Source organism: Pan troglodytes, chromosome 15, assembly GCF_028858775.2.
Source record: "Pan troglodytes isolate AG18354 chromosome 15, NHGRI_mPanTro3-v2.0_pri, whole genome shotgun sequence".
In the NCBI taxonomy this organism is placed as follows: Eukaryota; Metazoa; Chordata; class Mammalia; order Primates; family Hominidae; genus Pan; species Pan troglodytes.
In genome coordinates, this window is record NC_072413.2 from 100,931,141 (window position 1) to 101,213,397 (window position 282,257).

The window sequence follows — 282,257 nt, forward strand, 5'->3', positions numbered from 1 at the left end:
GTCCTCTGCCTACATACCCACCTCCACCATCCTTCCTGCACCCTTCCCTAGTCACTCATCCACCATCCTGCCATTGGAACCCAGTGTAACCATCCACCATTCTCCCCCTTCCATCAGCTACAACCAGTGTCTCCCCAATCCACAAGGCACACCATCCATCTCTCCACCAGTAATCCCCTAATGACCAATTCACCACCCTCCCAGAAACTCATCTCCCCATCATCAAATCATCCAAACATCATGCACAATCCATTTGCTGTTCATCTTTCTACCTCTCTGCTTCCCAACACCCACAAATCCATCCTCCATTCACTCACCACCCAGCCATTCCAATGTGCATGATGCAGATCCAAGCATGCACTGCAGACCCATTCCCCCAACCCCCATCAATCATCCATCCATCACCTAGCGCACATTCATTCACAATTTATCCACCATGCTCTGTCCACCCACCCATTGATTTATATCCAGTAACTCCTGTACTCTTATCCATCTACCTACTGTCTCTCTACCTACTACTATCCATTCACACATCATCTAAAATTCATTCACCATTATTCATCCACCATCAATCCATCCCTCCACCATTTGGTCTTGTCCACCATCCATCTACATCCAAAATCCACAACTTTTTCTCACCCACCGTGCATTGCAACAAACTATCCATACATACACATCTGTTCAACAGCTACGATTTCTCTTTCACCCATCAACCATCCACTATGCAACCATGATTCATTTTGCCACCGTCCGCCCTTTCCCTCGTTCTCCTTTATTCAACTACCATCTACCATCCATCAACCATCCTTCCATAATCACTCTTCTATCCATCCATCCACCAATAACATTCACCATCTGTGAGCTGCCATCCATACACTTACCCATTCACCATCCACAATCAACTATCTACTTTTTTTTTTTTTTTTTTTTTTAACAGAGTCTCACTCTGTCGCCCAGGCTGGAGTGGAGTGGCACAATCTCGGCTCACTGCAACCTCTGCCTCCCAGGTTGAAGCAATTCGGCCCCAGCCTCCCGAGTAGTTGGGATTACAAGTGTGCACCATCACATTCGGCTCATTTTTGTATTTTTAGTAGAGACAAGGTTTCACCATGTTGTCCATGCTGGTCTTGAACTCCTGACCTCAAGTGATACTCCATCCTCAGCCTCCCAAAGTGCTGGGGTTACAGGCATGAGCCACCGCGCCCAGCCAACTATCTGCTTTCATCTACCATCCGTCATCTGTCTGTTGATCAACTGTCCTTCTACAAAATACTATCCTCTATCAACCCACCACCCATCATCCACCATTCGTAACGCACCACCCATCTATCCCCATTCACCATCCACCATCACCTTCCATCTACCTACCATCCACCATCCACCATTCATAACGCACCACCCATCTATCCCCGTTCACCATCCACCATCACCTTCCATCTACCTACCATCCACCATCCACCACCCATCATCCCCATTCACCATCCATCACCTTCCATCCATCTACCATCCATCATCCACCATTCATAACGCACCACCCATCATCCCCATTCACCATCCACCATCACCTTCCATCCATCTACCATCTATCATCCACCACCCATCTATCCCCATTCACCATCCACCATCACCTTCCATCCATCTACCATCTATCATCCACCACCCATCTATCCCCATTCACCATCCACCATCACCTTCCATCCACCATCCATCATCCAACACCCATCTATCCCCATTCACCATCCACCATCACCTTCCATCCATCTACCATCCATCATCCACCATCCATCTATCCCCATTCACCATCCACCATCACCTTCCATCCATCCACCATCCATCATCCAACATCCATCTATCCCCATTCACCATCCACCATCACCTTCCATCCACCACTCATTCATTCACCATTCATTTATCCACCGTCCATTCATGCATACATCCACCATCCATCTATCCACCATTCATCCATCCACCATCCACTCCCACTATCCATCCATCCACCATCTATCCATCCACACATTCACCATCCACCCATCCACAACCTACCATCCATTCATCCACCATTCACTCATCCACCATCCATTCTCCACCGTCCATCTACCCATCCATCCCTCTACCCATTCACATATCCACCATCCACTCATCCATCATCCACAATTCACTCATCCACTGTCCATTCATCCATCCACCCATTCACACATCCACCATCTACCATCCACCATCCCTTCATCCACCATCCACCCATCATTCACTCACCCACCATCCACCATCCATCCATCCACCCATCTATATGTCCATTCACCCATTCGCCATCCACTCATCCACCACCCACCATTCATCTATCATCCCTCATCCACTATCTACCATCCACCATTCATCCATCCACCCATTCACCCATCCACCATCCATCCATCCACCATCCACTTATCCACAATCTGCCATCCACCATTCGCCATTCATCCATCCATTCATCCACCACCCATCACCATTCACATCCACCATCCGCCATTCACCATCCACCGTCCACCATCCACCTATTCACCATCCACCATTCACTCATTCACCACCCATCCTTCCATCCACCCACCATCCACCACCCACCATCCACCAACCACTATTCATCTTACCATCCACCATCTATCATCCACTATCTACCATCTGCCACCCATCCATCCACTTAATATTCACCATCTACTCATCACTATTCACTTGTCCATTATCCACCACCCACCAACCATCATCCACCTACCATCCATCATCCACCATTTATCCATTATCTACTTATCTACCATCCATTACCCATCCATTTATCATCCTATCCACCATCTACTATCCACCCATTATCCACTATCCACTATCTATTCACTATCCACCGTCCATCTCCATCCACAATTCACCATTTATGCAACCATCATCCACCATCTATCCATTTACCATCTATCTATTCACCATCCACCATCCATCCATTTAGCATTCATCACTCACCAAACATCCACCATTTAACACCCACTTTTTTTTTTTTGAGATGGGGTTTCACTCTTGTTGCCCAGGCTGGAGCACAATGGCACGATCTCCGCTCACCACAACCTCTGCCTTCCAGGTTCAAGCGATTCTCCTGCCTTAGCCTCCCAAGTAGCTGGGATTACAGGCATGTGCCACCATGCCTATCTAATTTTGTATTTTTAGTAGAGATGGGGTTTCTCCATGTTGGTCAGGCTGGTCTCGAACTCCCGACCTTAGGTGATCTGCCCGCCTTGGCCTACCAAAGTGCTGCGGTTACAGGCGTGAGCCACCGTGCCCGGCCAACACCCACTCTTTATGATCTACCTGTCGGCCATATATCCATTTATGCCATTATCCATCCTCCACTCCCTGATTACCATCCATTCCTTTTCCTTTTTTTTTTTTTTGAGACAGAGTCTCGCTCTGTTGCTCAGGCTGGAGTGCAGTGCGCGATCTTGGCTCACTGCAAGCTCCACCTCCCGGGTTCACGCTGTTCTCCTGCCTCAGCCCCCCAAGTAGCTGGGACTACAGGCGCCTTCTACCATGCCCGGTTAATTTTTTTGTATATGTTTAGTATAGACGGGGTTTCACCGCGTTAGCCAGGATGGTCTTGATCTCCTGACCTCGCGATCCGCCTGCCTCACCCTCCCAAAGTGCTGGGATTACAGGCATGAGCCACCACGCCCGGCCATTCATTCATTTTTCACTCACCATCCTCATCCATCCATTCATCACCCATCCACCCTCTATCACTCACCATCCACCCCGTCAACCATTTACCATTCATCTGCCATGCGTCCATATGCCATACACCATGCACCATCAATGTTGCTGTCCATCAGCTGTCCCCTACTCACCATCCACTACTCTCCACCATCATCCACAATCCACCCTCCTATACCATCCACATACCATGTTCCATCCAGTATCTTCCTTCTATCATCCAACCACCACCCACAACCCATGGGACAGGGGCACTGCGTGGAGAAGTGGACACCCAGTTCCAATGGTGAGCAGACTAGCTCAGCCCTAGCAGCACACAGGACAGAGAAAGGGGTGAATTCAAAGGTCGTTTATTCCCCCTCCCGGCAAGACACCCATTTTACAGGGTAGGTCAGTCTCGCCAAGCCCTTCTTCTTTGCCCTTCTTCCTGAGAACCTAAGGTGTTCAGGCCCTGCAGGGGCGGGTAAGGGGAGGCTGAGAAGGTGCCTCCCAGGGGCCTGAAGAGTCGGCCCTGGGCGGGTCTGGAGGTAAATGTGTAACGGACCCTGGTGCCCCCACCCGACCTGCCTGGTCACGTGGGTCCAGTGGGGGCAAAGTCTCCTGGTCGGGTGCAAGGAGCAGAGGCGAGATGGGCGTCCTGGGCCGGGTCCTGCTGTGGCTGCAGCTCTGCGGTGAGCCGGGACCACACCGGTGCGGGCCCGGACGGCAGCGGTCTGTCAGGACCCAGGGCCGAGGTCGCTCTAGACCTGGAGGGTGAAGATCTTCCGAGGAGTGGGCAGCGAGGGCTTTGGAGGGTTGGGGGCGTGAAACTCGGCCTTGCCTCCCTCGTCTGGCGAGTGCGCAGCCCGGGAGTGCGCGGCCAGTGCATCGGGCGGTGCGGGAGAGGAGAGGAGGGGGTCCGGGAACCTCGGCCAGCCCCGGCCTCCGGCGGCTCCTGCCCTCGCGGTTTTTCCGTCTACGAAATGGGCGCGGTCCCCAGAACCTGCCGAGAGCAGCGAGTGTGCGCCTGCGGGGCTTGGCAGACTGCCTCAGTTTCCCGGTCCCCAAGGGAGCACTGAGCCCTCCTCCGCCTTCACACCAGGCCGGCGCGTGTCCCTGGCGCCCCCTTCCCTAAACCCCTCGCGGCTCCCTCAGGACAACCCCACCCACCACATTCAGGGCCGGCCTGACCTGGTCCTGCCGCCCCCAGCCCCTTCTTACTTCTCATACCGGGTTGCGCTCTGTCGCAGCTCTTCCCGGCCCAGGTAGGACTCCTCCGGGAAGCCTTCCTGATTCCAAGACCGAGAAGAGGTCTGTGCTGGCCCATCCTCCTCCATGCCCCAGTTGTCACTGTCCTTAACAACGCTGTCCTCTGCTCCAGCGCCAGGCAAACTGGGGGCAGTGCCGGGAGGCTATCTAGGCAGGCGTCCTGTAGGGCGCGTTTGAGCGGGCTCTGCAGATATCAGTAGAAGTCCGTTGGAGAGCGCCCGGGCAGGGCGCCCACAGTCTGGCCGGGAGGGACCAGGGCCTGGGTCTGGGCCCCCGGGGATGGGGTTCCTATGCGTCCCGAGTGATCCACTTCTCTGGGTGGGTGGCCTTCCCTGAGAAGGGAGCATCCCGGAGAGAACGGCGGGCACTCAGTCGCCTCCTCCCCAGCACTGACCCAGGCGGTCTCCAAACTCTGGGTCCCCAACACGGACTTCGACGTCGCAGCCAACTGGAGCCAGAACCGGACCCCGTGCGCCGGCGGCGCCGTTGAGTTCCCGGCGGACAAGGTGCCTGGGAGCGCCGGCGGGGTCGGTGATGGGCCTGGACCCCTGAGACCGTGTGGCCCCGGTGGGGGTTGCTCCCGGCTCGGCTGAGGCAGCTTCTTCCTGCAGATGGTGTCAGTCCTGGTGCAAGAAGGTCACGCCGTCTCAGACATGGTAAGGCCAGGCTGCTACTGCCACCGGGCTGGGGGTTCACAGAGTCTCTGAAGCACCTTCAGGGACTGCTGTGCCTTGAGGGCGGACCCCACCGGCATGGAGGCACTGCAGGACTGGGACTTTGGCCTCTGGAGAATATTCTAGGAGGCAGGGAGTGGGGGGGAACCTAGGGGAGCTTGGTCCCACGGTCCCAGCCAGGCTGTGTCCTGGGAGGGATGGGAGGCGCCCCTGTCCCCACAGCCCTCGTGATGCCCAGCAGTGGGTGGTCTTCCCAGGAAGCGCCTGCTCCACGCCCTTCCCCCAAAGCCTTGCCTTGTCCTGGTGCCTAAAGCTCCACCTTTAGAACACTAGGGAAAGGGTCCCCAACACCCCCCCTCTACCCACCATCCGGGTCCCTGGCCTGTTAGGAAGCAGCCGCCCAGGAAGAGGCGAGCCCACTCCTGCCTGGCTCTGCCTCCCTTCAGATCAGATCAGATTCTCCTAGGGACCCCTATTGTCACTGCGCCAGCGAGGGGCCTGGGTGGGTGTGCACTCCTTAACTGGCTGACATCTGAGATGGGACAGCTTAATCCTGAAACCTTCCCCACCTCCATCAGTCCATGGAAGAACTGTCTTCCACAAAACTGGTCCCTGATGCCAAAAAGGTTGGGGACTGCTGCCCTAGGGGACCTTTTTCTCAAACTGCTTCACACAACACTCCAAGAACATGATGGGAACTGGGAGGAAAGCGGGTTCCATGAGTAGGTAAGTTTGGGAAATGCTGCAGCCTGCACTTTCCTGGAGCTTCATCACGTATTAAAGGCTCTGGTAAGGCCCCAGAGAAAGAAGCGAATTTCCTTGTTTAAGGTGGAGTTCAGCAAGCTACAGGCCAAATGCAGCCCCTACGGGTGGAGCAAGGAACGGTTTTTACACTTTGTAATCGTTGGGGAAAAAAAGAACAATCTTTTGTGGCACCTGAAAAATATATGACATTCACACCTCAGCGACAGTAAATACAGCTTCACTGGCACACAGCCTGCCCGCTTGGTTGAGTATCCTCGGTGGCCACTGTCCCATTGCATCGGCAGCCCACCAGCTTCCAGGGTGACTGTGGGGCCTGCAGGCCAAGCCTCTGGGCAAAAGCTTCCTTCCAGCCCCTTCACAGCCACTCCTGGGCTGCGTCATCCTGTCACCTGCACACCTGCCAGCTCAGTCACTCCTGAGTGAGGGTCACTGGTGAGCTGGGTCGGGGTGTCGGCTCCAGATGTGGGGTCCAGGCCTGGGGCCCCCGCGTGTGCGGGTGGCGAGGATGGCTCAATGGGCTTGGCCTGGCCCCCTCCTGCCCCATGCGGGGTCAGGGACCCTGGGCCTCATTTCCATCCCAGGGCCGCTTGGTTCATTCCCTCAGGTTTTCCAAAGCTGCCTTAACCCAAAAGCTGCCACGCACTGGGGAGGGCACCCACAGCAAGATGGCGACGCTCCCACCCGGGAAACGGGAGGAGAGGGGAGAGGGAGGCGGTTGCCCCTTGTGGCCCGGCCCCCAGAACCCACGCATAACCTTGACAACCAGGCAGCCCGAGTGAGGGGGGCACTGGGAGCTGATGGGGGACCTGTGGGCAGAGGAGTCAGGCTGGGGTGGGGGTTCCAGGGCATGAATTTCCCCCTACTCCCCTCCCCTGCTGGCCTCCTTACTTTCATGATCTCCTTTGGAAGCACTTGGGCTCTGAAAGGAGGCAATACGCCATTCATTCATCTCTTCAATAATTCATTCATTGATCATCCATTGGCCGGTGAGAACAGCGCAGGGGCAGGGGACAGTGGCCCCGGGGTCCCAGCCTGCAGAGGCCGAATTCACCCAGAGCCGCCCAAGCACCCCCATCCCCTGCCCGCGTCGGCTATGTTGCCCTCCACACCCCTGGCTCCCAGCTTCATCCATCTGCCTAGATGGGGCCCGAGTAACAGGCCGTGCACATCAGTGCCTTACTTTGTAATTCTGTGGTTGGGAGCGTCCCTCCCTGCGATTTTCCTTTTCCTTGCCCTTCCTCCCATTTCTACCTTTTGCCTGCTTCCTTGTTGGGGGAGTCTCCTGTCTTTCACCCATCCCCCTGCCTTGGCTGGAGGCTTTGCAAGTCTGCTCACTGTGGACTTGCACTTGTCCTGTGCTGAACAGAAACCTTCATTTTAATCGACCTAATGCAAAACGCCTTACCTTAGAACTGTGTTTTTTCTGTTTCGTTTGAGAACCGCGTCTGCTCCTCAGTCACAATGGTAATGGACCGTGTACCTATGGGGCACGTGCACCAGCGAGGGCTCCTGCTCTGTTTCTCTCCTTAGAGTGAACCCAGCTTCCAGCATCCTCTGCCTTGCCCTTTTGTTCTAGCACTGCTGGAATCCGTCGTGTGCCTGGGTGTTGTGGGTCTCTCTGAGCCCTGTCTTCAAGTCCACAGGCCGCTTTGCCGATCCTACACTATCCACACCGTGGCTCTGCAGGATGGCTTAATATCCATCCCCTTCACTCCTGCTCCAAGGTTCTTTGTGGATCTCATTGTTGCAGATAAATTGTAGAATAGGTTTGCCAGGTAACAACTACCACCACCACCACCAAAAAAACCCTGGATTTTTTTTTTTTTTTTTTTTTTTTTTTGAGATGGAGTCTTGCTCTGCCACCCAGGCTGGAGTGCGGTGGTGTGATCTCGGCTCAGTGCAACCTCTGCCTCCCGGGCTCAAGCGATTCTCCTGCCTGAGCCTCCCAAGTAGCTGAGACTACAGGAATTTTGATTGGGATAAATAACAGCCTTATGCTGTCAAGCCATCCATTCAAGAGCATGGACGGACTCTCTAAATATTTCAGGTCATCCATGGCCTCTTTAGCATCTTCAAGTTTTCCCTGTAGAGGTCTTATATTGTATTGGTTAATTCATCAATACTTTGTTAAGTTTGTTTTTTTGAGACAGGGTCTCACTCTGTTGCCCAGGCTGGAGTGCAATGGCGTGATCACGGCTCACTGCAGCCTTGACCTCCCTGGGCGCAAACAATCCTCCCACCTCAGCCTCCCGAGTAGCTGGGACTACAGGCTTGTGCCACCACGCCCGGCTAATTTTTGTAGTTTTTGTAGAGATGGGGGTCTCACTATGTTGGCCAGGCTGGTCTCGAACTCCTGGGCTCGAGTGATATGCCCGCTTCGGCCTTCCAAAGTGTTGGGATTACAGGCATGAGCCACCGCTCCTGGCCTTAAGTTTGGTTTCTATTATAAATGTTGCCCTATATTTAAAAATTATATCCTCTTTTTATTTTTAAATTTTTTGTAGAGATGGAGTCTCACTATGTTTCTCACCAGGCTGATCTCAAACTCCTGGCCTTACCTACCGTGCTCGTCTGTTCAACTATTATGTTACGTTTCTATTTTTCCCCTTCGATCTTTAAAAAACGGTGTTCTTGGTATGCTTCCTCCTGGGAACCCCTCCCTGTTCTTGAGGCGCTTTGAGCTATGACACATTCCGTCCCCACGGCTCCACCTCTGCACCTGTGGGGGGACTTGCCCTGCTGGCAGTGCCACACCCTCAGGTGTGCACAGAACTGAAGTGTGACCTCACGTCGCTGGGGGTGTTGGCCTCTTGCTCAGGTGCAGTGCCCTCCTGGAAGGGCCGAAGAGTGGGTCCTGCCTCGGGTGAGCGCGCCCTGCTGTGCTGAGCCCCTCACAACCTGGCAGCAAGGGTTGCCCTGGCCCAGCGCTCACCCTCAGCCCCTGAGGGAGAAGTGCAGAAGCAAGAAGGCAGGAGGCTGAGGTCCTGGCCCTTGGAGGAGAGGGGGAGTGAGGGGCGGCCAGTCAGACCCCCCATATTTCTGCTGACACCCGAGACCTGGGCTGTGGCCCCACTTCTGTGGTGCGGGAGCTGCACGGCCCAGCCCAGGCCTATAGGAAACAGCAGGGGCAACTCCACCTCCCCGCTACACTCCCTGCCTCTTCCTGCACCCCTGGCCCCCAGATGCAGCCTCTCCCTCCCTCCCTCACACACCAAGAGCGCGGCCTCAGACTCCCCAGGGGCCGGGCAACTTTCGAAACTAGTTCCTGGAACCTGGGAGCCCTGGGCCTGTGCACGTTCTCAAGGGGCTATGGGGGGAGGCGACAGGCCCTGGCCAGAGTCACCTCCGCCCCAGACTCCCCACGGCTCCGTCTCGCTCCCCGGCTCGGGCTCTGCCCCTAGCCTGTGAGACCTCCAGCTCAGGGACAGGACACTGGGCTGTGCCCGCTTCGGGGCCTTGCCCACGCGGCCCCATCTTTCCCAGGCCAGATCCGCTTCCTCTGCCAGCCTCAGCCAGGCCAAGGACCCCGGGCCTGAGCTCGCCCGGGCTCCTTCCGTGCACAGGGTCTCGGCTTCTCGTCCCAGGGGACTGGGGGCGGGGTGGGCGCGGAGCAGGCCCGGACCCCCGCGTGGCGCCGCCTCAGCCCGTGCCTCTTGCAGCTCCTGCCGCTGGATGGGGAACTCGTCCTGGCTTCAGGAGCCGGATTCGGCGTCTCAGACGTGGGCTCGCACCTGGACTGTGGCGCGGGTGAGGCGGTCGGGCAGGGGCGGGGCTCTGGGAAGGCAGGTTCAGGGGCGGGGACTGGTGGGAAGGCGCGTCCGGGGGCTGGCCCGGAGGGAGGGAGGACTGGAGGGAGGGCGCCTCCGGGGGCGTGGTTTAGGGAGTGGCGGAAGTGTCCCGAAGCGGGGCGTGGGAGGTCGCGCTCAGACGCGTGGCGTGGCGTGGTGTGGTGTGGGGCGGCGCTTGTTCCGTGGAGCTCAGGGATGTGCTCCGGCTCAGGCGAACCTGCCGTCTTCCGCGACTCTGACCGCTTCTCGTGGCATGACCCGCACCTGTGGCGCTCTGGGGACGAGGCACCTGGCCTCTTCTTCGTGGACGCCGAGCGCGTGCCCTGCCGCCACGACGACGTCTTCTTTCCGCCTAGTGCCTCCTTCCGCGTGGGGCTCGGCCCTGGCGCTAGCCCCGTGCGTGTCCGCAGCATCTCGGCTCTGGGCCGGGTGAGCACTGAGGGGAGGGAGGCTCGGGTCCCCTCTCCCCACCTCGGCCCGACCCCGCCCCTCCTGGTCTGCGCACGTTGGGTCTGAGCACTCAGGTGAAGTCTCTTCCTCGGGCTGGCTCCGGTGGGGACCCGGCTGCCCGCAGACGTTCACGCGCGACGAGGACCTGGCTGTTTTCCTGGCGTCCCGCGCGGGCCGCCTACGCTTCCACGGGCCGGGCGCGCTGAGCGTGGGCCCCGAGGACTGCGCGGACCCGTCGGGCTGCGTCTGCGGCAACGCGGAGGTGAGCGAGGCCGCAGTGGAGTCGCGGGGGCCGCGCGAGGGTCGGGACTGTGCCCGGGACAGGGCCGCCGCGCTCCCACGGTCTCTCGCCGGCTTGCTTCTCGGACGCATCGCCCTTCTCGCTGCGGTCCGCTCTGGCCCTCCGCGCTGACCACCGCCCCTCGCACCAGGCGCAGCCGTGGATCTGCGCGGCCCTGCTCCAGCCCCTGGGCGGCCGCTGCCCCCAGGCCGCCTGCCACAGCGCCCTCCGGCCCCAGGGGCAGTGCTGTGACCTCTGTGGTAAGCGCCCCCGCCGGGCCCTGCTTGCTGGGAAGGCCTGGAGGACCAGGTTCGTCCCCCGCCTCAGTTTCCTGCCGGGCCCGGATCCACGGCGCTGACCCCTGCCCTCCCGCCGCAGGAGCCGTTGTGTTGCTGACCCACGGCCCCGCATTTGACCTGGAGCGGTACCGGGCGCGGATATTGGACACCTTCCTGGGTCTGGTAATGGGGCCGCGCGGGCAGCTGAGGGGAGTCCCGACCCCAGCCCTACCGCCTCCGCCTAGGACACCCCTTCTGCAGGGTCCCTGCGGCTGCTCACTTGCCCACTATCTGCCTCTGCCCTTAGCGTCCCCATAGGCTCGGGGAGGGCGGGGGGCTGAGTCAAACCAACCCCGTCCCCCTCCCCAGCCTCAGTACCAGGGGCTGCAGGTGGCCGTGTCCAAGGTGCCACGCTCGTCCCGGCTCCGTGAGGCCGCTACGGAGATCCAGGTGGTGCTGGTGGAGAATGGGCCCGAGACAGGCGGAGCGGGGCGGCTGGCCCGGGCCCTCCTGGCGGACGTCGCCGAGAACGGTAACCGCGCCCGTCCCATCCCGCCCCGCCGCGCCTCGCCCCGCCGCGGGGAAGACTGAGCCGGCCCCTCCGTCACAGGCGAGGCCCTCGGCGTCCTGGAGGCGACCATGCGGGAGTCGGGCGCACACGTCTGGGGCAGCTCCGCGGCTGGGCTGGCGGGCGGCGTGGCGGCTGCCGTGCTGCTGGCGCTGTTGGTCCTGCTGGTGGCGCCGCCGCTGCTGCGCCGCGCAGGGAGGCTCAGGTACGCGGGGCGGGGGCGCGGAGGTGGGGCTGGGGGTTGCTCCGAGGGGCTCACGCTGCGTCCCCGCTACGCCCTCAGGTGGAGGAGGCACGAGGCGGCGGCCCCGGCTGGAACGCCCCTCGGCTTCCACAACCCGGTGTTCGACGTGACGGCCTCCGAGGAGCTGGTGAGGGGGCTGGAGGGGGGACCGGGGCCTCCTCGGGGCCGGGACTCGGCGCCGACCGCCGCCTGACCCTGTCACCCCGCAGCCCCTGCCGCGGCCGCTCAGCCTGGTTCCGAAGGCGGCCGCAGACAGCACCAGCCACAGTTACTTCGTCAACCCTCTGTTCACCGGGGCCGAGGCCGAGGCCTGAGCGGCCGCCTGACCGTCGACCTTGGGGCTCTCCACCCCCTCTGGCCCCAGAACCTCCCTGACCCCAGTCGAACTGGGGGCTAGCCACCTCCTCGTCCAGCCCCCAAACCTCCCCTTCCTTTCCCCCTCCTCCGGGGGCCAAGGACAGAGTGGCCTTACTCAGTAAAGGTGTTTCCTGCACCTGCTGTCAGCCTGGATGTGCCGCCACCGGCCCCGCCCATGAGGACTAGGAGCCCAGCCTTGCGCCCCATTCGCACTGGGGGACGTGGGAGGGGTCTAGCTGGCCACTGCTGGAGGCAGCGCTGGTCGTCACCTGGGCGGCCAGAGGCTGGGATCTGCGAAGTTGAACCCAGAACTAGGAGTGGGGCTTCCCCCGCCTTCCGGTGAGGGGAGGGTGAGGAGCTGGAGGGAGGGGTGGGAGAGAGGCAAGGGGTGGACGGAGCCAAAGGCCGTGCCTGGTGGGGCGGACGGAAAAGGGGTGGGCATCCCTCCTGGTACCAAGCTGCTGGGTGCGAAGGCAGATCATATGGGGTCACCCATGTGCAAGCGTGCGCCACTGCACCGACACAGACAAGGGTCCAGCCCTGTGTGTGCAGCTGCAACTGTGGCAGTGACCACTTCTGTGAAACCAGCATCTGGGGCTGGAGATGTCACCGGCATCCCCAGTCATGGCCTGGCCCCCATTTGGAATCTTCTGCCCAGGGGCCCAGCTTAGCCGCCAGGACACTTGCTGTAACCCAGATCAGGGCCCCGTGCTTCGAGGTGCGTCTGTGTTGTGGTTGGAATGAGTCACTCTCAGTGCTGTGCAGTGTCCCGTTGAGTGACGGCCACAGTTCACGTGTGTGCTCCAACAGCTACCATAGCTCGCATTTTTAAAAGTGGCCGATACTCCCACACGCACTTTTTAGCCACGATTTTCTTTAGTGTCTGTCAGGTGCAAACTGGAGAGCAAGCCTGAGCTGACCAGACACCACCTGCCGCCCACTGCTCACCCGTCACAGATGATGGACTGTGCTGGCAGGGACCTGCCTCTGGTGTGGGCTGTGGAAGGAGAGCTGCTCTGGGCTTCCAGGGGAGCCGCCTGCTGCAGCAGCAGCCCAGGCCATGCTGCCTGGCACAGAGCTCAAGGTCCCAAGTGCCCCCGCTGGGTGCTAGGCTGCCTGCCCTGGCTTGCAGTCTTCTCCCAGGTCCGCACTCTTCTGCAGGGGCCATCACTGCCCTTGTCCTACCAAGGACAACTAGGTCTCAGTGAGTGGCAAATAGAAGCCAACTGCCTGCATAACTCAGGAAACTGACTCCGAGCATTCCCTCAACCAGGGACCACTCACCCTGGCCCAGACCTCCCCGAGAGCTCCTGCCTCTTCCTGGGGCCTCAGGCCTACCCCATCCTGTCCCTTGGGGCTGCTGGCGGGGTTGGCGTGTATGGGTGTGGACAGGCAGACCCTCCCGGGCAGCCTGCTCCTGGGGCCCTGGCACTGCCTGGCTGGGGCTCACAGGCACGCTGCCCTCCTCCCTTCACTCCTGCCCTCTGTTCAGGCTGAACACCCCAACAGCAGCCTTTTGTGTGACCTCCGAGTGAGTTACCCAGAATAGCTTCTGCTGGCGAATAGCATCTTCTGCAAGGTGGCTCCTTCACTGCCTTTTGGAGCTCAGGCACTTCTGGGGCCCAGACACACGGGTGACATGTTATCACATCCAAACGGACCACTGGGAACTTTAAAACTGCCGTCTTCTGCTTTATTGACAGGTAAATTGTTCAAAAATGTTCTCACAATTCAATAATTACAAAGACTGAGACTTACATTAAAAAAGTAAAAACGAGAACCCCCCCAGGTGCCCATCCAGCAGAAGGCCCAGGAGGGCAGTGGGGTGGCAGGGCTAGGCGGTGCTGGGCCACTCAGTGCCGACTTGGGGAAGTGCACGTCCTGAACAGCCTTGCCAAGCAGCCGACCGGTGGTGGGAGGACAGGGGAAGCCTGGCCCAAGCTGTGGACAAGCTGTGTCTGCCGCCACAGTTAATCACAAGCCTCTGACGACACAGGGCCACAGAGCTGGTCACTCAACATCTGGTACAAAGAAGGGTGAGGTGAAATCCACGCGCAGGGGATTGCCGTGCCGTGGGCCGGGGCCAGTGTGCAGGAGTGTGTTGGGTGGGTCTACGTGATCATACGGGCTACTAATCACGGGGGCTCCATGCGGGGGCAGGACTGGTGGGGGGGGCGGGCAGGGCGGGGTGGGGTATCCCAGTGGCTGCTTCGTGGCGCCCTGGGGCTCTGACTTCCCTCAGCCCAGCAGGCCACAGGGCCTGCCTGCACCACGATACTCGCTGGTTTTATGGCAGGAGGCAGAAGCCGTGGAAGCGAATGGAAAACAGCACAGCTGACTTCACAGTAGTAGATACTGGTGACACTTCATGGCTGCGACCCAGAATGAACTTAACGCACACAGGGACGCAGGGTGTCACTGGTCCTGGGCCTTTGTCCATGACTAGGTGGTCAGCAGGACTTCTGCAGCTGACTATGCCATGGCTAAATGAAAAAAAGGCCACAGACTAACCTCCCCTTTCCTGTCTTCAAAATTCTAGTGACACTGGGAATGCTATAGGACCTCCTACTATTCTCCTAAGGTCCTAGGAAAGTTTCAGGAACTAGGGAAAAGACTGGGTACTGAGGCTGTGTCCCCAGATGTCTGCTTCCGAAGCAGCCGCGTCATGACGGGTTTCTGCTGAGGAAGTGGCGTTGGCAGGGCCCCATATGCCCTCTCGGGTTGTCAGGGGTGGGAGACAGGCTGTATGGGGGTCCTTCATGTGCAGATGGAACAGCGTCGCCTCACAGCTGTGCAGACGAACAGATGTGGTCTACTGCCACGAACAATGCGGCATAAAACTGATCAATATTATAATAAAGATTTGTCTTCTTCATCTCCATATCTACAAAGTGATTCTACATTTCCTTGGACAACACTGGAGGGCCCGCTCAGTCTTGGCACTGACGCTGGAGGCCATCCCCAGCATCCTGGCCCCTGTGGCGAGCTGGCGGCTTCAGGTGTCACAGGCCGGCTGCTCCAGGCCTTCGAGGGGGAGCTGGCTCCTGTGGGGGGAGTTGGGGCTCGGTGGGCCGCTGGGGTTGGAGCTATTCGATGGAGTTGAGTGTTTGGTGGAGTCCGAATCAGGCTGTGAACAGGAAGAGGGCAGGGTGAGCACCTGCTGCCCTAGCCTGGGGAGGCACGCGTGCCCAGCTGGATGCAAATGTTTGCTCAGGGACAACTGTCGCAACTGCTCTTCTCCCTTCGTGTTATGAAAACACACACGCTCTACACCAGCGATTCGTGGGGCCCTTAGGCGTGCTGGTGAGAGTCACAAATTGATGTCTAATCCCACTCAAAAATAACATGGTAATTATCATTACAAAAGACAGCAACTCTGTAGTGAAGAAATCAGATGGGGCCGGACGCAGTGGCTCCTGCCTGTAATCCCAGCACTTTGGGAGGCCAAGGTGGGTGGATCACACTTGAGGTCAGGAGTTTGAGACCAGCCTGGCCAACGTGGTAAAACCCCATCTCTACTGAAAATACAAAAATCAGGCCGGGCGTGGTGGCTTACGCCTGTAATCCCAGCACTTTGGGAGGCCAAGGCAGGTGGATCACAAAGTCAGGAGATTGAGACCATCCTGGCTAACATGGTGAAACCCCGTCTCTACTAAAAATACAAAAAATTAGCCGGGCGTGGCAGCATGCACCTGTAGTCCCAGCTGCTGGGGAGGCTGAGGCAGGAGAATGGCGTGAACCCGGGAGGCGGAGCTTGCAGTGAGCCGGGACTGCACCACTGCACTCCAGCCTGGGCGACAGAGCGAGACTCCGTCACAAAACAAAACAAAACAAAACAAAACAGAAAAAACAAAAATCAGCCAGGCACAGTGGCGCGCACCTGCAACCAAGCAGTCAAAGTCACAAACGCGACACTCTTTCCTGAGAAAAGCACTAGGAATGGAAGGGAACCTCCTCAACAAAATAAAACAGCTAACCACACCCAATGGTGAGAGACAAAATTTTCCCCTAAGATCAGCCACGGGCCGGGTGTGGTGGCTCACACCTGTAATCCCAGCACTTTGGGAGGCCAAGGTGGGCAGATCATGAGGTCAGGAGATCGAGACCATCCTAACACAGTGAAACCCTGTCTCTACTAAAAATACAAAAAAAAATTAGCCTGGCGTGGTGGCGGGCACCTGTAGTCCCAGCTACTCGGGAGGCTGAGGCAGGAGAATGGCGTGAACCCAGGAGGCGGAGTTTGCAGTGAGCCGAGATCACATCACTGCATTCCAGCCTGGGCTACATGTAAAGTGAGACTCTGTCTCAAAAAAAAAAAAAAAAAAAAAAAGAAAAAAGATCAGCAACAAGGCAAGGATGCCTGCTTTCACCACTGCTATTCAACGTGGGGCTAGAGGTTCTAGGCAGAGCGATCAGGGAAGAAAAAGAAATGAAAAGGATTCCAAGTTAGAAAGGAAGTAAAGCTATCTCTCTTTGCAGATGACATGATTATACACGTAGAAAATCCCAAAGAAAAGAATCCACAAAAAACTAATAAATTCAGCAAAGTTATAGGGTATAAGATCAACACACACAAGTCAGTTGTGTTTCTATACACCAGAAATGAACACACTGAAAAGGAAACTGAAAAAAAAAATTCAATTTACAACAGCATCCAAAAGAATAGCTAGGAATAGTTTAACCAGAGAAGGGAAAAATGTGTACACTATAAATTACAAAACATTGCTGAAAAAATAGCTTAAATAAATGGAACACATCTCATGTTCGTGGAGTAAAAATATTGTTAAGATGGCTGTACTAGGCCGGGTACAGTGCCTCACGCCTGTAATCCCAGCACTTTGGGAGGCCAAGGCGGGCAGATCACTTGAGGTCAGGAGTTTGAGACCAGCCTGGCCAACATGGTGAAACCCCGCCTCTACTAAAAATACAAAAATCAGCCAGGTATGGTGGCAGGCACCTGTAGTCCCAGCTACTTGGGAGTCTGAGGCATGAGAATCACTTGATCCCAGGAAACAAAGGTTGCAGTGAGGCAAGATCGTGCCACTGCACTCTGTCTCAAAAAAAAAAAAAGACATTAATTATGAGGAATGTAAATAACGACAACCCATAGAACAAGAGAAGACATCTGCACATCACATCTCTCACAAGAGCCTGGTACTCAGAACATGCCAGGAGCTCCTACAACCCAGCCACAAAAGGACAAACCACCCATTTCAAAAATGGGCAAAGGCCTTGAGTAGACATTTCTCTCAAGAAGGTACGGAAATGGCCAACAAGCATATGAAAAGATGCTAAACATAAGTCTTTAGAGAATGCAAATCAAAACCACAATCAGGTACTACTTCATAGCCACCAGGACGACTATTAAAAAGAAGAAAAACAAGAACAAGTATTGGTGAGGATGTGGAGATATGAGAACCCTCACATTGCTGGTGGAATATAGAATGGTACAACTGCTGCAGAAAACAATTTGGTGGTTCCTCAAAAAGTTAAACATAGAATTACCACATAAATCCAGCAATCCCACTCACAGGCATAAACCCGAATGTGAAAACAGGCACTCAAACACATATGTGCACACACGTGTTCACAGCAGCACCACTCACAACAGCTGAAGGACAGAAACAGCCCAAATGTGCCTCAGGGGAAGAATGGGAAAACAAACTGTGGTCTAGCCATACAAGAGAATATTATTTAGCAATAGAAACGCCAGCACTGATGCATGCTACAACGGGGGGGAGCCACAAAACAGTATGCCAGGTGAAAGCTAGGCACAAAAGGTCAAACACATTGCCATACGAGAGGCTGGGCATTCCATTTCCACGAAATGTCCAGACAGGGAAATCACAGGAAACTACTGGCTGCCCAGGTGCTGAGGGGAGGGAGGGACGGGGAGAGAGTGCTTAAAGGGCAGGGGGTTTATTTTGAAATGATGAAAATGTCTTTTTTATTATGTTTTAGAGACAAGATCTCACTACACTGCCAAGGCTGGCCTTGAACTCCTCAGGCCATCCTTCCACCTCAGCTTCGCTAGTAGCTGGTACTACACACGTGAACCGTGGTGCCCAGCTAGACTGGAAATGTTTCTGAATGAGAAAGAGGTGGTGACTGCATCTCTGTGGATGTACCAAATGTCACTGAGTAGTTTAAACTTTAAAGTAACTTTAAAGTAGTTATTTTGGGCCCGGTGTGCTGGCTCACGCCTGTAATCTGAGCACTTTGGGAGGCCAAGGTAGGAGGACAGCTTGAGCCCAGGAGTTGGGAGACCAGCCTGGGCAACAAAGTGAGACCCTGCCTCTATATTATTATGAAAATAAAAAAAACAAAAAAATTGTTGTTTTGTGAATTTCACTTAAATTTAAAAGAACAAACAAGGTCATGCAGACGAGACAGGCACTGGCTGCCTCAGGACACAGTACCCTAAGAGGGACACCATGTCCTCTGTATAATGTGACAGCCTAAGACACACTTCAAATCCCATGACCAGGAAACAGCGGACAAACTCAAACTCAGGAGCGTTCTGTAAAGTAACAGCAGTGCCTGCTACAAAAATGTGACTGTCCCACCAGACAAAGACAGGCTGGGGGCCTGCTGCAGAATAAAGGGTGGAAGAGTAGGATGGACAAAGGACGGAAAAGACAAAGGACTTCCAGAGGAAGAGACGCTGACCTTGGCAGAACCAGCAACATGTGCAAGGCATCTGCCCGTCCGTTCGGCAGCTGATGTTAAAACATCTCAGTGCTGGGGCTGAGATGTGTGGTGGAGAGATGAGCATGGCCCCTCCGCCTGCATCCCTCCCTCCTTCCCTCCAAGGATGGCGCCGGGGGCTAAGCCCTCAGCTCACTCCTCAGCCCTCAGCACTGCAGCTCCCCGCCTCCCTCGACTGCATTCTCATCCCCATTCCGCACAGGGGAAACTGAGGCCAGAGCAGTGTGGCTGAGCTGCGCACAAGAGTGGCGCTTGTCCTGGAGGTGGTCCCCACACTCTGACACCAAGCGCCATCCCAAGGGAGGGGCAGACAGACCAACCAATGTGGAAGGTCAGCCCAGACCAAAGAGACTGCTGATGTATCACATTGAAGTACATAAAACAACACAGGGAGTCCAGAGGAAGGAGGCAGGTTGGCGGGAAAGCTTCCATTCCTCCTGGGGCAGTGTGACAGCCCTGTCCCTAGTCAGCGTTCCCAAAGGAGCTTGGGGTCTGACCAAGAGACTGCTGCACGAGCCTCCTGGGGGAGGGGACAGCCACCCCGACCCCTGCCCCCGTCACCCTCACACCACAAGTGGGGTGCTCCAAAAGGGCTGTGACACCACCCAGGGCCCCAGATCTTCGGGCTGCTTTTCCTCCTGCAGTGGAGGCTCATAGCCTCAGCACTGGACCTGGGCAAGTCTCACCTCTTTGTCAAAGTCCTGGTCTGGATCAGACATACTTCTCAGAGGCACAGTCACGCCAGGCTCCGATCCACCTACAGAACAAGGACAGCTTTCCTCTTAGGGAGAAAGTCAAGAACGGAATCAAATGCCTGGGGTCTCCCCATTCCAGCACCCCCTACCCCCCACCTCCCCCAGGGCTGCAGGGGCCACGCTTCCTCTGTACCTGATGAGGGCCACGAGATGTAGGGCTTGTTCCTGGATGGAGGCTGGCGAGCCAGGTTGGTGGGAGCGGGGCCCGGCCTTTCCTCCTGGGAGGGGGGCACAGCACTCTGGGCAGAAATAGCAACACATGAGCATGCTTGGTTGACACCCGGCAGGGCCGGCTGCGAAGTTTGTGCAACCTACGGTGGCTGTGGCCTCGTGACCTTGATGAGCAAAATGGGGGCCAAGAGGGCTCTCTGGATTGGACAAGGGTTCTGGACAGTCTGGAACTAAGAACTGGCAATAGCAACTTCAGGGCAGGTCAAATCCTATAAAAAGCATACTTTTTTTGTTTGTTTGTTTGAGACTGAGTCTTGCTCTGTCCCCCAGGCTGGAGTGCAATGACGTGATCTCGGCTCACTGCAACCTCTGCCTCCTGGGTTCAAGCAATTCTCCTGCCTCAGCCTCCTGAGTAGGTGGGATTACAGATGCCCACCATCACACCCAGCTTATTTTTGTAGTTTAGTAGAGACAGGGTTTCTCCATGTTGGCCAGGCTGGTCTCAAACTCCTGACCTCAGGTGATCTACTCACTGTGGCCTCCCAAAGTGCTGGAATTAAGAGGCATGAGCCACCACACCCAGCCTAAAATACATAATTTTTTTTTTTTTTTTTGAGACGGAGTCTTGCTCCGTCACCCAGGCTGGAGTGCAGTGGTGCAATCTCGGCTCACTGCAAGCTCCGCCTCCTGGGTTCATGCCATTCTCCTGCCTCAGCCTCCCCAGTAGCTGGGACTACAGGCACCTGCCGCCACACCCAGCTAATTTCTTTTTGTATTTTTAGTAGAGACAGGGTTTCACCGTGTTAGCCAGGATGGTCTTGATCTCCTGACCTCGTGATCCGCCCACCTCGGCCTCCCAAAGTGCTGGGATTACAGGCATGAGCCACCACGCCCAGCCAAAAACATACGTCTTAAGTAAAAAAGAGAAAGTATGCTATCTGTTGGTACGAAGGTGTTACTGAGAAATCACCACCTGATGGCAAACGTCCTTAGGAAGCCCTCACAGGCCGAAACGTGGTGGACTCTCACAAGTACCTGCAGCATCACCGCCCAGGGCGGCCCGAGGCCTGTGCACAAGGCCTTGTGACAGGGTAAGTGCTCGTGAACAGAGCTTCAGCGGAGATGGGCTTGTGTGACAGGAGCGCCAGGTCAGAGCACAGCACCAGCCTCGCGGGCACTGCCTTTGGGACGGTCTCAGCCAGCATGGCTGCCCGAGCGGGGAGGAGGAGATGGGGTGCCCTGCCCGCCCTATCCCGGCCGTGCACGCACCAGAGGCAGGTCCATGAGCACCTGCATGCCGTCGCCTGGGCCCATGTGGGCCACGTGGTTGAAGTTGGTTGGGTTGGATATCATTTTGGATCTCAATTCTGGGTCTCTAAGCATCTCTCTGGGGAAAGGACACACTTTTGAGATTCATGGATATGTGAGAATCCTCTTGGCCCCCTCCCTAGAGCGAGGCCCGGCAGGCCCCGTGAGGCCCCGCTCCTACCGCCTCTGCTGCAGTCTCTCTTCCTCTGGGACCTTGAAGACGAACCGCCTTTTGCTCCTGGTGCGCAGCATCTGCTTCTTGCTGTTGTCGGAGGTGTCCGGCACGTTGAGAACCGCTCCTGCAGAAGCAGAGCGTGCGGTGACGGTGCTGCGGCACCAGGGACACACGCCCCTCCGACTTCCCTTCCCTCCACTCCCGGTGCAGAGGAAGGCTCACCCGAGAACTTGCTCTTGAAGTAGATCAAGCGTGGAGGCTCGCAGTTGAGGAGGTTGAGGGTGCCTTCAGAGTTCAGGGGCCTTATCTGGATTGGAAACCAGGGAGGGACAGTAAGCGCGGCCACGCACAGACTGCACTGGGAGAAGCCCGCCCGCACCGGGAGAAGCCTGCCCGCACAGGAGGGCGCCGAGGCCGCCTTACCCTCCGCAGGCCGATGGTCTGCACCCACTCCATGGTGCGCACATCAAAGACGTCCACGCCATACTCGCTGTACACCGTGACGTGGGTGGGGCTGCAACCTAGCGCAGACGGAGCAGGGCGGGGTGAGCCACAGTGGCTCAGGAACTCACCTGCCCTCGGGCCGGAGGCCAAGCCCTGGCACTTGAACAAGTGCAGAGGCGGCAGCACTGCCCTCAGCTGGTTCACGTCACCAAAGACTTCATGTTCCCACTCTGGAATTCATCTTCATTTCAAAGTTTAAACAAACACAATCGAATGTTTAAATGCTCCACAATCACTTCCGTAACTAATATTTTGAATACTACAGTACAGATGTTGAAGGTGACTTTTAAAAAGTCTGGTTTTTCATTTAGCTCTCATGAGATGTGATTATCCTGAAAGCTACTAATTCAGGCTCAACACTTTGGAAATTCAGGTAGGGGCTGACTGTTCAGTATGGTGAGGCTAATTCTTCCGTAGGAGATGGCAAGTTCGGTTTCCAGGTAGGTATTAAAAACCACACAGAAACCACTGCTGACCTCTGGGCAACAACCCTGCCTGTCTGCCCTCCACACTAATGACCCTAGACCCCCTAGGAACCCGTGCTATGGGGGCGTGGGAAGCCCCTCTGCAGCCTGGTCTGAGGGCATATGCAAGCGAGGCTAAGGGCGTCCTGCAGGGAGCTCTGGGGTCCGCGCTGTGCTCCTCACCTGCTCATCTGTTGGCTTACAGAAGCAACTCCACCCAAGGTGCCACGGATGTGAGACCAAGGACTGCGAAGCCTTTGGCCATTTGGAGTTTAAGGGGCTTTCTCCACGTTTAGAAGAGCAGTGACACAGCTGTGCCACACGACGGGGGAGCGGGGTGCGTCTTCCGCTCAGTCCCTCTGCGTGGGTGGCACGCTCACTGCCCCCACAGCCCCTCAGCGTGGCTTGGCTCCTGGCCATCAGCTTGCAGAAACGCAGAGCTGGGAGGCGGCAAGCCCCAAATGCAAGAGAGCTCCAGCTCAGTGCTCCTTCCTGGCTCTTCTGCCTCCGGAGTTCAAGGTTAATCCTGCATCAGGACACACCTCACTGTCTGAAGATGCATTTTAAAAGCCTTCTGCTCTGTTTCTATCACAGACTCCAAACAGGCTACAAGATCAGGACTTTTCTTCTGAATACAAAAAGGGAAATCAAACAGGGTTTGCAAAAAAGACAGAAGATACTGGCCTGGTCACCAAACTGTCTCAGAAGGAGCATTTCAGATGCACCTGTGAGGCCTCTGAGAACCAAGTCAAAAGCAGCCCCAGAAACTGCCCTTCAGGGAACCACTCTCCACACGGGCTTCTGGGAAGGCCCTTGCCTGCCGAGTATGTGGGGATTCGCTTGCAAGGAAGCAGGAAGAAGTCTAGTTTGCTGACTCAGTGATAAACAGATGCCCAGTGCAAAGATTCTAGTGAAACAGATTCTAGTGAAAAGAACATGGGCTCTGGAGCCTGACAGATGTGACATGTGACTGATACAGAGCACGCGGCCCCTGTGGCCTTCAGCTGCCTCCTCTCCAACAGGGCTGATAACACCTGCCCTAAGGGATGGGGAGGGGCAGGGGAGGCCACCCACACAGGGCGCTAGCAAAGGGTGCAGAATGAGCAGTTCTGCATCCTACAGGTGATGGAATTACTTTTGACCAGCTCTGAAACTCATCTGCATCTGCACTGTGCCCGCAGGAGAGAAGACCCACCAAGGCGGAGAACCCGGGAACTTCAGGTGTCTACGCCAGACACGTGTGGCCAGGATTATAAATACATTGCACTAAGTGACCTGGGCCCTCTTCAACGTTACGCTTTGCAAAAATGTAAATCCTGTGTGGTTTTAAACCCTGTGCTGGCTGCCTATGAAGAGGACAGGGTGTTGGGGGGTAAGAGTCCAGGACAAGGGGTGCTGAGGCAGCGGGACTGGCCCCTTCCTGCACCTCACCGCAGGCCCACGGCCCAGCCCCACTGCCCACACACGTCTGCTGGGGTGTGGCCATCGGGATGGAGCCGGGACACACTGCAGTAAGCCCGTGGGTGGAGCCGGCCGTGCACCTCACAGGCCTGGTGTCTAGCCACGACGCCCTGGGTATGATGCCATCTCAGCAAGGCTGACAATGGGGCAGACAAAGGGGTTTAGCTTCAGGTAACTGAGGGAGAATGTAATTCCCCAACTCTTGGCCCGTTACCCCCATATGTGCGGCTCATCTTCCTCCCGGCCTCCTCTTCATCTGTGGATTTGATGGTGCAGGCCACTCTGATAGATCAGAGGGATTCTGAGGTTTAAGGTTTCCTTTCTGTTTTAAGAGACAGGGTCTCACTCTGTCTCCCAGGCTAGAGTGCAGTGGTGTGATCATGGCTCACTGCAGCCTCCATCTTCTGGGCTCAAGCAATCCTCCTGTCTCAGCCTCCCAAGTAGCTGGGACTACAGGCATGTGGCACCGTGCTTGGCTAGTTTGTTTGTTTGAGACGGAGTCCTGCTCTGTTGCCCAGGCTAGAGTGCAGTGGCGCGATCTTGGCTCACTACAACTCTGCGTCCCGGGTTCAAGCAATCCTCCTGTCTCAGCCTCCTGAGTAGCTGGGACTACAGGCATGTGGCACCGTGCCTGGCTAGTTTGTTTGTTTGTTTAAGACAGAGTCTCGCTCTGTTGTCCAGGCTAGAGTGCAGTGGTGCGATCTCAGCTCACTGCAACCTCTGTGTCCTGGGTTCAAGCGATTCTCCTGCCTCAGCCTCCTGAGTAGCTGGGACTACAGGCGCCTGCCACCACACCCGGCTAATTTTTTTTTGTATTTTTAGTAGAGATGGGGTTTCACCCTATTAGCCAGGATGGTCTCGATCTCCTAACCTCGTGATCTGCCCTGCCTTGGGCTCCCAAAGTGCTGGGATTACAGGTGTGAGCCATATTTTGTTATTTAGTAGAGATGAGGCTGGTATTGAACTTCTGAGCTCAAGTGAGCCTCCTGCCTCAGTCTCGCACAGTGCTGGGATTACAGGTGTGAGCCACCGCTCTCCACCCGGTTTAAGGTTTTAAAAGCAATCGGACAGCGGGCCAGTCGGGAAGTGTCCACTGGTCCTACTTGTTCCCCAGTGCCACCATTCATAGAGAAAGTCATGCCAACTAGGCGAATTCAGTGACCCAACTGTTTGAAAAACAGCCCCTACCACTTTCAGAAAATACTTGTCCTTAGAGGGACTGTAACTTAAGACACCAGAGGGTGAATTATTTTCTGGCCACCAAAACCCCTCAAGCTTGTCTTTACTACTGTGTAAGTTTCTGTATTATCACGAGGAAGGCCTTTTAAATGAGAGATGAATGCCACGCCCCGTTCTCGGTTCGCCGAGCCCTTCTGCCCAGGGGCCTATGCCCGCCGACGGGGTCCTCTGCTGAGGCCTCTGGAAGAACCGGCCCCATGTGCTCAGGGAGAGAGGTTGCTGAGCCCGCCTACTGCTGGTCTGAGACGTGAGATCTGAACCATGCTCTCTGCTGCGGGCTGGCACGGGGCCCACCTCTCCCGATGCTCTGTGACTACTCAACTAAGGGACTGGAAGACAAACCAAAGCAAAATCGAACACATGCTGACTGTCGGTGGGAAAAGCAGCAACAGGGATATGCAACAGAAAACATATACATACTACAGGCGACAGGAGCCGCAGGCCACATGAGCTCCTGCGCGCGTGCCCTCCGGCCTTGCGGGTCCACGTACAGTCCCATGTGGCTGAAGCAAAGCAGGTACTCCTCGCTTTCGAGCTCCACAGCACAAAGGGCATCAAAAGACTGTTGTGAGAGGAACGCAAGCGAGGGGTCATTGGGATTTACCAGGTTTAGAGGCTGCCCGTCCCCCTGGATGCTCAGCAGGCAGAACCCAGAAGGGTAGCCCACACAGAGCCTGTCCCTGAGCACCGCCAGGCACTGCACGCTGCCGGGAGCCACAATCTCATTGAACTTTCTGTGGAATGGCTTCGTTCTCTGGATCTCATAGCAAAGGATCAGCCGTTTCACGGCCACAAACAGGCAGGTGCCAGAGTTCCTCTTGAGTGTGGCCGTGGCCATGAGCTGGCAGCCTTTGGTTTCCGGAAGCTTGATGTCAAAGCTGCCTTCCGCTCCATCAAGGGACGACCACGGATAGAGGTGCACATGGTGGTTCCGGCCACAGAGGAGGATTACGATCTTCTCCCTGGGAGCAAGCTCGATCTGGTGTACCTTCTTACAGTCAGCGGCACGGACGATCACTGTGGCAAGGAGGACAAGAGCGTGAGGCCGACGGGAGAGCCAGCAGCTCCCAGGGGCTGACGGCCTTGGCTAAAGACTTGCCTGGAACACTCTGGGGCCCTCCCCTGGGCTCCCTTCCTGTGTGCACAGCCTGAGCCCGGCCCTGAGCCTGTCTCTGCCCACAGAGCCAGTGGCTTGAGCGCCCCCGGGAGAAGCTGCCCCACATCCACAGCGCGCTCCTGGGGCAGCCTCAGGGGCTGGTCCGAAGGCTCCTCTGCTCTGCTGCTGTGCACACCCCTCAGTGCACCAGGGCTCCAGCTGGGCAGCGCTTCCACCTGGGTCCTCGCGCAGCAAGGCCCTGGGGTGATCTGGGCCTCCTTCCAGCTCATCCCCAAACCAGAGGGCCCCTCACGCTGCACATGAGGGACAAAGAGCTGTCCCCAACCCGCTGGGACCCTGAGACAAATCCTCTGAAGACGCTGCCCTCACACGGCCCCCAGTGAAGACACTGCCCTCACACTCACACGGCCCCCAGTGAAGACGCCGCCCTCACACGGCCCCCAGGCTAACCCAAGCCCCTCGCTTGCTCAGATCTCCCCACAGAGCTGCCAGGGTACGGCCTCGCCCAGAGGCTGCCCCGCCCTTCTGGCTCCACGGGCATCACATGCAGAGATGCTGGGTTGGTCGGGAAAGGACTACGGCTCACATGAAATGTCGCTGGATTCCTTGAGGGATGCTCCCCCGGGCCCCTGCCCCCTGCCCATGGCCAGTTCCAGTCTCCTGACGTTTCTGCTCCTAGACCCAGGGCTGTGGAGCGGGTGCATGCCAGGATACCTTTGCCCTTCCTCGCTGGGAAGACTGAAGTGTCAAAATTGGAAGCAAAGAAACTAAAGCTTCTCAAGTGAAGCCTCAGCACATGTGGGAAAGCTCCAGCTGTTCCTCCTCCCAGGGGGCTTTCCTTGACCCCCCCACCCCCGCTCAGTGCTCCCCTTGAAGAACTCGATGGATGTGATACGCAACTTAGCGCCGCGTCGCCATGCACTCGATGCTGGTCTTCACGGCACGCTGGCCCCTCCGGTGCCTTCATCAAGCGCATTTGTCTTAACCCTTAGGAGCTACTGACCCTGTGCTGTCTGCAGAGGCCAGGCTGGGCCTGTGACATCCCAGGCTGGAAACGCCCTGCTCACTCACCATCTCGGGTGACCTCTATTACATAGAGCCCTTCTTCTAGGCCGACTGCAATCCTGTCTGCATCTGTGGAGGGGTAAGTAACATACACAAAGTCAGTACAGCTGACCGTGAACAATATGGGCTTGAATGCGTGGGTGGGCTCATTCACAGATACTTTTCAACCATATGTGGATGAGAATACAGCATTCCAGGGATGTGACACTTCAGTATCGGGGGTGACTTTCTGTCTACACGAACTCCACAGGGCCGGCTGACTGTGGGATTGAGTCCGCAAGGATTTGGGTGTGTGTGGGGCTCCTGGAGCTGACCCTCAGGCTTAGCCGGGGCCGACTGTACTGTCCGCACAGGTCATCTGCTTTTTTTTTGAGATGGAGTCTCGGTCTGTCGCCCAGGCTGGAGTGCAGTGGTGTGATCTCGGCTCACTGTAAGCTCTGCCTCCTGGGTTCATGCTATTCTCCTGCCTCAGTCTCCCAAGTAGCTGGGACTACAGGTGCCCGCCACCACGCCCAGCTAATTTTTTGTATTTTCTTTTTTCTTTTTTTTTTTTTTTTTTTAGCAGAGACAGGGTTTCACTGTGTTAGCCAGGATGGTCTCAACCTCCTGACCTTGTGATCCGCCCGCCTCGGCCTCCCAGAGTGCTGGGATTACAGGCGTGAGCCACCATGCCCGGCCTCGTCTGCTTCTTAACATGCATGGAGAAACTGTCTACAAACCCAAATGGACCTGTGACCTTCATCTGATTTTCAGATGGGCACTGCAGCGCCGCCAGAAGTGCTGTTGCTTCAGACACCTGAAGGACACAGCCTTTGGGACGTACCCACGATGGCAGCTGTCAGGATGGCCTTGATGAGAGGCAGCGAGCTGTCGTAGGCTTCCAAGGGAACATGCACGACCTGATTCCTCAGCCGGTTTTTATGAAGGATGGACTGGAGTCCTTCTAGAATCCCAACCCACTTCCTCTTTTCATTCTCATTTTCTGTCAGAATGAGCAGCGAGCTGGTCTTAGAAGGTGCACCTAAGAGAGAGGCCGTCACCTTCATGACAGGAAACAGGAGAGAAGAGAGAAGTCATCAAACGCCAAAGCCGCACACAGCTACCACGGCCCTGCTGGAGCCACGCACCCCAGGAGCAAAGGGGGCTGATGTGCTTCCCAGGCAGGGACCCCTGACTCCACCTCGCTGGGCGCCTTGCAGAGGCTCCCGCGGCAGGACACGGAAGGGGCGGGGTTCTAAACAGCCCCGTGAGATCGCTTCCTGGTCCCATTTTCGTTAATTCTGCTTTTGTCAAAACTACGAGTAGCTGCCTACTTTAAATCTGCTTTCTTGAATAATCATTATAAAAGTAGATTCTGAAAATGTGTCCAAGAAAAGCAGATCTCAAAAACACTGGCCCAAATCATGCCTCCCTGTGAGCAGCCTCTGAGCACGCATGCTACCAAATGACCATCGTTCCAGTAACAATGATGGCAATTTCCTGTACTGTGTATGACAGGTTGTTTCTGAATAGAGCTGTGATTTAGTAAAAGCTAATTTACAGACTTAGTTTTGTTATCAAAATTTTGCTGTTTATAAGAAAATTCCCAGTGGAGGGGGCTGAAGGGTTTCTTTCCCCAATTCAGTCTTCTAGGAACGTCCTAATGCTACAATGTCTAACACTAACTCAGTGAGGGAGCACTCACTCAGTCAACAAAAACGGTGGCTCCAATTGGCTGGGGGGCACTGGAGCGGCACCTTCATGCCTAACCCGCCACAGCGCCCGCCTGGCAGTGCACACGCTGTGAGGACAGTGGCCGGGACGTGGACTGAGTGGAAGAGGAGTTTCAGATGTAGGAGAAGGGAGGGTCAGTGAAGAGGGGTGTCTGGGAAGAAGCCAGCCAGGAGGCTCCCCGAGACGGGCACAGGCTGCTACTTGGCCAGGACGGGACGCACAAGGACCTGGAGCCAGGCTGGAGGCTGAGACCCGAGGGCCACACTGGAGGTGCGCTGATGGCTGCCGCAGCACAATGACATGCCTGGAACAATCAGTTTTAACCATGTGCTTTGTTAAAAAGATTAATGAAAAATTCATACCCTGAATATACATGGAATATCTCGGCGTGTAGCATGAATGACATCTGAGGCCAGGACTGAGCTCACGGAAAACTCGTCATCTCTGGTAAGAAAGAAACATTGACCCCGCTGGGAGACACGCGCACAGGACCCAAGGCCCTCCCACGCCCTGCCCTGCCCTGCCATGTCCTTCCACCACCGTGTTCTGCAGTGGAGGGCGGGTCCCCAGATGTAAGAAACACGGGCAGGGCCAACAAACAACTCAAGACTCTGGCAGGTGTTTCAGGGCTTAGGGATGCCGCAAGGGAAGCCCCGGAGCCTCATCCCCACTGTGCTGGTGCCTCCAGACTATGCCAGTTACAGACGACTCGGTTTGCACTTGGCACAGCCAGGCAGTCCCTCCACAGCCAAGTGCAGAGGACAAGTGGGGTGAGGGGTGTGGAAGTGAGGGGGGAGTGGGGGGTGGGCGTGGAGGTGACAGGAGAGTGGGGGGTGGGTGTGGAGGTGGAGGGGAGTCGGGGGTGGGGTGGAGGTGAGGGGGAAGTAGGGGGGTGGGTGTGGAGGTGAGACAGGGAGTAGGGGGTGGAGGGTGTAGGTGATGGGGGAGTAGGGGGTGGGGTGGGTGCGGAGGTGGGTGCAGAGGTAGGAGGGGTGGGTGTGGAGAGGGGGAGTGGCGGTGGGTTTGGAGGTGGGGGGGTGAGGGAGTGGGGGTGGGTGTGGAGGTGAGGGGGGAGCAGGCGGTGGGTTTGGAGGTGGGGGGGTGGGGTGGGTGTGGAGGTGAGGGGAGGGTGGGGGGTGGGCTTGGAGGTGAGAGGGGGAGTGGGGGGTGGGTTTGGAGGTGGGGGGGTGGGGTGGGTGTGGAGGTGAGAGGGGGAGCGGGGTGTGGGATCAGTGTGGAAGTGCTGTTCTGAAGAGGTTCCCTAAAGAGTGCTGAGCCCTCCGATGGGGCCCCTGACTTGGGCTCATGCCAACTTTTCGTCCACCAGTGGCCCTTCATCACCAGGCCAGGGGCACACCTGTGCACAGCCAGGGACTGGCGGGTGCCCCGGGGGGAGGGACATGGAAAGTGGAGTATGCTGCCAGGTGATGCCGACTCACCCTCGCTGTCCTCAGGGTACCCACCCAGCAGCCCTGTCCCCAAGAACCAATGCTACAGATGGAGTACCCAGCCCCGGCCTGAGCCCAGAGCAGTCCCGTGTGCACCACACAAGAGACGGTGCATGGGCACAGCACAGAGATGACACAAAGGCAGTAGCATGGCTCCGTGTGCAGGCCCCGGGCTGAGCTAGGCCTCTTAGTGATGCGTTTACCTTCACAACAACATTCCACATGCCAGTAACATGACCACTGTCCTCTTCTCACTAACAGATGAGCCACAGATGTCAACTCTAAGAGGAAATGGGAAGGAGGCCCCGCCTGCTCCTGCAGCTGACACTGGGTGGCACTGAGACAGGGTCACATAGCAAACGCTACGGCCACGCACACCCACATGGCCCACGGCTCCAGACTTCTTCCACACGCCAGCACCTGCTGCGGTCTCTAAAACGCACAGACGGCTGTGGGCCGCGTGGCTTTTCTCTGGGATATCTTCTGCTTGTTCTTGGGCATGTGGTTTTCTTATGTTAAATTAATTCCCCTGTGGCAAACTTCTCAACGCAAACACATGCGAGGCAGGAAGCGTCTACAGCACTCCCGTTCCTGCGCACGTAGGCCCGTATGCATGTCTGTTCATACGCATGTGAGCGCCTGAAGTCATGACTAAGCTGTACCCATTTTTGCAACCATACAATAATGAAGCAGGTGAAGTACAAATGAGGTGAAAGACTACTAAGGAACACACCGTCCTTTTGGCTAAAGATAGCTGAGGAAGATTCACAGAGCAAGGACAGTGCTGCCCAAACGCAGACCTGAGATCCAAGACTTGGCTTGCAATGACACCAGGCTGGGTGGATTTTCCTTCAGGCAGATCATACAGGAAGAGCTTGCAGTCACAGACGACCGCATATGCGCGCTGCCATCCCTTCTTCACCCCCGTGGGCTTTGGGACCTATGAATAAAAACAAACAGTGGCCACGTTCCACCAGGCCAGGCAGGCCGCCAGGCCCCATTACACTCGTTCACAATCTCCTTCCAGCTGCCAGGCTGGCGGCAGAGCTGTTTGGACAGAGGGATGTTTGCCCAAGAAGGCTCAAGGCGTTGCTGGGGAGGGGTCCATGCGTGGCAGCAGACGGTGCCAGGGAAAGCTGGCAGCTCAGCCAACGCTGTGTCCACCCCATGCAGGGTGCTGTGGTATACGCAGCCTGACAGTCTCATAGAGGTGGGCCTGGCACAGTGGCTTTCAGACTGAGCTTCTGCCCATTGGCTGGACACTCAGCCCAGGATGGACTCTGAGTGAGCGTCTGCGTGGAGGCCTCAGGATGCCCAGGCCATTCAGAACAGCGGCTGCGCCGACCTGATGGCCTCAGTGCCCAGGAGGGTAAGCCCCCTAGGACTGGCACCAGGGCCACCTGCCACAGCAAGGGGCTGCTTTCAAGAGTGGCTGGGCATGGCTATTGGTCACTGCACCTCACAGGCACCGAGGGCTGAGGGTGGAGATGAAGCCGCCTACCTTGACATGGCCTTTGTAGGCTGTTCCGATGCCTCGCTGCACGTCCACGCCCAGAGGCCTCTTGGACTGCTCGGGAGGTATTGGGCACACCTGGGGGGCACTGTCTTTGCAGGACACGTGGCAAGCAAAGGAACACACTGGAAGAGAGCAAGAACACTGCCTTCAAAGCTTGCTGCCTACAGAGAAGTCACTGCAGAACCTATGCCCTGAGGAGGCAATTTAATAATTACCAGGTCTCGCCTGGAATCCCAGCACTTTCGGAGGCCGAGGTGGGCAGACCACTTGAGGTCAGGAGTTTGAGACCAGCCTGGCCAACATGGTGAAATCCCGCCTTTATTAAAAATACAAAAATTAGCCAGGCGTGGTGAAGCACACCTGTAATCCCAGCTACTCGGGAGGCTGAGGCAGAAGAATCGCTTGAGCCTGGGAGGCGGAGGTTGCAGTGAGCTGAGACCACACTATTGCACTCCAGCCTGGGCCACAGAGCGAGACTCCATCTCAAAAAAACAAAATAAAACAAAACAAACAAAAAATAATGATCAAGTCTCACATCAAGTCCAGACACCCAAAAAGGTAAGAACAGTTGCAAGGCAGAATCCACACAAAAGCTCAGGGTTTCTGGCATGAATGCGTCTTCAGCATGCGCACAGGGAAAGGGCCCATGGCAGAAGCCTGCTTCCATGCTGTCCCTGCCAGCCCGGGCCGCCACCCACACGGGGGAGTTTCTACACGGCAATTCAGGCCAGCGGTCATGGGGACGTGGGGTCTTGGCAGCCAATCAAAATGTGCATGAGTTGAAATAACAAAAAACAATGCTTCTGCTATAATGTAGAATGAAGGGCATCTCTGTTCACAGACCCATGGTCAGGAAGGCGTGAGTGCTCAGAGCCAGTGCGAGCCTGGGCTCCAGGACCCTCCCACAGCACTGGGTGGCTTGGGGTGGTTGCTCATCTGTGAAATGGGGCAATCACTGAGGGGGTAAGAGCATGTCGAATCCCAGCACAGGGCAAGAGCACAAGATACAGCCTTAAAAATATGATGGGCTGGGCGCAGTGGCTCACACCTGTAATCCCAGCACTTTGGGAGGCCGAGGCAGGTGGATCACTTGAGGTCAGGAGTTCGAGACCAGCCTGGCCAACATGGTGAAACCCCATCTCTACTAAGAACACAAAAATTAGCCAGGCATGGTGGCGTGGGCCTGTCCCCAGCTACTTGGGCGGATGAGGCAGGAGAATCACTTGAATCTGGGAGGCAGCGGTTGCAGTAAGCTGAAATTGAGCCACTGCACTCTAGCCTGGGCAACAGAGTCAAACTCTTGTCTCGAAAAAGAAATAGAAAAAAAGAAAAAAAATACGAATGATGACCAGAAGCAGAGACAAATAATTCTGGTTATCTTTAGATAATTTGACAGTGGAAGGTTTTACACAATTACTTTTCCTCTCTGATTTTCTAGAACAGCTGCAGATGATCTACTTCGTAATAATTCTCAGTAGATGAGCTGAGTCACCACAGAGGCGCACAGCACAATGGAGCCCCCAGCACAGCAGGGATCCACGGTTCCACAGACCTTTACTGAGGATTTGTAAAAATAAACCTGCCAGGCTGGGTGCAGTGGCTCATGCCTGTAATTCCAGCACTTCGGGAGGCTAAGGCGGGAGATCACTTGAGTCCCAGAGTTCGAGACCAGTCTGGGAAACAAAGTGAGATCCCCCAACTCTCTACAAAAAAAATTTAAAAATAGCCAGGCATGGCGGTGGTGTGTGTGTCTGTGGTCCCAACTACTTGAGAGGCTGAGACAAGGGAATCGCTTGAGCTGACCTGTGATTGCACCACTGCACTGAAGTCTGAGTGACAGAGTGAGACCCTATCCCCCAACTCCCCCTAAAAAAAACCCTGTCCACAAATCATGCCAATGACATTTCACTTTAGTTTGGTTTGCTTGCATCAGGGCTGCCCTGGAGCCGGCTGGTGCCCTTAGCTGCAGGGGTGTGGGGCTGTGCACGCTGACCCCAGGAGCTGCAACGACACTCACCCTCGCAGGCGTAGCCCTGCCGGATCAGCCCAACCATCAGGGAGGTGCAGTGGCTGCACTGAGTAGGGCTGGAGAAGGACTTGATGCTGAACTGGTGAGCTTTTGGCTGGAAGGAGAAAATCAAGAACACTGAGGTGAACCATGGACTCTTGAGAAGAGTCAGATCCATCTGCCTGTGATCCAGTTTATACACAGCTTGGGCATTATCCTGAAAAGGTGGAAATGTGCAAGTTCTGGTCTTGGTCTACGTGTTCCCTAACAGGGCTCATCAAATAGTGGTGAAAACCACCTACGAGCCTGAGCCAGAGAGAGGCCAACAAATACTTCCTTCAGTGGGAGAGCACTGCTACCAAAAAGCGAGGTCAGCTGGGCCAGAGGGCCGAGGTGGCATGGCCAGTGCTCTTTCTGGCTCACGCTCCTGGCCTCCTGGAGACCAGCACCAACTGGCTCTTGGGGGCCGACCTGGGGCCACATTTGGGTTGGGCTGCACACAGGCCTTGCATGTGTCCAAGAGACACCCAAGAATCACCTACAGGAGGACAGTTCATAACAGCAAACGCCTGGAAAGGCTCACGGTCCCTCATCAGGAGTGGACACATTGTGAACCCAGCGGCAACTGCAGCCCCAAAGCTGAACAGAGGGTCGTGGTGCAGGCCATGCGGGACCGCCTGTTTACCAAGCTCAGGCGCAGCAGAGACCAATACGATCCTCAGCAGGAAACAGATGTGGGTGAGACCACTTGCAAGAAGTAGGGGAGTGACCGACACAAACTCCAGAGAGCTGCGGGGGAAGAGGCTGGCTGAGGTGGGCAGGGAGGCCCCGTGGGGCGGTGGCCGGGCCATCAGGACTAGGAGTGACACACCAGCACTCTGCAGAGTTGCTATCAAATATGGTAACCAAATAAACGACCTCGCGACTTGGTCCCTGACTCTGCAAGAGTCTTAGTCCAAAAGCCAAACCCTTAGGTAGCCTCATAGAGGTTTGGCTTCTTACGTCCAGCCGGCATAGCTGCCTGTGGCAGGAAGCACAGGCAGAGGCCGTGTCTACATTAACAACAAAAAAAACCACCTTAGGCCACAGGGCTACGTACTCGCAATGCTTGGAACTCAGGGGCCTGTCACCCTGGAGACTTTCTGATCTGCGTTGATGTTTATACAAAAGAAAAGGGGATGTTACAGAAGAAGCCGAGGCCAGGACAGGGGAGCAGGGGCCCAGTGGGGCCGCTGTGCGGGCTCTCCAGGATGCACTTGTGGAAAGGATGAGGCTCAGAACCGCACATGCACTGCAGGGCCGTTTATGCTGGGAGTCATTCTCACCCACCAGCCACATGGTTCTGTAAGGTTCTCTAAGTGCAGGGAGACAAATGAAAATCAATGTGGAGAAGCTAGCTGCCTACCTGTGGAGAGGGGAATATGGCTTGGGGAATGAGAGAAGGAGAGTGGGGAGACTGAATGCTGAACTTTTCCAATTAAAATATATTTGTGTAGCACTGGTATCATTAAGAAAACACAGGGTCCTGACAGCTTCCTGAATTACACACCATTCTCAACAACTTTCCTACAGAACATGAGGGTCGCTACTGTGTGTATGCAAAAATGACTATGTTTTATTTATACAAAACTTATTTTCTAAATAACTGAGAATAAATAAATAACTAAATAACTAAGAAGGCGCCCCGGGTGAAAGCAAGGCCCCTACCTTCGGTCCAGCCAGAGCCAGGGCCTGCGTGGTGGGCAACGGCACAGCGGATGGCCTCTGCGGGGGCCGAGCCATGTCCTGGGAGACAAGCAGGACAGGTGAGTGTCGGCCCAGCTCAGCACGGCTGAGACACCTGGCCCCACGGGGTGCACTTCTCTCAAGAATGTGTTAACAGTGAACAGTTCTGCATTTTTAATTTGCTACAATGTTGAGACATCTGCGGAAGCCTCCCTCATCTAGGGGAGGGACTGACAGTTAATTCTCAAAATGAAAGGTGGGCTTGAGCACCTGGGCAGAGGCCCTCGCTGCAAACTGTTATGCAGGGGCCAGGTGAGCAGCATCTGGTCACCTGGACACGAGGGCAGACCCCAGGTGGGAGCATCACCAGGGCAACGCTGTCTCACCTCCTGCTGCTCTGATGCAGCCACAGACATCGACGGGGACGCTTCTGGCTTCGGAGCTTGTGTTTCTTGCTCACTAGCTGAGCTGGTCTGTGAGAACCAAGAAAGAAAGAGTGGGGTGAAAGGACATATTCCACATGATCCAGACTCTACTTACAAGTTCTTTACTAATAAAAGCACATTCTGTCTGGCCCAGAAGTCCCAGCGGTTCTTACTCCTGGATCCTATCACCCCTTGGGTCTCCTCACAGACCCCTGCTCCACTCCCAGCTGGCCGGCCTGCCCTGAGGACCCCTGCACTTGGCTTCCTCAGCTGAGTGGTGATTGCGTGGGCAGGTGGAGTCTGACAAGTCACAGTCACCCCGCTGAGGTGAGAATTTGCCTGGAGACACCTCTAATGCACAGCCCTGAGCATACCCGCCCCCTCCTGCAGCCTCCTTGCCCTGGTCACTGAAAGGGCAAGACCTGGAAATGCTGATCCTTCCTGACCTTTATTCATAAGTAATGTTATCTAAGCCTAGCAGCCTTAAGATCAATTAGCCAGGCCAGGCACGGTGGCTCACGCCTGTAATCCCAGCAATTTGGGAGGCTGAGGGGGGCAGACCACCTGAAGTCAGGATTTTGAGACCAGCCTGGCCAACATGGCGAAACCCCGTCTCTACTAAAAATACAAAAATTAGCCAGGTGTGCTAGCACACACCCATAATCCCAGCTACTCTGGAGGCTGAGGCACGACAATCGCTTGAACCCAGGAGAAGGTTGCAGTGAGCCGAGATCAAGTCATTGCACTCCAGCCTGGGCAACAAATCAAGACTGTCTCAAAAGAAAAAGAGAAAGAAGAAAAGATCAAATAGCCAAATGCTTCTTAACCTCATTTCAAGGATCAAGAAGAAATTCGAACATCAACAGAGGTCGGTGGGCCCATGAGTAGATTTAAGAATTTCCTTGAAAATTTTATGACACAGGGAAGCAATGTTTTGTTTTAACAAATTAAGAGTTCTAATTTCACAGTGATTTATTTGAAGCTAAAGCTACACTCTGAAACCACTTAAAAACAACTCTATTTCAACAAGTATTCCTGAAACTAACAGTTTATCATCACAGGCCACTGCTGTTTACAGACGCACATATAGGTATGCTGAGTAGCAAGTGTTAGCACCAGCAAGCAGTGTGATGGGACACAGACATGGCGGGGTAGGCGCCTAAAGCATTGACAGCTGTATTTTGTGTTCCACATCAGAATCCCAATGAACCAAATCAGATAAACACTTTCCAACAGTTGCAATTAATTAGGCCACTGAGGAAGGAGCCAAATTCAGATGGGATGGCAGCATACACACATAAAACACACACACAACTGTGTACTGCAAATTCACAAGGGAAAAGCTAGCTCGACTGGCTAATTACCAAAGCTCAAAAATGTAAGCAAATCTGCCCCATAAACAAGGTATGTTAAGTGTTACGGTTCCATCTTTAGATAAATGAGAAAAAGAATATTAATTTTAGGCATGTAAAAGCCCCACTCGTTTCATTTAGTTGGTTAATTAATCAAAGGGATGCAGATTCAGGAACAGGAGCATTGAGGAGGCTGTGCACTAACAGGAGTGAAAGCTGCGGGAAGCCAGCGCTGGCAGCCACTTACTTCTTCCCAAAAGGCTAGCAGGGAAGATGCAGACGAGGAGGAGAGAGAGTCCTTGGAGGTAACAGACAGGAGGAACAAACATCATTTCCCACCCAGTCAACACTGGCATGAAGATATACTGACTTAATCTTGGTGACGAACTGTTTCTAGTAAAAACCAACATGTTTCATGCAGGCAGCGTGGGATAAGAAGTTTCTCAAAGACAATTTTCAAAAGAGTCTGGAAGCTCTAACAGACTCAGCCCCTGATGGAGGGTTTTTTCTGTTCAACAATAAATGCCTTCCCATTTAAATCACAGAGGGATTAGCGGCCAGGCACGGTGGCTCATGCCTATAATCCCAGCACTTTGGGAGGCCAAGGCGGGCAGATCACCTGAGGTTAGGAGTTTGAGACCGGTCTGGGCAATATAGCAAGAATCCATCTCTACAAAAATTTAAAAATTAGCTGGGCGCGGTGGCGAGCACCTGTAGTGCCAGCTACTCAGGAGGCTGAGGCAGGAGAATCGCTTGAGCCCAGGAGTTTGAGGTTGCAGTGAGCTATGATGGTGGCACTGCACTCCAGCCTGGGCAGCAGAAGGAAGCCCTGACTCTAAAAAATGGTTAAGATGGTAAGTTTTATGTTATGTGTGCTTATATCACAATTTATAAATCAATTATGGGCCAGGCATGGTGGCTCACACCTGTAATCCCAGCACTTTGGGAGGCTGAGGTGGGTGGATCACCTGAGGTCAGAAGTTCAAGACCATCCTGGGCGACATGGTGAAACCCCATCTCTACTAAAAATACAAAAAAAAAAAAAAAAATTAGCCAGGCATAGTGGCGCGTGCCTGTAGTCCCAGCTACTTGGGAGGCTGAGGCACAAGAATCGCTTGAACCTGGGAGGTGGAGGTTGTGGTGAGCCGAAACTGCACCACTGCACTCCAGCCTGGGTGAGAGAGTAAGACTGTCTCAAAAAAAAAAAAAAAAAAAAAAAAAAGGGAGGGATGAGGGATTAGCAAGGGCAGGCGTGCTGGCTGTAGAGAATGAGGCATGAAGATGCCGCCTCTGTCTCCATCTCTGCTGCCCACTCTCCACAGCTGTGACTCACACACTCATGGACAGTACTGGCTGTAAACTCACTTGCTACTGGGCCCTCTACTCTGTTAATGTTACAGAAAGCTACCGCTTTCCTGGCCGCCTCCATTCAGTGATCAAGCACCAGAGATCAAGAACCAGAGATCTCTGGTTCTCTGGAATCCACTTATTCCTCCCCACAGCGGTGCCCGGCTCCGCAGCAATGAGAGAGGCAATGACTTGTGCAGAAACAGGCTTATCAAAGATCTGGCGGGCACTTACCAGTTAAATAGATTTGCTTCTTCAAAACTGTGGATTTCAGGGAAAAGACAAGCATTGCCAGTTTGATAAAACAAACAAACATTTTGACAGGTGAAGGTGAACAGGTGTGCGTCCAGAGTGGCTGTGAGCAATGCAAGCCTGCTTGGGTGTTGTAATGACAGACACAGGCCAGGATGCTAAGAGCCCACCCCAAGGGAGGCTGCTACGGGCAGATGCCCACATGGGCACCTGCTGACTGCCCCCTACTCACACAGGCAGCAACCCTAGCCAACCCCACCTCAACCCAACGATCAGACTTGGCATCACCCACCCTGGGCAGGCCGGCCTCTGTGCGTGGAAAGGGCACAGCTCCTCCTGAGGAGAGTTTGTGCCAAAGGTTCAACCCACAACTGATGAAGATGAAACATCAGACAAACCCAGAGTGGACATTCTGCAGGACAACTGGCCTGGGTAACACCAAAATATCATTGTCATAAAAGGGAACAGATGGGGAACTGTTCCAGATTAAAGGAAACAAAAGACTAAATGCGATTCATGACCTCCAGATGGATCCAGAACTAGGAGGAAAAGCCAGCAGGAAAGGGCATTCCTGGGACGACAAGGGACACATGGATATGGGCTGTCCCACGGCATCAGCACAGAATGCCTGATGACAGTGACACTGTGGTTATGTGAGAGAATGCCCCAATCGTAGGAAATAACTGCTGAACTATGTTGGGGTCGCTGATACCTTCAAGTCGCTTTCAAATACTTCAGAGGAAGAAAGTCTCTTATGTTGAGAGAGAGAAAGCAGATGTAGCAAAACCCCAGGTGAGGGACATGTACACATGCACCCTATTCTTCCCACTCGCCTGCAGGGCTGGAGTTTTCTAAATCAAAGGCTGGAACCACCTTCCCCACCCTGCACCCCATCAGGAGTTCCATTAGTGAGCTCCACTCTCCCTGCTCCAATGTGCTTCGCGTGCTGCTATCAAGGGTGCATCCCTACAGGTTTCGAAGAGGAGGAAAGGCTGTCCTGCCTCCATGGAATGCCACCAAGAACCTGCGGCCCATGGAGGGAGGTAGTGGGGTCTGCTCCTCACTCGACAGCTAATTCCCAAGTAGATGACCAGCGGCTCCGGCTGCCTGAGGGGGTTGGCCTCCTTGTGAGGGTCTCGGCAAGGCACCTGGTGCCAGACTGTTCCCATCAACCACCTTTCCCATCGATCCCCAATGCCGAACTCTACAGCTACACAGATGGAAACACAACTAAGGTATTTTTATTCGCTCTAGTGTGGGATTTTTTTTTTTAAGAGATAGGGTCTCGCTATATTGCCCAGGCTGGTCTTGAACTCCTGGGCTCAAGTGATCCTCCCACTTCAGCCTCCCAAAGTGCTGGGATTACAGGCGTGAGCCACTGCACCCATCCCAGTGTGAGAATTTGTATTAAAGTATTTTCTTGAAATAATCGCTACAGGCTGGGCGTGGTGGCTCACGCCTGTAATCCCAGCACTCTGGGAGGCCAAGGTGGGTGGATCACCTGAGGTCAGGAGTTCGAGACCAGCCTCGCCAATATGGTGAAACCCTGTCTCTACTAAAAATACAAAAATTAGCTGGGCGTGGTGGTGGGTGCCTGTAGTCCCAGCTACTTGGGAGGCTGAGGCAGGAGAATCACTTGAACCCGGGAGGCGGAAGTTGCAGTGAGCCAAGATCATGCCACTGCACTCCAGCCTGGGTGACAGAGCAAGACTCCGTCTCAAAAAAAAAAAAAAAAAAAAAAAAAATACTCACTACACAGCTGAGGCCAGTGCAGATTTCTCCCTGAAGAGGCTGAGCACTTTCTTAATCTCATCTCTACTTAATCTGAGTTGAGAAAGCTTCTCTGGGAGCACCTCAAATACCCTAAATGTCTGTCACCTGATGCGTTTAATGTGGGTTGATTACATGTGGGTCAATTACACAGTTAGCACAACGCTGAGATAAACACTGAATGTATATTTACTGGTGTGTTTGTGGCCCCATGAGTGGTAAAATCATATATGACACTATTTCTAACTTATCATAAACTCATCTGTCACTTAAAAAAAAAACAATGACTTACTCTAAATGTCAGGTCATGTGCAAGAGGAGCAGTGTTGAAATACTCAAAAATGGAATCCTGAAAATCTGGAAGTTTGAGCCCTGCAAAAAGAAACAAAGAATAGTCAAGGCAAAAAAACTAAAGTCTACATATTATTTTCAGACAGACTCAGTGTCTTCAAGATGTCAATTCTTCTTGAGTAACTGATACATCTGACATGATCACAATAAAAAAAAAAAAAAAAAGGGTCAGGCTTTTCCCCAGAGAGTAACAAGAATCAAAAAGTTCACTTGAAAAAGTAACCAAGGGACTGGGTGCGGTGGCTCACGCCTGTAATCCCAACACTTTGGGAGGCCGAGGTGGGCGGATCACCCGAGGTCAGGAGTTAAAGACCAGCCTGGCCAACATGGTGAAATCCCATCTCTGCTAAAAATACAAAAATTAGCTGTGCATGGTGGTATGTGCCTGAAATCCCAGCTACTCGGGAGGCTGAGGCAGGAGAATCTCGAGCCCAGGAGGTAGAGGTTGTGGTAAGCCAAGATCATGCCACTGTACTCCAGCCTGGGCGACAGAGCAAGACTCTGTCTCAAAAAAAAAACAAAAACAAAAAACAAAACCCCTCAAAACCACAGGGGCAGCTGGACTGGGCGTAGGTGGAGGAGGAGCAGATCTACCAGATATTAAAGCAGATTCACTAAGGCCTCTACAATAAGAATCACGGCCAGGCACAGTGGTTCACACCTGTCATCCCAGCACTTTGGGAGGCCAAGGTCGGAGGACTGCTTGAGGCCATGAGTTTGAGACCAGCCTGGGCAACACAGAGAGACCCCATCTCCATAAAAATTAAATAAATAAAATTAGCTGTGCATGGTGGCATGTGCCTGTGGTCCTAGCTACTTGGGAGACAGAGACAGGAGGATCACTTGAGCTGGGGAGATTGAGGCTGCACGTGCCACTGCATTCCTGCCTGGGTGACAGAGTGAGACCCTGTCACACACACAAAAAAACACGTATCAAAAAACAAGAATCAAGTGGTTCTTGCCCATGAACAATGGAACAGGGGAGAAGATCCAGAAACAGACCCAAGCCCATGGTGATCCTGTACATGACAACAGTCATATATAAAACCAGCAGGAAAAATAGCTTAATAACTGGTATTGGACAACCAGCTAGCCATTAGCAAAAGATAAAACTGGATACACTCCTCGAACCATATGTCAGAGCAAATTTCAAATGGATCAGTATTCTAATTTTAAAAATGAGGCTGGGCACGGTGGCTCACGCCTGTAATCCTAGCACTTTGGGAGACACGGCAGTCAGATTGCTTGAGTCCAGAAGTTCAAGACCAGCCTGGGAAATACGGCACAACCCCATCCCTAAAAATAAATAAATAAATAAATAAATAAATAGCCAGGTGTGGTGGCACATGCCTGTAGTCCCAGCTACTCAGGGGGCTGAGGTGGGAGGATCACTTGAGCCCAGAAAGTTGAGGCTGCAGTGAGCCCTGATCGTGCTACTGCACTCCAGCCTGGGCAACAGAGCAAGACCCTGAATCAATCAATCAATCAATCATGAAGCCACACAAGTATGAGAAGCATGGGGGAATCCCTCCAACAACTGGGAGTTAGGTGTATTTTCCTATTTATGACTCAAAAAAGGAAGAAGACTGAAAACTTGACACACAAAAAATTTTGAAAACCACCTTTTTTTTTTTTTTCTTGACAGACGGAATCTGGCTCTGTCACCCAGGCTGGAGTGCAGTGGCGAGATCTCAGCTCACTGCAACCTCTGCCTCCCAGGTTCAAGCGATTCTCCTGCCTCAGCCTCCCGAGTAGCTGGGACTATAGGCATGCCCCACCACGCCCAGCTAATTTTTGTATTTTTAGTAGAGATGGCAAAACCCCACCCCCCACTTTTTTTTAAGACAGCGTTTTGCTCTTGTTGCCCAAGCTGGAGTGCAATGGTGCAATCTTGGCTCACTGCAACCTCTGCCTCCCGGGTTCAGGTTCAAGTTCAAACAATTCTCCTGCCTCAGCCTCCTGAGTAGCTGGGATTACAGGCATGCACCACCACGCCCGGCTAATTTTGTATTTTTACAAGAGATAGGGTTTCTCCATGTTGGTCAGGCTGGTCTCGAACTCCAGACCTCAGGTGATCCGCCCACCTCAGCCTCCCAAAGTGTTGGGATTACAGGCGTGAGCCACCGCACCGGCTGCAAAACCACTTTTATTTGGCAAAAAAATAAATAAATGATAAGCAAAGACAAACTAGGAAAAATACTTGCAACTTACATCACAAACAAAAGGCACTAATCCCCAAAATGCAAAAGGCTTTTAGAAATCCGCAAGACTAACAACCTGAATTTTTAAAAGCGGGCAAACAATAAAAACATATAATGCACAAAATACAAAAGTCCCTCAAACATATAAAAAGATGCTCAATCTTACTTATGAGAAATATGCAAGTTAAACCTCTACGGAGATGCTATTTCTCACCTATTCAGAGCGGCAAAAATCCAAAAGTCTGAAATCCTACTTTGTGGGTAGGCTGTGGGGCAGAAACCCCTCATGCAAAGTGGGAGGAACGTCACTGCACAGCCTCTGGAGGCCTGTCCGTCAGCATGCAGCAAGAGTGTACAGGCATGTTTGCCCTTTGCCCTGGCAATCCCACTTCTAGAACTCTATCCCGAAATACACCGACAAAAACAGGAAATGTTCCATCCATACAGCCACTCCTGGCAGCACTTTCTGTGACAGCAAATGCCAGGGAATAAACCATCCCAGTGGCTGGCCAGCCCACGGCAGTGCACAGTGCAGCTGCAGAGGAGGCCGGGGTGGCCCCTCCAGCACAAAATGATGCCTTTTGTGTTATCAGGGGATACAAATGTGTGCCTAGATTTGTATGGATTTGCCATATGCTTTCAAGATGAAAGGAAGGATAGGCTGGGCACAGTGGCTCACACCTGTAATTCCAGCACTTTGGGAGGCTGAGGTGGGTGGATTGCCTGAGGTCAGGAGTTGCAGACCAGCCTGGCCAACGTGGCAAAACCCCATCTCTACTAAAAATACAAAAATTAGCCAGGGGTGGTGGTGGTGTGCACCTGCAATCCCAGCTACTTGGGAGGCTGAGGCGGGAGAATCCTTGAACCCAGGATGCAGAGGTTGCAGTGAGCCGAGATTGTGCCACTGCACTCCAGCCTGGGTGACACAGCGAGACTGTCTCAAAAAAAAAGGAAGGATAAACCAAAAACAATGGCTACCTTTGGGGAAAATATATTTGAAGATGTTGTTTGAAAATGCTGATTTTGGAAAATACTGAATTTGGAATTCTGTAGATGCTTCTAAAGTAACTATTAAGTCGAAAAGAAAATAAAACCATTCATTTGAAAAATACTTATATTCAAATAATGCAGAATCGCACGACATTAATTTACCAGTATCTGCTCTGAATTTTTCTTCCATCTTTTTCTTCAAAATTTCCATTTCTTCTAATAATTCTCTGTTTTTGGCTTCGGAATCCTTTAGTTTGCTAAAATAAAAAATAAATGGCTTTAAGTGCACTGAGAAGAGGTTGTCTGTGAGCTGGTATGGGGCAGGTCAGGATGAGAGAGCCGGGGTTTCTCCCCAGCACCCAGGACTGTCCAGAACACGGTAGCTCATGCGGGCCTTTCTACTGCAAACACCATGAACAGTACGAATATTTCAAATATAAACATTCAAACAGGAATTTAAAAAGTCATGGCTTAGGAAGGCGTGTCTCATGAAGGCCTAATGGAGCTCTTGACCTTCCTAATCTCGTTCCCAGGCGAGTCCTCTGTTCTCCAGGGACACAGGGCCCAGGCCACTCAGCCGTCAGCCCCGTCAATATCTTTCCCATAACTGGCAAGATGGTGGCTGCACCAAGAAGCACCAGCACCACCCGCACGGGTAGCCTTGCAATTCCAGCAACTTCGTGGAGGGGACAGAGAAAGTCAGGCTGCCACAGGGAACACCTGGCCGGGAGGGATGCAGTTTGTGGGGGCTGTTCCACTCATCAGTGGGGTGACAGTGGGCAAATCACCTGCAGAGTGTGTGTAAGTGGGAGTAACAAGACTGCCTACCCTGTTGGGCTGTGGGAGGGTCACAGGATTTAACAACAGAACAGTCTTACAGCAATTCCCAGAATAAAGAAAGTCAATTTAACTGAAACCTATTACCATTAATTTTTTTAGCCCCAAACTAACAGGATTTGGGACTTGGTAATTCTGTTAGAGACACTGTCCCTTCCAGGTCCTCGCCTGCCTCATGGCACAGCAGAGCTGGCCTGGTTTTTATGAAACTGACGTTCATTATCGTATCCTGGTAAAACCAGATCTGCAAAGAGGAGACTCTCAGCAAATACTGACTGAACTCACTGCTGTGTGAAAATGGCGTTCTCGTTACTGCTTGGAGTTAGGGAAAAATTTCAAGTGAGAATGCCATCTTCAACCTCTGTTTTAAAATATTCACGTTAGCTTGAAAGGAACAATCTTGAATTAGTGAATGGAGCGGCACGGAGGTGACTAAGCAGTGAGAGGGGCTCCTGTCAGACAGCGGTGTGAGTCTCGCTACCCAACGTGGGGGCACAAGCACCCGCTGCCGTCAAAACACGGCTCGCACCGCACCACACACCCCTGCGGCAGGCAAGGCCCTGCACCCTCGCGGCCACCTCCTCAGTGCCAGAACGGCCTGCTATTCGGGGCTCCTGCAGGTGAACCCGACGTGCTGCCTCCTAAGGCTCCAGCAAACGCCGTGGCCCCGATTTTCCAGGCGAGGAGCATCAGAGCCCGTGAGGCTCAGGGCTGGCTCAAGGCCACACAGCCACTGCTCCTACTTGGAGTCAGACCCTGGCACCAAGTACCTTTCCAAGGTGAGGTTGGCATCCTTGACCTTCCTGAGCTCCTCCTGGACAAGCTGCTTGGCCCGGATCTCCGCCTCCAGGGCCGACTGCAGCTCCAGCCGCGCGGACATGTCCAGCTTCTGGCTGCGGCGCACCTTCCACAGCGGGTCCTTGAGACATGGTCACGGTGTTAAAAATGCATTTTCAGTTATCCGCTTGTTAAACTAATGTTAACAAATAAGTTATCTTTGTCTAACCTTAAGCCATTACGGTCTCATTTAGATACTAATTCTAAATTATGGAGGTGCCTCAGGAGTTTTAGTTTTGATATTTTATGACTTTTTTTACTCTTCCTCAGAAATCTTCTAAAAAATAACTAAATAATTTACTTTATCTTTTAGAAGAATAAAAGTGATTCTGTAGTGCAATTTCTTTTCTTTTCTTTTTTTTTTTTTTTTGTTTGAGATGTAGTTTCGCTCTTGTTGCCTAGGCTGGAGTGCAATGGCGTGATCTCGGCTTACCGCGACCTCCGCCTCCTGGGTTCAAGCGATTTTCCTGTCTCAGCCTCTCCAGTAGCCAGTAGCTGGGATTACAGGTGCCGCACCACCATGCCTGCCTAATTTTTGTATTTTTAGTAGAGACAGGGTTTCACCATGTTGGCCAGGCTAGTCTCGAACTCCTGCTCTAGTGATCCACCCACTTTGGCCTCCCAAAGTGCTGGGATTACAGGCATGAGCCGCTGCGCCTGGCCTCTGTAATGCAATTTCTATATGGGTCCACTGGACCCTGGACCCTTTTACAAACCTAAGGTACATTATAGGGTTCGGTTATCTTTTTCTCATAACTTGAAACGTTTTGCTATTTCACCATCCTGGGAATTATGTCATTACTCATTCCTACCTGTGATAAAAAAAAAAAAAAAAAAAAGACTAAAATAATAAGGGAAGAATGACGGAGTGACCTAGGATGAAGCAACAGTGGAATAAGCCAGTTCACTAACATCATCCTCCTGTTTTCTTACTGAGTTGCCCAATGTATGACATCAACTTTCGAGAGGTATCAAAGAAGTCCAGAGATGCCATCTTGCTGTTTTTTCTTTTTTAAAACAAACTAAAAACCTTTCATTGAACACAATTGAGAATGCTTCATTTTCCATCTATAACAGTAAAGAGAAGAAAATGGACAGAGGAAGGCCAGGTGTGGGGGCTCATGCCTGTAATCCCAGCACTTTGGGAGGCCGAAGCGGGCAGATCACCTGAGGTCGGGGGTTTGAGACCAGCCTGGCCAACATGGTGGAAACCCGTCTCTACTAAAATACAAAAATTAGCCAGGTGTACCGGCACACGCCTGTAATCCCGGCTACTCGGGGGGCTGAGGCAGGAGAATCACTTGAAGCCGGGAGGCGGAGGTTGCAGTAAGCCGAGATCACGCCACTGCACTCTAGCCTGGGCGACAGAGTGAGACTGTCGCGAGAGGAAAAAAATAAAATACACAGATCACTAAATGAACCAATGAAATTAATAAAAGCAAGCTCTCTGAGGGCAGAATCCAGTCTTAACTTGACACCACGGAGCTCAGTGCTCAGTAATTATTTGCTAAACGAATGAATGCTGTCAAGAGAAGCCATGATGATCTGAGAGCTGGCAAATGTTGGCGTTCCTTAAATTGGGGAACTGGTTGCACAGAAGTCTCTTGCATCACTGTAATTCCCTAAATAGTACTTAAATGTCACATTTATACTTAAAACCATTAATGAATTATTCAGTAATAGAAATGCAGGCATTACACAAAACCTACCAGTGTTCTTGACCCCAGACTAGAACTCCTCAAAGCCTCGAGCTCTTCGGTCATCTTGGAAGCAAGAGCTTGAAGGTAACCCCGGGCATCTTTCTCGTCACTGACCCTGGAGGAGGGAACAGATGTTCTATCTCACGAAGCATGGCTATCAGTGAGAAGCCAAACAAGAAGGGGACGTTCCCGCCTTCCTCGGCACACAGTGACACAGTGTCACGTCAGCCAGAGTGCCCGCAGTGTACCCGTTGTATACACGGGATCTCATTGATGGATGCGTCGTTACATGGCACATGACTGCAGTTTAAAAAGACACCAAACTTCCAAGACTCAAGAATGAAAAAATTCTATTACTCCATAAATACATATACCTACTACGCACCTACAAAAATTAAAAATAAAAACTCTTTTTTTAATTACAACTTCACACCTTAGGAGTGGAGGGCCAGGTCCCAGCTCGCTCCAAGTCTCCCTGCTGCTTCTGCAGCCGCTTTGGGAGGGCTCTGCCTCCCCTGTCTCTGAGAACGCAAGGGGTGTGAACGGTTTGCCCCAAGTCCTTCAGTGGGTTGGTGGGGGCGTATCTCCACCTCTATTCCAACAGAACCACTGCCCCAGACATGAGAAGTTCTGGGGAACAGCAGTGAGACCTGCACCCCAGCCTGAGAGGCACGGCCTGGCGTGGAGCACAGGATCAGGCAGAAGAGGCGGGGCAGACCCCATGGACTGAGCAGGTAGCGGATTCACGGCCGCTAATGGGGCCGCGCACGTACCACTGAATGATTTCCGCAATCTGAGCTTCCCAGTGGGCCACTGACTCCTTCTTGGCTGCCAGATCCTGCAGCTCATCCTCCAGCTGTCTATTTTGAGCTGTGAGTTTATCCACAAAGGAACAGAGCTGAAATGAAACAATTTCACCACAGAACTTGTTAATCGGGCATCCTTTAAGTATGCTGGATTTAACACTGGAAGTTCTTTTGAAGACTCTGAAAGTTTTCTTTAATCGTCATGAGATTTTTCCAAACTAAGTTCATGATATGGATTTTTTTCACTGTATCTAGCTTAAGTCACATTTCAATTCAAATCTAAACCTAAACTGATGGAGCTGGAGCTAGTGACTTCAGGCAATTGGCATCTGTTCGCTGAATACAAACATCCTATTTAAAAGACCAAACACATGACTCCATTCAAAAATTAAAAGTCACGTGTAGTGAAACAGCAAGAACACGGTCTGAGAAACGTGTCCTTGCACACACAGCGTGAATGCACTCACGCAAGCCTAGACGGTGCGGCTGCCGCACACCAGGCCCTGTGGTACAGCCTGTCAATTCCAGGCCCCAAGCCTGCATACCATGTTGCTGTGCGGGACGCTGCCGGCGGCTGTAGCACAATGCTAAGTATCTGTGTATCTCAACACAGAAGAGGTAGAGTACAGTACAGTATTATGATCGTACGGGACGCCTGTTGTACACACAGTCTATCATTGATGAAGCATCGTTATATGGCACATTACTGCACTGTAAAAAGACACCAAACGTCGGCCGGCGCAGTGGCTCATGCCTGTAATCCCAGCACTTTGGGAGGCTGAGGCGGGTGGATCATGAGGTCAGGAGATCGAGACCATCCTGGCTAACACGGCGAAAACCCGTCTCTACTAAAAATACAAAAAATTAGCCAGACGTGGTGGCAGACGCCTGTAGTCCCAGCCACTTGGGAGGCTGGGGCGGGAGAATGGCATGAACCTGGGAGGCAGAGGTTGCAGTGAGCCAAGATCGCGTCACTGCACTCCAGCCTGAGCGACAGAGCGAGACTCCATCTCAAAAAAACCCCCAAACTTCCAAGACTCAAGAATGACGACATTCTATTCCCCCATAAATATATATACCTACTACGTACCCACACAAATTAAAAATAAATTTTTTTTTAATTACAACTTCCACACAAAGTGCTAACTCAGGTACTTTGAATTAATTACCTTTTCATTTTCAGCAGTTAGCTTCTTGTTTTCATCAAACAGCATCGCTCTTTCTCGTTCGTATTTATCTTTTATTGTACCTACTGCCTCCTCCATCTCGTTATGCCTGCCAAGGTGAGCGAGAAACAGTTTTAAAAGCTCGTAACTTCGCTGATATTCGTATCTATGGCGTGGGTATCAGCTTGCATCTTCTGAACTGAGAAGCTCATGAAAACCTACCGTTCTCGCTTTGACTTTTCTAACTTATCTTTTAACATCAAGATTTCTTTCTGCAGGGCCAGCTGGTGGCTTTCCGAATCATGCACCTCCTTCTTCACATTTTTCACTTCTAGCACATGGGAGGCCTCACGTCTGACCAATTCCTCTTCATAAAATAAGACTTTCTTCTCCAGCTCGGATTTGATTTTGGAAATCTCTTGCTGGTGCTCTAAGGTGGCACCCGCTCCCCGGCCTCCTTGCTTCACCTGAAGACAAAGGTTAACATAAATTGACAAACCTCTGTGTCCTCAAGGGTCACACTGTCCTTTCAACCCCTTTCATCCCAAGCAAGTGCAGACACCTTCCCAAGGACTGTGTGTGCCTGGTCTACACCAGATGACGTAGCTGACCTGGCTAACGTGATCCAGGTTCTAGGGGGTCACAGCAGGAGACAGCCTTGCAGGGGGATGTGCCCAGGTCTGCCTGGGACCCCCGAAGCTCTGCCCCACACCCTGTTCATTCATGCTTGCAGCATTCTTCTGAGAGCTGACTCTGTGCTGGGCCCCCTCCTTGTGACTGGGGTGACACTGAGGTCTCTGCTCTCTTGGAGCTGGCGGGAACTGACAGCAAACCAGTAAAGGGGCGGAGGGGCTGTGCACCCCAGCCAGGTTGTAGGGAGTGGAGGGCGTGCCAGGATGGCTGGGGCGGCTTCTGTAAGGTGCTGGCCTATTAAGTGAGGTGTCAGGCTAGGGGCAAAGAACAAGGGCACAGGCTGGAGTGAGGTGGGACGTGTTGGCAGTGTTTGCAGCATGCAGAGAGGCCAGTGTGTCTGGTGTGGCGGGGCAAGGAGGGGCAGGAGAGGCACTGCTGGGCTGGAGCAGGCAGGAGGGTAGCTGCTGGACAGCTGCAGAGCCACGGAGGCCCTGGCCGCACAGGAATGTGATCCGGCCTTGGTCTGCCGAGCTCACTCTGCCTGCTGTGCAGAGAGGAGACTCAAGGGCTGAGAAAGGGGCAGGAGCCTCGGGCACCACATGCCGAGGTCCAGCCAAGCCCGCTGCCAGGGAGGAACAGCATCTCAGGCCCACGTCCCAGAGGAAGAGTTGCCAGATCACCGAGGCGAAGGGAGAGGGCAGACCCATCGCACGCGGCTCACACATGAGGAGACCCAGGCCACGCCATACTGCCAAGGAGATCCACCTCCGACCCCTTGCCCACTTGGCCACTGTGGCCTTCCCCACTCCCGCCCTCCGCGGCCTCCCTGCTACCCTCCAGCCCCACCAGTGGGCCCCGACTGATGGCCAGCCTGTCTCTTCCCCAGTCAGCAGCAGGCTACGGGCTTTAAGGAGCTTTTCCAAAACTCAACTGCACCGAATTTAGAATACCACGATGTGAAGAAGGCTATGAATTGATGCGGCTGGAGTAGGAAATGAGCCGATTAGATATTCATTTCCTAGGACTTACTGTGAATTGCCTGAAACTTTTATATAACAAAGGAAAAACATGAACTTGGCCTTTAAAAATGAAAGCAGTCACGAAGGCAGGGGTCACACCCCCCACCTCTCCACATGTGGGTCTTGTCTGAACAGCCTCGGGTGACACTCGGCCCGGACCACACATTACACAAGGTGACTTCCATGTGGTGGCGTCAGCAAAGATAAGCATCCCTCTCAGTTAAGGGCAGAGACCCCCGCCCAGCACTACCTTGAGGGCCTCCAGCTCGCTTTCCATTTGCTTGCAGAAGTTCTCGCTGTGCTCACGAAGCTTGCGCTCCTTGGAGGCCTCAGCAACAGCATCATCAAGCTGAGCTTCCAGCTACAAAAGGAAGATCCAGTTTCTATTAACACAAAGCGAGCCCTGCTTCACCAGTTACAGCAGCACCCACGGGACCTCCACAAGAACAAGACCTCGGAGGAGCTCTGCGCGTGTTCACCCTTCATCAAATCTTATCACAAATTAAAGTTTGAGAAATACACTTCTGGGTTCAACTGGGATGGGTGGTTAGTAATAAAACAAGGTTCAATTCTAGCTTAAATTGACACTTAAATTTCAAGAAAGGATAAATTTCTTGAAATTTAAATTTCACTGATTCGTGAAAACAAGTACTTTTGATATCTGTAGAACTTGAATTCATTTATTAAATGGGCCATTTCAAACACGCACACGAAGAACGAGCAGAATAGCGAACACGCGTGCCGGCACCCAGCTTCAACAGTGAGCTCCCGAGCCAAGCCCGCTTCATCTCTGCCTGTGCCCAAACCACTCGAGGGCAATCCCAGGCACTGTTATCACTTCCCCCATATGTGGAATGCTAATTCCTCATTAGGGGTATCACTAACTTCAGTTTTAACTGCCTGTAACTACAAATATATTTGGGTTGCAAAATAGACTAAGAAGAAAACAAACAGGTCCTCTGTGGCTAAAGAACAAAGAGCCCTGAACTTGAAAGGAACAGGAGCATGTGCTTCCAGGCCTTCTCATTTATGGGATTTATCAAGGAAATTTTAATAGAGTTCTAAACTAAACATCGCTTACAATATGTCAACCATTCACAGCAGAACACTCAGAACACCCAGGGCGGCACAGGGCTGAAAACCCTGGGGTCCTGAGACATCAGGGGTGTGCAGGGCCCTTCCTTTCCTAATTAGCTATCTGTGGGGGCCAGGATTTCTTCATGTACTTTATCCAGAACGGCGTAGCAAAACAGATTGAAGAAACAGCCGTGAGAACTCAACTGTTTTCTATTCAGCCAGATATTAAAGAACAGCTAACAAAATGTAAAAAATGCCATTCTTCCTGCCAAATTTTTAAAGAAATAGTTACTTTTCATTAAACATGTTACTTATGTTAACATGAAATGGGTTTTCATTGTATTAACAAGATTTTGTTTTAATTTCTGCCATGGTGCATGTTGAGAGCTGTAGCCTACATAAGAAAGCTCTTTGGGGTTGTAATCATTCCAACAGTGTCGAATGGTGCTGAGCCAAGACACTTCAGAAGCACTCACCTAAGCGGCGGCCTGAAGTGTGCTGAGGGGTTTTGCCGTGTTGCTCAGGCTGGTCTCAAACTCCTAAACTCAACGATCCAGCTATCTTGGCGCCTCCCACAGTGTTGGGATTCCAGGCGTGAGCCCCGTGCCCGGCCCGTGATTTGCCTTTCTACTGCCACCTGCCCTGTGTGGACTGCAGGTGTCTTATTCACATAAGCCAGGCTGCATCACAGCACAGCATAAACACCCTCTATTTACTTAAAAGGGAATTAAAGAAAATCAGCACCACAAGAACCCTATTGTAATTTCACCAATATTGAGGAATGAGAACAACAAAATAAATGCTCGGCCGATCAACTTACTTGGCTCCACAGAAAATTTCTGACCCCTTTTACAGTAATGCAGTCCAAGATTTCAAAGACGTTTTATAAAAGTCACACAAATGTCCAGTCGATACCATCCCTGAACCATCTCCACAGCTACCTCTTTCCTGAGCTTCTCAGCTCTCCGCATTTCCTGCCGCATGGCGTCCACCTTCTGCGTGGCCACCTCCATCTCCTCCTCCTTGTCTCGCAGCTGCCGGGACACCTTCTGCTTCTGGGCGCGGAGCTCTGCCATGCGCTCGTTCAGCTCCGAGAACTCCTGCAGGGCCAGCTTTCGCTGCTGATGGGCATCTTTGAGTTCCTTGGCCTGGGATTTCAACCGCTCTGAGGCTTCAACCAGTTGCTGAACAAAAACAATTATAGATGTTTTACGTTTGCCTAACAAAGGCTTGGAAGGCTGGAGGTTCGGTCTTCCATGATATTGAGGAGTTAAAAGCGACAGCCAATGCTGGTTACAGATTAGAGCCACAGATCTGAGCTGCTTGGAAAAAGACCTGTGCTCTGTCTCGTGCCAGCCACACAGGCAATGGGAAGGCCGCCTGGGCTCAGGTGCTGAGACCAACTGCACACCAAGAAAGGCCCCACAGGCCGGGCACAGTGGCTCACACCTGTAACCCCAGCACTTTTGGAGGCCAAGGTGGGTGGGTCACCTGAGGTCAGGAGATCGAGACCATCCTGGCTAACACAGTGAAACCCCGTCTCTACTAAAAATACAAAAAAATTAGCTGGGCGTGGTGGTGGGTGCCTGTAGTCCCAGCTACTTGGGAGGCTGAGGCAGGAGAATGGTGTGAACCTGGGAGGCAGAGGTTGCAGTGAGCCGAGATTGTGCCACTGCACTCCAGCCTGGGCGACAGAGCAAGACTCTGCCTCAAAAAAAAAAAAAAAAAAAAGCCCCACAACCACATGGGGGCAGCGTGCTTACAGGAGGACGCTCCGTAATGTCAGCCTCTGCCCAGTGTCACCTGCACAGCCGCAAAGCTGAATGAAGCATTTGGGCGCTCAATCTAGTTACTTAAACATAAGCAAAATCAAAAAGAACACATAGACACAAAGTGCTGAAGGTGAAGTCACAGTGAAGAACTGTATAAAAACAATCGCTGGACAGCCTGCCCTTCAATGCAGACTGATGTGCGGATACCGGCTGTCACTCTGCACTCACCACGCTGATGACCCTGACCTCCCTGCAGCCAATCTGGTCAACTATCTGGCAGTTCAGTCACTGTCACACCTGCTGGTCTGAGATGGAAGTGACAAGACCCTGAGCAAGCTGGCAGGGCAGCTCCCACACGTGAAGGGGAGGCCTCCCCAGGCCTCTCTGGGCCCGCTGGGAGGTACTATGACCCTGTCAAGCAATGAGATGCCATGTGCCCCACACTGCACTTCTAGACAAATCACTCACGTGGATGACCCACAGATTATCTTAAGAAACAATCTGGGTTTGATACCTGGCACATTTTAGAGAACAGATCACAAACTACAGGTTCAAGAATAACATGTATCAATGAATGTATTTTAGAAAACACGCATATAATTGTGTTAGTAACATGCTGACACCTGAGCATAAAAGTTTCCCATATATTACTAAAAATGAAATTTATAAACGAATTATGGGGGGAAATCACCCAGATTTTAACACAGGGTCTCTGCTGCAGTTCCCTGTCATTACTAAGGGTCCCCTTCTAAGAGCAGAGGCCTGGTGGAGAGAAGGGGAGGGCCTGGCTCGGGACGCAGCGTGTGTTGCCACAGCCACCATGCCCTGTGGACGGCCACCATGCCCTGTGCACGGCCACCATGCCCTGTGGACGGCCACCATGCCCTGTGGACGGCCACCATGCCCTGTGGACGGCCACCATGCCCTATGCACGGCCACCATGCCCTGTGGACGGCCACCATGCCCTGTGCACGGCCACCATGCCCTATGCACGGCCACCATGCCCTGTGGACGGCCACCATGCCCTGTGCACGGCCACCATGCCCTGTGCACGGCCACCATGCCCTGTGGACGGCCACCATGCCCTATGCACGGCCACCATGCCCTGTGGACGGCCACCATGCCCTGTGCACGGCCACCATGCCCTGTGGACGGCCACCATGCCCTGTGGACGGCCACCATGCCCTGTGCACGGCCACCATGCCCTGTGCACGGCCACCATGCCCTGTGCACGGCCACCATGCCCTATCGACATCTTTCCTCGCTTTAGAATGCAGTGGGGTGCTGCTTTCTCTGTGGGTCTGAAGTGGAGACTGGAGAGGCTGATTGCGAGGTGGATAACCGCTGGGGGCAAGGGGGTGGAAGGCACCTGCCACTGGGAGCCAAGCTCTGCCAGCCGACGCGGGGGCTGTGCAGCAGGCAGGCGTGGCAGGGGCCCCGGGGCCAGGCTTGGCCCTGGCGTCCTGCATGCAGCAGGGACAGCCCATGGGCAGGAGTCCCAAGAGGTCTTCCACCATCTGCATGAACGTGACCTTACAGAACTCTGCAAAGTCCCGTAAGCCTTTCTCACCCCAAACTGAGCCACCTACCTTGTGCAGCTCCTCCTTCTCCTGCCGGACCACGCGGTGCTGCTTCTCCAGCCCCCGCAGCCGCTGCGTGGAGTCCTCACGCTCTTGGCGAAGCGCCACTGTGTCCTCAAGCTGTCGCTCGAGCCTGTTTGAATCTGGACAAAAGAGGAAATAAACTCTGTTCCTTTATGTGCAATGACTATATGTAAACTTTATGTTAGCTGACTTACTGATAGGAAATTATTTAATAATTCACAACACTTTTTCATTCAGAGGTTTTTTTACTTACACACACACACATGCACACACACACACACACACACACACAGTGTCATAGGCACAGCTACCTGCACGCCTGTGCTGAACAGGCTCCCTAGACTTTACTCTGATCTGACAGCGATCTCCCCTGAGCACTGGGAGCCCTTGGGTGGTGCACACACTCGTCTGCTCAGTCCCTCTAACCTGTGTCACCCAGCACAGTGCCTGGCCCTTGTCCTTTCTCAGCGTGCAAGAAAGGTTTTAGTTAGTAAGTGACTCAATCAAAGAAGTCTGTTTTTGGATCAGGACAGTGGGGTTCCTGATAGGAAATGCAGAGAAGGTGAGATTCAAAGTGTGCTTTGGAGGTGAAGGTCAACTGCAGAGCCAACCTGTGTGAGGTTAAGGCTTAAAAGTGATTGGAGCCAGGCCAGGCACAGCGGCTCACGCCTGTAATCCCAGCACTTCGGGAGGCCAAGGCAGGCGGATCACGAGGTCAGGAGATCGAGACCATCCTGGCTAACACAGTGAAATCCTGTCTCTATTTTGTAAAAATACAAAAAATTAGCCAGGCGTGGTGGGGGGCTACTTGGGAGGCTGAGGCAGGAGAATGGCGTGAACCCAGGAGGCGGAGCTTGCAGTGAGCCGAGATCATGCCACTGCACTCCAGCCTGGGTGACAGAGTGAGACTCCGTCTCAAAAAAAAAAAAAAACAAAAAACAAAAAAAACAAAAACTGATTGGAGCTTTTAGGGAACTTTGATAACCTAGGAACCACCAAAAGAAAGTGGTGACAGCAGGTCTAGCACCTACAACACCAAGGAGCAGGCAGAGTCACTGATTAAGCTTTAGGAGGAAAGCAGCTCTAGGAACTGTCTGAAAGCCACAAAAAGGAAAACTGTAACAGAGAAGCAGAAAATAGCCAGAGAACGTACAGATAAAATATCAGGAACTGATTCTAGCTGGTGACTATAAAATAATATCATTAGAACTAAGCCAATTGGGGCTGGGCGCAGTGGCTCATGCTTGTAATTCCAGCACTTTGGGAGGCCAAGGCAGGCAGATCACCTGAGGTCAGGAGTTCGAGACCAGCCTGGCCAACATGGTGAAACCCTGTCTCTACTAAAAATACAAAATTAGCCGGGTGTGGTGGCGCATGCCTGTAATCCCAGCTACTTGGGAGGCTGAGGCAAGAGAATCGCTTGAACCCAGGAGGTGGAGGTTTCAGTGAGCTGAGATCGCACCACTGCACTCCAGCCTGGGTGACAAAAGTGAAACTCCGTCTAAAAAAAAAGAACTGACCAAAATTTGAGAACTCTAAATAAGCTTGCTAAAGCCTAAGCTTTTTTTCTGCTTTCCCACTTTATGAAAAGGACTCTGAAATTCCCTTTTAAGACAGTAATGACCAAAAATAGAGACTAAGAAGTCACACTTTTAAACACATACCTGCTATTTTATTCTTCAAGCGTTCGATTTCTTCATTTAGCTTTTTGATTTCTTTATCTCGGTTTGAATTGCTGAGGGCCCGAGATGAGCCGTGGAGGGACTGCACGGTCTGGGTGGACTCTGAGGGACGGAGAGACAGCGTGAGGTGCAGCCTGGCCGCAGCGCCCCCGCCTGGCCCCGGAGCCGGCGCTGCCCTCACCTTGCAGCTTCCTGCTCAGCTCCAGCTTCTCCTGTTCCAGCCTCCGAATCCTCCTCTCGTAAGCTTCCATCTGCAGGCTGTGCTCCAGGTCCCGCTGCACATCCTCATCTTTGGTTAATGTGTTGGACTGCATTATGCTCTTCAGAGAGCCTCGATCAGAAAAACAGCTGGGAAACCAAGCAACAGGTTTTTTTGATCTACTGAAAATTTAGCGATTTCATTAGCATTTTCAATCTTCCTGAGGTGAAAGATAGTCTTTTTAAATCGGCAAACAAAAACACCTGAGATAAGACTTTATTGTTTATGGAACCAAAGTTAGACAAGTGACCGGATGGTCAAGGAGACACTGACAAGGGCCCTCCCCACCGCTGGTCAAAGAAAGCGCCTCTGCAAAGGAGGGGAAATGGCATTTCTAAATCATCCCCCACACTTAACTATAAATGCAAAACCAGAAGGCATGGATTTTGCGTAAAGCAAGGCTTAGGGGGCAGCCCCAGCTCGTCTGCAGGTCAGCGGTACGCATGGACCACTGAAAGCTTCCTGGTTTGGCCACCAACTGGCCAAGCAATCCAGGACAGCTCTTTCAACCCTTCTTCCCCTGCAGGCTAAGCCACCAATTCTAGCACTGACCAGCACACTAAGCCCCCTACCAAGGACCAGACCACTCGATGACGCACACAGCCGAGGCACAGGCTGAAGCCCAGGATGGCTCTCATTTAATAGCTTAATTCTTGGGCTGCTTTAGGAGTTACTTAGTTCTGCTTAGCTCTTTATGTGACAATGAAGTCAGGGAAATTTTGAGCTCCTATGCTGAGTTCCATAAAGGCACCCAGCCCCCTTTAGAGAAGACCTGGTCAGTGTTTCTCCACAGGTGGTCTGAGGGTGCTGGGCTGCTCCAGCCCTGCGGGATCTGTCAAGAGGAGAGCTCTAGGCCTATCTGGCCAAACTACAGCCATGGGCTTGGGACCTGCAAGTGTGACAAGCATTTGGTGAGCTGGGATGTATTAGAAAGGTCAAGAACCTCTGCACTGGGGGCTGGTAAATCAATATGCCCACCCAGAAAGCCTCCTGTGGGCTGGAAGACAGCAGCTGCCACTTTGGCTTATGGGCTGTTTAACCCTGGCCTCACACCAAAAGAGATTTCTTCCAAGCTCGAGCAGAAGTATGGGGATATCAGCCGGGCGCGGTGGCTCACGCCTGTAATCCTGACACTTTGGGAGGCCGAGGCGGGGAGATCACGAGGTCAGGAGATCGAGACCATCTGGCCAATATGGTGAAACCCTGTCTCTACTAAAATAAAAAAAATTAGTCGGGTATGGTGGCGGGCGCCTGTAGTCCCGGCTACTCAGGAGGCTGCGGCAGGGGAATCGCTTGAACCCGGGAGGCAGAAGTTGCAGTAAGCTGAGATCGTGCCTCTGCACTCCAGCCTGGGCGACAGAGCGAGACTCCGTCTCAAAAAAAAAAAAAAAAAAAAAAAGAAGCATGGGGATATCTCCCTCCCAAGACATTTTCAACTGTGGTTCCAGCTGCCAGAGGACACCAGGAATCAGATTCTGTGGCACAGTGGGAGCTTCCATTGTCTCATTTCACCTCCCTTTCTTCCTAACCCCTCTCCTCTTGGCCCCAGTTTCCTTTTAAAATCGAGGTGGACCATCTCAGGCGACACAACTTTGCAAAGAGGCCCATTTGGGACAGGGGGCCACAACACACAATCCTTACAAAAGCCAGCAGAGTGCTCTGATGGAAGCCAGCTCTCAGCTGAGTGCGCATGGCAACTGCTCTGCTTGCTGTGGCCACCGACTGGATCAGAGCTAACCCTGCCAATGCTGGCGGCCTATTGGTCAGGGGTTGGCAAACTACGGCCTCTGGGAGAAATCTGGGAGAAATCTCGCCCCCCTGGCCTCTGGGAGAAATCCTGCCCGAGGCCTGTTTCTGCACCATCACAAGCATGAATGGTTTTAACATTTTTAAAGGGTTGTAAAAAGAAGAACATACAACAAAGGCCATGAAACCTGAATTCTTTACGACCTGGATATCTGTAGAGAAAAAGCCTGCAACCTTGCTATGGTATCACCTGTAGTCATCAGGTGTGCATATTTTAAGACCAAAAACCCATCTCCATCTCCCTTAAGTAATGGCCTCCCAGCGCACATACCACCCACTAGCCCGCCCCCGGGGACAGACTGTGGTGTCTGACTGTTCATCTACCACAGGGGAAGTGTCTCCCTGGGGAATGATAAATCCAGACATACCTTTCCGTTGTGAATGTAAAACCAATGAATGGCAAATGTAATCCAGAAAAGCCTGTGTGAGAACCAGGAGGTAATATTTCCTGCATAAGAACATATACAACACAAATGAAATCTACATTCAAACAAACAGGTAAAAAGAGGAAAGATGGTTACAGTCATGGTGACAGGAGGCACTGGGCAGAACATGTGGCCTTGGAGAATGCGGATTCCATGGTGTCCTCTGCAGGGGAGACGAGTATGGCAGATCTGTCTTTCTCAAGCCTGGCCCTGTACGCTGTATGTACAATAAAGCTCACAGGAGACACACACTGATTTCGATGATGACAGTGGCACAGGCCGTTACCAGGTTAGTGATTTTCAAAGACTTCTTAAAGCCACAGAATTCACTGCTTAACACAACTGTGTGCAGAGTCCAACAGTGTGAACAGGTATGGTCCCTCTGAGGACACCGGACAGAGCCTGGGGACTCTCAGGTTCTTGACCTAAGACAAGAGGCCCCAAGGCAAAAAGGAACCCAAAGGTAGATTATTTTAGATAAGTTTATTATAACTCTATTTTTCATTCTGAGGATCTTTCTTTATTAAAAACTATAACCAGGGGCCAGGCACAGTGGCTCACGCCTGTAGTCCCAGCAATTTGGGAGGCTGAGGTGGGTGGATTGCTTGAGACCAGGAGTTCAAGATCAGCCTAGGCCAACATGGTGAAACCCCGTCTCTACTAAAAATACAAAAATTAGCTGGATGTGGCAGCACGTGCCTGTAATCCCAGCTACTCAAGAGGCCGAGGCACGAGACTTGATTGAATATGGGAGGCTGAGGTTGCAGTGACCTGAGGTTGTATCACTGTATTCCAGCCTGGGTGACAGAAGGAGATCAGTCTCAAAAAATAAAAAATATAAGCAAAGTTCTTTATCTGGGAAATTTCAGTGTGGAAGGAGTTGGAGTCTGGAGTCAGAGTCTAGGACAACAATCCTTTCAACAATGACAATACTTTTCTCAGCATTTTCTCCATGTGGTCTGAAGTTCAGCCTTTATTTTGAATGTGAAGCCATCAAAGCAAGTATTCGGTGCAAATAGATTTAACTTTTCTTGTTTTTTTTTTTTGAGATGGACTCTCGCTCTGTCACCCAGGCCGGAGTGCAGTGGCGTATTCTCGGGCACTGCAACTTCCACCTCTTGGGTTCAAGTGATTCTCCTGCCTCAGCCTCCCAAGTAGCTGGATTACAGGCACCCGCTATCATGCCCGGCTAATTTTTGTATTTTTAGTAGAGACGGGGTTTCACCATGTTGGCTAGGCTGGTCTCGAAATCCTGACCTCAGGTGATCCGCCCACCTCAGCCTCCCAAAGTTCTGGGACTACAGGGGTGACTCGCCGCACCCGGCCCAGATTTACCTTTTCCATGACCCTACAAGGGGTACTTCATAGTTTCTAAGAACCTCTGCTCCTCCCACTAAACTACTAGGAGTTTCCCCAGGTTCATGGTCATTCATTTCCAGAGGTCCTGGGGATGAAACATACAGTGAATGATGATGCTTCGGTGTAAGAAACTCTCTAAATTAATAAGCAACAAAGAAGATTTTCCTTTTATTTGGTTAAACCTCAGCTTGTCTATCCCCAAACGAAGTCACACATGTATGGGTTTGATGAGAACAAAAGAATTTTACGAGATATGAGCAAAATTCTCCAGGACCAAAGGTACTGGCTAGTGCGTCAAAGAGGCCCTGTCAGAGCCGACTGGAACACCAAACAAGTCCCACAGCCGGAACCCAACTCGGAAAATCCTGATCTTAAACATCAGTGCGGAGACTCAAAATCTGCTATTATCATCTTTGTTCTGAACTCTTGCTGTATAAAGAAACACCAATGCAGACACAAAGCGCTGTAATGTTAGAAAGATTTAACGTGCTCTCACATGTAGGGAAAAGACCAGTAACTGAGAGGCCGCCACACTGCCTATGGGACTGTAGGCTAAGCCCATGTCTTGGTGTCTTTCAACCTAAAAAACCTAAAATGTGGTGACAGGGTCACAGTGAAGCTCTAATACAATGACGTATGTGACACTGCTTTGAAAAGTATCAAGTAGGCTGGGCGCGATGGCTCACGCCTATAATCCCAGTACTTTGGGAGGCAGAGGTGGGCGGATCATGTGGTCAGGAGATCGAGACTATCCTGGCCAACATGGTGAAACCCCGTCTCTACTATAAATACAAAAATTAGCTGGGCATGGTGGTGCATGCCTGTAATCTCAGCTACTCGGGAGGCTGAGGCAGGAGAATGGCTTGAAACAGGGAGTCAGAGGTTGCAGTGAGCTGAGATTGCACCACTGCACTCCAGCCTGGCGACAGAGCAAGACTGTCTCAAAAAAAAAAAAAAGTATCAAGTACTGTGAAAATAAAAGCAAAAGTATTTCTGTTGAGTTCCAAAACAAATGAGCTGTTTAACTGAATTTTACTCAAATTGAGTCATCCATCATTTTTTAAAGGAATATTGAGGACCCAGCTGAAGGCTGGAATAAAAAGCACACTGTCTTAAGTGCCAAATTTCACAGCTTTATGGTGTACTGACTTGATAAGCAACGCCCTCAACACAGCACTGCATGTCAGACCCACAGCCAGCAACCCTGAGAACGGTGCTTTCACACTCACCGTGTTTCTCAGCACGTCGTCATCCACGTCGAAGTTGGATGTGTCAGAGGGACTGCTCACATCAGGAATATAAGGTGCTTCTAGGTTTCGTATATTTTCCCAATTTAGACCTTCAAAAAACGCATGCTTTTTGAAATCCTCTATTCCATTCTGCCCCAGCCGGCGCTCTCTACTGCAGATCAGTCTCTGGATGAGGTCCTTCGCTTCTTCAGATACATCCGTGACATGGGATGGGAACTGGAATCGCTCCTGCAAGGGGTGGCAAAAACACCGGTGGACAGGTGGACGCATTCAGAGAGTTTAAGGTGTAAAGATATGATAGGAAACAAAGTAGAAATGGTAGCTTCAAAGCAGGTCACTTCATGGGAACTAAATGCAATCCAAAGCTAATAAATTTCCATTCCCAAAAGGCAAACAAGAAAACCAGTGGTCCTTCTGGTTTTACTCATTGTAGACTTGTGACTACACTGCATGTAAATGACACATTTTACCTATGGAGGTGGCAAGGAATGTGGGAAACATGCCGTGCGCGGGAAGAGGGACAGGCGCAGCCCCGTCAGAATGCACAGTGCACGCGTCACGGCAGCTCCGCTTCTGGAAACTCACACTAAAAAAGCAGTTACTAAGAGGAAACACAACATGCTCAGGACTGCACTGTATTTTGACCAAGAAAACTGCAAATTACCTACATGCCCATCAAAAAAGAGACTCGTTAAAAAAGATACCGGCTGGGCACAGTGACTCACGCCTGTAATCCCAGCACTTTGGGAGGCCGAGGTGGGCAGATCACCTGAGGTCAGGAGTTCCAGACCAGCCTGACCAACAAGGTGAAACCCTGTCTCTACTAAAAATACAAAAATTACCGGGCGTGGTGGCGGCCTGTAATCCCAGCTACCTGGGAGGCTGAGGCACTAGAATCGCTTAAACTCGGGAGGTGCAAGTTGCAGTGAGCCAAGATCGCGCCACTGCACTCCAGCCTGGGTGACAAGAGCGAGATTCCAGCTCAAAACAAAAAAGATGGGGCACAAAGAAAAAGAAACATGTCTGTGTGCTGCTATAGAAAGACACCACAGATACAATGACAACAAACTGTTGATATGTAACATGATGCCACGTATCTAAACACACACATGCGCACGCACACACACGAGCTGAGGTCTGGCTATAGAAAGACACCACAGATACAATGACAACAAACTGTTGATATGTAACATGATGCCACGTATCTAAACACACACATGCGCACGCACACACACGAGCTGAGGTAAACTGTTGATATGTAACATGATGCCACGTATCTAAACACACACATGCGCACGCACACACACGAGCTGAGGTAAACTGTTGATATGTAACATGATGCCACGTATCTAAACACACACATGCGCACGCACACACACGAGCTGAGGTAAACTGTTGATATGTAACATGATGCCACGTATCTAAACACACACATGCGCACGCACACACACGAGCTGAGGTCTGGCTATAGAAAGACACCACAGATACAATGACAACAAACTGTTGATATGTAACATGATGCCACGTATCTAAACACACACATGCGCACGCACACACACGAGCTGAGGTAAACTGTTGATATGTAACATGATGCCACGTATCTAAACACACACATGCGCACGCACACACACGAGCTGAGGTCTGGCTATAGAAAGACACCACAGATACAATGACAACAAACTGTTGATATGTAACATGATGCCACGTATCTAAACACACACATGCGCACGCACACACACGAGCTGAGGTAAACTGTTGATATGTAACATGATGCCACGTATCTAAACACACACATGCGCACGCACACACACGAGCTGAGGTCTGGCTATAGAAAGACACCACAGATACAATGACAACAAACTGTTGATATGTAACATGATGCCACGTATCTAAACACACACATGCGCACGCACACACACGAGCTGAGGTAAACTGTTGATATGTAACATGATGCCACGTATCTAAACACACACATGCGCACGCACACACACGAGCTGAGGTCTGGCTATAGAAAGACACCACAGATACAATGACAACAAACTGTTGATATGTAACATGATGCCACGTATCTAAACACACACATGTGCACGCACACACACGAGCTGAGGTCTGGCTATAGAAAGACACCACAGATACAATGACAACAAACTGTTGATATGTAACATGATGCCACGTATCTAAACACACACATGCGCACGCACACACACGAGCTGAGGTAAACTGTTGATATGTAACATGATGCCACGTATCTAAACACACACATGTGCACGCACACACACGAGCTGAGGTAAACTGTTGATATGTAACATGATGCCACGTATCTAAACACACATGTGCATGCACACACACGATCTGAGGTAAACTGTTGATATGTAACATGATGCCACGTATCTAAACACACACATGCGCACGCACACACACGAGCTGAGGTAAACTGTTGATATGTAACATGATGCCACGTATCTAAACACACATGCGCACGCACACACACGAGCTGAGGTAAACTGTTGATATGTAACATGATGCCACGTATCTAAACACACACATGCGCACGCACACACACGAGCTGAGGTCTGCCGAGGCCACACACCCTCATGGTAGAGTGGGCAGAGAGCTGAGCCACCACCTCTGTCATCTACAGAAAGGAAGAACAATGTCACCTGCTTCACGGAGTGCCTGACCCCAAGAGCCCACAGGTGGTCGGCACTCAGTGACTGCTGGCAGGCTCTTAGTAATAACGAAGTCCCAGTTGTTACTTTAACAGAATTTGTCACTAAGAAGTGGATGAGACAATTTTCATTATCTACAATATGCATTTTTGCATTGTCTGAAGTTTTTATAGGGGGTATATATTAATTTACAAATAAAAATATGCTTCTACTTTGGGAAAAACGTTTTTTAAAACTGTAACTTTTGCTTTGCTTTGGAGTTAAATGGAAAACCAGTTCCCGTTTCAGTGTTAATCTGCTCCCTGTGAGAGCGAACTGTGGGAGGCCCTGGCTGGAGGACAGGCCAGCACTCAATCAGGATCATTCTGGGATCTGCGCATGTGCACAGGGGACAGCGGGGAGGGAAATGCTATGAGCACGCTGGTAGAGAGGGTGAAATTGGCATTAGGAAGACACATGACTGACCGGGCGCGATGGCTCACGCCTGTAATCCCAGCACTTTGGGAGGCCAAGGTGGGTGGATTGCCTGAAGTCAGGAGTTTGAGACCAGCTTTGCTAACATGGTGAAACCCTGTCTCTACTACTAATACAAAAAAATTAGCCAGGTGTGGTGGCAGGCACCTATAATCCCAGCTACTCAGGAAACTGAGGCAGGAGAATCGCTTGAACCTGGGAGGCATAGCTGAGATTGCACCATTGCACTCCAGCCTGGGCGACAAGAGCGAAACTCCGTCTCAAAAAAAAAGATAAAAAGACAGGCAGGAGAATCGCTTGAACTCGGGAAGCAGAGGTTGCAGTGAGCCGAGACTGCGCCACTGTACTCCAGCCTGGGCGACAGAGTGAGACTCCATCTCAAAAAAGAAAGACACATGACTAAGGACAATTTTTAAAAAGAAATAAAAAATATCAGACAGAAGAGAAAATGATAAAAACGAAAACAAAGGAGGTGGAGAGAGGTGACATGGAAGTGAGAAAGTGAACAGTTTGGAAAGGGAAGGAGGAAAAGAGGAAACAGGATGGGAAGGATGAAGGGCTCCACCATCTGGAGACACGTGATCATTTACAGGGACTGATTTCTGGGGAACAGACTTGAGAATCAAAGTTGGCACCTAACCAGTGAATCTAGAGCCACAGGTCAAAGGGCCCACCTGGACCTCCCCACTGGCCACCCCCGGGCGCCTCACTCCATGCGCCTGTGCAGACGACGCGTCTGTCTACAGAAACCTGCCTTCCCTCCAGGAAGCCAGCTTGGAGCAGGCCAGCGTCCTTCCCCTGAGAGTGGGGGTGGGGGTCACCCTCAGAACCTCCTTCCCCTTCCTCTGGCGCCCACATCTCCTGGTGCCGACCCCGCCTCTGGATGCCCTCTCCAATGTCTACTCCAATCTGCCTGTCCCCAGTTTGGTCCAAACCCCGTCACCTCTTCCTCAACTACTTGCGTTGCTTCCTAACGGATCTTCCTGCACTAGTTGTGCTCTCTGTACTTTAGGCCTGAGCCAGGTACCAAAAAAAAAATGCAACGTCTTACTTCATGGTTCATGATCTTCCCATAGGTCTCCACGAGTGACTCCGCATAAAACGGCGTTTCTCCATAGAGCATCTCATACATGCAGACACCCAGAGACCACCAGTCACACTCAGGCCCGTATTTGCCCATGCCGTCCTCCATCGCCTGCAGGATCTCCGGCGAGATGTAGTCAGGTGTGCCCACGGCCACGGAGGACTGCACCTTAGGGGAGAAGGAGGTGCTGAAGGAAACCCTAGGGCATCTCCAATCACATATTTCCAACTACTTTCTCTAAAATATAGCGGAGGCAGAAAATGAAATAATCATAGAATAAAACTGATGAATGATCGTGTTTTTTAAACCCAGTAATTCAAGCTGAGTATAGTGCCTTGAGCCTGTAGCCTCAGCTACTTGGGAGGCTGAGGCAGGAGAACCGCTTGAGCCCAGGAGCTCAAGGCCAACACGGGCAACATGGTCCCCAACCCTGTCTCTAACGAAACAAAACGGAATTTAAAAACCTCAATAATGCAAAATTCAATGCAAATAAATATTCTTTTGAAGCACTAAACATTATGCGGCTCCCAGAATGCATGAAACTCTTATACACATGGTCTGTCAATACCCAAATACCAGCCACAGCCCCAAACAGTGCCTCTCCAATCCCCCAGGGTTGGCATTTCCCACTCTCTGTCACTGCTCCCAGTGTGATGCGGGGGCCACATGTGCACGGGCCAGCCTTTCTGATTTTCATGTGCAGCACGCAGGGACTCTTGTGTAGGGTCTGTTTTTAGAATAGAGACTCCGGTGGGGCACAAGAGGCTGCGTTTCTAATAAGCTTCTGGGGGTACTAAGGCTGCTCACCTGCAGCCGACCCTGTGGTCTTCCTCATGGGAACATGCAGAAGTTGGTCCAGGCATTAGCCGGGTGCTCAGGCATTCCCTGGACAGGGCACCAGGAGGCTAAGACCGCTCCTACCCCCGCAAGGGAGAAAACAGCTCCCCTGCTATCTACATCAGCAGGCAGGTGCCAGAGTACAGTGACACCTCTGCAGAAAGCTGCGAGGGCACGGGCCACCTCAGAGCAAGCAGGAGGAGCCTGGTGAAGCTGAGAAATCATCCAAGCAGAGAGAACAATGGAGAGTATAGGGCCATCCTGATGGGCTGAGTCTCTAAGACTGAGGCTCAGGCAGGAACTGGAGACAACAACCACAGGCCTGTCTGGGGAAGGCCAGGCTCTCCCGAGGGTCCCCTCTGGGAAGAGAGACACAGGGTCCAAGCAGCACCCCAGAGCCAGTGGTGTGAGAACTGCTCAGGCTGAATGATCAGCAGAGAACTCCACCTCTATCACTTCCCTGCACGAGTGCGTGGCCAGCCCACAGGAGCTCCTACAGACAGCGGGACCACTGGGGTGCTGGGCGGTGACTCCACGATGAACAACTACTGTGACAGGGTGGAGTGGAGGTCAGGAGGGTAACCCATGTTCTGGTTATACCGTGACGGGGTGCAGTGGAGGTGAGGAGGGTAACCCATGCTCTGGTTAAACCGTGACGGGGTGGTGTGGAGGTGAGGAGGGTAACCCATGCTCTGGTTATACCATGACAGGGTGGTGTGGAGGTGAGGAGGGTAACCCATGCTCTGGTTATACCGTGACAGGGTGGTGTGGAGGTGAGGAGGGTAACCCATGCTCTGGTTATACCGTGACAGGGTGGTGTGGAGGTGAGGAGGGTAACCCATGCTCTGGTTATACCGTGACAGGGTGGTGTGGAGGTGAGGAGGGTAACCCATGCTCTGGTTATACCGTGACAGGGTGGTGTGGAGGTGAGGAGGGTAACCCATGCTCTGGTTATACCGTGACAGGGTGGTGTGGAGGTGAGGAGGGTAACCCATGCTCTGGTTATACCGTGACAGGGTGGTGTGGAGGTGAGGAGGGTAACCCATGCTCTGGTTATACCGTGACGGGGTGCAGTGGAGGTGAGGAGGGTAACCCATGCTCTGGTTATACCGTGACGGGGTGGTGTGGAGGTGAGGAGGGTAACCCATGCTCTGGTTATACCGTGACGGGGTGGTGTGGAGGTGAGGAGGGTAACCCATGCTTTGGTTATACCGTGACGGGGTGGTGTGGAGGTGAGGAGGGTAACCCATGCTCTGGTTATACCGTGACAGGGTGGTGTGGAGGTGAGGAGGGTAACCCATGCTCTGGTTATACCGTGACAGGGTGGTGTGGAGGTGAGGAGGGTAACCCATGCTCTGGTTATACCGTGACAGGGTGGTGTGGAGGTGAGGAGGGTAACCCATGCTCTGGTTATACCGTGACGGGGTGCAGTGGAGGTGAGGAGGGTAACCCATGCTCTGGTTATACCGTGACGGGGTGGTGTGGAGGTGAGGAGGGTAACCCATGCTCTGGTTATACCGTGACGGGGTGGTGTGGAGGTGAGGAGGGTAACCCATGCTCTGGTTATACCGTGACGGGGTGGTGTGGAGGTGAGGAGGGTAACCCATGCTCTGGTTATACCGTGACGGGGTGGTGTGGAGGTGAGGAGGGTAACCCATGCTCTGGTTATACCGTGACAGGGTGGTGTGGAGGTGAGGAGGGTAACCCATGCTCTGGTTATACCGTGACAGGGTGGTGTGGAGGTGAGGAGGGTAACCCATGCTCTGGTTATACTGTGACGGGGTGCAGTGGAGGTGAGGAGGGTAACCCATGCTCTGGATATACCGTGACAGGGTGGTGTGGAGGTCAGGAGGGTAACCCATGCTCTGGTTATGCCGTGACAGGCTGGTGTGGAGGTGAGGAGGGTAACCCATGTTCTGGTTATACCGTGACAGGGTGGTGTGGAGGCGTGGAGGGTAACCCATGCTCTGGTTATACCGTGACAGGGTGGTGTGGAGGTCAGGAGGGTAACCCATGCTCTGGTTATACTGTGACAGGGTGGTGTGGAGGTGAGGAGGGTAACCCATGCTCTGGTTATACTGTGACAGGGTGGTGTGGAGGTGTGGAGGGTAACCCATGTTCTGGTTCAGACCTGTTCTAGTCACTGGAAGACTGGAGTGGAGGACAGCACCCACCTACCAATTAATCAATATGTGGTCAAGACTATTAAAAACAAGAGACTGGCTTTGTGGAATGAAAATGAGCAAACTGCTTTATTTCTTATAAAACGCTGTCAACTGAAGCCAGTCACATGGGTGCTTCCACTACTGCTTGAAAATCCGCCAGTAGGCAAGAAAGGGATTGCTCTCTCGGAAAACTATTTGATGTTAGACCTTATGATAAGTGTAGGTTTCAAAAAAGAAAAGACTCCAAACATGTAAGAACAAAACTGCAACAGTGGCCACAGACGCAGTGAAAGCAGTTTGCTGCAAGCAGCTGCCAACAGGGTGTGAGCAGAGCTGGGACTGCCCCCATCAGGCTACTCAGCCATGACGCTGGTCTGACTGCGGGGTGGAGACCACAGGGCCTGTGGCCTGAGCCTGGGTCTCCTGGTGATAGCCGATCCGGGGGCAACCTCCTGTTCTTTCCCTGCTGGCGGGAGTGTCAGCTGGCCCCGTAACACTGAGCACCTAGGACTCTATTTCTAGGTCTACAACACCCATAGAGAGGAAACCCCTAGCAGGAAGTTACCTGCCCCAACACAAGTGAGAAAGTACACTTACATGGTTAATGCCTGCCCACCCGACCAGCCTGGACAGGGCCCTTTAAGGAAGAAGCAGGGAGCGCCCTCGATCTGCTACAGGGCTGGCATGCTTTTAGCCACCTTGGGATTGAGGAAACCTGACAACTCCCATTCTGGAAGGCACACATATTACTTTTGTAAACATAAAAAGCAATAAAGATGTTTTCCAACTTAATTTTTATTTGGGAAACAAAACTCCCCAAACAGAAAATTTCAACTATCTCCAAAATGGATTTTCTGAATTAATATACTTGGTTTCTTAATTGTACCTCAAATTGAAAACTTCCCTTCTGACTATATGCCAAACCCAAAACCAAATGGAAAATCTCCAACAAAAATACCTACAGTGCCATCATCATTCATCTTCAAACATGATCCAAAGTCAGCCAGGCGGATATGACCATTCACGTCCAAAAGGACATTGTCAGGTTTAATGTCTCTGTTAGTAAAATAAACACACAAATTAACCATCTCCATGCAACATATTAGGTAGATCAAAGCCCTTAACTAGTGGTGATCAGATGAATAAATGCTAATATCCTCTTGTGAACAGCTGTCACCATCCAGTACAAATGCCTCTGTGTGACATTCAGCTGGCATGGTGGCAGCCGAAGTCATATCACTGCCCCTCGTTTAGTCCCCAGTTACCCTGGCGAGGCCCTGTGACGATTCCTACTCGTCTGCCCACCCAGCTAACGAGCCCCTCCTGAGCATCTCCTTGGTGCCAGGCACTGCTCTCCAGCCCACCCACCTATGCACGTGACAACGCTGCCCCTGCCTTCATGAAGCCTGCACACGAGCTGAGGTCTTGCAAACACAAACAGGCACTGCTGTCTCAGGCAGGCTCACACGGTGCAAGCTCTGTGCTGAGTACCACGGAAAACAGGAATGGGACAAAGGGACAGAGGGACACGTGTGGAGGAAGCTGGCTGGGGGCTGCCACACAGAGAGACGGCAGTGGCCAGACGAGGTCCAGGAGGCAGGTGGCGATCTGGAGGAAGACTGCTGGAAACCGCCCCATACCCCCAAAACCGCACTTTATAGATGAAGACATGGAAGCTGAGCCAACTGCCCACAGTTACAGAGCAGCACGTGCTGGAGCAGGAACATAAACACAGGTCTGTCCCACTAATGCCTGTTTCTAAACTACTCTCTGTGCGCTCTCAAACACATGTGCGGGTGCAGGGCACCTCAGAGCATGAATGCTTTTTTCTGGCACAATAAGCTTACGTGACTCAACAGTATGAATGCAAACAAACTTTAAAAACAAAGACAGACATTCAGCAAAAGACAAGTACAAGCATGTTCCCAGCGGCACCACTTCTAACAGCCAAAAGGCAGAAACAATCTAAATCTCTGCCTCCAAGAGAATGGGTGAGTAAGCTGGGCTATACTCATGTGATAGACACCACACCCCAGTGAAAACAGACGGGTACCAACTCCCCCAGCCACATGAATCAATCTCACACAAACATGGGCAGATGATAATTCCTACCTCAAAACCAGAAACAAAACACAAAACCAGAAACAAAAACACAAGGCAAAAGAAACTCTAGCATGTAACACTCCAAACTGAAATAAAATATCCTCAAATAAACATTCAGGAATACGAAAAAGAAAACAAAACAAAATCCCACAATCACACCCACACCCACACCCACACCCACACACACACACACACACATGGCCAGGTGCAGTGGCTCACAAACTATAATCCCAGCACTTTGGGAGGCTGAGGCAAGAGAATTGCTTGAACCTTGGGAGGCAGAGGCTGTAGTGAGCTGTGATTGTGCCACTGCACTCCAGCCTGCGCGACAGAGCAAGACCCTGTCTCAAAACACAAAAACACACATACACACACAAACACACACGCACGCACTAGACAAAAGCATGCAGAAAAGAAGAGCTGATTTAACTCAGGGAAGAAATAGAAGAAACAGATAAAATCTTATCAGAAATGAAATTATAAGAGGACCAAACAAGAACAAATTGAAACAAAAATCTAATGAAAAATTGAGGAAAGGGAAGAAAAGATCTAGAAGAATAAAATGAGGTAAAGAAACAAGGAAAAGCAGTCAGATAGGAAGCAGCCAGAAGCTAAAGTGGGAGACAGGCAAAGAAGGCCCAACAGATGCATAACTGGAGTCCCTGAAAGAAATCAAAACAAAACATGACTAACATTTGACTACAATCCAACAGAACTTTCCAGAAATTAAAAAAAAAAAAAAACCTGAATCTAGAATGAGAGGGCCCATAAGATTAAAAAAAAGAAAATATCAATGTCCTCTTTTTTGAAGCCAGCCAAGTTGATATTGATGTTCATATGAAAAGAAAAGCCAGAAAAACCCTGAAGAGTGAGCTGTGATGGGGATCAGGCCCAGATGATTTCAAAACACACTACACAGCCTCCCTAATTAAAGCAGTGTGGTGCTAGTGTGTGCAGAGGCAGAGAGAAAATGGAATAGAGTAGAATGTCTAGAAACAAACCAACTACATAAAGAAATCAAGTACAGGACAAAGATAATACAAATCACTGGGGCAAAGATAGACTTAAATAAATTGGTGTTGTGACAACTGGAGAGCCATTTAAAGATAAAATTAGAACTCTTCCTTGTGCCGTATATAAGAATAAACCTGAAATGGACCCAAGATCCACATGGAACAGATGAACCTATATGAATGAAAAAGTAAAAATACTAAAAAACAAAACAAAACAACCCCCCCTTCCAAAAAAAAAAAAAAAAAAAAAAAAACAAACCAACACGTGGGTTTTCTTTTTCTGGGAGTAAGGATTTCTCATTCGATTATGTACAAAAATGTTTAAAAATCTGTGTGGCAAAAAACCACAATGAACCACATCAAAAAACAAATGGCAAATTGGGGAAAAATATTTGTAATATATATTACAGATAAAAGGCAAATACTTCTTTAAGAATTGGGGGGGAAAAGCCAGAAATCCATAATAAAAGGGTAAAACCCATGAAAAAACTCACATACGCACACACAAAAATACAAACATGATGGTCAACATCACGAGAAAGGTGAAAAAGAAAACTACAATTGTGTACCACCTCTCACCCATCAGAGGGCAAAAATACAAAAGTCTGAAAATGCACGGTTGGCAAAGCTGCAAGGAAACAGGCACTTTCATCCACTGCTGGTGGGAATACAAATTGGTAATGTCTATGGAGGGAAACTTACAACATCAAATAAACCTACGTATGTATTTTATTTCTCTCTTGATCCAGCAACCCCACTTGTAGAGATTTACCCTGAAGGCACACCACCAAAACAAAAACCACCTTGCACAAGGGTATTTATTTCTACATTTATAATTGCAAAATATTGGAAACTATCTAAATGTCCACTCTTAGGAGACTACTTGAATAAACTATGGTAGTTACCTATGGTAGTTCGCAGTATCATGCAAACATAAAAAAGAATGAAGAGCAGGCCGGGTGCGATGGCTCACGCCTGTAATCCCAGCACTTTGGGAGGCTGAGGCGGAAGGATCGCCTGAGGTTGGGAGTTTGAGACCAGCCTCACCAACATGGAGTACCCTGTCTTTATTAAAAATACAAAATTAGCTGGGCATGGTGGCGGGCGGCTACTCAGGAGGCTGAGGCAGGAGAATCACTTGAACCCAGGAGGCAGAGGTTGCAGTGAGCCGAGATCGCACCACTGCGCGCCAGCCTGGGCAACAAAAGCGAAACTCTGTTTCAAAAGAAAAAAGAAAAAAAAAGAATGAAGAGCTCCATGAATTGATATGGAATAATTTACAGGATACATCACTAAAGTTTTTAAAGGTATCACCTTTTGCTTAACAAAGGATAAACAAGAAAATGCGTGCATGGACGATAGCAGGAGACAGCAGACTGGCTACGGATCCTGGGTTGCCAGCGGAGGTGGGCAGGATAAAGAAGGGGCGACGCTTCTGAGTACAACTTCATGCAGTTTTGGTGTTTTGGAAGCACGCTAACGTCCTACGTACTCAAAGAATAAAACTCAATCAACAAAGGCGGAAGGGAAGTCTAAAATGGAAAACTGATTCAAACCAATGAATCCAACTGTATTTCAAATAAGTAACAACACTGAAGGGGGAGATGGGGTTAAAACAAAACAAAACAAAACAAAACAAATCCAAGTGACTTATGAACACAGAACTTGAATTACTGCAGGTGAGGGGTGCAGTCCCAATGAGATGGGGGAGAACCGCAAACAAACCCGGAACGCTTTCCGGCAGGTTTGCTTCTGTGGTGTCCTGGGCAGAGCAATTCTAAAGCTTTTTTAGACACATCTCAGGACTGAGTGAGTGCACGTACTAACGGTGCTGGGAGTCACAGTTTCAGTAGGAGGAAGACAAAAGTCTGGAAAGGGAGGAAGTCAGGAAGTTAACTCATGATTCCTGAGTATGCACAGGTAGGCGTGTGTGTCCATGAGTGTGTCTATACCTCTGTTACTACCTCTGTGCACTGAGGGGCCTAGAAGCAGGCAACCCCATAGTAATGCGCACGCCCAGCACCCAGAACTTGGTCTTCAAAGCCGCTCCCCACTAAAGGGACTTGAGCTCTTCTGAGAAACAACGGAGTGGGGACAGAGAAGGTATAGGATGAGCCAGAAACTAAGGGCATCCTCAAAAAGTGAAGAGGCACAGCGCAAACACAGGAGTCAGCTAGAATGCCAAATATGGGCCAATTTCAGCACAAAAATAACTAAGATAGTGAATTAAAAACCACTGGGAGAAAGAAGGATCCATGTAGCCACACCGATCACAAGCAGACCAATACACAGGGAGAAAGGAGTTGCTTCCTTAGAGGAGAAAGCCGGATGACGACTGGTCAGCGTGGGGGGTCTGGAGTTGGTGAGTCAATCTGCAACCATGCAAAGACTGGTCCAGGCAAAATTCGTTAATGGGTACTAAATCTCCGGAGGAAATTTTAAAGAGGAAGAGGATATTTGCATGGTCTTAAAAGTATCTCCCCACAGGGAAAAAACTATATAGCAGAAAAATCTAACAAAATCTTAACTGCGTGATGGGTTTATCACCACCAAGGGGCTGATGGATATTGTACGCCTGTGGATATGACACCCTGAGAAGGACACAATATAGCTATACACACACATTCCAAGAGGAAGGAACACATCATCTCAATCTATCAGAAGGAAACATCAGACCAAACCAAAGAAGTCTTCTACTGAAAAAGCAAGGGACACTGTATTCGCCAAACACATCAATGTTCTTCCAACATGCCAATGTCACAACAAAGGAAGGATGAGGAACTATTCTAGATTAAAAGAGATTAAAGAAGACATGACAATAAATGCAACATGTGATCCTGGACTGGATTCTGTACTGGAGGGAAGAAAATACTGTAAGAGACGCTCCTGGGTCAACTGCTAAAATCTGAATAAAGAGGGTATGATTAAGCATGAGTAGTGTAAGTAAGAATTTAGGGGTAAATGCTCTTGGTACATGCAGCTTATTCTTAGATGGGTGAGGAAAAATCTGTGCGTGTGTGTACACATGTGGAGAGGGAGGGGGATGTATATAATAGGAGCCAAAATATTAACAATACGTGAATCTGATTAAAGGTATACGGGTGCTTTTTGTACCGTTCTTGCAACCCTTGTATAAGACTGAAATTTTTTAAGTTTGAAATTATTTGAAACATTATTTAAAAAGAAAACTTTTGAAAGAATGCACATGTAATATGATTCCATATATATAGTATTTTAAAACAGGCAAAGCTGATTTACGCTTTCAGAGCCTCACTGTCTAACATGGTAGCCCCTAGCCACAGAGGGCTATTCAAACTCAAATTAATGTAAATTACATAAAATGAAGAATTCGGTTCTTTTGTTGCACCAGCCACGTTTTGAGTGCTCATGAGCCACATGTGGCTGGGGCTACCGTATTGAGGAGTGCACATCTAGAACATTCTGTCACTGTGGAAAGTTCTGCATAGCACTGTGGGGGGGATGAGGGGTGGTGACCCCTGGGGAGGGAGTGATGGGGGAGCCCCAAGGGGGTTTATCTGGGTGCTGCTGTGAGCGTGCAGTTTCGAACAATCCACTGAGTTGCACCCCTCGGTTTGGGAGCTTTACTGAATACCTGTGACATACCTCAGTAAGATTTACATAAAGAAGTCAACTGAAATGGACTTTAAAGTTACAAAAAGCCCTCCTATCCCAACTACAGATAACAGTGATTTAAAGGATGTTTTTGCTGGGACCCAGAAATAAAACAGCCGCCAGTTATAAATGGCAGACACAGTACCTGCCATGCATAAATTGTCACAATTGACCCTCAGGCCAGCCAGTGTGGTGGGGTAGAGACGGTGCTCCTCTCGTTACGGAAGAGGCAGCTGAGGAGCAGTGACTGCTGCCGCCTCCCAGCCTGCGCTGACAGCACAGTGACATCACGAATGCCAGCACCTGTGCTCAGGTCACACGCTGCAATAACCTAAGAATCCACTCACCGCCTCACCAACTGTTTCAGCACATCAGAATTCAAAAACAATTTTTGTCTCACATTACTTTAGCAGCTTTGACACAAAATCTTTAAGTCTGAAAGAAAAAAATCAAAAGGAAAACATCTGCTGAATATATATATATTCAAAAATATATATATTCAAAAATATATATTAAAAATATATATATTCAAAAAATATATATTAAAAAATATATTTAATTAATTAATTTATTTATTTTTGAGACAGAGTCTCACTCTGTCACCCAGGCTGGAGTGCAGTGACACAATCTCAGCTCACTGCAACCTCTTGACTCCCTGGGTTCAAGCGATTCTCATACCTCAGCCTCCCAAGTAGCCGGGATTACAGGCGTGCACTACCACGCCCAGCTAGTTTTTTGTATTTTTAGTAGAGACAGGGTTTTGCCATGTTGGCCAGGCTGGTCTTGAACTTGTGAGCTCAAGCAATCCACACACCTCGGCCTCCCAAAGTGTTGGGATTACAGGCATGAGCCACTGCACCTGGCCCATCTGCTGAATATATTATTTTCACTAATAAAAATCCTCTTTTCTTGGAAGTGTCTACTATACATATTTAAATACATCTCAATTAAATTTGCTTCAGAGGAACAAATTCTTCTTCATACGTTATATATACTACGTTCACTTCCCAACAGACTCCACCAGTGTTGGGAAGAAAGGCAGGTATCTGCAACTCTGAAGGCTGCGTGCAGAGGGCATGCCGCAGGTGGGTTCTCAATGAGCCGCTCCACATGGGATGCGAGGCTTCTGGCCAAGAGCACGTCTATTAACAGCACTTTTGGGGACGTCTAACAGACTCTCCCATGTCCACCAGTTTTTCTGCATTCTTTTCTCATGAAAAAAGAGTGAAAAGCAGAAAGAGAGAGGGAGAGTTGGAAGGATGAGAGGATGGAAGGATGGAGGGAAAGAGGGAGGGAGGGAGGGGAAATGAAGACCAACACTCCTGGAAGCAGAAGCAGACCCAGCCCCTCCCCTCCCCTCCCCATGACCAGGGCACTCAGAGGCGCTCACTCGACCTCACAAACTTTTCACCATGGCTTCCGGCCTCCACTCCCTTCTGTGAGTCACCCATGTAAATAAAAGATGACCAGTTTTATGACAAGGAAGACTTGAAGCAATGCATACAGGACAAATGTATGAAGAGAAGCTCAAGGAGGTTGCGTAACAAGCTCTGTACCTGGCTGCCGGGAAGAAATGCATTAAAGACAAGGATAATGAGACCACTTTATTTAGACTGGAACAAACTGGTTCTTCTCCCCAAAAATCTCATCATTTAGGCTGAACTTTTTTGGTTTGGGAATGGAAGGCAGGACAATTCAGAGAAATGGAGAAATGATTATATAGGAAAATGTTTAAGGCAAATAACCATAATTTCACATACACACGAAAAATGTCCCAAGTGGCCTGAGACAGGCTAGGAAGACACAGAAGAGAGTAAGGAGGCGCGGAGACACGCCACAACAGGTGTTCTATGGACCGAGTTAGCAGGAATGCAACGACCAGAGTCCAGGCTAAACAGGACCTGGTTGCCAGGAATTCCCTACAAAACAGGGATGTTTTTCCAGGGGCCACCCCAGGACCACCAACACCAGTACACTCTGAGAAGACAGGCCGAGGAGGGGTCTCCGGAAGGCCATCTTCCTTGTATACCTTCCAGGGGCCATTTGCACGCACTGGGGGTCATCTGCGCAGTATAATTCTGTATTTAAAACATGTGGTGGTGGTTGATTTTTTTTTTTTTTAAGTGAACTTGCTGTTTGTGTGAGGAAAGCTCTCCTGACAGAAGAGCACTGGAGGTTCAGGGCAAGGGCTGACTTATGGCTCCCAACCGCCGAGGCCTTTAGATGGGCAGATGCCCAGGCCAACTGAGAGAGCTGACGGTCCCCATGGGCCACTGTGCTGGGACTGCCTATGTCCATTCTCCTCTAATGGCACAGCGGGGAGCAGCGGCATCTTCAGGGGAGAGTCAGGCACAGCGCTGAGAAGCAGCTCTAGGCTCCCCCAAGTGCCTTTTCTCCCAGCTGCTGAGATTCTGGCTAAAATCAGTGGCATCCAGCAGGTGGGGGTGAAAGAGCCATGGTGAATTGCAGGCTTTATGTCTCCCTTCCAGCTCTTCCTCTGACACTGAAAAGGGAGGCTGCTTCTGTCCCTCACCGTACCATTTCTGAGTGATGTCAACTCCCACTTCCATCCGTTCCCCTTGTGGAGCTTCCTGCTGCAAAACCAGCAGAGGTCTGATTCCCACAGCAGGTGTGCCTCAGCCTCCAGAGCACAGTCCACCACCTGGGGTGTGGCTCCAGAGCCACTCTGACCGCCAGATCTTCTCTCCGAGGTTTTCTTTTCTTTTTTTTCTTTTTGTCAGATTTCCTCTACTTCATCTTCTGCCTCTTCTACTCAACTTTCTACTTTAGCTTTTATTTTCCAAGACTTTTTGTTTTCTACATATTCTTTTTCTTAAAATTTGTACTCTGTTCTTATTCTGTTCATACACTATACTCTCTGCTCTCTCTTTAGGGATGTGATGTTCTCTCTCTCTCTTTTTTTTTTTTTTGAGACAGAGTTTCGCTCTTGTTCTCCAGGCTGGAGTGCAATGGCGCGATCTCGGCTCACTGCAACCTCCACTTCACGGGTTCAAGCGGTCCTCCTGCCCCAGCCTCCCGAGCAGCTGGGAGTACAGGTGCTCATCACTAAGCCTGGCTAATTTTTTGTATTTTTAGTAGAGACGGGGTTTTACCATGTTGGCCAGGCAGGTCTCAAACTCCTGACCTCAGGTGATCCACCTGCCTCGGCCTCCCAAAGTGCTGGGATTACAGGCGTGAGCCACTGTGGCCGATGTTCTCTCTCTGAAACCCTTTGTGTCATTCATGATCTCTGCCTTTCCGGATATCATCAGGGGCTGACCTCTCAGGAAGGAGCTGTACCCACCTGTGAGGGGCACCCACAGGGTCCTGGTCTCCCACTGATTTCCTCATCCAGAAGGCTTTTGGGGTCCAGCTGCGGAAGCCAGGCAGCAGCTGTGAAACCTGCAGACACCCGCCTGCGGGGTGGGATCCCCACAGCACCTGACTAACCCCAGGAAGGGGCCCAAGCGGCAGCACAGTGGCACGGGCTCCAAACCATGCTGTAACGTCGGCCACGCCGTAAAGTCGGCCACACCGTAACATCGGCCAGCGGCACCACTCTGGCGCCAATGACATTTCTTTCTGACCCTACCAAATGTTCACAATGCCCCCACCTGAGACTGGGGTAAGACAGGCCTCCTAGAAAAATCTCTGTTCTATTTTTAGATTGCATCTGGGCACTCAGTCTGAATAATGAGTTAATTTGGGGGGAAAAATAAAGTTTTAAAATTACATATTTTGATGTCTACTATGCCCGGACATCAAACGACTGAGCAAAGCTTCTACACAGCCAATTAAGAGAATGAGGATGGCTCACGTCTGTAATCCCAGCACTTTGGGAGGCCGAGGCGGGCGGATCACGAGGTCAGGAGATCAAGACCATTCTGGCTAACACGGTGAAACCCCGTCTCTACTAAAAATACAAAAAAATTATCTGGGCGTGGTGGTGGGCACCTGTAGTCCCAGCTACTCGGGAGGCTGAGGCAGGAGAATGGCGTGAACCCGGGAGGCGGAGCTTGCAGTGAGCTGAGATGATGCCACTGCACTCCAGCCTGGGCGACAGAGCAAGACTCCGTCTCAAAAAAGAAAAGAGAGAGAATGAGGAGAGCGCTTTCTATTTAGGGGGAGAAAAACAATTAAAAAGGTGGTCAAACTAATTTCCCTGGAGATCTGTGATAAATACAAAGACATTTATTTCTCTATTGTGAATTAAGTTCTACCAAGAAGACAGTATAAAATCTAAATGTTAAAATCTATACTAACTTATGGGCCGGGGGAGGTGGCTCATGCCTGTAATTCCAGAACTTTGGGAGGCTGAGGTGGGTGGATCACCTGAGGTCAGGAGTTCTAGACCAGCCTGACCAACATGGAGAAACCCCATCTCTACTAAAAACACAAAATTAGTTGGGTGTGATGGTGCATGCCTGTAATCCTAGCTACTCGGGAGGCTGAGGCAAGAGAATTGCTTGAACCTGGGAGGTGGAGATTATAGTGAGCTGAGATCGCGCCATTGTACTCCAGCCTAGGCAACAAGAGTGAGACTCCATCTCAAAAAAAAAAAACAACCTATACTAACTTATAAAAGCAAACATAACTATGTTAAGAAATGTATTTTTTAAAAAGAAAGAAAGAGAAAGCAATGTCCACAACCTCATCGCACTAAATGAGTGTCTGTTCTTTCGGGACAGCTCCCTGTGTGCTGGGAGGTGCGAGCCATCAGCAATGAGGCTAAGGAAAGGCGCCCACCTCTCTAGCCTCAACTTCCTCCTCTAGCAACGAAGCAGCACTCCAGCAAGACGGAAGAGCTATAACTCAGCGGCGCCCTCGCTCCCCACACAGGAGGGGCTGTGTCTGCTTGGGAAAGCCTCCTGATCACCACGGAGGGGGCCCGAGCACAGGCCTACAGCTCAGAACACAAAGCCATGGAGACCACAATGGCCTCACACCTCTCGAGAGCAGCCTCAAGGTGGAAGACACAGACACATGTGATGCCTGCAAAGTCCCAAGGGGAAAGTGGTTTCCAACTAAAATCTCCACACTGGATAAAGCACCAGTCACGGACACACATGGAATAAAGGCACTGATCTCAAAAAACTCTCTCATATACCCCCCGTTCCAGCCACCACTGGAGGACACGCGCTACCAAGCCAAACTAAAAAGCCAAGAAAAAGAAAAATGAACGGCTCGGAAAAGCAGGGAGCCAGTCCCAGAAAGGGAGAGGGGATCTCTGCACTTGAAAAGCCATCTCAGAATGAGTGCAGCACAGGACAAATGAGGAACCAACGTGGAAGAGAGGAGGGAAACGATGGAAGGGACAGCACCAAGGAAAACCAGATCGAGACTACCCGATGCGTGTCCGGTACGAGCTTCATAACGTGGCCACAATATCTGGGGACAAATTACTGACAGCTACAAAGAAAAGCTAATAAAAAGCAAGGCAATTATCAACTCCAGAGAGAGCAGAAGTTTATATAAGTGTAGTTCTCAACTACAAGGCTGCTGTCACAGTTACGCAGTCATAGTATTATCAACACCAAATGCTGACTGCACCATAGCTGAAAGGATGGATTTTAACCATTCTAATCAGGATGACGTGGAGCCGGGCGCGGTGGCTCACGCCTGTAATCCCAGCACTTTGGGAGGCCGAGACGGGCGGATCACTTGAGGTCAAGAGTTCAAGACCAGCCTGGCCAACATGGCGAAATCCCATCTCTACTAAAAATACAAAAAAATTAGCTGGGCGTAATGGCTACTCAGGAGCCTGAGGCAGGAGAATCTCTTGAACCCAGGAGGCAGAGGCTATAGTGAGTGAAATCACGCCACTGCACTCCAGCCTGGGTGGCAGAGCGAGACTCCATCCTAAAAAATATATCAAAATAAAAATAAAAAGGATGATGTGGGAGAAAGGAAGAGAGTTTGGAAGTATATGTGAGAGAGATGGGTGACAGAGAGAAAGAGGTAATTATGTAAAAGAGTTAAAATTTCAATTTCATAGATGTGATCTAAAGCCAAAAAAGAAAAGAAAGAAATTAGCAATATAAACCTGTGACTTAAGACACATGAAGGCAGATGCTGGAAAAATAATTTTACAAGTTTACAATAGTTACCTGACCAAGTGTAATCAGCGGGGCCAGGGCTGGGCTTGGTTTTGGTTGGAGGCCCTATAGAACTGTTTGACTTTTTAAACCTATTACCATAAAATTATCTTGTAATAAAAATACAAGTAAAACTAGTTTTTAAAAACAACGAAAACCAAAACAAACCACAGGACTGAATCTTTGAGTCTCAGGACAAGAGGGATGTGAAGATGTGGACTCAGTGGCTGAGTCACTGGGGAGCTGCCCTCCCAGCCGAGAAGGCAGAGGGGGCCCCTGAGAGCAGGAGAGGGAGCTGCTTCAGGCCTCTGCCCCACACGCTCTCTCAGCTCAACTCCTGCAAGTCGTAGTGATGGAAGCCTCTTCCTCAAGCCCTATTTCCTTTGTGAGTGTCCTGGGGCCCTTCAGGGGTCAGCACGGCACAGAGAAGACCAGAGTTGAGAAAGAATGTGGGGACAGAGGGCCCCAGGCCCCACACGAGACATTTCAGGGTGGTAAGGACAGAGGACCCTGAGCCCCACGTGAGCCCCACGTGAGCCCCAGGGAGCACAGGCATTTTAGGGAGGGGGTCTTGGGCGGTAGAGACAGAGGACCCCGGGGCCCACGTGAGCCCCAGGGAGCACAGGCATTTTAGCGAGGGGGTCTCAGACGGGGAGAAGTTGAGTCAATGTCAAATAAATATCAAAAGACACAGTGGCTTCGGCTGACAGCAGACCATGACAACTGCAACAATGAGAGCTGGGATCCACCGGCTGCTGGGGCTGGAAGACGGTGATGTGGGCAAATCAGTCTGTGCTGCGGCAGCTCAAAGTGGGGACTCGCTACCTACATGGCTTCTTGGGACGGCCTGGACTTGGGAGCTCTGAAAGGAGTCTTTTAACAATTAAACGTGGTTTCCATAAAATATATCAGAAGCCGGTTACCTGTGCACGTAATGAAGCTGATGGATGGAGTCAATGGCCAGCACCATTTCACCAATGTAGAACCTCGCCATATCTTCCGGAAGCTTGTCTTCAAATTTGCTGAGCAGGGTCAGTAAATCACCACCCACATAGTAATCCATGACTAAGTACTACAAATTGGAAAGAGAAGGGGAGAGAATACCACATTTAGTCACCACTAAACCTGACAGTTACAGGCCAGCCTTCCATGGCGAGGTTCTCAGGCTCCAGGTCTGGCTCGTGGCATCTCAGCTGCTCTTCTGTCACCCAAGACCCTCCTTCTGGAACGTGCGCCCCGATGCGTCCACGACGCCGCCATCTTCAGGGGTGCATATGGCAGAGAGTGGACTTCAGTAAGTGATGTATTTAATCAATGGGAGGAATGATGAAAGGGCTTGAGGTTGGAGAGGGCGCTCTAAAAGCTAGTGACCCAAAGCAGAAGCACAGTTAATAGCCCATCAATCCTATGGGTTTAAAAATAATTCTCCAGGCCCTCATGTTATGTGAGGACGACACCAGACCAGAGAAGGGAGGCGAAGTATCTAACATCACACATGGTATCAGCAGTTCTTATTGGAAAGATTATATCATAAAAGAGCCGAAAGATAATTACTTATAGGTTCACTCCAACAGAAACCTCAGAAAAGCTCCTACTTAAGTAGAAATTGGAGTAATGGGAGAAAAAACATCTGCTAACAGGGCTGAGCCCGTCACTTCCCCGCGAGTTCCCTCGCCACCGGGCCAGCCGTGTGCTGGGAGTGGGCGACCCCGAGGTGAGCCTGCGTAGAGCTCTGCCTGAGGACAGCCTGTCTCTTGCAGCACTCAGAAAGCTCAGGCCACAAAGCCCACAGTCTGTGGAGGCCCCAGTGGGGAGATCTCACAGGTCAGAGAGGCCCAGGACAGGCAAGACCATCAAGCCAGAGTCAGGGTGGCAGCCAACACCTCCATCTCTGGGGCCGCTGTGCCTCAGCGACTGCTAGGGAAGCACATGGCCTGAACCTCACAGGAGCCGCCTTCCTTGGTGCAAATTTCCTGTGAAGAGATGGATGCTGTGGTCTGGACAGCTAGCTTTTAACCAACCCACACAGGGAGTAAACGCCCTGTTTATCAGCCGGGGCAGGGACCCTGTAATATTTATGGAGAACCTAATCATATCAGCTGCTGTCACCATGAAGGCCCACGCTCGGGCCCAGGCTGTGAGACACAGGCCAGTGCTGTCCTGTTCACGCTCCCACCTGCCCCTGCCTCTGGCACCAAGACCCCATCGACACGGGAGGCTTGGGGATGGGCCCAGGGTCTCCCAGCAAGCAAGGACAGAGCAAAGACCTGGGCCCAACAGTCAGACTCCACGCCCATCACATTCAACCAGACTGCGGTGTCTCCAAAGGAAGGGAAGCACCACACCGGTGGGCTTGTCTGAGGAAGGGAGCGGCCCAGCTAATCAGAGGAAATGACAGAAGCCTTCATTTTAGGTCCCTGCTCTCAACAGAATCTTTACCAGCAAACTCTCATCCCTTCCAAGCCTCTCCACAGCTGTCCCACCCTGTGGAGTCTTCCTCAAGCCTCCCTGCCACCGCCAAGGGCAGCCTCAGCCTCCCCGCCCTGGCTCAGGCACTGCCTGTCCTTCCCTGCCGAGTTTTTCAATTTGTTCATTCGCTCGTGCACCCTCACCGTGGCCCTGTCAGCCCCTCTGGCAACAGGGGTGCTGGCATGCACGAGACAGCAAGGTCCCTGGCTCAGCAGAGCTCACACTGGGGGCGGGAGACCGTGGCCAGCATGGAGAGCAGGCAGTGGTGAGCGCCAGCTGACCACAGGCCGCCTGGTGAGGTGCCCAGGCCAGAGGTTGCCAAGCAGAGGCCTGAGGGGAGCCGCGGTCGTGCTCCAGATGAAGGGGTGCGTGCAAAGCGGCTAGGAGGAAAGTGGCAGCGGCACCCTGGAGCCTGCCAAAAGGGGAAGGCCGGCCACAGTGGGGGCTGCAGCCCCACACTCAGAGCAGTGAGTGGGTGATGTTCCCCAGCTACGTTCAGAAGCCCAGGCACCGAGGTGCCACTGCGTGTGGAGGGCAATGGAGAGGGGGCGGTGGATGCACACTGCAGACATTCCAGAGGGAGAGGCCCCGGCCGCTGACGGACACACACGGGGCCAGGGGAGATGCGGTGAACGAACGGCCAGGCCCTCAGGCCCCTAAAGAAGGCCGTGGGGTTGAGTCAAGCCCTTACTAGCTGAGCCCCAGCCGCGTCCACGACTGCCGAGAACTCTAAGAGGAGCAGCTTCCTACAGCAGCACTGGGTCTGATCAACGGTCTCCTGGAACATGGTCTCTGAGGAAAGCGAACGCGGGAGCTCGTGAGGCAGACGGCGGAGGCCCACTCCAGAATGAGAACCAGACCTAGTCTGTCCTGTCACAGAACGCGGGGTGCTGAGTTAAGCCAGTAAGTTTTAGTTAGCAGTCAAACAGGTTTAATTTTGATAAAACTCTGTGAGATAGCTCCAATAGAAACTGTAGCAGAACCCGCTCTGTGGGTGGTCAGAGGAACCCCCGTTTCCATATCACTATGAGAGGCACCTGACACCAGCCTGCACTCGGGCCAGCCTCACAACCATAGGAAGAGGAACTGGCCTAACCCTCAACGCCCCCGCTCAAGGCGGCAGGTGTGCACCGCAGAAGCCGACCCCGCAGTCACGGGCCAGAAAGCTTCCAAGGCCTCGCCTTTGTTTTCTCATCCTTAATTTTCATGGTACGTCTACCTGGGCAACTCCAAAACCTCAAGAACATGGAATCTTCACAGGGGCTCCTAACTGACGTGTGTTAACTTAGAATAAACCTGGCAACACCTAACATTTCAGATGGCAGCACGCTATGCTAATTTAAAAAAATATTAGAAACAAAACAAGCATCATCATCTTCCTTTGTACAGATCCCAGTTGCCTGTACTCCCTGGAAACTTCACTCAGTTCTTATCGAAAGTGGAAATGAACTGGAGACAGTCCACCGGGGTCCTGGGAGCAGGGACACTGAGCAGGAAGCGGGGGGGGGGGGGGGGGTTTATGTGGAGGTGGCCCCAGAGCAGGGGATCCGGAACCTGCTCGCCAGGCTGGGGCTGGGTCTTGGTCACAGGTGCTGTCATCCATGTGGTCATTTTGGGCAAGTGACTTCGCCTCTCTCTGCCCCAGACACCCCCTTATGAAACAGTGGAATCACTGGGTCGTTGGGAAGACGGACGGGGACCCCTGTGGGCCTGAAATGTCCTAAGTGCTCAACAAACACCAGCTGCCCCCTCTGCTGGGCAAACACATATATATAAAGTCTACATAAGTACACCTTTTTCCCTAATCCTGGGTGTTCAAATCTCAGGGCTTTCTCTGATGCTTCAAGGGCTCCTTTAGGGTGAATGGAAGGATCCCACACTACTCCATCTGCTGTGAACCAATGGAGCGCACAACCCAGGAGCTTCAGGTGGACACACACGTTGGCTGCCAAGGAAAAGGAAGCCTCGGGTCCCTGCTCTGAGGCTTGGTGACCACAGCGACCACGCCCCTCTCGCCACCACTGCAGAAACAGTGCCATTGGGAATGAGTTGGGCTCAGACCTGCTTCTCTGAGGTCTGCCCGTGTCACGTCCACCCAGAGCTCCAGCAGTGGACACTTTTAGGTTCAGGCAAACCTAGAGAGTCACTCTAGGAATAAAAAGTCCTGAACAAGGCGGTCTGTGGGTCACTCAGCGGCCGAGACCAAGGGCTGGTTTCCCCTTCAATGCTAAGTCAGCTGCCTTAGAGTGCCGTGGAGGCGAACACGCTTGACAATGCACATGCATGTGCGTCACGAGGCTGGTCCATCTGTCCTGAAAGCAAGCCCTGTTTAAATCGGAAAAATACACAGGCAGCGTGGAGACTAAGAGTCACCTAAAACCTGTCAAAAGGGCCTGGGGCACCCCCTCCACCGCGGGAAGACAGGAGGACTGCAGGCCCGCGAGAGGCACTCCCGGACTCAGCCCTAGATGAGATGGAGGCAAAAACATCCACGTGGCTTAATCCCCACTGCGGTTCCTTATTCTCAATAATCCAAGATTGAAAGTGTTTCAAACTCCCAGCTGATTTAAATGTAATAAACCCAGCAAACAAACGAATCAGCTTCTCTAGTGATTAGAAAAAAACAAAGTCCTTACTTTCACATGTTTATTTTAAAGAAGTTCTACCTGACAATTACTGCATGAAAACAAGCCCCTCCGTTTTATCGAGTCCAATACACATTTTTTACATGTCAGTTCCACATTGTCTGACTGAATCTTTAGTGACAGCATAAAGGAATAAAGCCGGAGCGAATGCCCTGACCGAGTCTCTGGCTGTGCGACCTACCAGGTGGTTCTCGTCCTGAAAGGCGTAGTGCAGCGCGGTGATCCACTGGCAGTCGCCGTTCACCAGCACATCGCGCTCCTCCCGGAAGCACGCGGTCTGCAAAGCAATGAGGGGTGTCAGTCTGTGTTCACTGGGAAGTAGGCCAGAGAGCGTACTGCCGGTCTCGGGGTCCCTCCTGGGACAGTGGCTCCAGCCACGGTGTCCCTGCCTTCCGGGCTCCTCCTCGTGCACCACCCCGAGGCTGCTGAGGCTGAGCCATCCCTCATCCCTTCCTCTCCCAAGCCCCGTGCAAGTGCCAAGGGCTGCTGAGGAGGCACTTGCACCCTGCTGTCCCACGGGCACCATTTCTGTGGCTGACACTTAGATTCACCCCACCCTTATGTGGATTCCTGACTGGGCTCCTCCCACCTGGCACCTCCTGACTTCTCTACCAGATCAACCTCTGCCAAGTATCGATGGCATGGGCAGCCCCACGTGTCTGCCCTCTCCGTCCTATACCCACTGTTGAGCTGCTGTGCAGCTGGCAGGAGAAGGCGCACACGTTTGCTGAAATCACAGTACAGTGATGACACAATTGTCACAGATTCCACTAGGGAGGTCTACAGCCAGCAGCACAGGGCAAGAGGCTGCCCTCTACCCTGCTACGTCTTCCAAAAGAGTTTTAATGCCCAGGTGGCATCTCCGTTTAAAAGTCACCAGGCCTGACCGAGCACGGTGGCTCACACCTGAGGTCAGGAGTTCAAGACCAGCCTGGCCAACATGATGAAACCCCGTCTCTACTAAAAACTAGAAAAACTAGCCAGGTGTGGTGGCAGGTGCCTGTAATCCCAGCTACATGGGAGGCTGAGGGGGGAGAACTGCTTGAGCCCAGGAAGCAGAGGTTGCGGTGAGCCAAAATTGCATCACCGTACTCCAGCCTGGACAACAGAGCCAGACTCCATCTCAAAAAGAAAAAAAAAATGGCTGGTCACGGTGGCCCACACCTGTAGTCCCAGCAGTTTGGGAGGCCGAGGTGGGTGGATCACGAGGTCAGGAGATCAAGACCATCCTGGCTAACACCATGAAACCCCGTCTCTATTAAAAATACAAAAAATTTAGCTGGGTGTGGTGGTGGGCACCTGTAGTCCCAGCTACTCGGGAGGCTGAGGCAGGAGAATGGCGTGAACCCAGGAGGCGGAGCTTGCAGTGAGCCGAGATCATGCCACTGCACTCCAGCCTGGGTGACAAAGCGAGACTCTGTCTCAAAAAAAAAAAAAAAAGTCAACAGGCCTTTGGCATAATTTTAACATGATTTCCTCTTTATTGAGCACAGAACAAGATTCAAACTGTCTTACATTTGAACTTGTCAAGCTTAACAAAAATATAAGTACATTATGGAGAGCTTGCTATGTGAGGCACGAGGGCACAGTTCTGACTGGCTCTCAGCTGAGTCTCACAGTGACCTCTGAAACTTATTTCTTCTACAAGGTTTTCTTTTCTAAACTTTAAAAAGTTTTCCTTTCAGGCTGGCCATGGTGGCTCACGCTGTAATCCCAGCACCTTGGGAGGCCAAGGCAGGAGGATCACTTGAGCCTAGGAGTTTGAGACCAGCCTGGGCAACATAGTGAGACTCCGTCTCTACAAAAGAATCTTAAAAATTAGCCGGGTGTGGTGTCACCCGTCTGCAGTCCCAGCTACTCAAGAGGCTGAGGTGGGAGGATCGATGAGCCCAGCTGAGATCATGCCACTGTACTCCAGCCTGTACAACAGAGTAACAGAGTGAGACCCTGTCTCTAAAACAAGAAAAAAAAAGTTTTTCTTTCAAAATGAAATGGTTGGCTGCACACAGTGGCTCACGCGTGTAATCCCAGCACTTTGGGAGGCTGAGGCAGACGGATTGCGAGGTCAGGAGTTCGAGACCAGCTTGGCCAACATGGTGAAACCCCGTCTCTACTAAAAGTACAAAAATTAGCTAGGCGTGGTGGCGGGTGCCTGTAATCCCAGCTACTCGGGAGGCTGAGGCAGAGAATCGTTTGAACGCAGGAGACCAAGGTCGCAGTGAGCCAAGATCGCGCCATTGCACTCCAGCCTGGGCGACAGGGAGAGACTCCGTCTCAAAAAAAAAAAAAAAAAAAAAAAAAAAGATGGCTGTTGCAGCTGTGTCCCAGTTCTACTAATGACAACATGACAAGCGGTCAACATTCAGCTTGCTAATGTCCAGACATGCAGAGACCAGCAATTCTGGAATCATCACGACCCCTCTGCCAACGGCCACCTCAGCCACAAGGGCCTGGTGAAGGGACAACTAAAGAAAACCTGAGCCTCAGTGTGCCTGACCTCCTGTCTTCCAGAATGCGCCCCCAAAAAGAAATGGTGATGGAGTGCTGAGTCCCAGGTGAGGTGAGACCATGGGCTCAGGAGGCCGGGGCTGCCCTGAGGATCTGCGGCACCTGTGCCAACGCCTCCAGGAGACGCTCCCTGAAGCTCTGCCTGGCAGCTAGCTGCCCAGAGCATTTAGGAAAAACCCATTCTTAAACTGGGGACTGCCTGCAAGGTGACCTGCTGACAGGAAACTTATGTATTATCTTGCAGTTTTGTCTAAGGAGCAGAGAGAGAAACTTTTAGTATTTTTTAACCAAGTAAGATGAAATAAAGACCTTGCCTGGTGGAAAAATTATAAACTACACTGCTTAGCAACTCTTCTACTGACCAACCTCTTAATTCATGCTTTTAAGAAAATTTTTTATAAATCAGTATTATAAAATTTAATGCTTAAAATAAGTCTATGATATAAAAAAAAGATAAATTATTTGCAACTAGCACCATATTTATTTTTATATCTCTTACACACATATACTCTAGTATAATCACCGCGACTGGCAAACATTCTTGAGCTTTTCTGAGCATGCCAATTAAACTGGATCTGTGTCACCAGATTCAAATTAAATCAGCAATATTTACTCTTTTTAAATGTGCTCATCCACCATTTAGGTAAATACCAAACACCTGATACCTCTCTACACTTTCATGTAACAGTAGCTACTTTTTCCCCTAAAAATTTGCTCCAATAACATTCCCGTGTTTGCCACTGTTTGGGGCGGGGAAAGGGCTGCTGGGGCTGAGGGCAGGCCCAGCGGAAGCACACAGTGAGATGACTGAGTGAAGATGGAGGGAAAGAGAGCAAAGGCTTCTCCCAAAGAAGGAAGGGAGACCGTGTACATCCCAGAAGCTGGGAGACCCAGGGGGCCGAAGCAATCACAGGCCACCGACATTTTGAGACCAGGGTGACTACAAAATGGTGCTCTGTCAACCAACACGCGTTCAGTGAGCAACAAATGGTTGTGAGACCTTGTGCTGGGTGCCATAGCAGGGAAAGGGGAAATGGGTGCAGAGCGGGGGAGGGAAAAGCCAGAATGACTGAGTCACGAGGAACCGATAACACCCACCAAGTTAATAAAACCCAGGGCCCCGGAGAGATCTGGCCCGAATCGATGGTTGTACTGTTGTCGGCCCAAGGTGGCAACCATCATGAGCAGCACAGGCACAAATTCCAGGACCAAAGAGGAAAGCGTCACCTCAAATTACTAGAAGGGTGAGAGGAGTATGAGGAGAGGGTCTAGAAACCCAAGAAGGACTTCCCAAAATGAGGAGGTGGCCACGTCGAGAGGTTCAACTCCAGAAGCAAGTGCTGACCGCAGGGCTGAGCAGCCTAGAGCCACCGCAGCGCTGCCAGGCACAGGCCTCGCTCAGGGCGGGTCAGAGACACACGGGGCCACAGCAAACCATTGTGATGAATGGCAGCCTGCAAGGAGGGGACTGCCGAGTGCCTTCTGGCAGAGGCGGGAGTCACGGGAGAGGATGGAGCATGATGGACGGAGCAGATCTGAAGCAGGAAGCAGCAGGTCAACTGGCCAGGAAGGGCCTGGGCTCTGAGTGCAGGGGAGGGGGAGACAACAGGGCGGGTGAGGACAGGAACTCAAGATGGCCAGAGAGGAAAAGCGTGGGCTCCCCAGCAGGCCTGGCCTGCCTTAGGCAGGCAGGAGGGAGACCAGGGGCAGAGCACGCGGCTGTAGAGGTGGGGTCAGGGGCATGGAATGGCCACCAAGAAGACTGACACCGAACTAAGAAAAAGGAGCTGATCAAAGCCTGCTGGGCAGTGGTCCACTTTCATTTCTAATCGTGAGGCTCTCCTAGGTGGGAATCTAAAGACCTATTCTGTATGTGAGCAGGGTCCAAACGTGTTCATTCCTTTTGCGTATGGAGCAGAACTGCAATCAATGCTGAAACTCTCCCGACGCTTTTTATTTGCCTTTACAGTAAACAAGACCCGCCAACATTCTCGAGGGTGCACTCTCAGGAACAGTGTCCAGCAAGCGAGTGGTCACTGAGGCGGGGAGCAGCAGGCGCCAGGGAGGAGACTGAGACCTCCTCAAAAGAGAGTGCTCGCTCTGTCCGGGGGGCAGGGAGGCCCAGGGCTGTGGGGTGACTGCAGCTTTTCCCCAGCTGGCTTCACAGTCACTTTCTGCTCACCCCAAGCCCCATTTGTATGGCTTTTCAAGCTCCATACTTACCTCTGCTCTTTTCAGCATCTCCCACTTGTTGAGGATTTTCATTGCATAAATTCGTTCAGTATTCTTCATTTTGACAACAGCAACCTGCAATGCAAATGTGAGTTGAACAAAGATGCGGTTCTGGAACAAAAGGCTAGCACGCTGGAGCTAAACTGTAGTGAAATCTTAACAGCCCAGGAGCCTGTGAAACCAGCAGTGACTGAAAGCCAAGTTTCCCACCTAGCATGTGCCAGTTGCTGCATCAAGAACCTTTTCTTCACAGAGGCAGGGACTGGCCACGTGGGCTCCGGAGTTTCACTCTTGCAAATTCACCCCTTTGTGGCTCAGGTTACACCACTACAGGAGGTTAATGGCAGGACCGGACTCCTGAGACACCTATGAGGACCCATGAGCCCTGACAGTTAATGTGCCCAGCACACTGTGGGGCACAGTCAGCACTCAGCGCGCGGCCACCAGCCACATTCTTTAAAGAACAATTCAAGTGCCACCTCCTTCAGGAAGTCCTCTTGGACTTTCCAGTTTCTACCAAATCTTGAATAAGCTCTGCCATCACTACCAACACCCGTCAAGATGTCTGCACCATTGTCTGGCGCATTCCACCCTACATAAGTCACTCACACACGGGCCCAAGTCTCCAACTCAGCACTTCCTGTAAGCTACTCACTGGCAGTGACAGCGGCTTCCATACCTTCTGGCTGCCAATGGCAAGCAGCCAGCATGTCCCCGTGCCTGCAGCAGCCATGGCCTGAAGAGGTCTTAAATGGCAACATCATCTACCTGCCTGTTTCTAACATCAAATACCACACAGTCACATCGTAGAGTCACTGTGAGAGCTGCCATTCACCAGGCACGTTCTGCGTGCCAGAGACGGTGTTGAGCCGCGCATCCGCACCCCCACTTCACCCTCACAGCGACCCCAGCTGCGGGGGATTTCTAAAATCCATCTTGCACAGATATGGACTCTGAGGCTCCAAGGGAACAAGACCAAGGAGGGAATCCAAGAAGCAAAGGCCGCATGGAAAGGACAGGCTCCCTTCAATCAGGAGGAGCTCAAAAAGCAATCAATGTTATCTTCTTTGAAACTCACACAAAACTGAGTTTTGCATTAAGTTTTTGGCAAAAAAGAGTACTAAAAATAACTGTAAACCATTCTGTTAAAACAATTTTCTCTCTCATTCCTTCATTTCCCTTGGTCGTCTCTCTGCCCTGGTGTGCCTCTCCCTCCCTCCTAAATGCATTCTGGAAAGTCCAGCCATGGCTGAAGGGCTCTGTGTGGCCTGGGCCCTGCTCACCTCCAAAGCCCCCATGCCTGGCACAGCTCAATGCTTGGTAGCAGACGGACAGGCAATCACTTAATGCAATCTGTTTTTACTTTTAAAAGGCTTTCTCAACCAGGTACAGTGGCTCATGCCTATAATCCCAGCACTCTTGAAGGTGGAGGCAGGACAATCACTTGTGCCCAGGAGTTTGAGACTAGCCTGGGCAACATAACAAGATCCCTGTCTCTACTAAAAAGAAAAAAGAAAACAACTAGCCAGGTATGGTGGTGCATGCCTGTGGTCCCAGCTACTTGGGAGGCTGGGGCGGGAGGGTTGCTTGAGCCCAGGAGTTCAAGATCAGTCTGGGCAACATAGTGACACCCCATTTCTACAAATAATAAAAAAATTAGCCGGGCGTGGTGGCACATGCCTGTAGTCACAACTACTCAGGAGGCTGAGGAAGAAGGGTCACCTGAGCCTGGGTGGTGGAGGCTGCAGTGAGCTGTGATCATGCCAGCACACTCCAGCCTGGGCGACAGAGCAAGACCCTGTCTCAAACAAAATAAACAAACTCTCTGTCCCATCCTGGCCTGTGGTAAATTGACTTTGGCTGGTGAGGCCTGGATCCAGGGTCTGTACTGAGATAAACTGGGAGCTCCGGTCACGATGGGACGAGCCTTGCAGGGGCTGCTCTCCTCCCCTATCCCTCTGGTGAGACTCACTCATGGGGATGGTGCTGCGAGAGGGGGGCTATTTCCCTAAAGTACTGATTTGCCTTCTTTCACGTCTGCACACTGGAAAATGCACGCCCTGCACAGCAAAGGCCATCTCGCTTTGTAGTCGTGTCCAGTAGGTTTGCTGTGGGCAGAGCACACCTGCTGCTGGGATGTGACACAGGGCGTTTTCTTGTTTGATTTTTCCTCAGTGAACCAAAAGGCACAGTTCCCCCGCCAAGGAGAGCTTAGATCAAACCTCAGCATAGGTGCTAAGGCACTGCACAGTTTAAGAAGCAAAACTTGGCCAGGCGCGGTGGCTCACGCCTGTAATCCCAGCACTTTGGGAGGCTGAGATGGGCGGATCACGAGGTCAGGAGATCAAGACCGTCCTGGCTAACACGGTGAAACCCCATCTCTACTAAAAATACAAAAAATTAGCTGACCTGGTGGCGGGCACCTGTGGTCCCAGCTACTCGGGAGGCTGAGGCAGGAGAATGGCATGAAGCCAGGAGGCAGAGCTTGCAGTGAGCGGAGATCGCACCACTGCACTCCAGCCTGGGTGACACAACGAGACTCCATCTCAAAAAACAAAAAAAGCAGCAGCAAAGCTCTTCCGGTGACTCACTGTCAAACCACCCGAGGCGGTACCGCGGCCGCTGAGGGAGCCTGACCTCTCCCTTGGTCTTGGCAGAACTGTTCTGTAAGGCCGAGGCAGGTCTGTGGAGATGGCCTGGAAGGCGAGGCCACACCGTGCCACGGGCCTCCTGGGGCAGGGCTCCCAGCCCCATACAAGGGACCTGGTGAGCCTCTCCAGCTGCACCTGCATGACTGGCCCTCCTCCCCTAGGCAAAGCCAACCGGACCCAGAGCCACACCGGGTGTGTCAACAGCAAGCAAGTACAGAGCATGAAAACAGCTGCTATTCGACCCTCTCTGTGTTTTTTAGAAAATGCCAAGAAGTCAAAATTCAATTAACAAATGGAGTTTTAGAAACTACGTCAGAAGGCCGGGCGTGGTGACTCACACCTGTAATCCCAGCACTTTGGGAGGCTGGGCGGGGCATCTGGGCAGGTGGATCACTTGAGGCCAGGAGTTGGAGACCAGCCTGGCCAACATGGCAAAACCTCATCTCTACAAAAAATACAAAAATTAGCTAGGCATGGTGTCAGCACCTGTAGTCCCAGCTACTCGGAAGGCTGAGGCATGAGGATAGCTTGAACCCAGAAGGCAAAGGTTGCCATTAGCCAAGATCGCGCCAGTGCACTCCAGCCTGGGTGACAGTGCAAGACGTCCATCTCAAAAACAAAAACAAAAAAAACTACATCTGAAGAAACTATTTTTGGTCCCAACAATCTCCCAGGTCAGTCAGAAGCTTTCAAGTCTCCTTTCTCTTCATTCTATCTTTCAGATTTTCTCCCCAGCTCCTCGGGAGGCCGAGGCGGGGAGATCACTTGAGCCCAGGAGTTCAAGGCCAGCCTGGGCAACATGGTGAGACCTCATCTTAGAAAGAGAGAGAGGAAAAAACAAACTCTCCAAATAATACTAATTACCTCATCCCCAAACCAATGTATAGGTGCACAAAAAGGTGGAATGGAAGCTGCTGATGTTTTGGCAATTTAGGCAAAGTTAACAAAGTGAAGTTTATCTTACCTCACCAAAAGCACCTCTTCCAATTACTTTAATTATTTCAAAGTCTTCTCGATGAAGCTGCATTTCTTTCACCAGCTGTGTAAATGGTTTAGCTACAAGTAAAACAGTAAAACCAACAATTTAGTCTAATCAGTTCATACTATATAAAAATTTAATTGAGTGGGGTGTTGCACTAAGTTATACTTTTAAAAAAGTTTGTTTGAAAATATTTAATATCTGACACGTTTTGGAAAGTGAGCACTTATACCAATGGACACAGATGTGGATCCTGAGCAACTGCAGCCACGCACTGGGTAACACTGTTGCAGCCACGCACTGGGTAACACTGTTTCAGCCACGCACTGGGTAACACTGTTGCAGCCAACGACGGACCACATACAGAACAGTGATCCCACAAGATTATACTACTGTATTTTTACCAAATCTTTCCTATGTTTAGATACATAAATATGGCCAGGCGCGGTGGCTCATGCCTGTAATCCCAGCACCTTAGGAGGCTGAGGCAGGAGGATCACCTGAGGTCAAGAGTTCGAAACCAGTCAGACCAACATGGTGAAATCTCGTCTCTACTAAAAATACAAAAATTAGCCAGATGTTGTGGCGGGTGACTGTAATCTCAGCTACTCAGGAGGCTGACACAAGAGAATCGTTTGAACCTAGGAGCCGGAGGTTACAATGAGCCAAGATCATGCCACTGCACTCCAGTCTGGGCAACAAAGCAAGACTCCATCTCAGAAAAATAAATAAATAAAAATAGACACACAAAAACCACTGTGCTACAGCTGCCTACAGTGTTCGGAACTGTCGCACGCTGCACAGGTGTGTAACCCAGGAGCAGTAGGTTGTGCCACATGGCCTAGGTGTGGAGTAGGTTTTGCCATCTGAGTCTGTGACGTGCTGTTGTCATGTTCGCACAATGACAAAAACCACCTAACCATGCATTTCTCAGGAGGTATCCCCATCGTTATGCAACACACAACAGTATACTTCAGTATCTATCATAGCAAACATCATCACCACAAAAGTCTAGTCAAAGCCAATAGGTGAACACCTATCGAGAGAGCAACTGATGGGTGCCCAAAGCCCACGTACAGGACACAAGTGCGTGAGGTGAGTGAGAGCTGAGCTCCACCTGCCTGCACGCAGGAGCCACGGGGCAGCTCAGGGAACACAAGACATTCTCCAAGGCAACAGAAGTGCTGGAGTCTCCCTGGACACCCATGGCGGTCCCGAATAGGTCCTGTGGCGTCTGTAACAGTAATGTCCACCAGTCAGGCACCTTACACTGCTCTTCCCGGCCTCCTCATGCGGACTCTCTGAGACTAATTCTGTTATTATCCACACTTCACAGATGAGAAAACTCAGCCAGGTTTCTGTGGGCACTGTACTGGGCTGGATAGTGTCCCCAGCAAAACTCATGTCTGCTCAGAACCTGTGACTGTAACCTCATTTGGAAACGGTCCTTACAGACGTAACCAAGTGAAAATAACGGCACCTGCTGGAATAGGGTAGGCCCTAAGTCGAACAAGACTGGTGTCCTTCTAAAAGGAGAGAAGTCAGACTCAGACAGAGGTAAAAAGAGCCAAGTGGGGATGGAGGCAGAGGCGGGAGTGATGCGGCTGCACACAAGGAGCGCCAAGCATTGCCAGCACCCCCAGAAGCTGAGGGTTCCCCGGAGCCTGCAAGGGACATGGCCTGGCTGACGCCCTGCCTCTGGACTTCTGGCCTCCAGAGCTGTGAGAGAAATATCTGTTGTTTAAGCCCCCCACTTTGTGGCAACTGGTTACATCCCCCACAAGAAGCTCCTAGAGGCCAGGCGCAGTGGCTCACACCTGTAATCCCAGCACTTTGGGAGGCCGAGGCAGGCGGATCACGAGGTCAGGAGATCAAGACCATCCTGGCTAACACGGTGAAACCCCGTCTCTACTAAAAATACAAAAAATTTAGCTGGGCGTGGTGGCGGGCGCCTGCGGTCCCAGTTACTCGCGAGGCTGAGGCAGGAGAATGGCGTGAACCTGGGAGGTGGAGCTTGCAGTGAGCCGAGATCGTGCCACTGCACTCTAGCCTGGGCGACACAGCGAGACTCTGTCTCAAAAAAAAAAAAAAAAAAAAAAGCTCCTAGAGAGAGGTCAGGTCAACTCTTCCCAGGAACACAGAGCACAAGGCAAGGCCAGGACTGGGGCCCACACTGTCTGACTCCAGACCAGCTCGTGCCCGCCATGTATCCTGCCAGTCTGGCATCCGTGCAGTCAATTGTCTCTCTTGCACCTGTCTCTATTTTCACCTTCAAGCCCAAATCTGCATGTTTTATGCTAGGTTTTTTTTTGTTCTATCTGGCTCTTTTTCAAATTCTCTATCACTACAGTTTTATGAAAGGTGCCTCTGGGGGAACTGAGTGAAGTGCACAGGGCCCTCTCTGTCCTATTTCTTACCACTGCAGGAGTGGCTACAATTAGCTCCAAAACACATGCGATCTGACACTTCCTGGGCTTCTGAGTTCCATATTATTAATCTGACTAATCCTGTGGGTTTTTTCTCCTTTAATAGTTGCTCAACACCACTGAGGTTCGCTCACCACAACTGCAAGAGCCACAGAAGGTTCCAGGGGCCTGGGAGACAGTGAGTTATGAACAATGGCCCCCATCACAGCAAATACACATCATCAGAGATCAGGAAACAGAACAAATGAGTCCTGAGTTATTAAAAAAGAAAGAAAGGCCAGGCTGAAGAAAACCCTTGAGCTGCACTCCAGCCTGGGCGACAGAGTGACACTCTATCTGAAAAACAAAACAAAACAAAAAACAGTGAAGACAAAGGCAGATGAGACGCAGGAAGCAGCTCGCACCAAGGCTGTACCCGGAACGTCCTCTCTTTTCTTTCCACATTAATTACTCTCAAGTCACCTGGGCTTCCTTGTCAAGTTTCCCCCTACTCTTTTGATAAAACACATTTTGTTAATTACGTAGTTTAATAGTTGTGTACACATTTCCCTAAAGCAGGCAGACACAGATGATGGTGGCCAGGCTGGAAGTGGGAGGAACTTCGAGGCAAGCCTGGGGTGAAGGCTTGGAGAGGCAAAACCACAAAAGCAAAGCAGCAGGGGACCTGTGTGCAGGCAGGAGCAAGTTCCCAAATCAGAGGGCAAAGGAGAAAAGGGCCCAGAAGGAAAAGCCTAAGAAAAACATTATTTCTCAGAAATACCAAATATTTTCAAACTGCTCCGAGAACACTAACAATTTTGTACTGGTGTATAAAAATAATTAGGCTGGGCATGGTGACATGCGGCTGTAATCCCAGCTACTCAGGAGGCTGAGGCAGGAGAATCGCTTGAACCCTGGAGGCAGAGGCTGCAGTGAGCCAAGATCTCGCCACTGCACTCCAGCCTGGGCAACAAGAGCAAAACTCCGTTTCAAAAACAGAAACAATAAACATAATTAAGACCGCATTAGCTACAACTAGAAAGGAAAGCCGCATCACAGTGGCAGAGCACCCTGCTAACCACACAGGTACTGAGAGCAGGGGACAGAACATTTAACATGAATAACCGCCAGCTGGGTTACTAAGATGGAAATACCACATGGAGATGGCAAATGCAGGAAGCACCTTCTGCCATTAGGATCAGGAAATTAAAGAAGAGGCTGGAATTTTTATTTGAGACGGAGTCTAGCTTTGTTGCCAGGCTGGAGTGCAGTAACAATCTCAGCTCACTGCAACCTCCGCCTCCTGGGTTCAAGCGATTCTCCTGCTTCAGCCTCCCGAGTAGCCGGGATTACAGGCACGTGCCACCACACACAGCTAATTTTTGTATTTTTTTTTTTTAGTAGAGACAGGGTTTCACTATGTTACCCAGGATGGTCTCGATCTCCTGACCTCGTGATCCGCCCACCTCGACCTCCCAAAGTGCTGGGATTACAGGCGTGAGTCACTGCGCCCGGCCGAGGCTGGAATTTTTAAAACTTAGAAACCTGGACAAAGGGCCCTGTAAAGCTGAAACTCAGACCCCTGAGGATGGGGTGCTGCTGGCCGGCACTGGGTCTCTGAGCTCAAAGGCAGCCCCACAGGCTGGGTCCCCAGTGACTGGAAGGAGTGCAGCCAGCTGACGCTGGGCTCTCTGAGGTGACTGTGGCAGGGCTGTTCTGCTGGTGTGGGGAAAACTCCAAACTGGCACCAGTGGCCGACTGCCAGAAGGAACTTTGCTGCCAGGATGATGCTGCTAGGGTGTCACTCTAGGAGGGAGCGGGCAGGAAGCTGCAAGTCGTCCTCCTGCCTCCCAGCCTTGTAGTCTCCCTCCAGCACCTGCTTCAGGCAGAGCTCAACAGGGAGTGGGGGGGTCAGAGCTCCCCAGGCTTGGCTGGGGTGTGGGGTGGAGTGAGGAGGACATCAGTGCCGGTGAAGCAGGTGAGGGGAGGGAACCAGGTGAGGGGAGGGAACCAGGTGAGGGGAGGGAACCAGGTGAGGGGAGGGTGGCCCTCTTGTTACCTACAGGAGGACTGATCAGATAAGCAACATTCAGGATGATGGGGCTGGGTTCCTCACTGTCAAAGTGAGGAGTTATAGATAGGGGAGGGTGGCCCTCTTGTTACCTACAGGAGGACTGATCAGATAAGCAACATTCAGGATGATGGGGCTGGGTTCCTCACTGTCAAAGTGAGGAGTTATAGATAAGGAAGACAACGAGAATAAACCGTACAGCACTGGGATAGAATTGGGTTATTGGTATGAACTCGCAGCTTCAATATAGACAGACAGATACAGGGATAAACGCAGCCATATATGGGTGTGAACATACAGAGTCCTAGCTCTGTCTACCGAGAGTATCCGGGAGCAGCAGCAGTTCAGCTACAAGCACACCCAGTGCGGACCATGGTCTCTAAAGACCATTCTCCAACATAGGACAGGGCTCCTCAGGCAGCTCCAGAGCTGGGTCAGGAAACCGCAAGGTGAGCCTGCAGCAGCTGGTGCCCAGAAGTGAGAGTGTGCTCAAAATGAACACAAGCAGTCACAGATCATAATCTATTCAATAAAACAGGGCTGGGTGCGGTGGCTCATGCCTGGAATCCCAGCACTTTGGGAGGCTGAGGCAAGAGGACTGCTTGAGCCCAGGAGTTCAACACCAGCCTGGGCAACATGACAAGACTCTATCTCTACAAAAAATAAAATCATGAACCAGGGTGTAGCGGCACACACCTGTGGTTCTAGCTCCTCTCAAGGCGGAGGCGAGAGATCGCTGGAGCCCGGGAGGTGGAGGCTGCAGTGAGCTGTGTTTGCACCACTGCACTCCAGGCTGGACAACAGTGAGACCTTGTCTCAAAACAAAAACAAAAAACACCAGGAAATCAGGAGTCCACACTGATATTAACATATAAAATTTAAAAATCTGATGAAAAATGGGATATTTATATAGTTTCAAAGTACATCCAAACAAAATACCTATCAATTACGCAGGGAAAATGGTGACTTTACAGTGAAGTCAGGCAGACACCACCTGAAATCAAGCAATCAGAGCGGCCAGCATCAGTTACGTGACGAGGCGAAACCGCACATCCCACAGGACACGAGGGGGAAACCATAGCCTCACTTCTGTGATTTTCCTGCAAAGATCCACAACCCAAATCCAACCACCGGGAAACACCAGGCAAACCTAAACTGAAGAACAGTCTCCAAACTGTCAGCCTGAAACCTTCAGCAGTGTCGAGGTCATGAAAGTCAAGGGAAGACAGAGAACTGATCACACAGAAAGGAACAAGGTCATGGTGTGTGTGGCTCTGCAGCAGACCCTTCTGCTACAGAGCAGAGTACCAGAAAATCCGCAATGCTTCAGTGGAATCTGAAGGTTAGATACAGCAATGTATCAATGCTACATTCCTGATTGTGTTGGTTACACCGTGGTTATGTAGAATATCCCTGTCTGCAGGAAATACATGCTAAAGCAGTGGTCCCAACCTTTTTGGCACCAGGGGCCACTTTCATGGAAGACAATTTTTCCACAGACCGGTAGGGGGGTGGAGGAGGTGAGGTGATGGTTTTGGGATGAAACTGTCCCACCCTGGATCATCAGGCACTGGACTCTCATAAGCAGCATGCAACATAGATCCCTCAAATACACAGTTCACAATAGGGTTCGTGCTCCTATGAGAATCTAATGCCACGCTGATCTGACTGGAGGTAGAGCTCAGGTGGGAATGCTCACTCATCTCCTGCCGTGGAGTCTGGTTCCTAACAGACCATGGAGCTGTCCGTGGCCTGGGGGTTGGGGATCCCTGTGGTAAAGTATTCAATGGCAAACAGTTGGGGGAGGAGAGTTCTTTCTTCTGTTATTTGCAACTTCTCTAAAGTTTCAAACTATTTCAAAAATGTTTTAAAAATACTTTTAGAAGTTCATTTGTTGCTATTTGGAAAACTTAGAGGGGCAAGGAGGGAGGGCCCACTGGATACAGCCGCCACCACCCCATTAAGATAACAATGGTGGCTTAGAAACGAATGGGACAGTGGCCCTGGAACAGAGGAGGAAGTCGCATCGATAGTGTTGGAACTAGAGTGGATTGTGGCATGGGATGAGCAAAGAAGATTCCAGGATGTGCACTAGGTTTCTAGCCACAGCAGCTTGATGAATGGGGTGCTACACACCAAAGCAGGAGAGGCCAGGAGAGCAGCAGGTTGGGGTGAGGAGGGGAGTAGGGCCTGGGGCAACGGAATCCAATTACATCACGTAGTTAGTGCTACAGTCTGAAATCGTGAAGAGACCATCTCAAAAAATTGATTTTTCTTACAGGACCCTACTGCTGTTTTATATTTTCAAAAAGTGATCACTTCGAAACCACCAGCTTCCATGGGGATGGGGAGAGGTGAGGGGTGAGAAGTGGGAGAACCAGCCTGTTGTGAGGCAACTAGAGACAGACACAGCTTCCAGGGAGGATGCAGGCCATTTGGTTTTTTGGTTTGTTTGTTTTTGAGACAGGGTTTTGCTCTGTCGACCAGGCTGGAGTGCAGTGGAGTGATTACAGCTCACTGCGGCCTCCACTTCCCAGGCTCAGGGGATCTTCCCACCTTGGCCTCCCCAGTAGCTGGGACCACAGGCATGCTCCCATGCCAGCTAATTCTTTTTTAGAGACGGGGTCTTGCTGTATTGTCCAGGCTGGTCTAGAACTCCTGGGCTCAAGTGATCCTCCCGCCTTGGCCTCCCAAAGTGATGGAATTACAGGGGTGGGCTACCACACCTGGCCATCCTGAAATATGCTAAGGCCCTAGAGACACGGCCGCCCTGCAGCTCAGAAGCTGGGCCAGGCTAACCAGCCAGCACTCACGAGGCTCCAAGTTGCAGCAACTGGGAGGCTACTGTCCACCACGCCTTGCATCGCCCACACCATCACCCACAGCATCAGCCATGGCACCTGGGCATCATCTCAGACTTCTCCTGAAGAGCCCGTAGCCCTCACCCAGCACAAAGCCACCTCTTCCTGCCCGTCTTCCTCACCAGGCTCTAAGGCAGGGTTGATCGCTGCTCCCCTGGACCTGCCACGCTGACAGGACTCCTTCAGCACAGCTGCCTGTGTCTATGGCATGTGGCAACTGACATTCACGAGGAGTCATCACCAAAGGGCGGCCTTCTCTATACAGAGGGTTCGCATCCCTCCTAAGATAAGGACATTCAACATCTTGGGAGATTTTCCATCCAAAAGGCTGAATAAAGCTTTAGCCTTTAGACAGCTTAACTTTTACTGGAGAAATTTTCTCCTCATCAATCTCTTCATTCCTCCTACCCCGAACTGTCCCCTAAAGAACTTCTCTTGATGCTCTAGAAAACAATGGATTAATCAATCAAGTGTAACCACTGACAAATATGACATCTAAACTGTAAGGCAAAATGGAGCCCAGTGCTCCCTTTAAATAGGAAAAGCTTTGCCAAGAAGAACTGCAGGCGGAGGGAGGATCTTTGTCTAAAACTGACAGAAAACCATTGTGAAATCAAACAAGATGAGACCAGCTGGAAGGAGTGCCCAGGGTGGGAGGGTCTGAGGAAAGAGGACGGTGTCAAGAGCTGAAGCCTGAGGCAGGCGGGCAGGAAGTCCTGCTTTCCCGTCCGGCAGAAGCTCTCCGCCTCCCCCTGGATGGTTCTGTTCATCCGTGCCACCCTGACCGTTTGGGCCTCAGCTGCTTTGTGGCCACAATCAATACATTTGGAATTGGAAACAGTCTGACAGGTTATCCATTACGAATAATACCTTTTACCTATGAAGGTGAACAGGGCCCCAATGGCCAAGCGACATGCAGAGGACACAAGGCACAGACGTCTCGCCCCCGAGTCGTCAACTCCACCCACAGTGTGGTTCTCTCCTGAGGTCCTCTCCTTGTAACCGCCAGCTACCACTCCGTCCCTTCAAGAGATGGCAGGACCCACACCTGCCTGGAGCAGCACCTCCACAGCTGCTGGAGTGCGGGGGCAGCTGCAGGGGAGGCACCTACCGACGGCCCAGCAAGACCTACGCGGAGGCCAAGGGCCAGAGGCCAGGCTAGAGAGGGTATGGATGTGTGCAAGGGCCCAGGCACACTGACACGCTATGCATCCGGTCCTCCTGCAGAGAGAGAAGGGGCCAGAGCAGCACCCCAGGGACCAAGGAGTGCAGCCACAGTGGACGGGGCACATGCTGAACCCCCGTGAGATAGAGCGCACAGGGCGTGTGCCAGGAGTCGGCGCCTTGGCCCGCACGTGGCAGGGAATGCAGGCGCTTTCACAGGACCACCCTGGAGAGAGTTCACAGCTCCAAAGGCTTGGAATTTATTCTTACGGTTCAGACGGCTGACGCAGCTACGGAAGATTAGTACCTATCACAAAGTTTTAGAAAGATGTGTTCAAATTACACAAAATGTGTTTTCTTTGTTTCACAATAACTAAGCTCTTTTGTAAGATGTCAGAATACTGCCTTTGCAAGGAGCCAGCCACAGACCCCTCTCATCAGGAATCACGAGTCTGAGAAAAGTGACTCTTCCCACAAGCCCTCTTAACCCCAAATACAGTTCTCTAAATAGGAGCTCTAGCTGATATAGGAGCACAGGCTGATAACCAGGAAGTATAACGCTGTAAAAAGAACAACCATTAAATTTTAACTTAATGCAACTTGAGACTTTAGAGGATTAAAAAGGGAGCCCTTTAAGAACACGTGGATGTGGCCGAGTGCAGTGGCTCACACCTGTAATCCCAGCACTTTGGGAGGCCAAGGCGGGCGGATCACGAGGTTAAGAGATCGAGCCAGGCATGGTGGCTCATCCCTGTAATCCCAGCACTTTGGGAGGCTGAGGCGGGTGGATCACGAGGTCAGGAGATCGAGACCATCCTGGCTAACACAGTGAAACCCCGTCTCTACTAAAAATATTTTTTAAAAAAATTAGCCAGGCGTGGTGGCGGGCACCTGTAGTCCCAGCTACTTGGGAGGCTGAGGCAGGAGAATGGCGTGAACCTGGGAGGCGGAGCTTGCAGTGAGCTGAGATCGCACCACTGCACTCCAGCCTGGGTGACAGAGTGAGACTGTCTCAAAAAAAAAAAAAAGACATCAAGACCATCCTGGCCAACATAGTGAAACCCCATCTCTGCTAAAAATACAAAAATTAGCTGGGCATGGTGGCGCGTGCCTGCAGTCCCAGCTACTTGGGAGGCTGAGGCAGAATCGCTTGAATCCAGGAGGCAGAGGTTGCAGTGACCCGAGATCGTGCCACTGCACTCCAGCCTGGGCAACAAAGCAAGACCTAGTCTCAAAAAAAAAAAAAAAAAAAAAAAAGAACATTCAGATGCAAAAGACAGGAAGACAAGTGAGACCACAGATTGAGTCTGAGAAAACCTGAGGAGCGGGGTGGGCCAGAGCAGGGGTCGTGTGGTACAGGCGGGGGTCATGTGGTGCAGGCGATAGCAGTCTGGTCAGAAGCAGCGGTGAGATCCTGGCTGTTCCTGAAAGTGAGACGAGCGGATTTCCTGCTGGATGGGGCGTGCAGGTTGACACTCGCACAGAGCACTGGCCAAGCACTAGGACGCTGGAGTTGCCTGCATGGGAAGGCTGACAGAGGCTGGTGGGCTGAGTGGCAGAGAAGCAGCTGGACAGGTGATGCAGTTCCAGAGAGAAGCCCAAGGTGCCCAGTGTACAGCTGGTATCGGATGAGATCACCAGGAAGTCAGCAGAGAGAGGGGAGGGGCCAAGGACAGAACCCTGGGGGGCTTCGACATGAGGTGGCTGCGGAGAAGAGAAGCCAGCAGGGTGCAGAGAAAGCCAGGACTTCCATCCTGGAAGGTGGATGACAACCAGGAATTACCTATTGGCTTTTGCCACGTGGAGACCACAGGTGGCCTTGACAAAAGCAGCAGTTTTGAGGGAGGCAGGGGACAGAAGTCTGATTGGCCTTTTGAGAATGAGAGAGGTGGGGTGGAGACAGAAGAGAGAACCCTGAAGAGTTCTTGTTGCTGTTGTTTTTGAGACAGGGTTTCACTCTGTCGGCAGCCTGGAGCACAGTGATGCCATCACGGCTCACTGCAGCCTCCACCTCCTGGGCTCAACGGATCCTCCCAGTCTCCCAAGCAGCTGGGACTACAGGCACATGCCACCATGCCTGGGAGATGTTTGAAATCATTTTCACCAAAGTGTTTTGTTTAAAAAACAAAACAAACAAAAACACCACTCATCTTGGCATAGATGGAAAGCTGGCCCATTCCCCACGGGTGCTCACATCACACTCGTCAACTGATCCAGCTGTTAGGGGGCAGGGTATCACCCAGAGATCACAGAGGCTGGAGACAAGTTCATTCTCACTGGCTTAAGTGTTAACAATAAACCATAAATTAAATTCTAGGGTGACAAAATAAATGCCCCAAGCTTCAATAAGCAATTGCAAGAACACAGCCAATTCCTTGAAACGAACATTATTGGTGCTTGCTGCATCTGTGCCTCCACCCAGTCAGTAGGGGGTGTTTCTTTGGAATGGGCTCACCCACCCCCCTCAGGCTCCCACCGCACCAGTCCACACCCGTTCTCTTAAGAACTGTTCATTTACACACCATGAAAAAAGTAGCAACCCACAGATATAGCTATTTTTTTTCTTTTCTTTTCCTTTTCTTTTTTTTTTGAGGCAGGGTCCCCCAGGCTGGAGAGCAGCAGTGGCGTGATCACGGCTCACTCACTGCAGCCTTGATCTCCTGGGCTCAAGTGATTCTCCCCTCAGTCTCCCGAGTAGCAGACTACAGGTGCGCATTATCATGTGGCTAATTTTTTTTTTTTTTTTTGAGATGGAGTCTCACTCCATCACCCAGGCTGGAGTGCACTGGCGCGATCTCGGCTCACTGCAACCTCTGCCTCTCGGGTTCAAGCATTTCTCCTGTCTCAGCCTCCCGAGTAGCTGGGATTACAGGTGCCTGCCACCATGCCTGGCTACTTTTTCTATTTTTAGTAGAGATGGGTTTCACCTTCTTGGTCAGGCTGGTCTCGAACTCCTCACCTCAGGTGATCCACCTGCCTTGGCCTCCCAAAGTGCTGGGATTACAGGGATGAGCCACCATGCCTGGCAGTGGCTAATTTTTTATTTTTTGTAGACACGGGGTCTTGCTATGTTGCCCAGACTGGTTTCAAACTCCTGGGCTACAGTAATCTTCCCACCTTGGCCTTCCAAAGTGTTGGAATTACAGGCACGAACCACTATACCTGATCCTAATTGTTTTTTCTTTGGTAGAAATTAATAATTTTACTCACTGGTTTTTCTTAATTTTGTCTTTTAACTGATTTTCGAGTAAAAACTTTAGTTTTGACAAAGAAAATATATTCATAAACATATACACTTTTATTAAGTCAACTACTGGTATTATATTAAATATATATCTTCTAATATGCAGAATATGTATATTCTAATATGCAGATTTTGCAGCTCGCCAAACAGAGGTATTTAAGATCACGCACAGATCAATTTTCAAAGACAAAAGGCAGCACACAGTGCAGGGAAATCTAGTCCCACAGGGAGCCCCCATGTCAGCTGGGCAGGACCCTTCACACCAGCAGCACTGATGGGGGGGTGCCCACCCCGGCCCCAGGAACAGGATCACAGGAAATGAGCTCAGCTGCTGCACTGGAGCAGGATGAGAAATCGAGAATGAATCCTCACTCCTTCCTAGTACAATGCCAGAGTAGTCCTAAATATATACAGAGACGCTCTCCCACACACTCCAAACTGGGCTGGGACCGCCAGGACAGGAAGGACGACGTGACAGCCAGGAAGAGAACTGTCTACGCATCTTCCTCCTGGAAGGCCTCGGACTTGTCTCTGTTTAACTGAGGCGGAAGGACAGAAAGGAGCCCCAATGCTCTGGCCTCTAGAGCTCTGTAACAGAGTCCGTCCTAACTTACTCTTCCTGGCTCTCTAACCCTTGAGACTGAGACTTGCTAATACACTTCTAGAAGACAGTGGGCACAGCACTCATAACAAAGTACAGTAATTAAACGGTATCTACAGTGATTAAATGCTTCCTACCCCACATTAAGCAGCAGGGAGGAAGAGTTTTGAATGTAAGAAAGTAAAAAGTTTGCAAAGCATCAGTAAATAAGGTTCAAAGGAGAGCAACTTAACTTCAGTAATTAGTAATTTGGGGAATTTTTAGCAACTATTCGTAATATCCACCAAACTCTTAGGATTAATTCAAGCTTATAACATGGTCCTTCCTATTTGACAGACTTGAGAAGGCAGGATCTTTTAATACTTTCAATTTGCTTTTTATTCTCTTATACCCTAAATATTTGATGAAATATTCAACCCACCCATTGCTAATGGCAGCTTCCACTTTCTGAACATCTACATATGGGTCAGGGATGTTATATAATAATATCTCTACAGGCATATGGTCTCAAAACTCCTGGGCTCAAGTGATCTGCCCACCTCGGCCTTCCAAGGTGCTGGGATTACAGGCGTGAGCCACTGGGTCCAGCATAAATGTTTGGTATTTTTAATCCCTTGTTATTTGTCTTTACTCCCCACATAAGACTTTTTACATGTCGGTTTTAAAATTCAGAGGCAAAAATTAACTCCACTCATTTTTCTTGTTGCTCTTAACTTAATCTAGTAGACAGTATATTTTGAAATTTCTTTGTGCCACTGCTGTGAATTCAGAAAAGTCTGGTTTTCTTTCTGCACAGTAAAATACCAGCTGCTCCCAATGTCATGATTAGTACCATCTTCTGAAGAATTGACAGTCCATGCAGCAAGTATCATTTTAGTTTAAGGTGAACTGTGTCTTTCAAATTACTTGAGAACTGGTAATTCAAGTAAGCAATTCTTTCACTCTCCTGTAAGCAAGCACACTGTCCGATGTGCCACCCCTCTCCCCCACCAATTGCACTTGTATCGCTTAGGCTAACATATGTGTACCCTACGGCACAGAAATTCCCTCCCAGGTAAACACCCAAGAGAAGTGAGCAGGTATGTCTACCAAAAAGACACACACAAGAATGTTCAAAGCAGCTTTACTCATAATTATCAAAAACTGTAAACTACCCAAATGTCCACTCACAGAAGAGTGGATAACCTGTAGTATTCATGTAATGAACTAGTACACATTAAAAAAAAAAAAAAAGAAAAAAAAAAGGAGGAGCCAGGCGTGGTGGCTCATGCCTGTAATCCCAGCACTTTGGGAAGCCAAGGCGGGTGGATCACCTGAGGTCAGACGTTCAAGACTAGCCTGGCCAACATGGTGTAACCCTGTCTCTACTAAAAATACAAAAATTAGCCAGGCGTGGTGGCACATGCCTATAGTCCCAGCTACTAGGGAGGCTGAGGCAGGAGAATCGCTTGAACCCAGGAGGCAGAGGTTGTAGCGAGCCACTGCACTCCAGCCTGGGTGACAGAGCGAGACTCTGTCTCAAAAAAAAAAAAAAAGGATGAACTCCTGTCATACACAACACTGATGAATCACATGGATGTATGTGAAGCTAAAAAAAACCAGACACAAAATACTGCAGGATTCCATTACATGAGACTCAGAAACAGACACAACCCCAAGATCATGCAATGGGGGAAAACAGCATCTTCAAATGGTACTGGGGTGGCTGGACAACCACATGCTGAAGAATAAATGTGCGCCCCTACCTCACACCATATACAAAAAAATTAACTCAAAATGAATTGAAGGCCTACATGTAAGAACTCAAACTACGAAACACTTAAAACACAGCTGGGCGTGGTGGCTCACACCTATAATCCCAGCACTTCGGGAGGCCGAGGCGAGCGGATCATGAGGTCAAAAGATCAAGACCTTCCTGGCCAACGTGGTGAAACCCCGTCTCTACTAACAAAAATTAGCTCGGCATGGTGGCACATGCCTGTAGTCCCAGCTACTCAGGAGACTGAGGCAGGAGAATCGCGTGAACCTGGGAGGCAGAGGTTGCAGTGAGCCGAGATCACGCCATTGCATTCCAGCCTGGTGACAGAGTGAGGTTCCGTCTCAAAAACAAAACAAAACAAAACAAAAAACCACATGTAAATCTTTGTGGCCTTGGATTAGGCAATGGATTCTTACAGGTAAAACAGACCATCCTGGCTAACACAGTGAAACCCCGTCTCTACTAAAAATATTTTTTAAAAAATTAGCCAGGCGTGGTGGCGGATGCCTGTAGTCCCAGCTACTCAGGAGGCTGAGGCAGAATGGCGTGAACCCAGGAGGCGGAGCTTGCAGTGAGCTGAGATCGCGCCACTGCACTCCAGCCTGGGCGACAGAGTGAGACTCCGTCTTGTTAAAAAAAAAAAAAAGTGAGAAGACAAACAACAGAAGCATAGGAAATATCTGAAATCACATATCTGATAAGGGACTTACATCCAGAATACACAAAAAGCTCTCCCAACTCACTCATAAAGACAAATATCCCAATTTAAAAATGGGCAAAGGATCTGAATCATCATTTCTCCAAAGAAGATATATTAATACAAATGCCCAATATGCACAGGAAAAGATGCTCAAAGTCATTCGCAATCAGGGTAATGCAAATCAAAACTGTAACCAGACCTCACTTCACACCCACTAGGGTAGCTACAATAAAAAAGACAAATCCTAACAAGTGTTGGCCATGAGGTGGAGAGATGAACTCTTACACACTGCTAGTGAGATTGTAAAATGATGTAGCCTGGCAGTTCCTCAAAGTGCTAAACACAGTTACTACGTGACCCGTCATTCCACCCCTAGGTATATAAACAGGAGAAATCAAAGCATGTCTGCACCAAAACTTGCACACTGCATGTTTACTAAGAACCAGGTTTTTAAAATTTTTAATATAAAAAAAATTTGTACATGAATATTCACAGCAGCATCATTCGTAATAGTCAAAAAGTGAAAACCGAAATGTCCATCAACTGATAGCTAAATAAACAGAATGTGGTCTACCTAGACAATGGAATACTACTATTCAGCCAGAGAAAGTAATTAAATAACAATACAACATGGATGAACCTTGAAAACATTATGCTAAATGAAAGAAGCCAGCTACAAAAGACCATGTATAGTATGATTCCATTTATATAAAATGTCCAGAATAGGCAAATCCATGGAGACAAAAAGTATATTAGTGGTTGCCAGGGGCTGGGGAGAGGGAATGCTAAGTACTGCTAATGGGTACAAGGCTCAGGGGCAATGAAAATGCTCTAGAATTAGACAGCGGTGAGAGTTGCACAAATGTGTGAATAGAGTAAGAACCAATAAATCATACACTTAAATCAACAGGCCAGGCGTGGTGGATCACGCCTGTAATCCCAGCACTTTGGGAGGCCAAAGCAGGTGGATCACTTGAGGTCAGGAGTTCCAGGCCAGCCTGGCCAACATAGTGAAACCCCATCTCTACTAAAAATACAAAAATTAGCCAGGCATGGTGGTGCGCACCTGTAGTCCCAGCTGCTTGGGAGGCTGAGGCAGGAGAATTGCTTGAACCTGGGAGGCAGAGGTTGTGATATGCCGAGATTGTGCCACTGCACTCCAGCCTGGGTGACAGAGCAAGACTCCTTCTCAAAAATAAGTAAATAAAACAATAATAAAAAACCAAGCACAACGAATCTGTGATATGGGTCACAACAGTGTGTACCACACACAAGGGGGTCACAACAGAGACTACTTGGGTGCACGATTCATTAATTTATTCAAAAAGTATTAAAGATACTTAAAAATATTCCTGAAATGAAGCAAGACATTGTGGCTACGAGTAAGCACCTGAGTCTTTCAGACTTCACCGCTTACTGTGTTGCAAAATACTGAGCATGAACTCCAGTTTCCTTGTGGGTAAATTAAGGATAATCCCAGAACTGTGGGTGAATGTGACAGTGGATGTCAACAATGAGCAGTGCCAGGCTCTGAGACAGCGCCAGCATGCAGAGCCAGCCTAATCGTTTTGTGATCACATACGCATCACAGAAGATGTGCTGGGCTTCCCCTTTCCCACAGAAACAGCACGGAAGCCCCTCCCAGGAACACGCCCGTCTGCAGTGCAGCTCACAGTGCCTGGTGCACAGCTGGCGCTCAACAGGTGCATGTGAGTGAAAAGAAACCCACAGCTTCCAGAAGGTTCTTCCTATGTCACCTGCTTCTATATTCTGTGCCCATGAACTTGGACATCCAGAACGTACTCTCCTATCTAAATACAAGTACATGCAATTCTCCCTTAATAGGGCTGTTATTTATTTGTATTTTATCTTTTATTATTTTTAAACTCATTCAACTGGAAAATACTAGTGACAAGAAAAACAAATTCATGCCAGGGACTTTTTTCATCCTAGCATAGATCCTGAGATCAGCAGAGTTGATCTGAGTTGCTGAAACCTTCTGCATATAAACCATTTTCAGCAGGGTTCTTAACAACTGTCCAGAGCCAAATACTGAATTATCTGAGTCCAACTGCCAATCTTTCTAAATTGAATAGTCAATATGTCAGGAATACTATGGTGTTAAAAAAGAAAAAAAGGATAAAAGTAAACATTTTTATGGGAAATTTTCTCTTATCCAAAATTCCTTCAATCTTTTACCTTATTTAGACATTGACTCTGCATTTCTGCATGAGGAATAAGTATGTCTCTGGAAGAAAAAATACTGTTGCTAATTATATGAAACTTCTAGGACCTAATCCAGCACCAGAGAAGTGAGGCTAAAGAAATGCTAAATTACGCTTGTAATCCCAGCATTTTGGGAGGCCGAGGTGGGCGGATCACGAGGTCAGGAGATCGAGACCATCCTGGCTAACACGGTGAAACCCTGTCTCTACTAAAAAATACAAAAAAATTAGCTGGGCATGGTGGCAGGCACCTGTAATCCCAGCTACTAAGGAGGCTGAGGCAGGAGAATGGCATGAACCTGGGAGACGGAGCTTGCAGTGAGCTGAGATTGTGCCACTGCACTTCAGCCTGGGCAACAGAGCAAGACTCCGTCTCAAAGAAAAAAAAAAAAAAAAGAAATGCTAGATTGGCCAGGCTTGGTGGCTCACGCCTGTAATCCCAGCACTTTGGGAGGCTGACGCCGGCGGATCACGAGGTCAAGAGATCGAGAGCATCCTGGCCAACATGGTGAAACCCCGTCTCTACTAAAAATACAAAAAAAAATTAGCTGTGTGTGGTGGTGTGCACCTGTAGTCCCAGCTACTTCGGAGGCTGACGCAGGAGAATTGCTTGAACCCAGGAGGCGGAGGTTGCAGTGAGCCGAGATTGCGCCACTGCACTCCAGCCTGGTGACAGAGGGAGACTCCATCTCCAAAAAAAAAAAAAAAAAAAAAAAAAAAGAAATGCTAGATTGGAGCCCTCAGTGGCCAGACACGCATGTGAGCGGGAAGCCATATTCAAAACAGCAATAGCAATCCATCCAGCAACTCCAGCCCTCCCAGCACCTGAGGGGCTCTCCAGCCAGCAACTCCAACCCTCCCAGTGCCTAAGTGGCTCTCACAGGGTGGCTGCTCCTGAACCAGAGGAAGGGCCACCAAGCAAACCGCCCTCAGAGTGAGGCGCTCACTTTCCTTCCTGAACAGAGGAGAAGCGTGGAGCGGCCAGCCCGGCCTCACCTTGCCCGACAGGAGTGACCAGTAGTCGCCCATCTCCATGGGGCGTGCCCAGCACGGTATCAAAGCCCTCTCATGGCCAATGAAGTTGAAGGTGGAAATGGTACCTCTTTTTAAAACATTTAAGAATGTTTAGAAGAATCTGGTTCTTTTAAAAAAGAGGCAAAGAAAGTTTGAGGAGCATAGTTTGGATAACAATGGCTTCACTCATTTTAAATGTTATTTATTTCAGCCTCAACAATTAAATGTGTTCAGGTGGCCAGGCACAGTGGCTTATGCCTGTAATCTCAGCACTTTGGGAGACCAAGGTGTGTGGATCACCCGAGGTCAGGAGATCAAGACCAGCCTGGCCAACATGGTGAAACCCCATCTCTGCTAAAAATATAAAAATTAGCTGAGTGTGGTGGTGCACGCCTGTAGTCCCAGCTACTTGGGCGGCTGAGGCGGGAGGATCACTTCGACCTGGGAGGTGGAGGTTGCAGTGAGCCCAGATCCCATCACTGCACTCCAGCCTGGGTGACAGAGGAAGACTCCATCTCAAAAAAAAAAGTGTTCAGGGCTGGCTCGCACCTATAATCCCAGCACTCTGGGAGCTGAGACAGGTAGATCACTTACGCCTAGATGTTCCAGACCAGCCTAGGCAACATGGCGGAAGCCCGTCTCTACAAAAAAATTCACAAAAATTAGGTCAGTGTGGTGGCATGAACCTACAGTCCCAGCTACTCGAGAGGCTGAGACGGGAGGATGGCTTGAGCCCAGGAGGTGGGAATTGCAGTGAGGCAAGACTGAGCCATTGCACTCCAGCCTGGGTGACACAGTGGCACCCTGTCTCTACACACACACAAAAGTGTTCAGATTGGCTGCCAGACTACCCACCTCCAATATGTCACATATCCAACTGAACCTAAGCATTTCTGAGTTACTTTTTTTAATTAAAAAAAATATTTTATGCTGATATTTTTCAGTATTATAAAAACGCCGGCATGAAGGAAATGAAATAAAAAAAGTACATGACCCAGACACCAAGCAGAGAAAGATGGCCAGTGTGCTCCTGTATCGTCATCTTTGGCTCACCATCCCCACGTAAACGCAGTAATAAACAGGAAGGAAGGATGTTTTCACAGAAGACTTGAAAATGTTCCTCTGATTTCATGAAAGTAATTGGTAAGCCAGGAAAACTACCCTTTTCACCAGATGCCTAGAGATGAGACACTAAAATCAACAAATGAAAGAGCTTTCCAAATAATCAATAAAACTTTACGGCAAGGTCAGCAAATGTTTAACATTTTGCAAAAGGACATCTAGCTTTGTGCAGTCTGCATTTCCTTTCACAAGCTACAAGAGCTGTCAAAAATGCTTCTCCTTAAACAAACGCTGCAGTAAAAATACAAGATTTATACTACCAGGGTTTATTTGATTATGAAAATTGTACTTTTCCAGAACGTCTGGCGATTTCCAATTTCGGATGAGCCTGGTATTTCTCTACAGGCACCCACACACAGGCCTTTCCCCAGTGCTCTCAGCAGGAAGGGCCTGGGGCTCCTAACAGCACCAAGGCCCAGCCTCTGTGCAGCCTGATTTGCAGGTAGAATGTCCAACCCGTCTGGCTTCTAAGGGCTGGATTCCAGAAACCAATTAAAAAGCTGATGTACCAGAGACTACAGCATCACTCACATGGGTGGACAAGTATCAACTAATTTTTCTGAACTTCAATTAAAAAATCAAAAAGCTTAAGATCACATTTTAAAAAGTTGAGTCCTCACTAATCGTCAACTCCAAAGTGTCTCCAGTGAACAACTACTATAAGACCTCCCTTCTATTATTATTATTATTATTTTTTTTTTTTAAGAAAAATGCCACAAGCCCAGGGCATCCTCACCCAGCAAGCAGCAGAGGGAGCCAAGAGCACCAGCCGGCGGCCAGCCTTGTGTCCTCAGGGCAGCGGCAGGTGTTTCTGATATGAAGGCCTGGAGAAGCAACACGTATTTCATTCACTTCTCCTTGTCTCCCTCTGCTGTCTCAGAGTGACAGATCCAACCTCTCATGCCCACCCACGAGGACCAAGGAGAAGGGAGGTAATAACGCACTTCTCGGCCTCTCTGCAACCCCGCGTGGGTGCACACTTGGGCCTCAGGCCTTACCAGCTCCTGACTGGAATATACTTTACCACTGCAACATCTGAAATGAAACCAGAAATGCCTATTTTTTTTACATCGATTGAACCCCCAAATAGTTTATTTCCCACAAAATATACTGGGCCAATAGTATAGGAATGATCTGTCAAATCCCAAATTTGTCCAGCTAGGAAAACACTAGAAACCAGTTAAAACTTTTGAACAGGACAGGACAAATGCCAATTCTTCCACAAATAAACTGCAAACAAAAAAAAAAAAAAAAAAGGAGAGAGAAAGAGCTTACAGATTAAAAGAGATTAAGGAGGTGTACAATCCAAATGCCTATAAAACAAATCCACTTTTTTTTTTTTTTTTTTTGAGACAGAGTCTCGCTCTGTTGCTCAGTCTGGAGTGCAGTGGTGTGATCTAGGCTCATTGCGACCTCTGCCTCCCGGGTTCAAGCAATTCTCCTGCCCTAGCCTCCTGAGTAGCTGGGATTACAGGCATGCAGCACCACGCCTGGCTAATTTTTATATTTTAGTAGTTTCATCATGTTACCCAGGCTGGTCTCGAACTCCTGATGATCCACCTGCCTCAGCCTCCCAAAGTGCGAGGATTACAGGCATAATCCACCGTGCCCGGCCACAAATCCACTTTTTTTTTTTTAAAAAAAAAGGAAATTTAAACAATGACTATTTTATGATATTGAGAAATTACTGTTATTTTTTAATGTCATATTATTATGGCTATGTTTTTAAAGAAAACCCTCATCTTCTTGAGACACACACTGAAATATTTACAAATGAGATGACAGATTTCTGGGATTTTCCTAAAATAATCCTTTTTGGGGAAAGGGAATAAAAGTGAAATACAACTGACTGTGAGTTGATAACTGTTGAAACTGGTGGTTCATTATTCTATATGCTCTACCTCTTTTTGTTTTTTGTTTTTTTGTTTGTTTTGAGACAGAGTCTCGCTCTGTCACCCAGGCTGGAGTGCAGTGGCGCCATCTCTGCTCACTGCAAGCCCCGCCTTCTGGGTTCACGCCATTCTCCTGCCTCAGCCTCCCAAGTAGCTGGGACTACAGGCGCCCGCCACCACGCCCAGCTAATTTTTTTGTATTTTTAGTAGAGACGGGGTTTCACTGTGTTAGCCAGGATGGTCTCTATCTCCCGACCTCATGATCCACCCACCTCGGCCTCCCAAAGTGCTGGGATTACAGGTGTAAGCCACCACACCCAGCTGCTCTACTTCTAAAGGTATTTGAAATTTCCTATTTGAAATTTTAAACTTTGAAATTTGAATAGGAAATATTACCAATTACTATCACTTTTATTAATACTCATTACACAAATACCACCATATAAAAAACTCAAGAGACTCCAAAAAAGGAAGAATGACATTTTCATACATGAGCTCATCACTATTTTCAATAATATTTAAATAGAGGATGGCTGAGTGACATGGGATACCAGCTAGAAGTTTTTGAAAAATTAGTTTCCTTTTACAAATACTCAAAACAGGAAGATTGAATCCAAATCACTACAAGCTCCTGCCCCAAACCACACAGCAGTTTCCTCACTGGAAGTGCATTGCGGCAGGAAAATCAGCCCCACGCCTGGTGTATTTGCCATGAGTACGTTTGTTTTATTGCTGGCATTCCTTCTGGGTCATAAAGCAGTTTTATGAGCTGATAAAACTTCTGTACGGATTCTACAAAGCTGCCATGGCAAACAGCTTCAGTATTCAGCGTAACATATCTGTCTCCATCTCCTGCATCTGATTGATACAGGCCCTTTGGACTGACTGGACTTTCAAAAAGTCTAAGATGGCGACTCTCTTACTGTTAAAATGTTTATCTAAGTCTTCCTTTCCAATGTGGTACTGGAGAACGCTTTAGGACAAACAAGAAACATTTAAAATTCTCCATACCAAACTTTATTTTTAAAAACATTTAAGGCCAGGCGTGATGGCTCATGCCTATTCCCAGCGTTTTGGGAGGCCAAGGTGAGAGGATCACTTGAGGCCAGGAGTTTGAGACAAACCTGGGCTCAACTAGTGAGACCTTATCTCATTTTAAAAATACACATTTAAAAAACAGTAAAAATGAAAACATTTAAAGTTCATTTTACTGAGAATATTTCTCTCAAATTATAAATGCAGTATTTTAAGCATCATTAAACTTGCAATACAATCAACAGGAATTACCATAGCCGGGAAAAAAATAAACTTAAGAAAAGGGAGGTAGAGGCTGGGTGTGGTGGCTCATGCCTGCAATCCCAACACTTTGGGAGGCTGAGGCAGGTGGCTCACATCACCTGAGGTTGGGAGTTCGAGACCAACCTGGCCAACATGGGGAAACCCCATCTCTACTGAAAATACAAAATTAGCCAGGCGTGATGATACACATCTATAATCCCAGCTACTTGGGAGGCTGAGGCAAAAGAATCCCCTGAACCCGGGAGGCGGAGGTTGCAGTGAGCTAAGATCGTGCCACTGCATTCCAGCCTGGGCGACAGAGTGAGACTCCATCTCCAAAAAAAAAAAAAAAAAAAAGAAAAGGGATGTAGAGGGGACTATGAAATGGATACTAATTCAGAATAGCCTGGATTTTTAAAGTTTCTTTCCTTAATATTAAACAAAGTTTTATTTATATTACAAACCAATTATTATTAAAATGCTATTGGAGAAAAACTATAAAATCTGATCAACTGAGGATCTAGCAGTATTCAAAAATACCACCATTCAATAGGGGCAACTAGCAATTAATTCTATACTTTTTTTTTTTTTTTGAGACGGAGTTTCGCTTTTGTTGCCCAGGCTGGAGTGCAAGTGGCACAACCCCAGCTCACCACAACTTCCGCCACCCAGGTTCCAGCAATTCTCCTGCCTTAGCCTCCCAAGTAGCAGGGATTACAGGCATGCGCCACCATGCCCGGCTAATTTTGTATTTTTAGTAGAGACGGGGTTTCTCCTTGTCGGTCAGGCTGGTCTCGAACTCCTAATCTCAGGTGATCCGCCTGCCTCGGCCTCCCAAAATGCTGGGATTACAGGTGTGAGCCACCGCACCCAGCTCAAGTGGTTTTATAAATGCATACTTTAAAATTTCACTCTCTAAAATATTTTTCAGGGGTCAGGTGTGGTGGTTTACACTTATAATTCCAGCACTTTGGGAGGCCTGCCAGGCAGGAGGATCACTTAAGCCCAGGAATTGGAGACCAGCCTGGGCAACATAGTAAGACTTCAACTCTACAAAATACTAAAAACAAGGCCAGGCAGCCAGGCGCGGTGGCTCATGCCGGTAATCCCAGCACTTTGGGAGGCCAAGGTGGGCGGATCACGAGGTCAGGAGATCGAGACCATCCTGGCTAACATGGTGAAACCCCATCTCTTCTAAAAATACAAAAAATTAGCTGGATGTGGTGGCGGGCGCCTGTAGTCCCAGCTGCTCAGGAGGCTGAGGCAGGAGAATGGCATGAACCCGGGAGGCGGAGCTTGCAGTGAGCGGAGATCACGCCACTGCATTCCAGCCTGGGTGACAGAGCAAGACTCTGTCTCAAAAAAATAAAAAATAAAAAAAAATAAGGCCGGGCACAGTGGCTCACACCTGTAATACACCAGCACTTTGGAAGGCCAAGGCAGGAGGATCGCTTTAGCTCAGGAGTTCGAAACCAACCTGGGCAACATGGCGAAACCTCATCTGTACAAAAATACAAAAATTAGCCAAGTGTGGTGGCACGCACCTGTAGTACCAGCTACTGGGGATGCTGAGGTGGAAGGATCACCTGAGCCCAGGAGGTCAAGGCTGCAGTGAGCCATGATCATGCCACTGTACTTCTGTCTCAAAAAATAAAAATAAAATAAAATATTCTTTTTTTTTTTTTTTTTTGAGTGGGAGTCTCGCTCTGTCGCCCAGGCTGGACTGCAGTGGCGCGATCTCAGCTCACTGCAAGCTCCGCCTCCTGGGTTCACGCCATTCTCCTGTCTCAGCCTCCCGAGTAGCTGGGACTACAGGCACCTGCCACCACGCCCAGCTAATTTTTTTTTGTATTTTTAGTAGAGACGGGGTTTCACCATGTTAGCCAGGATGGTCTCGATGATCTGACCTCGTGATCCACCTGCCTCGGCCTCCCAAAGTGCTGGGATTATAGGTGTGAGCCACCGCGCCCAGCCTAAAATATTCTTAAACACAAGACTGAAAGCTTCTTAATTTTTCCTAAAACTACAGTAATTCTGATGCCAAAATATTCCAAAGATAACATACAAAAGTTAAAACCACAGACTATCTACAGACTACTCCTCATTTGGAAATACAGATTTAAAAAAATAATAAAAAAAATGAATACAATAGGCTCAACTGTGCAGTTAAGAGAATAAAATGCCACAGCTAAGCATGTTTTATTCTGGGAATGCACATATGATTCTATAGCATGTATATCAATACAGACAATAAAAAATAGCCAAACTAAAATCACAGTTCTGATACATGCAATAACCATATTTCAACATTAATTTCTCATTAAAAGTCGTGACTTTTTATTTTATTTATTTACTGAGATAATGTCTGGCTCTGTCGCCCAGGCTGCAGTACAGTGGCACAATCATGGTTCACTGCAGCCTCGACCTCCCAGGCTCAAGCAATTCTCCTGCCTCAGCCTCCTGAGTAGCTAGGACACAGGCCCACACCACCACGTCCAGCTAATTTTTGTGGTTTTTTTTGTAGAGACAGGGTTTCGCTATGCTGCCCAGGCTGGACTCAGGTATATCTGCTCACCTCTTATAGGCGTGAGCCACCACGTCTGGCCATCTCAGACTTTTAGACTAATCAAAATCAGCTTTTAATGTACAAAACAATCTTTCAAATTAACATTCAATTTTAATGGAAAAAGACTAGAACATGCTTTAAAATAAAAAAGCAAGAAAGACAATTATAATAAACTTGGGGGAAGGAGACTTTCACTTTTCGTGGCATACCTACTTCTTGTACTGCTTGAATTTATTTTATCATGAGCACGTTTTTCTTTTTCTTTTTGACAGCGTCTCACTGTGTCACCCAGGCTGGAGTACAGTGGCACAATCATAGCTGACTGCAGCTTCAACCTCCCCAGGCTCAAGCAATCCTCCCATCTCAGCCTCCCGAGCAGCCGGGATTACAGGTGTGCACCACCATGCCCAGCTAATTTTTGTATAATTTGTAGAATCGGGGTCTTGCTATGTCGCTTAGGCTTATTTTCATAATTAAAAAAAAATTAAAATAAAAATAGTACTTGCCAAATGTACCTTTTGTGATTGGTATTCTGATACTTTCAATACATGGTATGAGGGGCAATCCCAAATCACAGAAAACCGCAGCTCAGCTGACCTACAACTGCCCTCCAAGGACGGGCCCAAAGCTAAGGGCTTTGTAAAGCCCAAAGCTAAGGGAGGTGGCTCAAGAGATATCTGGAGAGGAGTTTTTAAAGAATTTTAGGCCGGGCGTGGTGGCTCACACCTGTAATCCCAGCACTTTGGGAGGCCGAGGCAGGTGGATCACGAGGTCAGGAGATCGAGACCATCCTGGCTAACACAGTGAAACGCGTCTCTACTAAAAATGCAAAAAATTAGCCGGGCGTGGTGGCGGGCGCCTGTAGTCCCAGCTACCTGGGAGGCTGAGGCAGGAGAATGGTGTGAACCCGGGAGACGGAGCTTGCAGTGAGCCGAGATCACGCCACTGCCCTCCAGCCTGGGCAACAGAGCAAGACTCCGTCTCAAAAAAAAAAAAGAATTTTAAAAACTGGCTGGGTGCGGTGGCTCATGCCTGTAATCCCAGCACTTTGGGAGGCCGAGGTGGGTGGATCACGAGGTCGAGAGATCAAGACCATCCTGGTCAACATGGCGAAACCCCGTCTCTACTAAAAATACAAAAATTAGCTGGGCATGGTGGCACGTGCCTGTAGTCCCAGCTACTCGGGAGGCTGAGGCAGGAGAATAGCATGAACCTGGGAGGAGGCGGAGCTTGCAGTGAGCCGAGATCACACCACTGCACTCCAGCCTGGACAACACAGCGAGCGAGACTCTGTCTCAAAAAAAAAAAAAAAAACACACCAAAACAACTTCTGGTCACAGCACTCCTTAATAGCCCCAAAGCGGGCAACCCAGATGTCCATCAGGAGTGGACAAAGAGAGGGTTGTGAATACGGTGGACACTACACAATAACCACAAGGAACTAAGCTGCAGCTATACCCAATCACGTGGATGGATCTCACTCTTACTTACAATTACTTTTTATTTTTTGAGACACAGTATCACTCTGTTCCCAGGCTGGAGTGCAGCAGCATGAGCTCGGCTTACTGCAAACTCCACCTCCTGGGTTCAAGCAATCCTCCCACCTCAGCCTCCCGAGTAGCTGAGACTACAGGTGAGCACCACCATGCCCAGCTAATTTTTCTATTTTTTGTAGAGACGGGGGGGGGGGTCTCATTATGTTGCCCAAGCTGGTCTCGAACTCCTGGACTCAAGTGATTCGCCCACCTCAGCCTCCCAAAGTACTGGGATTACAGGCTACAATTACCTTTTATTATGGTAAAATATACGTAACATAAAATGTACAATTTTAACCATTTTTTGAGATTGACCAAGAAAAAAAACAGCAGCAACTCAAATTGCTAGGATGGAAATAAAAGAAGGGACACTACTGACATTAACAGAAGTAAAGAAGATTATTAAGAAAAACTATGAACAACCGTATGCCAATAAATTAGATAATCTAGGTGAAATGGACGAATTTATAAAAAGACACAAACTACCAAAATTGACTCTTGAAGAAAGAGAAAATGTTAATAGATCTACAACAGGCACAAAGATTGAACTAGTAATCAAAAAAATACCAAGAAAGCTATCCAGGCCTGGACAGCTTCACAGGTGCATCTACCAAACATTTAAATAAGAGTTATTACCAATTCTTCACACTCTTCCAGAAAAAGGAGAACACTTCCTAAATCATTCTATGAGGCCAGTATTACCTTGATATCAAACCAAAAAAAAAAAAAAAAAAAAAGACATACAAGGAAAGAAAACTAGAATCAATTTCCTTTATGAATAGATGCCAAAATCTTTAACAAAATGCAATACTAGCAAACTAAATTCACAAACACAGAGAAAGAATTATATACCATGATCAAGTGGGATTCATCCCAGGAATGTGAGGTTGGTTCAACAAACAAAAACCAATTAATGCAATACACCATATCAACAGAAGAAAACGAGCCACACAACTATCTCAATGGATGCAGAAAAATCACGACAAAATCCAACACCCTTTCACATCAAAAACTTAACAAACTAGAAATAGAAGGAAACTTCCTCAACCTGAAAAGGGGCATTTATGAAAACCCGCAGCTAATGCCACACTTAATGGTGAAGGCTACATGCTTTCTCCCTAAGATCAGAAGAAAGACAAGAATGTCCCTAGTGCTGTTTCTACCCTACACTGTACTGAAGGTTCTAGGCAGGGCAAGTAGACAACAAAAAGAAATTAAAGGTATCCAAGTTAAAAAGGAAGAAGCAAAACTATCTGTACTCACAGAGATAATTTTATATATAAAATTTATATGATTTTTTATGTAAAAATTCTAATGAATTCACTAAAAAAACTATTAAAACTAATTAAAAAGTTCAGCAATTTTGCAGGATAAAAGATCAATATATAAAAATCAATTTACCTCAGGAATAAATTTAAGAAAGTAAGTGCAACTCTTACCCCTGCACTGTGAATGTAATTAATGCCACTGAATTGAACACTTAAAAATAGATAAAGTGGCCAGGCGCAGTGGCTCACGCCTGTAATCCCAACACCTTGGGAGGCCAAGGTGGGTGGATCGCCTGAGGTCAAGCGTTCGAGACCAGCCTGGCCAACATGGCAAAACCCTGTCTGTACTAAAAATACAAACATTAGCCAGGCGTCGTGGCGGGTGCCTGCAATCCCAGCTACTCGGGAGGCTGAGGCAGGAGTATCGCTTGGACCCAGGAGGCAGAGGTTGCAGTGAGCCAAGATTGTGCCACTGCACTCTAGCCTGGACGACAGACCAAGACTCCGTCTCAAAAAAAAAAAAAAAAAAAAAAAAAAAGTTAAAGCAGCAAACTTTATGTATTTTTACCCCAATTAAAAAGAAAACTAAACAACTCTCACTCTGAAAACTGAAACTTTTTTAAAATTAAATTTAAATTTATTTATTTATTTGAGATGGAGTCTCACTCTGAAGCCCAGGCTGGGGTGCAGTGGCGTGATCTCGACTCACTGCAACCTCTGCCTCCCGGGTTCAGGCGATTCTTTCACCTCAGCCTCCCGAGTAGGTGGGATTACAGGCGGCTGCCAACACACCCAGCTAATTTTTGTATTTTTGTAGAGACAGGGTTTCACCATGTTGGCCAGGCTGGTCTTGAACTCCTAACCTCAGGTGATCCGCCCACCTCAGCCTCCCAAAGTGTTGGGATTACAGGCGTGAGCCACCATAGCCATCCTTTATTTGAATTTTAAAAGTTCTAAATAAGTGGAAAGGCATCTTATGATCGTGGGACAAGAGACTTTAATACTGTTAAGATGGCAATACTCCCCAAATTGACCTACAGATTCAATGAAATCCTTGTAAGAATCCCAGCTGGCTTACTATTAGAAACTGACAAGCTGTTCCTAAAATGCATATGGAAACTCAAAGAACTTAGAAAGAATTGTCAAAACAATCTTGAAAAACAACAAAGTTGGAGGACTCATACTTCCTAATTTGAAAACTTACTACAAAGCAACAGTAACCAAGACAGTGTGGTACTGGCATAAGAAGAGACACATATATTAATGGAATACAACCGAGAGGCCAGAAAGAAACTCATACATTTATGGTCAACTGATTCTGACAAGGATTCTAAGACCATTCAACGGGAGAAAGAATATAGTCTGTTCGACAAACATTGTTGGAACAAACTGGTTATCTGCATGCAAAAGAATGAATGTAACCCCTCTACCTCGTATCATAGCAAAAATTAATTCAAAATTGACCAAAGAACTAAACGTAAATGCTAAAACTAAAAAACTCTTAGAAGAAAACACATGTATAAAAGAAAACACAGGTATGAAACTTTGTGACCTTGCGCTGCCAATGGATTGTTAGATATGACAGCAAAAACAACAACAACAAAAAATATTTAAATTTGTTTTCCTGCACAGAAGGGGCTCTAGGCAGCCATGGCGCCCAGCCAGAATGGCATGGAAGCCCCACTTCCACAAGGACTGGCAGCTGGCTCGTGGCCACATGGTTCAACCAGCCGGCCCGGAAGATCCGCAGATGCAAGGCCGGGCAAGCTAAAGTGCCCCACATTGCCCTGCACACCGCGTTGGGACCCATCCGGCCCATCGTGTGGTGCCGCACAGTGCGAAATCACACCAAGGTGCGCACCGGCCGCGGCTGCAGCTTGGAGGAGCTCAGGGTGGCCGGCATTCACAAGAAGGTGGCCCAGACCATTAGCATCTCTGTGGATCCAAGGAGGCGGTACGAGTCCACCGAGTCCCTGCAGGCCAAGGTGTGGCAGCTGAAGGAGCACCACTCCAACCTCACCCTCTACCCCAGGAAGCCCTCGGCCACCAGGAAGGGAGACAGTTCTGCTGAAGAACTGAAACTGGCCACCCAGCTGACAGGACCGGTCATGCCCATCCCAAACGTCTGTAAGAAGGAGAAAGCCCAAGTCATCACCGAGGAGAAGAATTTCAAAGCCTTCGCTAGTCTCCACATGGTCCATGCCGACGCCCGGCTCTTTGGCATACCGGCAAAGAGACAAGGAAGCTGAAGAACAGGATGTTGAAGACAAAAAATAAAGCCCTCTTGGGACTTGTAATAAATCAGCAGTTTAAAAAAAATAAGTTAAATTAGACTTCATCAAAATTAAGAACACCTGTGCTTCAAAGGATACCATCAAGATAGTGAAATGACAACCCACAAAATGGGAGAAAATATGTGCAAATCGTATGTCCAATATGGGGCTTGTATCTAGAATATACAGAGAACTCTTAAAATTCAACAAAAACACAACCCAATTTTTTTTTTTTTTTTTTTTTGAGACGGAGTCTCACTCTGTCACCCAGGCTGGAGTTCAGTGGCGTGATCTCAGCTCACTGCAAGGCTCCGCCTCCCGGGTGCACGCCATTCTCCTGCCTCAGCCTCCCGAGTAGCTGGGACTACAGGCGCCCGCCACCATGCCTGGATAATTTTTTGTATTTTTAGTAGAGATGGGGTTTCACCGTGTTAGCCAGGATGGTCTCCATCTCCTGACCTCGTGATCTGCCCGCCTCGGCCTCCCAAAGTGCTAGGATTACAGGCGTGAGCCACTATGCCCGGCCAAGACAACCCGATTTTTTAAATGAGTAAAGAACTTGAATAGACATTTATCCGAAGAAGATATACAAATGTCTAATTAACACATGAAAAGATGTTCAACAACATTCGCTATTAGGGAAAAGCAAATCAAAACCACAATGAGAAACGACTTCACACCCACTAGGACAGAAGACAACAAGTGCTGGCAAGGATGCGGAGAAACTGGAACCCTTGTGGGCTGCTGGTGGGAATGTAGACCACTGTAGAAAACAACCTGGCAGTTCCTCAGGATGCTCAACACAGAGCCTTCACATGACCCAGCAATTCCACTCTGAGGTATACACTCGAGGGACATGAAAACATATCCCACAAAAACTTGTACATTAATGTTCAGAGAATAGGTATTAAAAATAAACAAAAGGTACTTTGGGAGGCCCAGGCAGGTGGATCACCTGAGGTCAGGGGTTTGAGACCAGCCTGGCCAACCAGGCGGCCAAAAGCCACCTCTACTAAAAATACAAGAATTAGTCAGGCGTAATCCCAGCTATTTGGGAGGCTGAGGCAGGAGAATCGCTTGAACCCAAGAGATGGAGGTTGCAATGAGCCAAGATCACGGCACTGCACTCCAGCTTGAGAGAGAGAGCAAGACTCCATCTGAAAACAAACAAAAACACCAAATAAACAAACAAAAGGTAAACAGATGTCCATCAACTGATGAATGGATAAACAAAATGAGAGCTGTCCACACAACGGAGTACTATTTGGCCATAAAAAGGGATAATGCACTATATACGCTACAACATGGGATGAACCTTGACAACATGATGTCAGTCATGAAAGACCCATATTATATGACGCCACTTACAGAAAATACCCAGAACAGGCAGATATATAATGAAAGGAGATTTGTGGTTGCTCAGGGCTGGGGTGGGGGTAGAGTTGGGGATAATAGCTAAAGGTTACAGGGTTCCTTTGGCGGTGATGGCGAAGATGGTTGCACGACTCGACGAATATACTAAAACACACCAACACTGAACTGTATGCTTTAAACAGGTAAATCATGCATGACTTGAATCTCGATAAAGCTGTTACAAAAAAAAAAAGGAAAAAAATTATCTGGTAATTGTAAATGGCAGAGAAGCCTTTCTTCTTCACTGAAATAAACTACTAGCAGTATAATTCAACTTAAATTTCTCTATATTGCTGACAGCTGGTTTCTGTTTAAAACTCCTCCTAACATATTATGTCACAAAGATTATCAAAACTTCATAAACACAAATCTTGCTTTTTAAAAAAATAATTAAATATTTGTAGAAGGAAATATATCCAGGCTTATCATTTTGGTTACATAAAACCATGTCAATGTCTGATGTTTTGAGAAATATTTCTTGTTATGACACAGTATAATATCAATGCCATCCCTGACACCTTAATTAACTGGTAAAACTGGAAATAGAGCATTTCCAGTAACTTCTCAATTCGCTGCTAGTCAGACAGTATTTCCCACATATTTGAATCCAGTTTCATTTTAAAGGTACATCAGAAAGCTGCTCTATTAATAAACAAAGACTTTTCAACAATTTGGTTTCAAATACTTCGGGTTAGAAAACAAACATCCATTTAAGACAGAGCTGCAAAATTATTATTATTACTTTTTGGAGACAGAGTCTCACTCTGTCGCCCATGCTGGAGTGCAGTGGTGCAATCATAGCTCACTGCAGATTCAACCTCCTGGGTTCAACCAATCCTCCCAAGTAGCTGAACTACAGGTGCACACCAACACAGCCGGCACTTTTTTTTTTTTTTTTTTTTTGAGACAGAGTCTCGCTCTGTCACCCAGGCTCGAGTGCACTGGTGCAATCTCGGCTCACTGCAACCTCCACCTCCCGGGTTCAGGCAATTCTCCCGCCTCAGCCTCTTGAGTAGCTGGGACTACAGGCGCCCGCCACCATGCCCGGCTAACTTTTTGTGTTTTTAGTAGAGATGGGGTTTCACCATGTTGGCCAGGATGGTCTCGATCTCCTGACCTCATGATCCGCCAGCCTCAGCCTCCCAAAGTGCTGGGATTACAGGCGTGAGCCACCACGCCTGGCCCTAATTTTTTAAATTTAATTTTGCAGAGACGGGGGTCTCACTATGTTGCTGAAGCTGGTCTTGAACTCCTGGGCTCCAGCAATCTTCCCACCTCGGCCTCCCAAAGTGCTGGGATTGCAGGCGTGAGCCACCGTGCCCGGCCTCCAAAATTAACCTTTAAGGATTGCTGCATAACCACTGATAAAATCAACATCTTTCTCAATAGTAAAGCATCAGTAGAAATGGTATTTCAAATTAAAGTATAAGATGGGTCAGGTGTGGTGGCTCACACCTGTAATCCCAGCACTTTGGGAGGCCGAGGCAAGAGGATCCCTTGAGCTCTGGAGTTCAAGACCAGCCTGGCCAACATAGGGAGACTCTGTCTCTAAAATAAATAAATAAATAAATAAATAAATAGTGAAAAATAAATTCGGCTCACCAGTTTTTTAAACAAAGTGATAGATTGAATTATTTTAATTCAATGATTTCGCACTAACAAGGGTGAAGTACAACACAGCAAGGACCCTGAAGTGCTGTTTTGGGTGCTGTGGCAAGGGAGTTCTAGTCACCTTTGCACCTCGCTACGTTATTTATGTTTTTAGAGAATGAAGAGGGGCAAGAATATTTCTTATTCTGCTCTGGTTTATTTTCAATGGGTGATTTCCTACATACCAAAAGCTCTGGAGGTTAAACACAGCTCTATGACATTTCCAGAAAGATGAAGTTTCTATAGGCAACTCCTGCGTCACAAAAGCCCAGCTGTGAACAGCCCCACATCACATGGTCTCCACAGGGACCCCTGCACCCTCCCAGCCCCGAGCAGCAGGCGCTGTCCAGCCACCGTATTTCCACTTTCAACACTTCCTTCAGGTACTCCCTGCTTCTTCACATTCTCATAACCCCCTTCTCCTCTCCTCCAATGCTTGTACAGCCACGAGAGAAAAAAGAAAAACCTGCTCTCCTGTCGTCCCATTTCCTCCTTCTACTCATGGGGGACTCTTTCAAGTAAGTAAGTGTAAGAATAGAAACAGCAACATATCCAAATCAAAACAAAGAGGAACTACACTCTGACTTCGTGCAGAGATGAGAGCTGGGGCGTCTCGCACACCTGGAAACCACGGCGGCGCATAATCACACTGCCACGAGCCTCAAGGACAACGTGAGCTCCAGAACAGGAATTTTGTTTTCTTCACTGCTGCAGTGCCTAGCACATCTTAAGTCCTTAAAAAATATTTGCTAAGTGTACGACAAGGGATGACAGCAGACTAAAAATGTCAACACGATTTTGCAGAGTGGGAAAAAGCAAATGGACGAGTGGTATCTAACTCAGCAAAGCCAGAAAACCAGAACTTAACTGCGCAGCAGGGGCAACGAGGCTGGGGAATGAGAAGAGGCGCTCAGATCTCTGAAGGCCTGAGGGTAATGGGCACAAAAGAGCATCCGCTTCAAGTCTGTGGGAGAAACAGTCAGATCCTCCCCCACCAGCCCTCCTCCACCTCAGCCACCTTCCCAGAAACTGACAGCTATGCCCCCCAACCCCTAAACCCCAAGCAGGAGACTGGAAACTCCTCTCTAGGGAGACTTACAGCCCCAAAATAAAGAATTCTATCACTAACTTCTGGCAGTGGCCCTCAAATTGGCAGGGTCCATGCTCTATTTCCTCATGGTGAGACTCAACACTTAAAAGTCGGCCCCATGCATACAGGGAGTTTCCAATCGTCCCATTCATAACCATGGAAAGACAGCCAGTAATCACCAGAGTTTCGGCGAGAAGCCTCTAACAAAGAGAATGACCAAAGTAGAAAACAGGTGAAAACGCACAGGAAACAGACAAGGTAGGAGGCAAAGGGAAAGAAACATCTACGTAACAAACGTGTGCAGGAATCAACAAAACATTAAACAAAGAAATGTGTCTAAAACGCACTGCCTTCATGAAACAGAAAGAGGATGTTATAAAAAGGACTACTGAGAACAACAACACTTTTTTTTGGAGACAGTCTCTCTCTGTCGCCCAGGCTGGAGTGCAGTGGCGTGATCTCGGCTCACTGCAACCTCTGCCTCCTGGGTTCAAGCGATTCTCCTGCCTCAGCCACCAGAGTAGCTGGGATTACAGGCACCTGCCACCATGCCCGGCTAGTTTTTGTATTTTTAGTACAGACGGGGTTTTGCCATGTTGGCCAGGCTGGTCTCCAACTCCTGAGAGTTGATCCACCTGCCTTGGCCTCCCAAAGTGCTGGGATTACAGGCATGAGCCACCGCGCCCAGCCTTACATTGAATTTTTGTTTCCGACACTGTATCTTTCATTTTTAAGTGTTCTTGGCTGGGCGCAGCAGCTCATGCCTATAATCCCAAGCACTCTGGGAGGCCAAGGCGGGTGGATCACGAGGTAAGGAGTTCGAGAACAGCTTGGCCAACATGGTGAAATCCCATCTCTACTGAAAATACAAAAACTAGCTGGGCTTGGTGGCGGACGCCTGTAATCCCAGCTACTTGGGAGGCTGAGGCAGGAGAATCACTTGAACCTGGGAGGCGGAGGTTCCTGTGAGCTCAGATCACGCCACTGCACTCCAGCCAGGGCAACAGAGTAATACTCTGTCTCAAAAAAAAAAAAAAAAAAATTAGAACAAACATTAAAACTACAGTATTATCAACAAAAGTTCCCCAGAGCTGAAGGACCCAAGCGTCCCAATCAAAAAGACCCACCAAAGAACATTAGAGATAAACAAGAGTTCCCTGAAAGCTTCCAGAGATTTTACAAAAGAAAAGTCCCACACAGAGACTTGGAAACCATCGTGGTCTCAGACTTCTCATTACCAACACTCTCAGTGTAGACAGCAATGCCTCCATGCTTTCAAACTTCTGAGGAACAATGACTTCCAACCTAGAATTCTGTACGCAGGCAAAGTGCCATTCAAATGTGAGGGAAGAAAGGGCATTTTCAGCCAGGCATGGTGACTCATGCCTGTAATCCTGACACTTGGGGAGGCCGAAGCGGGCAGATTCCCTGAGCTCAGGAGTTCGAGACCAGCCTGGGCAACATGGTGAAACCCTGTCTCTACTAAAATACAAAAAATTAGCTGGGTGTGGTGGTGTGCACCTGTAGTCCCAGCTACTCGGGAGGCTGAGGCAGGAGAACTGCTTGAACCGGGAGGCGGAGGTTGCAGTGAGCCAAGATTGCACCACTGCACTCCAGCCTGGGCAATAGAGCAAGACTCTGTCTCCAAAAAAAAAAAAAAAAAAAAAAACCATTTTCAGACAGACCTGGTTCAAAAAATTTACCTCCGATGAATTCTTTCTCAGGAAGCTACTAGAAGATTCACTCCACCAAAAGATGAAAGACACAGAATCCAGAAAGGGGAATTCAACAGAGGAAAGAGACACAAAGAATCCCTGCAAGGAATGAAAAGCACTCCAAGGAGGACTGCTCAGTAGCAGGCCTGCAGGACACCCGGCCCAGGCTGAAACAGAAAAGTGGCAGGCCTGGAAGGGATGAAGGTGATAAGATTATTTGAGGTGTTTAATGGAGGAGTTCTAGTTAAAAGCCTGGCACTAAATTCATGACTGTACATTGAAAACCAAGCTAAAGAAAATTCGGCCGGGAGCGGTGGCTCACTCCTGTAATCCTAGCACTTTAGGAGGCCAATGCGGGCGGACTGCTTGAGGTCAGGAGTTCAAGATCAGCCTGGCCAACATGGTGAAACCCCATCTGTACTAAAAACACAAAAATTAGCCAGGCATGGCTGGGCGCGGTAGCTCACGCCTATAATCCCAGCACTCTGGGAGGATGAGGCAGGTGGATCACGAGGTCAGGAGATCGAGACCATCCTGGCTAACACGGTGAAACCCTGTCTCTACTAAAAATACAAAAAAAAAAAAAAATTAGCCGGGCGTGGTGGCGGGCGCCTGTAGTCCCAGCTACTCGAGAGGCTCAGACAGAATGGTGTGAACCCAGGAGGCGGAGCCTGCAGTGAGCCGAGATCGCGCCACTGCACTCCAGCCTGGGCGACAGAGCAAGACTCCGTCTCAAAAAAAAAAAAAAAAAATTAGCCAGGTGTGATGGTGGGTGCCTGTAATCCCAGCTACTCGGGAGACTGAGGCAGGAGAATCACTTGAACCCGGGAGGCGGAGGCTGCAGTGAGCCAAGATCATGTCACTGCACTCCAGCCTGGGCAACAGAATGAGCCTCCATCTCCAAAAAAAAAAAAAATTTACTCCATGGGATTATTATAAGAAAAGAAAATAAAGAAAATTCACTCCAATAACACAAAACTATTTCCCCTAGTAAATTGTATCTTACATGGCTTAGCTGTGAAGACAGTTACCTAACAATAAGAATGCAGACACTGAATTACCAATTTAAACAAAATTATATAAACATATTTGGAACACAGAAAAAGAGAGCAAGGGGTGAATGTGTTTCAGGCAGTGGAGGGACAATGTAGAACAGTTCTAAGGCCTCTTCTACAGCAGAAGTCAGCAATGTCTAAAACGGTAAAATCAGAAATTAGCAGTACCAGCATGCTACACAGAAATATGAAATTTAAGGCAGGCATTGCTAAGCACCCACCAATACCCAAGGATCTTCTATAGTAACATCCCACCCCCGGCCTGCTTGGCTGAAGGAGGGTGGGATGGCCACCGTCTCAGATGGTGGCCTGAGGGTGGGAAAAGGCCGCAGCCCCGGAGGCCTCTTGGAGCAAGGCTGTCCAACTAGCACTGACTGCTGACACGTCAACTTCACGTGAGAGAAATCAACCTGATTTTATTTAAGTCATTGTCACTTTGTTCTCCATTACTGGCAGCTAAATGTGATCCTAACTAAAATGATAAGTAGAAACAGAGGAGTTAAAAGTGGTAGTCTGTGGGAAGTTGGAGCGCGGAGCAAGCGACTGGTAGAGGGACTGCTGTCTTGCATTACAACCCAGTAGTACCGCTTAGTTTCCAAAACTAAGTAAATGCATTACATTGATAAAAGTTAAATGATGTTAAAAGAAAATCACCCCATGGGGCATGGTGGGAAGTGCTGTTAACCTTAACTTTTTTTTATTTATTTGAGACAAAATTTTGCTCTTGTTGCCCAGGCTGGAGAGCAATGGCACAATCTTGGCTCACTGCAACCTCCGCCTCCCGGGTTTAAGTGATTCTCCTGCCTCAGCCTCCTGAGTAGCTGGGATTACAGGCGTGCGCCACCAGCCCGGCTAATTTTTGTATTTTTAGTAGAGACGGGGTTTCACCATGTTGACCAGGCTGGTCTTGAACTACTGACCTTGTGATCCACCCGTCTCGGCCACCCAAAGTGCTGGGATTACAGGCATGAGCCAACGCACCGGGCCATAACCTTAACTTCTAAAACTAAGATTAGATGCGTCTTTTGGGGTCAATTTCAAATTCTAATACTGAATTGTGGATATCAGACTTTTTATTTTAAAGGCAACAGAACATGAAGGCATTGTAGTTTTGGAAAGGCAGAGTGATGAAGAGAGTTTGAGACTGATCTGGCAGAGGTATTTAAAACTTCAAGTGGGAAAGGCATTCATTTAGGCCTGAGGACCTGGGAGCTTTACCTAGGTCACTGACAATGAGAATAGAAAGAAAAGCCTAAAATAAAATAAAGATATTTCAAAGCAGGCACCTGCAAGGAGGCCTGAGGCTGACCGCAGTCCTGTGAAGGACAGAAATGCTGGTTAGAGGGCTGTTTGCCCAGAAACGGTTAGGGAAAATGCTCAGAACCTGGTTTACCCAACATGAGTGGGGAGTGGGCTGGAGGGCAGGTTAACATGACCTCCCCAAACTCCTAACATAGCGGAGCGCAGCGGCTCACACTTATAATCCCAACATTTGGGAGGCCAAGGTAGGAGGATTACTTGAGCTTGAGTTCAATTCCACCCTGGGCAATACAGCAAGACCTCGTTTCCACAAAAAATAAATAATTAGCCAGGTGTAGCGGTGTATGCCTATTGTCCCAGCTATTCAGGAGGCTGAGGCTGGAGGACTGCCTGAGCCTGGGAAGTCAAGGCTGCAGTGAGACATGACAGAGCCACTACACTCCAGCCTGGGTAACAGAGCAAGACCCTGTCTTGGGGGGGAAAAAAAAATTCTTAACAGTTTTCCAACCTATGACTCTGCGATTTTGGAGGTCAGGGAAATCATCATCTAAATTAACACTGGGAATCACCTTACGATAGGTCCCAAATGTTCTCCAAAGACTCTCCAATCCAAGGACCGAATTTGAATGAAATTATATCATTCCATTCAAATTTATGTTTGAATTTCTAATTCCTAAGAAAAACAAAAATCCAAAGAAGTTCTCTATTACATATCGATTTTTTGCAATTTTAATCAAAAAACAATTTTGTTGCCACTGTTACCTACCAATCAATAAAACTAACCAAAAACCTAACCCCCAACACAGATTGTTTAAAATCAAACTGAAACTTGACCTTTATCTCCCAGTTAGTGGCTAGTGTATTTGGGGCGGGGCGGGGGAGAAAGATTACTACACGCAGTTCACATTGCCAAAACACTTCTGATTTTAGATTTAAGGAGAGGGTGTTTCCTCTCATCCATTCTCATTAGCAAGAGAGGCTTTCTGTGAGCTTCTCACACAAATTTAAGGTATCCATAACATACTGTCATCCCATAACACTAAGAATCTAAAAAAAAAACAAACGTGGTCAAGGACTAATAGGTATTATGTTATGGGTTTCGGGATGAGATTACATGGTAACATTGTTTTTAGCCTCTTCCAGCTAAAAAAAAAAAAAAAAGCTTTGTCTCTTTTCAGAGAAAAGCATTTGACAGTTTCACTGTATTAAATATAGTTTGGAATTAACAGTCCTGTGTGCCTGCCTGTTTATCCAGCATCACTCATGTCAGCGCAACCAGGAGACATCTAAGGGCACCTGGCTTGCGACAAGAGGCAGGGCGGAGGCAAGCAGAGGAGCTCTCTGTCAACCCTGCAGTGTTGTGAGTTCTGTAATTTACATGCATTTGAGTATTTTGCCTGAAGGGCAATTCCCTGCACATTTTAAACTTTTTCAGGTAGCTCACACAGTGGTATCCTGAAGTGAGAACTATTTCTTCAAATCCAATTTTATTTCTTTGAAGTCTAGATTTAAGAGAGACACTGCTGCTCACTGTGAAGCCCAACTGTCATGGAAGGAAGAGGTTTTTTGTTTTTTTTTTGGAGACAGGGTCTTGCTCTGTTGCCCAGGCTGGTGTGCAGTGGCGCAATCTCAGCTCACCGCAACCTCCGCCTCCTGGGTTCATGAGATCCTCCTGCCTCAGCCTCCCAAGTAGGTGGGACTATGCGTGGCACCACACCCGGCTAATTTTTGTATTTTTAGTACAGACGGGTTTTCACCTTGTTGGCCAGGCTGGTCTCAAACTCCTGATCCACTCACCTTGGCCTCCCAAAGTGCTGGGATTACAGGTGTGAGCCACCACACCCAGCCTGAAGTTTTAAGACAGAAAAGGTAGGGCTGGGTTGTTAATGTTTAATGGTTTCAGCTGTCCTATCTCATGCTATTATAGTCAGTATCAAACAGCTACCATAGAATCTACATGATCTAAATTAGGTTAAACTAATTTTTATCATGCAATCCTAACATTTCCCTATAATTCAGATCTTACTCAAAAGATCTATTTCTTAAGTCTGTTATTTTTAAAAAGTGTTCCCATGTTATGCAAATATTCTATCCAGAGAAATCATTAAGATAAAAATGTATTTGAGCCGGGCACAGTGGCTCACGCCTGTAATCCCAGCACTTTTTATTATGAGATGTTTAGCACCGTGTCAGTTAAGCCTTACTTATTAAATTCGGTGACATCATCCCACTCACACCTTGGGCTGGCCATTCCCACACTAACAGCTATGGGCATTCACATCCATGGAGGAGGACCGTGAGAAGATACTGTCACACTCATGGTGAGAAAAGCCACAAATGAGGAACCACCCAGAAGACTAGGAGGATTAATTCTATTCATGAAGAGGAAGCACATCTCGAGAGATGCCCGGACTGGGAACTGGAAACCCACGGTCCGCCTCTGTGACACCAGCATCAAGCCTGAGGCCTCCCTCCTGGTCTGAAGGCCACACAGCAGCCAGGGCAGAGGACCACTGTGGCCTGCCCAATGCCCATAGGCTAGGATTTCAAACATCAGCTCCATCCAAACGCAACATTAGCTGTTACAAATAAGCTGTGGGAAAAATATTTAACACATAAGACAGTATTTGTATATGACAAAGATGAAAGACAACAAATTCATCTCACTGGGTTGTCCGTATTTGTTGCTATTTACTTTTGGAAACTGTAAAGTGTTTCATATGTTCTGCTTCAAATGGTATCAAGATATTTTCAAAATAGCTTAAAGAAATATACATGCAAGGCCGGGCGTGGTGGCTCACGCCTGTAATCCCAGCACTTTGAGAGGCCGAGGAGGGTGCACGAGGTCAGGACTTTAAGACCAGCCTGGCCAAGATGGTGAAACCCTGTCTTTACTAAAAATACAAAAATTAGCCAGGCGTGGTGGCAGGCACCTATAATCCCAGCTACTCGGGAGACTGAGGCAGAGAATTGCTTGAACCCGGGAGGCGGAGGTTGCAGTGAGCCAAGATCGCACCACTGCACTTCAGCCTGGGCAACAGAGTGAGACTCCGTCTCAAAAAAAAAAAAAAGAAAAGAAAAGAAAAGAAAAGAATATACACGCAAAGCAGGGCATTAAGGTTCAAGATTTCATAGAGGAAACCAATCAAGCTATAGGAAAATTAAAGACAAAAACCTACAATGAAAGTTGAAATGACTCGGCCAGGCACGGTGGCTCACACCTGTAATCCAAGAACTTTGGGAGGCCGAGGGGGGCAGATCACGAGGTCAGGAGATCGAGACCATCCTTGCTAACACGGTGAAACCCCGTCTCTACTAAAAATACAAAAAAATTAGCCAGGTGTGATGGCGGGCGCCTGTAGTCCCAGCTACTCAGGAGGCTGAGGCAGGAGAACAACGTGAACCCGGGAGGCAGAGCTTGCAGTGAGCCGAGATCTCGCCACTGCACTCCAGCCTGGGCGACAGAGTGAGACGCCGTCTCAAAAAAAAAAAAAAAGTTGAAATGACTCTTGTCCCATGCGACCACTGTGGCAATAAGAAAATATGAGCCAAAAATAATCATATTTTATTTATTTTTGAGACAGGGTCTCACTCTGTTGCCCAGGCTGGAGTGTAGTGGCATGATCATTGCTCATTGCAGCCTTGACCTCCCAGGCTCAAGTGATCCACCCACCTCAGCCTCCAGAGTAACTGGGACTACAGGTGTGCGCCACCATGCCCAGCTAATTTTTATATTTTTATAAAATTTTATTTTGACATTTATTATAGATACTGGGTTTTGTCAGGTTGCTCAGGCTGGTCTTGTCTTCCTGAGCTCAACCAATCCTCCACCTTGGCCTCCCAAAGTGCTGGGATTACAGGCATGAGCCACTGCACCAGGCCATAATCTTCCTTTAAAACTTAAAAAGTTTACTACCTATACTTTCCAAATTTCCTCACATATTCCCCATTAAGCCTCCAAATCTGGGCTGAATCAGCTACTTTTCTTCCTTAAGTTTCAAGAATTCTCCATAATTGTCATTAGATACCTGGCAAGATTTGGGAAGTGGGGAAAGGTTGGCTTTTCCACGTGACAGGAATCGACATATCAGAGGTTTCAAATGTCATGGAGTGGTGAATCCAAAAACTGAACAGTCCACTGATTGACAGCCTATATGTGTTTCCTGAGCAGAAGTAATTCCACTTGGAAGTTAGAGTACCTAATATTGCTCTATAAATAGTTTTATTCAAAAACATTATTCTGTGCTTTCCAATCGAAACAACCAGGCAATTCCAAGCAACATTAAATACTAACTGCACACATGTTAACTAGAAATACACCACTTTAGAGTTACAATGACGTATATGTTAACATAAATGACTTTAAATACTTGTAAAACATATTGATATTTCATTAAAACACCACCTTCTAAGTCCATTCTTCTCTATAATTGAAAGTTTATACTTTTGTGCAAACTGAGTTCCTGAGAATAATGTAGTTTGTAATCACAATTTCCAAAGAGTCAGAATACAACTTTGAAAATATGTCTATGTTACAGCACAGTTCCCGTTTAGATTTGGAAAGGCCAGATCTCATAAAATATGACCTCCACACATGCTGACAAGAGCTTCCTCCAGGGAAGCCCACCAGTAATGCCTGGTGGAGAGAGGTGGCTGCACAATGGCCCCCAGGGCCCCCGCCCTCAGACTAATCTCCTTCTAGGTCCCAGGCCAGAGGCCAGTGGGACCACACCTTCCCAGCAAAACCAACTTTCCCTCTGCTTCCTCTTCCCAGTCACACTCACAGGTGGTGCACCAAGTTGAACCTGACAGTGGAACTGTGTGGGTTTCAAGATCGAGTGATCAGAAAGGAACGGTAAACAAGCTGGGTGCAGTGGCTCACGCCTGTAATCCCAGCACTTTGGGAGGCCGAGGCAGGTGGACCACCCGAGGTCAGGAGTACAAGACCAGCCTGGCCAACACTGTGAAACCCCTTCTCCACTAAAAATACAAAAATGAGCCGGGCATGCTGGTACGTGCCTGTAGTCCCAGCTACTCGGGAGGCTGAGGCAGGAGAATTACTTGAACCCAGGAGATGGAGGTTGTAGTGAGCCAAGATCATGCCACTGCACTCCAGCCTAGGCAACAGAGTGAGACTCTTGTCTCCAAAAAAAAGAAAGAAAAGGTAAACAAAATATTCAGATTTTAACATGCACCAAAGACCTCACTTTCAAAGCAACGGTGAAGTCAATTAATTATTCAGTTGGAAATCGTGTCACTGACAAAGGACGCTAGAAAGCAAATACTCTTAATTTACTGATACTATAAGTAACCAAGAATGGTGGTTCCCACGGAAATAAAGCATCACAGGCTGTCCTTGATCTCAGGACCTCTTTCTACTGCTGCTCTCACAAGATACCGTGTAACATTTCACTACAGAGTAATCCAACAGAAGCCCTCTGAAGAATATTGCAACTTAAGTTTTATTTGTAAACAAAATTCCAAATTCCAGTCACCAATCTGGCAGAGTAGAGTAGGAGGCCTCACTGTGGAACACTTTCATTTGTTTCTTCGTATAAATATCAGCTTTATCAGCCCCAAAGATTAGAAATTACTGGTTCAAACTGAACAGTCCTAGCCCAGTGACGCAAATGACCCAAGGATAAGGTTTTCATAGGTTTGGCCTGAACATACGCATTTCCTCCTCTTACTCAGTGGTTTTAGGTGAGACAGTCTGAGGGTCTTGACAGCACACCCCTGTTAGGGAGAGATGAAGTGAGTTTCACGCTGCACTTTTACCTGTCTTTAGGATCCTAATTATCGTTAAATGGTTTAATCAAATTTTTGTCCTAAAAAAGCATAATAGGTTAGCTGACCAATGATTAAAACATTATAGATCCGGAACGAACTAGAGAAGGCATGCAAAATTCAGATGAGAAAGTTTTTAAGTGATAGCTCCAGCTACCCCTCCAAATATCACAAAGGTCTAGCAGAATTGGAATTTTAAAAAAAAAAGTCCTCTTGCACGGTTTATTTAAAATAAAGCCTTAACCTTAAAATTCCCCTGAAGAAGGTGTTAAAGCAAAGTAGGTATTCAGGCTCTGACCAACAAGGGGATGTAGACAGGCTGTCACCCAGGAGGGGCCGTTAGAGCTGGGCTCCCTGGGGATGCAAGGGGGTCCCACGGGGCAGTGGGCGAGGCAGATGCAGAAAGCACACCCAGCTGCCCCCACAACGCAGAGGAGCGTGGGGTGGGGAAAGGGAACTAATTCCACGCTGCCTCCGGACCCCAAAGGCGAGGTGCGGGGGCGGGGGCGGGGGCGGGGGCGGATATCCCAGTGAGTGCTGCAGGAAATGATATCCAGACTCGGAGGGTGGATCTAGGAAGCCGCCAGGGCGAGGGCCCGGCGGGGGGGAGGGGGTGGGAGTGGGAACGTAAGATGTGGCTCCAAGGGGCAGGATGAGGGGGCGGGACGATCGAACGCGGATGTCGAGCCTAGGGAGGGCAAGGAGGGATGAAGAACTAGCGGAGGGACGAGGGTGCAAGGAGCGGCTGGAGAGAGATGGGCTGCGGGCCTGGGGGCGCTGCCAGAGCGAGAGGAGGCGAAGCCCACGAGCTGGGTGGGCAGGAGGGCGGCAGGGTCTGTCCGGGCGGGGGTGCGCGGGCTGGGGCGCGGGGGTCGCAGGGCCGCAGGTCCGGCCCTGCCGGCGCGCACTTACCCCACTCGAGGAACTCGGCCACGTACTTGTCGCGGCGCAGGGCCGAGTGGCTGCACTCGGTGTACAGGCAGACGAGCACGTCGAGCAGCGTTTCCACGCTCAGGGCGCTCTCGTTGCGCCAGGGCCCGTCCAGGAGCAGCTGCTCCAGCTTCTTGAGCCGCACCTTGGCCGACATGGTGCCGCGCGGCCCGCTCCCGACGCGCCGGCCTCTCACCGCCGGCTCGGCCAGTCCGTCAGGGCGCGCCCTCGGGGGCTCGGCGGCCGCGAGCCCCGGCAGCAGCGGCGCCTCCTCGCCGCCCCGTCCGCGTCGTCGCGCCCCGGCCTAGGCCGACATCTTGGGCTCCGTCCCGACGGCGCAGAGTCTGGGGCGCCGGGCCCCGCGGGTCCATGGGCCGCTCTCCTCCCCTCGGCGCCGCCGCCCTCCCAGCTCGGGAGGCCCGCCTCCGCCTCGCCGCGCCCCCGCCGCCCTCAGCCCCGCCCGCGGCCGCGCCCTCCCCGCCGCCGCCGCCGCCGCCGCAGACTAGGAGCGGCGAGGAGCCTAGCGCTGCGCAAGCCCGGCCGGCGCCCGAGCCCCGACCCCAGCCCCGACCCGGCGGCCCAGCCCCGCGGCCCGCAGCCAACCAGGGCGCGGCCAGCACCGGCGCAGCCAACCACTACGGGGCCGGCCGCCGCCGCGCTGACCTCAGCGCGCCGCCCCGCCCCGCGCCCGGCTCCCTGCTCCCTGCTCCCGGCGGGCTCGGGCCTCGCCGCTTGCCGTAGGGAGCCGGGATGCTGGGAAGGCAGGGCCGGGCCCGGGGAGCGGCGCGGGGGGGGTGGGGTGCGGGGCGGGGCGAGTGGGCCGCTGAGATTGCGGAGCCCGCGCATGCGCAGAGCGCGCCTGGTGGGCGTGTGCGCCTTCGCCCTGCGGACTCGGTGCTTTCAGTATTCGGGGTCCGACCGCGCGCGTCGCGGATCCCGGGACCGAAGACGACCCCAAGTATCGGAGAGGCAGAGTCGCGATCTCAGGCCGTCGAGCCGCGTCCCGCAGTCTCCGCGGGCCCATGTTGCCTGCGGGGCCTCGGACCTGCCCGGCCGAGGTGGGCGTCGAGGGCGGCCCCGCAGGCGCAGCTCTGATGGCCTCGGCGGGTTGTGGGCTATTTAAAACGGCTTGTCCCAGCTCGAAGCGGTCCTGGAAGACTCGGGCCCTACCCCTGACTTTACCGATGAGAGACTGAGGCCCAGACGGTGTGGGGTCAGGGCCCAGGCTTCTGGGGGCTGCGGCCAAGGTGAGAGCCAGCGTCCCCAGTGCCCGGTGGATTCGTGATGGCTTGCAGAGGGTTTCAGTTTCCACTGTCCAGCCCTCCCTGCAGACCAATGCCTAGGTGTGACAGTTTGGTAGGAAAGGGGCCGGATATTTGTCTCCAGGCTGGGTTTGCCTAGCGAGTCGCTGCATTTACTAAGATTGTTGGTTAATTTGGGTGGCTGGGGGAGGGAGGCTGATGGAGATACCCCCCAACCCCAACAAACCCTTGGCGTCAGGAGAGGAGGGGCTTTTCCTGGAGCTTGCGGAAGGTCACCGAAATCGTGGGGGTATCTGAGAGCTTCTGGGGCGCGCGGGTGCAGGGGAAGGGGTCATGCTTCCGTGGAAGCGGTGGCCTCCAGGTGGAGCCGATGAAGGGGCAGATAGGGGTTTGAAGCAGGAGGTTAAGGGAGCCTGAAGCAAAACTAATCTCTGGAGCTAAAAATAGGAGTGGGCCTGGCGCGGTGGCTCACACCTGTAATCCCAGCACTTTAGGAGGCCGAGGTGGGCGGATTGCCTGAGCTCAGGACTTCGAGACCAGCCTGGGCAACACGGTGAAACCCCGTCTCTACTAAAATACAAAAAACTAGCCGGGCGTGGTGGCGCGCGCCTGTAGTCCCAGCTACTCGAGAGGCTAAGGCAGGAGAATTACTTGAACCCGGGAGGCGAAAGTTGCAGTGAGCCAAGATCGCTCCACTGCACTCCAGCATGGGCAACAGAGCGCGACTCCGTCTTAATAATAGTAATAATAATAATAATAATAATAATAATAATAATAATAATAAGAGGAGTGGCTGCCTATGCCGGAGTTGTTGACTGGAACAAGACGAGGAACCTTCTGGGCTGCTGGTAATGTTCTATGCCTGGATTTGGGTAGTAGTTACATGGGAGCACGCATAAGTAAACATTCTTCAAACTGTCTTCTTAAGATGAGTGCATGTCACTGTGTGTATGTATATATAATACCTTCATTTCTTAAAGGCAGGTGAAAACAATCCGGCGTTAGAGGTGAGAGTACTGGTTGCCTTTGGGGTATCAACTGGAAGGAGGCACAAGGAGAGGCCTCCAGGGGGCTGGGAACATTCTGTATCTTCATCACAGCCGTTTTGTAACGTTGGGTCTGTAAATGTGTATAAATTCATCAAACTGTATTCTAAATATTTGCATGTTACTATTTGTGTATGACACCTTAAAAGTTTTTTTTAAAAAAGTCTGAGCAGATCACCTGGCTCAAAATCAAAGTTAAATCTTCCCCCTTGGACCCCTTAGGGCCTGAGATGAGCAAGGGGAAAGGGGGCTGTGCCTGGTGCCATCTCCTTCCCCAAACCTCCCTCGGCTCGCTCAGCCCACTTCCACCCATCTAGAACCACCACCGGGAAGGGAGAAAGGGAGAAGTGGGGAAGGGCTCCAATCCCATCTGGATTGGCAGAGGGTAAAGCTGACCCTGTCTCTCCTGGGAACATTCATGGGCTCCTCGGTGTTTCCCTGCTGCTTTGTCTCCTGAAGTCCCCTTAACTCAAGCAGATGTGCCACTGGGTGGATGCTTACCTGGTGGCTGTGGAGGGGAGGGGCCCTCTGCCCTTCCTGAGGGACTTTTGGACAGGACCTAAATGGATCCATGGGTCTTGTGCTTGCTCATCCACCCAGCTCACATCTGTCCTCAGGAAACACTGGCACACTCCTCGCCCCAACATTAGTGAACAGGTGGGTCCCAGCACAGCAGCATAGCTCTGCCTCTGAAACAGCACGTGAGCCCTTCCTGCCACTGTGCCCTCCAAATGGAGCGCCAAATATTGAGCTCTCTGAGAAATCCCTTGGAAGCCACCCTCACAGGCTTAAAGTGAAGGAAGGAGTGCCTGTCCTCTGTGTCCCCTGGCAGGATCACCTGACCAAACTTTCTCTTCCACTCTCATCTTTTATTCCTGAGTGTGGGACAGATTCCCAAACATTTCTCTTGACAATCTGCCCATGGCGATCTGACATAGCATTTGAGAATTCCACATCTGCTCTCTCTTCTTGCCTCCTGGAAATTTCCATTTACTGTTCTTATACGTTTACAAATGTGCAACAAAGGTCATCGTGCCTTTGGTGGACAGTCCTTGTATTGGTCTGCCCTCGCTTTCTCCTGAGCCCCATGCCCTGTGAGTCTGTGCTCCAGCTCCACTCTGATCATAGGATTCTAGAGGGGCTGGCACCAGGGTGGACATGTGACCCAAGACCCTAGCAGCACTTCATCCCCCTTCAGTCATGTGACTGAAGCCAGGCCAATCAGAGAACTTATTTGTTTATGTATTCATTTATCTATTTATTTTTTAGAGACATGGTCTTGCTCCGTCATCCAGGCTGAAGTGCCTTGGCACAATCATAGCTCACTGCAGCCTTGAACTGCCAGGCTCGAGTAATCCTCCCATCTCAGCCTCCACAGTAGTGGGGACTACAGGTGTATGCCACCACATCTGGCTAATTTAAAAAAATTTTTTTAGAGAAGGAGTCTTGCTATGTCACCCCGGTTGGTCTTGAACTCCTGGTCTCAAACAATCTTGCTCCCTCAGCAGATAACTTATTTAGAATGTTTTATACTGGCTGGGTGTGGTGGCTCACACATGTAATCCCAGCATTTTGGGAGGCCAAGGCGGGCAGATCATTTGAGGTCAGGAGTTCGAGACCAGCCTGACCAAAATGGTGAAACCTTGTCTCTACTAAAAATACCAAAACTAAAAATAAAAAATTAGCTGGGTGTGGTTGTGCACACCTGTAATCTCAGCTACTTTAGAGAATGAGGCAGGAAAACTACTTGAACCCAGGAGGCAGAGGTTGCAGTGAGTCGAGATGGCGCCACTGCACTCCAGCCTGGGTGACAGAGCGAGACTCCATCTCAAAAAGAAAAAGAAAAAGAAGGCCGGGCGCAGTGGCTCACGCCTGTAATCCCAGCATTTTGGGAGACCGAGCTGGGTGGATCACTTGAGGTCAGGAGTTTAAGACCAGCCTGGCCAACATGGTGAAACCCCGTCTCTACTAAAAATATAAAAATTAGCTGGGCATGGTGGTGCATGCCTGTAATCCCAGCTACTTGGGAGGCTGAGGCAAGAGGATCACTTGAACCCGGAAAGCGGAGGGTGCAGTGAGCAGAGATTGCACCAGTGCACTCCAGCCTGGACAACAGAACAAGACTCCATCTCAAAGATAGTAATAATGATAAATAAAATAAAAAATAAAAAGAATGTTTCATACTAAAACTGGGAGAGAGAATTTCTTGTCCTTTCCTTTAGACCAGGGGTGGGTAAACTTTTTCTGTAAAAGGCCAGAGAGTAAATGTTTCAGGTTTTATGAACCCTACAGTCTCTGCATCTACCATTATAGCAAGAAAGCAGCCATAGACAATGTAGAAACAAATGAGCATGACTGTGTGCCGGTAAAACTTTATTTACAAAACAAGCAGCAGGCTAAATTTGGCCTGCAGACCCGTAGCTTGCTGCTCCTTGCTTTACAACACAAGCTATGTTGGTGAGACTTCAGCTCAACAGCCACAACACCTGTTAGAGAAAGAAAGAGAAAAATGAGAGAGAGATCTGGTTACATGAAACAATAAATTTTCCTTTTTTCTTGGCCAGGTGTAGTGGCTCATGCCTGTTAATCTCAGCATTTTGGGAGGCCAAGGCGGGCAGATTGCTTGAGCTCAGGAGTTCAAGACCAGCCCAGGCAACGTGGCAAAACCCCATCTCTACAAAAAATGCAAAAATTGGCCAGGTGTGGTGGCGTGTGCCTATGGTCCCAGCTACTTGGGAGGCTGAGGTGGAAGCATCACTTGAGCCCAGGAGGCAGAGGTTGTAGTGAGCCAAGATCACACCACTGCATTCCAGCCTGGGTGACAGAGCAAGCAAGACTCTGCCTCAAAAAGAAAAAGCAAATTAATTTCTGCTTCTAGCCTAGATGGTGTGATCGGGACCAGATTTACTCTCTTACCCGAAACAATGAAAAAAAAAAAGAGAAAGAAAATGGACAAAACACTTAAAACAAGGATTTTCATGACACTAGAAATCAGGCATCAAAGGACAGTAATCAGCCAGGTGTGGTGGTATGCACCTGTAGCTCCAGCTACTCTGGAAGCTGAGATGGGAGGATGGCTTCAGTCCAGGGGTTCAAGGCTGCAGTGAGTCATGCTTGCACTACTGCACTCCAGCCTGGGCGACAGAGCAAGACTCTGTCTCAAAAAATGCATATTTTTGAAAAAGGACAGTGATCCCTATCCCCGAGACACAGGAAAGAGGTGGCTCTATGACTGCCCTGCCAGGGAGGGTAAAGAGGTGGCTCTATGACTGCCCTGCCAGGGAGGGTAAAGAGGTGGCTCTATGACTGTCCTGCCAGGGAGGGTAAAGAGGTGGCTCTATGACTGCCCTGCCAGGGAGGGGCAACTGAGGTGGAGCTCAGTGGACTCCCTGAGGCGAGGAGACAGAGCAGAAACTGAAGAGACCAAGGCAGCTAGACCTCTCAGAACAGAGTACCATAAATGAGTGAGCTGCACAGAGAAAGCCCTGGAGATGGGTAGAGAGTCTCCTCAGGCATCCAGCAGCACACTGGCCAGTGCTCATGCGGATGGAAGCTACCGCAGGCTGGATTAGGGGAAATAGTGCCAAAAAAGATTGGAGGAAATGGTGCTTGATGCTCACACAGACTGAGAGTAGTGTTGTTTTCCACTGGCCAGACTGGAAAAACTAATAATTCACAGGCATTGGGTAGAATTCTCAAGAAAGTTGTACCTTGGTAATAGGATTCTACCACTAGGAAGTCATGCACTTGCCTTTCCCCCAGCATCCCAGAAAAAGCTCTAGACTGAGCACTGCTCCGGCTCTGCCTAACGAATTACAAATATAAGACACAAAAGTACTAAACAGTTTCCAAGTAATTTCATCCCAGAACAAAGCTCAAGAAAATGTATAGGAATACAAAATATTTAGCACCAAAAAGGTAAAATCACAATGTCTGGTATCCAGTCAGAGATTACCAGACATTCAAAGCACAACCTATGATGAGGATGCCGTCAATTAATCAAAACCAACCCAGAACTTACACAGATGTTAGAATTATCAGAAAAAGATATTAAATGTTATTATAACTGTATTTCATGTGTTTGAAAAAGCTAATAGAATCATGAAAATCATTTTTTAAAACTAATAGAATTTCTAAAGATAAGAAAACTATTTCTGGGATTTAAAATATACTGTATGGGGTTCATGGCAGGTTAGACATTACTGAACAAAAGGTTAGTGAATTTGAAGAAATAGCAATAGAACTTATCCAGAATAAGACAGTGAGAGAAAACAAAAACAAAAACATGAACAGAGCATCAGTGAACTGTGGGACTATTTCAAGTGGCCTGATACATGGATAATTGGGATCCTGAAGGAGAAGAGCAAGAAAGAGGAGGAACAGAAAAAATATTTGAAGAAATGACTGAAAAATTTCCAAACACAATGAAAATTACAATCTCACAAATTCAAGAAGTTCAGTTAATCCTGAGAACAGGAAATATGAAAAACAACAACAACAACAACAAAACACCGAAGCACATCATCATCAAATTGCTCAAAACCAGTGATAAAGAAACAAAATAGGCCAGGCATGGTGGCTCATGCCTGTAATCCCAGCACTTTGGGAGGCCAAGGCAGGCGGATCACCTGAGGTCGGGAGTTCAAAACCAGCTTGACCATCATGGAGAAACCCTGTCTCTATTAAAAATACAAAATTAGCCAGGCGTGGTGGCACATACCTGCAATCCCAGCTACTCTGGAGGCTGACACAGGAGAATCACTTGAACCCGGGATGTGGAGGTTGCGGTGAGCCGAGATTGCACCATTACACTCCAGCCTGGGCAACAAGAGCAAAACTCCATCTCAAAAAAAAAGAAACAAAACAAAACAAAACAAAAAACCAAACACACCCAGAGAAATAAGACACATTACATACAGGGAAACAGAGATAAGAGTGACACCAAATTTCTTATTGGGAACCACTAAGTGAGAAGACATTGAACCACATCTTTATTTATTTATTTATTATTTTATTTATTTATTTTTTTGAGATGGAGTCTCACTCTGTTGCAAAACACACACGTACACACACACACACACATACACACACACACACACCCAGCAGCATTCCATTGTAAGATGAGAGTAGGCCCAAACATTTCTGGGAGGAACAAGTAAACTTCCTGAGTAGGTGCCTTAGACTCTAATAGTATTTGCTCCTACTGTTTTGCAACATTTCTTTTCTTTTTTTTTTTTTTTTTGAGACAGTGTCTCACTCTGTCATCCAGGCTGTAGTGCAAAGACACAATCTCGGCTCACTGAGACCTCCGCCTCCTAGGTTCAAGGATTCTCCTGCCTCAGCCTCCCAAGTACTGGGATTACAGGCATGTGCCACCACACCTGGCTAATTTTTGTATTTTTAGTAGAGATGGGGTTTCACCATGTTGGCCAGGGTGGTCTCGAGTCCACCTCAGGTGATGCGCCCACCTCGGCCTCCCAAGCATGAACCACTGTGCCCAGACATTTTGCAACATTTCTTTTTCTTTTTCTTTTCTTTTCTTTTTTTTTCTTTTGAGATAGAGTCTTGCTCTATCGCCCAGGCTGGAGTGCAGTGGCGTGCTCTTGGCTCATTACAACCTCTGCCTCCCAGTTTCAAGCAATTCTCACTTCTCAGCCTCTCGAGCAGCTGGAATTACAGGCATGCACCGCCACGCCCAGCTAACTTTTGTATTTTTAGTAGAGACAGGGTTTCACCATGTTGGTCAGGTTGGTCTCGAACTCCTGGCATCAAGTGATCCGCCCACCTTAGCCTCCCAAAATGCTGGGATTACAGGTGTGAATCATTGCGCCCGGCCCTGCGACATTTCTTAACCTGCAACTACACCCTAATGGAAAATACTTTGTTGTGATCAGTCAACAGAAAATGAAAAAGTGGGTCTGGCCCACAAATTTTTCTGCCTGGAGTGCTAGCTCCCGTCAGAGGTAGACAACTAGTGCTTTACAGACAAAGGAGAGGCCCAGAAAGCCAGCATTGAAGAAAAATCCTTGCAGAAGGCAAAACTTGTACATTGATTCACAGGCTATAGCTAATGGGTTGGCTGGACAATTAGACACTTGAATAAAATTTTCCAGGTGGCCTAGGGGACAGGCAAGGGGATGGATTTCTCAGAATGGGCACAGAGTACCCATGGGAATGAATGCTTATTCATTCATGGGCACTTACTGGGGAGGAGGCTGTCAGTACCCAGGTGGACAAGACAGCCTCTTCTGAGGACATCCATTGGCCTCCTCCCTCCCCTTCCCCAGTGCTGCTCAAACAGCCCGTGGGCAGCTGACTGAGGCAGCAGAGATGAAGGCTATGTAGGGACTCAGAAGCATGACCTTTCCTCACGAGGCTGATTTGGTATCCATTTGGCTGAGTGATTTGGTATCCATATGGCTGAGTGCCCAACCCTCACAGCAGGGACCCACCCTAAGCTCCTAATGTGGTGCCATTCCCACAAGGTGCAGTTGCCCGGTGGCCAGCTTGATGACATTGGACCCCTTCTGTCATGGAAAGGGCAGTGATTTATCCTCACGTGTTTTATGTAAGGACTTGTTTTTCCAGTCACATCACTTCTCTCAGCACTACCATTTGTGGACTCAGACAACGCTTTATTTATCCCTCTTCATGGCAACACAAACACCATCACTTTGGACTGAGGGACTCATTTCGTGTTGAAGGAAGTGTGGCGGAGAGCTCATGGCCATGAAATTCCCTGAATTTACCATGCTCCCCATTACCCAGAAGCAGCTGGTTTGAGAGAATGGAGGAATCATCTGCAGAAGACTCCGTTAAGGTGCCGGATGAGAGCCAATAGCCTATGAGGTTAAGCTGCCATCCTACAGGGTGTGGTGCGTGCCTCAACCCAGCAAATGGTATGCGGTGCCATCCCCCGACACCTCAAATGCATGGGTCCAGGAACTGAGCAGTGGAGGCAGGAGGGGCCCTTCCCATTATTACACCAAATAACATACTGGAGGAATTTTGCCTTCCTTCCTGTGTGTGACCTTGGGCCAGTGTCCAGGAAAATGTTTCCATCAGGAAACACAGTCACGGTTTCGATGGATTACGGTGGAACTGCCCCTCCCCCCACTGGCAATTTCTGGTTCCTCATGCCGCTGAACCAACAGGCAGAGAAGGGATCACTGTGCTGGCTGGGATGACAATCCCCATCCTCAGAGGGAGTTTGCATTGAATTGATTCTCACACCGAGGCAAGGCACGACTTACCACAGTCATGCACCACGTAATGATGTTTTGGTCAGAGACTACCGCATCCATGACAGTAGTCCCATAAGATTATAATATTTTACATATATATTTTTTTTCTTTTTTTTTTTGAGACAGAGTCTCGCTCTGTTGCCCAGGCTGGAGTGCAGAGGCGCGATCTCGGCTCACTGCAAGCTCCGCCTCCTGGGTTCACACCATTCTCCTGCCTCAGCCTCTCGATTAGCTGGAATTACAGGCATGCACCACCACGCCCAGCCAACTTTTGTATTTTTAGTAGACACAGGGTTTCACCATGTTGGTCAGGTTGGTCTCGAACTCTTGGCCTCAAGTGATCCGCCCACCTCAGCCTCCCAAAGTGCTGGGATTACAGGTGTAAGCCACCGCACCCAGCCAATATTATATTTTTACTGGACCTCTTCTATGTTTAGAGACATAAATTCTTGCCATTGGGATATAGTTGCCTACAGTGTTCAGTACAGAAACGTGCTGCACAGGTTTGTAGCCTAAGAGCAAGAGCCTGTACCATGTAGCCTGGGTGTGTCCATCTAAGTTTGTGTAAGTTCACTCTCTGATGTTCACACAACACTGCCTAATGACACATTTCTCAGAATGCATACCTGCCACTAAGTGACGCATGACTGTAATTTTTTTTTTTTTTTTTTTTGAGACAGGTCTTGCTCTGTCGCCCAGGCTGGAGTACAGTGGCACAATCTTGGCTCACTGCATCCCTGACCTTCCGCACTCAAGTGATCCTCCCGCCTTAGCACCAACACCCCACCCCCTGCCCCTTCTCAAGTAGCTGGGACTGCTGGTACACCCACCATACTTGGCTTTTTTTTTTTTTTTGCATTTTTTTGCAGAGTTAGAGTTTCATCATTTTGCCCAGGCTGGTCCCAAACTCCTAGGCTCAAGTGATCTGCCTGCCTTGGTCTCCCAAAGTGCTGGGATTACAGGCATGAGCCACCACACCCAGCTGTGACTGTACTTCTTGCTCAATGTTTTTTATTATCAGGAAAAGGGAAGGGAGCTCATTAAAGACAAGTCATAAAGGAATCAGATTCTGAAGGAACAAAAGTTTGGGTTATCTCACTAAGGCTGTAAAAAAACAAAAAGGGCTGGCCAGGCGCGGTGGCCAGCACTTTGGGAGGCCGAGGCAGGCAGATCACTTGAGCCCAGGAGTTAGAGACCAGCCTGAACAACCTAGTGAGACCCCCATCTCAAAAAAATACAAAAGCTAGCCAGGTGCACTGGCTCATGCCTGTAATCCCAGCACTTTGGGAGGCCGAGGCAGGCAGATCATGAGGTCAGGAGTTCAAGAACAGCCTGGCCAACATAGTGAAATCCCATCTCTACTAAAAATACAAAAATTAGCCAGGCGTGGTGATGAGTGTCTGTAGTCCCAGCTACTCGGGAGGCTGAGGCAGGAGAATCGCTTGAACCCGGGAAGGCTGAGGTGGGAGGATCACCTGAGCCTGGGAGGTGGAGGCTGCAGTGAGCCGTGATTACACCACTGCACTGCAGCCTGGGCGACAGAGTAAGACCCTGTCTCAAAAGAGAGAGAAAAAAAGTGTTGCTGAGGAGCCAGCCGAGGGGAGGGGCCATGGGATGGCGGCTGAGGAACGCTGCCTAGGCAGCATGGCTGGGGGGCATCTGTCAGCGGGCTGCTTCCCTCCTGCCCATTCCCACCCCCTCCCACCTTAGTGAAGAGGCTGGCAGTGCCAGGCTCTCAGCCTTCAGGTTGGTGCACACACAGTCGAGGGTGATGGGACGTCATGTGCCCTGGGTGCTGAAGACACAGGGCAAGGGTGGAGACCAAAGGTCAGCAGGGTGGATAGCTGCTGGATAGCTGCCTTTGCCCCTCCAGACCCACTCTCCATCCTGCTCTGTACCCCAGGTGGGCTGCGCCCACAGGCCACCTGGCCCCCTGACTGCTGGGTTTGGCCAATGGGGCCTCTGGCATGCGGCTGGGAGCTGGGGGAGAGGGAGGGAGTACTCGTTCCCCACGTTCCCCAGGAGCTGCGCCTTGGCCACATCTTTCTGCTGAAGTCTGGGGTCCCTCTCCTCGGAGCTCCTCTCTCCAGGATCCGGCCACTTCTCCCTCTTGCCGTCCTCAGAGGACCCAAAGGTGGAAACAGCTCCCACCCCTGCCTGACTTGCTGGCACCCTGCCCACACCTCGGTAAGGTGGCCTCTCTCATCCTCTCCTCCATCCCCTGCGTCAGTGTGACCCCTTCTGGGACTGCCTAAGACGCGACATGCACAGTGACACTCATAGCGGTGCTCCTGGTTTTAAAAACGAAAGCTTAGGCCAGGCACGGTGGCTCACGCCTGTAATCCCAGCAATTCAGGAGGCTGAGGCAGGCAGATCACGAGGTCAGGAGTTCGAGACCAGCCTGGCCAATATAGTGAAACCCCATCTCTACTAAAATATATGTAAAAATTAGCCAAGCATGGTGGCATGCTCCTGCAGTCCTAGCTATGCGGGAGGCTGAGACAGAAGAATCGCTTGAACTTGGGAGGCGGAGGTTGCAGTGAGCTGAGATGGAGCCACACTCCAGCCTGGGCGACAGAGCGAGACTCCTTCTCAAAAAAAAATAAAGGCCGGGCAAGGTGGCTCACGCTTGTAATCCCAGCACTTTGGGAGGCTGAGGTGGGCGGATCACGAGGTCAGGAGATCAAGACCATCCTGGCTAACACGGTGAAACCCCGTCTCTACTAAAAATACAAAAAAATTAGCCGGGTGTGGTGGCGGGCACCTGTAGTCCCAGCTACTTGGGAGGCTGAGGCAGGAGAATGGCATGAACCCAGGAAGGTGGAGGATGCAGTGAGCCGAGATTGCGCCACTGCACTCCAGCCTGGGTGACAGAGCAAGACTCCATCTCAAAAAAATAAAAATAAAAATAAAAATAAATAAATTAAAATTAAAATATATTAAAATAAAATAAAAATAAAAACAAAAGGCTAAGTGTCCATTGATAGATAAATAGGTAAAGAAATTACGGTGCATCTATCACATGGAACCCATGTAGCACTAGAGACGTGAGGCAGGGCCACTTGTTCCAGCAACCCAGAGTGGCTGCCACCCATGGCGTGCACGGTTCTGGGTGCTGAGGACTCCAGGGTGTCCCTTCTGGTCTAGGGGCGACAGGCTGTACACCAGGACACAGGGGAGTAAAAGAGAGAATCTGGGAGAGGGATGAGGGTTGCGAGGACAGCGGATGGGGCAACTGGTGTGTGAGGGGTGCCTGCCTTACAGATGGGGGACGCCAGGAAGCCTCTATCCAGCGGCGACCTTTTAGGGAGATGCAAACAGCCAGGAGGAGTCAGCCCTGTGCGGCCTTCCAGGCACAGCAAAGCTCAGGACACAGATGGGAGCAGAAGGTGGCTGCCCTGGGATGCTGGGGAGGTGCGCAGGGCCAGTCCCGCAGGCCTGGACGAGCACGGCTGGGCCTCGCAGGTGGGAGTCTCTGCAGCTCCCCCTTCCCTGCCCGGCATGGAGGAGTCCCCAGGCCTGCGGCCATGTGACCCTGCCATTGGTTCCTAGGGTTTCCTGCTGCCTGACTCTGCGGCTCTTCTGAAGGGTGTCTCTCCTCCTCATTCTCAACATCCATGCTGACCACATTGAAGGTCAAGGGCATGGGCCAATACCCTGCCAGGGCCAGGTACAAAGAGAGTGCCCACAGAAATGTCTGTGAGATGGAAGGAGGCAGAGAGCCAGTGATGAGGGAGGCAGGAGGGGATGCGAGGGGCCATAAGTGCTGCGGGAGGTGGGGGGCCATCTGGAAGGTGGCTGGGTGCATCAGGTGGTGGGGTAGGGGGGGCGACAGCCTCTCTCCTCCTCTTTGTTCTGCTCTGCAGTGGTGGTGGTGGGCCAGGGAGTCAGGGGAGCCATTATCTTGGAGGCCCAAGTAGCCAGGGACAAATGCATAGTCTCAGAGAGCCAGGAGGCCGGTCCTGGAGACCACACCAGGGCCCAGGAGAGGGGAGCCAGGCTGGAGACAGCCTCGGTGCAAAGCTGGACTGTGGGCCAGTGGCCCTGCATGCAGGCTTAAAACTTTCCTGTCAACCAGGGTCCCAGTAGGAAAGAGCTGGCACCCTCAAATTAGGGTAAGTCTAGGTGGGTCTATTTGGAAAGAGCCCAATGACGGGGACCACCAGGGCTGGTGCAGGAAGGAGCTGGCAGCAGCACGGCTGTCACCACCCATGTACCACGTCTTCCAATGTCCCCAGGGCCCCTGCCACCTCTCTCCTGGCTGTGTGTCTGGGAGGCCACCTGTGTGGGCGCCATCGGCCTGGGTCGTCTGGTTTGCACTTGGTGTCAGCTCCTGGAAGTCCTGATGGAGGCCGGGAGGGAGGGAGGAGACAGAAGAGGGTGTCGGTCTCCTGGCTCCTTCCCTGCTGCATGGCGCCAGGCAGTGACCCCGGCCAGAAGTCACTGTCCTGTCCAGACAGCCAAGAGTCAGCGACGCTGTCTGCTCTGCGTTCCAGTCTCTGCGGCCTTCGCTTCTTCCTTCCAGCCGAGGGTGGGGCCAGCCTGTTCTCTCCCAGCCCCAGGGCTGGCGGCGCTGCCCGGCCTACGCTGTCCTTTCTGAGCCTGCTGCCTGTTGCTTCTAGGCACCCTGGTCTAGCCCTGGCCACAAGCCCTGCCCTCATGATCCCCTCGCAAATGTCCTTCAGGGCAACGCCCCACTGCAGCCAGGAATGTTCCCTGCATTGAAGAGCAGTGAAGCCAGCAGGGCCCACCTGAGACGCCCTGTGGGTCGGGGAGAGGGCTCACCCACGGACTCTGTGACCTCCGTGACCTCCAGAGCCTCCCCTGAAAGGGGAGGAGGAGCTGGAGGTCACAGAGTCTCCCGAAAGGGGAAGAGAAGCCTCTATTGTCATCCTCGTGAGGCTTCACGGAGGTTGCGGGTGCAGCCCGCAGTCACACTGGGGACAGAACGTACAGACAGCCTTCTGTGGTGCTAACAGGCAGCAGCCGATGACATGATGCAAGCTGAGAGGCTGGAGGCGCTGACCAGCGCGGCCTGCGCAACCCGTCTGAGCGCCACTGCGCTCCCCTCCCCAGCGGCCTCGCCCAGCTTCCCTGGGCCGCCCGAGGCATCTTCCCCGAGGCTGGCGAAGCAGGCTTCTCTCCTGCCCAGAAGCCTGCCGGGGTCCTCACTGCCTTGGGGATAAAGGGGGGCTCCTGGGCCTCCATCCAGGCCCTTTGGAGCCTCTGATCTAGGATTTCCCTTCCCAGAGCCCACAGCACGACCTGAGGGAATTACTCACGCCTGGGTGGGGCGGGTGTGGAGGCTGGGCCAGGAAGTCAAGGAGGGGCAGATGGAGAGGGCCATTAGGAGGTACTAAGGATTCAGTCATGGCTGCAAACACTGCACATCAAGCCTGTCCAACCTGCCGCGGCCGAACGGGGCTCAGGATGACTTTGGATACGGCCCAACAAAAATTCGTAAACTTCCTTTAAAAAAGGCCGGGCGCAGTGGCTCACGCCTGTAATCCCAGCACTTTGGGAGGCTGAGGTGGGCAGATCACCTGAGGTCAGGAGTTTGAGACCATCCTGGCCACCATGGTGAAACCCCGTCTCTACTAAAAATTCAAAAATTAGCTGGGCGTGGTGGCACACACCTGTAATCCCAGCTACTCGGGAGGCTGAGGCAGGAGAATTGCTGGAACTTGAGAGGCGGAGGTTGCAGTGAGCCGAGGTCACACCTTTGCACTCCAGCCTGGCAACAGAGCGAGACTCTGTCTCAAAAACAAACAAGCAAGCAAGCAAGCAAACAAACAAACAAACAAGAGCACTCATCTCAACAGCCTCTGTGTGCCCAGCGCTTCCCTCTCACCTGCTCAAATAGCTGCACGTGGCCTTGCTCCCCTCCTCACTGTGCAGATAAGGAAACTGAGGCTCAGAGTGGGCGAGAGACTCGCTCAGGGGCACACGGTGAACTGAGGGAGGTGCCTGGACTTCATCTAAGCTGGCGTGGTTGGCAGAGGCCGGGTATCGCCCCTGAGCATGGAGATGTCCACAGAGGCTGCAAGGCTGGCATATCCTGTCTGGGGTGCGGACCGAGGAGGCCCACTCTCTGGGAGAGGCAGTCTGAGGACACTCCTGTCCCTCTGGCCACCTTGTGCTTCTCAGAGAGTCGTCTCCAGATAGGACTGGCAGCAGCAGCGCCTGGAAACTTGTTTGAAATGCACCCCAGACCCACTCACCCAGAGTCACTGGGGCTGGGCCAGAGGGCTGCAGGCGATTCTGCTGCACACTCCAGGTTGAGAGCTCCCGCTGTGGGCTCTAGAGTGACACCTGCGGTGCAGTTTCCCTCGAGGGCCTCTGCTGTTGGCCAGGACAGGCACTCACCTACCTCCTATTCCCAGCACCACCCTCCATCTCTGGCCAGGGCGAAGCAAGAGTGGAGGGAGGGAGGTTTGGGGACGTTCAGGGTGATATCAAGTCTGGACAGCTGCCATGGCCAGTCCACCACCTCCCTTGTCTGAGCCAGGGGCGGATCATATACTCATCAGCAGATTATTACTCATCTGTTAATGGGTAACACCTCGGCCCCGCCACGCAAGGCTGAGAGGCCAGCGTGAGATTCTGCACTGAGCGGGGATAGGGGTACTCCACACCCCAGGTCTCCATCAGTCACCACTATCGTGGGTCTGGCTCCTATCCCTCCCCAGCATTCAGAGGATAATCTCCCTACATGGCCTTGGACACCCAGCTCACTGGGTCGGGTAGCCTGAGGCCGGGATGCCAGGCCTTTGCACAGAGACTGTCTCAGAGGCCACCCCTCCCACCAGCGCTTCGGACCTTTCTCCACCTTTACACCCCACTCGGCCAGCCCAGGCTGCACAGCCCTCGGGCGCAGTGTTGGCACTGAGTCTGGTGACCGCTCGCTGGGAGGAAATGTTGGCCTGCATGACTGAGTGACCTGACTGCTGGGAGGCCGGGGCTGGGGGAGACGGGATGCCGGGGAAATGGGTGCCCAGGCCAGGACAGAGTGCGCACAAGCAGCCTAGCCTCAGGCGTCCGTTCTCCCTGACTGCTCTGGGGCACAAAGGCAGGGCAGGGCCCAGGATGTCAGGCCCCACCCTGCAGCCATGATGCGGGACTGAGGCTAGCCGGGCCTTGAATCCTACCCCAAACCCCCGCAGGTGGGGCCAGGGCCATGAAGGGCTGGACCCCTATCTCCCTGGCGGCCGCAGTCACATCTTTGTCCCTAGGGCTCAGGGGATTCCCTTGGAGGCTTTTAGAGCTCAGCAAGAATCAGTTCAACCTGTGGCTGCTGGGGTGTGGGCGGGTTCTGCATGATTTGCGGGCCCAGCACCCATCATGCCTGTCCGCAGGGCTCAGCGCCCCTGGTGCAGGAGGAGAGGGAGGGCAACAGGGCTCCCCTGTGGGCCGCTGGCCTTGGGGGTTCCTCCCTTGGCTCTGGGCTTCTCCAGCTGTGGTTCCAGGGCAAGCCTCTTTCCCTCCCAGTCTCAGTATGTGTTCCTGTACCGCCCCAGTGCTGTCCTGGGACTGGAGGCCTCCAGGCCCCAGCTGGGGTGTAGCCAGTGTCAATGTGGCTGCAGTGACGGGGTGTCTCCCCACCCCGGCACCTTCCTGCCCCCGGGGCCCCGCAGCCCAGTGCACAGTGTCATGGTGCACTCCAGGACGGAGCTCTCCCCTCACAAGCTCTGTGACCCCAGGCAGGCTCTTCAGCCTCTCCGTCCCTGGTTTCCTCCCTGTAAATGGGATACTACGCCATCTTTATACGGTTTCCATGATTCAGTGAAGCCATCTGGTTTCAGGCCAATTGCCTGGAGAGTGCCTGCTCACAGGACATGCGGTGTGAGCTGAGCTAGGATTATGGCGTAGCTCTCCAGCACACTTGTGCACTATACACACACATACCATTTTCGTCTTACCCACCACCGTACTAAGGAGGACTTTTTAAAAAGGGGCACACACTTTAGAGTTAATGTTTGTTACACAAAGGTGGCCCACGACAATTAGTGCTCATTTAGCATGTGCCCGGCAGCAGGACCTGCCCACCTCTGTGAACAGGAGCTGCCCCTTAGTGAGGTGAGACTGTGCTGGCCACACGGCAGGACCTGGCCATCCCCAGAGCTTCCCAGCTGGAGGCTGCCAGCTGCTGCCCTCAGCAGTGAGGAGTCCTCAGAGGCTCTGGAAGTTACAACCCTGACTCTCCGCCTGAGACCTGAGCCCTGCCAGGCCTGTCTGTGTGCACAGCACCAGGGTTAAAGTGGGGCCAAGTAGGGCAGGCGACAAGCAAGGTCCCCTGCGGTGGGCGGGCTGAGGGTGGGGCAGGCTGAACTCTGCCAGCCCAGGGCGGGCCGAATGACCTCAGCCCCGGGTGACACCGGTGGGTGTCGGGTGTGGCCTCAGACAGCTCCCTTCCTCCCCGGCTGGTTGCCAGGTCAACACTGGGTGGGACTAGCCTCTGGTGTCCGCAGTAGCCCCATGATCCCGGCCTTTGGGTTCTTGCATGCGCCGTCCACATCACCTGGCTGCCCCTCTCACTTCCGTCTCCACCTGTCCCGGGTCACCTGTCCTTCAAGCCAGAAATTAAGGACAGCACCCCCTCCCAGACCGCCTGGCTGCAGTCCCGGGATGGGCGCTCCTAGTCGCCTAGATCGGGCCCCCGCTGAGCCCGATCCCCCTCCCCGCTCCGCGCCGGAGCCGAGCTCCCTGCGCCGGACCAGCAAGCGCCCGGGCCTCGACTTCCCCTTCCGTGCAATGGGAAGCAAGCCTCGCTTTCCTATGAGCAGGGTGTCGGCTCCGCGTGGGCCCCGGCCCTGGATCCTGCTTGGCTTTGCCTGGAGCCTCATTCTCTCCGGCTGTGCCGGGGGAGGCTGGAGGCGGCGGCGAGGGGGACAGGAGTGTCGCCCGGCTCCTCCGCCCGCGGCCGCCGAGGGACGTGGTCGGGCGTTCGTCTCTCGAGCCGGGAGGGGGCGCTGGACCACCGGGAACCCGGGGCCGTTAGCACCGCCCCTCCTGCCGACGCCCCGCCTCCGGCCGCGTTTCCCCGGGCCTGGTCCCGCTCCACTCCGCGGCGCCTCCTCTCCGCAACTCCCACTAGGAGGGCAGACCCTCAGCCGGAGCCGGAGGCCGCGCCCTGTGCCTGGCAGACCCTTACCCGGAGCCGAGGCCGCGCCCCGCAGCCGCGCCCCGGGGCTGCCCCTGTGGGTGGAGCCTCTTAGGACGACATCCAAACACCCCGGGCGGACGCGGGACTCACGCCGGGAATCCCAGCGCTTTGGGAGGCCGAGGCGGGCGGATCACCTGAGGTCAGCAGATCGAGACCAGCCTGAGCAAGATGGTGAAACCCCGTCTCTGCTAAAAATACAAAATTAGCCTGGCGTGGTGGTGGGTGCCTGTAATCCCAGCTACTCAGGAGGCTGAGGCAGGAGAATCGCTTGAACCTGGGAGGCGGAGGTTGCAGTGAGCTGAGATCACGCCACTCTGCACTCCAACCTGGGCGACTGAGCGAGACTTCGTCCCAAAACAAACAAACAAAAAAACTCACCAAAAAATAAAAAACTGAAACCGTATTTTTTTTTTTCCGACAGGGTCTTGCTCTGTAACCCAAGCTGGAGTGCAGTGATGCGATCACGGCTCAATGCAACCTCAACCTCTCCGGGCTCAAGTGATCCTCCCACCTCAGCCTCCCAAGTAGCTGGGACTACAGGCGCCGCCACTCCTGGCTCCTTTTTTTTTTTTTTTTTTTTTTGAGACGGAGTCTGCCTCTATCGCCCAGGCTGGAGTGCAGTGGCTCGATCTTGGCTCACTGCAACCTCCACCTTCCAGGTCCAAGCAATTCTTCTGCCTCAGCCTCCCGAGTAGCTGGGACTACAGGCGTGTACCACCGTGCCCGGCGAATTTTTGTATTTTTAGTAGAGACGGGGTTTCACTGTGTTAGCCAGGATGGTCTCAATCTCCTGACCTCGTGATCCGCCCGTCTCGGCCTCCCAAAGTGCTGGGATTACAGGCGTGAGCCACCGCGCCCGGCCAATTTTTGTATTTTTAGTAGAGACGGGGTTTCACCATCTTGGCCAGGCTGGTCTTCAACTCCTGACCTCGTGATCCACCTGCCTCCGCATCCCAAAGTGCTGGGATTACAGGTGTGAGCCACCGTGCCCAGCCTACTTTTTAAAAAAATAATAATTTTTTAGAGATGGGGGGGATCTCACTATGTTGCCCAGGCTGGTCTTGAGCTCCTGGGCTCAAGCGATCTGCCCGCCTTGGCCTTCCAAATTACAGTCGCGAGACACTGCTCCTGGCCATAAAAAACCCCTCTGAAACTGGGTGATTTGTAACACATCTAGAGGGAAACGTCTGGAAACTGCTGTCAACCAATACTTAGGGGCTGGGGATTTAGTGTGGGAGAAGACAGCTGGAAGTCCTTGCACCAGGGCTTCCTAGCAGGGTGAGACAGTCCCAGGAGAGGCTGGAGGCCTCTTCCAGTCACCTTCTTTTTTCACTCTCCATCCACCCCCCTGGCCCCTCCAACCTCCACCAGGGTTATTTATTTATTTATTTATTATTTATTTATTATTTATTTTTTGTTTTTGAGACAGAGTCTCCCTCTGTTGTCCAGGCTGGAGTACAGTGGCGCGATCTCCGCTCGCTGCAAGCTCCGCCTCCCGGGTTCACGCCATTCTCCTGCCTCAGCCTCCGGAGTAGCTGGGACTACAGGCGTCCGCCATCACGCCCGGAGAATTTTTTGTATTTTTAGTGGAGACGGGGTTTCAACATGTTAGCCAGGATGGTCTCGATCTCCTGACTTCGTGATCCACCTGCCTCGGCCTCCCAAAATGCTGGGATTACAGGCGTGAGCCACCACGCCCGGCCCCAGGGTCATTTATTTAGGACCCCCTGCCTGCCAGTCTGCCAAGGGGCACAGGAGTTGGTCCTGGACCTGCCCTGTCAGAGGATCAGCACGATCCTGTGGCATAGGGCCACAGTGCTCACATGGCCCAGCCTGGTGGCATGAGCCTGTGCAGTCCCAGCTACTCCAGAGGCCGGGGTGGAGGATCTCTTCAGCCTAGGAGTTCGAGGCCAGATTGGGAAACAGCAAGGCTGCATCTGTTAAAAAAAAGAAAAAAGAAAGAAGGGAAGAAAGAAAAAAAGGAAGGAAGGGAGTAGCAGAGAGGAAGGAAGGAGGGAAGCAGAGGAAGGGGAGGAAGGGAGGAAGGAAGGAAGGATTATATGTAGCAGAGACATGCATATAAAACACCCAAAGGAAGGAAGGAGGGAGGGAGGGAGAGGAAGGAGGGAGGGAGGGAGAGAAAGAAGGAAGGAAGGAAGAAGGGAGGAAGGAAGGAAGGAAGGAAGGAAGGAAGGAAGGAAGGAAGGAAGGAAGGAAGGAAGGAAGGAAGGATGGATTATATGTAGCAGAGACATGCAGGTAAAACACCGAAGTGGTGTATCGTCACTGCGCAGTCCTCGATGTTGCCCAGGCAGTCTGCGGTGTCTTACTCCAAGACGGCCACAAGAGGGTATCGAGAGCAAACCTTTCTGGCCCAGGGCCAGGCTTTCCGCTTCCAGCGGAGCACCCCAGTAGATGCAGATGCCGCCCTCACCTCCGTTCTTTTTTTTTTTTTTTTTTTTTTGAGATGGTCTCACTTCATCGCCCAGGCTGGAAAATGCAGTGGGGCAATCACAGCTCACGGTAGCCTCAACCTCCTGGGCTCAAGTGATTCTCCCAACTCAGCCTCCTGAGTAGCTGGGATTACCAGCATGCACCACCACACTCAGATAATTTTTTTCGTATTTTTTGTGGTCCACTATATTGCCTAGGCTGGTCTTGAACTCCTGGGCTTAAGCGATCCTCCTACTTCAGCTACCCAAAGTGCTGGGATTACAGGCATGAGCCACCGTGCCCAGCCTGTTCAAGCTTTGGAAGGTGTGGAGGCTGGGGAGCAGGGCTGGGAGAGGGTAACGATAGCCTCAGTGCAGCCAGAGGACGTGAGGGACGCTGCTTCTTCACTTAGTCCACCCCATGCCTTTACTGCATTGGCAGGGATGGGGAGGCCCAGAGAGGGCCAGGGGCTCCATAGACACACAGCAGACGCTGGGCATGGCCAGGCACAGCTCCTGCCTCTGGATCTGCCAGTCTCCTGTAGAGAAAGGCCCATGGCAGTGGCAGGAGAGAGGGGGAGAGGCAGCGTATCCGAGGCTCGAGGCAAAAACGGGCCCTGAGGCCAAATGTGCAGCTCAGCTATGAGCTCCAGGCCTGTCTTTATAGATGCTCCCTGCCCCAGCCTCAATGGCTTGGTGCCTCAAGGGACTTGAGCACTTCCTGAGCACCCTATGCCCCATTGGGAGCAAGCCCTAGAAGCTGGGAGGCCCCTGCCTACCAACACCTTGGATGACAACTAACACCTTAGGTGATAGTTACCACTTGCACTAACAAGTTGGGAGAGCAATTTCTGCCCAAGTGGCAAGGGGGCGGGGGGGCCTTTTGGGGGATAGGGTGATGGAAGGGGAGCATGCCAGCTGACTTTCTGACATGAGGGTGTCTGGGTCTTCAGAGGGTGCGGTTGCAGCCACAGTGATAAGGGTGTGAGGTGTCTGACCTACTCTGGCATTGGTGTGTGACACTAGGCCAGGCCCCTGTCCTTCTGGTCTGTGCTCTTGCCTGGAGCAGTGTACAGATGTGGGGAGCCCCTTCTCAGAATGTAGATGATTGGGGTTCTTGTCTGCCTCAAACCCTCCCAGAGCTCCTTGCTGCCCCCACATCAGGGATTGACCCCTCTGCTGGGCATTCTCAGCTTTGCACAATCTCTGCTACCTTCTTTTTCCAGTCTCACCTCCCGCTATGCCCACATCATCAGATCTCCTGAGCTGCAGCCACAGTGCCCAGGTCAGGCCTCCACCTACCCTGCTGTGATGCCCCCTTGCCCATCTTCCTCCTGGAGAACTTGTGCAAAGAGCTCTATCCATCCCACATCCAGGAGAACCCAATTCGCATTTTCACAAAGACACTTCTCTGCCTGACCTGGTTCTCCGTTTTGGACCATTGGATCGTGAATTTGGATTGGGTCTTATTTCTCTCAATGATCCCAGAATCCAGCATTGACATGGAGTCAATAATGCTTAATATTAATATTTATTAATACATGAATGTTTTGTTTATGAATGAATGGGCAAAAGAATGGTGAGAAGATGAATGGATGAATGATGGGGATGGGTGGTGGTGAGATGAAGTGAGAACAGTGGACTGATGTTTATGTAGTGGATAATATAAGAATATAACTTAAGGGTAATAGATGAACACATGGATGAGTTAATTACTAGGTGGCTGGCTGATTGGTGGGGGATGAATAACTGTCTGTGTGAGTGATAGTGGATGAACGATGGACATAATGATGGAATGAGTATGTGGTGGGTAGAAGAATGTATGGCTAATGATTGGATGGGCACTGGAAGCATGGTAGAGGGTGATCCTAGATGGTGGATGGATATAATATGATGGATGGTAGATGCATCTATGTAGTTGGTGATTGATTAAGTGATGAAGAATAGATAAATACACAGTAGATTGATAGATGGAAAATGGATGGACGTGGATGCTGAATTGTTGGATCAATGGATACCACATGAATCCATACATAGTGGATATAAACTGCAGGCAATAAGTATTAATAGTAGATGGTGGATGCTTAGTGGGTAGATACATCGTGGAAGTGTGGATGGATGGTGGATAAATAGTAGTAGATGATTGTGATGGATCTATCCACAGAGAATGGATGGGCAGATGGGACAGAAATACCAATGAGTATATGACTGATGGATGGATCATGAGTGGTGGACAAGTAAATGGTGGCTGCCTGGTGCATGAATGGGGACTGGATGGCAAATAAATGAATGATTGCTAGCTGGATGAATAATGGGTTGTGTGCTGTGGAGGTACAAATGGAAGGTGGATGTGGATAGATAACAACTGGATGGAATCTGGATGACTAATGATGAACAGGTGTTGAGCGGATGGATGAAGGTTTAAACAGTAGGTGGCTACAACTTGGAAAAGTGATGCATGAAAGATGAATGGTGGGTGTGTAGATGGAGAGGTGGTAAATGGATGCTTTAATGTACAGATGGAGGAAGATGGATCCATAGCAAGTGGGTAGAATGGATGATGAATGAAGATGGACACCGAATGGAGAAAGAATAATGAATGTGGGATGGGCATGAATAGTGACTGGATGGATGGTGAGTGGATTGTAATGGTCGATGGATAATGGCAAATAAATGCTCACTGCTGTCTCTCTACTCTGTCCTCAGCACCTAAAACCATGTTTGGCACATAGAAGGCAGTCAATATTTTTTTCTAGAATGGATGAATATGAATGGATGCTAGTTGGTACTTGGATGGATTTTGGATGAATAGTGCATTTTGGCTGGATGATGGGTGGATAGATAGAGGATGTTGTGAGATGGATAGTGAATGAATAGATACGTGGTGAATATGGATAAGAGATGGTGATGGTAGGCTGGGTGTGGTGGCTCACGCCTGTAATCCCAGCACTTTGGGAAGCCATGGCAGGTGGATCACCTGAGGTCAGGAGATCGAGACCAGCCTGGCCAACATAGTGAAACCCCGTCTCTACTAAAAATACAAAAATTAGCTGGGCGTGGTGGGCACCTATAATCTCAGCTACTTGGGAGGCTGAGGTAGGAGAATTGCTTGAATCCAGAGGCAGAGGTTGCAGTGAGCCGAGACTGCGCCATTGCCCTCCAGCCTGGGTGACAGAGAGAGACTCTGCCTCAAACGAACGAACAAGCAAACAAACAAACAAACAAATAAACACCAAAAAAGAGATGGTGATGGTAAATGGTTGGTGGATGGATGGAGGAATACAGTTAATAGAAATATGAATGAATGGCAAATGGTGAATGACTGGTGGGTGAATTGTAGATGGGTGACTTGTTGCTGATTGGATGGAGGTTAAGGGATAAATCGGGACAAATGAATAGTAGAGTGATGATTCACAATTAGATATGTGGATGGAGATGTGAATGGTAGATGGACGTGTTAAATATCTGATGGAAAGCTGTTACATAGTGAGTGATGGATGGATAGGTGGTGGATGGATCGATGGTGAATGAATGTTGGATCGATGGGTATTTAGTGATGTATTGATGCTTGGTAAATGGTGGGTGCTGGTGGTGAATGGATGGGTGCATGATGGATGGGTGGTGGTTGCATATGGGATGGTGACTGGAGATGGATGGTTAATGGACATTGGATACTGGACGGTGGTTGAATGGTGGATTGTGAATGGATGGCTGGTGGTTGCATGGGGGAAGGTAGATGGTGGATTGTGGATGAGATGGATGTTGGGTTATTGAAGGTAGATGGTGGACTGTGGATGGGACGGATGTTGGGTTATTGAAGGTAGACGGTGGACTGTGGACGGGATGGATGTTGGGTTATTGAACGTAGATGGTGGGCCGGGCGCGGTGGCTCACACCTGTAACCCCAGCACTTTGGGAGGCCGAGGCAGGTGGATCACGAGGTCAGGAGTTCAAGACCAGCCTAGCCAAGATGGTGAAACCCCATCTCTACTAAAAATACAAAAATTAGCCAGGCGTGATGGTGGGTGCTTGTAATCCCAGCTACTCAGGAGGCTGTGGCAGATAATTGCTTGAACCCGTGAGGCGGAGGTTGCAGTGAGCCGAGATCTTCCCACTGCACTCCAGCCTGGGGAACAGAGCGAGACTCCATCTCAAAACAAACAAACAAACAAACAAACAAACAAACGGACGTAGATGGTGGACTGTGGACAGGATGGATGTTGGGTTATTGAAGGCAGATGGCGGACTGTGGATGGGATGGATGTTGGGTTATTGAAGGCAGATGGTGGACTGTGGACGGGATGGATGTTGGATTATTGAAGGTAGGTAGTGGACTGTGGACAGGATGGATGTTGGGTTATTGAAAGTAGATGGTGGATTGTGGATGGGATGGATGTTGGGTTACTGAAGGTAGATGGTGGATTGTGGACAGGATGGATGTTGGGTTATTGAAGGTAGATGGTGGATTGTGGACGGGATGGATGTTGGGTTATTGAAGGTAGATGGTGAATTGTGGACGGGATGGATGTTGAGTTATTGATGGTAGTGGTGGATTGTGGATGAGGTGGATGTTGGGTTATTGATGGTGGATGATGGATGGCAGATGGTGGGTCTCAGATGGTGGCGGGATGGCAAAAGATAGATGAATAGCTGTGAATGGTAGACGGACCGTGGCTGGACTGTGGATATTGAATGGAAGTGGGATGTTAGATAACTGACGGTGGAGGCTTCCTGGTTGCAGGGTAGGAATTACATGGACCAGAGATTATGCACCTTGGCTCAGGTGTCAGGTCTGTGCACTGGGCTGAATGAGACAGCTTGTCCCAGGGCTGTTTTGCTCCTTTTTGGGAATGGAACTGGAAAGATGAGAGGGGGGCTGAGGGGTGACCCCCGCCCCCCCCGCTTCCTGCAGCCCATCCCAGTTTGGGTTTTTAGGTTTTTTTTTGTTTTTTTGTTTTTTGTTTTTTTGAGACAGAATCTCAGTCTGTCACCCAGGATGGAGTGCAGTGGCACGATCCCGGCTAAGTGCAACCTCTGCCTCCTGGGTTCAAGAGATTCTCCTGCCTCAGCCTCCCAAGTAGCTGGGACTACAGGCACCTGCCACCGCGCCTGGCTAATTTTTTTTTTTTTTTTTTTTTTGTATTTTTAGTAGAGACGGGGTTTCACCATATTGGCCAGGCTAATCTCGAACTCCTGACCTCAGGTGATCTGCCCGCCTCGGCCTCCCAAAGTGCTGGGATTACAGGCGTGAGCTACCGCGCCCGGCAGTTTGGGGGGGTTTTTTTTTTTTTTTTGGTCCTTTTTACTCCTGTCTTTATTCCCCAATAGGAAGGAGTCCTCTTTCCATGTATCTGGCCCCACCGAATTCTGCACCTCAAATTTCTGGACGCCAATCTTGAGGCTCAGTCTCAAGTGGCCAGGGGCAGGCCCTGGGGGAGGGGTCGGCTCAAGGGAAGATGAGGCCGGGCCCTTGCTGGGGGCTGGAGCTGGGAGGGCGGGGGCGCTGAGGACCGGCGGCCAGCCCCGCGGAGGGCGTGAGTGCGAGGGAGGCCGGGAGAGCGCGTGCGGGCGGGGAGCGCGAGGAGGAGAGCGAGCCGGGAAAGCGCGGAGCCAGCGGAGCGCGGAGGCCTCAGCGCCAGCACCCGCGCGGGCGGTGAGTGTGAGTGTGGCGCAGGGTCGCCCCCTCCCCAGCCTGGCCCCGGCAGTGAGGGCCCCGGGAGCGCCCTGACGGCTAGGTGCGGGGTGGTTGGGAGAGGGAGGAGCATGGGGGGGATTTGGGAGTTTTGAGTCGAGCTCCTTGGGGAAGGGGACGGCGTGGGTTCGCAGGGTCAGCCCGGCTGTGGAACGCCATGCCTCCGCGCGCTTGTGTCCCCGGGGCTGTGCCCAACAAGACCTGGGATCCCGCGGCGCTGGGGGTGGTGGGTGCCCTCGATGTGTGGTGCTCCGGCTGGCACTGGACCCTGGCGCTGGGCAGGGCAAGGCAGCCCTTGGGCACTTGTTCCCTGATTGCCTGCCCCCGCCTGACTCAAGCTGACAGCTCTATCATCTGCCTCTGTCATCCCTCTCTCTCTGGGCCAAGTGTCATCTGTGGGTCTGTTTCTGTCTCTCTCTCTCTCTCTCTTCTCCTCTGTCTCCAGCTCAGTCACCTCTCGCCTGGTCTCTGTGGCAGTATTTTTCTTGCCTCTCCCTCTGCCTCCTTCCCAAGGCTGGCTGGGTCTCTGTCCTGGCTGCCCTGGACTCTAACCTGAGTTCTGGGGTCCTGGGATGGGATCCAGAAGAGGCTTGATGGAGGGCCGGACCTGGGAGCAGTGGGGCACTGAGACATCCCTGGGCTTTGGGGTTGGGCAGAGGAGCCAGAGGGTGTGGCTTCACTGCCCACTGCCCCGAGAGGCCTCCTGCAGTGTGTGCCCCTCCTAGCCCTCCCTGGGCCTCAGTGGGACCCCAGCTGACCTGAGTGGGGTGTTTGGTGAAAGAAACCTCATTTCTCAGAATAGCAGCCCTCTGCTTTGCTGGCGGCCACAGGACCACCCTCACCCACCCCAGCAGGACGTCACAGGCATTCCATCCTGCTGGTCTCTGCTCTCCCACTGCCTTGTCCCCTTCCTGCAGGGCTGCCCCCGCCCGTGGCCCCCTACTGCCTGCATGCCAGCCACTGCCACACCCCACCCCCACTTCTACCTCTGACCAGGGCGTAGCCCCAAGAGCCCACACGGCCCGAGCGCAGGTGAAGGGTCTGGCTGGTGCCAGCTCCTGCCAGGGGCTCTCTTCCCAGAGCCCTTGCTGCCAGGGCTCCAGTGGGGCTCCCCTTGCTGTGGCCAGCCTGAGTGGGTGCGGCCAAGTGCAGGCAGGACTTCATTTCCCCCTGGGCTGTGGGTGCTGAGGGCCTGGCCCGGGGTGTGCAGGGTGCACGCTCTCGAGGAGGAAATGGGCACCTTGGCCTCTGGCTGACTTGAACCCAGTCCCTACTACTCCCAGCCTCCCGTCTCAGGAACGTTTAGGTCCCTAGGACACTCCGTGTCCTTCCTGCACTATTCCTGTCTCAGAATGTGCTTCTGTCCTCCCAGCTGGCCTAGCTACCTCCTGCTCATCTCTCAGGCCTCAGATCAGCAGACTTCTTCCAGGAAGCCTTCCCAGGTCTCCCCTCCTGCCTGTGCCCTCTTGCAGGCACACTGTGCGGCCAGGGTCCAGTGCCCCCTCTGGCGGCGGGCTCAGGCAGGGAGCAGTGCAATATAGGTCCAGCTGGAGCCATGGGCACTGGGCCTGGGCTGGGGTGGAGTGGGGTGGGCTTAGCACCTGAAGCCTTCGGGGGAGTGTGGATCCAGCATCAGGCCAACAACAGACACCCCATTTCTGCTCCCAGTCCTCGTGCAGCTTAGTGGCGCAGTGGCAGCAGCAGCATGAGCACCCCCCGGCCTGCTCCACCACAGCCAGGCGCTGCTGAGGGGGCTGGAGGCCCAGAAGGGAAGGTATGCGCTCGGGACCCTGGGGGGGTCGGGAGGGAGCAAGCCTCAAACTCTGTCCCATGACTTGGGGCATGCCTTGCCTTGCTGCTGGCCTCAGTTTACCCATCTGGGTGGGGGAGATCATTGCTTATTTATTTATTTATTTATTTTTGACACAGAGTCTTGCTCTGTTGCCCAGGCTGGAGTGTAATGGCGTGATCTTGGCTCACTGCAGCCTCCGCCTCCGGGGTTCAAGCAATTCTCCTGCCTCAGCTTCTGGAGTAGCTGGGATTACAGGTGCCCACAACTATGCCCAGTTAATTTTTGTATTTTTAGTAGAGTTGGGTTTCACCATGTTGGCCAGGCTGGTTTCCAACTCCTGACCTCAGGTGATCCACCTGCCTTGGCCTCCCAAAGTGCTGGGATTACAGGTGTGAGCCACTGTGCCCGGCTTGTTGCTCTTTTATAAAGGTATAATGGATAAAAAAAATTGAAGGCCAGCATTCCTGGCTTACTTAGCACTCCTTCCTGACCTGAGGACCCCAGGGATTGTCCCCAAGGCACGCTTTGCTCTCTGCTGAGTAAGGAAATGCCAGGGTTCCCTGCCACTAGTGTCACCTTTTGGCAGGGGATGGGGGGGTGCTGATGAAACTAAAAAAAAAAAAAACAAGCTCCCTACACAGGGTCGCAGCCTTAGTATTCTGAGTGCTAGAGCCCAGCCAGAGCCCAGCCATTCTCCTTGTTGGGGAGCAGTGGGGCTAGAGAGGGGGACCAGCCTGGAGTCATATAGGGACCAGTCTGGAACTTGGGGTTGCAGACACAGCCTCCCAGGCAGGGTGGACAGAGGTGAGCACCAGGACTCAGAGCTGCAAATGCTGCTGGCCTGGACCTCGTTCACCCCAGTGGGCAGACTTGGAGAGGAGCACCCTTGGTTGGGGGCAGGAAGGAGAATGGCACATGGGGAGGGAGAGCAGGCTGGGGAATGAGCCCCCCTGGCTGGCAATGCCAGCATGAGGGTGGCCCCTGGGAGGATCCAGCCTTTGGGGTAGGGATGGGGTCCCTGCTCTGCTGTCCTCTGACAGCTCCTTCATTCCACAGACATCCCAGTCCAGTGACACCTGTTCTCACACTTGAGGGTCACCTGTGGTCCGTGGTTAAAAGAGAGTCTGGGCTGGAGCTCAGGAATGTGCACTGTTCAGGGATCTTGCTGCAGTGGCCGAGGGCCATTCAGCTAAGTCCCCCCTGCTGCGTGGCTGTCCTTCCTCGAGGCCCTTGTGCTCTTTTGGGAAGGTGGACCCAGCAGCTTCCCTTCTAGGTTGAGAAATGGGAGACAGGGAGCTCCAGGCAGGGCCATCTGCCCGAGCACAGGCGTGGGGGTGGGACAGGGCAGGCAAGTCAGGGCCACCAGGGCGCTGAGGGATGGGGTGGGATAGGGCAGGCAAGTCAGGGCCACTGGGGTGCTGAGAGACAGAGTTCTGCACGTAGCACTGCAGCCTCAAAGGCCTTGAATGGGAGGTGGAGATGCTGAGGGCACCGGGAAGGCCTGGGGACGCAGCCCCCGCAGGCTCCTGTGGGCACTGAACAATGAGCCAAGAGCAAGCCCAGAGCCAGCCGTTTGGGTTGCCATGGCAACTGCTTCCCAGCTCCTCTGAGCCTGGAGGAGGCCAAGGGCCCAGCAGGGAAGACCCCAGGAAGGGACTGGCAGGAGTCTGGGTGCAGGAGGCAGCTGGGGGTGCGCAGAAGCCTGGGCTCATTCCTGGTGACCTTGGCCTCTCCGGCCTCAGGCTCTGGCTGTGCAATGGGCTTCTGGAGCTGAGCACAGCTGCGTCCTATGGTGCCTCCTGAGAGCTGTGACCCCAGGGGCTGAGCACCCTACCCCCAGGGTTGGGACTGGGTAGGGCCTGGGACCTGTCTCAGGGATGTTCCTGTGTGAACACACATGTGCCCATCCCTGCCCTGGGGACTGGGTGGGAAGGGTCTCTGATCTCCCTAGTGGGGCAGTGTGCAGGACAGGGGTGGGGGGAATAGGAGTGCCAGGCCTGGCATGGCCATGATCCTGCCCATCCTCCCTGGAGGCTGTGGCAGGTGCCTGGGAGAAGGGCCCTCGGCTGGGCCAGCGGCTGCCCTCAATCGTGGTGGAGCCGAGCGAGGCGGACCCTGTGGAAAGTGGGGAGCTGCGCTGGCCCCTGGAGAGTGCCCAGAGGGGCCCCTCTCAGAGCCGGGCTGCTGCTGGTAAGTGAGGGTGCCTGTGGGGGTGCTGAGAGGAGGAAGTGGCCACTGCCAGGGTCAGAAGCGGGGCGTGCTTCCTGCGGCTCCAGCAAGCAAGGCCTTCCCGCCTCCTGCCTGTTCACACTCCATCCTCCACCCGCCTTGGAGTCTCTGCCTGAGACTCTAGGTGCTGCCTGGCCTTAACCCCCCTCCCTAGCACCGTCCTCCCTCCCACCTGCAAATGAGGTCCCTCATCCACTCTCAGCCGCAGGCCTGGGCACGGGAGGTGCACGGTGCATAATTGTTGAATGAGTGATGCCACATTCTCGCCCCTCCTCATCCAGTGCACCCTCGTCATCACCTTTGGAGCAAGTGTGCCTTGCTCACTAGGGCCTGGGAGGCTGTGAGCCTACAGGTGCTTGTGGTAGGGGGATGGGCTGGCCTGTTGGCAGGCTCCATCCCGCTGCAGGTGCCCTGTTTAAAGGCTGAAAGCAGGCCAGGTGCGGTGGCTCATGCCTGTAATCCCAGCACTTTGGGAGGCTGAGGCAGGTGGATCAGTTGAGGTCAGGAGTTCGAGACTAGCCTGGCCAACATGGTGAAACCCCATCTCTACTAAAAATACAAAAATTAGCCAGGCATGGTGGCAGGCGCCTGTAATCCCAGCTACTCGGAAGGCTGAGGCAGGAGAATCGCTTGAACCCTGGAGGCAGAGGTTGCAGTGAGCTGAGATCGTGCCACTGCACTCCAGCCTGGGCGATAGAGTGAGACTCCGTCTCAAAAATAAATAAAAGCTGAAACTTCTGGGAGGATTGTGTGAGCAGGAGGGGGCAGCCGGTGCCAGCCCCAAGGAACAGGAGAGGCAGCAGGCTGGGCTGTGGGGGCCTTGTGAATGGCTCTGAGGGCCACTGCGGGCTGGGCAAGGGGCATGAGCTGTGCCCTGTGCCCTGGGAGATGTTGTCCCCTGGAGACGCCTGGGAGTCTATTCCCTGAGGAGGAAGTGAATTCAGCCGCAGCTGGGGCCGCTCAGCACCTTGCCTGCCCTCTTCCCATCCCCAGGCCTCAGCCTGTACTGGCCAGAAAACCCCCTTTTCAGTGTGGCCAGAGGGGTTATCTGTCTGGACCCATAACCCCCACCTCTGCCCAAAGCCCCCTCAACCTCTTGTCAGTTTCTGCCCAGGGCCCAGGACAGCATCAGGGACCACCCCTTGGGTAACTCCTGGGACCTGGGCTCTGGGGATATCCTTGAGTCTGCCCTGGACTTCCCTTCCCTCTGCCACCCCATCATCTGGTGGATGTGGGAGCTGCCCCTGCTCGCAGAGCCCAGCCTCATTCTGCCTCCCTGGCCGAGCACCCCTCCCGCTTCTCATCACCTGAGGGGACCTCCTGGCCTGCCCCAGCCCAGTTGCCTGCCAAAGGCTCATTTCGGGCCCCTGGGATCCTCTCAGGCTGCACTCCCCCCGCCGACCAACACGGCCGCCTTTATGTTTCTGCAGCCCCCTCGCCGAGTCTGCCCAGAGAACCAGGGAAAGCTGCAGATAATGCTGGCAGCGAGTGTGCCTGCCCCGAGGACCCAGCAGCCCCGGCCCGGGGATAGGACAAGGACGTGGCTGGGCTCTGCTGTCTGACTGCTGAGGGCCTCTGCCCCAGGGTGGCCGGGCTGATGCACAGGAGGGCCCGGCCTGCCCAGCCTGGAAAGCCCAGAGGCTGCTTCCTGTCTCACAGGGTCTGGACCGCAGCCCTGCCCTCTTCTGCCCATGGCCCAGGTCTGGATCACACCCCACTTTGTTCTGTGGTTTGAAGCAGAAATAAAGGCACTTCCTGGTGGCCAGTAGGCACACTTGATGGGGATGCAAGGGACTGAGGACAGTTTGGGCTCTGCCTGTGGCCTTCCAGGTGAGGGCCTCAGCTCCCAGCCCAGGCTGGCCATTCCAGAGCGCCTCTTGGGTGACCACTTGGACGTGGCACTGGGGCAGGCTGGGCAGGGCTGAGCTGGCTCTGTGGCTGGTGCCTCTGCCCAGGGTCCCTCTCTCTGCTTTGGCCAAGGCTGTCCAAGGCAGAACCAGCCTCCTCCAGGTGGCCTCCCAACCCTCCATGGGGCCTCCTTGGGGCCAGGGCCAGACCCTGAGGGCCTGCTACCCACTTGCCCTGGGTGTAGGAAAGCACAGCGATGGTGCCTGGGGTGGGCCGCCCCATTCCAGGTTGGATCTCATTAAATCTTCGTGAAGGTCCCATTTTACACGTGTGGGAACTGAGGTGCAAAGCGAGGTGCTCAAGGCAAGGGGCTACGAAGGGAATTCCTGAGGTCAGGAAGCCACTAGGCTGCCACAGAACCTGCATCAGAGGCTGGTTGAGCAGGCATCTCTTCCTGCCCCATGTGGGGGTCCTGTCCCTCCACTGGGTCCATCGACATTGTCTCTGGACTCTGTTCTACTACAGGAGGGGAGCCCTGCTGCCTGGTTGCAGCTGGCATGGGGGCAGAGCCCTGAGTGTAACCCAGGGCCCCCTCCCCAGGTGTGTCCCCCCAACCTGGCCCTCTGCCCTTAGCCAGCCTGAGCCAGGATGAGGAAGCTTAGGGCCGGGCAGTGGTACACTCCATAAATGTCAGCTCTGCCAAGTCCATGGCCTTTCTGTGGCCCGGGCAGGTGTGCCAGGGGCCCATGAGAGGAGGGAGGCAGGAGACACTGCCCCTCTGTGCTTTCCCGCTGCCTCACCAGCCTCCAGGACGAAGATGCACTTTTCAGATGCACTTTCTCCCACTGCCTTCCTTCTAAAAATAGCCAACCCCCCAATGCGGGAAAGGTGGGAGGTGAGGGGCGGAAGTTGGCCTGGCAGCCTGCTGCAGTTTTAAACCGCAGGACCCCGTGGGCCCTCCCCTGGACTATAGCTCAGGTGAGGGGTGGGGCGGGCCTTCAGTCCTCTCCGTCCTCCTCCAGTCCTTCTCATCGGTCCTGAAGCCAGGGAGGGAGAGGCTTGACCAGGATGGGGGACATGGGGGTAGTTTTGTGAAAGGGGACAGACATTTCGCAGGATGCCTTGCAGACACGTGGGATGTGGGGTGCAGGGAGGCCGGCACGTGGGTGGGCGATGACGCCATTTACTGAGATTTGATCCCCACCACACGGCTCCGGGGTGAGAATTATGACATCTGGCTCAACACGGCTGCCCGGGACCCACACAGCCCAGCGGCCGAGCTCGGGCGGAGTCCCAGGGCGCCCACAGCACCCCGCCAGCGCGCCCCGTCCAGCAGGGCAGCTTTTGGGCGGAGGCGACCCCCACCGCAGGTCCCAGGACCCTGCGTGCTCTTGAGCCAGGGGTGGAGAGGCCCGACCGCGGGGGGCTGCCCCACCCCGCCGCCCTTCACCGCGAGCCGGGGCCCAGACCGCCCGGCCACGCCCAGAGCCCGCGGGCGGAGGCGGCAGGGGCGGTGCCAGCGAGGTCCCGTCCCCGGCACCCCGTCCCGCCCCCCCACACGCGGTGACCTGGGGACGCCCCGCGGGAGTCGTTCTGCGGCTCCCCCTGGCGTCGGCTGGGGCCACCGCCCGGGCTCCCACCTCAACCCTGCAATATGGGGTTGGGGCAGAGTGGTCTGCTGCCCGCTGCCCGCAGCCGCTTCCGGTTAGGGAGGGAGCCTGGGCCTCTGGGTGCTCACGCTGCGCTTAACGCTGGTCCCGGCAGCAGTGAGGGTGGAAGCGGCCGCCTCTGGCTTCTACACCCCGGGTGTGACAGCCTGGCCTCTCAGTGAGCCCCAGATCAGGCAAGCATCTGGTGGTGGGGGTCCTGCTCCCTGGCCTTCCCTACCTGGGAGCCATGTCCTCAGCCAAGGTGAACCCATTTGATCCCGACGACAATCCCATTTTCTGGAGGAGTAAACTGAGGCTCAGAGATTGAAGTGCCTCTCCAAGGTCGTGGGGAGCTGGGCTTGCCCTCTGGTGGGTGTCCCTGGCCAGGCCTCTCCCTCCTAATGGCCCCCCACCCTGCCTTCTCCTGACCCCAGACCAACCTTGTGCCCCAGGCTTCTTTGAGATAAGGCTGGGGTTTTTCCAAAGGGATTTTACTGAGAAACTTCGGGAAAACATGGACATAGCATGAAAGAAACATTGCAGCCTCATGCTGAAAAGCGGGCACAGGCTCAGGTGCCTGTGGAGAGCAGATGGGAGTTGAGGGGACTTCCAGGAGCAGTCCCCAGGCCCTGGGCACCACCAGCTTTTCAGGCACCTGTGTATTGAATGGAGCGACCCATAATTGGAGGTCCCAGGACCCCAACATGCCCTGGGAGCTGGGGGGCGGGTGGGAGAATTAGACTGGGAAGTCTCCGGTCCACCAAGGCCTGGCTGTATGGGAAGACCCAGTCCACAGAGCCAGAGACCTAGGTCGCAGTCCTGGCCTCTCTGGGCACCTGCGTGGCCGAGAGCAGGTCACTGAGCCCTGGGAAGCCAGCCACCTTGGACCCCGGCTGTCTCTGCTCAGTTTTGCTTATTCCCTGTTACCCCTCATCTCTGCCTTTTGGAGACAGGTGGGGTGGAACTCGGGCCAGCAGGTGGGACTGGGCTGGGAGGAAGGGCCTATGGGCTGCTGGGCACCTCTCGGGCTTGAAGTGGGACTCTTAGCACCCCACTTCACAGAGGGAACCCAGGGCTCAGGGTAGTGACTCAAGTGGTTAATTGGAGGGCTTCCTGGAGGAGGTGCTGGCATCTTTGAGTCTAATTTGGCCCCTCTGCAGATGGTGCTGCAGCATCTCAGGCACCTTCCAGTCTGTTATGGGCTGCTTTTCCCCCATAAAATTCGTATGTTGGGCTGGGCGCGGTGGCTCACGCCTGTAATCCCAGCACTTTGGGAGGCCTAGGCAGTCCAATCACCTGAGGTCAGGAGTTCAAGACCAGCCTGGCCAACATGGTGAAACCCCGACTCTACTTAAAATACAAAAATTAGCCGGGTGTGGTGGTGCGTGCCTGTAATCACAGCTACTCAGGAGGCTGAGGCAGGAGAATCACTTGAATCCAGGAGGCAGAGGTTGCAGTGAGCTGAGATCGCGCCACTGTACTTCAGCCTGGGTGACAGAGAGAGACTCCGTCTCCAAAAAAAAAAAAAAAAAAATTCGTATGTTGAAGTCCCAATCTTAGAATGTGACCTTATTTGGAAAATTCCTTATAAAAACATGTGACCTTTAAAGAGGTAATAAGTTAAAATTAAGTCATTAGGGTGGACCCCAACCCATATGAAGAGGAAATATGGACACAGACACGAAGTGGGAAGGCCCTGTGTTGACCCAGGAAGAAGGGGGGGGGCTACCCACAGACCCAGAAAACAGTCCCAGGAGAAACCAGCCCCACACATGCCTTGATTGTGGGCCTCTGGCTTCCAGAACTGGGAGAGAATAAACGTCTGTTGTTGAGGCTCAGTCCCTGGTCCTGTTGCAGCCCTAGGACACTGGGTGCATGGGGCCGTCCCTGCCCTCAGTCCTAGGATGCTGGCGCACTGGCCTGTCTCTGCCCTCAGCCCTAGGACACTGGGTGCATGGGACCATCCCTGCCCTCAGTCCTAGGATGCTGCTGCACGGGGCCACCTCTGCCCTCAGCCCTAGGACACTGGGTGCATGGGGCCGTCCCTGCCCTCAGCCCTAGGATGCTGGCGCACCGGCCTGTCTCTGCCCTCAGCCCTAGGACACTGGGTGCATGGGGCCGTCCCTGCCCTCAGTCCTAGGATGCTGGCGCACTGGCCTGTCTCTGCCCTCAGCCCTAGGACACTGGGTGCATGGGGCCTTCCCTGCCCTCAGTCCTAGGATGCTGCTGCATGGGGCCACCTCTGCCCTCAGCCCTAGGACACTGGGTGCATGGGGCCGTCCCTGCCCTCAGCCCTAGGATGCTGGCGCACCGGCCTGTCTCTGCCCTCAGCCCTAGGACACTGGGTGCATGGGGCCGTCCCTGCCCTCAGTCCTAGGATGCTGGCGCACTGGCCTGTCTCTGCCCTCAGCCCTAGGACACTGGGTGCATGGGGCCTTCCCTGCCCTCAGTCCTAGGATGCTGCTGCACGGGGCCACCTCTGCCCTCAGCCAGAGGATGCTGGTGCAGGAGGCTATTTCTGCCCACCTCAGCACCCTGCAGCAGCCCCATCGCACACCCTGGTGGCCCCAGCCCAGGTTGGGACAGGCCTGGATCTGTTCTCCTTGGATTTTCCCTGAGTTGTTTCCTAAGACGCTCGCTGCGGAATCCCCCTATGCAGGGGTGAGGCTGCCTCTTCTGGGAAGCATCAGTGGCCCTCCCCGCGGCACGTTGCCTGCCTGACCCCCTGTGTGGGGAGTGGGGCCCCGCCTCCACATCTTTGCCCCTGCCCAGGATGCCGTCCCTCCTCACTTCTGAGTGTGTCCTGTCTGCCCCTAGGGCCCCAATCCCTTTCTCTAGCTCCTGAAGCCCCCAGGAATGGCATGCGGCTCTCAACTGCTGCCTTTGCTGTCACCGTGAGCTTCCCTGACAGGCAGGGTGCAGGGGTCTCGGGATGAACTCGATGGACTGGCCCAGTGCTAGAGCCTCTGTCCTGGAGGGAGGGGTCCTTCTGGGCTCCTGCACTGTGGGCTGAGTGTCCCCCGAGGCCGGCGCCTGCTTCCGCTGGCCTCTGAGCAAAGGAGAGGTTGGTGGTGTTTTGGGTGGCAGGCAGCGTCCACCCCCTGCTGCCTCGAGACCCTGAGTGCCGAGCTCCGCAGCCTTCCCCTCCCTTGTTCTCTGACCCTTGGACTGAGCCCTGAGCTGTCTGGAATGGAAAGCTGGAGTGACTGCCTCCGGAACTAAAAGGAAGTGGGAACTTCTCTGAAAGTGAAAGTATGGGGTCCTGGTGGAGGGTAGGGCTGTGGGTGGGGCCGGGTGGGCCTGGCAGGCGCTGACCATGGCTGGGAAGTCCCAGCTGTTGGTCACTCGCTCAGGCTGCTCTAGAGGCCCCATGGCCAGGGCCCGGCTCTGAGGGCCCCACGGGCCAGCTTCTCAGGGGGCCGTGTTCTTCCTGGGCCAAGGCTGCGTGCTCAGCAGGTATGTTCTGGGCAGGTGGAGCAGGAGGGCATGGGGTGCTGTGGGCGGGCTTGAGGACCATTCCGGCTCTGCGTGTGGCCTTCCAGGCCAAGGGCCTCACTCAGAGCCCAGGCTGACCAGGCCAGAGGGCCAGCGCAAATCACAGTGGACACACACACACCCGATACACAGGCAGACACACCCAGGCAGAAAGCACAGATAGACAGACACAGAAGACACCAAGATGGGCATGCAGGCACAGACACAGACTCAGAAGCACTGGCAGACCCTCTGGGGACACTCCAGGGCAGAGTCACACACATACAGGGAGACACTCTCAGGCCAACACACAGATGTGCAAAACCAACGCCCAGAAAAGTGTGTATATGCCCGTGCGCTCAAGCTCAGGCGTCAGATTCACTTTCCTGGTTTCCCCGGGAAAGTGCCGAGTACTAGCCATGGCTGGGGGCTGAGTCAGGCTCACTCCCTGCCTTGGGGGTCTCCTGGTCTCCAGGCTCTGTAACTGTCCCTCCGTCATGGCAGGTGTGCCCAGGGCTGGGATCAGGCCCACGGCAGGAGGTGCCGAACATGGTATGGGCTCAGCTGGTCCGGGAAGGCTTCTTGGGGGAGGAGCCATTTCTGCTGAGCCTTCAATGAGTTGACAACTGAAGAAGGAGGGGCTGAGGTCATTGTAGGCAGAGAGGATGGCCTGTGCAAAGGTGTGGAGGAGAGGTGGGTACTTCTGAGTGATCAGAGTGAGGGAATGAGTTGGGACTGAAGCCAGAGGGGTCATTAGGAGAGGCCTTGAACGCCAAGCTAAGGATGGAGCTGTGCTTCTTCCGAGGGCAGCGGCGGCTCAGGGGGCTTATGCTTTGTTGCTACTGTGAAGGGAAGTCTTTTAAGTGTCTCTTTCTAATAGGCTTTGCTAGGGTATAGGAAAGGTGTTGCTTGTATTTACATAATCAATGCACAAAACTTACTAAACCCTTTTATTAGCTCCAATAATTTTCAGCCTCAGATTTTCTAAGCCAACAATCATATCACCTATGAATAATGACAGTTTAATCTGCTCCTTCCCAGTGTTTACATCTCTTATTTATTTTTCTTTCTTTATTGCCTTAACTAGTTCTTCCAGCCAAATGTTGAGGAGTAAGAATGGTGAGAACAAACATCCTTGTCGTTTTCCTTATTTGCAGGGGCTGGAAGGAAAAGGAAAGCTTGCAAGGAAAGCTTTCAAAGGAGGTTTATAGGGCCGGGCATGGTGGCTCACTCCTGTAATCCCAGCACTTCGGGAGGCTGAGGCAGGAGGATTATTTGAGGCCAGAAGTTTGAGACCAGCCTGGGCACACATAATGAGACCCCTGTCTCTACAAAAAATACAAAAATTAGCCAGGCACGGTGTTGCGCACCTGTAGTCCCAGCTACTTGGGACGCTGAGGTGGGAGGACTGCTTGAGTCCAGGAGTTTGAGGCTGTGGTGAGCTATGATCGCATCCCTGCACTCTAGCAGTGGGTGAAGTGACACAGCGAGACCTCGTCTCTAAAAACAATAAACAAAGGAGGTTGACGTTTTGGCAAGATTCTTTTTTTTTTTTTTTTTGCAATTGTAAGATTCAGTAGAGTGAAAACAGAGCTCCTATACAAAGGGAGGGGACCCAAAGAAGGTAGCTGTTGCCAGCTCAAATGCCTGGGTTTATATCCCGATCATTGTCCCTCCCACTGTGCTCTCAGCGATAGATGATTGGCTATTTGTTTACCTCCTGTTTTTGCCTAATTAGCATTTTTGTGAGCTCTCTTTACTACCTGATTGGTCGGGTGTGAGCTAAGTTGCAAGCCCCATGTTTAAAGATGGATGCAGTCACCTTCCCAGCTAGGTTTAGGCATTCTCAGTCGGACTAGGAAATCCAGCTAGTTCTGTCTCAGTCCCCCCTCTCAACAGGAAAACCCAAGTGCTGTTGGGGAGGTTGGCCAACGACCGTCTAAGTGCTAGGCAAGATTCTTATGACTGATCCGAGGAGGCAGCATTGAGGGGGCCTGGGAAGGAGAGCAGCTCAGAGGCTGTGATCAGGTGAAGGTGGATGGCAGGTGGGGAAGTGAGAGGGGACAAGCCCCGCACAGGGCTTCGGCCCAGGGCACAGTACAGGCAGTCACCTGCAGAGGCTCCTTTGGAGCGTTGAGGAGTGGAGCGATGGCCCAGTCCCAGCGTAGTTGGGGAGGCTGGGGAGTGGGTGAGCACTGCAGAGTGATTGGGAGGATGAGGAGCAGCTGCGGGAGGGAAGGTCTAGGGGAAAGCGGGGAGTAGAAGCTGAGGCTGGGTGTAGGGAGGGTGGGGAAGTTCGGACTTGACTTCTCGGACACGGCTAGGGTGGTCCAGGGTGGGAGCTCTCAGTGACTGCGTCTCTGGGTGGTTTCTTGCCCCTGCTGCTGGCCCCACAAAGGGTGTATTAGCCTGACCTGGGGAGAGTGGGACCTGGGGCTCAGGCCAGGCGTCAGTCTCCAGGGCCTTGCAATCAGGGAGCGGCAGCATAGGAGCCAGGGCCCCCTGGACTCTCCGGGCACTGGGGACAGAGAGACGCAGAGAGAAAAGAGAGCCAGAGAGAGTCCATGGGGGTGTGGGGAGGCAGGCACAGGGACAGGCCAGGCGAGAGCCTTGGGAGGTGGAGGGGGGAGTTGAGAGGGGCCTTCAGGTCTCAGCCCCGCAGGTGCCAGCATGGCAGCAGGCAGGCCAGCCGGGGGTGGCAGGGCGACCCTGATACCGATGTTCCCCCTGCTTCCAGGCTGTGCTCAGGGGTGACGGGGGTAGATGGACAGAGGCTGCCAGCCCAGTGCAGGAGGGCCACATCATCACAGGGACAGTGCCGAGTACCCACTGAGCAGATAGATGGTGACCGCCGGTGGTGCAAGGCATCTGAACCCCGAGGTCCTGAAACCCAAGTCAGGTTTGGAGAACAAACAGGGGCCAGGAAAGGGAATGGCCGGAGGGGAAGCTGGAGGCTGGGCGTGCAGCCGGGAGGACAGAGAAGAAGCTGGGTGGGGTGCAGGTTGTCCGTGAACCCCAGGGGAAGCTGGTGAGGTGTCATCAGCGGGAGGTGGGGGTGGAGGAAGGAGGTTCCAGGATGGATGCCTGGCTGTGGGGCTCGGGCAGGAGGGAACCACGGAAGGGCTTAAAGCAGGGGAGTGACCTGGCTGGACTTTTGCTTTGGGAAGGTCGAGAATAGCTTGGGAAGCTGTTGGGAGCTGCAGGGTCGAAGGTGGCATGGCTGGAGGCTGAGAGGCCATCTGGGGACCTCACTGGCCCTTCAGCGAAGTTCTGGTTTGGGACAAAAGCAGGCTGAGTGACCCCCAAGCCTCTGCCTATGTAACCTCCTAAGAGATTCACCGCGCAGTTGCCCCTCCTTACCCGGCCTTCGTCTGGGCTTCCTGGGAGAGGACCTCCACATCTGACCCCACGCTGGGACCTGCTGACACCTTGGGTCTCTCCGCCGGGAGGGGGGCTTCTGGGCGGCAGTTCTGACTCCCTGGAGGTGGAGACATGGCAGGTCCCGCCTCTGCTCCCAGCTCCAAGCAGGCTCCCCAGCCTGAGGTGCGCGGCCAGGGGCAGACTCTGTCCCTCTGTGAGCCTCAGGTTCCTCATCTGTGAAATGGGCAAATGACACCCCCTAACTTTGTTGTCACAGTAGCTGATCTGTGTCAGGCATCGAGCTGGGCACACAGTAGGTGCTTACTAAGTGTGAGTTCTCCCAAACAAGAAGGCGGGGCCTGGCTTGTCCTTCCCCACATCCCGGCCTCCGTCCTCTTGACGGGTGGATGCAGCATGTGCCGAACTGTTCTCTTCACAACACCCCTGCCCTGCTGGGCGACAGCCCCCATGCCAAGCATGAAGGGGCACCAGGGAGAGAGAGGCGAGTGGAGGCTGGGACAGATGGCGCCCTGAAGTGTGGGTCGAGTCCGAATCAGGCAGGGTCCCTGAACCCTGGTGCTGGGGGAAGTCGCCGACCTGTGGCCAGGGCGGGGCTGATAAGTTCCATCAATCACTTGACTGTCTCTCCTTCCTCGGGCCTCCATCCGGCTGCTTAGCCGCCTCTGGGAACCTCAAGGAAGGTAGGTAGGCTGCAGCTGGGCCCAGCAGGCACCTTGCTGGAGGGCGAGGGTGGGTGGGGGTCTGGGCCCTGCCCACCTTGGTGTCATTCCACCCCAGCAAACTGGGGCCTGGGGAGTCACACTTCCTGCCCGATGTCACCCAAGGGTTGGGTGGTGGGTCAGGCGGGTGCTTTGGTCCTGGCACCTGGGTGGGGGGCCCTGGGGCTGGGCTAGGGGCAGGTCCAGCCCTTCTTTGGCCCCAGTTTCTCCCAGAGGAAAGTGAGGCTTTGCCGGCCTAATGCCCTCCCCCACCCATGGCCCAGCTTGTGCAATGGGGTGGGTGGGAGGCCCCTCCTCTCTCCCAACCTAAAGCCAGGAAAGCAAACACAGCTCCTAACGCTGGAAGGGGTTGTGGGTGGAGCCTGGCAGGCCAGGGTGCCGAGGGCCCTGGGGGAGCAGGAGCAGCCGCAGCTCAGCCACCCGCATGTCCCTGGGACACCCCCTCTGTTCCCTGTGTTGGGGAGGGGCCAGAGCACGCTATGGTGGAGAGGGAGAGGAGTGGGGGGAGGAGGAGAGGCAATGGGTGGGAAACAGCATTGAGAACCCCCCCAGTCTCTGGTTAAATATAGACCCGAGGCTCCTCCTTCTGCCGCCCCTGTGGCTGCATGGCCATGATAAGCCGCAGGGTGGCCTTGGCCACTGCCCTCAGGCCCCACACCTCCTCGGCGGGCTCTGTGACACCCAGGGAAGGGGTGGGCTCCCATGGGGGTCCCTGCCCTCCCCATTGAGCCAAAGTAGTCAGGCCTTTTGGGCTGAAGGCGGGTGAGCTGAGGGACCTGGAGGGCAGTGAAGGAGCTGGTGGGGGCTGGGGGGAGGGTTTTAGGCCTCAGGACCTAACATCTGGGAAGGCCTAGATGTGGCTGCTGGTCCTGCCCTCGGGTGTTGTGAGCTGTGGTCTGGACTGGGCCCCAGAATCTGCATGTCAGTGCCCTCCTCCAATTCTAATGGGAGGGTCTGGCCTGGCAGAGGCCAAGTGACGGTGGGCACCTGCGGAGACCCTTTTTGGGGGATGGTCTCAGGAAAGGCTCCTGATGGAAGCAGCTGTCTATATCTCCGTGCCCAGCTGCGGCCTGGCACACTGAGGGCTCTCGCCAAGAGAGTGGCCTGGTGATGCTTCCTTTTGACAGCCTGAGGGCTGCCTCCTCTGGAGAGCCTTCCTTGACCAAGCCCCTGGGTGTGGCCAGGCCCCACAGGGCCACAACAGGTTTCTGCATCTGCTCCTATGGCCACTCCTTCTTGCCCCCAGCTCTCCTGCTGCCAAGATGCCATCACCACAGACAGACACTCCTGGGCTGGAGCTGCAGAGTCCCAAGGAGGCTGAGGAGCCACAGACTCCAGCTCACGGCTCCCGGCGAACAAGCAGCAGGAAAGAGCCCAATGCCCACCGCAAGGATGGCACAAGGCTGGGCCTGGGCTCCCTGAGGCAGGCCTTCTCCCGGGCCAGCCAGCGGGCTTTGACCCAGGTCTCCAAGGAGGATACGGGCCTGTTCCGGCGAAGCTCCTGCTCCCTGTTCCGGTCCTTCCGGCAAGCCCTGGATGAGGGCCCAGCTACCGGCCATTCCCAGGCCACTCCTGAGGTGCCCTCGGGGGTCATGAATGGTGTCAGCCAGCAGGCATCCACTGGGGCAGCGTCTGAGGAACTGAAACCCGAGGCAGGTAAGGGCCTCAGAAACAACACTAAGCATGAAAGGAAATGGGCCAGAGGTCAGGGCAGCTCAGCTGAGGCTTCCGGAAAGGCTGTCCTCCCTAGCTCCCCAAACCCTGCCCCCAAACATGTGCAATTATTTATTTATTTGAGACAGGGTCTCCACTCTGTCACCCAGGCTGGCATGCAGTGGTGCAATCACAGCTCACTGCGACCTTGGCCTCCTGGGCTCAAGCGATCCTCCACCTCAACTTTCTGAGTAGCTGGGACTACAGGTGTAAGCCACTGCACCCGGCTAATTTTTTTTTTTTTTTGAGACTGACTCTCACTCTATCACCCAGGCTGGAGTGCAGTGACGCAATCTTGGCTCACTGCAACCTCCACCTCCCAGGTTCAAGTGATTCTTCTGCCTCAGGCCCCCAAGTCACTAGGACTACAGGTGCGTGCCAACACACCTGGTTAATTTTTTTTTTGCATTTTTAGTAAGACGGGGTTTCACCATATTGGCCAGCCTGGTCTTGAGCTCCTGACCTCGTGATCCGCCCCCTCAGCCTCCCAAAGTGCTGGGATTACAGGCGTGAGCCACTGTGCCTGGCCTAATTTTTTAAATTTGTTTTTATTTTTTTGTAGAGATATGGTCTTGCTATGTTGCCCAGGCTGGTCTCAAACTCCTGAGCTCACCCAATCCTCCTGCCTTGGCTTCCTGAAGTGCTGGGATTACAGGCGTGAGCCACCATGCCCAGCTGGACAATTGCACTTTAAATTCTTGCAGCATCTCTGCAATGGGAGCCCCCCCATTGGGCAGATAAGAAAAGTGAGGCTCAGAGAGGTGGAGTGACTTGCCTCAAGTCTCACAGCGTGGAGAATGGGACCTGAACCCAGATATGCATGGCCCTAGATCCCCACCTCTCCATGGCCTTTCACAGCCTGGCTCCTGGTCAAACTAGGGCCATGCACACAGCTGATCACAGGGTTGCAGAGGGTGCAAGGCTCGCAGAGGTACCAGGAGGGGAGGTCAGGGGGATTGCCCAGAGGAGGATACACTGGGGTGGGAAGAGGGGGACATGGAGGTGGAGAGCTCTTGTCGGATGGAGGTTGGCGGAGAGTGGGGAGCAGCAGGAATGTAAAGCTGGACATGGGCAGGACACGCCCTGCCTGAGCTCCGTCCGACCCTATTAGACCTGCAATCAGGGCTGAGCATGAGGCTATCAGGTCCGGCTCAGCCAGGAGTGGAAGGTGGGTGTGGGATCCAGGCGGAAGGTAGGGGTTGACCCAAATTGCTCTGTTCAGCCAGGCTTGGGGCCCCAGGTTCTGCCTCTTCAAAGGTGACTCTAAGGGAGGGCTCCTGGCAGCTGGGGCCTGTTGTTCCTGGAGCAGGCCTTCAGCTGTGCTGGGGCATCTGGCAGAGGCCAGACAATCCAGCCCCGATGGATTGAGCCGTGGCCTGCAGGTCTTCGTCCAGGTTGGGGTCTTGGGGCGGTCCCTCTCACCGCCCTTCTCGCCTGCCTGTGCAGAAGGCAAATCCGTGGCCGACCTCATTACTGAACGGCAACTGCTGGCGGCCTTCGAACAGCTTCTGCGCCTGGAGACGCTGCTGGTGGCCGAGAAGGCCTCGCGCACCTTTGAGCAGGACCCTACGGCCTTCGCGCGGCGCGCTATGGACGTGTGCCTGCATTACGACGGGCTGGCAGCCGAGATCGGCGCCATCGTGCGCGAGACGCTGGACAGCGACGGTGTGGACGCGGCCGCGCTGGCCGAGCTGGCCCGCGTGGTGAGCGCGGAGGAGGCGGCCCACCCTTCTCCCCCCGACGACGGCGACTTCCTGCGCACGCCGCGCCGCTGGCGCCAGCACTGGGAGGAGGCGGTGCGGCGAAGCGCTCAGGAGCGCGTGCGGCGGCCGGGCGCCGGGTGGGCCTTCGGGGAGGCGGAGGGCGCGTCGGGTTTGGCCCAGCTTCTGGCCGAGCTGGGCGGCTTGGTTCGCCGCGACCTGCAGAAGGTGCGGCAGGAGGTGCAGCCCGCGTATGCGGCGGCCGGCTTCCCAGCGTGGGAGGTCTATCTGCGTGCCTTCCACAGCGCCGTGGCCCAGCGCCTCCAGGAGCTCGCGCGCGACGCCCGCGGCTGCGAGCAGCTCTATATCCTGCTGGACTGGGCCGCCAACGTCTACGGCAGGTGAGTCTCGGCCAGGGCGCCAAGTGGCGAGGACAGCTGCCGCTTTCCCCCGCAGGCCTTGGGGAGCCGGCTTTGAGGAGCACCGGACCTTTCTTCTCTGTTCCCTCCCTGGGAGAGGGCTGAGAGCTGAGGGCTTCGACATGCTTTCCTCGGCGGGTTAGGCCGTGGGGCGCTCCCGCCCCAGGTTTTCTAGGGGTCACCCATACACAGTTCCAGAATTTGAAAAGTTTCCGCGGGGAGGTTCCCATGGGAGTAGGGCCTGTGCTGGTTCCACCAGGTGCCTTTGGGCGCATCAGAAAAGGGCACATCTTGGCCAGGCGCCATGGCTCACGCCTGTAATCCCAGCATTTTGGGAGGCTGAGGCGGCCGATCACCTGAGGTCAGGAGTTCGAAATCAGCCTGGCCAACACGGTGAAACCCCGTCTCTACAAAAATACAAAAATTAGCCGGGCATGGTGGCACGCACCTGTAATCTCAGCTATTCCGGAGGCTGAGGTAGGAGAATCGCTTGAACCCGGGAGGCGGAGGTTGCAGTGAGCCGAGGTCGCGCTATTGCACTCCAGCATGGGCGACAGAGCAAGACTCTGTCTCAAAAAAAAAAAAAAAAAAAAAAAAAAAAAAAAAGAAAGAAAGAAAAGAAAAAAAGAAAAGGGCACCCCGCTAGGCCAGACGGGCATCTGGGTTCAGGGTACAGCCTGCGGGGAGCGGCCACCTCCCGCTCTGTGCCTGGGATGAGGATGGATTGCCTTCCCCGCGGAGCGGTTCCCAGCCCCACCGGCAGGAGCGCCCACGGAGGTGGGGGAGGTTGCCTGAAGTCCCGCACTCCTTAAATTGCTCCTTAAATTGTGTGGGGTCAGACCTGTGTCCGCCCTGCTGTGGGCCTCCCTGCTGTGGGTTGGAGGGTGGCCGATTCCTGAGCTGTGTTTGAGGAGAGGGCGGAGTGCCATCTGGGTAGCCGTCCTTCAGCGTTCTGCAGGAAGGCAGGAACCCAGCTGTCAGAGGCTTCCGGGGAGGGGGTGTGGCATGGCAGCCTAGAGGCGTGTGTGTGTGTGTGTGTGTGTGTGTGTGTGTGTGTGTACAGATGCCCAGGTTCGGGATTGGCGTTAGACTTTGAGCCTGGCCAGAAGAGGGGCAGCGGCTGCCGCATCAGAGCCGCGCCCGCCCCCAGCCCCCTGCCCTGTCTTCCAGTCCTGATTTCCTGGGCGCCCCGGGGCTGGCGCTGCCCGCCGAGCCGCTGCCTCCGCTCCTGGCGCCGGACGTGTGGGCCCGACTGGAGAGCGACTACACCAGCTTCCTGGAGGTCAGGCCGGGCGGGTCAGGCTGGGCGGGCCAGGCTGGAGGGGGCGGGCCCTGGGGGGATGTGCGGCGCCCAGGCTATCGGCGGCCAGAGCTGGCTCTGGTTCACCCTGTGGCCCCCGGCGCGGGCTTGTGACCCGACAGGGCGGCCCTCATCCGGGACGGCGCGGGACGGGGTCTGGGAGGGTCTCACCACGGCCCATCCCTTCTTCCCCCAGGCCAAGATCGCAAGCTGCTTCGACAGCATCTTGCAGCTGGAGCAGAGTCACTGGGCGGCCGCCGAGGTCCCCGAGGTGCTGCAGGGCCTCTACCAGGCGCCGCTGTCCATGGACGTCCATATGGTGCGGCCCAGGAGCAGGGGCTGAGAAGGGGCGTCTGTTCAAGCCTCACGCACACGGTGGCGATATCCAGAACGAATTCCTATCCTGTCCCAACCAACCCTTCCGTTAGATGGGAGCCTGAGGCCCCACGTGGGGGGAAATCGGGGACCCCCGGCGCGCCGACAGGCAGGGAGGCTGCTGGATGGGAGTTTGCGGGAGTTGACTCTCCGGTTGGGCGGCTGAAAGCTGGAGGGGCCAAGACTGACAGGCACAGCGGGGCGAGCTGGAGGCGCAGCGGGGGCTACCAGGGGACCCGCGGCCTCAGGTCGGGGGCTGGGAGGCACGCTCAGTGCGGGGCTTCGCTCGCAGCTCGTGGCCGAGCACGTGAAGGCGGCCGGCGCCATCTCCGCGGAGCTGGAGGCCACCACCCTGCGAATCTGCACGCGGGCGCTCGGCCTCTTCGTGCCCAGGTGCGGACGCATCCTCAGTAGGGGAGCGACCTGGCCGGGTGTGCTCTGCAGGTGGGAGGGAGGAGTCTGCGTAGGGACCTGATTGGGAGGGTGGACCCAGGGTCATCGCGCAGCTAGGGAGGGTCCCCAAAGGCTCTGTGTATCCCGCCCCAGGTTTGAAAAGGCTTTTCTGGCATCGGAGGCGGTGAGCGAGCCGCACCTGGGCGCCTACATCAACGCCTGCGAGGAGCTCAGGTAGGGCTCGCCCGCTCCTGTGCAGGCGCGGCGTGGCCAGCAGGGGGCGCGCGAGCGCCGGGAACCTGGATGGAGGGGAGTGCGCGCGCGTGGAGGGGGCAGAGGTGAGGAGTGTGTGTGTGTGTTTGTGTCTGTGTGTTGGTGGATCTGAGGGGTGTGTGTGCGTGTGTGTGTAGCAGAGTTGGGGTGTGTGTGTGCGTGTGTGATGGAGCTGAGGGTGTGTGCCTGTGTGTGCATGCGTGGAGAGCTGAGGCTGTGTGTGTGCGTGTTTGGCAGAGCTGAGGGCTGTGTGTGTGTGTGTGTGTGTGTTGGAGCTAAGAGGTGTTTATGCATGTGCGTGTAGGGGTGGAGCTGAGTGGTGTGTGTGTCAGAGCCTAGATGCGTGTGTCTTGTGTGTGTGTGTGTGTGTGTGTGTGTCCATCTGAGCAGGGGCCCTGTGGGAGTGTGGATGGCTCTTCAAGGCTGAGCAGAGGCCAAGGGGTTCCAGCTCCCTGCCTGCTGCCCTGGGTTCCATTTTCCCCTCCCTTCATCCCAGGCAGCATTTCTTCCATCTTGGGACACCTCCTTCTCTGGGAAGCCTCCCTCAGCCTGCACCCTGGGCTTTGCTGGGGTGAGGTCTGGGTCTCTGTGTCCCCAGAAGGCAGACGCCCTCCCTGTGGGCTGGCAGTGGCTGTTGGCCTTCCGTGCCCTCAGCTCCAGGCCAGGCCTCAGCAGATGCGGCAGCGCCAGAGGCACAGACTGAGCCTCCCCATCTGGGTTCATCCTTTTTTAAAAGTGTGTAAATTTTAGTGTCCCGAAGTACTTCTCATTTGTCTGACTTCAAAGAACAGCTGTGCCACCTGCTGGCTGTGTGCTCTGGGACAAGCCACCTCCCCTCTGTGGCTCTTTTGCCACCTGTCAAATAGGATCAGAGCACCTGCTCCCTGGGGTGGTGTGGGAACTCTATGCCTCAGGGGACTCAGTTCCCATTGGCTCTTTGTGAGCACTTGTCAGTGCCAGGCACTTTGTGGGTGCCTTCCCTGCCTGACACGTCTCATCCCAAGCGCAGTATACCCACGCACACGTGCAGAGCACAGGCCTGGAAAGGAGGTGCCACTTGCCCGTGGCCACGCAGCCAGGAAGTGGTGGAGCTGGGACTTGAACTAGGCCTGCCTAAATCCAAAGCATGACCATCAGGCACTGCTTCTCCAACACTCTCGTCCTTAATCTGTGCCAGGCTTGTCCTTGGTGCTGGGACCCTGGGGTTTCAGCTCCAGGGAGCATTCTCTGCCCCTTGGTAGGCAGCCTCTGGCCAAACCCTTGATGGAACTCCAGCCTGCTCTACTGTGTCCCTGGCTGCGGGGACTGCGTATAGCCTGGCCCTCAGTTTCCTCAACAGTGAAATAGGGACATTGTCACCTTCAGGGGGCAGTTATGAGGCTCAGGGTAGGGTATGTTCCAGGCATGGCTATGCCGCACTGTTTATCACCAAGAGGGATGGAAGGTCTGTCCCAGAGCTGCCAGAGGGGAACGGGTCAGCCACCCCTGACCCACCCCTCTGTGACTGGCTCCCTGGGCTTCTGTGCTGTCCCCCACTTGACTCTGCTTGCAGACAGCTACAATGGGGAGCCCCACGGGCTGCCCTTCACATTGTAGTCTAAGTGAGTGGAGCTGTGTGCCCGGCTCTATTCCCCAGCCTGGTCTCCCTTGCCCACCTCATCGCTGGTCCTGGCCCCTCCCCAGGACCAGTCTTCTCTCCAGGTTCCCAGGAACCCAAGAGGAGCTGGAGAAGCCCCTGGTGACGGCCACCTGCAGCTTCCAGAAGCACCTGCTTCAGGGCTTGCAGCGTGAGTTGCAGGTGACTGTGATAGGCCCTCTCTCCCTACTTCCCATGCCCAGCAGGTACCCCCTATTTCCTAGAGCCTGGGGGCCCAGGTCACAGCATTCATTTATTCCAGGGTGAGCTCATGGGTGTGTGTGTAGGGTAGTGGGCAGGGGACCCAGGTGAGGTCCCAGCTGAGCAGGGGCGGCTGGGAGACGCCTGCCTTCTCACTTCAGTCTCCAGCTCTTAGTGGTCACCCCGGAAGCCTGGGATGGTGGGTCCACGGATCCAGGCCCAGGGTCCTCACCCAGTCCCTCAAGGCTTCTCCAGGGCATGCCCTGAGCAGATCTGACTGCACAGACTCAAACCCTGCCCCTAGAGCTTGGGGCCTGGGAGAGGCATTCTGGGAAAGGGCTCGTGACATAACCTGTGGCTAGGAGAGGGAATGGCACCCCAAACCCAGGAGGGAAGGGGTCAGGAGTGGCACACTGGGCTTCGAGGGAGGGGTTACGTTGCGGGCGTAGTGCACATTTGCAGACTCCCAGCCCCTCTGTCCCCAGCCGCTCTTCAGGGTTGTGTGCACCAGGGACTGGCTGACGCAGGACTGGCTGCATCCCCTCATGGACAAGGTGGTGACCTTCGCCGGTCATCTCCAGCGTGTGGCCCGGCCGCGGGCACAGGTACCACAAGGGGGAGGGCCCCGGCAGGGCTGTGCCCAGGATTGGGGCTGTTGACCCTGACCCTGACCCTGACCCTGGGCCGCCCAGGAGACTCTGCAGGAGGTGCACCGGTTCGTGGTCCGCGAGTACCTGGCGCGGGCGCTGAGGCCACGGGAGCGGTTCCGGGGCATGGAGCGCATGCATGGCTCCCAGAAGATGAGCCTGGATGCCCAGGCCATCAGCGACACCTTCCAGGGCCTGGTAGGGGCGGCATGACTGCCCTTTGGTGCTCATCTCTGTGTGGGGAGTGGTGACAGTGACTAGGGCCTTAGCGCCGGGAGGGCTTTTGGCGGGAGTGGTTCTCCCCACTCTGGATCAGGTGGAACAGGGACTGGGGCGCCTGTGGGGCTGGGGGGTGGAGGGAACCAGCTGGGAAGGCGGCACTTTGCATACATTTGCATACAGTTTGCAGGGGCGCGGGGAAGGGGCGAGGGTCACAGCCCCATCTCACGGTCAGGGCCTTTGGGAGGTGTCCCCCACCTCAGGCCAGAGCCCTCAGAGTGGAGGCACCAGCGCCCCTGCACACCCCTCGTCTGCCCCCTAGCAGCGCTTTCAGGCTGGCCTCAGTTTTCCTGTCCAAGCAGGATGGGATCGGAGGGGAGATGAAGGCTGTGTAGCCCATGAGCCCTCAGTGCCCAGGCACGCTCCCGTTCTGTTTTGGGGGAGGCAGTCCCGGCACCGAGCCAGAGTGACTACAGGAGGGCTGACGCTGCGGGAGGGCTGACCTTGCACTGACCTCGCGCTCTTGCAGGAGTTGGAGCAGGGGTGGGGAGAGGGCTCTTGGGGCAGGTGGTGGCTCTGTCTCGCAGGGTTCCGAGGCCACATGGTTGGACCAAGCCATCCAGTGCGTGGCTGAGATCCTGGGCGAGACCTACAAAGACGACATCCAGCGGCACCTGGAGACTCTCATCCGGAGCTACCCCGACATCAGGTGTGTACCCCACCTGCTTCCACTAGCTTCCTACCAGAGATTCAGGGCCAAGGGGGCTGGTATTGGAGCAACCCCAGCCCAGACCTGACTGCCCAGGGGCCTGAAGACCAGAGGCAGGAGGTAGGCCTTGGACCCTCAGACCCTCAAGGCTGGAGGGGGAATGGAGAGAGCCCCTTCTCCTAATCTGCTCTTGGCCATCCTCCATCAGCCCCACCGGGGGTGGACACACCTCCAGTCCTGGAATCTGAGGGGGAGGCGGACCCCCCACCCCTGGGGAGAAAGCCCTCTCTGAAAGCCAGGGGATTCTGAGACCTGGTCAGGAGGAAGGAGGTTTTGATCCCGGGTTGTGCTGGGGGGTCGGTGAGTCATCCAAGCCTTTGGAAATCCCAGCTGGAATCTCTCCAAGTCCATTCTTTTGGAGATTCTGGGATGTGGAGCTCACAGAAAGCCCCTGGTTCATCCCCTTCCCCAGGCCACCCTGCCATGGGGTGGGGAAGGATTCCCCATCCCCAGCAGGCCTGTCTTCCAGGCTGTGGCTCAGAGAGAGTGGCCCTTACATCACCCTGGGAGTTCCCCTCCAACTACTCCCCAACCCTGTCCACCCACAGCTGCATCACCCCCTCCCTCCCTCTCCACCACCTGTCCCCGGGTCTCCCTCTCTCCCTCTCCACCCTGTCCCCTTGTCTCCCTCCCTCCCTCCCTCTCCACCCTGCCCCCATGTCTCCCTCCCTCCCTTCCTCTCCACCCTGCCCCCATGTCTCCCTCCCTCCCTCCCTCTCCACCCTGTCCCTGTGTCTCCCTCTCTCTCCAGCCTGTCCCTGGGTCTCCCTCCCTCTCCACCCTGTCCCTGGGTCTCCCTCTCTCTCCAGCCTGGGTCTCCCTCCCTCCCTCTCCACCCGGTCCCCAGGTCTCCCTCCACGCCTTTGCGTGGGCTCTTTCCCACTCTGCACACCCCTCTCCTGTGCCCCTTCAAGCCCAGCTATGGTGTCCCCCAGGCCCACGCTCTGCCCCCTCCCCCAGCACAGCTCTTCCTGGCCTCAGTCAATCTGACCTCCCTGACCATCCTGGAATGCAGAGTGACTCATACTAACTCCCAAGCCCATGGGTTCGCCTCATCCTGGGGCTGGGGGTGTTGCGGAGGTGTAGATCTGCAGTGAGTGCCCGCATGTCTCTGCAGGCGGGACCACATACTGGCCATTCTGGCACTGCGCCGACTGGGCCGCCGGCGGAACCAGCATCTCTTGCAGCACACCCAAGACCTGCTGAGAGCTGCGGCTGGGGTGGCGGGTGCGGAGGCCCCTCGGGGCCGCGTGCTCTTCGAGGAGATCAAGGTGCCCAGTGCCATGGCTGTGCTGATCACCTGCGTCTAGTTCTCTCTGGCTCGAGGGGGGGCCGGCCGCTGGCAGGGAGCTGTGGTCAGTGGGGGTCAGCCAGGAGCCCAGGGAGTCACTCTGGGCCCTGCCCCCAACTCTGACACTGCAGTTAGGGAATTTTTGTCGTCAGCAGCCAAGCGCAGCTGTCAGGCCAGAAGGAGCAGCCGTGCAGGAGGCATTTCAGGCATCGTCGAGGGGAGTGTTTTGGGGCCGCAGAGCTCTCAATGCTGCCTGTCAGGGGGGGCCTCCCGCCCGACTGTCCAGCTTCACCCTCCAGTCTGAAAGTGAAGAGCAGAGTATTTATTTAAAAAATAAATGTGAATTAAAATGGTGCCTCCCTAAGGAGTGAGCAGGGGATGGGAGGCCTGGGTCCCGGTGTGCTGAAGGGCCAGGCCGGAGGCTGTCTGGTGACACTATTTGGTGGGTGGCCCTCTCATGCCTGTGGAAGCCACGGGAAGACTGAGGCAGGTCCAGAGCAGGGAAGGCCCATGCCTGTGGCTGCCCCCACCACGGCCCGGATCCACTGGCCTTGTGCCTGGTCAGCCTTGTCCCAGCCAAAGCAGACTCGGGGCTTCCTGGGGACAAAAAGAGGATAAGGCTGGTTCTGCAGCTTGAAGAATTTGGGTTAGATGTAGGAGGGACTTCTCAGCAGTGGAAGTTGTCAAGTTACTGCAGGGGGTGTGTCACCCATGGATTGTGTGTCCGGGGGCGACCCTGAGGTGTCAGCAATGGAGGCAAGCGTAAGGAGACTGCTCCAGCGTGCACCTGCATCCCCGCTTCTCTCTGCAAAGCTGCCGCTGAAACTTGGCGGCAGCCTGCGGGCTGGGGTGCTGGGAAACCTATTTGCATTGGCAGCCGGGCTGGCTGGGGAGGCTGAAAGTTGAGATGGGGAGATTTCCAGAGAGCAGCTGAGGCAGGTGGTGACAGGTGCCCCTCCCAGCCCTCCACAGTGGGCCCCCATAGTGTCTCTGGGCCTGACCCTGACCCTGGCGGGAGTGGGGGGCAGGTGACTGCAGGTGGGCCAAGGTTCCAAGAGCTCCACAAACTTGGGTCGCCTGAGGACAGGGTAAGGAGTCTGAAAGGCTGTGGTGCCAGGCAAGCAGGGGGCGTGTCTCTCCCCACTCCCTCCAGGCCCCCTCCCTGCACTGTGGACAGTCAGGGGGCAGTTCCCCGGGCAGACCTGCCCGGGTTCCTATGCCAGGGCTGGGGCCTGGAGCCTGAGTCTTGCTGGGGCCTAGAGCCTGGGGGTTGAGTGCCTGGGGCTTGTCTGTCTCTTCTGGGAGCAAGTGCTGGGGCAGTGCCCTCCTCCATGGGGGCACCAGGGCTGGAGGTCAGGAGCAGGGCAGGCCGGGGCAAGGGAATATCCAGACCTCGCCTGGCAGGGTGGGGCAGGTGGGGCAGGAATGAGGAAGTGGGAGGGTTGGGGTTCCCCATCTCCAGGGCTGGGGTGGGGGCAGGTATGTGATGCTGGTGCCAATAAGCGGTCCCGTCCCTGATGGGAAAACAGGCTGGCAGAGAAGAGGTCGGCACTGCGTCATGCTCAGGATCCTCCCAGCCAGGGGCCAGAGGGGCATGTCTTTTCCTAGGGGAGGGGTCCAAGAGGGGGCAGGTGATTGACAGGTCAGCCTGTCCCCTGCTTGACCCCACCCTTGACCTGGTGGCCATGAGTGTCCCAGGCAGGGTGCATGGGAGGGGAGAAGGGAGGGCTTGGCCTGGTCTGGTCCTGGTCAGGTTCTCCCCAAGGAGCCCCTGCCACCCCCTTCCCCACCCTTCTGTCTCAGGCTCCTCACTGAGCCACTTGGCTGGAGCCGGAGGGTCCTGGGGCAGGGCTGTGGGGTTAAGGAGGGGATTCCGTCCTGGCTCTGCCACTTCTCACCTGTGAGAATGCAGGCAGGTTCCTTTATCTCACTGCTTCATTTTTTTTCCAGCTGTGAAATGGGGGTGCTGTTAGTGCCTCCTCGGCTGGGGAGGGTGAAGTCAGAGCCAGCCATAAGGCCGGGGGCCTGGCCTCCCTGCGACCCCATGTTCCCAGAGGCCCACCTACGGGAAGGCCCTGGGCACCCTGGGGTTGGGGTGGTGGGGTGCTGAGGCTGGAGCAAAACCTGAGTTGAGTGGAGGTCACTGGGAGCGGGAGGCCCTAAGAGAGGCTGGGAAGAGGTGCTGAAGGCTGAGTGGCTGGTGGCAGAGGGAGGGGGCCCGGCTTAGACCCTGAGGGTTCCTAGGCCCGGAGACAGGAAGTCAGGGTTTTCCTGGCAGGAACTGTGTGCACATGTGTACCTGTATCTCCATGCCAGGAGGGTGTGTATGCCATGTGTGCAGATCCTCCTGAACCCAGCGGTGGCTGGGGCTGGGACTTCCCAGGCCAAGCCAGGCCGAGCTGGGGGTGGGATGGCAGCTCCTAGAGGATGCAGTCAGGGAGGCTGGGGGCAGAGGCGGGGCCGAGACCGGGGCACCCTGGGTGCCTCAGTCCTGGGGTCTGGCCACTGGCCTTTCTGCTCTAAGGGGTGGAGGCTGAGCCCATGAGACCTTGCAATGAGCCTGCAGTGCTTCCTTGGCCATCTGTTGTCCAGGCCAAGCCTGCAGGGTGCCGGCAGAGGGGGGGCTGGCTCTCAGAGAGGTACTTGGGTTCTCATTGGCCAGGTCACCTGGCTGATAAGGAAGTGTGTGTGTGTGTGTGTGTGTGTGTGTGTGTCTTTGTGTCTGTGCATGTGTACCTATGTGCACCAGCCCCTGTCAGCACCCCCAGGATGGAGGCCCTTGCCTAGTCTCCTCACTCCTCTCAGAAAGCAGGACAGCCTGGAACCATCCTACTTGCCCCCAAGCTCAGCCCCCAGGCCCTGCCTGCCGGCCCCTGGCCCCCAGCCTTGGCCAGTGCCTGTTCCCTGCTGCATGGCCCAGGTCTCTTCCCTCTTCAGGGCCAGCTGGGCTTCCCCCAGTGCCACCGTGGCCTGGGGCTCCTGCATGTCCTGGGGTTCCCTCTGGTCTCTGTCCCTGAGCTTCAGGTCCTTGAGACTGGGTCTGCTCTGTGAATCTTCTGGGGCCCCACCCCAGGCCCAAATGGGAGGGCAGAGAGAAGACACAGAGAACCCACATGCACCAGACCCTCACACTCTGGTCTGCAGAGATGATCCACTGTGTGTGTGTGTATGTATGTATGTATGTATGTCTGTGTGTATATGTGTGTGTATGTATGTGTGTGTGTGTATATGTGTGTGTGTATGTGTGTGTGTGCGCACACACACACACCTGCTAGCCCAGCGACAGCGTGTGTGGGGTGAGAGGAGACTGGGGAGCCGCGTCCCCCAGCTCTGGCTGGGGCCCAGCAGCCCTCCGAGGCCATCTCTCCCTCCTGGTGTCTGGGCCTGGCCCCTGCTTGAGTGTGTCATGTGGGAGACACACGAGGCTGAGCCATGCAGGCATGTGTTCCAGTCTCAGCTCTGCCCCTTCTAGCGGGGGACCCAGTTTTCTTGTTGGTAACGTGGGAGGGAGTGCCCAGTAGGGAGCCAGTGAGCCTGTTCACAGCGTTCCTGACAAGAGGGTGTGCTGTGAGTGACGGTCCGTGTGTCCCCTCCAGGCCTGCACAGCGTGCCCTCTTCCTTCCTCGCCTGGTGACCCCAGCCCCTCCCTTCCTGGCTTCAGTACCCAGTGGGCCCCTGTGCGTGGGGGCAGCATCCCCAGCGGCTGGAAGGTTACTGCAGGACCCCTCACTGCTGCCCACATTGGGAGAGGAGGCTGCAGGGTCCCCAACGCTACCCCCGTCCCCAATCAAACTTCCTTCCTTTGCCACCGCAAAGAAGCCCCAGGGCCGCTGTCGGCGCATGCAACTCACAGGCCATCATGAGGCCCAGGGGGGTGGCCAGGAGTGGGCTGCCCCACAACACTGCCTGTCCCCCCCCTTCCCTGTGGAAGGCTGGTCAGTGGGCACCTGCCGGCCACTGTGCTGCAACAAGACTGCCGCTGCAGAGGGCGGGGTCCACAGTGCCCCAGGTCACAGGATCAGATCCTGCTGGGAGCCACCCAAATCTCAGCCTGGCCTCCTGGGACCCTGGTCTTGGGAAACACTTGGAGGGAAGTGAAACTTGGACAAGTCACACCCACCCCTCGGTCCATCCTCTCCTGGGTCCCGGGGGCCTGGGCCTCTCCAGGGACACCCTCACTTCTGTCTGCACATATGCCCACCCATCTGTTAGCAGCCTTAAAAATGTGTTAAATGCTTAATAATGTGTTGGGTAGCAATACGTTCACATAGGTCAAAATTTAAAAGATACGCAAAGGGTATAAGGTAAAAAGTCCCCTTCTTATCTCTAGTCTTCCTGCTCCCATTCCCAGAAGTGACCGAGGTTCCTTGCGGGACACTTGAGTTGTTAAAAAGGGATTCTTCCCCAAGGGATTTATATGAATGGTGACATTCTGGGCATTGGTGAGGAACCTGTTTTTGCTGGAGGTGGTTGAGAGGATAGGGCAGTCGTTTCTTTTTTTCTTTTCTTTTCTTTTTTTTTTTTTTTTGAGATGAAGTCTTACTGTGTCACCCAGGCTGCAGTGCAGTGGAGTGATCTCAGCTCATTACAACCTCCACCTCCCAGGTTCAAGCGATTCTGCTGCCTCAGCCTCCCAAGTAGCTGGGATTATAGGCACCCACCACCTTGCCCAGCTAATTTTTTGTATTTTTAGTAGAGACAGGGTTTCACCATGTTGGTCAGGCTGGTCTCAAACTCCTGACTTCAAATGATCCTCCTGCCTCAACCTCCCAAAGTGCTGGGGTTACAGGTGTGAGCCACTGTGCCTGGCCTGGGCAGTCGTTCTTGATCCCTATAAACATCAAATGAGGAACTCAAGGCTCTTAGACGGATAGAATCCTCAAATAATGGGCTCTTAGAATCTTGGGGAAAACAAAAGTCACCAGTAGAGGGTCGTGACTGCAAGTTGTCCATGTTCTTGGCGTTTTGAACAAAGAATTGGACAAAATGCCCAGCAAAGCAAAGAAAGAATGAAGCAACGAAAGAATGAAAGCAGGGATTTACTGAAAATGAAAGTACACTCCACAGTGTGGGAGTGGCCCGAGCAGCGCCTCAACAGCCCAGATACAGAATCTTCTTGGGTCCAAATATCCCCTAGAAGTTTCCCGTTGGCCACTTCATGCTCACCTCATGTAAATGAAGTGGTGGCCTGCAATCAACCTGATTGGTTGTGGAAAGCAGCCAACCAGAGGCTGAAGTGAAGTTACAAAGGTCACACTCCTGTGCAAACATCTGATTGGTTGCAAAAAGCAACCAGTCAGAGGCTAGGGTGAGGCCGGGCGCGGTGGCTCACACCTGTGATCCCAGCAGTTTGGGAGGCCGAGGCAGGCAGATCACTTGAGGTCAGGAGTTCAAGACCAGCCTGGCCAACATGGTGAAACCGTCTCTACTAAAAATACAAAAAAATTAACTGGGCATGGTGGTGGACACCTGTAATCTCAGCTATTCAGGAAACTGAGGCAGGAGAATTGCTTGAACCCAGGAGGCGGAGGTTGCAGTGAACCGAGATAGCACCATTGCACTCCAGCCTCCCTAGCAGCTGGGATTATAGGTGCCCGCCACCATGCCCAGTTAATTTTTTGTGTGGGTTTTCCTTTCAATATAGTTCTAGGAAGTCGGAATGAAACAGCCTTAGGTTCCCTGCCTCCTATTCTCCTGCCTCATCATGAGAAGCTCTGCTGTTTGTGGGGTGCCCACCGTGTGCTTTACTCTGGTGGTGTATGATGTTCCTGCTTTCCCTGGACTCAGGGCTGGCATTTCGAATCAGCTTCTGGACTCAGACACCTCTGGGCTGGAATCCTAGCTCTGCGCCTTCCTAGCTGTGTGACCTTGTGTGAGTCACTCCACCTCTCTGGGTTCCATCTCCCTGTGTAAACTGGGGAGGATTACACAAGAAAATGCAAGAGTTGGCTGGAGGAGGGCCTGGCTCTCCAAGAGCATCCTCCTACCTGTGGCATTCGTTGTTATTTATCTGCACTACCTCCTTTAAGCCATCCCTGCCAACCCTCTGAGTGTGCCAGTGCCATCTCCAGGAGGTCCCAAGGAAATGTCACTGTCCCAAGCAATGTGTGGAAAGACACAGCTCTAAGCAGTGGAGTGCCAGGGCCCAGGTGGTCTCCACGCCTCAGCCCACAGTGGGATGCCCTCCTTCTCCAGAGTCTGGAAGTCAGAGCTCCTGGCTGTCCGGCAAGGAGGGGGCTCCCAGAACCTGGGCTGGAGGCAGTCACGGGGCCTGCGTGGTTTTTGAGCAGCCTCTGTTACAGTAGACAGACGTGAGCAGGGCAGGAGAGCACCTAGGAATGTCACGCAACCATCAGGTGATAGGCAGTTGTTACACTGTCTCTCTCAAATAATAATTGGTCGCAGCCAGCACCAGGGAAAGGCAGTTTCCCAACATAGGTGTTTCTCTTACATAGAAGCACCTAAAACTAGTGATCAGCAACTTCCCGATAAGATCTCAGGAGTCGGGTGAGTGGGCTCAAGCATAAGCACTAAGAGGCAAAATGGCAGAGCTTAACTCGTATATGACCTTCCTCGGGAAACCCTCGACGGGTAAGGGAAGAGCACCTCACATGAGCATGTGCACCACTTCAGTAAACACACCGCGCATGCGGCCCCTCCCAGGTGCTGGCATGGCAGGCCATGGCGGCGCGTGCGGACAGCCCAGCCCAAGGGAAAAATCCGCAGAAAGAATGCAATGGCCCCCCGCCGGAAGTGGAAGCATGTCAACGTATAAAACCCCTAGTCAAAGGTCAAACCACACACTAGAATCCCTCAAGTCACCCGCTTGGCCTTCCAGGTGTACTTTCCTTCCTTTCATTCCTGCCCTAAAACTTTTTTTTTTTTTTTTTTTTTGAGACAGAGTCTTACTCTGTCACCCAGGCTGGAGTGCAGTGGTGCCATCTTGGCTTACTGCAACCTCCGCCTCCCGGGTTCAAGCGATTCTCCTGCCTCAGCCTCACAAGTAGCTGGGACCACACCTGGCTAATTTTGTATTTTTAGTAGAGACAGGGTTTCACCATGTTGGCCAGGCTGATTTCGAACTCCTGACCTCAGGTGATCCGCCTGCCTTGGCCTCCCAAAATGCTGGGATTACAGGCGTGAGCCGCCACGCCCGGCCACTTTTTTCTTTTTTTTTTTTTGAGACAGTCTCACTCTGTCGCCCAGGCTGGAGTGCAGTGGTGCCATCTTGGCTTACTGCAACCTCTGCCTCCCGGGTTCAAGCCATTCTCCTGCCTCAGCCTCCCAAGTAGCTGGGACCATACCCGGCTAATTTTTTATTTTTAGTAGAGACAGGGTTTCACCATGTTGGCCAGGCTGATTTCGAACTCCTGACCTCAGGTGATCCGCCTGCCTTGGCCTCCAAAAGTGCTGGGATTACAGGTGTGAGCCAGCGATCCCACGATCCCAGCCTTTTTTTTTTTTTTTTTTTTTTTTTTTTGAGATAGGGTCTTGCTCTGTTGCCCAGGCTGGAGTGCAGCCACATGATCTGGGCTCACTGCAACCTCCACTTCCCGGGTTCAAGTGATCCTCTCACCTCAGCCTCCCGAGTAGTTGGGACCACAGGTGCCCACCACCACGCTGGCTAATTTTTGTGTTATTATTTTTATTATTTGGTAGAGACAGGGTTTTGCCATGTTGCCCAGGCTCTTTCTCTAAAGCTTTTAAATAAACTTTCACTCCTGCTTTCAAACTTGCTGCAGTCTCTCACTTTGCCTTAGACTTCTCAGTTGAATTCTCTTTTCTGAGGAGGTAAGAACTGAGGTTGCTGCAGACCTGGATGGATTTGCTGCTGCTAACATACTTCAGTGCTTCATGACTTGGATATAGTCTCTCCCGGTAACACCTCCCCTCCCCTCCTCTTCCCTCCCCTCCCCTCCCCTCTTCTTCCCTCCCCTCCCCTCCTCTTCCCTCCCCTCCCCTCCCCTCCTCTTCCTTCCCCTTCCCTCCCCTCTCCTCCCCAACTCCCTTCCCCAAACAGCCCCATGAAGCAGCACTGGGCTTCCCAAGAGAGCTCCTGCCACGTGACTGGCCTCTGTCATTGGCAGAACCCTGCATAGGCCGTAGCTCTGTAGCTGTTTTCCTGGAAATTATGCCGGCTCCGAGAAGGGCCCATGTTCTACAGGAACCCCAGGCAGAAGGGACCGGAGCTGCACTTGGGCATTTTGCATCAGTACCAGAGAGCTGTGGTGAAAGACTAGAGTTTTAGGAGAGCTGAACTTGGGGAGGAGAGTGGCCGCTTGCAGCTGGCATAGAGAACTTCCTATGCCCATGAGTTCCACCAGGACCCGCTCCTCCAGGAAGCCCTCCTATACCACACTATTTGGAAGGCCACTGGGGTTGGGGTCCTGCTGCCCCATAGGCCCTGCTTTCTCTCCCATGGCCCTTCTCCAGCAAGGACACTGGGTCAGGCTCATGGAATAGCTGCAGAAGCCATACCTCATCAGGCCTCGGTTTCTCCATCTGCCAAATACGAAAAGGAATCCTTGGCCTGGCTTCCTCCTAGGAGGAAAGGGGCAGGGGGGCTATCAACAAATCGATAGTGTCCCGTGGGGCTGGGGTGGGGCACCGCCTGATGATACATGTCTGGGCTGCTGAGGGTCCTCATGCTCCCTCCTTTGCAGGAGGGGATGTGCCGTGAAAGTGGCTCCTCGTCAGCTGTCCTGGCCATCCCACAGTCCCGGAGGAGGTCAGCACACTTCAGCCAGGGTCTCATGGAGCTGTAGGTGATGCTGAGCAAGTCACTGCTCCTCTTGGGGAAGGCTGGGTGGCAGCAGGGACCTCAGGCTTAAGGCCTCAACCTCTGTGCCTGCTTCTCTGAGACTCAGTTTCCTCATCTGTCAACAGGGAACACAATGGCCCCACCCCATGGAGAGAGTAGGGCATCCCCAGGAAGAGTCTCAGGGCTGGTGACAGCCTGAGAAGTGAAAGGGAGAAGCAGGGTGAGTGTTGGGGTCCTGGGAACCAGGGTTAGGGCAGTGGGAACTGCAAGTCATCATGCAGAGGGAAGTGGGCCCGGGCTGCTGGGGGAGGGGCTAGGTGACCCACCCTGAGGTCAGCACCACTCTTGTGACCAAGGCTAGCAGCTGCAGCCACGCCTCTGGCCAGGCCCAGCCACCTATAGGCCCTCTTCCCCTCGTGATCACCCACCACCCTGGGCCCTGCTCCAGGTTGCTCTCCCTTCTGCCTTCGACTGCCCTCTTCTTCCTTTTTTTTTTTTTTTTTTTTTTTGAGATGGAGTTTCACTCTTGTTGCCCAGGCTGGAGTGCAATGGTGTGATCTCAGCTTACCGCAACCTCTGCCTCCCAGGTTCAAGTGATTCTCCTGCCTCAGGCTCCCGAGTAGCTGAGATTACAGGCATGCACCACCACACCTGGCTAATTTTGTATTTTTAGTATTTTGTGTTTTGTATTTTTAGTAGAGACGGGATTTCTCCATGTTGGTCAGGCTGGCCTCGAACTCCCGACCTCAAGTGATCCGCCCGCCTTGGCCTCCCAAAATGCTGGGATTACAGGGGTGAGCCACCATGCCCAGCCCCAACTGCCCCTCTTCTAGAGAGCTTTCCTCTAGGTGCCTTCAAGAATGCAGAGAGAGAGAGGGCCAGTAATGCGCCTCCCTGTGTTATTCTCTGGTCTGTGCTGAATCGGCCTTTTCTGCTGCCCTACAGGGCGCAGGTGGAGGTTTAATTAATGGACTAAATGAGGTAATAAAAAGATTGGGAAAAATTTTTTTCAAGGTGAAAAAGGAGTGAAGGATAGTACCTCCCATTTCTGCATCGAAACTCCTTGGTCTGGAAGTCCTTTCTTGTGTCTGACTTAAATACATCAAGCTGAATTTCAGACGCTGAGCAACGTTGGAGGAGAAGCAAGATAACACTGTGCTTAGTGAAGGGGATCCTAGCTTCACCACTAGCTGGCACATGACTGGACCGCTCTGTGCCTCAGTTTCCTCATCTGTGAAAAGAAGAGAGTTAGTGCCCACTTCATTAGGCTGTCCGATGAAATCGGCTAATGTATACAAAACACTTAGAACAACGCCTGGCACCGGTGGAGATCAACAAACATCAGCAGTCTACCCAAAAGAATTGAAAGCAGGAACGTGAACAGATATTTGCATACCCGTGTTCTTTTGTTTGTTTGTTTTTGTTGTGAGACAGGGTCTTACTCTGTTGCCCAGGCTGGAGTGCAGTGGTGCAATCATGGCTCACTGCAGCCTTAACCTGCCAGGCTCAGGTGGTTCTCCCACCTCAGCCTCCCAAGTAGCTGGGGCTACAGGTGCACCCCATCACACCTGGCTAATTGTTTGTATTTTTGGTGGAGACAGGGTCTCACTATGTTGCCCAGGTTGATCTTGAGTTCCAGAGCTCAAGCGATCCACCCGCCTGGGCCTCCCAAAGTGCTGGGATTACAGGCATGAGCCACCACACCTGGTATACACACCCATGTTTTATAGCAGCACTGTACACAGCAGCCAAGAGGTAGCAGCAATCCCAGTGTGCACAGAGAGATGAATGAATGCACAGTGTAGCCCATCCATACAATGGAATATGATTCAGCCTCAAAAAGGAAGGGAATTCTGATACCTGCTACCACATGAATGAATCTTGAAGGCATTATGCTGAGTGAAATAAACCTGACAACGCCCTCCTGGCAGATACAGACACAAAAGGATAAACACTGTGTGACTCTGTTTATTTGCAGTACATAGAATAGTCAAGACCACAGAGACGAAAGGTAGAATGGCGGTTGCCAGGGCCTGGAGGAGAGGGAAAGAGGAGTTAGTGCATAGTGGGTAGAGTTTCTGTTTTGCCAGGTGACAATTTCTGCAGGTGGAGGGTGCTGTTGGTTGCACGACCCTGTGAATATACTTAATGCCACTGAACTGTGCACTTAAAAGATTATAAATTGCATTATGTATATTGTACCATAATAATTTTTAAAAAGTCAGCTGTCATTGCTCTGGCAGAGAGAAGGGAGGGAACATCCCATGTGTTGTAGCCTCTGAGACCCTGGGTTGCGTGTGAGGAGCTGACCATGGCTCCTGGCCAGCTGCTGGCACACTCGCCTTCTAGGCTAAATGGAGAGGTCATTGCCAGTCTGCTCCTGTCTGCTGCCCTCCCTGCCAGGCAGAGCCCCCTGCTCACTGCCCCTGGCCTGTGCCCTGGGGAGCTGGGGAATGGGACAACCGCTGGCCACTGGTCACAAACATCCCCACCCAGCATGTGATGCTGGCTTCCTGCTGGGGAGGAGCCGTAGGCTGGCCTTTGGCTCCTCTGGAAGTGCCTGGCCTCTTGGGAACTGCTTTCTGCATCTGCGAGAAGAGGGTAAGGACTGCTCCTGCCCTATGGGCCCCGTTGGCTGTCATCCCTTGGGCCTCCATGCTGCCCCATTTTCAGAAGACTTTCCTTGTCTTGAGGACTTCACGTATGTTACCATTGACCCTCATGCCTGAGCTTAGAGAGGGGAAGTGACTGGTGCAGACACAAGTCCAAGGCAGCAGCCTCGTTTCCCAATCTCCAGCCGGTGCTCTAGGCGGGCCACTGCCGTCAGTGGGGAACAAGGGTGGCAGCCCCGCCTCAGCCCTGCAAAGCCCGTGGAGACCAGGGGCTGCCTTCGAGGGGACAGTGGGGCCTAAGGCCTGACAACGCCCTCCTGGCAGATGCAGACTTCCCGAGCAATTTCCCGATCTGCTTGGGAATGGGAGGGGGGGTGAGGGGGTGGGGTGGGGGAACAGAGTCTGGCAGGAGAGTCTTGTGGGGATTGCACAATGAGGCCACAGCAGCCAGCCGTGAAGGCAGCCACCGGCCAGGGCCCCTCAGCCCGTATCCTCATCGCCCCTGTGTGGATGAACTCCATCTGCGCAGTGCCGATGGAAGGACCCTCCCAGCCCTGGGACACCGTGGCTCTGTGGACTCATCTGAAAAATGTCATCCCTGGAGTCCTAGGAGAGAAGGGGTGGGGTTGGCAGCCTTAACGCCCCATCCTGCATCCTGGCGGCCTCCTGCATCCGCTCCCCCACAGGTTCCCCAGAGACAGGATGGATGGCAATCCGAGTGCAAACCTGGCGCTTGGCCAGCACTCTGGAAGAGGAAGTTCTCAGTTCCCAGGGCACCTGAACTCACAGCCGCCCCCACTGCGCTGGCCCCCCTGGTCCTGGAAGACCTGTTACTAGGCTGCAGAAGGGGTGGCGGAGTGATCAGGGGGCGGGGAAAGAGGCCAAACAAAAGAGGGGAGGAGCAGAGGCCCCAATGAGGCAGGAGGGAAGCCCCTGCCCAGCGGGAAATTCCTAAATGTCTGGGTCCTTTCCAGAGGGCAGGAATTCCTAGCCTAGAGTGTGAAATAAGGAAGGAAGTGAATCTCCAGTGGGTTCCCTTCACAGCCCCTTTCCATCCTCCCCACATGCCCCACCCCCACATCTCCCAAAACAGACCCTGAGAGACAGTGTGGATGGGGAAACAGGCCTGGAAACGGAGGCCTGCGCTGAATGGGCAAAGCCGGGTTGATGATCCAGACGAGGCCCTGGAGTCTGGGCCTTGGGCCCCTCCCCTTCTGCCTGCTCCAGCAGCCTGTGGGTCCAGCCCTAGCCCCAGAGGGGGAAAGGCTCCAGTGGGAGTCCCATAGGCCTGGCTAGGAACCCCACTCCGCTACTTAAAGTGGTGTGACCCGGGTCAGCCACTTCACCTTTCCGCATTTACGCATTTCAAGCAAGGCTTGATGACCGGAGGGGCTCAAGGCCCTGTGCACAGCCGCGCGGCCAGCACTCTGGCCAGCCTTGTAGCCCCCTTCCCCTTAGGGGGCCTCCTTCAGGAAGCCCCCGTCCCCTGCCTCCTTGTGGCCACGGTGATACCGGAACACTTCAGACGGGCGGCTGGGGAGTTGGGGTAGGACGGGCTCTCCCGCAGCTGGAGCCGGTCTGTGACGCGGGAACGCGGCCAAGCGCGCCCCATCCAGGCGGCCTATCAGGAGCCGTCGTCGGACAATGGCTCCGCGCCCCACAACCCCGTCCTCCCCGTGCCGTCCCCCGAACTCCACATACCATGCGACGCGCGGCCAGCCCCCCGCCCCTGCCCGGCTGCTGGGAGGAAGTGACAGCGCCCCGCATCCCCCGCTGGGCAGGCCGGGCGCGCCCAGCCCCTGGGACGCAGGGACACAGCCGGGCCGCCCTGGGCCTTGGCCTCCGCCCGCGGGTTTTCCGCGGTTGCGACGGGGCGGGGAAGGAGGGGCGGGCGGGGCGGGGCTGACTCTGCGACTATTTCAGGCCTTGCGGAACCCGGGCCAGGACAGTGGCGGCCAGGCCGGGACACGGTAAGTGACCTCCGCTTCCACGCGTCCATTCCCCGCCGCTCCGCGCGGCTTCTCGCCCGCCCCTACCCCGAGGCCAGGCCGGATTCCCCGAGGGAAGAGCCTGTCGCCGCGGCGGGGACAGGAGGGGGCTGGACGCTTCCAGGGACCCTGGCCCCACTGCCAGGGAAACTGAGGCCCTGGCGCGCCCAGCGTCCGCGCGTCCGGGCGCAGAGGGGCCAAGGCTGGCTCTCGCGGCGGAGGGCCCGGACCTGCCAGAGGCAGGGAGGGCGGGGCTGGGGCAGGCACAGGGGTCTCCCCTCCATTACAGCAGAAAGGCCCCAGGTCCGGCGTGACTCCCCGGCCGGGCGACACAGGCCGAGTCACTTCCTCGCCCGTGCCCGGGTGTCCTCATCGGGGGATGGGTGCGCCTTCCACATCCTGCCCAGCACTGAAGGAGCCGGGCCCAGCGAGCTCCCGGGAGGTGTGTGGACATCAGCCCTGACGGGGAAGGCGAGCCAGGTCAGTGGACCTGAGGAGAGGCCGGGCAGCAGGAGGCTGGGGGGCGCTGTTGAGCCACTGGCCGTGACCACTCTACGAGCCTCCCAGCAGGCCCCTTCCTGCCTCAGTGGGCCCAACCAGCGGCAAGGCTCAAAGGAACGCCCCTCCTCCCCTTCTTCCTTTCTGGCTGCACCGGCTCGCTGCTGCCTGCAGGACAGACTCAGGACACAGGAGACTCACCCCCACTGAGGCCCAGCTAGGTGCCCAGCACTTGGCTGCGCGGTTTGGCCACATCCCCTCAGCAGCACTGTGGGGTGGGGGTCCTCATCCCCTTTTCAAAGACGGGGAAACGGCGGCTTGTGAAGGAAGGAGGTGTGCAGTCCACACACTAGTGAGAGGTGTGCTGAGCCCACACCGAAAGCGTTTCTCTTTCCATGGCACCGGCTGCCTCGGAGAGCGGAGACCTGGGGCGAGGCCCAGGGGGCTGCAGCAGGACCTTCAGGCGCTCTGGGTTTCGTGTCACAGAGGGGAGAAGGCGGTGATGCTGTGGGGGTCCTGCGGGAACTGTGCCTGGAGGTGGGACAGAGCCTAGTACATGTGGGGTGGGACAGGGAAGGCTGAGGTGAGGCTGGCAGGGAGCATTGCTGGTAAGGGCCACCCTCCCCCACCCCAGGAGAATGGCAGAGGTGGGGCCTGGGCACCCAGGGTGGGGCTGAGTGGCCCTGCCAGACAGACCAGCTCCCGTGGGTGCTAGGCATGCACCTGAGAGGGGCTGGGAAGCGAAGTTGGGGCACCGGGTGGGGAGCAGAGGTGCCCCATGGCCTTGCCCCTGAGGCTCCCCGGAGCATGCCCCTCTTGGTCCTGGAGTGGAATGCTCAACCCAAATGGCACTAGGGAGGCCAGTGCCATCCAGGAGTGTGGGACTCTGCCCAGGGCACTGGGTGAGCATGGCAGGGGCTGGGGGTGGGAGGAGCCCAGGCTTCCTGTCCCTCAGGTGGCTCTGGCCAAGCCCCTCCAGGATGGGGACAGGGTAGTGGGGCTGGTGGAGGCAGCGGGGCCATGGGAAGAGTCAGATGGGCCCAGTCTGAGCCCCCATGGCTGCTGTGCTTGGGGCAAACACCTCCTACTCAGCCTCAGTTTCTCCTTCTGGATGGTGGATCATCCTGCCTGCCTTGCAGGGCTGTTTCAGGGGTCACTTGAAGTTACCATGATACATGAGACAAGGCTGCATGCATTTAGTCTTGGGGTGGGGCAGACAGGTGGCATCAAGGTTACAGGTCACCCCAGTTCTTGGGGAGGCCCAGCCCCTGCCTGCTTCCCCCTTTCAGATCAGCCATGCTCTTCTCCAGTGGACCTGGCCTTGCTCTGACAATGGTCAGGTGCTGGGCAGGGACTCTGGGGAAGCTCGGGTCTTGCCTCTCTGGATGTAGCTTGCAGGATAGCCGGGGATGTGGAGGCAGGGGAAAGCTGGGCTCTGGGACTGGGTGGCCTGAGTTCCAAGCCCAAGCTATTGACTATAGGGACAGTTTAAGCCGAAATAACACCCTTCCAGATGAGAGAAAGGAAGAGATGGGATGGGCACCCAGGAAGGCTGCAGAAACTGGAAGCATTTGTGATGATGCTACGATCCCATTTGGGAGGGGGTGGGAGCCAGGAAGCCTGGGTTCTGGACCCGAGTTGCTGTGTGACTTCAGGCCGCCCTGTGACTCGCTGAGCCCCTTGCCCCAGTGATGTGTGAAAGGCTGTCTGAGGTCCCACCCACTGTGGCTTCTGTAGATCCTGGTCAGGCTCTGCCCCTTTCATGGCCCAGCTGGAGCAGCTGTGTTTCTGTGACCCCACCGCTGGATCAGAACTGGACAAGATGGCAGAGGGGCTGGGTCTGGGCAGGAGGAGGCTGGGTTCCAGTCTCAGGCCGGTTCTGGTGTTCTAGACCCCGGCATGTCCCAGACCTTTCTGGACCTCTGTTCCTGCTCTGTCCAAAGGGACAGAGCCCATGCCCCGCCTCTTCCCTAGGGTCCCGTGGGATCCAGGGAGGTGTCCATTGCCTGCTTCCTGCCCAGAGGGTGGGCTGGCAGGGAAGGATTTGCCCAAGTAAAGTGAAAGTCCCCCTCTGTGTGGCGGGCTTGGCGTCCCCAGCCTCTTCCTTGCTTCTGGGGCTGTGAAGTATTGGAAGGGGAGCTGTAGATGGTGAGATGCTCGTGGCCAGGGAGGAAGCACAGTTGTTGGTGCTCAGCTGGGCCAGGAGATGGGCAGAGCCCCGGTGGTTGAATGGGTGAAACAGACTGAGTGTACTCAATGCAGCCAGCATAGCTGTGTGTCCAGCCTGGGAGCCAGGGCCGGTCCGTGGTGACCACTGATGCCTTCACCCCCACCCCGCAGGAGCCTGCAGGCCTGAACCAGGGTGATGCTGAAGATGATGACCTTCTTCCAAGGCCTCTAGAGCCATCAGCCTGTGCCAGGCACCCTCGACTTGCCTAGAAGCCCCCAAAAGTTGCAGTCCACATCAGAGGCAGAGTCAGAGGCCTCCATGTCGGAGGCCTCCTCTGAGGACCTGGTGCCACCCCTGGAGGCTGGGGCAGCCCCATATAGGGAGGAGGAAGAGGCGGCGAAGAAGAAGAAGGAGAAGAAGAAGTCCAAAGGCCTGGCCAATGTGTTCTGCGTCTTCACCAAAGGGAAGAAGAAGAAGGGTCAGCCCAGCTCAGCGGAGCCCGAGGACGCAGCCGGGTCCAGGCAGGGGCTGGATGGCCCGCCCCCCACAGGTGCTCTAGGACCCTGGGTTAGAGCTAGTCTGGGGCCTGGACGGGGTTGGCGCTCATCCGCGTGGGTGAGCCACTTGCACAGTGGGCCGGCAAGTGGGGCTGGAAGGCGCGTCTGTCTCCCTGCTTTCACCTGTGCCGCAATCTGGGGGGCTGGGAGGCCTTCAGCCTAGTCAGGGACACCGACATCACCCTTTAGGGTGTTGGCCGCCGGCCCTGTGCGCGTCTAGGGGAGGACGGTCCCGCTTGGCGCTGGCCGCCCCGCCCGGTGGGCGGTGGGCTGGGGCCGGGGCTGACGCGGCTTTCCCGGCGCAGTGGAGGAGCTGAAGGCGGCGCTGGAGCGCGGGCAGCTGGAGGCGGCGCGGCCGCTGCTGGCGCTGGAGCGGGAGCTGGCGGCGGCGGCGGCGGCGGGCGGTGTGAGCGAGGAGGAGCTGGTGCGGCGCCAGAGCAAGGTGGAGGCGCTGTACGAGCTGCTGCGCGACCAGGTGCTGGGCGTGCTGCGGCGGCCGCTGGAGGCGGCGCCCGAGCGGCTGCGCCAGGCGCTGGCCGTAGTGGCGGAGCAGGAGCGCGAGGACCGCCAGGCGGCGGCGGCGGCGGGGCCGGGGACCTCGGGGCTGGCGGCCACGCGCCCGCGGCGCTGGCTGCAGCTGTGGCGGCGCGGCGTGGCGGAGGCGGCCGAGGAGCGCATGGGCCAGCGGCCGGCCGCGGGCGCCGAGGTCCCCGAGAGCGTCTTTCTGCACCTGGGCCGCACCATGAAGGAGGACCTGGAGGCCGTGGTGGAGCGGCTGAAGCCGCTGTTCCCCGCCGAGTTCGGCGTCGTGGCGGCCTACGCCGAGAGCTACCACCAGCACTTCGCGGCCCACCTGGCCGCCGTGGCGCAGTTCGAGCTGTGCGAGCGCGACACCTACATGCTGCTGCTCTGGGTGCAGAACCTCTACCCCAAGTGAGCAGACGAGGGGCTGGGCCCGGGCCGGCAGGGAGGGTGTCCTCTGTAGGAGGGGTGTCGAGGGGTGTCGAGGTGTGCCGCCGGCAGCTTTTAGTGAGGTCGGTGTTTGCAGAGTTTTGGGTCTGAGAATGCAGGGGTGGGACTTGGACTCCCTGGGGCAGAGCCTGGACAGGCAGAGACTGGGCCTGGACACAGGGATAAGGCTGGGGCTGGGTCTGCGTTGCTCTTGGAATCCTTAATTTCCTGGGCCTCAGTCACATTCTGCTGTTGGGGAAACTGAGGCACAGAAAATGGTAGGGATTTCATTCATTCACGAGCGCCCAGTCTGAGGAGGGGGCAAAGCAATCAATAACCATCCAGAGCTGGAAGGGCTGTGGCAGCAGAGGCCAGGCCCCGTGCAGAGCATGGGCCCAAAGCAGGCCTGGAGAAGTCAGGGAAGCCAGCCTGGAGGAGGTGAAAGCCAGCGGTCCTTCTCTGAGCCAGGGAATCAGGCCAGGAGGCAGGAGGAGGGGTGATAGGGCAGGTAGGGGAGAAGGTGAGAGGAAGGTCGGTGCTCCTGAGCATGTCCTCTTCCAGGGCACTCTGGAGCTGAGCAGAGCTATGCGGGCACCCCCAGGCAGGAGAGTTCGAAGTGATGGGCTAGGGCCACGTGTCTTGTTAGACCCCCATTGTGTAGGGTTACCCTGTGAGCCCGCCGCAGAGCTGGAGCCCCTCAGGTGGGAGGCTGGCTGTGCAGCTGGTACCCCTGCTGAGTACAGCCTCAGGCGTCCCTTGACTCCATAGATCCCTGGGCGTGCCGGTCATGCGCACGGTCTGCATGGAGAGAGGCTTACTGCAGTGTGGAAAGGCCCAGGGCGGGGGAGTCCAGGGGCTGTTATTGTGGGGCTTGGCCACTGCTGGCCCCAGATCCTAGTGTGAAACTTTAGGAAGGAAGCCTGGAAGTATAGACAGTGTGGGCAGTGTCTGCCGTCTCGGGGGCCTTGGGTGGCCTGTGGGCTCAGTTCATGTTGAAGGGTCAGCCTCTGGCAGAAGGATAGAGAAAGGGTCCAGTGGGGAGGGTGGGAGAGGAGTCAGCAGGGCATAGGGGAACTGGCACAGGGCAGGGGCCACGGGAGAGATAACCCAGCCCAGAGCCAGTTCCCGCTTGCTCGTCCTGACTCACCAGGAAATGCCGGGCACCTGCACCCCTGCCTGCCAGTCTTTCTGTCCCAGTGACCTCGGGGTCTGCTGGCCTGGGGTTAGCAACAGGCAACTAAAGCCAAGCTGGGCATGGAGCCCTGGTGAGAGGGTGCCCAGGGGGGCATCGTTGAAGCCTGTGTGCCAGAAATGTGGAGAACGGAGGGACACCGCTGCATCTGGATTGGGTGAGGGGCAGAGAGAATGTCATTTGTAAACCTCTAGGCAGACAAAGGGCCCTTAGGAAGTGCCAGGGCTGGGCAGTCCCCTGGGAGCTCTGGGGCGCTGCAGAGGCGCCAGGACAGTGAGCCAAGATGCGTCTGTGGAGCAGTTTGGGGCAGCCCTTCCTGCCCATTCTGGCCTACCCCTGGGATTGGGAGGTGGCCGGGGCTGGTGAGATGCCCAAGACCTGCAGGGCTGGAGCGCAGTGGGCTGGGAGCTGGCTGGATTCCAGGGCTGCTGTGAGTAGGAGCAGGGTTTTATCTGGGTGACAGGTAGCCTTGGAGCAGGAAGAAGATCAGATCTTAAAGGTGGCTCTGGCTGCTGGGTGGAGAAGGAATTGTTGGAGGTGAGGGAAGGAGCAGAGAGGCCGGGAGGAGGCTTTTGCAGTGAGCCAGCGGGGAGCTGATGGGAGCCGGCCAGGGCGCCAGAGTGGCATGAGGCTGCTGATTTTGGGGGCTATTTTGGAGCAGGACCTAATGGGGGGGTGGTGAGAGAGTCAGAGGAGGCATGATGACTTCAGAGTTTCTGTTCCAAACCAAACTAAGTAGATGGAGGACCCATCATCTGAAATGGGGACCGGGTGGGGGTGCGGGAGGGTGTGCTGGGCAGTCTGGGCCTGCCAGAGACCAAGGCTGAGGGCCTGGGCTCTAGCTTGAGTGGTGGTGCTGATTTGGTATAGTTGTCCTCATGCCAGCCTCCCCTGCCTGCAGTGACATCATCAACAGCCCCAAGCTGGTGGGTGAGCTGCAGGGTATGGGGCTCGGGAGCCTCCTGCCCCCCAGGCAGATCCGGCTGCTGGAGGCCACATTCCTGTCCAGTGAGGCGGTGAGTCTCCACCTGGGCCAGGGAGGCGCAGGGAGGCAGCAGAGGAGAGGCTCGGAGACAGACAGGACATGGGCAGGGAGCTTGACGGGTCTTCCAGGTGAGCGAGGTGAGGGATAGTGCCCCAGTGACCTGCCCCTCCTCCTCCAGGCCAATGTGAGGGAGTTGATGGACCGAGCTCTGGAGCTAGAGGCACGGCGCTGGGCTGAGGATGTGCCTCCCCAGAGGCTGGACGGCTACTGCCACAGCGAGCTGGCCATCGACATCATCCAGGTACTGCAATCTGCCCCAGGGCACACGTACCGCCCGTGCACGTGCATGGGGAGCCCCACGCACATTCCGTCCTGTGTGCATACCCATGCCCACCTCGGGGCACCCCCTCTGTTCCCGCCTGTTTCCTCCCCATCCCCGCCCCCTTGTCCAGGCGAGCCCCTGCTCAGCTCACCCACCACCACCCTGCAGATCACCTCCCAGGCCCAGGCCAAGGCCGAGAGCATCACGCTGGACTTGGGCTCACAGATAAAGCGGGTGCTGCTGGTGGAGCTGCCTGCGTTCCTGAGGAGGTGGGTGTGTGCCCAGGATGGGGTCCCTGTAGCCACCTCTCTCAGAGCCACGGCCCCTCCCTAGTGCCTCAGGTGGGGAGCTGAGCTGGATCCCCGCCCTCCACCCCTGTCCCTGTCATTCTGAGCCAGGAGTTGTTTCCCACTCAGCCAGGACACTGAGAGCCTCAGGTGGTCTGACCTCCACCAGGATTCAACGTGGGAGCCTCTTGCGCCCACCCCATCAGCAAAGCTCTCAGCAGAGCAGCCTCTAGCTTCCAAGAGGATACCCCAGGAGGGACTGAGACCCTGCCACCCCTTCATACAACACTCCTAGTCTCCACCGCCTGAATTCTCTCTGCTCTCTCCCTCTGGACCTCTGAGGGCTTCTCCAGCCAACCACACGCTCACTCCTACCTGGTCTCCCAACTCTAGAGAGGGCCTGGGAGCAGCAGAGATGGGCTGGTACCCTCTTCAGGAGCCCTGGCCTTAGCTTGTGAAGCCAGTTCCATGATGCCCAGGGGCTAGCGGCCCCTCCCTTGGCTATGGGCAGCCAAACAGAAAAGTGAACCCCAGGAGCTGGCAGGGAGGGCGGGGAGGCTGCTGCTGTGGTCCCAGTGTTTGGGCTGGTCCTGAATGTGCCCCTTCTGGTTTCGCCAGCTACCAGCGCGCCTTTAATGAATTTCTGGAGAGAGGCAAGCAGCTGACGAATTACAGGGCCAATGTTATTGCCAACATCAACAACTGCCTGTCCTTCCGGTGAGAGTGTTGGGAGGGGCTAGCGGGAGTGGGAGTCACTCTGCAGGCAGGAGAGGGGAGCTGGAAGGTGGAGGGAGGAGGAGCTGCTTAGGCCAAGAAGTGGAATTCAAACCAGCAACATGTGTGAGGACGCCACGGCCTGCAGCAGCAGCAGCAAACATTTCCCAAGTGCTGGCTGGGGCAAGCACACAGGCAGATGTTTCACCCATTATCTTATCCTTAAAGCAACCCTGTGAAGTAGGTATAGTGATCTGTCTATTAGGCAGATGAGCAAACCACTGGAGGAGGCTCACTTGCCCTCAGTTACAAGGGGATGTGGTGGAGGAGTGTCCTGAGGGCATGGAGAACATGGATAGGAGGACTTGATCCCATAGAGAATGGGGAGCCATTGAGGGTTCTAGAGTGAAGAGAGGGGGCTGTCTGGCTCCCTGGGTATGGGGCTATAGGCTGAGCAGGGCTGGGGTGACCTCTCTGCCTCCACCTTCCAGGATGTCCATGGAGCAGAATTGGCAGGTACCCCAGGACACCCTGAGCCTCCTGCTGGGCCCCCTGGGTGAGCTCAAGAGCCACGGCTTTGACACCCTGCTCCAGAACCTGCATGAGGACCTGAAGGTAGCGGGAGCCTCTTGCCCTCAGGAGCCCAGTGTTGGGGGGTTCCCAGGGAGGGACTGGGAGGTGCCCCCAGGGAGGAGTGGCAGAAGCAAAGATGTGGGGAAGACACGCTCCAGGCCTGTGGACGGCACCGCGGGCCAGCTCTGGTACAGCGGTGATGCCCGGTTGGGGACCCTAGCAGGCTCTGAACTCCGCTGATCATGTCCTGGGGTTTCACCTGAGAGGGGCCGCCTGGGGCTGGGAGGGCCTGGAAAAGTTTCACTGCCCCTCCCCGATTCAGACACAGCCCAGTCCCAAGCCTGCAGACACCTTTCCTTCAATCCGCTCAGCCCCTCCTATCCACCCCCATCCCCGCGCCTGACTCCCAGCAACTGAGGCTCAGGGTCATCGGCAGCTGGGGTTATATCTGTTATGGGCCAAGAAATCCACAGAAAATGCTGTGAAAACAAGTAATTCCTTTAGCAGGGTGTAAAGTGGGGGGTCTCTCAAAAGGAAGGGGAGAGGTTCCCTTCCCGGTGTCAGGGACTAGCGGCCATGGGTGGCCTGAGTGTGGTGGAAGCCCGAGCGGTGACCCCAGATCCCCTGGTACTGATCTCCCTGGCCCAGCCAAGCACAAGGTCTTGTTTATGAAGGAATTTATTTATTTAAGTGGCAGTGGACTTGGCCTCCGGGCCGGCAGACAGGCTCTCCTGGCTCCTGAGCCGCACTGGGTGACCTTGGATAAGGGTGCACAGAGCCGGCTCCCACTTCCTGTCTGTGAGCAGGGACCTGAGGTTGGCCCGGGTTCCCTGGGAGTCCTTGAGTGCCCCCCGCCCCTCCACCAGGCACATGTGTCGGTGTGTGTCTGTGTCTGCGTGTCTGCGGCTGGCAGCCCTTCCTCTCCAGGGCGTGACTAGACATCCTGCCTCTCCTGTCTCAGCCACTGTTCAAGAGGTTCACGCACACCCGCTGGGCGGCCCCTGTGGAGACCCTGGAAAACATCATCGCCACTGTAGACACGAGGCTGCCTGAGTTCTCAGAGCTGCAGGGCTGTTTCCGGGAGGTGAGGAGGCTCTGGGCTGGTGGCTGGGTCTTGGGGAGTTGGGGGCAGCCCGGACACGCACACTAGCACGTCTGTGTACACTCACGCACATGTGCTCACACACGCACATGTGAACACACGTGAATGCACGAGCATGTGAACACGTGCACATGTGAACACACGTGAAGGCACGAACATGTGAACGCACGAGCATGTGAACACACACGTGAATGCACGAGCATGTGAACACATGCGCACATGAACACACGTGAAGGCACGAGCATGTAAACACACACGCATGTGAACACGTGAACACATGCACATGTGAACACACACATGTGAACGCATGAGCATGTGAACGCACACATGTGGATGCACGAGCATGTGTGCAGTCTTTTGCTCTGGCATCTGCCTCTCTCTGGAGGCCTGGCTACAAGGCTTCAAGGGAGGTGGCGAGCTCCCCATCAGCAGACAGCTCACACGCCCCTGGCTGCTTGCCCTCCCAGGAGCTCATGGAGGCCTTGCACCTGCACCTGGTGAAGGAGTACATCATCCAACTCAGCAAGGGGCGCCTGGTCCTCAAGACGGCCGAGCAGCAGCAGCAGCTGGCTGGGTACATCCTGGCCAATGCTGACACCATCCAGCACTTCTGCACCCAGCACGTAAGCCCCTGCCCACCTCTCCCAAGCCCCTCTGAAATGGCTGCCTCTTCTCCCCTAGCCCTTTCAGGGTCGGAGATAGGCCGTTGGTGCCTCTCTAAGCCCAACGAGTCGCTGACCCGAGCCTCTGGACCCCTGGGTCCCTCCAACCACACCCACTCCTGCAGGGCTCCCCGGCGACCTGGCTGCAGCCTGCTCTCCCTACGCTGGCCGAGATCATTCGCCTGCAGGACCCCAGTGCCATCAAGATTGAGGTGGCCACTTATGCCACCTGCTACCCTGACTTCAGGTGAGAACCTGGGGCACCTCAGGACCACTGTCACATCACTGTGGCCAAGGCCTCACAGGGCTGGCATTGGGAACCCAGATCCTGGCAGCTGCCCACGTGCCAGTCACTGTGTGAACCTCACCAGGGGCTCATTCTTGTGGCCTTCACCACAGCACTACGAGGACAATACTTCCCATTCCCGTTTCACAGAGGAGGCCTGGAGAGCTCACAGGATGTGTCCAAGGTGACACGGCTAGTTAGTGTCTGGCTGCATGGCCCACACTCTTAGCTTTACCTGACACTGCCTCTCACAGGGGAGACTGAGACCAGAGAGGCCAGCTTCACCCAGCCTGGGGGGCCTCTGCGGCCTAGGCCTATGCTCTGGGACCAGGGCTCATATTCGGGAGTGGAGGCTTAGCCCTTGGCTGCCTGAGGCTCTGGTGGGCCAGGGACATTGTTTCTTCCCGGGCTGGGTCCTCTGACATGTTGGGGTAAGTTTGAATGGGTCTTGACAGGGTTGACCCCAGCTTCGCCAAGTCCAGTCCCTGTCTGATCCATTCCACCCATTCATTCATTCACCCACCATACAAGCACCCATCTGCTCATCCACCCATTCCTTCACCCATCTGGCTATCCGTCTATCTTCTCACCCACTCATCACCTGTCTACCCATCCACCCACCCACCCACCCACCCGTCTATCCATCCATCTATTCATCCACCTACCCATATAAGCACCCATCCACCCATCTACTCATCCGTCCACCCCTCCACCCATTTAGCTATCCATCCACTCAACCACTCACCCACCCACCCATCCACCCATGCATCTACTCACTCATCCATGCTCCCATCCCTCCACCCGTCTAGCTCTCATCCATCTGCTCACCCACCCATCATCCATCTACCTATGCCACCAACAATTATAGAGAAGTCTGCTAGGTGTCAGCCTCTGTTCTAGTTACCAGGATGCAATGAAGTACAAGGGAAGCCAGGTCTCAGTCCTCCCTTAGGTAGCTCATTCTGTTGAGGGCCAGCAATAATAATGACATAATCAGGCAAAGAAACAATTACAAGTTGTAAATAGGGTTTAACCAAGGTTGTGGATAATAGGAGGTGCCGACTTTAGAGACAAGAAAGCCTTTTGGGGGTGGACATCTTAGCGGAGACCTAAGGGGTGGGAAGAGGCGGTCATCTCAGGGCCTGGGAAGAACATTGCAGGGGAACAGCCAGTGCGGAGGCCTGAAGCAGGCTGGGGCATGGCTGCTCTTGGGACCATCAGGTGGAGTGCATGGGTGAGGGAGAGTGAAGTGCAGCCCCCTCGTGGGCCGGGCATTGGCTGTCGGGCCCTGTGGCACTGGCCGGGAGTGCAGGGAGCTGGTGAGTAGGGGTGGGGGTGACAGGCTGGGCTGACAGGATGCTCTCTTTGCCAGCAAAGGCCACCTGAGCGCTATCCTGGCCATCAAGGGGAACCTATCCAACAGTGAGGTCAAGCGCATCCGGAGCATCTTGGACGTCAGCATGGGGGCGCAGGAGCCCTCCCGGCCCCTATTTTCCCTTATAAAGGTTGGTTAGCTTTTCCTGTGGCCTGACCTGCCTGTGAGTGCCCACCAAGCCTTGGGCACACCCTGCTGGGAGCTGTTAAGAGCAGCGCTGGTTCTCGGTTCCTCCCGGGTCTCCTGTGCTCTGATGCTACTTCTGCCTAGCCCTGGCGGAGGTGCAGGCCCTGTCAGCTGGAACTGGAGAGACCTTGGTTTGTTTACATGTCCGATGGGGGCAGGAGCTCCCATTCTGGGCAGCCAACCAGGCAACACCAAGGACTCTTTGTAAACGATAGCTGATCGTGTGCACGCAAGGAAAGAACCAGGAGGGAGAGTGCAGCCAGGCTCAGGGATCCCCGGACACCTCTGTCCAGAGCCCCTCCACAGTCGGCCTCATGACTGTCCTCCTCGTGGGTGGGGCCGAGGGCCCTCTTCAGCTCTCTGGAGACAGGGGCCGAGCCTCACCCATCTGCCCTCTGCAGCCCAGGGCCACCGTGAGCTGGATTCAACAATGGTGGAATGGAAGACAGAACTGGAAGAGAAAGAAGGAAAAGATGAGCTCTCGTCTGGCAGGGGCTTTTAGGGCCTGTGGCGAGCTGTGAGCACCGCCAGCATTAGACGTCACATCCAGGTGGCCCCACGGCCCCTACAGGCTGGCCCTGCAATGGGGCCCTGAGCCCTCCCTCTTCATCCCCCAAGGCCTCAACTAGAGGGTGGTCCCCCAAGGGCTTGGTGTCCACTACAGAAGGGCCCAAGACCTCCTGGGTCCTCTCAGGCTCCCCCTTCCCCAAGGCAGGGACAGGCCCTGGGGGTGCCACCGTGGGCCCTGCCACCCAGAAGTCTGGCTGAGGTCTGGGCAGGGGCAAGGCAAGCTTGACCTCTCACTGTTGACCCTTTGGCCTCTGTATTTGTTTCCTATTGCCGTGACAGGTTTCCACAAACTTCGTGGATCAAAACGAGGTCTTCCAGTTCTGCGGGTCAGAAGGCTGACCCGGGGCTCAAATCTGGGTGTCGGCAGGCCTGCGCTCCTTCTGGAGGCTCTAGGGGAGAATTCATTTCTGGCCTTTTCATTTTTAGAGGCTGACTGTAATTCTTGACTTCAGGCTCCTCCATCTTCAGAGCCAGCTGTGGGTAGTTGAATCTTTTTCCCGTCACCTCATTGAGGCCTCCCCTCTCCTGCCTCCCTCCACCACTTTTTTTTTTTTTTTTTTGAGACAGGGTCTTGCTGTGTTGCCCAGGCTGGAGTGCAGTGGCCTGGTCATGGCATCAAGGCTCACTGCAGCCTGGACCTCCTGGTTCAAGTGATCCTCTTGTCTCAGTCCCCTGAGACAATCCCCCATGCCCAGCTACATATTTTTTGTGGATACAGGGTCTCATTCTGTTGCCTAGGCTTGTCTGGAACTCCTGGGCTCAAGGGATCTTGTAGCCTTAGCCTCCTAAAGTGCTGGGATTATAGGCATGAGTCACTGCACCTGGCCTGCTCTGCCGCTTTTAAGGACGCTTGTGATCACATTGTGCCTACCCAGAGAACCCAGGTCGTCTTTCTATTTTCAGGTCAGCTGATTAGCCACCTTAGTTCCATCTGCAACTTTAGTTCCCACTGGCTGTGTAACCTAACATAGTCACAGGTTCTGGGGACTGTCACGTGGACATCTTTGGGAGGCCATTATTCTGCCCACCGCACCCTCCGTTCATCCCCTGCCCTGCCGGGCACCTCGCTCTACCCCAGGAAAACGTGAGCTCGTTTTCCTGCTCAGCACGTGCTACCCCTAAGGCTCTGCTCCTCCCTGGGCCTGAAAGTTCCTTCTCAGCCTGAGAGGGGGCCCTTCGGACTCAGGCATGACTCAGCCCGGCTGATGCCTCTGCAGTGCTGAGTCAGGATTTGGGGCCGGCTCTCTTGGGTCCGTCCCCTTTTCCCAGGTACTGCCTTACAAAGCTGTGGCCAGGAAGTGGCCGGTATAAAGGATGCCCAAGGTCTTTGTACATGTGTAGGACTTAGCGTGTTTGATATTGTTAATATAATAATAATTATTTTTTAGATTACTGCTTTTGTATGTATGTTGAACAGGATCCAGGTTTTTATAGCTTGATATAAAACAGAATTCAAAAGTGGCTGTGGAGTGATTTATTTTGGGAGCTGCACAATGATGGGGGGCCCAGCCAGGCAGCCTTAGCAGCTTTCTGAGCCTCTAGGGGTCCGGGCAAACCTACCTAGGTTCTGTGTCAATCCCCAGCCTGTCCCAGCCCCCAGGGCACCTCATGTGGTCCAGGCAGGAGATGGCCCACCATCCCCTCACTGTGAGCAGGAGCTTTGGAAGTGTCTGCCTGTAGGGCATGGACAGTCACTTCACCCTTCCGTGCCTCAGTTTCCTCATCTGTAAAAAGGGGACTGTGACCCTTTGGGGCTTCCTCCACCGTCCTTTACTGAGGAAGAGGGTGGGGTGGACACGGGGCAGCTATTTCAACCGCATGCATGGGACACAGAGTGGGAACTGACTCTTACCATGCTGGCATTGACCTGAAAGCTACAGCTGTGGACACAGGAGGTCTGGTTTGTGTTCAGAGACGGGCTCAGCTGCCACGGAAGGGTGGGCCTCTCCGCAGCCAATCTGGCCTGGAATTTGGGAAGGAGCAGAGTCCCTGGAAGGGAAGAAGGGTACCTTGATGAACGTTGCACAGAGGCCGGGGAGGGCCCCAAGGGGAGCCGTGTGCACCTGAAGAGGGGTGTGGGCTTCAGCAGGGCCTGGGACAGCCCGGAGCTGGGGGTGGGGGAGGGCAGGCCCTTTCTCCTGAGTGCCATTCTTGGGGCCAAAGCGGATGGCATGAGGCCACCGTGCAGTGAGAGAAAGGAGGGAGACGAGGGCCAGGGGCAGTGCGGCTTGGCACGGAGACCCTCTGCCCGGCTCCTGGACCCGCCGGTCCATGTGGCTGCGAGGTCCTGGCCTGGTTGAGCCACGTGGGGAGCGTGGGCCTTGGGCGGACGAGTTCCCGTTCCTCTCCTCGGAGCACAGGGTCAGGGGGAAGTGGGGGCAGCGCGACTCTCCCCTGCATGGCCCCCTGACCCTGGGCAAACGTGGGGAGAGATGGCGCCTGAGCCCCAGTGGAAGCTGTCAGTGGGCCCTGGCACACATTCTCCCACGGGGGCGGACTTAGGTCCCAAAGTGACCCCCAGCCTCGCGGCGGCCAGGGCGGGCCGAGTCGTCGGAGCGCGGCGGCACCTGGGGCCAGGTGGACCCCCCCCGCGGGCTGCGCCCACCCCTGGCAGAGGGGCGGGCTCCGGGCGCGAGGCCCCAGGCGAGGAGGAAGAGGGTGCGGGCGGCGCCTTGGAGGTTCCTGCTGTTCCTGCTTTTCGGGGCGGGGGCCTTCCGGGTCACTGTCCCGCCAGCTGTTGGATCTGCACCAGTAACTTCTCCAGGAAAATCCCCCGGGGAGGAGGATCTGCCCGGCGGGGAGGAGCGAGTCCCCCAGCGCGGGGACAGGGCGGGCGGAGCGGGGCCTGGGCCAGGCCTGGTGCCTTTGTGCAAGGACGGGCCCCGGGCTGCCCAGGCTCCTGTGAGCAGGGGTGGAGCGGGGAGGCCGCAGCCCCCGCGGAACACCGGGCGCCCCCGGCCTCCAGCAGTGGGAAGCAGCCCGGGGGCCGACGCTCCCTGCAGGAGCCAGGAGCAAGCAAACAAGCAGCAGGAGTGCAGGCGCGGGGACGGGCCGGGGGTGCCTGCGGGTGAAAGGGCGGCTCAAAGGGACAGTCGCTGGAGGCCGGGTCTTGAGGAGGTGCCTGGAGCAGACCCGGGCTGGGCGCTGCGGGGGAGGGAGGAGCTTGCGGAGGCCGGCGGGCGGGAACGGGGGGGGGGAATTCCAGGTTTTAGGCAAAGAAAGACGGCAGGACTGGGGAAAAGGGATCCTGGACAGGAGACTCCGCAGGAGGAAGGAGGGGGCTGGTAAGTGGGCTCCTTCCAGCTGGGGAGCGGGGCTGGAAGGGGCTGGAGACGCGAGTTTCAACTCATGGGATTTATGGCTTGGAAAGACCCCTCTGCCCTTCGGGGGCGCTGGGGTCCCCAGGGGAGAGATGAGGGCGGCAGCGAGGGCCCCCTCGTGCAGTGAGATGGAGCGAGCTCTCGGTGGGCTGAGGGAAAGAGCAGCCCAGGGGCTTCTAAGAGACCGGGAGGGAACCAGGCTGCTTCCAGGGACAGGGAGGGCCTGGGAGGGGAGAAAGGGCTGAGGAAGCGCTTGGTCAAGTTCAGGGGGAGAGGTCCCTCCGCACTCGCAGTTGTGCCCTGTGTCACCAAGATGTTGTTCCCAAAGTATTCTTTTGGTGTTTTTTTTATTTTTATGTTTTCCTTCTTTTCACAGGTGTTGACCCAAAGTATTTTCTCTCATGCCTGGCCACGCTGCCCTGGACCCTCCACCCAGCCGAATATGACACATCTCCAGAAACCCAGCAGGCGCAAGCCGCAGGGTTGGCCTTAAAATCCTGCTTAAACAGGAGACCCTGGAGGCCTGCTTCAGTGCCACCAGCCTAACCGCCAGGGCTCATCAAAGACGCTGCCCAGATGCATTGAACGTAAGCAAGATCAGCAAAGGTTTATCTCAACTTCAGACTCACTCCCAGAAACTCACTCTTGGGAGCTCTCTGTGGAATTGGGCCCCCCTTCTTCTGGTATTATGTTTTCAAAACGGACAGGGATATGAAAGAAAAACTTATCCAGGAAAGAAAATTGGGTTGAACATTTAACATCTCATTTAAGTCTTGCAATAATGGCTATATGTATTTTTGCTAAATAAATCTTCTATTAATCTTTTTTTTTTTTTTAAGTTTGAGATGTCTGCAGAATGGGCATGTGGTTCATTAGAGTGACCAATACCCCGGTGAGTGACAACACTTTGTGTGCGAGGCTGCCGGCCGCCAGGCCCTCTCTCTCTCGCTCACTGCTTTGGGGGCATCATTTTGCACAGCCCCTGTGGAGGGTGATTTGGGCTTCCGGGTCAGGCTGACAAATGCAGGAACCTGTGAAGCAGCCATTCTCCTTCCAGGAATGTACCTTATCCATGCTCTACCAGCTATGCAAAGCAACTTGAGTGCCAGACTAGTCACTTCAGTTACAGTAGCAACATACTGGAAACTCCCTAAATGCCCATCGGCAGACACCAGGGAAATCACTGCAGTGCACCCAAACAATGGAGTACTATGTGGCGGTGAAAAAGAATGAGGAAGTTCTCTCTGTTCTCATGTTGACATTCAGGACACATAACGTTAAGTGGAAAAAAGCACAGTGCAGAGCAGAGTTTGTGGTGTGTGTGTGTGTGTGTGTGTGTGTGTGTGTGTGTGTCTGAGAGAGAGAGAGAGAGGTGAACAGGGTTGGATGGGAACAGAAGTTAGGAAGGAGCTATTTGGCCGTATATCTTGTAAATTTTCATTATGAGGCATGTGAATGTGTTATATTATTAGCATTTTATAACTGAACATTTAACTGAGAAAATGAAAGTGGTGTTGCTGGAGATGGGAGGAGAGAGGAGGAAAATACTTTAGTGTCTCAGGGGTAGGCTCAACCAGCCATGTCCAGCGCCTCTTTGAAGTGGGTTCATCAGCAACCTGTGACTTGGCGTGAAGCCAAGTTCAGCGCTGAGGTGCAGACTGTAATCACAGGGCTGAGTTTAACCAAGACTCTGGTTTTGTCAGGCGATCACTATGGAGGATGATAGCTGAGCCGTGGGAGGGGCTTGCCAGGGAGAAGTCATACTGATGGGCAATACCCATACTGACTGCTGCTATACCCAGCAGTCCCTGGTCGCCCCCAGAACTCCCATCCTCTGACCCTGTGCTGCCTTGCAGCCCCTCAGCCCCCCATGCATGCCCCCACCATCCCTGCAGTGAGACCCCACAGCCTCCTGAGATGCCAGGTAAGCCATGCACAGCCAGGTGCTGTGCCTCAGAACTTGCTGCAAAGCTACTTATGCAAGGCGGGGGAAGCCGTCCTGGGAGGCTGTGCAGGTGAGCAGCCAATAAACAAGTGAAAAGAAACCCCCCTCCCTCCTTGTTTGTCTCTCCAGCGCCCTCTACTGACAGTGCACAGCACCGTGCCAGCAGGAGAGAGGGAAAAGTTCCAGAATCCCCAAGCAGGGCAGTGAAAGATGGGCTTGGGTCAGAGGCAGTAGATGGATAGCAGGCAGTTGCTTTCCACATGCACCCTTTTACACACGTTTAACCTTTTCTAAAAATTCCAGTAAATGCAATACATGTATCCTTCCCACAAGTGAAGATGCACTCACGCTGTCTCCAAAATGAGGAGACAGTGAGGACAAGGTGCCAATGGTTACTGTAGCCACTGTTGGCTCTGTTAATTACACCACAAATTCAACCACAGTCCACTGAATATCTTGTTACCTGAAGACTGAATGGTAACACTAACCTCCAAAAAATTGTGTGTACAATACAGATGCCAGCGAGAGAAAACAGGAAAATGGTTGGCATGTGGAAACAAACACGTGAAAATAAGCAAAGGAAACTAAGCAAAACTACTACACTCCTTGCTTCCGTGACAGTTGGGAGCCGAGGCTTGAAGTCCATGGTTCCTTCTCCCATCACTCATCCTGGATTTTCCCCTCCCTCAGCTAGTTGGTGATCTTTACTTGATGAAACAACCAAAACTTTCATTTCAGAAGGATCTGAGTCCTCAATTTTCCTGCCTTTCTATGGCTGGGGTAGTTTTCCATGAACCTTTTCTATTGGCCATGGAAATAGTCAGAAGTGCCGCAGAGAATGAATGCCCTGATTTCCAGACATAGTAGCAGCTGCCTGGTCTCCCAGGAGAATCAGAACCTATCACTGCAGTCAAGAGAGCAATCATTTTTTAGGTCTTTTGGTGTCATGACAGAATGAGCCCCAGATGGCCAGGTGGCGGCATCATCTTTCAATTTAATGAAACCATTGCTGTGTCTCCTGGTTGAAGGATGTTCCTCTCTGGGACTAAGACCTTCACATTAGCAGAGCTCAAAGTTGCTGCGACAGGAAGCAAAAATCCTGCCAGCTGGTTGTTATTGGGGTAATAGTAAGTGGATCCCCCTCATATCAACTGGTTGCATGGGGTTCTAATCGGGGAAAAGGAGTCAGGCTGGGGGGAGCAGGGAAAGCAAAACAAACAAACAGAAAACAGATAAGCTATAAGCCTGCCTTTCTACATGGCCCAGGACACACAGAGCCCTCCTAAGCAAATAACTCACAATCTTCCTGTGCCCAACTTATCACCAGACCCTCAGCCGATAGACAAATGTAAGTTAGCTCACTGCAACCTTGGCACTATCAGTACTGCGCATGGCCCTCTCCAGCACAAGCACCATCCTATAAAATCCCCCACAAGTCTTTGTCTCCTTGTAGTCAGCTCCCCTTTTGCTGATCTGCCCATTGCTTTCTTGCAATGTATTTTCCTGTGTTCTCTAATAAGCCTGCCTGTCTTTACCTACAACTCTCTTGGTAAATTCCTTTATTGCATGCGCCACTGGTCCTAGTTAGTCACTACCTGTGACAGCTTGGTTTCTGGAGCCATGCATTTTGGCTATAAGGGAAATAGAACCATGTGGTGGCCCCTGATTCAAAGCGCATATGGGTATTGCCACTCAGTCTTTTGCTGAGGCTAGCTCCTTCTGGGTGATAGAATAAGCAGTAAGATCAGTGAATTCCATGGCCACGAGCCACTGTGGCATTTCCTTGGTGGTGAAATGCGTTCCTTGGTCAGAAGCAGCCCTGCATGGACGCCATGATGGTGAAAGGCCTCACGTGAGGCTACGAGCAGCAGTGCTGCAGAAACACTCTGGGTAAGGGAGGCAAAGTGTGTCCCTTCCAGGAAGGTGAGTCCGTGTCCCCTCCATGATGGAAGAGACCAGGACCCACCTGCTACCAGATGCTGGCTGCTGTCTGTGGGGGAAGGTGCCATCAGGCACTCAGTGCTGCTCTCTGGGGTTGTGAGAGGGGGCTGCCAGCAGTGGGGTTAGAATGAGGTCATTGGGTGACTCTAATCCAATACGACTGGTGTCCTAAAAAGGGGAAATTTGGAGACAGACACAGGGAGAATGCAGTGTGAGGATGGAGACAGAGATCAGGGTGCTGCTCCTGTCAGAGGCATTCGAACCAGAGTGACTCCATCTTGAATAGGGGCTGGGAAAAATGAGGCTGGGGCCTGCTGGGCTACATTCCCAGGAACTTAGGCATTGTTAGTCGCAAGAGTTTACGGTTGAGGGAGCAGATTAATAATGTTTACTAACAGACCCGGAATGTCCTGATGTCCCAATATCTTGAGAACGCAAGCATTCCTAGTTTAAGACGTTTTGTTTTAAAGATAATAATATCGATTCTTGTGAAAGATGGTAATTACAAAGATTAATCCTCTATCACAAACCCTTGTAGTAAAGCACATCTCCTATGATTTTCGTATCTTAAACAGGCATCGTACTTAGGCTGGGCTTGGTCCTCCTTTTACTTTAAGGAATGCCCTTCTCTGTCTATAGATTAGTCATTCTTTTTTTTCTTTTTCTAAAAAATATATGTATATATTTTGGGGGCTCTATTTTACAGGATAATATATATATATATGTATGTATCTTTTGTATATATATTTGTGTTACAGGCCGAAAGAATGAGTGATCAACTCAGTATACCACTGGAGGCTCTATGAGTAAACAGCAAACTGTTTCTCATAAATGCGGAATGTTGGCAAACTGACAAACTGTGTCTGCCACCCAGAAGGGATGCTGAGGGCAGTCACTCCCCAAACGCAGTGTTTCTTGAGATTAGGTACATCCGAAGCCTGTTAGGAATAACATGAACCTGTTATCAACTAGCAGCTGACCAGTCGCTACCTCCTCCTCCCTGCACTTGCTACCCAGTAAATATGAAGGGCTGTGGAAGCTCAGGGGCTGCCTTTGCTCACTAGAAGCAGGGAGCTCTCTTCATCCTTCCCTGGACAGTTCCTTTAAAACAGTTTCTTTTGTCTTCACTTTTCATTTCTACGTTTGTCTCTTCGTTCAGTCTTGTAATGACGGTCTCAAGTAGTAAAAGTAGTCATTGTTGTGGGGATGATCTCAAGTAGTAACCGTGGCAGTCAGCCACATATTTGTATATATATATTTACAGGATACAAATGATATATATATATATATTTGAAGACAGAGTCTCACTCTGTTGCTCAGGCTTGAGTGCGGTGGCACAATCCTGACTCACTGCAACCTTTGCCTCCCAGGTTCAAGCAATTCTTGTGCCTCCGCCTCCCGAGTAGCTGGGATTACAGGCACACACCACCACACCCTGCTAATTTTTGTATTTTTAGTAGAGATGGGGTTTCACCATGTTGGCCAGGCTGGTCTTGAACTCCTGACCTCAGGTGATCTGTCTGCCTTGGTTTCCCAAAGTGCTGGGATTACAGGCGTGAGCCACTGGTCCTTGCCAAAAAAATATATATATATATATAAAATATATATTTTATATTTTATGTTTTATATATATAAATATAAAATATATATTTTATATTTTATGTTATATATATATATATAAATATAAAACAGGCGTGAGCCACTGGGCCTGGCCAAACATATATATATATAACAGGCATGAATGGGCCTGGCCAAAATATATATATATATATTTTATAGAGACAGGGTCTTACTATGTTGTCCAGGGTAGTCTCAAACTCCTGGGCTCAAGCAGTCCTCCTGCCTTAGCCTCCCAACATGCTGGGATTACAGGCATGAGCCACCATGCCCATCCAGGAGTAGCTATTCTTTCATTCCTTTACTCTCTTAATAAACCTGCAGCTAGGTGTGGTGGCTCACACCTGTAGTCCCAGCACTTTGGAAGGTCGAGGCGGGCAGATCGCGTGAGTCCAGGAGTTTGAGACCAGCCTGGGCAACATGGTGAAACCCTGTCTCTGTGAAAAATTTAAAAAATTAGCCAAGCATGGTGGTGTGCACCTGTAGTTTCAGCGGAGGTGGGATGATCACCTGAGCCTGGGAGGTGGAGGTTGCAGTGAGCCAAGATCACGCCACTGCACTCCAGCCTGGGTGACAGAGTGAGACCCTATTTCAAAAGATAAAATACATAGAATAAAACAAACTTGCTTTCACTTTGCACTGTGGAATTGCCTCTAATTCTGTCTTGTGTGAGATCTGAGAACACTCTCTTGGGGTCTGCATTGGGACCCCTTTCCGGTAACACTTCTACAAGCCAAGAAAGGCCAGAGATTGCCAGAAAACCCCCACAGCTGGGAGACGGCCTGGGATGGAGTCTCCCTTACTTCCTCGGAAGGAGGCAATTAGCTGACACCTTGACCCCAGACTTCTAACTTCCAGAACTGGGAGATAGCACCTTTTTAGGGCCTAAGCACCCCCAGCTTGTGGCACTTTGTTGCAGCATTCCTAGGAAACACACAGCATCTGGCTGATGACTTCACAGAACTTCCTTCTTTTACCTGATTCAGCCTCTTCTGAAGAGGACACCCTTTGGTGAGCATTTATATGATGCGCAAATGTTTCTATAGTCTGTGTCCATTTTGAGAGGCTGACTACGTACTTCTTCCCCAGACATCCTTGTTACCAAACTTCCAATCCTTTTCTTCCAGGTCCCTGAACATCCAACCAAACTGTTAGCAGCTGTTTCTAAGTGGGCACAGATTTGTACCTCTGGGCATCTCTCTGTCTGCATGTAGTGGACAGCCGAGTGAATGGCTCAAACTGTACGCCTAGGGAGGGTTCCTTCGCTACCGGGGCTCAGCCAGTGGAGCTGTGGTACTCATGTCTACTTTTGGGGGAACTGGCATAGCATGCCGAGCCCTCTGTCACCAGGCTCGAGTTTCTTCCTCAGCCAACTGGGTGTGAGGAGTACCCAGGGAGGCTGGAGGCATGGATGGGGAAGGGAGACAGGGCAGCAGGGGTAGGTGCTGAGGGAGTCTGGGCCACCTGCCTTCCCTGTGAAGTTCCCATGCCTTCTGGACCCACCCCAGCTTGCCTCTACCGCGTACATGGACTGAGAGGCTACCGCTGCAGATCCCACGCCTTGTGGCTGGGTGGGTCCAACAATGCCCGGCCCCTAATGGGAACTAGGCTGAATGATCACCTAATGACACAGGGGTGGGCGTTCAGACTCGAATCCCAGTAGAAAGCCAGAAGCAGTTTCTCAGAAGGAAACTAGTTATCTACAGAAGAGAGCACAGAATTGCTCCACAATTCTAGAGGTCCGGACTGCAATTTTCCCATTGGCGCTTGTCATGGATATGTTGAGCAGCAGCGGCTCACAGGGCTGGGCGGCACAGCGGCTTGTACGCATAGAGCAGCCCAGGCCTGCAGAACCTCCTCTTGCTCAGCCTCTTATGGAAACTGGCTGCCTTATGGGGCACTCAGGAGATGGGTCATGGTAACACACTAAAACATGTTGGGCCAGCTTGGTGGCTCACACCTATAATCCCAACACTTTGGGAGGCTTAGGCACAAGGATTGGTTGAGGCCAGAAGTTTGAGATCAACCTGGGCAGCACAGTGAGACCCCCAAAAGCCCTTCCAAGCATTTGCCTCTTTTTTCATAGTAGGTAGTGGGAGGTGTAGCAACTTGCCTTCACCTTAGAGTGAATATTTCAAAATTCTCCAGCCCAAATACCCCCTAAGAAGCTTAGAAATCATAGGTCCCAAATTTGGGGGGATTTATCCCCCATCTTCTAGCTGACATATGTTTTATTAAAGCCTCTAGAGGATGTGCTATTTCTTATCAGATCCAATCAGCTTTATATCACCAATGCAGGGGGCCAGTGTAGTGGTGTGTGGAATGTTAAATAATAAAGATCAATTTGGCCAGGCGCAGTGGCTCACGCCTGTAATCCCAGCACTTTGGGAGGCCAAGGCGGGCAGATCACTTGAGATCAGGAGTTCGAGAACAGCCTGGCCAACATGGTGAAACCCTGTCTCTACTAAAATACAAAAATTAGCCAGGTATGGTGGCCCACGCCTGTAATCCCAGCTACTTGGGAGGCTGAGACAGGAGAATCGCTTGAACCCAGGAGGCGGAGGCTGCAGTGAGCCAAGATCCCGCCACTGCACTCCAGCCTGGGTGATAGAATGAGACTCCGTCTCTAAATAAATAAATAAAGATCAATTCATAGAGATGGAAAGTAGAATGGGGGTTGCCAAGGGTTGGGGACAATGGGGATTTATTGTATGATGGGTGCAGAGCTCCAGTTTTGCAAGGTGAAAGGAATTCTGAAGATGGGTAGTGATGATGGTTGCACGACAATGTGAGTGTGCTGAATGCCACTGAAGTGTAGACCTAAAAATGGTGAAAATCATGAGTTTTATGTTATGTATGTTTCACCACAATTTAATAAATAAATACAAAGTATAAAGGAAAAAAGGAACTGAAGCATGGATTAAAATAAAGGATTTTCATGTTGTTTGACTACATTTTAGAAAGCAGTGTGTTAGGATCTTGATACTGTAAGAATGGTTAAGATACTAGCAGCATGGGCACTGCCGGGAAAGGTTTTAGAAAGTCAGAATGCCTGCCTCAGCTGGGTGCAGTGGCTCACACCTGTAATCTCAGCACCTTGTTAGAGCAAGGCGGGCAGGTTGGTTAAGTCCAGGAGTTCGAGACCAGCCTGGGAAACACAGTGAGATCTCATCTCTACAAAAAATTAGCCAGCATGGTGGTGTGCACCTGTAGTCCCAGCTACTTGGGAGGCTGAAATGGGAGGATCACTTGAGCCTGGGAAGTGGAGGCTGCAGTGAGCTGAGATGGTGCCACTGCACTCCAGCCTGGGTGGCAGAGTGAGACCCTGTCTCAATCAATCAATCAATCAATCAATCAGTAAAAAGAATGCCTTCCTCAGACCTACTAGATCAGAGTCTGCAATTGTACAATCCCCAGGTGACTCATACAAATTAAATATTTATCTGAGCTTTTTTTGAAGTATAAGATACAAACAATAAAGCTTACTTAAATACAAAAATAAAAGATAACAAAGCCCTTTCAGCCGGAACCGCTGTTTTCCAGTAATTCGCCAAAATGACGAACACAAAGGGAAAGAGGAGAGGCACCCGATGTATGTTCTCCAGGCCTTGTGGAAAACATGGAATTTTTCCTTTGGCCACGTACATGCGAATGTGTAAGAAAGGTGATACTGTAGACATCAAGGGAATGGGAACTGTTCAAAAAGGAAGCCCCACAAGTGTCACCATGGCAAAGCTGGAAGAGTCTACAGTGTTCCCCAGCATGCTGTTGGCATTGCTGTAGACAAACAAGGGCAAGATTCCTGCCAAGAGAATTAATGAGCGTATTGAGCACATGAAGCACTCTAAGAGCCGAGACAGCTTCCTGAGACGCGTGAAGGAAAATGATCAGAAAAAGAAAGAGGCCACAGAGAAAGGTACCTGGGCCGGGCACTGTGGCTCACGCCTGTAATCCCAGCACTTTGGGAGGCTGAGGCGGGTGGATCATCTGAGGTCAGGAGTTCGAGACCAGCCTGGCCAACATGGTGAAACCTCGTCTCTACTAAAAATACAAAAAATTAGCCGGGCGTGATGGCACGCACCTGTAATCCCATCTACTCAGGAGGCTGAGGCAGGAGAATCACTTGAACCCGGGAGGCGGAGGTTGCAGTGAGCCAAGATCACGCCATTGCACTCCAGCCTGGGCAACAAGAGTGAAACTCCATCTCAAAAACAAAAAAACAAAAAAAGAGAAAGGTACCTGGGTTCAACTAAGCTCCAGGCTGCTCCACCCAAAGATGCACACTTTGTGAGAACCAACAGGAAGGAGCCCGAGCTGCTGGAACCTATTCCCTGTGAATTCATGGCATAATAGGTGTTAATAAAATAAAAGACCTCTGGACTGTAAAAAAAAAAAGATAACAAAGATACCTGTGGACTATATTATAGCAGAAGCCAGGATTCATGTAGTTAAGACACGAAGGTGTACTGTTGGCCCTGCCAGGTAAAAGCAACTTGTTTTTGCAAATTAGTATGGAAAATAAGACATTAGCTAGGCCAATAGCTGCATACCAAGTGCCAGGGACCAGGTGGATTTGCACCAGTAAAAGTGCTACGTCTGGGACAGCAGCCGCGAGTGCAGTCAACCACCTGATCACGTTTATTACAGGTCACAGTCATTCTCCAAGGTTTGTCCAGCATCTGCATGGGTTGAGCTGGTGGGTTCTACGGCATGGGAATGTAATAGATAGCCACATCTCTGCTTCTTTCAAGCCTTTAGTGGTGGCATTAATCTCTGCAATTGCCCAGAGATGCAGTCAAGGCCAGGATGAGAGGGAAGCTAGTGAGGCACCAGGGCACAAAATGGAAGGATCTCAGGATGATGCCAGAGCTGAGCCTGCACTACATTCTGTGCCCAAGGTGTCTTACTATTTTTTTTTTCTTTTTTCTTTTTTTTGAGACAGTCTCACTCTGTTTCCCAGGCTGGAGTGCAGTGATGCCATCATAGTTCACAGTAACTGAGGACTCCTGGGCTCAACAATGCTCCCTCCTCAAAGCTCCCTCCCGCCTGTAGCTAGGACTACAGGCCTGTGCCTCATTGTCCAGCTAATTAAAAAAATTATTGTAGAAATGGGGTCTTGCCATATGGCCCTGGCTGGTCTCAAACCCCTGGCCTCAAACAATCCTCCTGCTTCAGCCTCCCAAAGCACTGGGATTACAGGTATGAGCCACCATGCCAGGCCTATATGTTACTGCTAGGGAGACCCTCACTCCAAGGCTGTGCAAGTGCAGTGCTGAAATTTAACACATGAATTCACCGTTGGTGGGACTGTAACCTAGAACAAACTTTGCAGAAGGCATTTGATAGTTTATTTTAAAAAAATTAATTCCGGCTGGGCACGCCTGTAATCCCAGCACTTGGCGAGGCTGAGGCAGGTGGATCACGAGGTCAGGAGTTTGAGACCAGCCTGGCCAACATGGTGAAACCCATCTCTACTAAAAATACAAAAATTAGCTGGGTGTGGTGGCGAGTGCCTGTAAGCCCAGCCATTCGGGAGGCTGAGGCAGGAGAATCGTTTGAACCCGGGAGGCAGAGGTTGCAGTGAGCCGAGATTGCGCCATTGCACTCTAGCCTGGGTGACGGGTAAGACTCCATCTCAAAAAAAAAAAAAAAATTAATTCCAAGGTTTCAAATTGTCACTTCTCACAAATTTGTTTTTTTCTGTGAATTTTAAATTTTTGATTTACATTTTTGCCAGAGTAGTACATCAACATAGTTTCAAAAATCAAATAACAGCTCTATAACTTATATTACCATGTCCATCCTGCGCCCCCTGCCACCACCCCAGGCAGCCCCTTTCACCTCTACCCGTGTCTCTGGTCCTTCTTGAGTTTTAGTTTTGAATGTTCTGTATTGAGTTGTTACTATGGAGGTCTTGAACAATTCTTTTAAAACATATTACCAGATTTTTCATAGTTTTAGGCAATATTGTGAATCAGACCCTTTCCCCCTAAAAATTATCTAACTAGGTCCTCAGTGTAAAATGTAAACCTACTGAGTTTTTCATATTTGTATTATAATCAGTGACCTTTCCAGATGGTGATATTTGTTCTAAGAGGCTTTTGGTTTAGTCTCTGATTTTCTGGGTGAACAATCCTGTCATTTGGGGGATTATACATTCATATATGCACTGTGTCACGTCTGCATAAGACACGTGTACCCTGTCTAATGGCACGTATAAGATGCGTATAAACTGCTGGTATACAATCAATTGTTTGTTAGGGGTGCCAACAAATGACCTACCGAGGCACAAGCTGAGAGAGGCAGGCAGGCGAAGATCAAATATAATCATCATTCCTGAAAAAGCCACTGTGAAGAATTTGGCTGTCATCTGCAGCCCACGGCTATGTGAGCACCACCAGCGACAGACAGATGCTTTAACGCAGATGTGGGCAGCAGTGCTTCCCCCCTTGGAGACATAAGAAGGAGAAACACTGAATAAATGTAACAAGTTAAGGCACAGAGAAATGGGCTTAATACCTTCACCCATCTGCCAGTCAGGTGAGTTCTCCTTCGCCTGGGATAGGGGTTGGAAAGGGAGAGACAGACGAGGCCAGGTCACAGCTCTGGCAGATCCTACACAGGGACAAAGCATGCTGGCACCCCGCTCTGCCCATGGGCTTCGTCTCCACATGGCATCTTGGAGCACTTCCTGTTTTTCTTTCTCTCTCTCTTTTTTTGTTTTTGAAAGCAGCTGACAGGACTCCATTGTTTGGGTGCACTGCAATGGTTTCCCTGGTGTCTGCTCCTGGGCATTTAGGGAGTTTCCAGTATTTTGCTACTATAATTGAAATGATTTAGCCCGGGACTGAAGTCAGTTTATGGGTTTTTTCTGTGTGTGTGTTTTGTGTTTTTGTTTGTTTGTTTTGTTTTTTGTTTGTTTTGAGTTGGAGTCTCGCTCTGTAGCCCAGGCTGGAGTGCAATGGTGCAATCTCAGCTCACTGCAACCTCCGCCCTCTGGGTTCAAGTGATTCTCCTGCCTCAGCCTCTTGAGTAGCTCGGACTACAGGCACCTGCCACCACGCCCGGCTAATTTTTGTATTTTTAGTAGAGACCGGGTTTCACCATGTTGGCCAGGCTGGTCTCGAACTCCTGGCCTTAAGTGATCCGCCTGCCTCGGCCTCCCAAAGTGCTGGGATTACAGGAGTGAGCCACTGCACCCGGCCACTTTGCATAGCTGTTAGAGAATGAATAAGATACATTCTTGGAAGGGGAATGGCTGGCTGACAGTTTCCTGCATTTGTCAGCCTGACCCATGAGCCCAAATCACCCTCCACAGGGGCTGTGCAAAATGATGCCCCCAAAGCAGTGAGTGAGATGGCCTGGCGGCCGCCATTATAAATATTAACTATTCAACTAAGATCAAATGGTACCTGGAGATGGGGGAGCAGGGAAGAATGAGAGGGATGGGTCACCCAGGGGCATGGTGAATCCTTTGGTGGTGGTGGATATGCTCATTATGCTGATTGTTGTGATACTTTCACAAGTATATACACATGTGCAAATTAATTAAACACATACTTTACATATGTGCAGCTTATTGCATGTCAGTTATATCTCAATAAAGTTGTTTAAAAATCATAAAAAATTAGTTTTTTGGTCCCATCAGATTGTCAAAAAAATAAACAAACAAGGTGGCCGGGCATGGTGGCTCACGCCTGTAATCCCAGCACTTTGGGAGGCCAAGGTGGGCGGATCACGAGGTCAGGAGATTGAGACCATCCTGGCTAACACGGTGAAACCCCGTCTCTACTAAAAGTACAAAAAATTAGCCGGGCTTGGTGGCGGGCGCCTGTAGTCCCAGCTACTCGGGAGGCTGAGTCAGGGGAATGGCGTGAACCCAGGAGGCGGAGCTTGCAGTGAGTGGAGTTCGCGCCACTGCACTCCAGCTTGGGCGACAGAGCGAAACTCCATCTCAAAAAAAAACCAAAAAAACAAAAAACAAAAAACAAGCAAGGTAATTGCCTCTAGTCCTGGCAACTTGTAAGGAAGCCAGCTCCCTATCTGTGAAAGAATGAATTGGCATATGGAATTAATTTTTGAACTATTTATTTGAAAAGTATTTCTGTTCTTTGTGGAAGAAAAATTATATTGCTCCTCCTTCAGCTGTTATAACTAAGATCCTATTAATGCATTTCATTTTTGACTGGGTAAAACCGAATTCCATGGGTTTGCTTTTTGCTTCTCAGGTAACTAATGAATTTTCAGATCCTCTCCTTAAAAATGAAAATGTGCATTAACAAAAAAAAATCTAAGAGAGGGTTAAAGATTTCTCCTTTCCCCTGAAACCGTGGAGGAGAGATATTCCAAATGATAAAGGTTGATCACAGAATTTGATTGGATAAGGTGTGGAATTAAGACCATTTACAAGAGTATAAATCTTGTTTTCCTATGGGAAATTAGAACTTGTGTGAAACTTTGTAACTGTTATCAGCTTTCCAATCTCTTGATTACCATGAACTGTTATTGAAACAGAAGAGCCTTGCAGTGTTTCTAAGGCTTTAGAGTCTGAGGCCATGGTTTTTGAAAATAACTTCAAATAAAAACCTGGAATTCTGGCTGGGCGCGGTGGCTCTCACCTGTAATCCCAGCACTTTGGGAGGCCAAGGCGGGTGGATCGCCTGAGGTCAGGAGTTTGAGAAACCCCGAACTCCTTTAGTAGAGAGACCCCGTCTCTACTAAAAATACAAAATTAGCCGGGTGTGGTGGCAGACGCCTGTAATCCCAGCTACTCGGGAGGCTGAGACAGGAGAATCACTTGAACCCGGAAGGCAGAGGCTGCAGTGAGCCAAGATCACACCATGGCACTCTAGCCTGGGCAAGACAGAACGAGATTCTGTCTCAAAACAAACAAACAAACAAACAAACAAACCCTGGGATTCTGCTTGATTGTCTTGATAACCTGCTGCCTTAGTAGCCCTGTTATAATCACATTTCTGGATTCTTAAGCCATACAGGTCCCTGGGAGAGTCCTCAGAAAAACGAGATGGTTTGCATCCCTGCTGAAATGTTTTTACCTTAGTAAAGAGATTTCTTATCCTAGCCTGGGTGCGGTGGCTCACACCTGTAATCCCAGCACTTTGGGAGGCCGAGGTGGGTGGATCACCTGACGCCGGGAGTTCGAGACCAGCCTGATCAACATGGAGAAACCCCGTCTCTACTAAAAATACAAAATTAGCCAGGCGTGGTGGTGCATGCCTGTAATCCCAGCTACTCGGGAGGCTGAGGCAGGTGAATCGCTTGAACCCAGGAGGTTGTGGTGACCCAAGATCATGCCCTTGCACTCCAGTCTAGGCAATAAGAGCAAAACACCGTCTCAAAAAAAAAAAAAAAAAAAAGAGAGAGATTTTGTATCTTAATAAAGAGATATTGAACAGTATCTTTGAGGTAATAATTCTACTTGTAGGGAATGTAAGTTATCAGAAATAATAGGACAAACCTTTGTAATTATTCATACAAGGATTCTCGTTGTAGGGAAAACTAGAAACTCCCAAACTATCCAGCAAGAAGGAAAGAGGAAAACAGTTATACTACACAATGCAGTGTGGCCATTCACACAAGGAGGCAGATCTGTTTCCACTGATCTGGAAAAGCATCCGTGACATGACATTAGTGAAAAATGCAAATTTGTAGAACATTATCTGTGCAGAATGGCTGTGCTAATATAGATGCGTTGGCACCAAAATGTTCAAGGGGAAGGGGAAGGTGGCAGGATCCAATCTGTACTTCACGTAATCCTTTAAAATGTGTGGGATGGTGGGTGAGTCTTCTCTGTATAGATTTTTGCAAACAAGATGGTATTTTGCATAAATATAGTGGGGAAAGGCATTTAAGACATATTCATGCCTGTAGTGCTTGAGTAATTTAAAATTTCTTATTTTGATATTTAATTTGAACATTTTCTATAAGAAGTGCTTTTAAAACTAGAAAAAAATTTTTTTAAGTCTGTGTAATAAATTCCTACGGCTTTACTTAAATAAGGGTGCCTAGGATTTTTCTTGAATATGAACCTGTCACATGGCTGGTTGTATGTTGAGGCCAGAGGGTGGGACCATCCCTGAGGGCCGGGCTGGGACATCTCCCCACGAGGTTGGTCAGTCCTTCTGCCAGCTCATCCATGAAGAGTTCAACCCAGGTCAGGGCCTGGGCCCTGGCAGGCTGGAGGCTTAGCCAGGCAGGCCCGAGGCTTAGCCTGGCAGGCCCTTCCCTTTTCAAAGGCCGGCACTGTCAGGCACTTTGGTCCAGACTCCAGGCCTGCAGAGGCACAGAGCGCACCAAGGGGGGCAGTGGGAGGGGCCAGGGTGCGACCCCAGGACAGGCTCGGACCCCAGGACAGGCCCGGACCCGAGGACAGGCCGGGACCCCAGGACAGGCCCGGACCCCAGGACAGGCCGGGACCCCAGGACAGGCCCGGACCCCAGGACAGGCCGGGACCCCAGGACAGGCCCGGACCCCAGGACAGGCCGGGACCCCAGGACAGGCCCGGACCCCAGGACAGGCTCGGACCCCATGACAGGCCGGGACCCCAGGACAGGCTCGGACCCCAGGACAGGCCGGGACCCCAGGACAGGCTCGGACCCCAGGACAGGCTCGGACCCCAGGACAGGCCGGGACCCCAGGACAGGCTCGGACCCCAGGACAGGCCGGGACCCCAGGACAGGCTCGGACCCCAGGACAGGCCGGGACAGGCCGGGACCCCAGGACAGGCCGGGACCCCAGGACAGGCTCGGACCCCAGGACAGGCCGGGACCCCAGGACAGGCTCGGACCCCAGGACAGGCTCGGACCCCAGGACAGGCCGGGACCCCAGGACAGGCTCGGACCCCAGGACAGGCCGGGACCCCAGGACAGGCTCGGACCCCAGGACAGGCCCGGACCCCAGGACAGGCTCGGACCCCAGGACAGGCTGGGACCCCAGGACAGTCTCGGACCCCAGGACAGGCTGGGACCCCAGGACAGGCTGGGACCCCAGGACAGGCTCGGACCCCAAGACAGGCTGGGCTCAGGCTTCACTTGTCCTGTGTCCTCTGGGTTGCTTTGTTGTTCCACCATCCCTGATCCCACAGTAAAATCCTCTCACCCTCACTGCCTGGTCTCTGCCCCTGTTGGGGGTGAATGAGCAGCTTGTCCTGGGTTTGGGGCAGAGAGGCCTGAAGGAGGAGCCTGGGCTGGGGGCAGCCATGCTCATTTGGGGACAGGGCAGGCTTGGTCAGCAGAGGGGCTCCCCACCCGGAGGGCAGCTGATTCTCAGGGTTGGGCAGAGTCTGGAACTTCAAGGGCAGGACTCATGTCCCAGGACCAGCTCTGTCCACCCTCCCACATCCTCCCGTTGCCATGACCTTGGCCCCATCTCCGTCAAATAGCCTGGCCCTCATACGTGCAGGAGCCCGGGGGTCCTTCCCGAGCCCAAACACTTTTGCAGTGAAGGGCCCTGCCTAGCTTCACCCCATGCAGGCCTGGGCAGGGGCAACTCTGTCAGATGCCCTCTGCCCCCAGGTCTTTCCCCTGAAAGCAGCGAGCGTCTCAGTCACTCCCACTGCATGGGTGGGTGGAGTTCAGAAGAGTGGGAGAGGAAGGGGAATGCTTACTTTTTCCAAAGCAATCCAAGGATTGTTCTGGAATTGTTTGGCAAGGGCTGTGTGGCCATGTGTTTTTCTAGATTCACTTAAAGAAAAAACAGTGTTGGGGTCCCCAAGGAAATAGGGCATCCAGGCTGCAAGGACAAAAGCCAGGTGGGCTGAGGGGCCGGCGGGGCCAAATCTGTCACGAGGAAGGGGAAACTGAGGCCTGGCCTTGCCGGCCCAGGACCTACCCTGCCCCTTTGCACTGAAGGGAGGGAAGGTCTGAGTCCCTGGGAAGCAGAACTGGGGCCAGCTGGGCAGGGGACAGAAGCTGGGTCACCCCTGGGACACCCAAGCAGAGTGACGCAGCCCCTGGGACGGGCTTGGCTGGGTCTCTCGTTGGCTCTTTTCTCTCCTGTAAGACGAGAACATGGAAAATCCTTCCCCAGGAGCGGGACGGCCCAGCACACTCCCCCACAGCTGGTGGCAACGCCCTGGAATTCCCGGCTGTCACGGCTCTGCCTGCCCCTTTCAGATGCTGTCTCGATGACGTGTGTCCAGGTCGAGCCTGTTCACCAAGCTTCAGCCCTCCCATCCCTCACCCTGGGGACCAAGAGACAGCTCCAGACTAGCCCCGTCTTTCCCGAGGGCTCAGGTGCTTCCCAGCTTCCTCCAAAGGCCAGCAGTCCCAGCGAAGTCCTGGGAAAGGCAGGACAGCCTCAGGCAGCTCCAGCGAAGGCTGTGACCACTACAGGGAGCACCTCTGCCAGGTGGTGGCCCCAAGGACTGCCCAGGACTGTGGGACACTCAGCTTCCCAGGGGGAGAGGCCCCAGCCCACTGTGGGCAGCACAAACCGGCTGTAGAGGAAGCTCTGGGGGCTATGGGAGCCCCTACCCCAGGGCACGCGGGGACTCGGCCAGGTCCAGGCCTTGCGGGAGGCTCTCTGGGGAGTTGCAGAGGCGCAGTTTCCCTTCCGCGGAGCTGCTTTCTCACCCTAGTGGTGGGACAAGCCCTCTCCCGGGTCCATCCCTTTCCTGCCCCTTCACCCAGGTCCTGAGTACTTCTTCTGAGCCACGGGTGGGTGATTTATGACCCACTTCTCACTACAGAGGAGCCGGGGCAGCTCGCTAACACCAAGCAATGCAAAAAGTCAGTGCGAGGGAAACACAGACTCCAACGTTTTTCACCAAAGTGCTGGTTGAAACACTTTTGAAATCCGGGAAGTCTTGTAATCATGTCAACATATAACCTTTTAAAAAAGCACAAGTTTAGTGGCATGGGCCTGTGGTCCCAGCCACTCAGGAGGCCGAGGTGGGAGGATCGCTTGAGCCTTGGAGCTTAAGGCTGCAGTGAGCCACAGTCCCAACACTGCTCTCCAGCCTGGGTGACAGAGCGAGACCCTGTCTCTGAAAAAAATTTAAAAACTTGGAGCTTCCGTTGGACGATCCCCTCAGATCAAGGCACGGAGTTACTTTTTCCAAGTTACTTGGAAAGATTGGCCCTTTGGGTCTTGCATGAGAACTCCATTAGATGAGACCCAAGCAGCATCAAGCCTAGGGTTAACTTTCCCTACTCCTGAGCTGAGACCCTTCTGAGGACCCTTACCAATGCCAGGTGAAGTACGAGTTCTTCCACTCTGGCTGATGGGAACAGGCAACTATTCCCAGCCTTGGGTGAGCAACAGACACTGCGACTTCTAATCCTTTGCGGTGGTTCTTTCCCCAGGCTCAGGCAGGTTCCCCTTATGCACGTGCTGATCAGTTCTCGGCTGAACACTCGCGGGAACCTTCTGCAGACCTCCGGCTCCCTCTGTGCAGCGCTTTGCCCTCCTGCTCCGCCCTGTGGACCCTGCCACCTAGGCTTGCCTGGACTCCCAGCTCACTGTGCTCCGCTCAGGAGGAGGCTGGTCCCGTCTCCCTACGCCATGGCCTGGAGACTCTCCACGTGGCTAGCCGGGCACCTCAGGGCTCACCCCACTTGATTCCCGTTTTCCTTCATTGCCTGACGCTCAGTGTCACGAAAGCTCGTCTTGTAGATTTTTCTCTTTCTCAGGGTTGTTTTTTTTTTTTAGAGAGAGAGTCTCGTGCTGTCACCCAGGCTCTTGACAGAGTCTTGACAGAGTCTTGTTCTTTTACCCAACGAAGTGCAGTGGTGCAATCTCGGTTCACTGCAACCTCCACCTGCTGGGTTCAAGCAATTCTTGTGCCTCAGCCTCCCGTGTAGCTGGGACTACAGGAGCACACCACCGTGCTCTGCTAATGTAGAGATGGGGTTTTGCCGTGTTGGCCAGGCTGGTCTTGAACTCCTGGCCTCAAGTGATGTGCCAACTTGGCCCCTCAAAGTGCTAGGATTAGAGATGTGAGCCATGCCCAGCCTCAGGTTTTTCAGTTGTTTCAGAGCAGAGGGTAAACCTGGTCCTTGTCCCATTTTGACCAGAATCAGAAGTCCTCTTTGTAGACCAAAAATACAATTCTGAGGCTCCCCATCCATCTGAATGGACTCCACCTCTCAGCCAGGGCACTCCAAAGTTAACCTGAAAAACTGGTTCAGACCATGCCAGGAAGCAGGGTGGGACATGCCTCACGATGCCCTCCTCCCTTTGTGAGTTCTGGAAAAGCCAACCAGTGTTTAATATCAACACAGACCTTAAGTCTGATAAGAAGTATTTACGAGCTATTCTCTCTGAAGCCTGCTACCTGGAGGCTTCATCTGCAGGATAAAAGCTTTGTCTCCACAACCCCTTATCATAACCCAGACATTCCTTTCTATTGATAATAACTCGTGTTTTTTTTTTTGAGATGGAGTCTCACTGTCACCCAGGCTGGAGTGCAGTGGCTCAATCTCAGCTCACTGCAGCCTCCGCCTCTTGGATTCATGTGATTCTCCCGCCTCAGCCTCCCAGGTAGCTGGGATTACAGGCGCCCACCACCACACCCAGCTAATTTTTGTATTTTTAGTAGAGACAGGGTTTTGCCATGTTGGCCAGCCTGGTCTTCAATTCCTGACCTCACGTGATCTGCCTGCCTCAGCCTCCCAAAGTGCTAGGATTACAAGCATGGGCCACCACACCTGGCCAATAATAACTCTTTCAACCAATTGCTATCAGAAAAATTTTAAATTAAGTCTACCTATAACTTGGAAGTCCCCCACTTGAAGTCATCCCACCTTTCTAGACTGAACCAACGTATTTCTTACATGAATCTGATTGATGTCTCAGGTCTCCTGAAATGTATAAAACAGAGGCTACACCCTGGTCCCCTTGGGCACAAGGGCTGGGTCATGGGCCATGGTCACTTATATTTGGTTCAGAATAAATCTCTTCGAATCTTTCACCGAGTTTGACTCCTTTCGTTGACATCTTACGTGGTTTAAAACTGTGAGAGACTGTCTTAAAATCTGAATTGAGTCTGTTTAACTGAACTGTCAGAAATTACCAGTGACTTCTGTTGCAACAGGAAGATAAGACAGTGAACGGTTTTGTTTTTAACTATTTCTTTCTTTCTTTCTTTCTTTTTTTTTTTTAGACAGAGTCTTGCTCTGTCGCCCAGGCTAGAGTGCAGTGGCGCGATCTCAGTTCACTGCAACCTCCACCTCCTGGGTTTAAGAGATTCTCCTGCATCAGCCTCCCGAGTAGCTGGGATTACAGGCAGCCACCATCAAGCTTGGCTAATTTTGGAATTTTTAGTAGAGACAGGGTTTTGTCATGTTGGCCGGGCTGGTCTTGAAATCAAGACCTCAAGTGATCTACCCGCCTTGGCCTCCCAAAGGGCTGGGATTACAGGTGTGAGCCATTGCGCCCGGCCTGTTTTTAACTATTTCTAAGTTTTCACAGGTCTGCGAAGAACAGGCATTTAAGGAGAGAAATGCAAGAGTTCTCTGCCGCTGAATTCCCCCACCTGGCACACGATATGAGGTGCGTGCATGTCGGGACAGTTACAAAGCCTCACTCAACACGAAGTCAGGACTCTTCCTTCTCCTTGGCCGCCAGGAGTCTGGGAGAGCCGAAATGACAATTTACAGCAAGAGTCCATCCACTTTTGCGTTCCCTCCTGGCCACTGAAAATCCGCCGTGTTCTCCCCACAGGAGCAGGGGATCCCAGTGCTGGGTTGTGCTGCAGAAACCCCCAAGGGGTCTCCTCCAGGGCCCAGATGCTGGCCCAGCCCCAGCCCCAGCCCCAGCAAATCAGAATAACGGGGATGTTGAATAAAGACCCGAGTTTTCAACACCCCGTCCCTGTCTGCAGTGATTCCGATGATCAATCAGGCGCGAAGCCCAGAGACCCAGGAGGACAAGTCACTGACTGGGCCATGAGACAGGACCCCACAGCCTGCACCCCACACAGCCTGCACCCCGACAGCCTGCACCTCAACAGCCTCCTGCCTGCACCCCAACAGCCTCCTGCCTGCACCCCTACAACCTTCTGCCTGCACTCCCGACAGCCTCCCGCCTGCACCCCCCACAGCCTCCTGCCTGCACCCCCCACAGCCTGCCCCCCGACAGCCTCCTGCCTGTACCCCCCCACAGCTTCCTGCCTGCACCCCCCTACAGCCTCCTGCTTGCACCGCCCCCACAGCCTCCTGCCTGCACCCCTACAGCCTTCTGCCTGCACTCCCGACAGCCTCCTGCCTGCACCCCCACAGCCTGCACCCCGACAGCCTCCTGCCTGCACCCCCCCCACAGCCTCCTGCCTGCACCCCCCACAGCCTGCACCTCAATAGCCTCCTGCCTGCACCCTGACACCTGACAGCCTCCTGCCTGCACTCCCGCTCACTTCTCCAGTTCCAGTGGAGGCAAAGACCTTGACCCGTGAGTTCTCCAGCACTGAAACCTGTGCTCCCGGCTCCCTGGGGAGGAGGCTGTCCCTGCAATGACCCCATCCTAGCTGGGCTGTGTCATTCTTACAGAGGGTAATGGCTCTACCTGCATTCCTGAGGTTTCTCAGGCTCAGGACCTGTGGAAAGTGAGCCATAGAATCTGCTGGCATTGCAGAGAGGAAGGCCAAACAGCCAGGGTCACAGCCACTGTGACGTCCACACTCGGAGTCCTCTGTCTGCCACTCTGAACACAGGGTAGAAGCAGTTATTGCAAAACAAATGCCACTGTCCTGTCCAAAAGTTAGATGGGTTTGGTTCCCTACAAAACCTCCCGCAGTGCATGCTAGGAAATTTTGGAGGAAATACCAAACGTCCTTTAATTCATAGCTGAGATCCTAATCAAGGGAAAACTCTATTGGCCAAAAATGAAAAGGAGCTGCAAAGCAGGCACTAAGCTGACACAGATGCTACAGTGGCCCTGGGGAGATTTGCTAGGCCAGGTAACCAAGACACTTCCATTTCAACGGCCATATTAGGATGGGGAACCAGGCCTTGTTCTGTGAAAGGTTAGCACTGACACCCCTGAATGAAGCCCGTAATTGTGAAGGGCTCTACTCACAGTGGAACTGGTGGATTAAGAGGGAAAAATTCCTTTTTCTTTCAAAAAGTGTCAAGGATGAAGCTTGTCTTGGTTTGATCCCTGGAAAGAGAAAAGTCTCTGTAACTTGGAAGCCAAGGCCAGTCTTCATGTCAGCATGCAGCTCAAACTCACCCCATGTGCAGTTTTAGGAACTGCAAGCTAAGACTCTGACAGGGAGGTGTGGGTAGCCGAGATGACCCTGTTTCTAGCTTCTGCACATGATGCTTTACATCTGGGGTCATGATTAGCCCGTTCCTAGAGAGTAAAGGACCAGCCTACATGCACGCCACCATACGGCAGCCACCAAACCAGAGCTCCTACCCAGCCACCTCCTCTACTGGCTCTAACACTCTGGGCCCATCTCCACCTGTCCTGAGCACCCTAGAACCAGGTACCAGACATCTAGGGGCAGTCCCTATGCGCCAGAGCCCGTGAAATTATTTTATTCATGCTTGGCAGTCTTAAACCATTCATCCTGCCTCACCTGTTCCTTCCTGCAGAAACCCTGATAAAGGCTCTTGCCCATGTTTTTCTGCCCTCTCTGCCTCCTGACAGATCCTGGTACTTCCCTGTGTGGCCCCTCTGTGACATGGCCCCTGCTCTTGGTACCTGTGAGTATAACAAACTATCTTTTCAATAGTATTGTTGTAGGATATTTTGCTCCTTAGTTCAGCTAAATCTGGGTTCTTGTCTCACGACCAGGAAAAATTAGGCACATGGACATATTGAAGGGTGAAGAGAGTGGAATTTATTAAGCAAAAGGGGAGCTTTCAGCAGAGAGAGGGGTCCCACCAGCCAGCTCCTACCTCACAGATTGAATACCAGGCCACCATGCACAAGCTGAAGAGGCCAGTCTCCTTCCCAGCATAGGGCATGGATTCCTGAAGGCTCCATCCCTTTCTTCCAGTGCGCATGTGAGCCGTTAGTCTGAGCCACTCCACATTGATTTATTTCCCTTACTGTGCATGTGTGAAGGGATGGAATTTTTCACTGAGGGCATGTTTAGGTGAGCCCCCTGTGCACAGTGACCTGGACGGGTTGGAGGGTCTCTGAAGACCTTTCCTTATCGGCCTAGGCATTTGGCTGTCTACTGCTTCTATCAGTATAACAAGCTATCTTTTCAATTTGTTTGTTTTCTAAAACAAATAACCAAAAATCTCCTACATTTTAAAGCAGTGAGAAGTTCCCCAGGAGCTTCACAGAAAGGGTGAAGTCTATGGAGCAATGTACCTTCAGTGTAGACAGGCTGTCAGGATGCCCTTGGGCACAGCTCCAGTGAAGGGGAACCCATGAGCCATGTTATAGATCAGAGAGGGCACAGACACCTGAGTGACAGCCTTGAGCAATGCACCTTCAGTGTAGACAGGCTGCCAGGACACCCTTGGGCACGGCCCCAGTGAAGGAGAACCCATGAGCCATGTTATAGATGGGAGAGGGCACAGACACCTGAGTGACTGCCTTTAGACAAAAAAATGGACTGGGGACATCTGAAATTTCCAACTACAGGATGACTTGATAGATACACAAAGTTAATATTTAAAGGACAAAATACTATGTTTCATTTGTCATGTTTAAATTCTATTAAAATACTAGAAAGATGGGAAATAACTAAATAAGACTTTTAAAAATCAAAAAGTATCATCGCTGAAATCAAATACTTCTGGACACGTAGAACATAATTTTGGACACAGTGAATTTTGGACACATGAACTGCAAGAAAGATCTGAAGTGAGACCCGGGATACAGAATAGAAATACCGGGGCACAGAGTCCAGTCCAGCAGAATGGAGACTAATTCTGCTGTCCGGTGGGCGTGTTTCTGTTGTCTGTGGCCCCTCTTTGTCCTGGCTTCCGTCCTTGGTGTTTGGACAGAAGCCCCACCTTGTACTTGAACATAATCATGATAGGGACAGGAGGCGGGGAAATTCTGGGCAGAAGAGGGTAAGTCCCCAGTGAGGGCCTCACCCTCAAGCCTGGAATTATAGCCCAAAGTAAGAACAAGCATTCCTGTTTTCCCACTCAAATGTTGCTTTTTCCAAAACCACCCATGGCCCGCCCCCACCCCCATCCTGCACCCATAAAAACCCCAGGCTTCACTGGCTCCACCAGCAAAGAGCAGAGAAGAGGAGAAGCAGCTGGACATTGGAGACTATGGTTGGACATCAGAGGGAGGCAGCTTGACTTCGGGGGGACAGCTTGACGGTGTTGCTTCAGAGAGGAGTCCGACTGGAGATGGCTGGACTTGGGGAAAATCACCTTCCCGCTCCATCCCCTTGCCAGCTCTCCCTGCTGAGACCCACTTTCATTGGCAATAAAATCCTCCGCATTCACCACCCTTCCATTTGTTTGTGTGACCTGATTTTTCCTAGATTCTGAACAAGAGCTCAGATACCACGAGTGCAGATGCAAAAGGCAGTCACACTGACCCTCTGCCCTCACTGGCGGAAAGCAGCTGCCTCATGCAAAAAGGCAGAGGGTCCACTGATCTGTTAACACTTACACTATCTGCGGATGGCAGAGCTGAAAGAGCATTGACTATTACACTCCTTCAGGGGCTTTGGGGGTCATGGGTTCCCCCCCATAGATGCTGCCACGGGGCTCCCATGGGGTTTTGCTCCTGCTGGCACCCAAAAGCACTCACCCCGGCTCCTGCACCTGCTCACCTGTGTGCTCCCTGCCACAAGGGGTTGAGCACAATGGGTTCGAATGAGTGGAGTTTGTCCCTGCCAGCGCCAAAGTGGCCAGCTAGCTCCAGTGCCCACACTCCAGTTCCCGCCTGTGAAGGGGTCAGGGGAAATTTCCTGCTCATTTATGGGGGCTCATTTGGGATACGTCAGCAGGGTGAGTAAATGCGAATCTGCCAGATCTGTCTCTTCTTGTCCTCAGACTTTGCTCTGAGCTATGCCACTTGCAGGGAAGAGGATGCAACCCTGCCATCTCTCTCTTTCTTTTACGTAAAAGGAATGTTGGCTCTGTTCCCTTCATGGAGGTCTAGCCATTGCCTGGGACTGGAATAAAGTCCTGGGGCCACTGAAGGCATCTGGTCGAGGCCATACCTCGGTGTTGCCAGAAGGCCCCAAGACTGTACCCAGTTCCTGACTGCCCATCAGGGGGCTGGCCAAGACCCCCAGAATTTTCCATGGTATCTTTCCTTTCTTCTTTCATGGTTTGAAATAGCTCCTATCTCTTCTGTCATAATGTTAAGGGTTTTGCTGCAAACTGCAGAAATATTGCTAGAGCATTTGGCCCAGCAGTCAGACAGGCAATTCAGGACAGTGTGATTTCCACTTGTCCTTAGAGGTGCCGTCCCCACCCCCAGCCCAACAGCCACAGGCACGTGTGGCACATGGTGGCCCCCTCCTCACCCCCCTCCCTTCCTGGCTGGGGTGCTTGGGCATGTCTGCGGCATGCACGTGCCATGCCACCAGCCATGGGCAGTGAGAGAGAACCATGGCTGCCGTCAGGGCCCCAGGGCAGTCTTGAGGGCAGGGACCCCGTGTAGCCTGCTGGCCAGTGTTTGCCACTCGCCGCCCCCCCCTGCCATGTGCCCATAGAGTCTTTCCTCCCCTGGCCAGGGAGTTCATCTCGGTCCAAACCGTGGGAGAGATACAATGATTAAAGGAACCCGTTTGCAGAGAGCAAGAGGTTCCTCCCACAGCTGTTTTTTTCTTTCCTTTTCTATGCAAGAGGGTTATTTTCCTGCCTCAGCACTCCGCTTATGATAGGGAAACAACCGAGGAGCGACCCCCACCGGCTAATAACTGCAAGTTTGGCAGGGCCCATCGGGGAGTCCATCTAAAGGGACCCATGCACTCCCTCAGACACCTTTTTGTTCCAAACTCGATTCCAAGTTTTGGGTTGAAGCCCTAGAAAGAAAAACCAGATCTGAGGGATCCAAAGCGAGGCAACAGGCACAGTGTAAATGGTCAGGACAGATTCCTGCTGGCTCAGCCCATGCTTCATGGAAGGAGGCCATGCTCCATGGCATAGATAAGGCCCAGGGAACCTGAGGGCTGCCGACAGTAGTGGGGGGTGGAGATGTGGGTGAGTGCAGACAATTCCTGCTGTGTAGGCACCCCCTGCTTCACAGGTGCGGGCCATAGTGGCACCTGCGGGTGGTATCTGTCTAAAGATCGATGGGTCTCAGGGATCAAAAAACAGAAGAGAAAAGGGGGATGCTTGCTTTCTCTCTCCCTCACACCCCAAGTTTTTGCCGAAAGAAGGAAGGGCAATGAGGAATGCCTATTTCCCTGTCTTTCCCTGTCTTTCAGAACCAGCTATCTTCACCACCCCCAGTCTATACTCCTCTGGAGTGTATACTGAATCACTGGGACTGCTTTGACCCTCAGATTCTGGAGGAAAAACACCTCATAGTCCTCTGTACAAAGGCCTGGCCAAATCATGATCTGCAGGAAGGACTGGCTTGGCCTCAGGAAGGAACCATTCATTTTGATACCATCCTGAAGTTGGAACTTTTTCCGTAAACATGAGGGCAAATGGTCTGATGCCCCATATGTGCAGGCTTTCTTTACCTTGCAGGGTAATCCAGACCTTTGCCGACAGTGTAGGATTGATCCATCCCTCCTCTTTGCCATCTCAGGAGAGGCTGCAAGGGGCAATCCCAGGGAACTATAGAAATGAGCCCCGGAGGCACCTCCAGCAGGGGAGCCAGCTCCCACCAGCCCTGCTCCTCCGGATCCACCTGGTCCTCCCTCTTCAGCTTCTCTCTCTCACTTGCCCCTCCTAGAAATCCTCACCCTGGACAAACCCCAGTGTCACACTTGCCCCTCCAACAGATGCTTGGTGAATTTGGCCCCCACGAGGTCCAGGTCCCCTTCTCTCTACAGGACTTAAAGCAAATCAAGGGAGATCTTGGCAAGTTTTCAGATGACCCTGACAGATATATATAAAGGCTTTCCAGAATTTAACCCAAGTATTTGAACTCTCCTGGAAAGATGTTATGTTAGTTTTGAATCAAACCCTGAGTAACAACTGAGAAGCAGGAGGCTCTGCAAGTGGCAGAGGGGAGGGATTTGGGGATGAACTTTGTATCACATATAGTGTCAGGGAAGGGGTCAAACTTTATCCAACTGGAAGAGAAGCAGTAGCATTGGATGACCCTAAATGGGATCCCCATGATGACATGGGAGAATGGAAGAGGAGACACTTTCAGCAGTGCATAATGGAGGGCTTACATAGGACTAGCACTAGGCCTCTCAATTACACCAAGCTATCCATGATCGAACAGGGATTTGATGAGAATCCCACTGCCTTCCTGGAAAGGCTAAGAGAGGCTTTGGTAAAGCACACCTCTCTATCTCCTGATTCAGTCAAAGGAAACTAATCCTAAAGAATAAATTTATTACTCAGGCAGTCCCTGCAGAAACAGGCCCTGGGATCAGATAGTACTTTAGAGAACCTCCTGAAAGTGGCCACCTCAGTCATTTATAATAGAGACAGGGAGGCTCAGGAGAGAGAGAGGACACACAGAAAAGAGGCAGAGGCTTTAATGGCCACCATGCAGGTCCACAAACCTCAGAATTCCTGAGGTTCAGCTGTTAACTGCTACAGACGTGGCAAGCCAGGGGATTTTAGAACGAATTGCCCTGGCAGCATGAGGAAGCCACTTCGTCCCTGTCCAATCTGCAATGGGGACCACCGGAAAGTGGATTGTCCCTGAGAATGCTGGTCTCTGAGTCCAGAGCCAATCTCCCAAATGGTGCAGCCAGACTGACAGATCCTGGGGCTCCTCTCCCTGGCTCTGGTGGTCTACACCAGCATTAGCATTCAGGAGCCCTTGGTAATCCCGGAAATCGAAGGAAGGAAAGTGGACTGCATTCTGGACACCAGGGCTGGTCTCTCGGTTCTCCTCTCCAATCTGGGTCCCTTTCCTCTGTTAGCACAACCGTGAGAGGCATCTCAGGAAGACCTTTAACCCAATAGTTCTCCCAACCCCTTAGTTGTAGTTGAGGAGACCTCTTTTTCACACATGCTTTTCTAATTATGCCTGAAAACCCAACTCCTCTGTTGGGCAGGGATATTCTGGCCCATATGGGGACCACCATCCTGATGACCCCAGGACAAACTCTTTATCTTCTCCTTGTGGAGACCAATATTAACCCAGAAGTTTGAGAAATTCAAGGGAAAATGGGCCAAGTTGGCCGGGCGCCGTGGCTGACACTTGTAACCCCAGCACTTTAGAAGCCGAGGCAGATGGATCACCTGAGGTCAGGAGTTTGAGGCCAGCCTGGCCAACATGGCGAAACCCTGTCTCTACTAAAAATACAAAAATTAGCTGGGTATGGTGGTGCATACCTGTAATCCCAGTTACTCGGGAGGCTGAGGCAGGAGAATCGCTTGAACTCAGGAGGCGAAGGTTGCAGTGAGCCAAGATCATGCCACTGCACTCCAGCCTGGGTGACAGAGTGAGACTTTGTCAAAAAAAAAAAAAAAAAAAAAGAAAAGAAAGAAAGAAAGAAACTTGGCCAAGCCACAATGCCATACTGGTCTGGGTCCACCTTAAGTTCTCCTTTTTTAACCAGAAACAATATTCCCTGAAACCAGAAGTTAGAAAAGGACTAGAAGCCATCATTGATAACTTAAGGTTGCAGGGCCTCCTCAAACTCTGCAACAGCCCTTGTCATACCCTAACATTGGGGGTACAAAAACCCAACGAGGAATGGAGACTAATTCAAGACCTCCACCTCGTTAATAAGCCTGTGGTTCCAATTCACCTGGTGGTTCCCAATCCATATACCCTGCTAGGTCAAATACCTGAAGGAACTAAATGGTTTACAGTCCTGGACCTAAAGAATGCCTTCTTCTGCATATTGTACACCCTTTCAGTATTTGTTTGCATTTGAGGAGCCCTCTAACTAAACCACTCAGTTGACTTGGACAGTGTTACCTCAGCAGTTCTGCCCACTTGTTTGGGCAGGCATTGTCAAGAGACCTCTCCAAGTTCCTTTATCCTCAGGTTAAAATTTTACAATACATAGGTGACAATCTCCTCTGTGCTCCAACTGAGGCAGTCTCTCAGGAGGGCAGAAAGGCTCTTCTTAATTTTCTGGCTAACAGAAGATATAAGGTTTCAAAATCTAAACTTCAGCTCTGTCAGACTTCAATGAAGTACCTAGGCCTGGTCTTATCAGAGGGGACCAGAGCATTGGGTGAAGAGAGGATTAAATCCATCTCCTTCTTTCCCCTCCCCCAAACCCTCAAGGAACTAAGGGAATTCTTAGGCATTACAGGATTCGTAACTGGGTGCAATGAAATAGCTGGGTATAGTGCATAACTGGGTACAGTGAAATAGCTCGTCCCTTATATCACCTAATAAAGGAGACTCAGGCAGAAAAAACTCACTGTCTAATTTGGGAACCAGAGGCTAGAAAGGCCTTTGACCAACTAAAACAAGCCCTGCTTAAGGCACTGGCTTTTAGTTTCCCCATAGGGAAGATGTTTAATCTTTATGTGTCAGAGAGAAAGGGAATGGCCCTGGGAGTTCTAACAGAGGCCCACAGTCCAGCCCAGCAGCCTATAGACTACCTAAGTAAGGAACTTGATTTGATAGCCAAAGGATGGCTAGCCTGCCTCTGGGCAGTTGCGGCAGTAGCCTTGCTGGTACTAGAAGCTACTAAGTTAACCATTGGGAATAACGTAACTGTTTATACCCCACATAATGTGGAAGGACTGCTGTCTTCTAAGGGGAGTCTCTGGCTAACAGACTACTGCTTCCTCAGGTATCAAGGTCTGTTATTAGAAGGATCTGCAGTCAAATTAAGAAACTGTCTCTTCCTAAATCCAGCCACCTTCCTCCCAGAGGAAGCTGGGGAGCTTGAACATGACTGTGAACAGATAGTAGTACAAATCTATGCAGCCAGGGAGTACCTCAAGGAAACCCCCTTAGAGAACCCTCACTCTTTATGGATGGAAGTTCTTTTGTAGAGCAAGGGATCCGTAAAGCAGAGTATGCAACAGTTACTCTGAATGATATTGTTGAGAATGCATCTCTTTCCTTGGGCACAAGTGCTCAACTAGCTGAGCTAATCACCCTGATGAGGGCACTAGATTTAAGCAAAGGGAAAGCAGTTAACATTTATACTGATCCTAAGTACACTTTCCTAGTCCCCCATGCCCATGCCGCTACCTGGAAAGAGAGGAACTTCCTCACAGCTAATGGGTCTCCCATTAAATACCATCAGGGAATTAATAGACTATTATCCTCAGTTTTCCTTCCACAGGAAGTGGCAGTAATACAGTGTAAAGGCCACCAAAAAGGGATGGATGAAGTAGGCGAGGGAAATAGGTTGGTGGACCAAGCAGCTAAATCAGCACTGAGAGGGCCTCTGATTTCTGATACACTTGAAGCCCTACTGATCTGGGAGGGCCCCATAAGAGAAATAAAACCTCAATATTCTCCTACAGAAATAAATCGGGTCACCTCTCGAGGATATATCCTTCAGCCCTCAGGATGGCCACAGTGTTGGTAGAAGAGCTGAGGCAGGACTGGCTTGTCTGTCATAATATAAAAGAGTTTTGGAAGATGTCCAGGGTCCAGGGTCTAAAACCCCTCGTGGCCTTTGGAACACCGAGCTCTGTGCCAAAGTGTGGAAGGCTGCCTTGCCGCACCACAAATCTAAGCCCATGGCTTGGATGGAATCCAGGGCTCAGGGCATAAAACCCCTTGTAGCCTCCGGAATGTGCACAGACTTGTTGCTTGCTCTCCCAGGCGTGAAAACATGTTCTCCATTATCTCAAGCAGCAAAGCATACTCTATATGCGTCAAAGAAAATGCTAAACCATCAGAGCTGTATTTGATGCACCCCTACCTTTCTACCCCAACGTCCTCACCTGTTTACCCCCACATCTGCACATCCTCACCACCAGCTTTTTTGTTTGATCACCGGTAAATAGTGTGGGCTCCGAGAGCTCAGGGCATTCGCAGCCTCCATACCAGCGTTGGCCCCCTGGACCCACCTTATGCACTCTTAACTTGTCTTTTCTCATTCCTTTGACTCCACTGGACTTTGTAGCCCCCATGGCCTGGTGTTCGGTCTGATCACCCCAACATTTCTGGCACCCAACGTGGGGCTATGAAGACCCCAGTGAAGGAACACTAGGGCGTGCTGAAGTGGAGGACGCATTGTCAGAGGACACCCGAGGATGACTGAAAGAAGCTCGGTGGGAAAGCTGAGCACTCGGAAGAAACAGGGTAACAACAGGACAGAATGAAAGTAAATATTCTGTTTATTTAAATTTCTTAAGGCATTTATTACGGAGAGGGGGAGTGAAAGTTAGTACTCAGAATTTATTAACAGTCTTTAATACAGTAGAGCAGTTTTATCCATAGTTCCCAGAACAAGGGACAATGGAATTAGATGAATGGGAAAGAATTGGCAGAGATTTTTAAAAGGCGCATAAAGAAGGAGCCAAAATTCCAGTTTCTGTTTGGTCAGTGTGGGCGTTGATAAAGGCAGCTCTTGAACAATTTCAAACAGATGACGAGGCAGATTCAGATGAGAAAGAGGTAGATGAGTGTAAAAAATTAACTTCAGACTCTGAATATGAGGAACAGCAACCGGAGAAAATTAAAGAAAGGAAAGGGACGCTGAAAAAGGTATATTTTACCAGCCTGTCGGTTCCACCTGCTGAATTAAGTGAATGGCCACCTCCTCCCTCTCCCCTTAATGGGCGAGAAGATGAATTAGCTGTAAAACGTACTGCTTCTGTAGTGGCAACATTAAATATGGGGAACAATTGCTGGTGCTATACAAAATTCTATTCAGAAGGCTGGAGCTGAAGGAGAGCTAGAAGCATGGCAATTTCCAGTTACTATAATTCAGCAAGGAGGACAAAACATAGCTAATTGGGCCACTTTTCCTTTTAAGATGTTAAAGGAATTTAAGCAAGCCATTAGTCAATATGAGCCAAATTCTCCTTTTGTAAAAACTTTACTAAAAAATGTGGCTCTTGATAATAGATTAATACCATATGACTGGGATACTTTAACAAAATCTGTTCTCACTCCATCTCAGTACTTGCAGTTTAAAACTTGGTGGGCTGATGAAGCTCAAACTCAGGCAAGAGAAAACACACAAGCACAGCCGCCTGTGCCTGTTTCCTTTGAACAGTTAATGGGGTTGGGCCCTAATTGGGGCCAATTAGACAATCAAGCAGTAATGAAAAATGTTGCCATTGTTCAGTTATGCACTGTGTGCTTACGGGCATGGAAAAAAATAAATGTTACAGGGAAAAAATATCCTTCTTTCATTAGACCTATGAGAGGGAAGGCTCATTTGGCTGAATATATTAAGGCTTGCGATGGCATTGGAGGTAACTTACATAAGGCTACTCTTTTAGCTCAAGCTATGGCTGAATTAAAGGTGGGGAAAAATATGCCTTGTTTCTCAGGCTCTTGTTTTAATTGTGGGCAATTTGGACACACAAAAAAGGAATGTAAAAAAGGAAATCAACAGGCAAGGGCTACTACCAGTAAGCAACAAAAAAGTCCTGGTATCTGTCCTCGATGTAAGAAGGGCAATCACTGGGCAAATCGGTGTCATTCTAAAGTTAGCAAAGATGGGCAACCTCTTTCAGGAAATGGGAAGAGGGGCCCACCTCGGGCCCCTCAACAAACTGAGGCATATCCAGCACAGTCAGTGTCCTTACAAAGGTATAGAAATTGTCCCCTGCCACAGCAGGCAGTGCTGCCATAGATCTCTGCAGCACAATTCCCGTTTCCTTACTTCCTGGGGAGCTACCAAAGAAGGTCCCCATGGGAGTTAGGGGCCCTTTACCCTCAGGAACAGTTGGTCTGTTGCTTGGAAGGTCTAGCTTAAATTTAAGAGGCATCACTGTACATACAGGAATAATTGATTCTGATTACACTAGAGAGATTTAATTAGTTATTAGTTCCTCAATTCCATGGTCTGCTTCCCCAGGAGAAAGAATTGCTCAGTTGTTACTGATACCTTATGCAAAACTGGGAAGCAGCACAGTAAAAAGAATAGGAGGCTTTGGTAGTACAAATCCAGCAGGAAAAGCTGTATATTGGGTTAATCAAGTGTCTGACAAAAGACCTATTTGTACAGTAACTATTCAAGGTAAAGATTTTGAGGGGCTAGTAGATATTGGAGCTGATGTTTCTATTATGGGTTTAAATCAATGGCCCTGGCATTGGCCAAAACAAAAGCCATCCATTGGTATTGTTTATAGAGTAAAGGCTGCCTCAGAAATTTTTCAGAGTTCTTTAATTTTGCCATGCTAAGGGCCAGATGGCCAAGAAGGGACAATTCAACCTATTATTACACCTATTCCTGTCAATCTATGGGGTAGAGACTTATTACAACAATGGGGTGCTGAAATATCTATTTCTATGGATCAGTATAGTAATAACAGTAAACAAATGATGAGAAAAATGGGATATCTCCCAGGAAAGGGACTGGAAAAAATGAAAGTGGCCAAACAGAACCTTCAGAACTAAAAGGGCAAACAGATCGAACTGGATTAGGCTATCATTTTTAGGAGCAGTCATTGCTGAGCCTCCGGCTCCCATTCCTCTTATTTGATTAACTGCCAAACCGGTTTGGGTGGAGCAATGGCTGCTGAAACAGGAAAAACTGGAGGCTTTAAAAAAATTGGTACAGGAGCAATTGCAAAAGGGACACATAGAGCCTACTTTCTCTCCTTGGAATTCTCCTGTGTTTGTTATTAAGAAAAAATCAGGGAAACGGAGAATGTTAACAGACTTGAGGGCTGTTAATGCTGTGATTCAACCCATGGGCGCACTGCAAACAGGGCTGCCCTCTCCAACAATGATCCCAAAATACTGGCCTCTCATAGTAATAGATTTAAAAGATTGCTTTTTTACCATTCCTTTAGCAACTCAAGATTATGAAAAATTTGCTTTTACTGTTCCCCCTAAAAATAACAAAGAACCAGCGGACAGATACCATTGGAAAATACTGCCACAATGCATGTTAAATAGCCCGACTATTTGTCAAACTTATGTCAGAAAAGCTATTAAGCCAGTTAGAGAACAATTCAAAAAATGCTATATTATCCATTACATGGATGATATTTTATGTGCAGCTGAAACTAGAGAAGAATTAATACTATGCTGCAAACAATTGGAAAAGGCTGTAACTGCAGCGGGATTAATCATAGCCCCCGATAAAATCCAAACTTCTACTCCCTTTCAGTATTTAGGAATGAAAGTAGAACAAAGTACTATTAAGCCTCAAAAAGTTCAAATTAGAAGAGATACTTTAAAAACTCTAAATGATTTTCAAAAATTATTAGGAGACATAAATTGGATTCGTCTCACTTTAGGCATTCCTACTTATGCTATGTCTCACCTCTTTTCTACCTTATGAGGTGATTTTAACCTTAATAGCAAATGCTTTCTATCCAAAGAAGCATTAGAGAAACTTCAATTAATTGAAAAAAATTTAAACAAGCCCAAGTGACTCGAATTAACCCTATGCAGCCATTACAGTTTTTAGTTTTTCCTACTAAACATTCACCTACAGGAGTTATTGTTCAACAGAATGATCTGGTTGAGTGGCTTTTTCTACCTCACAATACAGCTAAAATGCTCACTCTGTACTTAGATCAAATTGCTGTACTAGTAGAACAAGCAAGGCTGTGCACAACAAAGTTAATGGGATATAATCTAAATCAAATTATGGTTCCATTAAACAAACAACAAATTCAGCAGGCTTATATTAATTCCCAGGAATGGCAAGTTAATTTGGCAGGTTTTACTGGTGTTCTTGGATAATCATTATCCTAAATCCAAAATATTCCAATTTCTTAAATTAATATCATGGATATTGTCCTCCATTACTCAAAAAGCCCCTATTGAAGGGGCCATTACTGTTTTCACTGATGGAGCTAGTAATGGAAAAACCTCATTTGCAGGACCTCAACAGCAAGTTTTTCAAACTGACTTTGCTTCTGCTCAAAGGGCTGAACTTATGACTGTGATAACAGCGTTAAAAACTTTTAAACAGCCAGTAAACATTGTTTCTGATTCAGCCTATGTAGTGCAAGCCACGCAAAATATTGAATGTGCCTTAATTCAAAATGTGACTAATGACCAACTTAATCTTTTATTTCATTCTTTACAGCAAGCAGTACAACAAGGCATTCCCCTTTCTATATCACTCATATGAGAGCACATACTAACCTCCCTGGACCTTTAACTAAACTTAATCAAAGGGTGGATAATTACATGGGGAAGAGGATTTGTTTGTGTTTATCCAGGTGACAATCAGGTGCCTGTGTGGGTGCCCACCAAACATCTGAAGATCTATTATGAGCTACAGCAGGAAGAGAGGACTCTGGGAAGAGCCAGATATAAGCAATGTCACAAATAAACATCTCAGAGATGAAGGAGAAAACCAATCTCCCCAAAACAATGCCCCCTGTCAGCAAGAAGTAGCTATGATCAGTCATCGTTCATATTCCAACAGCAGTTAGATGTGCCTCTTCTGAGGCAGGGAGTGATAGGGACAGGAGGCAAGGAAATTCTGGGCAGAAGAGGGCAGGTGCCCAGTGAAGGCCCAAACCTGAAGCCTGGAACCACAGCCCAAAGTGAGAACATACATTCCTGTTTTCCCGCTCAAATGTTGCCTTTTCCAAAACCACCCATGGCCTGCCCCCACACCTCATCCTGTGCCCATAAAAACCCCAGGTTCCACTGGCAGACAGCAGAGAAGAGGAGAAGCATCTGGACATCAGAGAGTACAGTTGGATGTTGGAGAGAAGTAGCTTGACTTCACAGAGACGGCTTGATGGCATTGCTCCAGGGGAAGATCACCTTCCTGCTCCATCCCCTTTCCAGCTCCCCTTCCCACTGAGTGCCACTTTCATCAACAATAAAATCCCCTGCATTCACCACCCTTCAATTTGTGTTACCTGGACGCCAAACAAGAGCTGAGGTACCATGGGCGCAGATGCAAAAGGCTGTCACACTGACCCTCTGCCCTCACTGGTGGAAAGCAGCCACCACATGAGAGAAGGCAGAGGGCCCACTGAGCTGTTAACACTTAAGCCATCTGTGGATGGCAGCACTGAAAGAGCACTGACTATAACATTCCTTCTGGGGCTTTGGGGGTCATGGGTACTTCTCCCAGATGCTGCCGCAGGGCGCATGCAGTTTTGCCCCTGCTGACACCCAAAAGCACTCGCCCTGGCTCCTACAACTGCTCACCTGCGTGTTCCCTCCCACAAGGGTTGAACACAAGGGGTTCGGGTGAGTGGCGTTTTCCCCTGCTGGTGCCAAAGCTGTGGATAGCTCCAGTGCCTGTACTTCAGTTCCTGCCCATGAAGGGGTCAGGGGAAATTTCCTGCTTCAATGGTAGCAATATTTTGAGGCCTGCAAGGTGGGCACCTTCCCCAGAGGCTGAGCATGTGCTTCTGCCAGGCCCTGGCTGGAGTCAGTTTATTACACTTAGCAGTGAAGGAAATAATGTACACAGTGGTCCATTTCCAAGACAATGTGCCTTGAATCAGCTTAGGTCAGCAAACTACAGAAGAAACAAGATATACTAGGCCCCTGCCTGCTTTTCAGCCTCCCCCTGCCCCCTCTCCCACTGCCCTCTTAGTTGCCCTCACCCAAACCAAAAAAGTTTAGTCTAAAATGAAAGTTTACTACCCTGCAAAATAGTTTGCTTTGTCTGTTCTTATCAGCCTGCCCAGCTACTTAGGTCATAAGTGAAATACTTGAAGAGCCCCTGAGCTAACTAGGATTGCAATGCATTGTGGGCTGCAACAGAATGCAACAAGACAACCCTAAAGAAAACGTCTAAAGCCCCTGCCCAACAACCAATAGGTGACGTCCAGGAAGGTTGTGACCCCATAGTACTCAGCCTATGAGGAACCAGGGGAGGGACCTGCACACTAGGGGATAAATTGCTTGTTGAAACTGTGCTGGGTGTGCCTGTTCATCAGACACCCAATCTTGCAAGACCGTCATTAAAATCTCACTTTCGGGCCAGGCACAGTGGCTCACGCCTGTAATCCTAGCACTTTGGGAGGCTGAAGTGGGTGGATCACAAGGTCAGGAGTTCGAGAACAGCCTGGCCAAGATGGTGAAACCCCATTTCTACTAAAAATACAAAAATTAGCCAGGCGTGGTGGCGGGCACCTGTAGTCCCAGCTACTTGGGAGACTGAGGCGGGGGAATCACTTGAACCTGGGTGGCAGAGGTTGCAGTGAGCCCAGATGGTGCCACTGCACTCCAGCCTGGGCGATAGAGTGAGACTCCATCTCAAAAAACAAAACAAAACAAAAACAAAATGTCACTTTTGTTGTTCTCTGGGTCTCTGAGTCCATTCTTCGGGTTTGGACAGATGAGTTTATTTCTCACATTTCTCACACTAGGAAATGTGAGTTCTGGGGGAGCACGTGCCAAGCGTGGGTTCACTCTGGGTGACCCAGCTGTGACTGTGAGACTCTTTGTGCGCCCAGTACAATGTGGAGGGGACTTCCTTGGGGACACCCCACTCGGGCACACAGGGGTTTGTGTTCTGTTTCCCCCAGAGCCCATGGCAATCAGTGTTCTCATCCACCCACTAACTTTCCTGGGCTGACCCCACAGAGTCCTGCCTCCCTTCCCCCGGGCCTGGTGATTATCTTGCCAGCTCTCCAGTCTTTTAAAAAGACACATTTTAAAACACTGAGTCCACCGTATGATCTGGTTTCAGTGGGAATATTGGTCTGACCATACGGACCCTCCCATCCACTCTTCTCCCACTCATGTATCTGTGGCCCAAGCCCACTTCCTGGCTTATTCTCCGAAGAGGCTGAAATCTGAAGCAGAAAGGAGGTGGGCCCAAGAAATTAACTTGGGGCATTTTTTTAATGCTGCACCCAAATGCTCCCGTGTGACCGGTTATTGGAACCTGCACAGATGTGTCCAGGGGAGGGCCCTTCCCGCTGCCCGGGGGATGCCGCCACATGTAAGCAAGGGCAAGGGTTCCACCCCTCCCTGCACCTAGGAGGCCTTCCAGAATCGACCCAGGGCTGCAGTGGGGGGTACAGTAGAGACCAGGAGATGCAAACACGGGCGGGGCTGGGTGTGGAACCCCAGGATTCTGGCCCTGAGCTGCAGTAGGCAGGGTGGGGAAAGGGCGCAGTGTGAGGACCCCACCCACCCCAGGGGGGTCCCTGGAGGGAGCCAGTGCCAGGAGTCCTGGGATACAGGAGGCTCCACCCCAGGGAAGGAGGCCCCAAGGCTCCCTCAGCACCCAGGGCCTCAGGTGTGTGTGCTGGAAAATGGGGCCAGGGTCACTTTTAAATATTTTCAATGATTTCCCCAATTATTCAACTGGAGTTACTAAATATTCAAGTTGTGATTACCTAATGATTTTTAAAGCTTTATATTAATATTTTGAAAAAGTATAGACTCACAGGAAGTTACCAAAATAGTAGAATCCTGTACTCTCCCCAGACCCCTCAATGGTGACATCTTACTAAGGATCAAAACCAGGAATCTGTGCTCTTTTTATTTTTTTGACATGGAGTCTCACTGCATCACCCAGCCTGGAGTGCAATGGTGCAATCTCGGCTCACTGCAATGTCTGCCTCCCAGGTTCAAGCAATTCTCCTGCCTCAGCCTCCACAGTAGCTGGGATTATAGGCGCCCGTCACCACGCCTGGCTAATTTTTGTATTTTTAGTAGAGACGGGGTTTCACCATGTTGGCCAGGCTGGTCCTGAACTCCTGACCTCAGGTGATCCACCTGCCTCAGCCTCCCAAAGTGTTGGATTATGGGCGTGAGCCACTGCGCCCGGCCTTGTGCTCTTTTTAAATAGCACCTTATTCAAATATAATTCATGCAGAGTGCACAATTTCCTGGTTTTTTATATATCCATAGAGCCGGGTGTCGTTTTTAAAGAAAGTCACAATGGAGAATGGGCTGAGCCTCTCTCTGGCCAGGGGTTCCATGAGTGCATGGTGGGGTTTCATGGTTTCCTGGAGTGGTATCTGGAGGCCTCTCCCCTCTGCTGCCCCATGGCAGGGCTGCCTGAGCACCGCAGATCGTGCTGAAGTGGGTGGGCAGAACAGGCCCCTCCCGCAGGGGCGCTGAGTGCTGTGATTTGTGCGGACTGTGTTCTGAGAATTACTTTTGCTATTTGAAAGACTATTTAGCCAATTTGGCACAGAATTCCACCAGATTTGCATGTTTTAAGTCATTTATAGCATTGTATGTAACAGTAACATTTAATTTCCATGTAGTTCTAAATATATTTATGACCTACTTATCAAAGTTTTTAAAAAAAGAGATAGTGTTTCCTGGGTAACTTAATTTGATATAGAAACAGAGGGAGCCCAACTCAGTCAGTCTCATAATTGACATAATTAACATACGCACTTGAAAATTGAGTGCAAATAGTTCAAAAACTTTCTGGGGCCTCTTATTGGATTCTCCTTCTTGGGCAGGTCCTGGCTGTCAAATTCTGTCCCCAGCACCCCCAAATCTACAAAGTAGAAGCTCAAGATCTGCAGAGATGGGTAGAAGGCCTCAGTAACACAGCTAGGTTGACCAACTTGTTCCAGCTCACCTGGGATCTTGCCGGCTTTGAAGTGGAAATCCTGAGGTCTGAGAGCACCCTCAGTTCTAGGCACCCTCAGACTGTTGGTTGTCCTTCCGGCAGCATGCCTGCTTGACTTTGATGTAAACATTTCTTAACACACACACATGCTTCTTACTGTCAACACACTCCAGCTAAAGGCCACTGGACCCACTTGTAGCTGAGCAGTTTGAGCTCATTATGCATTGCAGAGAGGAAGAGCAGGCACCACGGGAAGCGCCAGACACACGCTCAGAGGGGTTAGAAAGAACTTGTGCCCACACTGAGCCAGAGCTGGGGGCTTGGGGGAGGGTGCAAAGAAGCAGGGGTTCTCTGTAATGTGGATGCTGTCAGAACTCAGGGTGGTTCTGTGATCAGGCATCTCGACAAAGCTCCTCTGCGGTGGGCAGAGAAGAATGGAGAACCCATAAAGCAGCTGCTGCCACTCATTTTTGCCAACAGAGGGGCTGGCTGGGAATTTGAGGGGGGCACACTGACCTTGCTTTTGTCTGTGTTCGGACAAAGTTAAGAGTGGCCTTGTCTTGTCTCATTCTGTCACCGTCTCAGAGACACCTTGTCTGATATTGGTGGTCTCTGAGGTGGCTCCTGTCCTTCAGGAGAGTAACTCAGCCCAGCTGGGTTGCCACCAGCTTCTGGGGACAGGGCTGCACCTTTTTTCTCCCCCACGAAGCAGGGAAAGGTAAGTAGAATACTGTTAAAATGGGCCAGGCACGGTGGCTCGTGCCTGTAACACTTTCAGAGGCTGAGGTGGGCGGATCACTTGAGCCCACGAGTTCAAGACCAGCCTGGGCAATATGGTGAAACTCTGTCTCTACAAAAAATACAAAAATTAGCCAGGCATGGTGGTGTGCACTTGCAGTCCCAGCTACTTGGGAGGCTGAGGTTGGTGGATCGTTTGAGCCCAAGAGGTTGAGGCTGCAGTGAGTGGAGATTGTGCCATTGAACTCAGCATGGGTGGCAGAGTGAGGCCTTGTCTTAAAAAGAAAGAAAGAAAGAAAGAAAGAATACAGTTAAAATGAAAACCTGTGTTCCTCAAAGTCACTAATGTCAAATGACAAAATACAACAAATTCAGTTAAGATTGAATAGGTTTTTATTTGCAGTTCCAGACTTAGGCAACCCCTTATTCTTAGGAAATAGAAGGAGCATTTGGATGAGCTGAGCAGGAGAGGTTGGCTTTGTAGGCAGGAAAGGGTGGAAGAAAGCAGAAACAGAGACCAAAAAGCAGATTGGTCATCTCAAACTTACTTTCCTTGTCATGGTTAAAGCACAGTGGACTTCCCTTATCACACCGGCTAAAACTGGCCTATTTGGGGATTTGGGGGCTCTCTCTCTCTCTATCTCCTGAAAGAGGGTCAGATAAACAACTTAGTTTCTGCTTGGTGGTATGAAACTCCCTGCATGAGTAGCTGCATTTCAGCTTGGTCTGTTGGTCCTAGTGCAGAAGCTCACTCCAAACCAATGGCATCCTCTCCATTTATTTAACACCAGCAATAAAGTAAAAAGAGAGGTTGCACAATTCCAGGAGATACCTTAATACGTGTATCTGAAAAATACTAGTGTCCAGAAAACACAAAGCACTCCTACAAATCAATCATACCAAGGCAGAGACCCAGTAGAAAAACTGGCTTCTTAAAAATTTAAATGGGAATGTCAAAAAAGTAGACTTCTGAATGGCTCATAAGAGTATGAAAAAGTGTTTGACTGGCCGGGCGCGGTGGCTCACGCCTGTAATTCCAGCACTTTGAGAGGCCGAGGCGGAAGGATCACAAGGTCAGGAGATTGAGACCATCCTGGCTAACACAGTGAGACTCCGTCTCTACTAAAAATACAAAAAATCAGCCGGGCGTGGTGGCACACACCTGTAGTCCCAGCTACTCAGGAGGCTGTGGCAGGAGAATGGCGTGAACCCGGAAGGCAGAGCTTGCAGTGAGCCGAGATCGTGCCACTGCACTCCAGCCTGGGCAACAGGGCGAGACTCTGTCTCAAAAAAAAAAAAAAAAAGAAAAAAAAAGGAAAAATTTCTTAGATGTATATCTCAATGGTTCAACTTTTACTGTATCTTGCTTCATACGATTTATTTTCATTGACTTCAGCTGTTTCTTCCCTGGAAAGGCCTGGAATGCTAACTCTTCCCTTCAGTTTTTTTAGGTCAACTCCTGTAACTTTTTTTTTCAAGAGACAGGTCTTGTTATGTTGCCCAAGCTGATCTCAAACTCCTGGTCTCAAATGATCCTCCCACCTTGGCCTCCCAAAGTGCTGGGATTACAGGTGTGATTCACTGTGCCCAGCCTCCTGTAACTTTTTTCTCTGGTTCTAACTCTGCTTTTATAGACTGTCACTAAAATGTTTATCTGAAAGGCCTAAAAAAGCAACGTTTTCTTCTAGTATAATTTAATTTTGTACTGTTGGCTTTTCTTAAGGTATCTAAATTGTTACGCTAATAACCTTGGACACATTCTTTCTGTGTTTGACTAAATCCAAGTCCCTTTTTCATCAGGTTTGACTTCCAAGTTATCTAAATTAGCTCCTATAAAGAAAAACAATCATACTACAAAAGGTTTTTCTTTACCTTTTGGTAGCTGGTCTAAAACCACAAAAATTTTATGTTTTATCAAGATAATTTTCTATGTTGTCTTTATTAGGCTTGTAATTACTTACAAAAACCTAAGCTTTAAAAGGGTTAAGGTTTTTATATCTATATAACTTTCTGCATTGCTTTCAAAGTCTTTTAATTATCACTCTGGTTAAATAAATATGCTTTTACAATGCAACTCTGTTTTCATCAAGTGTTTTGAGCCTTTTAACGTCTTTGACAAACTTCCCGAAAATCAATCCTAAATTCAAGTCTCTTTTGCCTAAAATTAACTTTGATATTTTTTAGATGGGGCCCTGAAAAGCCTCAAAAAATCTCTCTCTCATCTTATAGAGATACTAAATGATTAGGCTGGTTTGACAAATTACATTTTTTAAATGTCAAATAATAATTCATATTATATCTTCTTTTAGCTACATATATGAGTATGTTAATATAAATATTTCAAAATATATATAACTTTATAAAAATCTAATATGCTGTCAGTCATAATTCATAATTCCGGTTGTTATCGGTTGTTATCTTAAAATGCTATCTATATGTAGTAGAAATAATTAAGTATCCTTTTCAATTGGAAACTTTCATCAGATTTTTAACCATGGTGATGTGGTTTGAATATATGTTCTGGCCATATCTCATGTTGAATTGTAATCCCCGGTGTTGGAGGGAGGACCCGTGGAGGTGTTTGGGTCATGGGGGCAGGTCTGTCACGGCTTGGTGCTGCCTCACAATAGTGAGTGAGTTCTTCTGAGATCTGGTCGTTCAGTGTGGCAGCCCCCCACCCTCTCGCTCCTGCTCTGGCCACGTGAGATGCCTGCGTCTCCTTCACCTTCCACAATGGTTGTCAGCTTCCTGAGGCCCTCACTAGAAGCTGAGCTGATGTCAGTACCATGCTTCCTGTATCGCCTGCAGAACTGTGAAGCAATCGAACCTCGTTTCTTATAAATTACCCAGTCTCTGCTATATATTTCTATACAGCAATGCAAGAACGACCTAACACACATGGCTATGCTAAGTTTTTGTCATTCACTGCTATTATTTTAAACTCTTCTCTAAAAACGTTCACAGTCAGATTCATAGAAAAGACTGCAACAAGTACTCTTAAATACGGATCTCTAATAACTTTAAGATCGATGGACTAAATAAAAATTTCTAAAACTCATAAAAATTAATAGATTCATAAAACTAATAAAAATCAAGCAGAACAAAAGTTAATGACATAAAATTAAAGAATAAATGATAAAAATGATAAATAATAAATGATAAAAATATTTTTATAATTTTTATTTAAAATGTTATTGGCTCTTTACTCAAATGTTTTGTCTTCCAGATTTAAGAAAATCTTCTCTTTTAAGCTATCTATAATTTACTACAATTTGATAAAATACATTTTTTAAACAAAGATAAAAAATTTGTTTTTTCTCCTTACTTGATTCCTCCAAAATGTGAAAACTATATGTGAGTGTACTTATGCCAATATGGTTATTTATATAAGTCCAATAAAATCTGCTCTGTTTATAACAAAATACAATGAAAAACACCGGTTATATTACCAAGACTGACTAAAATGGCATATTTTAAAACATACATAAAATATCTGACTTCGAGGGTCCTCAGACTTACAGTAAGTTAATAAAAACTGTCATTTTCTGGCAGGCCTAAGAACCTTAGGACTATGAGTAAAATCTAAAGTCTTATTTAGTTTGACTTTCTAGCCTCAAGAGATTTTTCATCTGAAATTCCTATATGATCAAAGTAAAAAGAAGAGTTATAGTCCTTAAAAAAAAGCTATAATACACCTGTTATTAGATTTTAACTCTATGCACTATTTTTTAGTTCTTATCTACTTTAGACTAAATCCTAAATTATTCTAGGTTCCTCCAATCCAACTTTCTTCCATAAAATTACCAAAATGAAAACTGATCTGTTCCTGAAGCCCACTAAGCTAAAACTAAACTGATATTACAAAACAAAGTCCAAGGTGGGAGGATCACTTGAAGCCAGGAGTTTGAGACCAGCCTGGGCAACAAAGTGAGACCCCTTCTCTGCAAATAATAAAATAAAATGAATTAGCCAGGTGCTATGGCATATATTAATACCTGTAGTCTCAGCTGCTTGGGAGGCTGAGGTGGGAGAATCACTTGAGCCCAGGAGTTAGGCTGCAGTGAGCTATGATCATGTCACTGCACTCCAGCCTGGGCAACATAGCGAGACCCCTGTCTCTACAAAAAATAAGTTAGCTGGGTGTGGCGGCACACGCCTATAGTCCCAGCTACTTTAAGCCTGCAGTAAATTAGGATTGCACCACTGCACCTCCATCCTGGGCAACAGAGCAAGACCCTGTCCCTAGAAAAACAAAAACAAAAACAAACAGTGACCAAAGCGCAGCGTGGAGACCCTCTGCACCCCTCCCTACGAACATGGCACTGAGTGGCGCAGTGTGGGTGGGCTGTGGGCTGCAGCTTGAGCGGGGCCTTGGCACCTGCCATGCCTCACCGGCTGAGGCCTTGGTGGCTGGGGATGGGCACGGTTTGTGCGTGGAACCCGCCCTGCTCTCGGTGCATGAATTCTCGGGGAAACGTGGTTGGAGAACCACAGGAAATGGTATGGGAACCGTGGGAATCGGGCATTTTGCACAGGAAGTATTGGGAGATGTTTTTACTGTAGTCTGCCTGAAGCTGGGACAAAACTGAACAAACAAGATGAATCTGGTGCTTTGGAAAGTGTGAAAGCTGTTGGTGAACTCCACATTCTCCTTTATCAGGAGAAGTAACTGAAATTAATGAAGCTCTTGCAGAAAATACAGAACTTATTGACAAATCTTGTTATAAAAATGTTTGGCCGATCAAGATGACACTGAGTAACTCTTCAGAACTAGATGAACTTGGCCGGGCGCAGTGGCTCACACCTGTAATCCCAGCACTTTGAGAGGCCGAGGCAGGTGGATAATCTGAGGTTAGGAGTTTGAGACCAGCCTGGCCAACGTGGCGAAACCCCATCTCCACTAAAATACAAAATTTAGCTGGGCGTGGTGGCAGTTGCCTGTAATCCCAGCTACTCAGGAGGCTGAGGCAAGAGAATCACTTGAACCCAGGAGGCAGAGGTTGCAGTGAGCCAAGATCGTGCCACTGCACTCCAGCCTGGGCAACAAGAGCAAAACTGTCTCAAAAAAAAAAAAAAAAAAAGAACTAGATGAACTTATGAGTGAAGAAGCTTATAAAAAATACGGAAAAATCTATTGAGGAGTGAAAATGACCCCTAAATAAACTAGTATGAAATAATTTAAAATATAAAAATAAAAAACAAAATTAATAAAGTAAAAAACAAGTCTTATGCCTGATATATGAACCACACCAAAAGTTCACCAAATTGCACGATGCCGTAATCAGAGACAATCAAACCACAAACCAAGAGGAGCAGTTGACGTTTTCCCTGCTAAAAACAGCTTTTCCAGCAGGCATGGTGCCTGTAGTCCCAGCTACTTGGAAGGCTGAGGCAGGAGGAGTTAAACTTCAGCCTGGGCAACACGATGAGACCTCACTATTTAAAAACAAAAATTGAAAAAGAAACCTAAAAAAGCAGGTTTTCCGAAGACGTTGTTATAAGGCTCCATATAATAATGAGACTCTCACCCTCTCAATGCCACTCTTTTCATTTGGCAGGATAATGCTATAATTAAAATTTCACAATAAGTAACTGCTATAGGTAACTTGAGAAAACCTGACCTAAAAAAAAAAAAAAAAAAGAAATCCTTTTAGTCCACCTAGTGGGCAAATTTGGCATTTTCCCTAACACAGTTTTTTGTTCAAATTGTACTGGTGGTCCCTTTTATAAAGCTGGCGTTCACAAAGTAGTGATTAATTCGATCCTGTATGAAATACTTCTCAGTGGCTATCACAGGCCTCGCCCAGTCTCCTCCATGGCCTTTTGTTTAATTTGTTGCCCTTAGGCCGGGGCTGTTAGTTCAAAACCACTTCTACGAACTAAGTTTATTAGATTGTTGCCAATTTTTTCATTATAATTTTTAAATGTTGTTCTTAGTGCCTGTCTAATCTCAACGAAGCCAACTCTCCTAACAGGATAATACTTGCTCAACACCTCCAGATAATGACTAATGCCTGCAAAGCAGATGAAATAAAACGTAATACTGGACTCCAGATGAAACTGCTTTGAGGCCAGGTGCAGTGGTTCACGCCTGCAACCCCAGCACTTTGGGAGGCTGAGGCGGGCAGATCACCTGAGGTCAGGAGTTCAAGACCAGCCTGGCTGACATGGTGAAACCCTGTCTCTACAAAAAAAAAAAAGAGAGAGAGAGAGAGAGGGAAAAATCAGCTGGGGGTGGTGGCGCATGCCTGTAATCCCAGCTATTCAGGAGGCTGAGGCAGAAGAATCGCATGAAACCAGGAGGCAGAGGTTGCAGTGAGCCAAGATAGTGCCACTGCACTCCAGCCTGGACTACAAGAGCAAAACTACATCTCAAAAAGGAAAGAAAGAAAGAAAGGAAAAAAGAAACTGCTTTGAGACATTTTTTCCTTCTGGCCTCGTTATTACACAAATGTGGCCCAGGTTGCTGACTTAGACCCCGCCATGTTCCCTCCAATGTGGGACAGAGACAGCTGGCACAAGCCCGTTACAGCCCCAGGGACAGATAAGCCTGGCTGCAGAACGGCTGGTTAGCGATGCTTTCAGAGATATATCTTGATCAAAAGAGAAAAATGTAAAGCTAATCACACAAATTGGGTCATTCTTGTCCCACCCAACCAAGGGTCAAGAGGCCAGCGGGAAGGAGCACTCAGGGCACATAGAATTTCTCCAAGAATGTCATTCTCTGTAAGACCGGCTGCTGAAACTGCTGCCACCTGAAACCAGTTTACCTAATGCCTACTAAACAACCTGCTGACATGACTCGTTTTACCCTCTGCCCTCACTCACCAGTCGGAGCTTGCCAGCTCCCCAAACTCACCAGTGCCAATGAACTTTCTCAAAGAGCAGTAGTCATATTTCTCCTCTTGATAAAACCTCCAGCCTTTCTTCATTCTTTGGACATCCTAAAGACCACTCAGGCTACAGATATCCACAAATTACACTTCTTTCCCCAAATAAAACATTTTAATTTCGAGGATTCATCTCTGTATTTAACTTCGACACTGATAACAGGGAAATACGCAGCAAAGAGACCTCAACCCCCAGGGGTCCCCTTCTAAGCACCCCCTCCCCCAGTCAGCCCAGACTTCCTAGGGGCGGGGAATGGCTGGGCAGCTCCACCTGTGACAATGGACTCTGCCCCATCCCTGATCGAAATGACTGACAGCAAGCTCTCCTTCAGGCCTGGCCTCCCTGGAGTTCTCACTTAGCAAATGGCTTTCTAATGAGAGCACAGTAATTTGTCCCTATGTGTGGACTGACGATGAATAAAAGCAGCAGAAATCCATGGTGAACTTTATTTCAGCGAATAGAGGACAAAGATCAATGACAGCTCCTGTAGGATTCGGGAGATTTGTCAGCCACGTAGGCATAGAAGATGGGAAAATGGGATCCACCTTTTTCCCCTTCGGGGCCAACCTGGCAATTTGTGTGCAAAGCACAGGAATTCCACACAAGGAATTTGGCGTAATAGAAGTAATTAGGGCTGGGCGTGCTGCCTCATGCCTGTAATTCCAGCACTTTGGGAGGCCAATGCAGGAGGACTGCTTGAGCCCAGGAGTTGAAGACCAGCCTGGGTACCATAGCAAGATCCTATCTCTACCAAAACAAAACAAAACAAAACAAATTAGCTGGGTGTAGTAGTGTACACCTGTCAAAAAAAAATGTAATTAGTAACAGGAATGCTCCAAACTCAGGGAAAAAAAACAAAACAATATTTTTAAACTGCTAAGAAGACCAAAAATTATTTCAAAACCATGAGGTAAAATGACAGAGGTCCTGGTGAGGAGAGGACTTTATCAAGGGTGTAATGGAAGACGCTGGGCATGATTCACATGTTGTGGAGACCCCTGGAGAAGGGGGGCTAGAGTCAGGCAGGGGTGTGAGTGACCCAGGCACAGAAGTGGGGCAGGAGGGACTTGGGACCCTCCTTCTGAAGCTCCCCAGGAGGCTCCTCCTTTTACCTGCCCTTGATCCTGGAGTCCTCTCTGCCAGAGACAGAGGGCCACATGGTTCTCACCACCAGGCTAGTGGACAAATCCCTTTGTTTCCAGGGTGGGCCTGGAAGGGATTAGGTTACTTTCTGGTCCACACCAGAGGCTCCCCTAGAAGGCAGACAGCCCCAGGGACTGACTCAGGGACCCAGAGGCTGGGATGGGGGAGGCCAGGGAGTGAGGCCAGGGCAGGCAGCTGTGGGGGCTGGGCTGGGGAGAGGAAACAGTACTGGGGCAGAGGGGACGCCTGTAATCCCAGCACTTTGGGAGGCCGAGGTGGGAGGCTCATTTCAGCTGAGGAGTTCAAGACCAGCCTGGGCAACATAGCGAGAACGGTTCCTGGGGGAAAAAAAAAAAAGAAAAAAAGCATGAAATACAATGTGTCTATATTGAAATCTGTACTGTAAGTGAGATGAAATACTGTGGAAAAACTCAAGGAATTTACCTAAATGCTCCGCAATGTAATTCCAAATACCAATGGTAATTCTCAATACCTAATTAGGAAAACATCACAACCTGCATTTGAAGAAAAGAGTAACGTTCAACTTCTAACGAGGCGTGTGATCATTTCGGCACTTGGAACATGAAACAAAGTCAAAACATTTTCAGGCAAGGTGAATTGCTGATCAAGTATCAGATGTCCAGGTCTGCTCCCCTTACCGTTGCGATTTATTCACCACTACATCTCTTCTGAAAGTACCACACGGTGTGGAATCCTCAACTTAAGTACAAAACACGACGAAACTGATTAGGAAAATCCATTTGTCAACTGTGGGAGGCTCTGGATGTGTAGAGTACCTAGACTGTGGTAACCCCTCCACCCTGCGTGCCTCCATCACATCATCCAGCTGTTCACCTTAAATAAATACAATTTCTATCCATCAATTACACCGCAATAGAGCTGGGGGCCATTTTTTAAAAACTTCCTCTGGCATGCAGCAATTGATAAGAGTTTGCAAAGCTGAGAAGGCACCGATTTAAAACTCGCGCCAACGCGGCTGCGCGCCTTGTCCTCCGCCCAGGAACCCTGGAGGCCACGGCCTCGCCCGGCTCCTGCGCTGGCACTGGACGTCCCGCAGGCTGCACCTGGCGCCCCGTGGCCTCGCTCCCGACCGCCGCCCCGCAGAGGCCTCCCCACCGCCGAGGCCCTCGCCACGCCCGGGTGCCCCCAGGGGGCGCCGGCTTCCACCCACAGAGCTCCCCAGGCCTGGGCGGGCGCAGGGAGGGCGCGACCGGGGCGCACCCGCGCGGGAACTTGGCAGAGACTCGCGGGACGTGGCGGGGGCGCCTCAGGAAACGCGCCGCGGGGCTGCGGGGTCGAGGGGAGGGGACTAGTGTGCAGGGGCCACCCTCTCCCCAGCCCCGCCCCCCGAGTCCAGCTCCGCCCCTGATGCGTACCTGGCGGGACTGGGTCCCAGGGGCTCTCCGCGCTCCTTCTGGGGGCGCCACGTCCGGACTTTGTCCCCTGCTGAGGACTACCTCGCGGGCCGGGCGGGGTGAAGGGCGCTGTTAAGAAGGACGGTCCCGGGGAATGGGGGGCGAGGGGGAGAACGGGGTCGCCGGGTCTGGAGAAGATGACAGACGGGGCAAAGCAGAGGCTGCAGAGGGTCGCCCGGAGAGCGCGGGGGTCCCCCCACCAGCTCCCCGTCCCTGCTTCCCGTCGGACCCCAGGGCAGATGGGAACGAAGAAGGGAGTTGGGTCCCCACTGTGGGCCCTCGCCCTCTCAAGCCGGGCCGTCTCCAGGGCTTCAGGTTGGGGAACGGGCTCCTGTGGCCTCCAGCAGGCTCTTCCACTCGGGGCCTGGGTTTCAACTCAGTCCTCTCCCACCACCTTTTCCATGTGTCTTCAACGCCCTTCTTCAGCCGGGGTGACCCGAACTGCCCAGAGGGCTTGCAGCCTTCAGGGACGCAGTTTCCAGTTTCTGGGCGCCCATATGGACTCTCCCCTGAAGCCCGCCTCCCCTTCCTCTGGGAGCAGGGGGCTTGCAGGTTCTCCCACCGCTCACCTTGCACTTGCTTCCTCCGCCTGTACAGGGAAAGGCCCACCCAGCTCAACCCAAAGGCCCAGGGCCCCTTGGTGAAAAACCCCAAGGGGGACAAACAAAAGACCTCTGCAATCTGGTTTAGAGTAGACAAAGCTTCCCTTAAGCAAGTGATCTGGTTAGGTTTTGTGTCCCCACCCAAATCTCGTCTGGAATTGTAATCCCCATAATCCCCACGTGTCAAGGGGGAGACCAGATGGAGGTCATTGAATCATGGGGGCGGTTTTCCCCATTCTGTTCTCGTGATAGTGAGTTCTCACGAGATCTGATGGCTTTATAAGGGGCTCTTCCCATTGCTCAGCACCTCTCCTTGCTGCCTTGTGGAGAAGGTCCCTTGCTTTCCCTTTGCCTTCCGCCATGATTGTAAGTTTCCTGAGGCCTCCCCAGCCATGCTGAACTGTGAGTCAATTAAACCTCTTTCCCTTATAAATTACCCAGTCTCAGGCAGTTCTTTATAGCACATGAAAACGGACTAATACAGCAGTTCACCACAAACCCAAGGCAGGCTTCAGTCTTTTTCTGTCCTGTACCTAGTTCATTTAAGAACACACTTAGAGTTAGAAACTGGATACTTTGGCCCTCGTTGAGGATACGGACATATATATACACACATGTGTACACTCACACATCTATGGTGTAAAGTGGCAGCCATGACAGTCCCTTCACCTGACTTGTCTAGAAATGCTCAGCTCCTGAGGCAGTGACCCTAGAGGGACAGAGAGCGTGTCTGGGAGAAATGTGGAAGGGTCAGCTGCGTCCAGTGGGCTTCGTGAGGCACCGCACCTGCCTTTTCCAGGTCGAATATTCCAAGTGGAACTCAAGCAAGATGGATCTAATGGGGAACTTGTGGGGAGTCTCCGGGTCTGATGCTGGAGTCGTGTCCACAGGGTAGGCCACGAGGAAGGGAACTTCAGGAGCACCTGCCGCCCCGAGAAGACAGACTGAAACCCATATCAGTTCCTGTTCCTTCTGACCTTGGGTGCTAGGGTATTCTACAAAAGTTAGTTTTGTTTTGTTTTTGAGACGGGGCCTCAATCCATCACCCAGACTAAAGTTCAGTGACAGGATCATAGCTCACTGCAGCCTTGAACTGCTGGGTTCAGGTGATCCTCCTGCCTCAGCCTCCCAAGAAAGTGAGATTACATTTGCCAATGCACCCTGTCAGTTTTTGTTTATTTTTGTTCAACGCCTTTAATGTAATCAGCCTGGTAATTTTTAAAACCCTTTTTTTTTTTTTTGCAGAGAGGGGGTCTTGCTATGTTGCTCAGGCTGGTCTTCAACTCCTGGGCTCAAGTGATCCTCCTCCCTGGGCATGCATAAGCCACCGTGCTGAGCCCAAGCCAGTATTTTTATTTAGTAACTCATTGTTTTTAAATAATATTTATGTTATATCTTCTATCTGCTAATCTTACAGCCTGAAAATGAGGTTGTTCTGGCTTGCTCTTGGCCTCGAGGGAAGGCGGACCTCTCCAGAGCAGCTGGCTTCCATTGCTGTGTGGCCCTATAAGCATCTTTCAGCCTGGGCACTTAATATTGATTTCTTAGCTTGTTGGTTCCAGGGCCTCAAAAAAAATGATGTTCAGTTTAAATCCAAACACACAAGAGGATGGGGAACCTGTCACAAATCTTAGGGGAGACACTTTTATTGTTTGTCTTAGTGAGAGCCCTGGGTAGAAAAATTTCTTTCTCACCTCTGCTTGCTGATGGTCGCAAAATGAATTCACCTTTTCACTGAGTATATATATATATGGCCCTTCTAGGATGCACACCTGTGCGGAAGTCCTAGTCTCCTTTACAGCCAGAGCTCAGGGCTCCTGAGACGAGGAATTCCTCTGGGGCAGCAGCTGCATCAGCGTCAGTGGCCACGTACGTTTCCAGCAGCTTTGTTGTTTGGAAGATTTCCTTTTTTCCCCCAGTTGTATCTATGCAAGAATGGATTTTGTAATATTTAATTCAGAATGTCTAGCCTCAAAAGATTTTTCAAGTTACCTGACCTACTTTGTTGTTGGGAAGGAAATAACCACTTGTCTTGTGGTGGTTCCATCCCGTTTGTCTACACTGTTGTGCCATTTGTCTACACTGTTTTTTCTACACTGTTGTGCCCACTGGCAGAAACTCCTCAGCATGGTTGTGGCATTTCCAGTGTTCCCAGAGCGGGCCTCTGTCTGGTCCTCCCAGAAGTCTCTGCAGTCACTCCCTGCTGACGCCAGTAGCAGCTGCTTATTTCCCAGGAATTCCATTCCCTCCCCATGCCCAGAGGCACTAAGACCCCAGTTTCCTCCCAATTGGGAAGAGACCTGGAGGGCAGAGGGATTCTCTCTGGCATAGGGCCAAAGGCTCAGAGAGGAGTCCAAGGCTTCCCGGCCCAACCAGGCCTGTGGAGTAAGATGAGGTCAGGAGATAGGGACAGAGGAGCCCCTGGGATATGGGTGGCACTTGCTGCCTGCAGGAAGCTCACGTTCTGACCTGCAGTTCCCTGTGATGAAATTCAAGAGGGAACTCGCCACCAATATTTCAACGTAAGTTCTTTCTATTTTCTGTAAGTGTCAGCCAGCTGAGAAACATAGAGGGACAGTACAAAGAGAAGAATTTTACAGCTGGGCCTCTGGGGGTGACATCACATATCAGTAGGACTGTGATGCCTGCCTGAGTCTCAGACCAGCAAGTTTTTATTAAGGGTTTCAAAAGGGGAGGGGGTGTAAGAACAGGGAGTAGGTACAAAGATCACATGCTTCTGAGGGAACAGGACAAAGGGCAAAAGCAGAACTACTGATAAGGGTCTATGTTCAGCAGTGCACATACTGTCTTGATAAACATCTTAAACAACAGAAAACAGGGTGCAAGAGCAGAGAACTGGTCTGACCACAAATTTACCAGGGTGGAGTTTCCTAACCCTAGTAAGCCTGAGGGTACTGCAGGAGACCAGGGTGTATCTCAGTCCTTATCTCAACCGCATAAGACAGACATTCCCAGAGTGGCCGTTTATAGATCTCCCCCCAGGAACTCATTCCTTTCCCAGGGTATTAATATTAATATTCCTTGCTAGGAAAAGAATTTAGTGATATCTTCCCTACTTGCAAGTCCATTTATAGGCTCTCTGCAAGAAGAAAAATATGGCTCTTTTTGCCCGACCCTGCAGGCAGTCAGACCTTATGTTTGTCTTTCCTTGTTCCCTAAAAATCGCTGTTATTATGTTCTTTTTCAAGGTGCACTAATTTCATATTGTTCAAACACACATATTTTATAATCAACTTGTACAGTTAACACAATTATCACAGTGGTACTGAGGTGACATACATCCTCAGCTTACGAAGATAACAGGATTAAGAGATTAAAGTAAAGACAGGCATAAGAAATTATAAAAGTATTATTTGGGAACTGATAAATGTCCATGAAATCTTCACAATTTATGTTCCTCTGCCGCGGCTCCAGCCGGTCCCTCTGTTCGCGGTCCCTGACTTCCCAAAACAGGAACTCCCACTGGGGCTGCCTAACTCTGGTCAGTGAGACCAAATCTGCGATGTAGGAATAAGAAGATCCATGGTGCAGCCACCAAAGTTACCTGCTCCAGCCCAGACGTGATCTGTGACAAAGCTGGCGCTTTCGTGTGCATGTTCTTGAGTCCCGTTTGTCGTGTTATCTCTGGACTGGTTGGGTCTTGGGCAGGAGGAAGGAGGCTGTCACTTACTGGGTCTTTCCTCTCCTTACATTAACACTACATTGTTCCATGTTATGCTGTAAGCTTTTCAGCTGTAAAGAGCCTCAACAAGCAATTAGCAAATTCATTTCATTAGAATATTAGAAAAATAGACCAGGCAGCCTGGGTATGGTGGCTCACGACTGTAATCCCAGCACTTTGGGAGGCCAAGGCAGATGGATCACTTGAGGTCAGGAGTTCGAGACCAGCATGGCCAACATGGTGAAACCCCATCTCTACCAAAAATACAAAAATTATCTGGACGTGGTGGCAGGTGCCTGTAATCCTGGCTACTTGGGAGGCTGAGACATGAGAATCACTTGAGCTCAGGAGGTGGAGGTTGCAGTGAGCCAAGATCATGCCACTGCATTCCAGCCTGGGTGACAGAGGGAGACTCTGTCTTAAAAAAAAAAAAAAATATATATATATATATATATTAAAAATATATATATACCAGCCTAAATTAGGGTTTAATTCAGGAAGACGAGCATTGGTTCAGTCACTCAACAGATCAGATATATCAACTTGGCTATGATGCAACAAACACATTCCTAAAATTCACTGGGCTATGCACAATTGCACAATAAAAACCACAGGACTTACAAGGAAAAAACGAGGTTGGGGAAGGACACTCAAAACACCCCATCAGTGACACAATTTTTTTAAGTGATAGGAACCTAATAAAGAGGGTAGAAGGGTTTTACATGCTAAATTGTTGAGGAATACATCAATACTACAGTGAGCATGGCACTTTATTTGAAGGCCTGAAGTTTGCTTGTGGAGTAGATGGAGGAAGGGGTGTAGCCTGTGAGATGCCCGAAGCGGGGAACAGGGTCCCCTGGGTCCCTGGAGAAAACATGGTTTGGCTCTGTGTTGCCACCCAAATCTCATCTCGAATTGTAATCCGAATGTGTCAGGGAAGGGACCGGGTGAGAGGTGATTGGATCATGGTGGTGGATTTCCCCCTTGCTGCTCTTCTGATAGCGAGTGAGTTCTCACGAGATCTGACGGTTTAAGAGTATGGCACTGGCCAGGCGCAGTTGCTCACGCCTGTAATCCCAGCACTTTGGGAGGCCGACGCGGGCAGATCATGAGGTCAGGAGTTTGAGACCAGTCTGACCAATATGGTGAAACCCCGTCTCTACTAAAAATACAAAAATTAGCCAGGTGTGGTGGTGTGCGCCTATAGTCCCAGCTACTCGGGAGGCTGAGGCAGGAGAATTGCTTGAACCAGGACCCCAGAGGCAGAGATTGCAGTAAGCCAAGATCGTGCCACTGCACTCCAGCCTGGGCTACAGAAAGAGACTCTGTTCCACCCCACTGTCTCTCTCCTGCCACCATGTAAGACATGCCTTGCTTCCCCTTCACCTTCCTACATGATTATAAGTTTCCTGAGTCCTTCCCAGCCATTTGGAACTGTGAGTCAATTAGACCTCTTTTCTTTATAAAGTACACAGTCTTATGTAGTTCTTTATAGCAGTGTGAAACTGGACTAATGCTCAATGGGTATGGCTCACAACCCAGCGGGAAACTGAGGCCGCTGGCGGATTCTGAGGTGTGTGCACATGCACTGTGTGCATTCCTGTGCACCTCAGTTCCACTGGGGGTGTTTCCGGTGTTCACCTGGTGTTTCCTACAGACAATCACACATAAGCAATTGCAAAATTCATGTTGTGCTCACATTGTTCCCTAATTGTCCAAATGCGTTCGAACGAATTTACATTTTCTTTTTTTTTTTTTTGAGATGGAATCTCATTCTGTCACCCAGGCTGGAGTACAGTGGCATGATCTCAGCTCACTGCAACCTCCACCTCTGGGGTTCAAGTGATTCTTCTGCCTCAGCCTCCCAAATAGCTGGGACTACAGGCGCACACCACCACACCGGCTAATTTTTATATTTTTAATAGAGATGAGGTTTCACCATGTTGGTCAGGCTGGTCTCAAATTCCTGACCTTGTGATCCACCTGCTTCGGCCTCACAAAGTGCTGGGATTACAGGTATGAGCCACCGCACCCAGCCGAATTTACATTTCAAAGCAAGCACTGTAATAGAATTGCAGTCATGTAATACCCACCATGTGGTAGGCGCTGTGCTAGACGCTGCAGACGCAGCAGCGAGCCATGTGCAGTCCCACCCTCGTAGGAGTTACCTGGCAATGGGGGAAGCAATCAACAAATCAATAATCTCATTTCAGGTGATGAGAAGTGCTGTCAAGGAAAAAGGAACAAGGCAGGACAGCAAGGGATGGCTTTGTGGTAGCATTTTTTTTTTTTTTTTTTGTAGGTCTATGTATTTGCTTCCTGGGGAGGCGTTTACAAAGTGCCACAGCCTTGGTGGCTTCAACAGAAATGATTATCTCCCAGTTCTGAAGGCCAGATGTCTGAGATCCAGGTATCAGTAGGGGTGGTTCCTTCTGGGAGTTGGGAGGAAAGATCCGGTCCGGGCCCCTCCCAGCTGCGTGTGATTCGCCGGCAGTGTCTGGCTCCTGGCTGGTGGACATGTCTCTGCCATCCCTGCCTCCGTCTTCATGTGCTGTTCTCCCTGCGTGCATGTCGGTGTCCAAATTCCCCGTTTTACAAGGACGCCAGTTATAGTGGATGAGGGGCCCAACCACTCCAGTATGACCCCATCTTAACTAATGACATCTGCAACGACCCTGTTTCCAAATAAGGTCACATTCCGAGGTACTGAGGGCTGGGAACTCAACGTATGAATTTTGAGGGGATATGGTTCTACCTACAACAGTTGGTAAGGGAAGCCCCCTTTAAGTAAGTGACATTTGAACAAGAGGCCCCCATTCCTGACCCCTAAACCACTTCCAAAACTAAACTACTGGCACACCGGCCTATGGCCCACATCATAGATTCTGCTTGTGGAGGGGATCCGAATTTAGAGAGTACAGAAGTGGCCCTAAAAGGCAGAAGCTCAGGGCAGGAGAGCACACACCCTGCAGCCCCACTGTCAGGACCCTGTTGCTGGGGGGAGTGAGCAGGTGCTGAGCCTTGGCCTGCAGGACAGCTGCCACGGCTCCCAGGGCAGATGACGATATGCACGTTGGGAAGTGAGGCCTGGGTCCATGTGGTAGAGGGGTACTTTTTATTTTATTTTATTATTTATTTATGACAGAGTCTCACTCTTGTCGCCCAGGCTGGAGAGCAGTGGCACGATCTTGGCTCACTGCAACCTCCGCCTCCCAGATTCAAGCGATTCTCCTGTCTCAGCCTCCCGAGTAGCTGGGAGTACAGGCACCCACCACCATGCCCAGCTAATTTTTTAGCAGAGATGGGGTTTCACCATTTTGGCCAGGCTGGTCTCGAACTCCTGACCTCAAGTGATCTGCTTGCCTCGGCCTCCCAAAGTGCTGGGATTACAGGCATGAGCCGCCACACCCAGCCGGGGCGGGGGTGAGGGGAGTACTTTAAAAGCATTGAAGCAATAGTCAGAAGAACTGTGGGGTTGGCTCACTTAATGGTTTTAAAGGCCTCAAAATAATAATAATAACAGGCTCAAGTGAGCCAACTATCAATGTAAGACACTCTATGAGAGTCCGAAGCCTTCAGGGCAGCATGAAGAGCTCTTAGCTCTGCGGGTACAGGGTGGTTTATGATGAAAACCAGGCCCAGGAGTATTCACGACTCTGAATAATGTTCATTTCATCTCTCTCTTCAGCCATGTTTAATGTACTGTCTTATCTATTAAAGACAAACTATTTCTCACATTTCTGACACTAAATGAGGGGGGGGATGTCCCACACCAACCGATCATCCACCTCTCCGCACGCCAACTGGGTGACCTGCAATTCAATTTGGACATGAACTCCTGGGAGGTAACACAGACCCTACAGATTAACGGCTCAGTCCCACCAGACCACCCCCAGTTCAGAAGCCAAGTGCACGTCTCAGCCTCTCATTTTTTTGTTTGTTTGTTTTTTAAAACTGAGTCTTGCTCTGTCACCCAGGCTGGGGTGCAGTGGCACGATCTTGGCTCACTGCAACCTTGGCCTCCTGGGTTCAAGCGATTCCCCTGCCTCAGCCTCCCGCATAGCTGGGATTACAGACACCTACCACCATTGGTCCTCCCATACTCTGACCAACTGGCTATAAATCAAGGGTTCCCACGGCCCCTCCCCAGGTTCAGTCATTTGCTGTAGGGCTCACAAAACTCAGGGGTACACTTACATTGACCAGTTCATTAGAAGGCTGCAACTGGACAGTCAGATGAAGAAGTACATAGGGTGAGGTCTGCAGGTCCCTATGGCAGGGGCTTCTGTCCCCATGGAGTCAGGTGCACCGCCCTCCTGACACATGGATGTGCTCTCCAAACCCCTCCGTTTAGGGTTTTCATGGAGTTTCCATTATGTACATGGGCATGATTAACTTACTGACCATCAGTGCTTAACTCAACCCCAGCCCTCTCCTCTCCCTGGAGGTCAGGTAGGACTGAAGCTTCCAGCCCTCTAATCACATGGGGGCCTCCTCTGCAGCCCCCAGCCTGCAGCTACCTAGGGGCTTCAGCCACCAGTCCTCTTGTTAACAGAAATTCA

General features: G+C 52.0%; 7 protein-coding genes, 2 long non-coding RNA genes and 1 pseudogene across 38 annotated transcripts; 5 read left to right on the forward strand and 5 right to left on the reverse strand.

The window, feature by feature from the left end:
- Window positions 1-4,057: 4,057 nt before the first annotated feature.
- LOC129136913 (uncharacterized) lies at window positions 4,058-5,360 on the reverse strand. 2 transcript variants are annotated; one of them, XM_054665819.2, is made up of 2 exons: window positions 4,924-5,360; window positions 4,058-4,705 (listed from the first exon to the last, which is right to left on the reverse strand). In XM_054665819.2, the coding sequence occupies exons 1-2, from the start codon at window positions 5,037-5,039 to the stop codon at window positions 4,168-4,170; spliced, it is 654 nt and encodes a 217-aa protein (XP_054521794.1). In that variant the 5' UTR covers window positions 5,040-5,360; the 3' UTR covers window positions 4,058-4,167. The 2 variants fall into 2 exon arrangements, with proteins under 2 accessions (XP_054521794.1, XP_054521795.1); XM_054665820.2 differs by having other exon boundaries at window positions 4,933-5,135.
- AMN (amnion associated transmembrane protein) lies at window positions 4,320-12,511 on the forward strand. Its single transcript, XM_024348944.3, has 12 exons — window positions 4,320-4,394; window positions 5,359-5,477; window positions 5,583-5,627; window positions 10,070-10,157; window positions 10,410-10,627; window positions 10,773-10,910; window positions 11,080-11,188; window positions 11,307-11,389; window positions 11,576-11,738; window positions 11,817-11,979; window positions 12,058-12,145; window positions 12,228-12,511. The coding sequence occupies exons 1-12, from the start codon at window positions 4,352-4,354 to the stop codon at window positions 12,330-12,332; spliced, it is 1,362 nt and encodes a 453-aa protein (XP_024204712.2). The 5' UTR covers window positions 4,320-4,351; the 3' UTR covers window positions 12,333-12,511.
- Window positions 12,512-14,043: 1,532 nt separating this feature from the next.
- Window positions 14,044-141,662, reverse strand: CDC42BPB (CDC42 binding protein kinase beta). 14 transcript variants are annotated; one of them, XR_010151282.1, is made up of 39 exons: window positions 141,090-141,371; window positions 96,215-96,306; window positions 92,591-92,674; window positions 88,041-88,136; window positions 83,669-83,817; window positions 70,864-70,957; window positions 66,867-67,067; window positions 62,652-62,900; window positions 60,007-60,086; window positions 57,755-57,921; window positions 57,556-57,675; window positions 55,877-56,010; window positions 53,457-53,699; window positions 51,689-51,799; window positions 50,009-50,253; window positions 49,790-49,895; window positions 48,588-48,712; window positions 47,824-47,929; window positions 46,048-46,196; window positions 44,603-44,697; window positions 41,191-41,270; window positions 37,777-37,827; window positions 36,139-36,225; window positions 35,735-35,812; window positions 34,037-34,142; window positions 32,005-32,141; window positions 31,304-31,443; window positions 29,418-29,499; window positions 28,166-28,382; window positions 27,349-27,411; window positions 25,765-26,177; window positions 22,644-23,088; window positions 21,916-22,013; window positions 21,715-21,799; window positions 21,499-21,616; window positions 21,279-21,396; window positions 19,972-20,077; window positions 19,770-19,840; window positions 14,044-15,502 (listed from the first exon to the last, which is right to left on the reverse strand). XR_010151282.1 is itself a non-coding variant. In XM_024348937.3 (38 exons), exons 1-38 carry the CDS (start codon window positions 141,262-141,264, stop codon window positions 15,371-15,373), a joined length of 5,187 nt encoding a protein of 1,728 aa, XP_024204705.1. In that variant the 5' UTR covers window positions 141,265-141,379; the 3' UTR covers window positions 14,044-15,370. The 14 variants fall into 14 exon arrangements, 6 of the variants coding, with proteins under 6 accessions (XP_024204705.1, XP_024204706.1, XP_024204707.1 ...); XR_010151280.1 differs by having other exon boundaries at window positions 25,581-26,177; XR_010151279.1 differs by having other exon boundaries at window positions 21,916-22,177; window positions 25,581-26,177.
- Window positions 63,475-65,140, reverse strand: LOC112205399 (uncharacterized). Of its 7 annotated transcripts, none has more exons than XM_063793908.1 (2): window positions 64,818-65,140; window positions 63,475-64,673 (listed from the first exon to the last, which is right to left on the reverse strand). In XM_063793908.1, the coding sequence occupies exons 1-2, from the start codon at window positions 65,049-65,051 to the stop codon at window positions 63,573-63,575; spliced, it is 1,335 nt and encodes a 444-aa protein (XP_063649978.1). In that variant the 5' UTR covers window positions 65,052-65,140; the 3' UTR covers window positions 63,475-63,572. The 7 variants fall into 7 exon arrangements, with proteins under 7 accessions (XP_063649978.1, XP_054521787.2, XP_054521790.2 ...); XM_054665812.2 differs by having other exon boundaries at window positions 63,475-64,781; XM_054665815.2 differs by having other exon boundaries at window positions 64,710-65,140.
- On the forward strand, window positions 125,585-126,211 carry LOC467563 (large ribosomal subunit protein eL13-like; annotated as a pseudogene).
- A 25,965-nt stretch (window positions 141,663-167,627) lies between the features above and the next one.
- LBHD2 (LBH domain containing 2) lies at window positions 167,628-173,728 on the forward strand. The gene is made up of 4 exons (XM_024348631.2): window positions 167,628-167,907; window positions 169,615-169,720; window positions 171,772-171,928; window positions 173,398-173,728. Exons 2-4 carry the CDS (start codon window positions 169,652-169,654, stop codon window positions 173,496-173,498), a joined length of 327 nt encoding a protein of 108 aa, XP_024204399.1. The 5' UTR covers window positions 167,628-167,907; window positions 169,615-169,651; the 3' UTR covers window positions 173,499-173,728.
- Window positions 173,729-178,450: 4,722 nt separating this feature from the next.
- EXOC3L4 (exocyst complex component 3 like 4) lies at window positions 178,451-194,358 on the forward strand. 7 transcript variants are annotated; one of them, XM_001134728.7, is made up of 14 exons: window positions 178,744-178,920; window positions 181,676-182,999; window positions 184,285-184,694; window positions 186,198-186,852; window positions 188,041-188,152; window positions 188,367-188,489; window positions 188,838-188,938; window positions 189,092-189,172; window positions 190,895-191,009; window positions 191,534-191,653; window positions 191,741-191,893; window positions 192,502-192,623; window positions 193,801-193,954; window positions 194,130-194,358. In XM_001134728.7, exons 3-14 carry the CDS (start codon window positions 184,301-184,303, stop codon window positions 194,343-194,345), a joined length of 2,346 nt encoding a protein of 781 aa, XP_001134728.3. In that variant the 5' UTR covers window positions 178,744-178,920; window positions 181,676-182,999; window positions 184,285-184,300; the 3' UTR covers window positions 194,346-194,358. The 7 variants fall into 7 exon arrangements, with proteins under 7 accessions (XP_024204719.1, XP_001134728.3, XP_024204717.1 ...); XM_024348951.3 differs by lacking the exons at window positions 178,744-178,920; window positions 181,676-182,999 and adding an exon at window positions 178,451-178,716; XM_024348949.3 differs by lacking the exon at window positions 181,676-182,999.
- A 9,359-nt stretch (window positions 194,359-203,717) lies between these two features.
- Window positions 203,718-207,178, reverse strand: LOC107968257 (uncharacterized). Its single transcript, XR_001709369.3, has 2 exons — window positions 206,443-207,178; window positions 203,718-203,966 (listed from the first exon to the last, which is right to left on the reverse strand). It is a non-coding gene; the product is annotated as an uncharacterized LOC107968257 (long non-coding RNA).
- On the forward strand, window positions 205,295-221,226 carry TNFAIP2 (TNF alpha induced protein 2). Of its 4 annotated transcripts, none has more exons than XM_063793148.1 (14): window positions 205,295-205,336; window positions 207,271-207,815; window positions 210,174-210,553; window positions 210,866-211,493; window positions 213,605-213,719; window positions 213,867-213,989; window positions 214,179-214,279; window positions 214,916-215,014; window positions 215,503-215,626; window positions 216,546-216,668; window positions 217,154-217,309; window positions 217,474-217,595; window positions 219,007-219,139; window positions 219,597-221,226. In XM_063793148.1, the coding sequence occupies exons 3-14, from the start codon at window positions 210,322-210,324 to the stop codon at window positions 219,714-219,716; spliced, it is 2,076 nt and encodes a 691-aa protein (XP_063649218.1). In that variant the 5' UTR covers window positions 205,295-205,336; window positions 207,271-207,815; window positions 210,174-210,321; the 3' UTR covers window positions 219,717-221,226. The 4 variants fall into 4 exon arrangements, with proteins under 4 accessions (XP_063649218.1, XP_016782251.3, XP_016782252.3 ...); XM_016926762.4 differs by having other exon boundaries at window positions 205,322-205,436; XM_016926763.4 differs by having other exon boundaries at window positions 205,322-205,436; window positions 207,271-207,317.
- Window positions 221,227-271,264: 50,038 nt separating this feature from the next.
- On the reverse strand, window positions 271,265-273,161 carry LOC134808411 (uncharacterized). Its single transcript, XR_010151304.1, has 2 exons — window positions 272,420-273,161; window positions 271,265-272,313 (listed from the first exon to the last, which is right to left on the reverse strand). It is a non-coding gene; the product is annotated as an uncharacterized LOC134808411 (long non-coding RNA).
- Window positions 273,162-282,257: the final 9,096 nt, after the last annotated feature.

Bases quoted from the DNA above. Each gene is read 5' to 3' on its own strand.
- AMN (XM_024348944.3), top strand. From the start codon at position 4,352: ATGGGCGTCCTGGGCCGGGTCCTGCTGTGGCTGCAGCTCTGCG. The intron at 5,478-5,582 runs GTGCCTGGGAGC...TTCTTCCTGCAG, and splicing joins TTGAGTTCCCGGCGGACAAG to ATGGTGTCAGTCCTGGTGCA. The intron at 10,628-10,772 runs GTGAGCACTGAG...GGCTGCCCGCAG, and splicing joins GCATCTCGGCTCTGGGCCGG to ACGTTCACGCGCGACGAGGA.
- LOC112205399 (XM_054665812.2), bottom strand. From the start codon at position 65,051: ATGTTACATATCAACAGTTTACCTCAGATCGTGTGTGTGCATGCACAT. The intron at 64,782-64,817 runs GTTGTCATTGTA...TTCTATAGCCAG, and splicing joins ATGTTACATATCAACAGTTT to ACCTCAGCTCGTGTGTGTGC.
- LOC129136913 (XM_054665819.2), bottom strand. From the start codon at position 5,039: ATGGAGGAGGATGGGCCAGCACAGACCTCTTCTCGGTCTTGGAATCAG. The intron at 4,706-4,923 runs GTAAGAAGGGGC...TGCTCTCGGCAG, and splicing joins AGCGCAACCCGGTATGAGAA to GTTCTGGGGACCGCGCCCAT.
- EXOC3L4 (XM_016926756.4), top strand. From the start codon at position 183,463: ATGTCCCTGGGACACCCCCTCTGTTCCCTGTGTTGGGGAGGGGCCAGA. The intron at 188,939-189,091 runs GTGCGGACGCAT...ATCCCGCCCCAG, and splicing joins CTCGGCCTCTTCGTGCCCAG to GTTTGAAAAGGCTTTTCTGG. The intron at 192,624-193,800 runs GTGTGTACCCCA...ATGTCTCTGCAG, and splicing joins CGGAGCTACCCCGACATCAG to GCGGGACCACATACTGGCCA.
- CDC42BPB (XM_024348937.3), bottom strand. From the start codon at position 141,264: ATGTCGGCCAAGGTGCGGCTCAAGAAGCTGGAGCAGCTGCTCCTGGAC. The intron at 22,014-25,580 runs GTATGTATATGT...CGTCTGCGCTAG, and splicing joins TGCGGCTCCTGTCGCCTGTA to GTTGCAGCCCCACCCACGTC. The intron at 21,397-21,498 runs GTAGGAGCGGGG...TCCTTTCCCCAG, and splicing joins GAGAGACTGCAGCAGAGGCG to AGAGATGCTTAGAGACCCAG.
- TNFAIP2 (XM_063793148.1), top strand. From the start codon at position 210,322: ATGTCGGAGGCCTCCTCTGAGGACCTGGTGCCACCCCTGGAGGCTGGG. The intron at 213,720-213,866 runs GTGAGTCTCCAC...CTCCTCCTCCAG, and splicing joins CATTCCTGTCCAGTGAGGCG to GCCAATGTGAGGGAGTTGAT. The intron at 216,669-217,153 runs GTGAGGAGGCTC...TTGCCCTCCCAG, and splicing joins TGCAGGGCTGTTTCCGGGAG to GAGCTCATGGAGGCCTTGCA.
- LBHD2 (XM_024348631.2), top strand. From the start codon at position 169,652: ATGAGCACCCCCCGGCCTGCTCCACCACAGCCAGGCGCTGCTGAGGGG. The intron at 169,721-171,771 runs GTATGCGCTCGG...TCCTCCCTGGAG, and splicing joins CTGGAGGCCCAGAAGGGAAG to GCTGTGGCAGGTGCCTGGGA. The intron at 171,929-173,397 runs GTAAGTGAGGGT...ATGTTTCTGCAG, and splicing joins TCAGAGCCGGGCTGCTGCTG to CCCCCTCGCCGAGTCTGCCC.